The sequence below is a fragment of the Lutjanus erythropterus genome, chromosome 6 (assembly GCF_056507025.1).
Source record: "Lutjanus erythropterus isolate fLutEry1 chromosome 6, fLutEry1.hap2, whole genome shotgun sequence".
NCBI lineage: Eukaryota > Metazoa > Chordata > Actinopteri > Lutjaniformes > Lutjanidae > Lutjanus > Lutjanus erythropterus.
Genome location: NC_139322.1, coordinates 29,909,510 through 30,153,302, shown reverse-complemented (window position 1 = coordinate 30,153,302; position 243,793 = coordinate 29,909,510). Strand labels below are relative to the sequence as shown.

The 243,793-nt window shown below is 39.5% G+C and overlaps 6 protein-coding genes across 8 annotated transcripts in view; 5 read left to right on the top strand and 1 right to left on the bottom strand.

Moving 5' to 3' along the window:
- Window positions 1-2,591: 2,591 nt before the first annotated feature.
- LOC146325535 (helicase ARIP4-like) lies at window positions 2,592-91,572 on the top strand. Of its 3 annotated transcripts, XM_084721609.1 has the most exons (23): window positions 2,592-2,685; window positions 27,030-27,175; window positions 68,680-68,923; window positions 71,409-71,542; window positions 72,559-72,732; window positions 78,701-78,921; window positions 79,219-79,401; window positions 79,977-80,110; window positions 81,022-81,218; window positions 81,323-81,526; window positions 81,672-81,810; window positions 81,951-82,128; window positions 82,408-82,626; window positions 84,047-84,165; window positions 84,382-84,506; window positions 85,273-85,372; window positions 85,494-85,699; window positions 86,546-86,721; window positions 87,542-87,738; window positions 87,930-88,129; window positions 88,295-88,384; window positions 88,685-88,780; window positions 89,279-91,572. In XM_084721609.1, exons 2-23 carry the CDS (start codon window positions 27,076-27,078, stop codon window positions 90,337-90,339), a joined length of 4,497 nt encoding a protein of 1,498 aa, XP_084577735.1. In that variant the 5' UTR covers window positions 2,592-2,685; window positions 27,030-27,075; the 3' UTR covers window positions 90,340-91,572. The 3 variants fall into 3 exon arrangements, with proteins under 3 accessions (XP_084577735.1, XP_084577737.1, XP_084577736.1); XM_084721611.1 differs by lacking the exons at window positions 2,592-2,685; window positions 27,030-27,175 and adding an exon at window positions 41,723-42,003; XM_084721610.1 differs by lacking the exons at window positions 2,592-2,685; window positions 27,030-27,175 and adding an exon at window positions 44,841-45,510.
- A 5,919-nt stretch (window positions 91,573-97,491) lies between these two features.
- On the top strand, window positions 97,492-104,845 carry tmem115 (transmembrane protein 115). Its single transcript, XM_084721608.1, has 3 exons — window positions 97,492-98,600; window positions 100,743-101,107; window positions 104,084-104,845. The coding sequence occupies exons 1-3, from the start codon at window positions 98,109-98,111 to the stop codon at window positions 104,391-104,393; spliced, it is 1,167 nt and encodes a 388-aa protein (XP_084577734.1). The 5' UTR covers window positions 97,492-98,108; the 3' UTR covers window positions 104,394-104,845.
- Window positions 104,846-111,277: 6,432 nt separating this feature from the next.
- Window positions 111,278-125,809, top strand: rhoab (ras homolog gene family, member Ab). Its single transcript, XM_084721607.1, has 5 exons — window positions 111,278-111,415; window positions 119,747-119,904; window positions 122,398-122,518; window positions 123,838-123,968; window positions 124,104-125,809. Exons 2-5 carry the CDS (start codon window positions 119,749-119,751, stop codon window positions 124,275-124,277), a joined length of 582 nt encoding a protein of 193 aa, XP_084577733.1. The 5' UTR covers window positions 111,278-111,415; window positions 119,747-119,748; the 3' UTR covers window positions 124,278-125,809.
- A 15,083-nt stretch (window positions 125,810-140,892) lies between these two features.
- sema3h (sema domain, immunoglobulin domain (Ig), short basic domain, secreted, (semaphorin) 3H) lies at window positions 140,893-204,734 on the top strand. The gene is made up of 18 exons (XM_084721606.1): window positions 140,893-141,102; window positions 166,361-166,515; window positions 173,038-173,100; window positions 173,855-173,974; window positions 175,412-175,505; window positions 175,965-176,084; window positions 176,903-177,048; window positions 177,535-177,649; window positions 192,185-192,254; window positions 196,484-196,628; window positions 196,915-197,004; window positions 197,276-197,405; window positions 197,534-197,622; window positions 199,486-199,527; window positions 200,207-200,364; window positions 200,842-200,903; window positions 201,369-201,511; window positions 201,866-204,734. The coding sequence occupies exons 1-18, from the start codon at window positions 141,003-141,005 to the stop codon at window positions 202,301-202,303; spliced, it is 2,280 nt and encodes a 759-aa protein (XP_084577732.1). The 5' UTR covers window positions 140,893-141,002; the 3' UTR covers window positions 202,304-204,734.
- A 12,080-nt stretch (window positions 204,735-216,814) lies between these two features.
- On the top strand, window positions 216,815-226,485 carry borcs6 (BLOC-1 related complex subunit 6). The gene is made up of 7 exons (XM_084721604.1): window positions 216,815-216,873; window positions 218,708-219,354; window positions 219,727-219,913; window positions 220,383-220,565; window positions 224,139-224,302; window positions 224,699-224,782; window positions 225,458-226,485. Exons 2-7 carry the CDS (start codon window positions 218,719-218,721, stop codon window positions 225,581-225,583), a joined length of 1,380 nt encoding a protein of 459 aa, XP_084577730.1. The 5' UTR covers window positions 216,815-216,873; window positions 218,708-218,718; the 3' UTR covers window positions 225,584-226,485.
- Window positions 226,486-231,456: 4,971 nt separating this feature from the next.
- LOC146325530 (hyaluronidase-2) overlaps window positions 231,457-243,793 on the bottom strand; it is a 20,024-nt gene continuing 7,687 nt past the window's right edge. The window contains exons 2-7 of the mRNA XM_084721603.1: window positions 238,499-239,146; window positions 236,620-236,868; window positions 235,725-235,871; window positions 235,373-235,459; window positions 234,066-234,260; window positions 231,457-232,004 (exon numbers count right to left, since the gene is read on the bottom strand). Of these exons, the coding sequence (XP_084577729.1) occupies window positions 231,603-232,004; window positions 234,066-234,260; window positions 235,373-235,459; window positions 235,725-235,871; window positions 236,620-236,868; window positions 238,499-239,095 (1,677 nt within the window). The 5' untranslated portion in view covers window positions 239,096-239,146 and the 3' untranslated portion in view covers window positions 231,457-231,602. The remainder of the gene's footprint in view (window positions 232,005-234,065; window positions 234,261-235,372; window positions 235,460-235,724; window positions 235,872-236,619; window positions 236,869-238,498; window positions 239,147-243,793) is intronic.

Genomic DNA, 243,793 nt, shown 5'->3' with positions numbered 1-243,793 from the left:
GTAAGCCAAGTGTCCGTAAGCTGATGACATTAAAATTTGACCCAAAAAGACACCATTTACACCATGTTTTTAGCCTAAATGTCAACTGAAACCTCTCAGACCGGATCCTCGTGCACGAAATTGTGAAATTTCATTTTTGGGTGAACTGTTGCATTAATGTTACTATGAATGAATGATATCGGATATGGAGAGGAGGAAACACAAGTTTACCTGATTACTGCTCACCCCGTTCACTCTCAATATGTTCTTTTCTCTTCAGTTTTGCCTCATCCTCTCATCAAAGTTGTACACACTGACAAACTCTCTGACACGACGAAGAGGCCTTGCGCTGTGTCCCAGAAACATTTGTATATTTTATACTTATTACTAATTAAAAATTCTTATTTTAACTAATTGAAACCTTATTTAATTATATATATAAATGTTTATTGTTTATATCTAGATTTTATATAGTTTACATATGTGTGTAGCTATTTGCTGTTGTAACTGACATTGCCTGTCATAATTTTCAAGGATGACATAATAAAAATATTACATAATAGTAGTCCATATATAATCAACATTACATAATACTTTTTTCATTTCATGTCAAAATTACTTCTGTGAAAAAGGTCAATAGTTTGACATGGTTTTCTCCAATCTGGTCATCAGTAAACTCTGCCTTCATCCGTGCTGCTGTCATACCACATTTGTCTCATCTATTTTTGTCAGGGGAGTGTCAAATTTGCTTTTGCTTTCAAGAGTCCTGAGTGTGAAACAAGTTCTCTCACAAATGTTCAACCATGACAGCACTTTAGCTGGTGGAAAAGTGACAACACAGTGGAAAAAAAAAAGACATGGGTGTATCTAATAACACTGATGATACTTTGCCTCTGAGCACAACACCATGGTCCTGGAACTGGTTCACTCGAGTGGAATGGAGCCATTTTTGCTATCAGTCACACCTGTGTTTGAAAAGTGGAATTGTTCCCATGAGAGACTTTGGTTCTGGTCCTGACCGCAGCGTCAAATAACAGCTGGATGAAGTTATCAAACTCCTTACAGAGCAATAGAGGTGAAAGCTGTTCTGCAGGTGCAACAAATCCAGCATGGGAGTTGGGAAATGTCAATCCATTCAGTCTTTACACTCAGACAGTGTGAAGTCATATGTGCCAACCCTCCCTGTTTTCCCAGGAGACTCCTTTTTTTTCAAATTTCCTCCCGGGGTAACAGTTCTCCTTTAATTTATGACAGGTTTTTTTAACTTTTAAAAGTTGGACAAGACAGGGCTAAATGCTGTGGTCCCATTGCATTTTCCAGCTGGTAAGTGTCATCATTTTGCTATTTTTATTCTTTAAATGTTATCAGAATGCAGGAGCAAACATTTACCAAGTCAGATTTCACAGGGCCCTGCTTTGGTTTCAGAAATTCTCCCTGTCTTTGAGGTCTCAAGGTAGGCACATATGTGTGGAGGTCTAATAAGCAGAAACGTACACAGCTGTGTGAGTGCAGGTGCTGTACAAAAGTCTAAATATCCTTTTCGCTGCAGCCATTTTGACATGAAGCAGAGGAGTAAACACAGGTGTTACCCACGAAACTAATTAAGGTTCTGTTCCTCGTGTCAGACTGCAGAGTCGCTGTGCAGGTTGCCTTGCTGGACAGGCTCTGCAACACTAAATGGAACAGGACCTTAATTAGTATTACTGGTAACACCTGTATCTACCCTACTATCGTTTATCAATATGGCTGCAGTAAAACAGGTTTTTACACAAGTGGAAGTTGTACTGCTCTACCAGGTGCAACAAAACTCACGCTGGACTGGAGATGTCAGTCCAGCGCAGTCTTCAGTCCATACCGTGTTCAGTGTAGAGTGGAAGTTTAATCGGCAAAAATGTAAACAGCTGTGTGTGTAGATCTACTGTACATAAACACACATATCATAAGTGGTCTATTCCAAGACGTTATTTGGATAATGTTGTGTTTTTACTTTTTTTTTCAGTCATCTGACCCAAGTCGCATACAACCCACCCACCCACATTTAAACATTAAAACATGTTTTAATTTGTTAAAATTAAAAAAAGAAATGTATTTAAATTATTAGCCTACCTATTGAATTATTTTATTGATTATTATTGTTGTTGTTGTTGTTGTTATTATTATTATTATTATTAGTATTATTAGTATCATTATTATTAGTATTATTATTATTATTATTATTATTATTAACAGTAGTAGTTGTAATATTTATTTATTTATTTATTTATTTGTTTAAGAAAGTGGAGACCGGACTGGACCAGACTGGAAGGTTTACTAGTAGTAGAAAAAACACTTATAAATAAAATGTGAACATTACCATTAGTAAAAATTGTATAATACATATTAATAATACCTTATAAAAATGTTGAAAAAAAAAACAGAACAGTACTATAAGTTAATTAACTCCCATTTTGCAATGAGCTCTTCTGTTGTCGCGTGTGCAGTTTGTGAGCCTTTAGTTCAGTTATCCCCCCAACAGTTTGGATGCTCGTGCACTTCCGGAACTTTCGTAATGCCTTTTCTGTGCAGAGCGCGTGCAGGGACCAACAGGACGACCCTCCTCTTTTAAGCAGAAACTGATGAATGAGCCTGCCACCGTGCATCTCATTACCACTTCACTAATAAAAGCTTTTCACTTGGAGGGACTCAGCGCAGACACGGGGACGGAAGGTGAGAGACACACACCGGGTTTACTGTCCGCTTGGACGTGTTTTCTCTCCGTTAAACCTTTAATTTCTTCATGTTTGCATTTTAATGGTGCGGAGCGTCAATTAGGCTCCAGACAATAGAGGAGAGCGTGCTGCACTTGTGCACCTCCGCTTCCTCCTGTCTGCATTGCTGTTGCAGCCTCCTTCCGTGTTATGAAACAAGCGGCACGCCGCTTTCTTTTTTTTCTTTTTTGACTCGGAACGAGCCGTGACCGCAGCGGAGATCAAACCAGCGGGACAGAGTTGACACATCTGCGGGGTTAAATAGCCTGCCTCGCTGCTGAAATGTGTGGCAGTGTTACCTAACAGCCAGTTAGGCTATGAGGGCAAACCAAAAAGGAAGTGGCTTATGTAAAGAGTTATGTAAATTCAGGCTTAAATGACAAAGTTAGGTGTTTTTTTACATTTCCATAATCACTTTAACGAGTTAATGAGCTGGTATTTGCAGTTTGCAGTTGAACCCCTGAAGTTGTTTTCAGTTTTCAGAGTAATTTAGTGAACTCTTTGTGCAAAGGGGGTCAGTCAGATGAAACGGAGGGGTTGCAGTTCAGAAGTTCAGAGGTTGAGAAGCAGACTTGGGGTGGCTCACGGCTCAGTATAGCAGTCGTGAGGCAGCCTGCTCTAACATTCAACACTCACCCACTAAGTAGTAGAATCTGCTGTGATCGCTAAGACTTGAGGCGTGTAACAGTAGTGAGATGGCCATGAAGTTGTCACTGCTGCAGCCACTAACATACATAAAGAATAAGAACATCAGAGCTCCCCAAAAGTGAAGCCAAAGCATCTTGATCGCCCCCTAGTGGCTGGGTGCAGTATAGGTCCTAAACCCCCTCCACTCTATTTTAGTAGACATGACATGGACCAAACTAAAACATAAAAGAAGTTAAATAATTTTGATGGTTTCTGTCATTTTATGTAGTTATTATCATGCTGATGTTTTTTAAGTGTTAATTTTTTTTGATAAGTTTGTTTTTTATCAGTCATTTGGTGATATAAAAAGCAGGTTACATTAGATTGGCAGCTGAGCTCTGCTAACAACTGAGTTGGTGGGGTGTGTGGGTAGGAACCATGGATATGCTACTGTATATAGGACTGGATACTGGAGGCAAAGATAGCACCCATTCAGTCCAATAATAATTGCTGACCAGGTGCATACGCTTAAAAAGGTCTCTAGCTTCCAGCTTTACTTCCTGGGTATGCCACCTGCTGTGTTACTGCTCGGCCTGTAGACTTGAAATTTTGATGATGTCACAGATTTTAAAATAATCTTTCTCAGCTCTAGGAAAGTTTTACAAATATAAAACCTTCATGGATCAAAAACAAATAATTAAGAGCGATATAATTGACCTTGTCTCGAGTTTCAGGTGTCCTGTCAACAGTTTTACAGATGTCTTTTATATTATGGTGGCTTATGTGGAAAATTCTTTTTGGGCTGCAGGAGGATTTTTCACTGCAATTCCACAACTGGCCTCTGTGGAAAAACTGGAAGCAAGGCTGAGTGGTAATGCTCTGTGTAGGTTTTACTATATGTCTATGGCAGGAACTTGATAGCATGGCTCCAACCCCGATAACTACTGCACAGACTCTGGCTCCAAATTACATCACCAGTGCAAGATGCATCTGCCTCTGACCAGCTAGTTCTTGTTGCCTTCGTTGGTTGGCGATATCAAAAGTGGGTATACTTAAAGCCAACTGAAAAATAAGTGTATATACTTGAGTATACCCTGGACTACACCACTGCTGGTACTTCAGTAGTAGGTGTGTGTGAGATCCGCTTTTGGTTGAACTAGCTTGAATGAGACTAAAATTCTAAACAGCAGGTTACACACAAGAGATTCAGATGTGGGACTTGAGACTTGACTCAGACTTGGATTTGACATCACTTGAGGAAGATAATGCATGTCCCTCTGGAGCCACAAAATGCGTTATACACCTTTTTGTCATATGTAAGACTTGAAAACAGGCTTTGACTGAGCCATTGATTAAAGGGTAGTTCTGCCTACTTTCAACCTGGCGAAAGTTGATAGTAACGGCGAGCATGCATTCAGGCTATCAAAGAAAAGTGCATGTTTAGTTTCTCAAAAGAACTGGAAACCCTTAACTGTCCCAGTTAAATAACGTGTGAGTTGAAGGGGTGCTTGTATTGTATTTTCAGGGAAATCAGAAGTTCAAAAGCAACAAAGTAAAGTAAGTAAAGTCATCTTAAGACTTACAGTGCTGTTAAATATTAATATCTTATTCAGACCTTTTACAAGACAGTTATTTTGACAGTAGGGAGAGCAGCACTTGTGTAAATAAAAATTCTAATTATGGCTGCATTCCTTTTCTGTGTGCCCGTACCACAGCCTTGGTAATGCGCATGCTTGCTCACTGTTCTGGCTTGCTGTGATATGTGCAGTAACTGGGACTGAGCCTTTCTTAATGTCATTGGTTTCAGCTATGATTTACCTGGTTAGTCAGAATATCTGCTATGAAAAGCTGGATATTACCTGCAATCTTTTAGGTACAACTCCCCAGTCAGATCTAACACTTGATTAGAATTTCTCCACCTTTTCCCGCAGTGGTGTACTCACTTTCCCTCCATGTACTTCAGTGATTTACTCCATTTCCCAGAATCTCTTTTTACGAGCCCCAGAGAAGGGTGTGAACTCGCTGTATGCAGGAGGAGAAAGTGATACTGAAAGCTGAGAAGAGCAGCGAAAAGAGGAAGAGTCGTTCTCTATAATCAATACCCAACATGTCTTCTAGTTACAGTGCATTCTGGTCAATTGAGGTTACTGTGGGTGTTGCCTCTGCAATGGATTTCTGTTTGTTTTTATGACAGCTTTAGATAGAAGCCCTTGTTTGATTTTTGAGGGATCTGCAAAGGAAACATTTAGAGCTGAAGCTTATTTGTTTTCTTTCTTCTTCTGCAAAAGTAAGACTTGATCTTTGGTGTCTCTTGTGCAAAAGTAAATTTCATCATATTATCTTTTAAAAGTTTGGTGTATTTGCCTTGAATTACTGGCCATGATTTAGTAAAGCTATATCAAATATCGTAGCTTTCACTGTTACAGTCTTTGTGATACTGATCAGGCATTTTGGTTCTAAGTCACACACTGTACCGTGTTGACCGGCCCGTGGCAGGAAGATTATGTTCTAATAGTCTGATTCTCAGGCGTTTCTGTCTGCCTCTGCTGTCAGTGTTGATTCAGAGACTTTGTTCTTTTAATCTGACCTTGGATCATGTATCAAGCCAACCACCTCAGCCAGACGCAACCTTAGCTGATGAAACCCTCTCACTTTCTTTCTTTTTTTAACTTTTGTTCATTCTCTCAGGCAACCTTCAGGGGAAAAGTTACACAAAGTATAGAAGTGTTTACTGTCGTCATTGTGAATGGTTTCTCTGTGCTTGTGTCCCTTCTGTAGTGAAGGCCAGTGTGTCTTTAAAAATAAGAAACCTGCAGGAATGTGGTGTCAAAGTTTTTTTTTATGAACCTCAGAGAAAATATGTATCTACTGTAGAGATTTACTGCCACATTTAATAATGTTTTCATGGTGCAAATTCCCAAACCCATAGCGAAGTTGTCACTTCTGATTATGTTTGTGTTAAGTTGTGTAAATATATGCTCTGTTCAATTTTCCTTATTACCCGGAAATGATGATTTAGAATTAAGAATGTTGAAAAAAATTATAATGTTTGCAGGCTTTAGTTGGCTTGTTCAAAAACTGGTCAAAGTTAGTTTTGATTTGTTCCCGTTTAGACCTCGATTCTCCATATAATTTCAAAAGGATAATCTAGGGGCACTTCTGCAGCACTCTCCTTTTCATCCCCCTCTTCATCCTCACATCACTCCTTCAGCCTGTTCCTGCTGCCGAGCTCAGCAGGCGGCTGAGTACAGGAACAGAGCGCTCAGAACAGCTCAGGAGTGAAGGAAGGATTGGAGGAAGGCTTGGGGGAGGGAGGGAGGGAGGGAGAGCGTGCGAGCAGGAGAAGAGTTGCTGGTGCTGGCCTGCTTGACGGTTATGCACAGTAATGGTAGTTGAACATTAGATTAGATCTCATCTGTTTGTCTTTGAGAGCGTGTGTACAGCTTGAAACCATCATGGCTGGTAATGTCAATCAGTGGGAAAGGTTGCAACTGCTAGTTGTGTGTAATTAAGGACAATATTTAGTTTTCACATTTCAACAAGTAAATAGGATAGGAATATAGTATAGTATTAGTAGTAGTAGTAGTAGTAGTATAGTATATATAAACATTTTTTTTACTAGACTGTTAAGACAGAAGATGCAGAGAAGTATTTAGTTGCACCATTGAAATTCTGCGGCTAGTGGTCTGTCACATTAAAAGAATAACAAAAGATGTAATTTGATGATGTTGTGAAGTAGTGCGGGATCAAGAACATTGTTCTCTTCATTTTAAAACAACCTTCATAACTGATGAAACTCTGTCACGACTCAGCCAGAAATCATGTTCAGGGATGTGGTGATAGTGAAGGTTTATTCATGTTACTTTTAGTCACGTGTGCCAGATTCCCTCTTCACTCTCTGATGTGTGTAGCAAGTCAGCAGCAGCTAGTAGGAAACGGACCGTTACCTTTTAATAAATAATGAATTTCTTTGCAATTGAACTTTGCTGAAACATTTGGGATAATTTACACAACTCAACAAATATATAACATATGTCTAACATTTTTAAACATTATAATGCATAAATGTTATTTGAATTAACTGACTTGTATCAGTCAGACATACAGAATTAGGGAGGCAAATGCTTTTGTTAACTTAAATTTTTGTCAGTGTAAATAAGCGTTAGCAGCTGCTAGCCTAAACATCCCTACACTTCCAAATAGATGTAGACTAGCTTAATTTAGATTGAACTTTAGTGTTATTCCTCAGAACAAAGGTGTAGCAGAGTACTTGGGTAGCTTCCAGTAGTTTCACAGAAATTCAATGTTATTTGAATGTCTTTTCAATGAGAAAGTGAATGAAGAATGATGAATATTAGACAGTACAGGGCAGGGCAGATAGCAATCAAGACAGTTCTGGTGTAACAGCAATATTGCTTCAGTTTAAATTTAAGTAACATTTCAGTTTGCCAGAGATTATATATTTTTTACGTTAGTTCCTCATTGGCACAGGTTACCATGGTTATGCGTCTCCAACCAACACGGAGGCTCTCAGGAAGTGATGTGATACTCTGAAAAGTTACATGCTACTTTTTATTTGCGTAAAAATGTGCTGAACAATGGTACACATTGAGTAGATAGTACAGATCTCCAATTTCCACAGTCTTGTTTTGATTTACGAAATTCTCTGATTATGCAACAAACCAGTGCAAATAAAAATATTTGCCTTGGGGTTTGCAGCTGTGTTTTAAATTCCGAAATGTGTTATTTAACTGAATTTTGTACACAAGGATCATAATCAGCCTACACAGTTAAGAGAAGCACAAGACTTTACATCGTATCTTACATTAAAAAGATAAAAAAAAAGGGTAGAATATTTGAATTTAGATCGAGTTTTTCATAAACTGTATTAAACCAGCCAGTAAAGAATCCACAGCATCTCTATGCAATATGGTGGATGAAGACACACAGGAAGGTTAGACCAGTGTGGGTCTGCCTGACGTTGAATCCTAAAACAGTGGGGGATGGTCTCTTTGACCTACACTCGTTGTCAAACAGCAAGGGGCAGAGTGATGGATGCTGCAGACTGACTGACTGACTGACTGACCTCCACTTCTCATATTCAGAGAAGACTGACAAATCACAGCAGGCAGTGTAGATTGAAGTAGAGATTTAGTAACGGTTTCAGCCTCGCTCCTTATGGCCGGAGAGTTTAAACCACTGAAGCAGACTGTGAGGGAGAAATGACAGGAGGAATGTTGCACGACTGAGACGCCGACCTCTGCTGCTTCTCATGTTTTAGTAATTCTTTAAAACATGGATGTGCTGCTGGGTGTCTGACCTAATATACTTTGCCAGTTTACTTTCTATAACTTTGAAATTTTTAAAGGGGAGAGTAGCATCCCTGGTCAGTAATTTCTAGTCTTCCCTCTCTCATCAAGCAAGGCAAAAAAATGATAAAAGATTGAATTCCTATCTCTCTCATTTTTGTCATAGTTTTGAAACTAAAGGAATAGATACAGCAAGGGACCGCTGTCTGTGTTACAGCTCTCTATCCTGCTGTACATTATGTCATTTTACATGCATATACCTGTCTAAAACTGGAGTTGGAAGGATGGATCTGCCTGAACAATGAAGGGGAAGTTGGATGAAAGGATGTAAGCGATCACCACAGCAGGGTGGCCCAGTTATCAGAGGAACAGTCTCTCAACTGAAAGGTCACTGACTCAGTTCATGTTCCTGACAAACTGTCTTTAACTGTGACATTTAGTTTGTTGGGATTTTTGGGGTAGGCCTACTAGAAACACCTCATTTTAAGGCACATTAATACACATTTCTACTTGTGTGACACTCAGTGAAAAAGAATCAGCTTCATAAAGAGGATTTATAACAGGGTTGTTGTATTGGATTGTATTGGATTGTACAGATGTACTTAATAAATTGGTAATTTGGTGGATGTTCTATAGTGGGATTTTTTTAAAATTGTCAGATCATTTTTTAATCATAGTTGCTGATAATATTGTCAACTTCCACTGATTACATTTTCATGATTGGAAAATAATTGCATCAAATTGCATCATCCAAAGTTTTGTCTGAAGTTAATTATGCTTTAGCAGTCTGAATTAATGAAGTTCCCTCTCTGTTTTCTATACAGAGGAAAATCTCACATCAGTATTCTTAATGGAGTAATATAACTCATCCTTAATCATAAAATGACCATGATATGTCATCAGAGATGCAGAAAACAGGCTAAGCTGAAGTGCTGGCTCCCCCGACCACAATGATACAGCCAACATGTTCCTCTTTGAAATTTCCATTTCAGGCCAGAACATCTGTTAAATTTTTTTCTGCCCTTTTCATGTATTTTAGAGTTAAAATTAATGCAGAATGCTTGTCGAATTTTAAATGTGTTCGTAACAGTTAAATTGGAGTTGCATTCAAGTGACTGTCTGCCTTACTTCCTGCAAGACTCATTGCTCAGAGTGCTTACTTTCAGAGCAGTGGGGTTTTGTTTTTGGGATAACGGGCCTAGCTTAACATCAGCAGGCATTTGACAGTTGAAAACAACTCATTAATTTGTTGCGCAGGACTCATCGTCACTTGTTATTGTCATAGTATAATGTTGAGCCCATCAGTGTCCCTGCAGCCTGCAGGCAACCTGCCTGAGCTTTTGAGTCTGGAGAGGAGGGGGTGGGTGGGAACATCTTGCTTTTACTGTAGATCGTATATCAAATAGGGATTCAACCTATTTAATACTATATTATCTATGAATCTAACACACTATTTGGACTGCAGCACTCATTTTTGAACATTGGGGTCTTGGGGTCTGTACTCCTCCATTAATATTCAAAATTAATTTTGTGTTTGTGGTTTTTTGTTTAGTCTCCACCAACTCCAGAGAAAAATATCTGGGTCCATTTGCTAGCCCTCAATGTTGAACTGTCCTCAGCAGCTATTTACTCATTTACTCTGTCCTTTGGTAGCCAACAGGTCATGTTAACTTGTATGAGCTGATAATGAGAGCTGTGTAACTCAACAGTACAGATGTGTAGACTAAATAAGATAAAGGAGTTAAACGATACACAGAGTTTCGGATTTTCAATGGATTAGTCTCATTTACAACCTCTTCACATTGCAACATTTGCTTTAATGTTAAAATTACAACAGTGGATCTTTCTTTTGATTTTTTTGCTGATACTTTAACTGATTAATCTGTTCATTGTTTTCTGCATAAACAAATGATGAAGTTGGGGTGAAAGTTATACAGTCAGTCAGCTGTTCTTTTTTTAAAGTAGTAGAAGTCATTTTTCAAGTGTTGAACAGTGAGCTCTTGTGCTGTGTTCGCTGATCATTTAGCAACAGTAAAATAAAGGCATTTGTAAGTTCTGAGGGCAAATGTGCGCAGCTGAGTGTTACACCTCAAGGCTGTGTGTGGGCTGTTAGCTGACATAAGGTAAGTGACTGAGCATATGATTGCCTGTTGCCTCAAGACGATTTTTCCTTTAATGGAGAGACTTACGAAGCGGATGTAGCAAAAAAGGAGCTCCATTCAGGGCCTCATCCTGCAGGGAATATGTAAACTTTTTTATGATTTAACATCAATTCTTGCTCAGTCATAAGTCGTCCCCACCCCCCATTGATTAGTCCAGAGCCCAGGGTGATGTCTTCAAATGTTTTCTGTCTGATCAATCCAAAACCAACAGAGAATAAATTTCCTGAAATAAATGACAGTAAGTGTTCACACATGGAGGCTGGAGCCAGCAATCATTTGGGATTTTTGCTTGAAAAATGACTGAAACAATTAATTTAATCAAAATAGTTGCAGATTAATTTTCTGACAATTGACAGATCAATTAATTGACAGATCTAGTTTGAACACACCTTAAGTGTTTGAGGTAGGAATGTAGCTTTAGGCAGTAGGTGATATGAGGGGATGCCATCGTCTTCAAAATGCATCTCCCTTGTTGACCTCCCATCCTGCCTCTCTATCCCCTAACAGCAGAGCAGTGCAAGAGCAGACCGGCAGTTTAGTTTAACATGTTTGTCTAGTCTGCTTGACTCACCGATTCTTTATCTGACTGAGGTTTGTTCAAGTTAGAATTTATGGCACTGACCATGGCTCTGAAATATCAGGAACATAACTGTGCTAGGTATTACACCTTTCTGTCAGTCTGTTCTTGGATCTGCAATATTCTCTAAACTATACAGGTTGGAACTTGGGGTTTATAAAATATGGAAGGTCATGAGTCAGTTTGCTACTCGCTGGTGAAAGAAATTAACTCCCTGTTTAAAACCGAGCAAACTGCCTACTGGTTTTGGGTTATGATCCGTTGCAAGGTGCTGCATATAGTCAGTGAGTGTCCTCTAGAACACGAGGACAATAGTGTGTCTTTGTGTACTTCTTGACCTCATTGCTGTAACCTTCAGGAGCATGCGTGACTATGGAGCAGGTTTGTCTGTGTGAAGGTTGCATAGCTGGGCCTTGTGTCTGTTTGTGTCTATATTACAGCAGTTGTCAGTGTTTTTGTTTCATTTGTTGACTAGTGACCTCCGATAACCCAGGTTCGCTGCTCTTACGTGGATATTTCTCAGTTTGTGTGTGTGTGTGTGGGTATGTTTGTTTGTGTAGATGCACCTGCTATTGTTGACATTAGTCATTTGTTGACCAGTATCCATGGCGACACCTTGTGCTCATCTGTCATCTTGTTTATCTTCATCTCTGTGCCCTGTCTAAATTGCAGCACTCTGGTCCTGTGTGTGTGCTTGCACGTCTGCATATTGTTGATCTTGTTTGAACTCTTGTTTGAGCTGTTGAATAACAGCTTGTGTTTTGTTTTGTTTTTTCAGGGTCACTCAGCAGCCTCAGAAAGATGAGCTTCTAAGTTTCTAATAGGGCTGCATTATCTGGCTTCTTAATTCAATATTTTCACTGTATGTATTTGGTGTTGATGTTGAAATCTATTACTTCACATGGAAACTTACATGACTGATTAGTCATGGTGATAAATATGTAATAGCAGTCAAACTGAAAGGGTACATAAATGTTGAGTAGCAGGTCAAATGTGAACCCACTTAACAAATAGAAATCTGAATTACTGATAGCAGACTTTTCTATTTTCCAGTGGATAAAGCTGCAGCTGCACCACATCACTGGCAATAATTGCATGTAGCTTGAATGTCACAGTCCAGGGATACGTGTGGCTTATGTGTCGCCATGTAAATGTATAAAATGGCCCAATGAGCGAAAACCTTTTGCTGCTTGCTCGCATCGTTTAAATATCTCAGATTACTGCTGATTCTTAATTGTGTAACTCTGCAGAAGTTGTTTTTGTCCCATTAATGATTAAGCTCAGGGGTCAGAATGCGTCACTGTGGGTACACAAAACCTGATTTCAGTAATGAGGTAGCTAACGGTTTTGCAACTGTTGGTTTTGCATGACAAAGTGGGGTCAAATCTTAAGTCATGATTTAATTTAACATGTATAAGAGACTATGTGTAATAATTTCATTAATAACTAATTCTTTTTTAATTTAGTCATATTATTTTGTCAATTTCCCTGGACATTCTAAGATGATTTGTCCAACCAACCAGTTCAAAACCAAAAGAAATTGAATTTAAAATGATTTAAAATGGACAAAAGCAACAAATTCTTTCATCTGAGAACGGGAATGTCTATTTTTTTGTTTTTTTTGTTTTTTTTATAAATGACTGTGTTGTGTTAATTAAGTTGTGTGTCAATCCATCCACTCAGAAGATGTAAAAAGCCACAAAGAGACAGTGGATAGGAAACATCGAATGGAAAAAATGCAGCTCAGGTGTAAACAAGTGCACCTTTAACTCAGTTCCAGACCCATTTTAAATCATGTTTGATCACATTTAGTTTTTTTGGTTCAGGATTCAATACTTGTGATACAGTTCTACATTCTACACTATATTTTTGATGGCCAACCTGTGTCCCACACTTTGTCTTCCTTGTTAGTTCAAATTCCCTTTTTAGATGTCTGATAAACCTGAGAGAGGAGATAAACGTTGGCTGAGACAGATGGTAAAAATCTAATATTGGATTTCTTTAGATAAACATTTGTTGGCCTGCCAACGTGGTTTAAAAAAAGAATCTGTATAAGAGCTTGGTAGTGGAGGGAAATTGATTCTTGTGGATAAAAAGTTAGTTGTGCCCATGACTCATGACTGTAATTGATCACCGTTAAAGTTCTGAGTCATCTTACAGGGTAACAGTTGCCTGTACCCGTATTTCAAGCACTTTATCATTTAAAAAAAAAAAAAAATCCAACCACAAACTGAAGTTTTTCCACTATCAGGGGAAAGGTGATGTGACTTGTTTTCACTTCATTTCATTTTATGGCACTTTTTTTTTTTAACATAGGTTCAGTGGTTTCCTCTTCATTCAGAAGGTGTCAGCAGTTTTGTATTAGCAGCCGGCAGAGAAAGCTGCGTCCTGTCAAGTGGCTGAGCTGAACATAGGTTAAGCAGGGGAGACCCTTCCTCACCAGTGTCCCCATGTGAACCCTGAACAACCCCATTGAACCTGCTAAACCCTCACTGATTGGCTGGAGAGCATCCAGCAGCGTCCAATTGGAGATCCTCTTGGCACAATGATTTCCAATCCCTCCTCCTCTGGTTCTCAGCCCCTCCCAGTTCAACTACACGGACTCAGAAACTATTGATCAAGTGTGAGAGCTTCTGCATTACTTAGGTGCTAATTCTCCACATTTGATGCAGTCCAGACTTCAGAGCAAAGATGAACTCAGTGTTTTGACTTCAATTGTCAATAACTTAAAGAATTTAGAAGACATTCATTGATGTGTTCACTGTCTGGCCTCTAAAAGTGATATAGATCATTGGTGGGTGTGGTTCCTTTCTTCTTCTTTCTTGTTTTCTTTGTAAAATTGTGCTGCAAGCCAGAGGGAGCTCTGGTGGGCGGGGATTAGATAGGACACTCAGGTGGGATTGGCCTGAGGGTTAACCTGTTTAAAAATATCCGCTGAGACAAGACGGTGTAGGTCAGCATTGTTCATCGATCCAGGTCAGTGTGTGTCTGTGTGTCTGTGTGTGTGTGTGTGTGTGTGTGTGTGTGTGAGAGAGTGTGAGAGAGAGAGCGTGCGTGCGTGTGTGACCTCTAGGCCAAACTTAAATACAGGCTAATCCCGAACAAAACTTGTCCGTGTTGTAGGTATTTACAGGTTCAAAGACAGAATTAGAAAAACAGTTTGTCCAAATTAGAATCAGCAGGCTGCAGGAGTGGAGGAATATGTTACAGGTCAGATCGTTTTAGCTTGGCTGAGGCCAAATATAGATGAACTCCCAGGTATTTGAATGTGTGCTGTTAATGTTATGCAACTGAAGCGAACATTGAATGAGCACAAGAGATTTAAAAATATATGTTGCTGCCTCTGAACTGAAGCATGCTTACAGTATACCTTTTTCACTGCAGCCACACTGATGTGAGGTAAACACAGGTGCTACCAGTGATATTAATTAAGGTTCCATTCCATTTAGTGCAGCAGAGCCTTTCCATTGAGCCAGTATGCTCACAACATGCACACTGACCTGAATGGAATGGAACCCTAATAATTCAGTCAGTTTGTAACAGTTGTGTTTACTCTGCCATGTCAGAAAAAAAAAATTAGCAACAGAACTGTGATGTGTTTTTTAAGGTTTAAATTTAAAATTTTTCAAATTGCCAGTTGATGCTGAAACGATTAATAAATTAGTTGATCAAGACTGACGTCGCATCCCTTGGCCATACTGCACACTAATTCTAAGCAGTGTGGAGTGTGTTAACACCAGTTATACAAAATTGTTACAGATGATCATAATGTCAAGATTGGGGTTTTACATTTTCTGTTATTAATTTTTTGATTCATAATCTTTGAGAGAGAATCATGATGTATCTAAAAACTGATTATTTCCCCCACCCCTTTTCTCCAACAGAGCACAAAAAAAGTAGAGGAGCTACTCACCTGGGGGGAAAGTGTAAAGTGGTGAAACGAACCAAAAAAGAAAACAAAACATGTTGATGTATCAAGTTTAAGTGGTTGTAGCTTTTCAGAGTGGTAGTTTTGTTGACATCCGACATCACATTTCCTAAAATGGTGAAATGTCTTGATTTTTTTGTCTATACTAACTATGAAAGCAGCATAACAAGTAGCATGTAGTATTTAATGTAATATAAACTGTAGATGTGGTATGTACTGTTGATGTAAGTCTCAATCTGTGTGCGCGTGTGTGTGTGTGTGTGTGTGGGTGCGCGTGTGTGTGTGTATGTGTGTGTGTGTGTGTGTGTGTGTGTGTGTGTATGTGTGTGTGTGTGTGTGTGTGTGTGAACTGCTGGCGCTGTGAGCTGCATAGTTTAAGTCAAATGCTAACATAAGTGTGTTTAGTTATAAACCAAAATATTGGACCAAATTTGTTTACCAGCCAACTAACAGATTTGACAGTCCTACCACCACTAGCTTTGCTAAAAACTATAATGCACTTGTACTTCAGCGGTAAACATGTTTGTTAGATGCTCTTTTGTGGGAAACATGCTTTCGTTTTTTTGATATCTATTTTTTGTTCCTATGAAGTTCGAATACATTTATCACCTGCCAATAACTGTCAGGTAATAATTTGACATTTTATTATAAAAAAGAATCCATTGGAGAATAATGTCTCTTTTCTGACTTGTCAGATAGCCAGTTAGTAAGTTAAACCCACAAAGAAAATATGATTTTAAAAAATCATGAATCCTCAACAATATCAAAATCAAAAAAATCTTCACCAGTTAATTAAAAAAAACAGCAAATATTAAAGTATCTGGAAGTACATCAGTCCTCTAACCATGTAATTTAGTGTCATATTCCTAATAGTAAGCATCTAAAAAGTATCAAAGATGACTTTTAATCCAAATTTGAAAAGGTATCTTAAGTTTTGGTCACTCTCCTTGTATTGGGTTTGAATTGGGCATTTTTGTGTTCCAACATTTATCACAAAAATAAGCCAATTAATTACAAGAACCATTCATAAAAAAGTCCACGTCAGTTGCTGTGTCTTCCCACTCAAACAGGTGCAACAAACTTCTCTGCTCTGCCTCCAACAATGGGGAACACAGGTCATCACATCACTCCAGACTCCTCTGACACAAACAGTCATTTTATCTTGCAGAAATCAATATCAGTTTCAAGTGTATGCTATATTTAGAACTTTACTTGCCACAGATTGAGTTTGTGGCAGTCTGGCAAATCCCATGTTGTGTTTAGTATAATTACTTCATGGGCGGGGGCTTCAGTTCCCCATCAGAAAAGTCTGTCTGATGGCAAAGTAAAGCAGCTGAAATGTTTTAAATATAGCGTGCACTTAAAATGATATAGATTTTATTTTGAGGTTGTCCTAAAATATGTTTTGCTGCTCCTCCAGTCCACCGCAGTACACTGCTTAGCTTCCATGCTACTCCTGAGGAGGATGTCAATCAAAATGTGATCTGTTGTGGCCACACTGTCTTTGAAAAATAGTCTAAACAGCTGAACTGTTTTTTGGACTAGGTTTTGTAATAGTTATGAACATTTATTTCACTCAGATCTTTGTGGACGCTTAATGAGAAACTAAACTTTGATATCATACATACATTTTCACTTTTTTAAAGCCACATTTCCAGAGGCTTCGAGAATTTGTCTGGGATAATGAGGACTGCAGACTGCAGAGACCTAAACCTGTTAAACTTTAAATCTGAAAAATAAAACTGCATTGACACACACTGGATAAATATAGCTGATTTTGCAAATGCACTGTGTTTGAACAGTGTGTGCATGTGTGTGTGTGATGTTGCCTTTGATTGAAAGCAACCTGACTTGATGGGTTAACCCCCTCCCTCCCTCCATCCCCACCACCACCACCACCATCACCAGGCTTCAGTATTGTGTAATTCTGTTATACAAGCGAGGGGATGTGATGCAGATCTTCTAAGTCCGTAAGCCAGTCCAATATAAAAGGGAGGTGTTATACAATATCCATTTTCAGAGCCATGAACACAAGTGTTGCTGGGTTTTATTATTCTTGCAAATGACCTGCATTTAGGGAGCAGCGGCGCCACGGTCAGTTGGCATCACTGTAGTGCGTCATCAGTCTTTTTGGGCCATTAGCGAGTTTAAATCAAAGCACGAAATGTCTGTCTCAAGCAAATTGAATCTTACAGAAAGTAGTTTGTTTTTCATTCATTTTCTGGCACTGTAGTTTTTTGTTTGTGTTCTTTTTATTTTACATGCACATCATTTTTTTCTGCTTCGTGCACTTTCCTAATGACATCTGTTTCAGCACATAATGAAAAGTGTTGACTCGAGTGTTGTTCAGCAGTGGTTATTTATTTGTTTTTGATCAGAAGATGAGGTATGAATATTCCTTATTTTCAGTGATGTTTTGATGAAATTAATCTCAGATTTGGTTGAACTTGAACAGGTTTTGAGAAATCAGACTTTGTTTTAGTAAAGTTTGACTGGATGCAGGTCATGTTCATTTTCTTTATTCCGCCCCCCCCCCGCCCCCCCCCCCCCCCTCTCGCTTCGATTTGTCTCCTCCCTCATTTACTGTAAATCTGCCTTGAGCTCCAGCAGGGTTTATAATGAGGCCCTGGTACACACTGTTCAACGCTGCTGACGTATGAACGCAGGGTGCGAGGCTGGTGTGTGTCAGTGTGCAATATTGTACCTATACCTTTGTGAGAACCGTTTTCAATCTCAGACCTTGAGAGTGAGAACATTTTTTAGAATTAGATTTAGTTAAGATGAGGAGCAAGGGAATGCATTATGTCAGCCAGGGTCCTTATAAATGTAGAGGTACTGTGTGTGTGTGTGTGTGTGTGTGTGTGTGTGTGTGTGTGTGTGTCTGAAGTGGGGTTCAATAAGAAAATGTGGTGATCGGAAGGAGAAGTGGTGAAAGTCGAGGGTTTGTGTGTGTATGTGCGTGTGTGTGTGTGTTTGTGCGTGCGTGTGTGTGTGTGTGCGTGCATCTTGGCATATATCTTGTATAACTTTTTTTTCTAGGAAGCTGAACAGTGGCATTATTAGCCAGATCTTATGTAAGGCAGCTTATGCAAGCAGCTGTCTTCTCACTGCCCTCCTCCTTTATCATTCGTTTTTATTCCTTTTTTTTTTGCCTCTCCTTCTCTCTGTCTCTCTCTCTGTCTCTCTCTCTCTCCTTTCAAGAGGTAATTACATGGTGTCTGCAAGTGCATATGTGAAATGGAATGTCTCCTATATTTTGTCCATTACTCCCTCAGTATGAAACATTTCATGTGCTCTCAGTGTAAACGACAAGCCACGGCTGTGATGTAAAGGATAAATATAGAGGCTGTATGTTCACCCCACTGAATCAAAATGTACCAGAATATAAAGTCCAGGGTGTTTGATGTCATATTACATCATCTCCAAGACAGGAAGTACGCTTTTTTTTTTTTTTAAAGAGAGGCAGTTTAACATTTTAAAACTTAATAATATTAAAAACATAAATTGCAGATTTCACAGGCTTTATTTTTAGCTTTGTATATTTTATCACTGTTTCCTGGGAAGAACCATCCAACAGCAGAGCACTTGACTGACTGATATTTAATATGAAAGTCAGAGTCTCCCACAGGCAAATTATTTATTTGTTATGGTTGGACTTGGTGGGTTGAAGGGAAGGTGAAAGTATGCCGGAAAACAACAATACATTTTCAAAAGCTTAATTCTCATCAGACACATAAAGGCCTTTTTACACCGAGCTTGGGCAGCATATTGCGATTATTTTGTCAGATACTGTGACTGCAGTATGATCATATTTGCATCACAATTTTAATTTTCACTGAAAATCAAAATGCCACTGGCCTCTCTGGGGCCTGAGCTTATCTGAGATCGACTGATGAAAACCAAAAAAAGTATGCTGCCGTCTGACAAATCCACATTTCAAATTGTTTTGGGAAATCATGCACTTCATGTGTCCTCTTGGCTAAACAGAACCTTCCAGACTGTTACCAGTACAAAGTTCAAAAGCCAGTATCTGTGATAGCATGGGGTTGTGTTAGTCCTCATGGCATCTGTCACATCTGTGAAGGCCCCTTTAATGCTGAAAGGTACATGCAGGTTTTGAAGCGGTGTATGCGGCCATCCAGACAATGTTTTTGTTTTTTTTTTTCTTTTCAGGGATGTCTCTGCTTATTGCAGTAAGACAAAGTTAGAGTTTGTGTACTAGACTGTCCTGCCTGCAGTCCCGACTTATCTCCCACTGCAAATGTGTGGTGCATTATGAAGTGTAAAATACAACAAGAGACTCTGGACAGTTGAGCACCTGAAGTCATATATTAAACAAGAATGGGAAAGAATTTTACACAGGGATTTGGGATTTGTAATATTTCTTAAACTTCACAATCACTGAATCAAACACTAAGTCCATGTGCCTTGAGATAATCAGAGTTGTGAGTAACTCATTTTGGGACGAGATTCCTCATATATGTTGTGACCTCATGCTGGTTTAGGCTGCAGTGTTGTCCTATTTTTTAACTAGAGAAATTTAGGTTATCTCACCCCCTCCCCCCTTTTGGTCATGGGGGGTGTTTTTTAGGACACCAGACAGACCAGACTGCTCCCCTCCCCCCCTGCTTCTCCATACACACCCGCTCTCCCACATCTCCTCCTGTCTTTGTCCATCTCCCCATCATCCTTCATGCCTCCCGCTTTTATTTTTATTCCCCCGTCTGAGCTTTTTATATTTTGACCTCATCAGCATCTTGTTTCCCTATTCACTGACTTTAAATTGCTTCTCACTCTGTCTGGCCCATGCAGCCTGAAGTAATGCTGTACTCCACAATGCAATGTTGGCTGAATCAGACGTGCTTGGAACGCCTCTCTGGCCTGCTGTGTTAGGTTATGTAAGGTAAGATGGTGTAGGGGGTAAAACATGAAAGGTTTCTTCTTTTTTATTAATATTTCAACTCTCTGTTTGCAAGAGACTCTGAACAGTTTGAATGTTTTTGTAAGTTTATGGTCAATTTCGGTTACATATTGTCAGTTTCTCTCTGTTGCAGTTTTTCAAGGTAGTGAGTTTTGTTTAGGTGCTTGAATGTAAGTTGTATGGTGTCTGTACATTCATCTCATTTCTCCAGGTGGTACAAAGTTTAAAAGTTTAACCTCTTTAATTAATCAAGGCACATAGGCAGTAGACTTAAACAAAAAACTGCCATGCTCACAAACTGAATTTCTTTACCGTCTGTATATATTTCCTCACTCAATGTTGTTTCTGTTGTTGTGTCACATGTTGATGGTGCAACCGTACAACCTAAACGCTGTTAAATTATTGGCTGTTTGCGTTTTACTCGTTGCTAGGACCTCCCACTTAAGATTTTCATAGTTGACCGACAGTCAGTTAGTTTAAGCTAATAGTCAACTAGTCATCACATGTTTATGATATGAATTTTATGGGAGATGTGTACTTAAAAATTAAGTTGCTGAATTACAAACTTGCTCCTCCACTGCATCACGCTTCATATGACCGCTAAGTGGGCTAATTTACTAACGGCACCTACGGCACAGTTAGCAGCAATGCGCCAGGTCCATATTGCAAAAATCACCTGGGCCAATGGCAAGGTGCAGCTTCTGAACGGAATTTGACGCGTTTTATTTTTTCTTGTAAATGATGTCTGCAAAGACTCCGCACCGACTGACAGTTATATAGCCGACTATTTGGGGTCAGCCCTTCTCGTAACACGTTCCACTGTCAATGGTTATGATAGGCAGTTTTTAAGTTAAGTTTTAATTCCTCAGATTTGAGTCTTGGATGCTACTTGTGGTTACTCTTGTGTTTTAGAGTTCTGTTAAGAGAATTAGATTCCATGTTGCAACATTGCGCCTGTTCATCTTAAACAAAAGTTGCTAACTGCATGCTTATGACAAAAAAAAAATTCAGACTGCCTCACCCTTTGGCTTTTAGAGCATGCAAGAGTCCTCCTTCTGCCTTTATATTAGAAAAAGTCTTTTGAGGACAGTGTGTCATGTGATCCTACAGTACTTAAAATTTGATTACAGCCCAGCGAGACAATCCGAGGACTGAGAGGATTCAATTGCTTTACGTTGTTCTAATTGGCTAAAGGGAATTAAAGAAGACAGCAAAGGTGGACTCATGACTGCTGCCGTTTTCCACATTACGTGAAATGTGTGCAGCTTTTCTTTTATGGATTACATCCAGTACATGCACATCTTTTTCTGTTTCTATTGACTTGACATGTCAATGATCACGATGCTTTTTTAAAAAAAAAAAAAAAAGGTGCAACACTGCCTTTGTTGTTTGTGCCGTATTGTGAACAATCCTTGCATTGAAGCTCAGACAATGCCTGGTTCAGTTTTCACCTGAACTGACTTTTCCCTTTTTCCTTCTGTAAACTGTCTTGTTCGCTGTCAAAACAACCAGATTCACCTAGGATGCACCCTGTGCAGCAGGTAGAATATCAGATCAGTGCCGAGCCGACGCATCATGGCGCTTGTAGAGAAGGGTGGCCAGGACAACACTAACACCTGCACAGATCGGCATCATGCAATCCATTGCAACAGTCCTGCAATAAATCTTTCTGAAGCTTCTTTTTGAAACTGCATCAAGGATTTATACTCACCTCTGAGGTCATATTTGAGGCTATAAATCTTGACAAATGATTGTGTTACATTTTAATGTGTTGGTATATTTTTGTACATAGAGTGGATATCCTCCAATGAACTGAATCAATACACAGGTTTGAGAAAAGTTGAACAGCTTGAGAAAGTAATTGCAGGGCTGTTGCTTTGGATTGCATTATATTGTACAGATGTTCATATGTCATGTTCACTTCCAAGTAGTTGAAAAGGTTGTGTCAGGTAAGAAGAAATCTAAAAACCTACATTCTGTACCAACAAGCTGCTCAGAAAAGCAAACATATACTGTATGTTATGCAACTGTTATTTTACAGCCTGCAGCTCAACATGAGCAGAACAGTTTGGCCTGCTTTCCTCTGGTATATAAAGTTACATAAAGCTCGATGGCAGGGAATCAAGTGGTTTTTGGTTGGATGTGACTTTCAAGTTATGTAGGGTAATAACAAGCTGTCTGTGGGAGTTTTGTGTGACCTATGTTTGACACTGTTAGGCAAGTCGCGTTGCTTTTAGGCAATGTTTTTCTTTTTTTTTTAACAAGACAGATTCCTGTGTCCTGGAAGTCCCTTTTCCTTTTTTTTCAAGTGAGAAACCTAGATTTTTCAACATGTAATATATGGTCATGTATCATGTACTACTAAACAATTGGCTGTGTATTTTAAAGGTAAAATTGTTGTAAGTAGACTTTAAGATATTATAATGAGCTGGGTTTACTGCTAAAGAACAACCTACTTTTGTATCAGTAATATTTTTGGCAGTGTGACCTCTTGATGACAGTTTTTTCCATGTTAGTACAAAGATAGTTGCTCTGTTTGGCTTTGAATGGCAGCCTTAGACATAGATGCAATAACAGTATGTTCACACAGGCAGGCACACAGAAGGACCGGCCAAAATCTGCAGCCAACACTTCTCTGGCGTGTAATGTTACATAAGAATGTCACTGATCCGTCTACAGCATGTGCATGCGCAATTTACTGGAGTGCTCTTCAGTGGTCAGTCTGTGGTTGATAACGGTGTCATGCTATCTGGGTGACTAGTTTGTAAATCAGAGAGTGTGAGATCAAGCATTCGCAGTACTGAAGTGTCCTTTAGCAACACGCAGAATTCCTGTTCCAGCAGCAGGAGGGTTGTTTTGTGGCTGATCAGTGTCGCAGCTCGGCTGTAGGGATGGCAGTGTTGTTCAGTCACTCCACCACTTTTATCCAGACTGAAATATCTTGGCAGCTATTGGATGGATTACCATGGCGTTTTGTACAGGCATTCAAAGCCCCCAGAGGATGAATCCTGATGACTCTGGTTATCCCCTGTTTTTTTGTCTAGTATCACCGTGTTTACATTTTGATTTGAATTTAAATGTTTCAACAACTTTTTAACTGTTTCTCATGAAGTTTTGTACATTCCTTCATGCCTCCTTCAGTATGAATTTGTTCAGTAGTTTGGTTTATGACTAAACCTCGTCTGTCCCCCTTCCCATTCAGATACATTCAAAGCACAACTAAACGCCCCTGCACACCCCCCAAAACCATCGCACAAGCCCGCAGATCATCACCGCAATGCCTGAGTCTGTCTGAATGTGGCCTTACGGTCACGTGAATAATGACTCGCCTCTTCAGAAAATAACAGCATTGCAGTTTTTTTTAATACGAGCATATGTTTATGTTCAGTGGTGGAGGTGGAAATGGTGTCACATGGTTATATCGCCACAAAAAAGTCATTGGGAGGCAGTTGTGTGGGATGTTTGGGGTAACTGAAACCACAAGTTGCATCCTGTCATCTACCAGCAGTAAGCACTGGTTTCTTTTCACTCGTCTCATCGTTCTCAAACCCATGTTAGGAAACGGGATCAGTGTTGCCACAGTGATTGGCAGTGCATGGTCAGGGCCCCCTTCACACAGTCCTTGAGCTGATTTGAGGAGGTTTCACAGGAAAATGAGCAGCAGTCTGATTTTGCTCCCTTCAACATAAGTGGAATAAAATGAGAACATGATGATTTATTTTGCTCTCAAAGTTGCTGCTATCATCTCATCTACGCTGCATAATATTAGTTACACAATCCTCTAGTCATCTCTAACAAAGCTTTACATTACACTGGGGTAAAAAAAAAAAAAAAATCTGAAATCCATTTAAATAGGTTTTGTGGTTATGTACACACCTTGTGTTTTGGGAAACCAGAACATTAGGAGAGTTCACCAGGTCCTTGGTTTACTGGTTTTCAAGCCAGCAACCAGTGTATGAAATCAATCTCAGCTGGATTTATGAGGCGTATAAAACCACCCCGTCGGACCAATAAGTCAGCTTGGCTGGAGCTACCTGTTGTGTAATCTGCTGTGTAACGTTATGCAAGGTGAGCTGGCAGGTGATCAAGAATAAACCTCGCTGATACTACTGTGTCTGGGCTCATCTGAGGGGGAGTGCATATTATTCAAAACCTTTGTTTCAAACCAAGCGAGACCACACAGGTGATTGTTCTTTATGGTTTTAGATGTAGGCCAAGGAAATGTTCAGCATAATAATACAGAGGCCTTGGTGAATATAATTTGCTGTGTATATTTTTTCTTATCAGAAAAATGCACTGTGAAAAGTCTTTGTTTTCTAAATTGCTTACAATTTATGTCGAGGTTTCTTTAATGCTGCTGTTGATTACGATGTCGGTAATGATATTTATGTGTCTCTTCTGTAATTTGCTTTGAACAACACGATTTAAATAATGATGATTTTTGTTGTACATAACAGAATTATAGTGCCATAAAACAAAAGATGGAACAAAACTTTGCTTTTACCAAACCGCATCTGATAATGAAGGGCACGGCTGCAGTCTGTGGTCTCAGTTTATGATTGTTTCACTCTGGCACAGAGAAAAGCCTGTGAGTAATGCAAGTGTAATTTTCCTGCTGCTGAGAGATGGAGCTTTAAAAGCATCCTAGAAACTCTTGAGAGCTCTTCACCTCTCTCATTGCACATCTGTCTCTGTGGTACATTTCCCTCTGTCCATGTGCTCGGCTGCTCCATCTTTGATCTTCAGGTCATGATCTGTGTTACGTCTCCCACTCTCTCTCACAAAGGGACTTTAAAATGCCCCTGTCTCGTCAAAAACCCTGGAGCAAAGAGTGCAGGAGAAGCAGAAGAATTTGATGCATTACTTTCCTTTGGGAGAACACACAAGTCAGGTCAACTTTAAAGTAACTTTGTTATGTGCAGGACTGTCACGTGTGCAATCTGATTTTTGATGTTTGGTCAATGTTATTGATAGTTTGTATGCAGGTAGCAGGACTTGTGCAGTGTGGCAGCAGTTCTGTATTTCTAAAAATTAAAAGAAAAATATTTAAACAAAGTTAGCCTTTTTTATATATCTAATAGAATCCTTGAGAATTAGATTAAGTCTGACCTTTAACTCCAGTCTCATGTCATGTGGCCATTCAATCTGTCCCTGTCTGTGTATGATACTGATTATTTCTTGCTTCTCATGGCCAATCAGCGATAAGATAACCTGTAGTTAGTTTCTGCACAGCTGAGAGTAAGAAAGGCTCAGATGTAATGAGCAAAGATGGATGGTTTAATATTCCTAAGCTCTAACTGACTAACTAAACCTAACTGACATCTCTGTTACAAAAACAATTCTGACACTTAAAATTATTAATATTTATTTTTTTATTACAATATAATTGTAATATTACTATATTTATCAGTTAACATTCACTGCTGTGGGTGTTAATTTAATTTGAGAAAAGTAGAAACTACAGACTGAACTACCTCTCGCATTTTTTAAACTCCAAAATCCCTCAACGCTTTTTTTTTTTTTACTATCTGAAGTGGATTAGACTTAAGTTGTTCTATCCAAAATACCAGGTATAATTGAAGCGATCATACAAAGACAGGATTTGTGCATTTGTATTAATGACAAGGACAAAAATGCATACATACAGATACATTGTAGGGACTAGTCTTTCATCAGGGTATTGTGCTGCTGTTTTAAATCATATTATTATTATTTTGATAGATATTGCAATTACAATATAAGTCACAATTTACTTACATTTTTTTTTTTAAATGATGATGAAAAATATTATTTTTGGTGTGTTCTGTACCAAACAAACATTCCCTTACATCCAGACTATATGATTTGTCAGTCATACCGTCTCTGTGGAACCAAAGTGCTTCATTTCTAATGGTATGCTGTGACACCTTTTAGCTTATCTAAAATCTGCAGCTCCTGCGTTTTGAATATTGCCCTTGGCCATATTTTGATTTCAGTAATTTGATTAATTTTTCAGCCCTAGTCCTCATAATATTAACATTTATTTTTAGTTTTGGAGTTATGATTAGAATTATGACAAGGTTAAGGTCAGCATGTGTGTTGCGGATTAAAAAGTAAAGGTCCCAGAAAATAGTTCTAAGTATTTGCAACTGGCAATCCCAAGTGGCTCATAGCCTTTGTGGCCTTGAGTTTCATGTGCAGATTCTGAATACCATAAATCCTCTTAAAGCTGTAAGCGATTCTGGAGGAAGATAGTTGATTGAGGTTGTCAAATACCGATGCTTTGGGTTGGATGCTCGGCTCAGGAAGTAGACTCGACAGCCAACTTTCTCCACAATCACTTACAGCACCTTTAAGGAAATAAAGTTTGCAAAACTTTTTTCATTTGACTGAAGGTCTGACAGGTCATTTCACACTAGTACATAGTATTTTCATTTGCACTGGAACAGGACCCCATACACAAGGATTGTGATATATGTCATTTATTTTTGTTCATGTGAGTGTACTTTTTTCTTTTTTTTCTTTTTTTTTTGCTTTGTGTTGTCATTTTCAGGTACACAGAATCAGCCTGTACTGTGATTCAGCGTTGAGAGCTTTGGAGTGAAGATAAAGCCCAATTAACAAACACTCCTCACGGAGTTTCCCCCTTTCATTTAGTCTTTCCTCTCATCAGAAAAGCTTCTGTCTATGCTGAGAAACAGACAAAAAATCATTTACTCTGCATCAACATTGTATTGGTTTTGTGTTTGTGTGTCTGTGCTTGTTCATCCCTTCATTCAAACCTGTATTCTGTGATGCAGGTGTGCACTGTGGCCATGCTAAGGTAGCAGCAGCCTGCAGGTCAGGATGTCTGATGAAGAGGAGGTGAGAGAGATCTGCTACATCACTGATGATGATGATGATGATGAAGACAATGATGGAGATGATGAAGATGAGAGGATACCTGGTGAGTCAAAATATCAGATTTTTACAAATTCATTGTTGGTTACCATTTAACAATGGTCCCTTTGTGTTCGTCATTATCATAAACCAAAAGCTAGTTAGTGTGTGTTGTAATCATTTAATTAAAGAAAATACCACCAAATGTTACTGGATCAACTTCAGCTTCAACTTCATGGAAAATGGAAAGTTGTCTCACAGCCAAGTGAAAATAGTGCAGACTCCACACAGAGTTAAACAAAAGACATAAAACGCATCAAATAAATGGAAAACACACGCTCAAACTCATTGGTTCAGATAAAATGCAGAGACCATCAAGCCTAACATCAACTCAGTTTTATTTATATAGAAACTTTCATAAATATGTTCAATAAATAAATATCTAATAAATACAATTTTGGAAAGCTAAAAATTACAATAACAATACAGAGTTACCGATCAATAAATTAAAGTCCCTAAAATGAAGTAAATACGCAGAATAAAAATCATGTAAAAACAAAAAAGAAACAATTATTAAAACTTAAAACTAAGACTATAACATTAAATACCACAATAGTTAATAGCTTTCCCTTCCGATATCCAGAGGCAGCGAGCTCCACAGTTTAGGGGCATAAAAACTGAAGGCATCTCACTAATAATTTCACAGAAAGATTTAAAAGAAAAGTAGAGGATGGCCTTTGCTTTCAGCTGCCACCCACTAAACCAGTCATCATCAGTTAAGATATTTTAGAAACAAAGAAGAAATTAGAAGAAATTACAGGAATATGGTTTATATTAAATCAACACAACTTTTTAAGACTCATCCAAATGTATTACAAAAATCTGTGGACAGATGGATATTTGTTGGAAAAACACACACACAAATATCTGTTTAAGTAAAAATTGGTGTGACCCAAAATAACATTAAACCGAGGAAGTCAGTGGAGAAAAAATAATTTAACTTCTACGCCTCAGGATGTACCAAGTGTGTTATAAACGGCTAAAACCTTTTCCCAGAATTTCTTAAGTATCTGTCAGCTAATTTTCAAATATCCAAACAACCAGAAGCAACATCCATGGATCAGATCATTTATTAATAAATATATACATCGATACACTCATATATTCTGTATATAATCGAACTGCAATGATTAGTCACTTAATCAGTCAGTAGGTCGAATGAAAATAAATTCCTAACTATTTTAATAATCTGGTAAGTGCTGTAGTCATTTCTCATGCAAAAATGTCAAACATGTTCTTGTTCCATCTTCTTACACGCAAAGATTTGTTGTTTTTCTTTGTCATTTATTGAAGAGTCTTTAGGTTTTGGACTGTTGGTTTGGCAAAAGGCTCAATTTTCAGGCACCTCTTTGAACACTGGGACATGGTGATGAGCATTTTTCACCACTTTTTTTTTACACAATTGAATAATTGTGAAAATAATCCTCAGATGAATCAATCGAGAAAACAGTTGTTTGTTGCAGCCCTAGTATATAATAGGTTATGCTAACTACAGGAAAACATGAAACACACTGTACAACTTGCTCTAATTTCTCATCTGCGTGATGAAGTTGCATTTACGTTTGTTTATTAAATGGAGCTTCTCTAACAAGCTGAAGCAGCGGCGGCTGCACCGTACTGACCACACGTGTGACCAGACGAGCTCCACACATCTGTCTTTGGCCTTCTGTCCTCCTGAAGGAAACAAACTCCTCTAAACTCTCCCGTCTCCTCCTTCCCTCTCATTTCTTCTGTTGCCAGTGTGTGTTACATAACCCAATGAATCATCTATTAGTTCTATTAGATGCCGACTCGTGTGTGTGTGTGCTTGTGTGCGTGTGAGGAGATGTGTCTCTGGCAGTGTGTTTTCGTGTGTAGGAGGTAAGATTTAAACTTTGGTTGGATAACTTACATGGCGTCAGTCTTTGGATGACTTTGACCTCATTATGGAGAGAGAACAGCCTGCGGTTTTTAGTATTTACAGTTTTTCAGATTTGAAATGAGAGATGGGGGGAGGAGGAGGAGAAGGGGCAGCAGCACGATCAGAAAGCACCTTGTTAACTTGTCATCTTACATTTCATAAATCTAACGTATCGTAGTAACGTTCCTCCCACGCTCAGAGTGCTTTGTCAGTTGATGTGTAGTAAAATAAACATCTTAGGTTCTGAAGTATTTAAGTGTCAGCTAAATGAGAGAGACAAGGAGTGAGAGGAATAATAATTGGATTGGAACACTTGGATTCTAAATCTGCTTTCTCCCAATTTCTTTTTCTCTCCTCACAGCTGTATTTTGTGCTCTTGTTTTCGACTTTGACAGAGAGAGCATTTTGTCTGGTCTTCACCTTCTCAAGGGGCATTTTGAGGGTTATGTTTCAGTTTTAAGGGTAGAATTCGGTTAATTAGGGTAAGAGGTTAGGAAACGTAATTATTCTGTAAATACTGGTCCTCACAAGTATAGAATTTGCGTGATTTACGCAGAAGAAGAATATTAAAATAAAATTAATTAAAATTATTATGTTTGCATTGCTGAATTTCACTGTCTGTTCAAACACACTTCAGACTCTTTCATTGCTGTCACTCTATTTGGACTGATCTATTGATTTTTAAAGAAATAGTACTTCAGTGTTTTGGGGAATACGTTTATTTACTTACTTCCCAGGAGTAAAATGAAAAGACAAATAGCGCACTCATGTCAAGTATGGCCCAGGTTAGCATAAAGACAGGAAGCAGGGGGAAACAGCGAGTCTGTCAGAATTTCAAAATACGCCTGCCAAAACGTCTAAAACTCTTATGAAAACTTTTTTCAGGTTACCCATCTACTCATTTATTTCTCTACAATGTGTTGCATGTGTTGATTTTGTTCTCAGTACAGGCACGATGAAACCAATCCAGGCAACACTTTACTTTGGGGATAAGACTTCAGGAAGCCACATGCACATTAGGGGTTTGTCATATTGTGTTTGTCATATTGTGTAGTCCATGATATCAGTATAATTTGAAAGTGAAAGTACAACGCTACCAGCTCCACAGTGGAGGAGTTGGTTCCACAAAGACTTCAGTGGTGTGGACGCTGTTTGGTTACAAAAAGTCAGGTGTACAATAAATTACATTAATATGTAAGAAGTGTAAGAAGACTGTAACGGTAGAAGGGGGTAATGCAACAAACTAATTTCACCATCTCAAGCTGAAGCACCTGGTTGCGTGCAAGTTAGCGAGTCAGTTACTTGTGTGCCGTTCAACCACATAACTATCAGCAGCTATTCTTCCAGACAGTCAAAAACAAACTAATAAAAGACAGACTGAACAAAAACCTTTAGGCGAGGTGTAGCTCAGTAATGTTTTCAAGCTTGATGTAGTTTTTTTGATTACCTAATTAATGGTTTTGTCACCTTCGGTTTGTTTGCACTCAGATGTGTCTCGTCAGCAGTTTTCCAGATGTCTTCTTTTATACTGGCAGTCGATGAGGGGGAATGCTGTTTGGCCTGAAGGGTTTTTTTTTTTAGTTGCAGTAGTTTTCTAACAGTTTTCCATGTCGTGCATTCAACCAGTGCTTTCTGTGACATCACCTCTTTGGTGGAGGCCAGAAGCTATAACATGAGTCAAGTTTTCAGCCTATAGAGAGCTGTGGGCTCCTCATCACTGTGAGGCAGGGTTGGATAAGCCTTTAAAGTGGCAGATTGCTCGTTATATTTGGTCGAAGGCAGCAGAGACCTGTGAACCTGTGAAGAACTCTGAACACACAAACACATATGCTCTCTATTTCTGACTGTACATGTTGTCCTAATTACAGCAGTAGTGCACCGTCTGATGCTATATAGCTTTAGTGCTGTTACATAGGCTCTCAAAGTGTGTATGTGTGTGTGTATGAGAGAGAGAGAGAGAAACAGAGATGAAGAAGATGATGATGATGAACCATTAATCATCTTCCAAAAAAAAAAAAAGCAGTTCAGTTCCCTGTGCTTTCCTGCTCTGGCTTATAAAACATGTTTTATCACAACAGTTGTGCAACATTTTGTGTAACTGACCCAACCCAGTCTATGTGGGGGGGTGGGGGGGGGGGGGGGGGGGGTTGCTGGTGAGATTCCCATCAGGGCTGGAAAGGTCCTGGTGGGAGAAAATGATGATGCATGTGCAGCAAGTTGCTGTTAATAAAACAGTATTGAGAGGTGCCCAAGTAGCTCAGTTGGTGGAGCATGTGCGACACTATCAGTCACTCTGCAGCAGCCACGGGTTCGGTTCCAGCCTGCGGCCATTTGCTGCGTGTCATCCCCTCTCTCTCTCTCCCTCCTCTTTTTTTGTCAAGTAAAGGCATGAAGAGCCCATAAAATATGGTGTCAGAGATCTGTTGCTGAGTTTAACAACAAGCAAACACTGAAGTTGTGAAAAAGTGACGCCAGTTCGGCAGGTTGGTTGTTTTGGCAGCCATTCATACCAATACCATCAATTCATACCTTGAATGGAATTGCATCAACAAAGCGAACATTTTTGCTTGCACGATTATTTTAATGCAGCAGTAAGCAATCTGAAATAAGAAATAAAACTCAGGTATGCTTTGAAAGCTGGTGGTGTTGCAGAAAATGTCACAATTGTCCTGAGGGATGAACCAAGCAGATACACAACACAGGCATGGAGCTTGAGCTTCCCTGTAGCTAATATGAGACAATACTACTCGATTGTCAGTATAAACTGAAATACATTGCAGTTGCATCCTTGGGCAGCACCATTCAAAAGAATATTCGCAGATTAAATGTACAGTACACATATGACGCTGTTTACAAAAACACAAACAATCAAGACAGAAAGTCAGTGCATATCTCATTATATCAGTGAGCAGCACACTGATTTTGGTTTAGGATAGAGACATGCTACCTGCTACTGAACCCATCAGGCTAATTTTGTTGTGCACATTGATGACTGTATGTTGAAGGACTTATGTGATTTATTCAGACTCAATTTTTGAAAAACCTTGAAAGAACATTTTTGCCTCCAAACAAGCAACAACATTATGTTTCGGGGTCCTCCTATTTTTTTTTTTTTTTTTTTTTTTTTTTTTAGAGAATGTATTCCATTTTGGTACAGTTGACCAGATGACTCAAGGATGAACTGATTAGATTTTGGTCGTCCAGGTCACTGTGACCTCACAAAATGTACGCTAGTTTTGACAAAATCAATCAAAATGTTGGTGATTGCTGGTTATATCCACATATTCTTTTCAGGTTGCGTGGCGGGAAAAAAAATGATGTGTGATACAATTAGTGGGAATGATCATTTTCTCTTACAATTGTAAGTTTTACTAAAACAAAGCAAAAACCAAAAAGAACACAAAACTATTAAAATTGTAATGATGTGATATTTGTGGGTCTGTACATGAACAACAAAATGTTTTCTTTAATCTGAAGAACAAGGTTTTTAGGCCAGAACATCTCTGCAGCACCACAGTACTTCATTATAATTGTGTTTTCTCACACATTTTTTCCTTTTTCAAAAAATTGCAATTTACTTCTCATTCTACAGTTTGGATATTGCACTTGGCCATTTTGCAATGTCAGTAATATAGTGCTAAATTGTGCAGCCCTAATCTGCACTTTATTGACTGTGCTTCTCTAGTCTTAACATGATTTTGATTGAAGTTGCTGCAGTTGTGTTGTTTCCAGTGTTTGCAATGTTTGTTACCTGCAGTTTTGTTTTAAATTTGTAAGCAAGGGTTGGTTTAAATTCTGTTTAGGGCCTTAAAAAAAAGCCTATAGGACACCATGGGTCATAAGGTTGTGTACTTTTTGAGCCACTGGGTGAGACTGTGATTGAAATCTTTTCTGCTGAATTGATTTACAGCACAGATCAAGAAAGTGTTGCTGATCTTTGAGATCCCAAACATCTGAAGCTGTCAGAGTCGTCTTGGCAGGTGGTGGAGGGAGTGAAAGGTCTGATGGAGGGAAAAACACATCTCACATCTTTATCTTCCTCACTTTCATAGTCTATTTTGCTCTTGTGACATCATCAACCCCCTGCTGTCTCCTGCGTCTGTCCCCCGTTGCCATAACAACTGTCACCAGGAAGCCGGCCCCCTCAGAGTTGTGACAGGTTCCTCCTCCAGCTTTAACATCCCCCATTTCTTCATCTTTCCCCCATTTTCTTTTTGTGCCTTCATACTTTTCTCTTTCCACCTCCCTGATTTACCTTCATCCCTCTTCGTTCTTTGCTTTCTTTCCATCCCAAAATTATTATCCATTCTTCTTCTAACTTTACCTTTATCTTTTATCTTTATGTATTTCAGTATTCTAGGTTTTAATTCTGTCCTGTAAGAGACTTTGACTTTGACAGATGGTGTTAAGTTTATTATAATCTCTTTTCTGTGCTTTCAGATGTTCTTTTTCACCTCCTCTTTAAGTAACAAATTTTGTTTTTTTCCAAACCATAAACATGTTTTAAAGATAAGAGAATGCATGTTTTGGCAGACTACAGAGTAGAATAGTTAACTAGAAAGTAATAATAAAGTGAGTGGGAGTTTAATATTCATGTGGTAACATTGTCACACATAGAAAATTTATAAATGTAAATTTATAGAAGTATGGATTGGAGATTTACAAAAATAAAACTATGAAAAGCTGACACTCATTGTCAAGGAAGAATATTACAGTTTTGTTGATTATGAAAAAAATGAATTGTCAAAGTATTATAACAGAGTACAATACAGGATTTATAGTGCTACCATCATGCATGATGTTATGCTTACTGTTGCTGATTTATCTGGCTTTACTGTTACTTTCAAGAAAGTTTTCACATTTGTTCTCCTAAACACTCCTCTTTAGAAATTCTCTGACCTACAGGAAATTATGCTACGCTGATCCTACTTTGGGCTTTTATTTTAAATTCCAGTTGATCAGGTTGATTTCTAAAAAGTTTGCTTGTCATGCGTTTATCTCTAGAGAGATTTGTAGTTGTCACAGTGATCATGGACACCACATTCAGCACCCCTACATACATAACACACATTTACACATGTGAGAAATTACATTCTTTTGCTATTTTCAGGTATTTTTAGAAATTGTATATTTGGGAAAAGGCATCTCTAAAGTATTTGTGAGGATGCTAAAATGTTGGTTGATGAGATGAATGGGGTTGTGTTTATGTACCAATGCTGGGAGCTGTGTGCGTGCATGTTTTGATGTTAATGTTTCCCTCATGTTCTCCTTTTTTCCGCATTTAGAAAGAAAAATTGCACAAGTAAGATGATGTAATGGAAAAGTTCCACTTGACTCAAATGGAAGGTCAATTGAAGACGGACCTTTTCCGTAATAAATTCAAGAGACAGACAGGCAGGATGAGCAGCCCAGTACCGTGTCAAAGCATGTCATACGCACGCCGATTCAGTAGAGGGTTTCGTGTCAGTGTGCCATTTAGCATCGCCCTGGTGTGAAAAGTGCATGCGTGTATGAAGGTGCAGTATCAGCAGAGAGCAATAATGATGGGAATAAAGGACGAATGTATTATAAAGAGCAACAAAGTCAATGCAGGGAGGACGTTGGGGTGGATGGGTCAAACACTGGACTTTCACACGGGAGATAGGCTCGTTTCCCATGGTACCTAAACCTAACTGAATGGCGACCTTCACCTGTAATGTTTTCAGTTTGAAAGTGAAAGCACACATTGCAAATGTTTCTCAACAAGCTTTATTCTGAAAGTGTAACTGGACGTTCACTCGAGTCATATGATCATTTCAATTTCCCCTAAAATTACACATAACTTTTAACTAAATTATAATTGTTGTAACTAAACTGCGTAAGTCATAAAATACATATATTTTATGACTGTGGACAGACATGGATGTAAACTGCAACTTGACGGAGGAACACAACCATGAATAGGTAATTCTAGTTTTATCAATGGATGGTTTTATAATACTTAATAGAACTCAATGATTAGGCTGTTTTGGAGGCCCCCTCTGGCACTTGATGCCCAACGCACAGCACATGATGTGCACGCAGTGTTGGCGTTGGTTAGCTTCATTTGTATCGTCTTCTCTTTTCGTGAATTGTTTTTACAGAAAACATAGAATCTTTGATACAGAAGTCGTAAAATCAGTTTGAAAAATCTCCATCAATGGGTGTGATTCTTCTAAAAAAATATCTGGGGATTTTTCAGTAATAAAAGTGATTTAAAAAAATGAGCCTTAAGCTTTTAGAAAGCACCTTCCATGAAAAAACAAACCCAGAAAAATACAGAAAGCACACGCATGCACACACACACACACAAAACACACATCCTGGGGAAAAAAAGGAAAATTGTGTGTGTGCATGAAAGAAAGCAAGGCCATTTGTCAAAAAGTGGCATTGAGAAATGGACCAGCGGAGGTGGGACCAGTCTCCTAAAATAAAATCATCATCCTCAGCAACACAGGGCTGTTGGGATATCTGTTCTGGGTCAGGTTTGTGTGTTTGCGTATGTGCGTATGTGAGAGGACAGATTGAGGGTTGTGTGCTGCATCTTATTGCCTCTGTGCTCAGATGAGCCTGTCGTGAGGTTTAGTCACATCTTTCATAAGACGGGCACACGCACACACACACATATGTACATACACACACTGACTCCGGAGAACAGGAGAGTAATAGTCTGTTAATTAGCCTGTTGCTCCCCTGCCTGTGTGTGTGTGGGTGTTGGTAAGCAGAGTACACTCTCACACTCTTGAGTTCAAACTGAAGAAAAACAAGTAAACATGTTTCCTCCCACGAATGTTACCGACACCTGGTGGTTTAATCAGCGACATGATGCATCACCCTGCCATCAAAAACTGGACGGGTGGAGCACCAGGTAGTTCCTTTTGAAGAGCTCATCGTTTATGTTGTATTTTTTGCTTCCGACTTCAACCATGAAGGAACAAAGGTGGGGATCAAGCAGGTTAAGAACAAAGTGGAGGAGCATAAGCAGCAAAGAAGCTCTAATAAACCCACTGTACTCTACATGCTGAGCAGCAACCTGCGGGTTGACAAAACTAACTGAGGAACATAGTACAGCGTATAGCAGCTTAAGAGACAGAAATGTTTGTTAGGAGTTGGAAACTAATTCCAAACTAAAATAAGAGTAAATATTGAACCTACATTCATCAGCTATAAGGAAATATTGATTCCAAATGAATATTGATGAATACTAATGTTGCTTTGTGTCAGCTGGATGTGTAAAAAGGCAACTTTTTGTTAACAAAGTGGTCACAGCACTAATAAATGGGGTGGTGTCAAAATGCTCTTTAGACTGTTGAAAATAAAGCCATCCATATGATTAGGCACAATGGTATTATATCAGACCCAATAGGGGCATAAGCAGTAGGTGACAGGGGTAAAGGAAATAATTGATTGATTCTTAGATGCATTGCAACTCTGTCTTGAAAATGTATGAATCAATGCAGAAAAGTCAATAATCAGAAATTTAAAACCCAATTCTTGACATTATGATTACCTGAAACAGTTTTAAAAGACTGGCTCTATATTCTTTCTGGCTGACCCAATGGATGGTGAAAGATTAAGGATGTTGTTGCCTATGTCGTCTTTACATTCTAGACTTCTGCTTCTTGAGTTTTTGTGAGGATGGCTGAGCGTGAGCAACTGCAGATGGATACAATCTGACCAGCATAACCTGGATTGATCTTAAAATGTTTATTCATCACAGTGCATCAATCAGGTGGCCTGGTAGCTCAGTTGGTGTTCACCTCATGTACTGAGGCTACAAGTCCTCGGCAGTGGCTGTAGGTTCGACTCTCTCCTACGGCCCTTTGCTGTGTGTTATTCCCCTACTCTCTCTGTCACTCTATCTCTACCTCTCTTCCTGTCATATCTTCAGCTGCACTATAAAATTAAAGGTAAAAAAGTATTTAAAAAAAACATTTCATGGCAGCTGCAATGGCCATGGTCACAAAGCATAATGAAATCGGTGCATCTCTACTTTTTGCCTTTGTGGCCTTGCTAAAATGATCAGATTCCACACAACAATCAAAAACACCACTTTCATAACATTGTGTGTGTTTATAAGTGACCTGATTACGGGCTGCACAGAGAGAAGTGTAGGAGGTGGTACAGTAACACCAGCTGGTCTACATACTGACACAACAGACTGTGTGTGTGTGTGTGTGTGTGTGTGTGTGTGTGTGTGTGTGTGTGTGTGTGTGTGTGTGTGTGTGTGTGTGTGTGTGTGTGTGTGTGTGTGTGTGTGTGTGTGTGTGTGTGTGACTTCAGATAGGTAGCGCTCTGGCTCAATGTCAAACAGATTATGAGTTAGAATAAGTCATCAGTAAAACCACCTGCCATCTTTGTTCACATGTTAGCTGTGTGCTCATCACTTTCACATGACTCGCACTGTGGAGTCCTGCTGATGTAATTGACATGTTTATTAATAATCAGATGGTGATCAACCCTTTTTAGCACCAGTCAGGATCTCTAGAGGGTGTGAAGAGTTTTCAGTCTTATCTTTATGGGGTTACACACAGGAATAATCATCTGGGAACTGTAGTCTTTCAGTTAATGTAATTTAACTACTTTATTATTTGATAAAGTGGCTCGTCTTTGGTCTTCAAGATCCTCCCAGTGACTTTTAAGTCATTGTTTTGTGAAATTATTTCAGTTTTTGACATTTTCTGTTCACGATCATCTGTTTATGCAACAGAATTCAGGCGATGAAAGCTAATTAAATTTTAATCTGCAGCTGTATCGGCACAGATCTGTGGGTTCAAAACACTGGCTTTTCATCAACATGTGGAAAGTTGATCTTCAGACAGAGCCTAGCATACACAATTTAGTGGCTATATTTATATATATGTAATAAGCTGTAAAGAGCCACTGGTTGCACAGAAACTATTGGAACCTCCCAAGTGTTGCTGGAATGGACACTTCCTAAGTCCCGCCCCTTTTGGAACCTCAGTCAACTTTCTTTGATGTGTGCTCCGATAACACTTGAACAGGAGGCATCTTGATCAACGTTCTCCTTTCCTGTTTCTTGTATATCGATACGCTTATGTGCGAGGCTTGTCTATGTTGAAGAAAAAAAAAATGTTCTGAAGATGGTTAAAAGATGCTGCTGGGAGACCTGTAAAAGCAACATACACTGAAAACACCCCCCTATTACTAAACAACCTCAGCTTCCTCCTCAGTGTTTCACTGATTACTTGTGTTTCCCTCTGTCATGTGAGCCCACCTCCCATTGAAAGCTTGGCTTATATTTCCTGTAAATAGAACGATAAATCTGATTCGTGTTTATAGTTACAGAGTGGACAATAATTCTTGTGATCACAACTCAAATTGCTGGCTGTGGTTCAGGAGGTAGGGTTAGTGTGAGGCTAGCTAGCATGATGGCTGGGGAAGGAATAGAGGTGCAAGGGAAATGTGGACAGTTTGATCAATGAAAGCATGTTTGAAATAATTCATTTCGTGTCTTTATTCGGTGGGCATGAGCTATTTTCGGTGTGGCGCAGTGTTATGGCGCCTTGCGGATTTTCCTTTTACCACGTGTATAAAAATTTAGATTGACAATAACTGGCATTGGTCAAGAACAAAGAGAAGGGTGCCAGTGCAGTTCTTCGACCCCAGACTAGAGCCAATAGCTCCAATGGCTGTACTCAAAAGTGAGTCATAAAGTCTGCCATTGTAAACCTCATCCTGACTATAACACAAAGAAATCTGCAACTTCATGTGTCCTTGTAACCTCAGTGTATTTTTCATGTGGAGGTGAGGTGCTTTACTTTCTTACTTTTGCTGTATTGGATATGTATAGGACTGGGATGATACACTAATCTCCCGATTCAATACTTTTATGATACTTGGTCGATATATATTGCGATACTGCTAGTATTGCTATTCAATATTGCAATTTTTGTTTGCTTTTTCAACATGTGGAAAAGTTGAATCATACTTGCATGCACTGTGTGTGCGTGTGTGTGTGTGTGTTTGTGTGTGTATCAGGGCAAACATCATGAACAAGAACAGATTGAATTCCAAATGCTATTTAGTCCCACTATATACAGAAGGGCCAAACTCCCAACACAACTCGCACCAAGACTGGATGGATAAATGGCACAAGTCAGGGGAAAATATTGTATTTTTGATTTTGGGATGAATTGTCCCTTTTAACGTGAAAATTGAATCAGCTTTATTTTGAAGATGTATTCTTTCTAGCTCACAACCCCCTTGTGGTTTGGTCACCTTTTCTACACATTTGAGGCAAGCGACAGAGTGACTGTTTTCCTTAAAATGAGAAAAGAGAAACTGCTTCTTTTTTTAATGTCATCTGATTGATTTTGTTTTTTTTATTTCTCTCCCTCCATCTGTCTGTCTGTCTGTCTGTCTCTCTCTCTTCTTCTCACTCTCTCTCTGTACTGGTCGATCGAGGTTACGTAAACAGTGAAATGTGAGCTGTCCTTCCTCGCAGGAGGAGGCGTGGCTGCTGGATACCAGAACTGTGGTAGTGTGGCAAAGGTGAATGTGTGTGTATGTGTGAGCGTGATCATATGTTGCCAGGCAGTCCTCCACTCCACATTACTGCTGTCACCGCCTCCGCCGCCTCTTACTCCTGTCTCCTCCCCCACCTCCCTCCTCTGCCCCTCCCCCTAGGCTTTGTAGCAATATGGGTTAGTGTGTGTAGCCATGTGAGACTGGGCTGTCACCCTACACCCTCTGTGTGTGTGTGTGTGTGTGTGTGTGTGTGTGTGTGTGAGTGTGTGTGCGTGCATGTATGTGTGCATGCATGTGTGTGTAGAGTGACCTGTGAAGGATAAGCCCACACCACCAATGCAGGTTTAAAAGGGTCTTTGGGTTCACAGGGTTGTTTTGAAACAGCCCCCTCCTCTTTTTGTCATTGACTTTTCTCTCGTTCCTGATTTTTTTCTTCTTTTTTTTTTTAACTCTCATTGACTTCATCTGTTCACCCATTTTCTAGCTGTAGCTTTTCTTTATTTTCCCTTCTTTTAGCATTTGTCTTTCACTTTTCATGTATTTCTCCCCTCCTTCTTTCCGCTTTTTCTCTGCCTCCTAAAGGTCATGGCAGTTCTCTTTTTTCCTCCTTTCCATCACATTTTGATCTCCTCTTATATTTTCTCACCTTGGTCAACTCCGCTTTTCATTTTTCTTGGATATATGCTACATATTTTCACGTAATTTCTCTCACCATCCTCTGCATTGATGGTTTTCGTAATTACGTGTTGCTGAAATTTACTGTCTGTGGCAATTGTGGTGTTTATTAAGTGTTTATTGGTGTTTACGATGTGCGATACCATCCGGTGAAGCCAAACGGAAATTTTACGGCGTGTGTGCTGACCAGAAAGTAGTAGTACATCTCTGTTTTTTTTCCTCCTCTTTTTTAAACTTCCTCTCTCCCTTTCTTCACTTCCTCTATTCCCTCTCCTTGCTTTCTGTCCTTTTATGAAGGCCTCATTGCCCACAGGCGTAATCATCGACAGGACTACATGATAATTGGATGGTTTGTAATCACATGTTATCATTATGGTCTCTCAGATGTATAATTGCAAAGTCACTGTTGCATATTATTGACAAGGACGGAAGAGTCAGTGTGCTTGCTGAAGGAAATATTTTTTTTTTGGTTTTGTTTTGTTTTTTTGATAATTTTGTTAAGAATTTATACTCATTGCACCCAGGGGAACTGAACCAAAACTGAACAGATTAAGTCATTTTGATATTTGTGCAAGAAATGAAGGTGTGGACAAAATAACAGGAATATTTTACAGTATATATGGAACTTCTAGTCCATCACACCACATAAACTAAGGCTGAATATTTGAGTCAAATCAGCCTCATCAGTAATGAGTTTAACATTGAGAAAAAGATACATGTAAAACTCCAGCAATTAGTTGATTAATCAATTAGATGATAAAAAGAAAATTAGTTTAAAATTAGTTCAGTCATTTTCGGTTCATTTTTCAAGCAAAAATGGATATGATGAATGGATAATTAGGACAGTTGCCTTGAAATTATGAGTTTTCTCAACTTTTTCACAGTGTAGTTGCAGCCCTATATACATTATATTTTACCAGCACTGTTGAACATTGTCAATATATCTTTTTACTTCATCTCTATCTTAAATTGGGTGAGGCTTGATACTCCAATAAAAACAACCTGCTTTATGTTCTGTTAAAAAGTATTGGACATCATTTACACTGATATTGATATAGCTGTGCCAGACCGATATGGGGCCGATAATATTATCAGCTGACTAATATGTCAGTATGGTTCTATTTGAATGACAGTCATTTTTCCCAAAAAAATCCTGATCTTCACAAGATTCCAGTGAAATGATCACAAATCAATGAGACCAGAAGTTGCAGTTAACACTCAGAATTATCATTTTGCATCCCTGCACTCCTCCTTGTTCTCTTTCTTTCGTCTGTACACCTTATTCCTGGTTGAACCCCATTACCCCTGTTACCTAAGGCAGCCTCTCCGGAGTGGGCGTGGCTTGCTGACATCACACTTGCTCCTGTGTCAGTCCGCTGGGGGAGGGGAGAAAGAAAGGGAGGGAGGAGGAGGAGGACAGGAAAAGCCAGCACAAGCTGGGGGGGATTCCTACACACGGCAGCCTGGGGGAGCTTTTCAGCGACTCATTGTTTTGTAATTGTCCCAATGGCCTTCTGTCCTCACTGGAGCGCCGGTAAAGCTGCGAGACGAGACCAGAGCTAGATGTTCAGAGCCTCACACACACACTCACACTTTGACACGGTCAGTGTAGACGGGACAGAAGTGTGTTAGCAGTATGGAGGAGGAACACACACCAGCTGGAGTAGTACATTTGTGAGTGAAAGTGCAGAGGAGGCATGGATCTCTCACCCGAGTAGGAGACAAAAAAAACTTTGAACCACATGACATGGGTGAGTAGCTGAACGTTTTGTGTGTTAACTGACTGCTTCAAGGTTTCACTGCTTTTCTGGCTTGTTTACAGGATTTTTTTTCACACATCTGTTCCTGTGTCTTCTCTGTCTCTCTGCTGTATGTCTTCTTATCAGTGGATGTATGCAGACATGAGGGAGGTTTCTATCATACTGACCTAGATGTGGTGCAGTGCCAAGTGTGTGGCCGGGCCACTCGGGCAGAGCAGAGCACAGAGGTTTCATAAGGCTTGTTATGAAATAGATGCAGGAGTTGTCCTTGTTCCCCAAAAAATGTAACCTTGTCTTGATTTACAAGCCCTTTAAAATCAGTTTGTTTGGATAAAAAACTAAGCTTTTATGGCAGTTTTATGACAGTTCTGCACAAAAGTGTTTCTGGAAGAAGCATGCGTTCAGGTTTCTCTCTTTTCCTTAATTCAGTACCTTCCAGCCTCCAGTATGTCCAGCAGTAATGAGCCACTTAATCCAGGGTGAAGTGTTTCCTGTACGTTTTCTTTACGTTGTTCCCTCAGGTCTGTCACATTACATTAATTAACCATAGAAATCAGACAGATTTGCTTCAGGACACACTGTACTTTCTTGAAATAGGCGTATAGTTGCCAGGGTTCTGTTGTAGGCCTTCTTCTACAGCTTTTATGCTAATGACGACATAAAGCACAGCAGAGGTTTTTGTGGAACTTAATAACAAAACAAGGATTGTAGAAAAACTTCTTTGAGATGTAAATCTACACACTTTGTGAACAGAGTTTGGTACAAAAGTCAGTAGTTGTAATCCAACAATGGATATGGTGTAGGAGTTCTTTTATTTGTTTTTTTTTAAATAAGGTTTCAAGTATTATTGTGTTAATATTATAGTTTCCTGAGTTGTATACTACATTGGTAGTATGTGTTAAAGTGAGGGTTGACCTCATTTAGTTTTGAGTGCTTTGTTTTTTAAAAGCCATTGTTTCACTCATTAAACCCAAGACAAAGTTAAGTTTAAATGACCTTTTAAAATATAGTGTTTGTTCAATAGTACTTGTACACTAGTGTGTGTGTGTGTGTATTAGGATTACCATGTGCTTTGTTTCATGAGGAAGGATTCTAAGTGGATCAGGTAACTTCTGAGATTTTTGGAGTCAGTGTGTTGGTCTTTCAGGGACCTTGACACTGATTTCAGCATTTCACATTCCTTCTCCATGCCCTTCCATGTGCTACACACACGCACACACACATACTCACACACACACAGACATACAAGCTGTTTGTCTGGGTCAACAGGGCCCCAGCTCTCACACAAGCATTTATTTATGTAAAACTATTTCAAAACGTCTCTTTATTTAGAAGGTACACATGAATAGATAGAATTGCTACGGTGCCATATGACTAAAAATTCAAATCACCTAATATAGGTTATTTATATCCAGGTAATGATACAGATCACAATACAACCAGTGTTGGGAAATTAACTTTGAAATCATAGTTTCGCAAATAAACACACTTCACACTGGAAGTAGTTGAACTACAGCAAAGCAACATTAGGAAGAAAAAGAAAATAACTTTGAAAAACTTGTTAAAACGACTTTGTAGAAAATTATCAAACTGAAAATTACATGTGGCACAAACTTCTAACAAAATGTAATACAAAAATGTCTCATGCCAGCAAACATTGACACTCAGTTGAGTTTATTGCCAAAAGCCCTCCTCGCATAACACAGAGTCTAAACCTGTCCTAAACAACTACAACTAAAGCAGTAATTTAAGAAATATTTAATTGCACTTTTTAGACTGTTTGGCCGACTTAAGCGCTGGTCTTATTGTCTTGCTTGTCAGTTCTGTATGACCTGCGTTGTTTAAAAGGGGGCAGGATAAAGGAGGCCCAATCACAGTAGAAAAGCAATAGTAAAATCTACTGCAAAATGTAGTTAAACTACTAGCTTAAAGACGTGCAGTTCAGTATTCTCCAACTCTGAACATAACACGTTGTCCATAAATTCAACGAATAAATAGTTTATTTAAAATGACCACATAGTAAGGACGTTAATGACTGATCATTAATGTATTAATCAGCACTAAGAATTTAACCAATAAAAATATGTACAGCCTTTTTGTGTGGAGTTTGCATGTCCTGCGCCTACGTTTCCTCTGGGTGCTCCGGCTTCCCCCACCATCAAAACACATATAGGTCAACAATATAATTGTATTCTATATGATCACAATAGAGCTGACCATAGTCTAGAAACAGCAGTAATTGCACCTCATTTGACATTAATTTGTGTGGCAGAGGTATTTGTCGAATGAGACAAACTTATGAGAAAAAAATTGAAAGAAAAGAGTTTTGTGTCTTATCCTATTGTCAGCATTTTCAACTAAACCTTCATTACAGCAAATGCACAGAATTTGCCACCCTACCACATAGAAAGGCCTATTTCCTTTTACATTTTGAATTTAATGCTTGACAAATAGAGAAAATAGAAGCCCCTCTTTAAGGTACCAGGTCTTCATTTTTGTCTCGGCTGGTCAGAGTCCTCCTCCTACTCGGAAATACCCCCTTCCATGTTGTGTTCACGTTCCTCCATTTTTGTTTGTATTACTCTCACGAAAATTTCCTCCCTGCATCTGTACTGCAAGGAGGAACAAAAAGCATCCTCCAGATGATAAAATATTGCAATTGTGATTTCCGACAGTGAAATAAATGGCGGAGTATAATATGCAACGATAAACTTTTTCTGTTGTTGCGCAATAAAAATCATGATATCGCACAGCCCTAGATAGAACCAGAATTTGCATGCTTTACCATGTGTGTGTGTGTGTGTGTGTGAAGTCTTATTTCTTCACCTTTCCTCACAGAACAAGTGCGTTTGTGTGTATTTCTGCCCGTTTTTCAAGAAGCTTTCAGTATCAGTGACAAACATTGTTGAGGTGCTTGAAGGTGAACTTCTTTTTTTTTTTTTTTTTACTGACCCACAAACACACAAACAGGCAGCGTGAACGTGTGGGCGACTGCTTCCGTACATGCTCTGTAGTCCTGTGTGTGTGTTATGGAGGAGTGGTTTCTCTCTTTTGGAGGTGTTGGGGGAGGAATGAGGGCCGGTCCGCCTGTAGGAGTCCCCCCTCAGTGGGGCCCGGCTCCAGCATGAAGGGTTATGTAAGTTTTTCAGCTGCCAGCCCTCCTGCCTGCCTCTGCCTCACATTCACATTGCTATTGACTGAAGAGGAGCACACAGAGCAGTCGGCCAGTACAGACAGTCAGTGAGTCAGTCAGTCACTGAGGCAGTAGATTAAAGAGCAGCTGAGTGTAAAACAAGGCTGAGAGGAGGACAAATACACCTCCCGATTACTGCTTTGTAAAGTTTTTCTCCCCCTGAAAGAGGAGGAGGTTTTGAGAGTTTGACAGGGAGTGTGAGAGCAAGAGATTAGTGAGGAGAGGAAGAAGGACAGCAGAGAAGACCAGATCTTCTCTTTACACCATAACCATGCTGCTCCTGGACGAATCAGAGTCATTTGCAGGTAGGTGACATCATTACCCAGACTCTTGAGGGAGGGCTGGCAAATGGATGAATCCCTGATTTTGAGGAAAGAGGTAGAAAGTTTGAAAAAGAGAAAAGTAGGGGAAAATTTGGAAGTAGCAAAAAGCAGAAATAGAAGTTGGTGTAGAAATGTTTGAGATGAGGCGATGCTTTGATAAAACAAAGAAATGCTGTGCAGAAAGATGTGAAGATACTCAGGAGTTCATCTTATGAGATGATGATCACTGTCTTTATGAATAAGAAGAGATGAATTGGGTAAAAATAGGAATTAATGAGCAGAAAACCATTTCAGAAGTGTCTAGAATGAGCAGCAGCAGCTGGTTGATGCTTGTGAAGTTACTTAACATTGTTGTGTAACACTGGATCCATACTTACTTAAGCATGCACGGTCCATCTATCTTCTTTCCTCTCTGTTTTTCTCTCTCTGAGCTTCTAACTCTTCAGATTTTCTCTACTTTCACTCTCGCTCATCCTGTCCCACTCCATCTCTGTCCCATTTTCTCTATCGTCCGTCAGTCCTCCCTCCATCTCCCATCTTTTCAGCCGGTCTCTCCCACGCGTGCCCGGCTGCCTCTCTCGTGTTGTTGTCTCGGGCCGCTCTCCCATTGGCTGTTTCTACGGTTACCTAAACCAATGCCGGCGCACGATTGGCGGATCTGTGCAGGACTGGGCCATGCTGGAAGTGTGAGCATGTGGAGGCAGGAAAACATATGGTTCATCAGACCAGTGGGTTAGGGGGGTAAACGCGTGAGGCGGCCGGCGGGGACAGAGCGCCGCCGCAGTTCGTCTGCATGAATTGATATATTTTATGAAGAGGTTTTTTTGAAACGAGGTGCTTCATTGATTCATTCAGCAGAGGCAACACAGGAACAGCTCAGATAAGTGTGTGTTTGCCAACACATTGGAAGATGGAGTTTATTTTCCAACTTTTTGCTTTCAATAGAATATGTTTCTACGGTTAATGCTATATGCAATCATTTGTGCCATTCATGTCCACTGTAAAGATTCATGTGAGCTCATTTCAGGTCAGTGTGCTAGCATGGTTAACACAGGTATTACCAATGAGACTAATTAAGGTCCCATTTCATTGGGTGCAGCAGAGCCTCTCCAGACTCTGTGTGACCTTAATTAGTATCATTGGTAACACCTGTTTCATGCCTAAATGGTTGCTGTGAAAAAGGTCTATTAACCCTGCATTAAATCCCTGCTTCAAATGTTTGGTTTTTTTTGTCGCTTTTTCATCAAACAAGCCTTTTAAGACCCCATTAAAAGGCCTTTATACAGAAAATCATTTTCACTTATTTTTAAAGGGTTCCATATGTTGTTTGGTGTATTTATTTGTGCGTGTGACTCAGTAGGTTTCCTCCATCAGTCTTGTCTCATTGCGGGGTTTCCACAGGTCCTTAAAAAGTCAAAAATCCAATAATCGGAACTTTAGGCGTTAAAAAGTCTTAAATACGATGTCGTCAGGTGTTTAAAAAATGATTGGATGATATGAAGTTAACATTATCTTACTAAAGTTGCGTAACCCCAGTCACGCTGTTAAATGTGTTTCAGGACAAAATTATAATATCACGCTGTAACTACAACAAAACTAAACCAACGTGGAAACAAATAACCGCTAGTGTGAACTGTACAGCACAGGCAGATCACACAACTAGTGTGTCGTGATGTGGTTTATGAGCTAACATGGCGTCTCCTTTAATCAAAAAAATAGCTTGAGAACAGTACGTTTAATGCTCAGTTTAAGTCTGTGAAAAATAATGAAGTTAAAGTCCATTTCACAGTCAGACAAAGAATAACACTGCAAGTAATTTTGGGAGTCTTTTTTGGGACAGTTTTTCTTCATATTGTTCGTCAATTGGCCCAGATCTTAAATTGCATTACTAATGGTCCTAAAAAGGTCTTAAAAAGTCTTAAATTTAACTTGTTGGAACCTGCATTGTGAAGGATAGTCTGTAAGTGGTATTCGTTTATCTTCCAGTGCTTACTTTTAGCTTTGATTCAAGAGTGTTTAGATCCATATCAGACAAACAGTGCAAGAATTGTAGACCTTTTTATACGCACTCGAGTAAATAGACAAGTTAACATAAACTTAGATTAAATCTGTTGTAAATTGACATGTTCACTGTCTCCGACATAGACCCTCAGAAGGTGAATTACATGATCAAGTGACTGACTTTGCCAGTCAATAAGTAAGAATTCAAGTTTGGCCCTAAAAAACTTCTTGGTACATCGTCTTGTCTGTGTGTTTACTATAATTTTCCTGCTGCATTTTCCTAAATGTCCCTCAGAGTTCAGCCAATATACGTATGAACGCTCTCAAATTAAAGCTCCGGGTCAACACTTTCAGTTACTGTTTCCATTTCAGATCCAGAGTAAAGAGACAAAACAATGAAAAACACAACTTTCCTGCCTATTTGTAGTGTATTATCTACCTGTGACTGACATTAGAAAAGAGATTTTGTTAGTGTGAAGGTTTTTAAAGCAGTTGGAGCTCATTTATCCCAGAGCTGTCAATGTAATATTAAAACAACAGCAGCTGAATATTTGAAGAGTGCAAACTGAAATGTAACTGAAACGTTATCTTTTCATAATTCAGCATCTCTGAACTGATCAGTCAGGGATTCTGTGTATAAAACCTGTCATGATTTGTTGTGGTTTTGCACAGGGTGCAACGTGTTCTGCTGCGTCTGCCTCTCACTGTGTTGGTATTCATTTAGAAAAGCATTCACAGAGATCCTTTATGAAGACACAACTAATGTCTGCATGCTCGTAATTCTTGGGATTGCTCTGGGTGTTTGGCTCGCTGTGAAAAGAGACACTAGATGCCTTGTCATCACTGCGAACGAGGCATGTCGAATAGCGATAAAAGCTAAAAGAACACACTGTTCTCCCTCAAATCCATTGTGTAGGTAACGTGTGTGTGTGTGTGTGTGTGTGTGTGTGTGTGTTTATGCACATCTTCCTGCGAGTGCAGTCTGTCTATCAGTGACGAAAAGCTTATTGTAAAAAAAAAAAAAAAGAGTCAGTTTAACAGCAGGAACAACACCTCTGTGGTGCAACAAAACAGGATGGAGCTTGTTGGACTGATTTCTTGTTTTGCACTGTACTGCACGCTCTGTACAGTTGTGATGGGCCTCGACATGCCGGACAGGAACAACCTGTCCAGTTCAGACCAGCATCAGAGTCCGGCCAAATGTCGGGAGCACGTGTAGCCTGGCTGCTTTCATAATGCCACAGCACGCAGAGAGGATGTAGGCTTCGCCGGGCTGGCCACATGGCTCTCATTCCCACTTCCCTAATGTCCTCTTTGTTAAACGGCAAGCTTTTTGATCTCTCTGCCTCCTCCTGTCGGATCATTTAGCTGCTTTCTTTGTTCTCCCTCATTGTAAATTTCCTCCTTTTCAGTTCTCTTTGTTGGGCGATTGCTTTCTTTTTATACATATCGCTGCTGCATAATGCCCTGCACTTTGTTACTCTCCCCTCCTCCCTCTTCTCTTTCTGTTTGTCTCTCGCTCCTTGTGATTTAAGTGCAGATTTCATCACTAACTTTATCCATCTGCTCCTGTTTCTGCACACGAATAAACTGCCGTTGTCCCGGCGAAGGGTTGCTCCCTCATTAAATGGCTGCACTGGCATGTGGTGTTACATTACAGCAGTCTTGTGATCAGAGGGTGAATATCATGAGCGCAGCCTCCGTCCCAAGCCACAACCAGCCACATTATTTTACATGACAACCAAATACTACCTGGCAATAACTGGCACCTTTTTATAAAGCCTTCAGGGCATTCATTTGTATAAAAAGTGATCACTAGAATGGTTTATATAGCCCGCCACATGCTGTTGCCCTTTGTGTTGACAAGAAGTTACTGAAATGATGTTGAAAATACAGAAAAAACGGCAGAGCATCCTGAGTCATGTTTGATGCCTCATGATCAACCACATATTTATAGGCTGACGCAGAAAAGGGTGTTATGAATCATGCATTGTGTGGATGTGAGCATCAGGCTAGCTGAAAAAACCTCTAAAGTTCTCAAAAATCGATACAAGTATAAAATAAACACACAAGTACCCAAACAACCTCCGTACACATTTACATTGTGGAGGATCACACTTCACCAGAGCAAGCTAGAAGTTCAGTTTACACAGATTTAAATGAGCTACTTCACGTTAATAGTTCACAGTTTGCAAAGTTCACATTGCAAAAAAAAATGAACTAGTTAACGTTCACGTGTTTTCTCCTGCGAGTCTGTCTGCTTTTCATTGGGAAACAAAGGTAACTGTTCCGTTACAAAACGCTGGAAGTTTGATTTTGGTGGAGGAACTTTGTGGCTGTTGGCTCGTCGTCTTACGTTTGTCAGTGATTCTTGTCATTATTCACTCGTCGATGTTTCCCAGGAACATGCTTCAACTTGATGTGCAATTTCAAATTGGCTGTCGATGTGGCTGAAGTTGAAACTTGTTTTTTCAGATGTGCGTAAATATGTGAGATTTGAATATGTACTGATTTGTTCATAAAACTCTGTCAGATGTTTATATGAAGTGGCTTCAGGAGGTAGCTGCGGTTCTACTAGTCACACCTGGTCAGCATGCCAGGTGGTGTAAATCTCTTGCAGGAGTCAACTGGATATGATCAGCTCACCATTCACCAAAAACCAACACTTTTTAGCGCATTCGTGCACGACACTGTCCATGCACATTTATTTATGTGCAGCGGAATGAAGTGCGTTCTAGTTTTAAGCCTAAGTGGCTAGTTTTATGGCTAGAATATGGGCACGCAAAGCTTTTCAGGTTAAAACAAGGGCCAATTTTGAGAACAGCTAGCATCAGATTTTATTAACTGTTCAAAAAAGGAACCACTAGTTGTTTACAGCAGTCGAAGGCTTGTGAACCAGTAATCACCTTTTTGTTTGAAAGATCTCTGTTTTCCTTCTTTCTGGCTTCTTTGTATGCAACTGTGTCATAAATCTTTATTTGAATCAGTCATTAAGAAGCTTAAATATGCACATAAAAAAACAGATTTATCTGTTTGTCAGAAGAGATGAAAACTGCATATCACTTTTGCTGAATAGAAGTGTTTCCCTCAGTTAAAATAAATCTTTAAGTTTAGGGTTTTCACCAATGTTAATTCTGTGATATTATAGTCCTCTTTGTGACATTCCTCAATTTAGTGGTAAGAACAGTGCAGTTTATTCAGTGCAAAAATAGTCCTACACTATAAAAGTACCAAATCCAACAGCAGTACATGTTCCAGTATTAAGTAAAGAAATGAAAATGCTTATACACAGTCAAATGTATGATGACAGACTGTTTCGAGGAGGTTTTAGTGTAGGTGAGATTTCTCTGAGGTTGACCAGCACAGTGGTAGTGGGTGGAGGCATCCAGACGTGTGAGTGTGTTTGTACAGTATGTCCTCTCCTCTCACTCCTCCTCCTCCTCCTCCCTCCTCTTCCTCCTCCTCCTCGGCTGCAGTGACACACTGGCCTACAAACAGAGCGTTCTGTTCCACCTCACCTCACCCCTCTGCTGCCTTTCTCCCTCCACCCTCTCTCTTATCACACACTCATTGTCTCTCTACCTTCTGTCTCTGTCTCTCTCTGGTCTTTGTCGTGTTTGTCTCTCACCACTTCATCGATGCTCTGACACACACACACACACATGCAGCCAGCAGGAGGGTTTCATAACTCACCTGCCTCGCTCTAATAAAGCAGCCTTAATAACTCATTCAGGGCAGTGTGTTATATAAGAGAGGTGTGTGTGTGTGTGTGTGTGTGTGTGTGTGTGTGTGTGTGTGTGTGTGTGTGTTTGTGTGTGTGTGTGTGTGTGTGTGTGTGAGAGAGAGAGAGAGAGAGAGAGAGAGAGAGAGAGAGAGAGAGAGAGAGAGAGAGAGAGAGAGAGAGAGAGAGAGCTCTGTGTGCGTGTGTGTTGTCATGCATTAGACTTTCGATATTTTTTTTTGTTTTGTTTTTCTCAAGGCAAGTTATGTAACCCTGATAAATCTTGGTTTGTCTTGGGAAGGAAACCGAAACTGTTTTTCCACAAGTATTTTTTCTTTGGTTTTGACTTCTTTTTTTTCTTCTTTTTTTTGGGGGGGGACTTTGTAATAAATTTCCTCTGTTTAGCCCTAAAGGCGCAATCATGGGTAGAAACAAATAGGTGTGGCAGTGTAATTAGCGGTCTCAAGATGAAACATCAGTTTGGTGTTTTTAGTCTTATACAGTTGACAATGACTAACAGTCTCTTTATTTATGATCATATTTTTTTTTTCCACAAGAATGCTGATTGTCAGGAAATAAATTTACAACTGTTTTGGTAATTGATTTAGCAAAGCAAATAATGTCAAACATTTTCAAATGTGAGAATTAGCTGCTAGTCTCAGTTTGATGTCGTCGTATACTGAATCTCGGTGGCTTTTGGTCAAGTTGTCAAACAAAACAAGCAGTTGTAAGACATTGACTTGGTTTCTCATTTTTCCCTGCTAAAAGAGTTTTTTTTGTGGGAATTCTTTTCTTACTCTTTTAAAGGTCTACAAGACAGGGGTGTCGCACACTGTGCAGACTGTAAAGATTGTAAGTTAATAAAGTTATGACCAGCATTTTTCACTACTTTCATCAGTTAGCCAGATTCAGTGAAACTGGAAAGATCAGACACATCCTATAATGTACAACAGAGAGTTTTTCTTAAAGAGAAGACCGCAGACTGTTCAGAGCAGTGGGTTTCAAATTGTTTCAATAATGTACCCCCTTTGAAATACTTTTTTCAGCAAAATATTTTTTTTTTCTGTCATTCAATATAGAAAATGATATTGAACATATGATTTAAATAAACTTGAAATATATTTTAATTGAACTTATTATAATTATTTTAGGAATTACAAATGAATGATGAAATGATTTTTTATTAACATTTTTAAAAAATCTCATGTACCCCCTGCAATACTCTGGTGTACCCCTAGAGTTACTAGTACCTCCATTTGAGAAACACTGGTTTAGAAAAAGAAAAGCTGATGTTCAGTTATTGTCCGATATTGGTTCGAAATGTGTGAAGAAGATGACATTTAATAAGAATTTCTGTTGCCAAATGCATAACTCTTCTCCTTACGTGACCTGTGACTGTGGTGGGAAGAATCTTGCATGAGATCAGTGTTTATTTCTTCAGGCTGTCTTGTCTTCAGTTGATTTATTGATCTGTTATTGATCTTTTTATCTGTTAGTTTTGTGTTTGCCTTCTTTTATATGCATGTGTCCACCTGCACCACGTTTGACATTTCTCTCATCACCGCGGTTTGGAAAACAGTCGTGAAAGTTAAGAGAACAGTATGAACTGTGCTAAACAGCAGGAGGGAGGTGGAAAATCCCGACACTGACACACTGACACACACACTCATGTGCACACAGGGCAAACACCCTCATCATGTCGTATGTGCCACTGTGTGCGTTTATTCGATTGTGTGTGTTTGTGTCTGCAGGTCTAGATGTTCTTTAAATGCCACTGTGTTTGTCTGGGTCTGCCAGCTCTTGTGAGTGTGTGACGCGATGCATCTTTGTGTGCGTACAGGACGTGAGGTTCTTGTGAACATGCTGGTTGTGTAACAGCCAGAGGCAGCGGTTACATAAGCGTCCCCCCTCGTCCGACCAGCCTCGGCGTCGGTGGCCTGTCTGTCTGTTAGAGAGCAACTTTCTGTCTGAGTGAGACTGAGACTGTGTGTGTGTGTGTGTGTGTGTGTGTGTGTGTGTGTGTGTGTGTGTGTGTGTGTGTGTGTGTGTGTAAGCAAATGACTCTAATAAAGCAGGTCGTCTCATTGTGCACAGCAGCCTCTGGAGGCGCCTTGAGGTGGAAATAAAAGAGGGAATAAGAGAAGTTTTGCATGTTGACCTCGACTCTTAGCACAGCACACTGACCTCATTAACACGTTCACATTCATCTGTGACCCGGCTCAGTTTTTGTCATGTTGACATTGTGACTGCGTCTCTCATTTTGACACAAATGACTCATTGAATCAGATGCTGCTGGTAACTGCCTGATAAAATCAGACTTCCTGTTTTCTGACATCTGTGTTTTGTGTTTTTCCATCACATCTCTGTTTGCAGGAATATTTAACCTTCTTGTCTCTATGTTCCAAAAGAGTCTATGTACAGCACGTGTTTAGCTTGTTAGCTTGTTTGTTTGTCTGTCGTTCTGTTGGATTTCTCAAGAACGTTAAAAATAGATTTCCATGTAATCATGTGAATAGTTTGGCCACAAGTCGAGGCTATATCACATTTGAAGGCAGTGACCTAAGACCATTACATAAGTAAATATTGGACAATACAATACAGTACAGTATTGTACAGTATTTATCTATGAAATCAGAGGAAATTTAAACTTGATACTAGATTAAACAGTTGTTTTGTTTTCACAGTGATACTGATTCAGTTTTGCTCAAACTGAGACAGAATCATGCGTCTGGGTGTTTTAGTGAGTTGGATAATTGATTATCTTCTGCTGGAAGTGTTGTTCTGGTAGGTTACAACTGAAATTTTCATAATACAGTAACCGTGTCAGAAATGGTTCATAATTTTACAGTGTTACAGTGTATGATATTACACAGTTATTATTAGTTACTAGGAGGTTATGGTTCTGCAAATCCACGATTCAAGTTGACTTTCGAATTTAAGGCCACTATTTGATTCAATTTAAAAATAATAATTATAGTAATTCAGCACTGCTAGCTATGCCATTGTTAGACTATCAAGTCTTGATTTATCTTTAACTTTTTCTATTTGTTCTTTCTCTGTGGTATCAAATGTCATATAACAGCTGGTAAGCTACGCTGTGTCATCTGTGGAGTGTTGTTTTTTTTTTTTCCTCTGACACACGCCAGATGCTGAAAATAGGCAAGGCTGAAGAGAAAAGCAGCACTGGTAGAAGGAAAGTACCACTCAATGCCTCCTTTTTCACTTTTGTCCTGTTTGTTCCTCTATCACGGTCCATCATTTTGTTATTTTCGATTGCTTAAAACACAACCTTTGGAGTATGATGTAATCATTTTGTAAAACTTCATCAGTTAGCCTCCATCATCAAAGAGCATGTTGTGATGTGACGTTAGCCTGTCGAAGTGCCACCTTTTCAGTCAGACAGAGGTAATTACACCTTTTAATGACAGCAGCATGCCGTATGTCTCAAGGTCTTCCTGTCCTGCGAGGCATTATTCTGCGTTTTATAACCGAACGTCAGCCAGAGGAGATTATGTAAGAAGGAGGACATGGCGGCCCAATGAGCGTGCTCCAACGTGCACCTGAGTGAGGGGAAAGGGGGAAAGAGAGGCAAGGTGGGATGATGAGACAGGAAGAGAAATGAGGAGAAATAACACGCAATACGACAAGAGAAGAGGAGGTGCAGATGAATAGAGAGGAGAGCTGTGATGGGGAAATGAAAGTAGAGGAGGGAGTTTAAATTCAGAAAAAGGTAATTGAGGAGGAGGCTGAGCAGTCAGGGCAGTAGAAGGAGGTGTTGGCAGGTAGAATCAGAGACTGATTAGGGAAGAAAGGAAGTGGAGGAGGAAGGAGAACAAATGAGAGGTGAGTGAGATGAGGAGCAAGAAGATGAGAAGAGGACCGTCACTTTAAAAAATCACCAGCATATTCAATTTCACATATGAAGATGGGTGTAACTGGAACAGAGAGATACAACTATGATAAAAAATATGTACACAAAGTTGCTGTACTGTTGCTGCTTCAGTCAGTTAGTTTGTTTGCATGACTTTGGTGTTTTAAAGGATTCATTACGATTTTCCAAAGTCTCACAATAACACAAGCAGATGGACAGATGCAGACAGTGGTAGACCTGCAACTCCTGTGTCCTGTGAGGTAAAATGATTTTGCCACCAGAGAATGGTTGCGCTAAGGAGAACAATATTTAATATTAATATCGGCTTATATAATGAAAGCAAAGTGATGAAAATGTCCTTAATATACTGTACACTTGCTAACTTTTTTTTAGAGGGCTCTTTTTTAAGTGGCTAAAACATGTTTTCCTCTGGACCCTGTCCACAGCAGCACATTGCTTAGCTTTCTACACAGTTACTCCTGCTGCGTCTTCAAACTGGAGGCGTATCAGCTGTCATCTACTGTACGTAATACTCCAACTATGGAGAAGTATCTCATACAACCCCACTTCAAAAAAATCAAACTATCCCCTTAATAATGAAGTTGAAATCAAAAACACATAGATCTTCTATTCTTTATTATTTTAAAAGATTAAAGATGTTTTAAAACTCTCATATTTTTATGAATACTACTGAATACTACTCCAGAAAAACTCCTCCATCCCATTTCAAAGGGTCAGTAAACAACGATTACCTCATTTGGAATTCAAACCTGGTATTTTGCCTCAGTCTGGACAAAAGCTGACCTCGTGCTGACTTTTCAAAAGTCAGACCATACACAGTTCCCGTTTAAGTTTTCCAAAACATGTTAAATAACCATGACAGAACAGATATATTTATATGATTCCTAGTAGAGAGAGCACAGAATTGATTCAGTTTTCTCCCTGGAAACATCGAGCTAAGAGTCTTAGACAACAGTTTCTGATTGAAATGCTTAGATTAATAATTGATGTGCTCCATTACAATGAATTCTGTATCCCTCCATTTCCTGACTACTTCCTAGAATCCCTCGTCGGTATTGGATAACCACACAGTTTGTCCTCTGCGCGTGTGTTTGACGGGGAGGATTCTCCACCCTCATTGTAGTAAATGTAGTATCTGCCGTCATCTGTAATCTGCTTACGTAGACGGGCAGCGCAGGGTGAGAGGCTGAGAGATGCAGACAGACAGACTGCCCACTTCTGTCCTCTTATTTATTTTCAATGTGTCGGTCAGTGACTCACAGGCAAGAGGGACAGGGACATTTAGACATTGAGGGATGGGTTTGTTTGTGAAGGAAAGCATTGGAGAACACACACACACAACTGAAAACAGTGGATCCTTAGTTCAGTAGTTTGGTATGTCTCGTCACCGCTGTGTGTTTGTCAGTGTGGGTAAGAGACAAAAACTGGACCTGGTATGTAGGTCAAGCACTCAGGATCATATTCCTGTATGGCTGTGTGTGCGTGCGTGCGTGCGTGCGTGCGTGCGTGCGTGCGTGCGTGTGTCCCAGCTTGCCCTCAGTTATCTCAATTCATGATATATGCTACATGCAAATCTCAGTATCTATTTATACAGAGCTCTCTAAAGTTTCCTTGAGCATCTGATTACTTAACACCAGTGTTTGTCAAGTGGCACATCGAGACCCAAAAGCAGATTTCTAATGTTTGTGTGTGGTTTGAAAAATGTTTAACAACCCTTAAAGTAGCGTTTCACTTGTGTCAAACAACTCTTGACCTGAAGCAGCTGCAAAAAGTTTGGAGGTTGTGTCTTTGCAGAAGGCAGTGGCTGCAGTCACCTTAGATTTATGACAGTTGCACTGGACATGAGATGTTAGAGGCTAATAAATTGCGTGGTATCAGATCGGTGCATGGACCTGAATCTTCACTGATACCTGATCCAGCTGTATCGGAGGCATTTCTGATGCTGGTATCATCATCTGAACAACCCTGATACCAACAAGTTTTTAAACTTCTCAATAAACTCACATGTTTGCAAAATATATGTCTAAATGCACTGCTTTCATTTCATGTACAACCCTATCCAGCTCACAAGCAGGTCCAGGCTCATGCATTACTCACCTCCTGCTTTTCCATTTTGCAGATCCAAGCACACGGATTAGCTAGACCTAATTAGCCAGACTCTGTCTCATTCATAAATCAAATTCGGAGTTTGTACCTGTAACAACTCTCTCATCACACTCAGATTGTGTGGCAGCTGACTCCAGCCAACTCGATGCTCCGAAAAAGACTGAAAAATGTGGGTGTTATGCCCGTTTTTTTAAGTTTTTACTTTTAAAAACCAGTGTGCCTTGGTATTTTTTGTTAGACATACCTTTTTTTGGTTTCATATGTCTTTGGATCTTTTTTTGTTTGTCCTGCATTTGTGAAGTAGTGCTCCTCAGTCTCCTACAATCTACCGGCATGTCTTTTCTCTAGATATCTTGCTGTAGTCTACTGACCACCACTACTACTACTATAGCCTGACTGGCTGCTCAAACTGTTACTTCCACCTGTTGAAATTTTGGTGCACCTCTCTTTTTCAATACTTAATGTGTGATGTCAATTTGTCACCCAAAATGTAAATCAAAGCTAGGAAAGAGCAGCGAGTTCTGGTGGTATACCACTTTACAAGTTACCTGCAGCAGTGAAATATTCTCAAAACGTCAAAAATCACATCATAAATCCTTAAATTACTCTTCCTGTCAGGCTAAAAGTGTTTTTAGGTGGTGGCTCATGGTTTTCTAAGAAATCATATTAGCGAGGGAGAGGTCACAGTCAGTTCTGTAGTAATAATTAATGGAGCCGCTCAGGAAAATATTATTGGACGACTTAACAGATGATAATCTTTACTCATGTTCCGAGCTGGAGGGCAGACGTTCACCCATCTGTTCGAGAGAAGTGTTGTTGTTTTTTTTTTCTTACTCTGAAGAGCAACCACTGATAGTTTACTTGAAAACCTTATTCAGAGCAGTCTGAAGCTCTTTCCATCATTGTTGGGTGAAAACTTTGTTTCATTTACAGTTTGTTCAGAGCCAAGAAAACAGCTTATGCTATTTTGAATTCATTTTGAATTTTGAAGGGTTTTCACGTGCACAAAATGTGTCAGACCACAGAGGATTCGATTGGGAAAACACATTGTCTGGTCTTACTCATATTGTATACATTAATTCTGAGGTGTAATGTTTGTTTTCTCTTGTTCTTCCTGTGCTTTTGTCTTTTAGATCTTTCCTGTGGTCTCTTTTTCTTTCCTCTGTCGTCTCATTATAACACTGACACACTTGAGGGAATGCCGCTTATTTAAAACACACACACACACACACTGCATGGTTGTGGTGTTACGTTCGTCAGCACAGCGCGAGGAGTTATATAAACACTTAACATATACGTAGATGTGGTTACATAACCTTGTGGATGCAGGAGACGTTTCCCCACTGCAACCCCCCTCTGAGAGACAGACACACACACTACATGGTTTTGTTGCCAGTGGCCTCACATTCTTTTTGAGCCTCATATCTCTCGAGTACATGTTGTGTTGTTTTTGTGTGGAGCAGCAAGTCTTGAACCCGCAGGGAGTGTCCAACAGAACAAATTAATGGCTTAGAAAATTTGCTGCCGATGCGATTTACTCCGACACTCACTGACTTCTGATGCTTCAGCGTTTCATCAAGACGCTTTCTCACTTTCTCTGCTCAGTGTGTATCTGCAGTGACGGAGGTCAGGGGTTCAACTGCATTCATATCTTGCATATAATCTCATATCGCCTATATATCGTCACGAACGTTTTCCTTTCTCTTCATCACTCGCAGCAGAGTATTTGAGTTTGACTTGGTCGCCTAGCAACAATTGGCTCTCCAACTCTAATTTTCACCTTAAGATAACACCTCCATTGGACTCAGGCACATGGGAGTGTTCCTTAATGAGGTGGGCTGGCGTCAGAAGCTGAGTTTAGACCACAATTTGAACCAACATGTTGTCACTGCAGTTTAAATATGAGGGATGAACAGGAAATTCTGGACTGCCGTGTTAGTTTTGATAAAGCCAAGAAATTGTCCAGCCATTCCTTTTGTTTTAGGTGAAGTTAAAACATAGATATGACAAAAACTGGAGTTCTCCTTAGCTGATGTGATAATTGCTGCCACAGGTTAGTGCTGGCTCATGGTGGGAACTGTCGAGTCTCTGTAAGGGATATTACAAGGTGCACAGTCTGAGAGAAAGTGTCCTGAGATGCCTTCTGTTGTGATTTGGCATTATGTTAAAAAAAAAAAAAAAACTTATATGACTTTTAATAATAACAATAATAAAATAATAATAATACCAACTTTAATTATAAAGCACCTGTAAAAGCAGAGTTTACAAAGTGCTTTGACAGACAAAGCAAAAGAGCAGGAAACCCAGGAGGCAATGTAACAACAGAAAGGCAACAGAATGAGGCCAAACAGAAGCAAAACAAAATTAAGCTAAAATTAAAATAAAACTAGGACACAAGCAAAAGCTTGGGGCCAGACCCAGACTGGCTTCAAAAGTGATTAGTAAAAGCTTAAAATCAGTTCTAAAATGCACAGAGAGCCAATGGAGGGAAGCCAGGACTCTGGGAACATGATGTTGACTGTTAAAACCAGTAAGAAACCTAGCTTCTGTGTTCTGAACCAGTTCGAGGCAGGAGAGTGATTTTTGGTTCATGCCAGAGAGGAGTGAGTTAGAGTCTTGAGAATATAAATGCGTGAATTACTTTTTCCAGGTCAGAGTGTGGGGGCAGTGGTTTGATTCTGGAAATGGTTTGCAGATGGAGAAAACAGAACTGGACAACTTTTTTGATGTGTGTTTGGAAGCTGAGATCTGAGTCAAATATTATTCCTGCATATCTGGTGTTGAAAGTGACATTTGCTGACTGGGGACCACGGCTGTTTTCAATGGGATTAAGAGAATTTTGGGGACTGAACAATATGATTCGTGATTTTGAGATATTGAGTTGGAGAAAGTTCTGGGACAGCAGCTGATATCGTTGAGACAGTCAAACACAGCAGCCAAACCTCTTGAGTCATCAGATTTATGGCAATTTTTGTGAACATTTTTTAAATGGTATTCAAACATAATTATAGAGTGGGGTTACAAGTTGATAGACCACAATTAAAGTACATGGATATAATCACAAATGCCCATTCATCTACCAGTATGAAATTAGCATCAACCAAATGAAAAGAAAGGAAAAAATGAGAGCTCCAGCCACCTAAACCCTGGACCTCTAGGGATATAGAGTTATATTAAGGATTTCATTATAGTAATCACTTGTTTCCAGTGTAGTAAGTTATATTTGCTGTTTTTGCTTTTTACATGTTTGCAGCATAGTGTTCCATACCTGTTATATCTAGGATTATATAATTCAGTGGATTTTCACAAAAATCTTTTAAGAAACGGGGTCTTAAATCAAGTCTTTCATTTGAAAGCTGATACCATGATTCTTCTCTTTTTCATTTTTAGCTTTTTTATCCATAGTACTTGGAGAAAATGCCCGCACACTGGCCCAAAAAAAAAAAACCTTGAAGAGGCTCTTCAGATACGAAAAGGCTTCATTTATTACAAGTCCAAAAGGTGACATAAAATGAGTCGAGAAGAAATCTGGTCATAGGATCATTATCAGCACAAATTACACACCATGGTACTTATTACAACTTATTTTTTTTTAATGTTACGGCACAATTAACCTTAGCCACTTGCATCTGATATACAGTATGTTTTAATTTAGCCTATTTTGATGACTTCTCTATCCAGTAAGCACTTATGTGATGACTTTTTATGTGATTATAGCATCTTTCCAGGGATCCTGCTGCTAAAAATTGCATCGTGGGACCACAGAGAGTTGCTAAAGTCTTAAGTGCATTTAAAGAGAAAACATTGCTTGAAGATTTTACTTAATTTATGCTTCCAAATTTGCCTCCCTGTGAGAGGTGTAAATGGCACTGTTAGAGGTTGTGATGATAAGTTGACTGGTGGTAGTAGTGTTGGTCAACAGTCATGAAAGACGGATGTGATGGATTTGAGCTTTTTTGATGGAGGGGTTGATTAACTTTTTAATGCAACTGAGATTAGTATTATGTAAGGTGTTTGTCTGGCATTATACACCAAATTACTCACCTTTTATCAGAGTGGCTATTTAGATTGGAGGGCTGCCATTTCTGTGTCGTAGTATCATTTCCACAGCACCCAATACTTGTGTGTGTGTATTTGTGTTGTTTGTTTAGCAAGCTTCAAGAGAGGTTTTCAGTTTCCTTGGTCCTCAGTGGGGAGTATGGAGTGATTCATTAGTTATATAATGTATTTGTGTATTTGTGTGTGTGTGTGTGTGTGTGTGTGTGTGTGTGCATGTGTTGTGTAACCTGTCCCTACTGTCTGGTCATGATGCGGTTAGAGTCTCCCCAAGGTGCATGTTTGCAAGTCTGTGCCTATGAATCTGTATGTCTACCTGTATGTATGTGATCGTGAGTGTGCTTTTTTTCATGGAAGCTGTCAAGGTGAAGTGCCTCATACGCAGTCCCAGCCGCTCATTTATGAATCTGATGTCTGATCTAATTTTTCAAAGTTGAGTTTCATCCTGTGAGCGCCTGGAAAAACGACATATTAATATAATATTGACGGGATGAGAGGGTATAGAATATAGAACATTGATAGTACAGGCGTATCCTTGAGGTGATGAAACTTGTTTTTCTGCATACTCCTCTGCAATTTCTCTTTTCTTTTAAAAGTAGTTTTTGGTCGAAAAACAAGCTGGCATTCAGCCAACGTGACAAATGTTACATAAGCGACTGAGACTGATGCCAGCATGTTCACACTATGATATAAAAATCCAACCTCAAAAGAAAGTACATTGCTTTAGTTGTAGCCTTGTAGTTGAGCAGCTTGTTGTAAGTATACACCTAACAGTTATTTTCATCAGTTAATGTTATTTTTCGATCAATTTGCTTGTCTTATGATGCCAAAAATGTTGAAAAATGGCCACAACAATTCCCCAGCTCAAGGTGACATCCTCTGATTGACCCATCCTTCCCTTCCTTCGATCTGTGCTTCAGTAACAGTTGAGTAAGATTGATTCTTCAATTTTTTTTTCCAGGATGGTAAAGACATGTCCTGCCCTAAAGGAAAAAAGAAGCTAGAATAAAGCTATGTGCTCGGCTCATCTGTTGAAAAGGAAAACAAATTTGGGGGATGGCTAAAAGATGGTGCTAGGGGACTTTAAATTAAATGAAATTAGAAAATTAGAAAATTAAATTAGCTAATGTTCGCTAACAAGCTGGCTAATTCACATCCCTCATTAGCTAGCTAGTTAGTGTTTTGCTAACATTAGCTAACTTAAGATGTTATGATATGTTGCTTTTAGCGGTCCCCCAGCAATGTCTTTTAACCATCTTCAAAATCTGATTTTCTTTTCAACATGGAGCGTAGCACATAGCATATCAAAGCACACAAATCAGGGAAGGAGAAAGTTGGGAGGTTCGATCGGGTACCAAGCTTGCTCAACTGTTATTAAAACTCAGTGATGGGACTGTATTTGACAATGTGTGAATATGCTTCTGACACATTATGTATTTTATTGAAATATTTCATATTTCTTACAAAAAGCTGTAGTTTCGTACCATTAAATGCACACAAATAAACCATGTTCTTCATGTTCTTGACATTGCTTTTCATAGTGAACAGTGGACTTTGGGAGAAAAAAAATTAATTAACTATTAATGTCAATAACTAATCAGTACTATAGACAGATACATGAACACGAGCAAAACAACATAAAGTCAGCCTGACACTGACACTGAGTTTGTCTCCTCTTCCAGCTGCTCTCACAGCCAACCGAAAGTCTTTATCTTTTCTAAAACAGATACATTTCTCTGGTAAAGCCATAAACTGGCTGTTAAATACTCTGTCAGTGACTTTAGCCAATCTGCTAATGACCTGTTCCACTGCATCCCATGCTCAATATCCCATTAATCCTAACTGGAAACACAAATCCTGTACTGAATTATTAGTCCATGAGAGGAAACAGCTGCGCTTCTCCAACACTACCATCTTATAATACAAACAACAAATGTGATTTGTCGTTCTGTTTTAGGTAAAACAATAAGATAATATTTGAGTTTTTTTGGATTTAAACATCTCAGATATGCTAAATCAGCTTGAAATCAGGTGTATCTTGTGTGCATGGAGACTGAATGTGCACACAAGGCATGTTTACCAAGTAATAAAATCATATTTCGTAACATATTTTCTCAAGGGCCATGCCAGCATCTCTCTCTCTCTCTCTCTCTCTCTCTCTCTCTCTCTCTCTGTTCTCTCTCTCTCTGTGGTGAATAATTCCTAGAGTTGTTGTCCTCTTGACCCGAGCAAAGGAAACAGTCCTGCTTCCCAGAATCTGCGTCTCTGTGTGCCTGTTTGTGTGTGTCACCACTATGTTTTTTTAATCGCTCTCTCTCTGTCTGTGTGTGTGTGTGTGTGTGTGTGTGTGTGTGTGTGTGTGTGTGTGTGTGTGTGTGTGTCTTTCCACCCCCTCTCACTCTGAAGTACATCTCCCTCTTTGAATGATGACCTCGCTTTCATCTCTCTCCCCTCTTCTCTTTCCTTTCCTGTCTGCCCCCTCAGTGGCTCTTATGAGTGCACACCATGTGTGTGTCTGTGTCTGTGTGGTGATGTTGAGGCTCTCTGCATTTCAGGAATCATTATATAACTGTTCTGTAAGGTAGAGTTGGAGGGCAAAGTAGGGGGAAGATGGGGTGATCCAAATCTGGGACATCTTTATTTTTTGTTTTGCTGCTCTTATCTCTACCTGATACTCATTAAATAGTGTCCAGTCTCATAAAAGCTTTCACATTTACTGTTCTGGACAAACAACGCCTGGTAGCTTGTTCCTGGAAAAAGAAATAATGTGGTGCACAGGAAATTATGTATGAAATCTGTTTCCTGTTTTATTGAAATGAATGGAAGAAAGAGGACTGGCTAGTTAGCATGAGCAATAAACTCTAAACAATGTAGCGACGTCACAGTGCTTCACACACATTACAACTGACAAAAACTTTAGTAACTCTTTAATTTCACATCTGAAACTTTTAAAGCAGCAACTAAACTTATCAGCCATAGAGAAACTCTGGCCTACGTGGTACCTGTAGTCTGAGGAAAGAGTAGAGATTTTAAAATTTAGGTGCTTATTAGCAGAAATGAACCAAAGGGGACACCGAGATAAAAAAAAAAAAAACCTCCTCACATAAGAGGTTTACTTCTGGGGGTTAACTGAGAACAAGTAATTGGGTTTCAGTCGAATGTCAAAAAATACATTTTTTCAAACATTACAATATTTTCTCCAGAATGATCACTCTTATATGAACAGACAAAACAAAACTAAAGGCCCAAACACAAAAAAAGCAATGATTGACTTGCCTCATGTGACAATTGAGGCTCCTGTGGCGTACTGCAGACATCAGATTCAAAAAGCCACATCATCACCACAGACTTGATTGTATTTTACAAAAAGGGTGCTATTCAGGCAAAACGTTTTTTATTACCAGTACCACCATGAATACATTTCTACTTAAGTAATTTATATGAAATGATAATAGCACAGAAAACCTGTTCATTATTATAATTATTAATGATAATACTAAACAGGTTTAATAAAATATTGTCCTGAGGCAAAAAAAATCATGACATTTTATTCCTTTTAGCTCTCTTCAAACAGATACTGCAGCCACAGAAAAGACCAAATTTGGTTGCTGGGTCCTTATTTAACGCTTCAAAACTGAAACAAGGTCAGAGAAGGGGCGTCAAGGCAGTTTGATGCACTTCATAATGTTTTAGTGCCCGTTTGGATGTTTAAAATAATGGGTGTACTTAAAAACGTGCATGCCAGACACTTTCAGATGCTGTCAGTGCAGCTACAACCACACCTGTAGCTGCCTGTTGTCCCTCCTAGTACACTGATTGGTTGCAGCACTTTTTGGTGTGGACACAAACGACTAACTTGAAGCCCAGCTCTCGATCTTGTGAATCCAGCTGCCGCGCAAGTAAGAAAAGTCAGGGGATCACCAGAATCATTAGATTCATCCTCTGATGAAATCCATCCAATGGCTGTCGAGATCAGTTAAGACATGTTGGTCATCTTGAAACAGACCCACGGAAAACGTATCTGTTCATAAATCCATTTAACAAAAAAGGACAATAAGAGTGGTACATGTATACATACAATATGTATGTACAGTATGTATTCATACAATAAGTCACTGGATGTATATTCATCCCAGTGCAGACTGAACATGTCTAACCATCGTTAACAGTAAAAAGTGAGGATTGTGCTGCCTGGTCGGAGGTGTGACGGTTCTAAATGTTTTCTACAACGTTTGTGGTGTAATTGATTTTAATTAGTTCACTCTTTTCTCTTCTCTGGTAGTAACTAATTTGCTATCACAATGATTGCAAATGAATTGTTTTGAAATGCTACTCTGAGACACATAATCATACCACACACACACACACACACACACACACACACACACACACACACACACACACACACACACAAAAACTACTGAGACTGACTGGTGTCATTAGCAGCCACATGAAGAAGTTTCTTATCACGTCGTAGATGGACTGAAGGGGCGTTTTATGTAAGTTGTTTTTCAACTCGCAGTGAGCTCATCACCAGCCTCCATGCTCCATTATGTTAAGTGTGTGTGTGTGTGTGTGTGTGTGTGTGTGTGTGTGTGTGTGTGTGTGTGTGTGTGTGTGTGTGTGTGTGTGTGCGTGTGTGTGCGCATGTATACGCAAATTCAAAATGTGTGAAACTGAAGCTAAGGTTTGCCAGGTGTCATGCGGTGACCACGTCTTGTATGTATCATTTGTGTGTGTGTGCTGAAACTGAAAATCATGTGTGTGCTGGCAGTGTGTTCTTGTTTGTCCAGTCATACCAGGCAGCTTTTTGGCTGGACTGGCCTCAACGTTTGTGTGTGTGTGTGTGTGTGTGTGTGTGTGTGTGTGTGTGTGTGTGTGTGTGTGTGTGTGTGTGTGTGTGTGTGTGTGTGTTGATTTGTATTCTTATGTGAACACTTGTCCTCTGGAATGTGTGTGCGCACATTTATGTGTGAGTTTGTGTGGTTTTAAGTGTGTGTGTGTGTCAGTGTTTGTGTCCTGTGTTTCATAAGCCGTCCATATTTATGATCCAGCTCTTACATAAGCCTCAGATCTGGTTCAGTGTGTCTCTGCCAGAACAACTGAGAGAGAGGAGGAGGAGAGAAGGAGAAGAAGAAGAAGAAGGTGAAAGTGGAGTACAGGCAGATTGAGCGAAGAAGTAACACAAATGAGGACAAGTTTAGAATAAGATTGAAGAATGGAAATAAAACAAACAGAGCTGAGAACAAGGTGCAGAACCGAGCAGTTTTCACAGTGTTGTTTTGAAGTATGCCCTGGCTTAGGATGAGAGGAATTGTCATCATGGCCTTTTGCAAATGTAGTTAAATCTTAATTTCAATAAATTTGAAAACTAATATCGTCACAGGCTCTGGCTGACAGCAGCAGATCAAATGAGTCAAATCAGTTCGAAGGAAATTCCAGTAAACAGTCGTGACTGGAAAGATGTCAGCAGCTTGAAAAAACAAGTCCTAATGAATGTAAGAAATCCTGCACGAAAAGTAGATTTTAACAATTCCATTATTAAATATTTGATCATAAATACATGATTAGTGGCAAAGGAGTGAGTTTGTGCCTTTAATATTAGCCTTAAGGATATTTTAAATTAATGGACACCATTTACACCTTGTATTAAAATATGATCTGTGTCCAGTGTGTTGTACAGATTGTGCTTACACCTACCTAAAATCCAAACACAATGCAAGCCAGATGACCTACAGATGTGGTCTGGCAGATCTGATCACATTCTGATCATAAAACATTTACACCTTTTATTTTTTACACCATTTATGTACAGTTGGATCACAACATATTTACACCTTGCATTAATATGTTTTTTTTCCTTATCTGGATAACTTATCCAGACACAGATCACATTTTAATACCAGGTGAAAATGGGGTGACCAGAGTTTACTTTATTTTGGGTTTTTTTTAGGGGTTGGTGGTTTGTCCTCCAAAATCCAAAACTGTACAGCAGACTTTCAGTAAAAAAGGAACAAAAATCCAAGTTTTTGGTTGTTTTGGTTTGTACATGCCTGATGTTGATCCAACTGTTGATGCAGATGTACTTTGCCAAGTTACTGTCCTGTGTCATTTTTATGGATGAAGAGATAAAAGGTAAACATCACAAAAATGTTAACCAGCACAGAACTGAATAGTGACCACATAATGATGCAAAAATGATATTGTGATGTTGATATAGTCAAACTGGGAGGATTCACATATTTGACTTGGGATTGTTCAGATCACCTGAGGATTCATTAATATGATTCATGTCCTCCAGTGTACTGACAGTTATAATTAATAGGTGTGTGTTGTCAAGTATAATCAGTGCTATGAGCGGTTATGGGAGGTGAGGCGTTGCTGGAAGCCCAGAGGAACCCAAAGACTTATGTTTATCTAATGACACAACCCGCCACATGTTAGACGAAGGGGTGTCCTGGTTGACAGTCAGGAATATTTGATTATTTTAAATGTTGCTCATTTTTGGAAGGACTCCCAAAACATGCTCTTCACTTGTGGTTGGGGAAGCAGTGGGAAATAAATCATAAAATCATAAATTTTCTATGGCAAATGCTCACATAGTATGTACAATACCACGTTGTTATTACAGAGGAAAGTCAGGATCCCAGCCTATAGTTGTGTGAAATGTGTTAATTCATTTCAGAATCAGTTCTTGAGTCTTAGTTTTATTTTTGTATGTTAAAATTTTACCATTACTCGTAGGGTGGTGCTATTCTTTGCAGACGACTGATAGTAATATGTTTCAAATGTTTACTCAAATAAAATTCAAAAATGGATAATACCACACACTTGCATCCTCACTGCATTCCCATTCCCATATCTTTTACAACCTTTACTTCATATCAGCTCACCTTACCAAGTACATGTTGCATGCAGTTTGTATACAACTGGGACAAACGAGTTCGTCCTAACATTACGCTCTGAACTTTGACCCTCTTGCTCATACATCCGTCACAGCCCATAGCACGAAATCTGAAGTACAAAAAAAAGTATGATATTTGGAATGCAGCTTTACACTTGATTGCATTGTTGTGTCATTGTGGCTTCTGCCAGCAAGCTGTCATCTCTCTGTGGTTTCTCAGCGTCTCAGCTGATGTGACACATCTTCTTCATCATTCATCATTCATGAAGATCACTTTGCATCCATTGAAGATTGGACAAGTTGAAAGGATGTTTGTCCTCCTTGGCAACGTAGTTAGCAGCTCTAAACTCATACCTTACGTGTAACATACATGCCCTGTGTTAATGTCTTACCACTTTCACAATATGTCTTTTGTTGCCACACTTGAATAAATAACCATTACTTTCTTCTCTTCCTGTCTTCCTCACACAGACCAGTCCCACGGCGCCCCCTTCAGCTCCGAGAATGAGGCTCAGGGAGGCGACTCCGCTGCCTGGCAGTGCACCCCTCCCCCATCTACCTCACCTTCGGGGGAGACGCCGGCCCACCCTCCTCCATCCCAGCCCCCACCCAGACCCCGCTCCAGGCCGGCCAGCCAAAGCCCCTCCCCTCCCTCCGCCCTGACAGGAACCAAGAAGAGAAGCTCCAAACCGGCACACATGAGACGCAACATCAGGTACTGAATCCTCTCCTCAACTGGGAAAATTGTCTTAGTGGAAGGGTGTAAATAACCCACTATCATTTCTTATTAATGCTGTTTCAGTGTGCTGTGTTAAAGAAACTGATTCCTGTACTTAATATAAAAATATTACTGCTATGACATTAAAACCCAGGGTACCATTGAAGTAGTGACTCATCTTAACAGCTTTGCTCATGAAATACGAGGCATAGATAGTGGTTTGATTTATCATATGTTATTTGACAATACGCAGTGCAATATGTTTGCCCAAATGTTGTCAAAAGCTAATTTCATCAGTAGTCCCTGGACATCTGGGGTCACCAGTGACGTGCAGCAGCAAAAAGAAGCGCAAAAAAGTGAGTTTAACACAGCACTGATAATATACTACACATTAGACCCAATAAAATATTATTATTACAAACAAAATCAAATCACACCGGATTAAAAGTTTTTTTTTCAGCTATTTTAAATTAGATTTTTAGAAAATGAGTCAGTGCTTGGCAAGAAGTAACCAGTCAACCCTGAGATAGAAAGGATTACCACACAATCCCCTGAGTGTTTCTGCTGAGATGCCGAGTAAACTAACACTCACTCAGCTTATTCAACACTTATTGTATTTCAAATAACATTCATTGTTGGCTGAATAATCGGATTTATCATCTCCTTGCTGTATCTCTTTTTGCCTTCTTCCTCTCTTCCTTGATCCTCTGATTTCATTCTCATTTTGAAGAACTTAAGCACAGGCACCAATTACTGATCAAATCTGTCAGTGATTATAGTTAAGCATGCTCAGTCTGCAGATTCATTCCTCGGGCTGCCAGTAAACATGATATAGCTCAGCCTCAAGTATGCTGTTGTTCTTACATAACAGCATCTTTACAATGACGTCCAACAGATATGCAAACTCTGGCTTCAGTCTTTGTGTATGTGAGTGGAGTTACCAGGTGTTTGTCTGCTACATTACAAGCACTGATTAGTATCCTTTCCTTTAATAAAAATGCTTCAGATTTCAACAATGAATCATTTTAATATAATTCTCTTCCAAATAATAAAATTATGCAGTTGTCAAGATATTGAATTTCTCAATTATGAATACATATTGTGAAAACAGCTAATTCCTTTGTGCCAACATTTACACACGGACGCTGAAATTTATATAATTTTTAATGAGCCTGACATCCCCTGGCAGCTTATAAAAAATAGCCTACAAACATTTAATGTATTGTTCATTTCCTTGCCTTTTACTGAGGTAGCCCATTTACTAAATAATTGCTAATAATTACTTGTCTCAGATGATATAGCTTAAAACTGGACTCATTGATTTTTGGCAGTACGACTCAGGAACAACAAGCTAATGGATACACAACCCTAACACAGTCCCAGGGGGCTAACATGCTAGTGAACACTTTTACAGCAGATTCTTAGTAACATCAGCATTTATCAGGAGTCGTGTTCCTGTACACTATTGGACACATAAACATCCAATATTAACTCTTCTTTTAAGTCTAATTTTGTTCCCACCAGCTCCTGAGAAAAATGTGTGGCTCCTAAATACCTAAATGTTTTTCTATATTCACCAGCTATTTGCTAACTTTGTCACTTTGCTTTGCTAAAGAGGTAGCTCACAGTGGGTTTATTAGCACGTTTTTGTTGAAACAAAGCTGCAGAATGGGGGGGTATTATAATAACTTGGTTTATATTAATAATACAGCTAATTCCTTTGAGACAACATTTACGCATGAAAGAGATTTGTCTAAATTTTAGGTAGTCTAACGTCTTCTGGCATCTCATAAAAATTTGCCTATAAACACACAATGTATTGTCAATTGTCTTATCTTTTACTGTAGTAGCATGTTTACTTAATAGATATTAAAATGCAAGCTAATTTCTCAGATAATATAACTTAATATTGACTTGAGATTGAGATTTTTGGCTTTTAAGGGGCAGAAGAGTTAGCAAACACCTAGCTCACACTCATCAGCTAGCATTCATATGGAGTCGTGTTCCTTTCCACCAGTAGTAAGTCCAATATTCATTCTAACTTTTTTTTTCCATCCACTCCCTAGAAAAATATGTGGCTTATAAGCAGTTCAATGTTTTGATGCATTCAGTAGCTGCCCTAGTTGCTCACTTGTAATTGCTAATAGTGGCTTTATCTTTTTGGCTGAAAATGACTAAACTGAAACAATCAACTGAAAGAGGTTATAAAGCTCCTCAGAGGTGCAGAATGGGGTAATAATTCTCTGTGACTTTGGCTATGTGAGTCACACCATTCACAGTACGGAGTAATTTCATTCCATGTTAATAATTAAAAAATACTGATAAATGCAGCTGTGAACAAATCACTATTTGACACGCAACTGATTCATCATCATATGAATGTGTAGAAATTGAAAACCGTGTCTCCTGGCATTTAATAAATACAGTGGTGTATTGGTGTGTACATATATATATGTTATTTTTCTTTTCTGTGTCTGTGTAGGAAGTTACTGAGGGAGCATCAGTTGGAGGCAGTGACCAAAGCCGCTCAGCAGGACGAATTGGAGAGGAGGCGACGTCTGGAGCAGCAGAGAAAACAGGATTTCCCCGTACCACTGCTGCCTGAATACACAACTGGTGAGAGCGTGTACCCCCGAAATAATGCTCCCATTAATGGTAACAGCATCCACTCGTCCATCAAGCACAAAGACTGGTTTGCACCAAAAAAGATGAATTCAGTCTAAGATGAGTTCTAATCAGAGGTCAGCAAAACTAGATTTAAAATGAGTAAAACCAGATTTAAAGTTAAATAGAGCTCTGTTGCATACTTAAAAACTAATCTCAGTTTAGTAAATCCAATTTTAGTAAATCAGAATTAAATAGTAACCAAGATAGAGATACTTGCTCACCCAAATTGAGATAAAGAAATAAAGAAAAAAATAAAGTCCTGTTGGGACCTTGTAAGTACAAGAATTGGGCCAACATCATTTGCTTGTTATCATAAAGGTTAACAAAATGTTACATTGGTTGCTAGCTAGCTAAACAGCTATATTTGTAAGTTATATTGTTTGTTAGCTAACTTAATATTGTTTGCTTGGCAATAAAAAAGTTAAAGTTAAACCTCCTTAAATGTAATTTTTTTTTTCAAGATTACTTTTTTGGCTTTTGCCTTTATTTTTTGGATAGGGACAGCTGAAGATATGACAGGAAAGGGGGTAGAGAGAGAGGGAATGACACGCAGCAAATAGGCCACAGGCGGGAATCGAACGAGCGAACGCTGCAAAGGACCAGCAGACTCAGTACATGGGGCGAGCGCTTTACCAACTGAGCTATGGGAGCACAACCCTTGAATGTAATTTTAGAGTAAATATTGGATCACATTTTAAATTGGAGTCCAACAGAATTAAAATTAACCTAGGTTTAGAGTAAAAGCTAAACTGAAGTGTAAAAGAGAGGTTTAAATTTAAGTCATATTAGTGAAACCTATACAAAGTACAAACCTCGAAAAAACCTATGAAACATACTGTTCAGATGCTAGCAGAGCCTGCTTACAACACTAACTCCCATCTCAGTCTTCTGTCCACTTTTGGTCTTTGCTTTCTTCCTTTTTTCACACTCTTGATGTGCTGCGTCACTCCTGTGCGTCTCTCCAGGTGATGTGACGAAACACGTGTCATCATCATCTGCATCAACAGCATCTCAGCAAGAAGTTAAGTCGGTCAGACAGGAGGTGATCTGCCTGGACTCCAGCAGCACCGGCATCAGCGAGGACGACTGCAAGACTAACGTACCCACCTCTACTATCACAGAGCACAAACACAAAACAGGTGAGACACACACACACACACACACACACACACACACACACACACACACACACACACACACACACACACACACACACACACGCACGCACACACACACACACACCAGATTGTATATTATCAAATATAGTGTTATGCATTTATTCTTAATTTCTAAAATACAAACAAACAAAGAAACTTGAAACTGGATTTTTAAGATCGTAAAACAAGCAGAAAAAGCAATCAGAGGGAAGGAGTTTGCTTTTTTCCGACTTCTTTTGACATTACCTTGAAACAAATTAAGTGTTTTAAATGAGACCTTGTGCATGTTACTATCATGAATTCTTTTCTTTTCGGTGCTGTTAGTAAGCATATTTCAAACATGAAAACAGCAAAATTGCTTCATTACAATATGTTGAGATAAGTCAGATCACAGGGCAAAAGTGGACTGAAAAGTAGAAATGCAGAAAAGGCTTGCCATGTGGGTGAAAATCCATTGGAATATTAGGGTCAGGATTAATTTCTGGATGAACCTTATGATCATTTGGCAGGATTTCAGCCCTGTTTAGAAAGAAAAATCCCTAAATATGCAGCTCACATTTAGTATATTCACAAAAATAACTTTAAAAAAATGCCAAAATAAAAAAAAAAGAGGCCCTGAAGTGCTCAAAAAATTAATTTTCTTGGAGAATCTAGATTTCAAAGCTGTATTTTTATTCCTTTCCTAAACTGTACCCCACACATCAAAAATCGTCGTCCCACATTGCCCTGTCGACTTTTGATTGTGTAAGTGGGGTAGTGGGTCAAACGGTCATGAAAGCAGATAGGGATACATGGAGCTGTGAAGTTAATTTATTACCCATCATCCCGCTCTATATTCTGAGCTGTCTGCACAGCTAGGAAAAGCCTGGAATAAGCCAGATGCTAATTCTTGAGATACCTAAACAGCACATGGTGATCTTTGGTACAACGTGTGAAGATTTCTTTCAGATGTCAAGGTACACCAACGTTGATTTAGAGTTTTAAAAACCAAATGATGTGTTAAAGCTCACAGGACAGTCAGACATGTCCTCAGAGTATACACCACAAATTAAGACGTGTCATAAATTTGCTTTTTAATGGGTTTTACTGCTGATCTCAGCACATTTTAGTACAACATATAGAGATGTGTATTTTAATACTGTGAGCTTTGAAAGAAAGATTTAATCTCCCTTCGGACATGAACTGGTTTCATCTGCCTGTTAAAATAATAACTTTTCAGTTTTCTATCATAAATTTCAGTTAAACAGCTGTTATGAATATAGCTGCAGTGATGATATGCATGGGATTTTTGATAGAAATGTGAACTGTAAACAGATAGCATGACTGAAAGCTGAAAATGTAAGCAGAAAGGTTAGACTCATGGTCAGATAAAGTGATTTTTAAAGGTTTCTTCTCTCATCCTGCACCATAAGGAGAAAAAAACAAAATCTTCTTCTCAAGAACTTAAAATCACCCCATTCTCTGTTTATTAAATTGTCTTTCTCTGTCTGTTGCATACGAAATTACAATTAAACCAATTTATTACACAATTGGTGCGTTTATGTCACTAATCCGAGCCGAGTAGCTGATTTATTCAAAGATGACACTGTCATGTTAAACTGCCAACACATTTATGAAGTGCTTGAAAGCTCCTTAATCCTGGTTTATGAAGGTATTCTAAAATGGTCCCAACTGTGTTTAATCCCAGTGAGACGTTACAGTAAATTGTCAAGAATCTTCTGAAGATATCAATGTAGTTGCACAATGCACAATTTTAAAATGATGAAAACCTTTGTATTACAGTCTTGGTTGAGAAACAGTGGAGCTACTCCTTATTTCTCATTAAGATTTGCTCCAGACTCCAAACTTAGATTAGATTAGATGGGATTTTATTTTGAACATGTAAAAAATAAATACAATCTATAAGAATAATAAATTAACTTAACTGCAAACATTCAGCAGATTCACAATAAATAATTCATGTCCAAAAAGGGGTGGAAAAAAATGAACACTTGTCAAGTCCTACCCCCTTTTTTTATTTCCTATTGATAACATTTGTAATTAGCATGAATATTCAGCTTTTTGGCCCACATTCAGGACACAGCGAGAGCAAATTAGCAGAATAAAGGAAACAAAACAAATCAAAATCAACCTACACATCCTGCCCCCAACAAATGTTTTGTTCTGGAAATGTTTTCAGATGTGTTTTAGTAGCTAACCAAGTTTGTTATATCCCCATAAACTCAGACCTTTCAGCTGCACAGTTCAACCACAGGACATAAAGCCAATCCACTGGTGCAGTTTGAGCTGCACAGTTCCAGCAGTTTTGCCGGTGTCTGGTGGAAGCCTCACATCTCGGAAGCATCAGTCTCTGAGAGATTAAGCAAAGCAGCCTTAATAGCCTCATGACAGCCATGCGTTTATTAAATTACACACTCTGTTTCAAATTGCTTTTCTGAGCCCAGGGGTCTGGAAAAGTCGGTGCATTAAAAGGCCGCATCGGCTCGAATTTCCAGGAAACAAATCAAAGGACTGAAAAACAACCAAAAATATTTGAATGAGGTTTTTTTTTTTTTTTTGTGCTAAAAAGCCACAACACAACAGATGTCCTCATGCTGGTAGTGATGTTCAACATCATGTCCACAAACAGTTTAGTGTTCAGAAACGTCCTGCTACCAGTTCCCTTGTGTTACTTCGACGCTATATTTCAGCCTCCTTTTTGTCTCAGTAAAGACAATATGAAGGAAGTTACACTTAATTTCAAAGTATTTTGACTAGGGCTGCAACTTTTCATTATCAATTAATCGGGCAAATTTCTTGATTAATTGATTAGTTGTTTTATCAATAAACTGTCAGAAAATCATAAAAAAATGTTGATCACCATTTCCCAAAGGTAGAATCAGTAGGATTTGTCTGAGCTGTGCCAGTCGCACCAGAACAGTAGTTGACTGTTGAGTCTTTCCCAGGACGTCAAATACCAATGTTTTTTGGTCAATAAAATGTCCCAAACAAGGCAAAATAATGAGAAAATAAGAAAATTAGGACAGAGGGCTGCAGGGTCTCTGCAGGTACAGCCACCACCACAAACTTCGAGTGTGTCATAAGTGATGATTGAAAGGGATTATGTTTATGAGTCCATGCAATGGTTTGTTTTTGTTTGTTTTTTTTAGGAAAATCTTGCATATTTTGCCTTTGAAAGTTTTGTTTCTCCCCAGCTCAAAGTTATTCAGTTTACTGTCATGAGGGAGTAAAGAAACCATAAAGTATTCACATCTAAGAGGCTGAAATCAGAGCATTTGGGCATTTTTTCTTGAAAAATAGTTGGCAATTACCTTAGCAGCTAAAAACTAATCAATTAATCATCTAATAATTGTAGCTCTAAACTAAACATTCATACAGTTTTCTTTCATTCTTTCATGGATGAACAAACTTTTCAGCCTTTTCGGACACATTTAGTCTCCCTGCATAACCGAGGTCAAAAATCTCCTCAGTTCCTGTGTCCTGTGTGTGTGTGTGTGTGTGTGTGTGTGTGTGTGTGTGTGTGTGTGTGTGTGTGTGTGTGTGTGTGTGTGTGTGTGTGTGTGTGTGTGTGTGTGTGTGTGTGTGTGTGTGTGTGTGTGTGGTTTTTGGAGATTAGCTGCCATGTGCATCAGAATATTTAAAACCTCCACAGGGTACATCATGTACCGTTCCCTTATTGCCCAAGTGCACAGACACACACACACAGACACACATTCACAGAGCCACTCAAATTCAAGGATAAACACACACTTTAACACACACTCAGTTAGAGATAAACACACGTACACTCTGCATTGTGAGAGAAGATGTAGGCAAACTGCAGGCGCACACACCTGCAACACAAACACACACACGGGAGAGATGGAGAGAATGATGGGATGAACAAAGAGATAAGATGCAGATTTTGGGAGCTGAGGAAGACAAAAGCGAAGGAAAGACAAAAAACACGAATGGAGGGAGGAGAGATGAAAGGGAGAGAGTGTCTGTAGGGCAGATCAGAGCAGGTCTGTGGAGCAATAAAGCTGGCTAATCCTGGTTATGAGCCAGAACACACACACACACACACACACACATAATGAACACACACACACTCTCGCAGTGGCACAGTGACATTTCTAGTTGGGGTTGCATAACCAGTCTCCCCCTCCACTCTAATCCTACTTGTATAACCAGCCATTCACTGCAGTTATATAAGCGCTCGCTCTCTTTTTCACACACACTAACATACTGACACACACACACACAAACACACACACACACACACCTCTCCTCTTTCCGTCATGCCCTCACAGACTGCCAGCTTGTGTAACTTTCACCACTTGATACCATTGACGTTCAAGTCCTTTTTATCAGATATGAATTTCGGTCTTTCCACTCCATGCACACACACACAAACACACACACAAACTGAGTGTGACGTCCACGTTTGATGTAATATTGTAACACAAGTTGTGCTCGTGACAGAGCCACAGTTCACACCATCATTTGAGATGGGGGTATCAAGGCCAATTAAAACGTGGTAGTAGTTGTTTTCATGGAAAAAGCTGCAGCCCAAGTTTCTGTTCAAGTGTTTGCAAGGTTTTGTTTAGTTTCCAAATTACATTGTGATAAATTTTACAAGCTTCTTCAGCAGAAGGTGTTTTAATCCCTTTTGAAAATATTGAGGGGAAAAAGTCTGCATGGACTCTCTTTTAAAAAGGAAACAATTCTGATAGTTTTCCAAAATTTCTGTTTCATTAGTATGGTAGAATTTACTGAAATGCATATGTGAAAACTGTTAAATCACAGCTGAATCATCTGTTGTGTATCTGGAAGAGGCTTTGTAATGGTGGGGCTATTCAAGTGTCTCAATGTTGCAAGATTAGGCTAATCTGGCTGGAATATATAGTGTGGAGTGGGTAGTGATGTGCAGATGGGCTCTGAATCTGCTTGTACGCATAAATCATCCACCTTCTGCCCACCAAAAAATATTATTTTCTTCAATGCACCTCTACCGGTTCCTGTGGGCTGTATTGCCTATTAAATGATGTCCTGCAGTGCAAGCTTTGCAGGTGATTTCTTTGTTGTGTGTAAGATGCTGCCTTCGGCCATTTTAAACATCTCTGTGTGTGCAACAACGTCACTGCAGCAAATGTTAATATTTGGGCAGCAAAACCAAAAACTGTTGTTATAAATTTGACAGGACAGAGAAAACTCTAGAGAAGAAACAGAATTAAATAATCAAATAAGTTACACTGCTTTGCCTTTTACGTAAATGCACACACAGCGTCTCTTTTCCTTGGGAGAGATGCCCTATTTCGCTCCCACACCTCGACTCGTCCATGCTGCATTACCTTTTAAATTATGTCACGTAGCACCAGCTTTCCAGATAATTCCTTAATTGTGTGTTCTATTGATTATCAGAGTTTCCTTTAACAATTTATTTTCATCATGAGAAAGGCTGCTTTCACTCTTGTTTGCATGCGTGCAGTAATGTCACTGCAGCAAATATATGGGACATTTAAGTAGCAAAATTAAAAACCAGCAGAATAAATGATCAAGTTGTCATGCTGTGCCTCATTCTTAACTACACAGCATCCATATCTCTCTCTTTCTCTCTCTGGGGAGATGCTTGACCCTATATCACCCATCCGCAACCCATCTGCTATTTATCAGAATGTTAATTTTTATTGAGCTGGCCTGCGCAGTCTGCAAATTAACCGCAATGCTCGCAGCTGTAACTGCTGTTTGTGCATCACTAGCAGTGCCAAAGCCAAAAAAATAAAGTAAGTTTTTGTTATCCAAGAAAGTTTTTCCATTTGCAGATGCATATCTCTTTTACATACAGGTGTCAGTCTGAGATCAAAATGTGTTTTCTGAAGTTAAATGAAATAAACCATTTGCAAGACCTTTAATCTAGTATTTATTATATTAATTACTTCAACCTCATGCCACTCCTCCCTCTGCACAGATGTGATTGACCTGAGCTCGGGTGAGGACGACGCTATCATCAATGTTTGCAGCGAGTCCACCAACGAGGAAGAAGAGAGCGAGCCGAGTGGCGCGCACGCCAATGACGCCCTTAACCAACAGGATGCTGAGGGCAGGGTGCTGGTCAACTTGAACCATCCAGCTGCAGAGAAGGACATTTTCCTGTCGCCTCAGTTGGCGCGGGCGGTCAAACCTCACCAGGTATTTTGACTGCTGCACTCACACGTTTGGTCCTTTTTTGTCTGGTTGTTTTGCATCATTTAGGATGTACAGAAGGACCCTGTGCTGAATTATTTAAGCTCAACACTGCCTACGTTCTAATTATTTTTCTTTCTTCCTTCTTTCTTTACTACCTCACCCTCTTTTCTTATCACCATGGCTCCAACTTTCTCCTCTGTCACTATCCTCCTGGTCTTCTTATCCCTCTTTCCACCCCTTTTTTTCGCCTTTGTCCCGTCGCTATATCCTCCACCTCTTCCCCGTCCGTCTCCTCCTCAGATTGGTGGAATCCGCTTCCTGTATGACAACCTGGTGGAGTCAGTGGAGCGGTTCAGCAGCAGTTCTGGATTCGGCTGTATCCTCGCTCATAGCATGGGCCTGGGAAAAACACTGCAGGTCATCTCCTTCATCGACGTCCTGTTCAGACACACCCAAGCTCACACCGTGCTGGCCATCGTACCTGTAAGCACCTGTGCCTCTAATGATGGAATACATGGAAATGTGGAGGATTGGATGGATAAGTGTTCAGATGTAGACAATATCTTCAGTGTGGGACTCAGAAAAATAGTTGCTCTAATGATTAAATCAAAAAATGTGAATGAATAAATGAACAAGTGTTTGGGCATAATATGTTTGCTACCTTGCCCATAAGCATTAAATTTATGGTAATATAAACGTGTGAATATGTATTTTGATGACTCAATCTGTGAGTGGACATGTGACTGAATTAATATAAGAAGTGTTAAAATGGGCTGCAGTTCTCACAACTATATTCATCATTGATTTATTTATCAATTTTTTCCGATGAACCTTGAAGCCCACAAATTGTCAGAAATAGAAAAATTCACTAGATGCTGTGGCCCAAAACAATATATTAAAGTAACTTTCTTTGATGAGTTGTTTAGAAAAGCAAAGTATTTAAATTTAGTGACATGAAGCAGATAAAAGTGACACTTTGATTAGTATTTGAGAGTGTGTACCTTTTGGTGTTTTAGAGATTGACTCAGATTATTTATTGATCCATTTCCTCCTCCCAGGTAAACACGTTGCAGAACTGGCTGTCAGAGTTCAACACGTGGGTCCCGCCCCCGGAGGCGTTGCCTCCAGATACTGACCCGGGACTGGTGACGCCTCGTACCTTTAAGGTTCACATTCTCAATGACGAACACAAGTGAGTAACAGGAACAAGAGCTTTTTAAAACTATTTTTAAATCCTGCAGGGCCTTTGGTTAATTTTAAAAGCCGTCTCAGGCGGCTTGATGCAGCTACATTCATGCAGAGCAGTGAAGAGACTTTCCTTCTGTCTTCTAAAAAGACGCCATTGACCTCTTGACCTGTCTCTGTACTTGATCCCTGTCTGGCTCTACCTCTCCATCATCCACTTTCTCAACAGCTGCTTCAGCTGGAAAGACTTTCTGACTGCTGTGTGTGTTTGGGATTAGGGAGGAAGGAAGGAATGCTGTGTGATGATGATTGAGCAATTCCATGATATAGCCGTGTCTGAACGTGACACAGTAACCTCATTCTGTCTGTCAGCTTACCAAGGCAACTCTTTAAAATTAACAAAATTAGCAAGTGTTTGTTCCTGCTGTTCACTCACCGCTCTAAAAAGGCGGTTATTCATTTAGTAATTAATTGGATTTTTTTTTAGAATTACAGTGATTGATTACAATGCCCTAAATTGTTGTTTTCGCTCTTTAATACAATCTTTTCTTCTCTTCTGTGTCTCTTATTCACTTTGCTTTCATTGAAATATTCATACTTTTCATTCCTGTAGTTCCATTTAAAGGTGCATTTTAACCCAGTACAGAGAGCAGCTCAAATATGCCATTTTACATGATTCTGGCCCAGTTTACTACCTTGTAATATTTTTTTTAAATAATATTTTAGGTACTTTTAGTTTGTAAAGCCTTTATATAACTTCCTGTATTGTTTTGGGACTGATCCAAAGAGATTCAAAGTAAAGTAAAAATCAAAAGGTTAAAAAAAAAAAAGAAGTAACATCCTGTCTGTAGCAAGAAATAGTTTTTGTGGTCTCAAACACATGCAGCAACTTAATGTACCTTTTCTTTTCTTACCCAGGAATACAACGACCAGGGCCAAGGTGGTGGAGGACTGGGCTCGGGATGGCGGAGTGCTGCTGATGGGCTACGAGATGTACCGTCTGCTGTCACTGAAGAAGAGCTTCGTGGCTGGGAGGAAGAAGAAGAGCAAGAAAACGACGAGACCTGTTGTAATCGACCTGGATGAAGAGGACAGACAGCAGGAACTGCTTAAAGGTAGAAGAGATGATGATGAGGAGGAAAAATGCAAGAAATATGGACAAGAAAGTTGAATAAAATTTAGAATTTAATTTCATTTTTCACCTGTCTTCCTCCTGCAGGTATCGAGAGAGCCTTGGCCCGGCCTGGTCCAGATGTGGTGATCTGTGACGAAGGCCATCGCATCAAGAACTGCCACGCCAGCACGTCGCAGGCTCTAAAGAACATCCGAACCCGACGACGCGTGGTCCTGACTGGCTATCCGCTTCAGAACAACCTGATCGAGTACTGGTGTATGGTCGACTTTGTCCGACCCGACTTCCTAGGTATGGGACAGTCATGAAGATGTTGGCAACCGCACTTCAAAAAACACAAACCATCCTTTTAAGATCAAAAGACTGTTTTTGTTGTTTGATTGGTTTCCTGCTTTTAATATTTTAACTATACTCTTTTTTCCTGTATGTATTTCAGGTACACGGCAAGAGTTCAGTAACATGTTTGAGCGTCCCATTCTGAATGGACAGTGTGTGGACAGCACACCTCAGGACATCCAGCTGATGAGGTACAGGAGCCATGTCCTGCACAGCCTGTTGGAGGGCTTCGTACAGAGGTGAGACATCTGAACACCGCAACTTCTGCCCTGAAAGCAAAACTTGACCTCCGTAAACCTTTAATACAGAATAAAAAATGCTCTACTGATCTGCCTGACACCTCGTCTTTCTTTTTAATAACACTTCATCTTTATTCCAGACGAGGTCATGACGTCCTGAAGGACCAGCTGCCCTCTAAAGAGGAACATGTGATCCTGGTGCGTCTGTCCCCTCTGCAGAGGGCGCTCTACACAGAGTTCATGAACCGCTTCAGAGAGGCGGGAAACACAGGTTGGCTCAGCCTCAACCCACTGAAGGCTTTCTGCGTCTGCTGCAAGGTGAGGAGGAGGATGTGTGTGTGGAACGCTGCCAAAGCCTTTTTTTGAAAAAATTCCACAATTAATCAGGGTCATTTTATTTCAGAATTACTTCTACAAATGTCTTCTTGCTCCGTATGAGGTCCTGCTGTCCTTGTTGTTCTGTTACACAAGTTCTTATCTCAGTCAACATGTTTCTGTCCCAAGATAAATTCCTGTATATTTATCATGCTTGGCAAATTCAGTGATCGTCACTTTGAGAACATGTTTTAACTCCACTGATGTCTTGTTATCCTTCAGATCTGGAACCATCCAGATGTGCTGTATGAGGCCTTACAGAAGGAAAACCTGGCCAGTGACCAGGACTTGGACCTTGATGACATCACTTCCACAGGTCCTGCCCGTTGTCCCACCGCACCCAATCAAAAGTCCAAGCCCCTGGAGAATCCTAACCCCATTGGTGGGCTGAGTCTTAATCAGCTGCAGGAGAAGGCCAATCAGGTCATCACTTATGAATGGGTATGTTGTTTGTTGTTGCCGTTGTTTTCCTTGGTTCCTGTAACATAAAGCTGCAATGAGCAATTTCTTCAAGAACACAACCAGTCTTTTACACATGAATCTCAAATAGGGGTGGTAAGCAGACTCATTGAGATGGTTTAGATTTTCACAAATGTAATTCTTGTTTCACTTCAAACTTCACTGTAATAGAAAGAAATGCAAATAAAGTTACTCTATAAACAAAAAGAAAAGTTAAGAAAACTTGAAAAAAATAGAGGCACCAGCTACAAAGCATTTTTTCAGCTAAGAGCTAATTTTTTGTGTCAACTTAGTTTTAGATGTTCACTCAAGGTCAAACTTGACATTGCTATCCAGACCTACGCATGTACTTAAGTTAATAAAACAGCACTGTAGAAAAAACATATTTGGATATTTGTCTCCTCACAATAAGGAAATGTACTCTGTGTGAATGTACGCGTGTGTGCGTGTGTGTGTGTGCGTGTGTGTGTGCGTGCGTGCGTGTGTGTGTGTGTGTGCGCGCGTGTGTGCGTGCATGTGAGAGAGAGGTTTTTAAGCTTTGGATACTGGATGTTGCTTACATACAGACATATATTGACTTAAAATATAATACAGTAGTAGTCAAATCAAAATGCACAATTTCCATTTCATCGAATGCCATAAATAGAATATGAATATATATGAATGGTAATTTTAAGTTTGACAGTACATTGAGTGAACCTATTAACCTAAGTTGAAACAACAAACTCAAAAAGGCTTTGCATCATCTGGTTGCTTTACTTGCTTTACTTAGGTTTTCTCAAATTTTCTTTCTTTTCTTTTTTTTTTTACAGTGAATGAAGTGCCCATCAATCCACAGTGATCCAGTTCAAAGAAAGCTGGATTCACTGACTTACATCACAGTACATAAATTCAAATCATTGAACTCTGCAAAATTTGAACACTTCATCTTTTCTTGACATTTAGGGCCTCATGGAGCCATCATTTTGTTTCCAAGTTTTATTACGCTCATTTACTGGAGTTTTATTTGCCTGGCAGCAATGTGTGATTAAGCATTTCACTAGAAAGCATGTGAAACGGCAGGGACTTCAGTGTTTTCACTGATACAGCTTGAAAAATACTGATACCTCTGTGCATGCTCAGCACCGCATAGTGGGCTTCCTTAAAACACCTTGTTTTTGTAGAAAACCTTCAGAGTATATGTTGGGAAGTTAAGCATTTAAACAAAGTTCACAGCTTTGGTCATTACCTTTCTTTCTGATAAGGTTTGCAAACCAGCTGGTTTGTGATCTCACTTTTTTAAATAAAACTAAGCTGCTTAATTTAATAAAGATGATGTCTCATCAGCTGAACTATTAATATAAATGTGATGTTTAATAGTTGAGTAAATTTTAAAAGTGTGTTTCTCTCTTTATATAACCAGGCAAAGGACATCATGTGTGACTATAAGCCTGGCATCCTGGAGAACTCTGCAAAAATGGTGCTGCTGTTCCACCTGATAGAAGAGAGCATCAGGAAGGGAGACAAACTCCTTGTCTTCAGGTGGATGATTAGACAACGCAAGAGCACTTCACACATTTTCACACTTACTTGATCTAACAAATAAACCAAAAAGTAATTGTAGCTAAACAACTTACTCGGGGAGTGGAAGTGGAAAGGGAAATTTTTTATTTTCTGATTTGCATCACATTTACATTACTGAAGCTTTTCCAGTATGTGATCCAATCCCTCATTCTGCCGTTTGTCTGTGTCCTGCAGTCAGAGTTTGTCCACACTGACAGTGATTGAGGATTTTCTGGCTAAGAGACCCGTACCTCCGTCACCAAACACGTCTAGCAGAGACAGACCCAACCAGAACTGGGTCCGCAACATCAACTACTACAGTAAGTGATCATTAATTATTCAGTATTTGGTTCAACAAATATGTCTGAGGTCCAAAACATTAAGAAACCTGATATTAAGGCCACTAAATACAAGACAATGAGACGTTAATAGTAGCAGACAGATTGAAAATTTCTCATAAAGCTGTGGGTTTATCTTGAGGGTATTTCTGACTACAGTGGTTTAGTTGTGCAGTGGTGCAAATGCTTTCATTGACTTACAATGAGTGCTGCCACCTGCTGGTGTCAGATTTTGTTTTATGGTTCTTCACAGACGGGAATTCACAGCTTTTGTAAAGTTGTTGTTTGTGTATTTTCAGTCTTGTAAAACACACCCTGTATCTGTTACCTGAATCAGGTCAGCCATTATCTCTTGCTAATGAGGTTGTTAAAAATCACTTTGTCAATCAAGTAAAAGGGGATTAAGTTTCAATATGTCTACAGGTTTCTTATTTTTCTAAAATAGACTTTTGTTTTGTGTGGATTTGCTATCATTATATAATGTACATTACATAATGATAGCAAAAGTTCAGTTAAGTGATATTTTTTTTGAATAAGTAAAAAAGTAAATAAATGTATGTAAATTAAAACTGTAAATTCAGAGAAAAGGAAGTTGAAAACAAAATAAGTTAAAATTCATACAGAGTCTTAAAAGTGTGAAAAATTCATTTTAACAATCATATTTTCAATGTTATGAATATGCTTGAATTCAAATATGCTTTAAACTGTTTGATTTTCAACTCTCAATTGGTTGTGTAATATCTTGAAGGACTGGATGGAAGTACAACGGCCTCGGAGAGAGAGAGACTGATAAACCAGTTCAACGATCCATCCAACACCACAGTGTGGGTCTTCCTGCTCTCAACCAGGTAATACACACACACACACACACACACACACAGACAGTATTACTAAAGGAATGGCATGTGAAATATTGAGATCAGGACATATAATATAACAAACATTGCTGACCTCCTCTCTGGACCTCAGGGCTGGTTGTCTGGGCGTCAACCTGATCGGGGCGAACCGTGTGGTGGTGTTCGACGCCTCCTGGAACCCGTGCCATGATGCCCAGGCTGTGTGCCGCGTCTACCGCTACGGTCAGAGGAAGCCGTGTCATATCTACCGACTGGTTTGTGACTTCACGCTGGAGAAGAAAATCTATGATCGTCAGATCTCCAAACAGGGCATGTCAGGTTAGTACAGGCAACATCTATTGCATGTCAGTCTGTCCTGTGAGGGAGATCCTCCAACTGTGGCTCTTCCTGAAGTTTCTTAAATGTTTGTCCCTGTTAAAACAATTTTTGTTTTTCTAATCCAAAAAAAAGAGGTTGTCGTTCACTGAACAGATTGTAAAACTCCCCGAGGCAAACTCTGCTTTGTGGTTTTGGACTTTGTAAATAACATTTGGTTTGATGCGAGTAGGAAAATGCATTGATGAGTGATGTTAGAATATCCTCTATATGCCCAGTTCAGTACAGAAAACCAGATTTTTGGGGTAAATATTTACAATAGTTGTTCTATTTTTTATTCAACAGCAGCACAATCATGTTACACAAACCAACACAGGAACTAAGGAAATGATGAAGGGAAAAAAAGAAGAAAAAAAGTGACTGAACCCCACATAAAAGGGATCAGAATGGAAAATATAAAAAGCCATATAAAATGTATTAAAGCACATTTGTTCTTAAATACACAACTTGTGTGCTACTTCAGCTGACAGTTCTACCAAACATCTGTCAGTCGTCATCAAACTTAGTGAAAAGCCCAGTCCAGCCTCATCTGTGTGAACACCCAGCAGACAGACCCCCCAGAATTAAATAATCCGCTTTGTGCTGAAACCAGAGTTCTTCTGCCAAGAGGCTCTTGTCTGACAGAGTAAACTGTCTCAAGTGTTTGCTGTAGGCTTTGACTGGTGAGACAGACACATTCAGGTCGCTTATGCTTTGGAGAGCTGTTAGAAATCAAACAGTCCTTCACAATTCGCTTTCTTTTCGCCTTGTCCTTTATCTTCCTGTTTTCTTTCTCCTTTCCTCCATCAGACCGGGTGGTGGACGACCTGAACCCCGTGTTGACCTTCACCAGGAGGGAGGTAGAGTCTCTTCTTCACTTTGTGGAGGAGGAGCCAGACCCCTCTCAGGTGCAGCTGCGGCCCCAAGACAGCATGGAGGGTGTCCTCAGGAAGGCGCTGCACTTCTATCCTCACCTGATTACAAAGGTAGGTGGCCAAAGGAGACTGAGGAAAAAACACTGTTTAAATACACCGCCTAGAGGTTTTTTTTAAGTAGGATGTGGGAATTTGTGGGAGTTCTAGTAGGCTTCTGCTGCCTAATACACTGACTATCGATAAGTACCTGATACAAACCCAAGCAGGTGGCCTGGTGGCTCAGTTCTTGGAGCATTTGCCCCATGTATTGAGGCTCTACAGTGGCTGTGGGTTCAACTCCTGCGTACGTCCCTTTGTGTGCCATTCCCCCACTCTCTCCTCTCTTTCCTGTCATATCATCAGCTGTATAAAGGTATAAAAGCCCCCAAAAAATAAAAAAAATAATAATCATAATAGCCCAAACTATCCCTTTAAGCAGGCAGTAAGAAAGATGATTGACAGTTCTCTGTTAATTAAATAAGGCACTGGCTGTCATAGTGGCTGTTTGAATGAAATTTTCAACTTTCCTTTAATTATCCTTCTAAATCTACTTGTAAAAATGTGAGGTGAGAATGACAGTAGGCTGTTGAAAATATGCTTTGCTTCATATTTAACACTTTAAGACAACTGATGAGGTTTTGAGAGGTCATGAGTGAGTCACTTCTTAATTAAAACTGTTGAATCCTCAGTGGACGTACTTCAGACTTAACTCACAGCAAAAACTGAACTCTCAAGACTTAAAGCTGGCTTCATGAGGCAAAGAATTTCCCATTTGGCACCTAATTCACTGGTAAAGCTGATGAAACTTCAAATCTCAACACAGAAGCACAGAGATGGCAAAGAGAAAGAAAATATGAATGAGCTATCTCACATCTTTTGTCATCCTTTCCAGCAACCATTCCCTCACGAGTCCCTGCTGATAGACCGCAGGGAGATGAAGCTGAGCAGCGCTGAGAAGAAAGCAGCGAAGAAGGGTTACGAAGAGGAGAAGAGGGCCTCTGTGCCATACACGCGCCCATCCTACGCTCACTACTACCCCGCCAGTGACCAGAGCCTCACCAATATCCCCGCCTTCAGTCAGAGAAACTGGTCAGTGACCCACAGCTGCAATGACTGCCAAAATAAAACTTAACAAACTAACAGGAAAAAAAAAACTTCCTCCAAGTTGTGTTTATTCATTTGTCATTTTGCCTTTGAACAGGCTCTTGCGTTAAGAGTACAAGTGACATATAAGAACAATAAATGCAGGAACTAATGAAAAATGAACTCTCTCTGCTTAGGCGTCCACCTCCTCATACTGATGAAAAGCCAGTGGCCAGTGTCCGGCCAGTCCAGTCAACGCCAGTTCCCATGGTGCCCCGGCAGGCGGCTGTAGGCTCAGCCCCAGGCGACAACTCCTCAGCATCCAGCCTCGGAGGTTTCCCCGTCAACTGCCTGCAAAAAGCCGGGGTGTTTGTGCAGAGGATTGTCACCACTACTGGTAGGCAAACTTTACATATAATGGACATTTTTTAACCATATCCTCTATTTCAATTTGTCCTTTTTTTATCTTAAACCTTTTTCTTCTACTATTCACAATATTTGCTGAAAAAGAATTAATGTTTGTATGTATTCTTGCTAAATTTGTCTTTCATGGTCTCTACAGACATAGTGATTCCAGGCACCAACAGCTCAACAGATGTTCAGGCCAGGATCACTGCAGGAGAGAGCATCCACATCATCAGGGGCACCAAAGGTACCAGTACCACTTAATTATACTCTGGAAACCTTCCGCATGTTGTGTTGTTTTCAACTTTTCAAATGCAAGAATTTGCCACCTTTTTCCATTTTAAGTCATACTAAACTGAATATGTTTGGACAGAACAAGACAATTCATAAATTAAAGGAGAAAACAGTCAGTAGTTTAATAAAGAAAATAATGATTAGTTGTAACTCCATGCACAATCACGTTTCTGCAAAACCTTCTTCATTTCACTTCATGAAGAGTGAACTTTCTGTGTGTACTGATCATTTCTCCCACCTTTGTCTGTTTTAGGGACCTACATCAGGACATCTGATGGTCGGATCTTTGCCATCAGAGCAGCTAATAAGGCCAAGACTGCAGAAGAGAGTACTACAGCGCCACCCAAAGGTGAGATGATTTATTACCAAAACTAAACTAAACAGGAGTAGAAATGTCAAATAAGGATGAAGTGAAGAAAATAATGCTGACATTATAACATTATTTAATGATGATGATGACACTCAGAACGAGCCTGAAATTGAAGAAGCTCTACTTGCAACGTCACAGAAAAGACAAAAAATTAAGAAAAACAAAAACATACATTTAACATTACAAACACAGAAGGCAATATTCAAGGTCCTTCTGAGAAATTTTGATCTGGGATTAAGCTCCATATTTAATATTAGGATAAAAAAGATTTCTTAAATTTAACCTTATTAAATGTTGGAACCCTGTATCTGTTTGTACTCACTGTTCAGCCTGAGTTATGGTCTGAAACAATGGCCTAATGATATTATGATAAGCTGGTTCATAAAGTTTCTCTGTTAGGAGTTGGATTCTAATAATAATAATAATAATAATAATAATAATAATAATCATAAAATCTAACCCTGTGTTTCTTGTCAGATTCCCAGGCCCAACCAGATGAAGTGTCAACCAATGGAAGTAACGGTTGCCTGTCACCTGACAGGAAGCAGCAGGTGCCATCTAAGACCCTGCCCCGACCTCTTTCACCTGATAGCCCAGAGATCATCAGTGAGTTGCAGCGCTACACAGGTGGAGCAGGAGCTGGTGTCACCGCAGGCCCTGGAGCTCCACCAGAGAGCAATCCGCCTCCCACCAAACCAGTTCAGACCAACGGCAGCGGGGGAAATCTGAGCCACCATGATGCCTCTGTGACTAATGTAATCCAACCCATCATGGACGCCACCGCCGCCCAGGATCTCAGAACAGGCTCCAAGCGTAAAGCCTCCACCCCGTCCCTGGATGAGCGGCCCAGTAAGCAGCCGTCTGCGGGCAAACACTCCTCAGCCCCTCTGGCCTCACAAGGCTTCCCATTTACCGGCGGCTACGGCCTCTCTCCACTGGGCCTCAACCCCGCCATGCTGGGCGGGTCACTGGGGCACCCGCTCTTCATGGGGGCGGGTTCACCTTACTTCCACCGCCCCCACTCTCAAATGGGGGACCCCAGTTACATGTACCCAGATCTGTTTGGCTTTGGTGGAACCAGTGGAGTCCCCACCTCCTCCTCCTCCACGTCAACCACTTCTACCGCTGTCTCATCTTCCTCATCATCATCACCCTCTGCATCAGTCAAGGCCGCAAGTTCGGTTCCAGGAACCCTGCCGCCGTTCGTGCTGAGCCCCAGCATGGCGGGCATGGCTGGGATGCTCCCACCGGGTTTCCCTCTCTCCTACAGTCAGTCTCTGGCGAGCCTCTACACAGGGTCGATGCTCCCTGGTGGGCTGCCAGGTCCAGCCGCCACTCCCGGCCCAGCCGGCGCTAGCTTCCTTTCCCAGTACCCTCCCACTGCCGCCTCTGGCTCGTCCTCCTCTTCTCCCTCCTCCTTCTCCCCCTCAGCACGGTCTGAGGGCCACCGGGGCCCAGTGCTGGTGAACGGCGGGAATCTGAGCAGCGCCAGCAGCTCGGATGATGACGATGATGTCATTGAGGTGAGGGGACAGTGACAGATGAATCTGAGCAAGCTTGATTCAATTAATAATCATCGGAATAGGATGACATCCTATTTGCTAGGCTTCAAAGGGCCTGTGGCCGAGGCCACGAGGGAAATTGACAAAAAATGAAAGATGATTGAAGCAATGACAACTAAGCCCCTGCTAAAGTGTTTCCTCTGTTCATCTTTGCTGCCGTGGAGACACAGTCTAAGTGGGGATTGAACACAGACTGGACACAGAACAACAGGTCTTTATGCTGAATTATCAGAAGATAAAAAAGCTCCAGATGGAATAAGAAAATGAACATCAGAGGACTCTGAGCTTCCAAGTTTTTGTCCAATACTGGCATTGAAATCCTAATCACTGGACTTCGTACTGCTGAGCACGGGCCTGCAGTGACCACAAATGGCCACTAGTTGTACTGTTGACTTTAGAGATTATAGTTCTGCAGCTTTGCTAAATGTTGAGACTCTTGCTTTTTTCCAGCAAATTAAAAAGACAACAGTAGGGAGGAGTTGCTTATAAGAAAAAAAAAGGTTTGATAATTAAGTTAGCTGGTAGTAACGTTTGTTAAATATCAGTAACTGAAATGGTATTGTTTGTCACTTGTCGACTATTGCTACTGAATTCTTCTTAGTTGTAAAAGAAAAGGTAAACAGATCAAACAGTTTTAGAAAGCATTTTGATTTCACTCAATAATTCACTGCCAGGACAGGGGGTATTGTACGTTTTTTGCTCTTGAAGTAAATAAAAACAGGATCATCTTGAATTATTGATGAAGAGGCTTGTTAAGGATGAGGTTTAATGACGATTACTGAAACCTTAAAACTCCAATGAAAGAATGTATGCTTAATCAAATGCCTTTAAACCAGGCCTTTTTGAAAAGACTCCTTCTGTTTAGGCATCAGATGTGGGAAGATCTGATTTTTCTTTTTTTTTTTTTTTCTTGTGTGTATTTTATATTTATGTAATCTCTTTTACTTTTTAAAGAAAATCATTGCCTAAAAACAGCCAGGTGAAAATGAGAAAAAAAAAACTGTGTTCTTGCGAGGTGTCCTCCTTGTAGCGGAGAAAACAACCAACAGAAGATGCCTTTTTGCCTCCATCTTTCTGAATGTTAACTGTGAGAGAGGAGAGGTAAAGAGAGACGGTGCGGTCACTGCGGCTCTCTGAATCTCACCCACAGTCTTACTGTAGCCTAGCGAAAAACGATGCAAAACACTCACTCAAGCCTATATATGTATTCGTACAAAACCCCAGAGGAATTAAGCTTGCGAACCCAGAGTTTCGGTTACGCTTGTGTCGTTACTGTGTTTGTATTTGTGTGTTGTGTTCTTAAAGGGTTACAAAAGGAATCGTTAAAAAAATAAATTTGATAGAAACTCGTTGCTCATCGACAGCACAGATTCCACTTTCTTTCTCATTTTATGATCAGAGGTCATTGTGAAACCAAACTTGATTTTTTTTTTTTTTTTTTTTTTTTGGGAGAGATGGTGTAGCTTTGCCAAAAAAAAAAAAACCCAGAATGCACAAGCACATCAGAAACCTCCAGTGTAGAGGATTGTGTCTTAAGAGACCAAATCGTGTAGAGCAGTTCAAATCCAACGCAGCAACACGCTCTCTCTACAGCATCCTCACAGCCCCAGTCGTAGTCAAAGTACATATCCATCTCGCTGTATGACCTTGCAGGTAACACTGTACACTGTACTTCACTGTAAAAGAGACACAAATCTGTATATGTCGTGTGTAGGCTGGTTGAAGGCTTCATCATATGACCAATTACCCTTTAGAGAAACCATAAATCATCATTCTGCTGTTCCTATTGATCCCCTCTGATCACACAAACTGATCTACTATGGTCAGCACTGTCCTGTGTGTGTGCAAAATCTTCTCCTCCAAAATGGCTGCAGCGAGAGCTTTAAAAACCACCAGCTCTTTCAGTGGACAAAAAAACAGAAACATCGTCAATTAAAAACATTTCCTGTTCTTTCTCTTCCATGTTATTTGTTCTTCATACTGAAATTGTTAGTTTACTCATGTTTCTTTTTTTTTTTTTTGTTCTCCTCTTTTTACAATGTTTGAATTTACCAAATTAATTTATTTATGACGGTGCATATTTATTCATTTGTATTTTTATTTTTGTACAATGTTTTTTTTGATTTCCTTTTGTTGCTTTTTCTTTATCTTGTTTGTAAAATTTGTACAATCATATTACTTTTGTTGTTACCACAGATGGAAAACAGTCTGCCAGTCTGACCCAGTGCATGTGAACTTGTGTAGAACTTGAATGTGGACCAACCGATTAGTCCGTTACTGTGCACACTGATAGCCAGGATAGCATAGGATACCACCGTATACTACACAGGATTTTCATTTAAAAAAAACAAAATACTCATACAAAAATAACCCCTTGCAATCATCAGTTACGGCCCTCCACAGTAGTGTCTTTTATGTTTGGATCCAACCCTGCTGTCTGCCTGCATTTTACTATTTCCTGTGTGAGCTGCAGGTCTGTGTGACTGTTTGACACACTAACAGCCATAAAACAATCAGAAAATACCGTTTTACTTCTCAAATTTGGTGCTTTGTTCTTACTAACGCAGCTCCCTCTCTTCAGTCTCTGGCTCACTTGTTGAGCTGGGGAGGAGGGGCCAAGTCTGGATGGTGTGTTTACAAACAACTGACAAATCCTGCATAGTATACCTTTAAGAAGGAAGTATAAATCATATCCCATTTACGATGAGTCTGATCAGCTCTTGATTGTAAGAGACCCAAAAAAGCACATCAGGGATACATGATAATGACCTTTAAGCTTATTTATATATGAGCTCCTTCATCAGAATATCCTGCCTGTTCACAATCGGGAATCTGAGTATTTTAAGTAATGGGTCAGAAACTGTTGCAGTCCAACCACACATCAGCTGAAAAGAAAATAATAATATCAAGTGCTTCTCTTTCCTTTTTGTTTTTTGTTTTTTTGTTTGCTCATTACCATATCATCAGAAATGTCCATCTGTGTCATCTCTACGACGGCAAACATGCGAGTTTCCTCAGTGTTGAACTGTTTGGTTGTCAGCTCAGCGTTTGCCGTGCTGACATGACTGCTCTTCTTATTTCACAGCTTTCTACTTGAATTTACATATTTATTTATACAAATCGATTCGGTTGGACGAGCCGAGCCGACTGTCTCAATTCCATTTTAGCCGAGGAGAAGATTAAAGCTGCTGTCTTTGAGGATTGGCTCTAGTCAAAGCCTGTTGTGTAGTTTATCGATGGATAATGTGTATGACCTTGGATTACTTTTAGATCCTTTTGTTTTTTTGAAGTTTGTAAATAAAAGAAACATGTTCTAAATAATACAGTTCCTAATTTCTTTACATCAGTAGTGGTAGCAGATGTAGTACTTACCCCCATTTGTCCCTCCCTCACACACACAAACACACACACAGGCAACCAAGCACATGTAAAACAAGTATGCTTCCAAGAAGATGAGCCACTTCTTCAGTTTTCCATTCACATGACGAGAATATTCATTTATGCAGTTTTAACACAATAACTTACAGTATTTGTCTTTGCATGCTTATTGTCAGCTAGTACAGGTTTAGTCTAAATTGAGACTTCCAGTAAGCAGACAGAATAATCACTCTGGGCTCAATTTTAAGAGAAAAGGTTTCCCAGAAGCCCTAAAACATGTACAGATAGCAGCAACTGTACTGTACGTCTGGTGTACCTCAGAGTTTATGGTCCATTTTAGTACTTGCTGTGTGTTTTTTTTTCCTTCTGGATAATTAGTATCTGAGTTTAGCACCAGACAGTACTTTATTTTGATTACTGATTTTTTTTAAGAATACACTGCAGATAATGTCGACAAAACATGCAGGTGTTTCACATTAAAATCTAATACTGTGTAGTCTTAATGATGTTTTACATATTTCATCCCTTGAAAAAGAGATGAATATGGATGCTGAATGAACCTAAATTATATATACAGGCCAGTTCACTATCTGAATCTTACAATGCCTACTCTCACAATATGGTTAAAAAGGTCAAATATGGGGCATTTCTTAAAGAAAAGTTGTAATGTAAGGCTTGTCGCTGAAAGATTACAAAGTGGCTGTGAGATAGAAGTTTTTTTGTTCTTTTTCAGATGAATACACGATTTACAGCAGGAATTGGATCAGCTAAAAATAGCTGAGCTCATTTTTTTTGTCTGCTGTTGATTAATTTGCATTCATATATATACATATATATATATATATAAATCTTTCCACATCACACTTCAATGAATGGTCACTCACATATTGGAGTTTCTGTATGTGTGTGAAAGAGACCTCATCCTTAAAACTGAAACCAACAAATGTGTCTTCTAAAGATTACTTCTGGCTTGTTGGTGCTGTTGTAATGTAAAGTTTATTCCACCCACCGAAAGATGATAAATTCACAGTGAGAGGTGTAAAACACTTGGATGATAACAGGAAGTATCTTGATGTCACTTGATTGATATCCTGTGCACACAGTGATGGTTTTGCAGAGACAAATGACTGGAGTAATCCAGCTCACTAGCTGACTTGCATGATTATTAAACTGCAGAACCTGGCTGCCTGTTTTTTTAATCTACACCTGCTCTTTCATTCGATCTAATCTGATCCATAACTATTACATTCCGATTAAGCAGCCACAATGTATGTAAATTGCAAAATTCGTATCCACTATTGATAGAAACAGGACTTCAGACCTAAAATGTGCTTCCAAATCAAATCTATAAGTCAGAGTACTTAAAGTCATCAACCACAGGCAGAAATAAATCAGTGGTTAGCTGAACTAGTACAGCTGGCCTTGTAACTTCATTTTTAGAGTGCATGGGTCTCCAGGTTATGTATAAAGGCGTGTATGTGAGTGCTTGATTTTGTGAAACTACGCAGCATGAAGCACAATGAATATCATCACACGTGTCTGTTTCTTTCTAGATTCAGTGATGGCCGTGATCTTTCTGTTTCTGTAAACTCTGAGTGAAGGTTGCTGTTCAGTCTGTGTCCTTGTTTCATGTTTCCCTGTTACAACCTATTTGTATGTGGTTTGTCTTTTTTTTGTAAATGTGTTGTGAGTTGTTTAGAATAAAATCAATGCATCTGTGTTTTTTGTGTGTTTTTGCATAATTTCAATGAGGAAACAAAAAGTGTATCTTGTTTTGAGACTAAATGTGCAAATTTCACATTTTAAAGTGAACAATAGTATTACAAGACTAAATATAATAATGATAATATCAAAACAAAACCATAAGAAACCTGTTACCTAATATAGTAAATGTGTTGGCTAATATCCCATAGAAATAATATAGTATTTCCAAAGGAGAAAGAGTTACTCCTACCATAGTGTAAAACAAGGTCATTATGAAAACATTAACCACAAATTACAAATTACTTTAAAGGCAGCTACCAACGATACAAGTAGATTTTAATCCTTAGTCAAATGGGGTATAGATCTGCTGTACATGAAAAGTGCTCAGAGATAACTTCTATTATTTTAGAAATAAAATTAAATTTAATTGAATAGACCTTTTTACTGCCACCAGTTTTGCCTTAAATAGTGTAAACAGGTGTTACCAGTGATACTAATTAAGGTCCTGTTCCATTAAGTGTAGCAGAGCCTTTCCAGTTGAGTCAGTATGCACAATAGCTGCACCCTGACCTGAATGAAACTGAACTTTAGTGCTAACACCAGTGTTTACTCTATTAAGACATGTCATGTCTATTATTGCTCTTTCTGTGGATAATCAGGCATTTTTAACCTAACCGGCTTTTTAAAGCAAACTAAACAAAGCTAAATAAAGTTATATATAGTTATATAGGTATATTTATCTGAAAAGTAATTTGTAACTATAGCCAGTGGTGGACAAAGTACTCAACCCCAGTACTTGAGTCAAAGTATAGATACTCCTGGTCAAATATTACTCAACTACAAGTGAAAGTTGCTGAGTAAAAACTTTACTTGAGTACATTTTCTAATACCAATAACTGCTGCATTGTTTTCATGATGCATTTAGAGAACCTTGTAACTCTCTGAAACCACCTCATGATGCACTGACCTGCTTGTAGAATCACTCTGCTACACCAAGTCTATAGAAACACCTATAAAAACTCAACATAGAAATGCAGTTATTGTCATTTTCTGATGTAACTGTATTAAAATCACTGCATAAAATTAGATTGAAGCTAACTGTAAGGAGTTCTCAAAGTCTGTTAAATAACTGAGATTTCTTTCTGTCTTCAGAGGCAGTATGTACATGAATTATGCTGTATTTTTCACTTTGATAAAAACAATCCAACTTTAAAAGCCTACCTAGAATAATTAATAATTGTCTTTCTCCTGCCGTCACCATTACCGCTTTTTGTTTGAATGAAAGAGGGAGAGATGCTTGTTCTTGTTACAGAGCGCCTGGATGTATTTCTGCTTTTACATCAGTCCCATTTGAGAGGAACTACTGTGATTGGTTTCCTGTGTTTTGTGAGGATCACAGCATGTGAAGTAAAGTACAGATACTCAAAAAATGTACTTAAGTACAATACTCAAGTAAATGTAGTTAATCACTATCCACCATTGACTATAGCTGTCAGATACATGTAATGCTGTAAAAGGTACAACTCCCTCTGAACTGAAGTACCTGAAAATTTAAATACGCAGGCGGCTAGAAGTCTCGCCAAGAGGGTCTAAATAATTGTAAATGAATGATATTTTGACTAACGTAAAGCGCTGCTAAGCACCTGCGGCGTAAACGTCATTTGTTGAGAACTCGGTTTCCCAGCGTGCTTTGGTGTTGAAACGTTACGTGACTTGACGTTTTTTCACTGGTCGTTGATGACGGTGGCAGACGGCGCAGGTCAGTAGCTGAGTGGTGTTAACTGGGAGGAGGAGTGCCTGCTGCCAACAGAATATAATTTCCTCTGGCGACCTGCTTTCTAAAGACGGAAGAACAATTAAACAGACGATAGAAGATAAGGTAGTATGAAAAACCTGTCCAGAAAACTGCGAACTGATGCCGGTTCAGAAGCGTCTGTAACATTGTTTTGAAGGCCTGTTGCTAGCTACGAGAAATCCTCGGGCTAGCCCCCGGTAGACACCCGGTAGACACCGGGCCGAGGACGGAGCTCCGTCGGCTGGTCTGGACGATCAGGTTTTACGGGCGCTAGCTGCCCTATCTTTAATCAAACATAGACGTAAGCTCTCCTGCTCCTCTGTGGCGAATATAAATTAACGTAACTCAAGACGCTTTCAGTTTGACAACAAGCTAACATTAGCTCTCCTGTGTTTACAAGCTAACTCAGTCGAGGTATTCTGAAGAAGTTGGCACTTACATACATTTGTTTCGGTTAGGATTTGCATATTTGGCTCGTATCACCTGCCTGCTCGCTGGTGGTGATTTGTAAGTTTGCTTTCCGTCTCTACGCCGACTGAAGGTCGCCAGCTAGGCAGCTAGATCAGAAGGTCTTCTAGCTAAGGTTATCACATCTTATCTGGAACCCAAAGTTTGTTAGCTTGTTGGAACAGAAACAAAAGCCCTCAGTGAGGTGATTACCAATGATACCTTTAACCAACTGAAAGACAGTATCCCGAATGAAGGCCCACAGTGAAGTGTGGATCTTGATGCTGTCAGGACATACAGGTGTCACCTGTTCTGCGTGGCATTATTAATCTCACACCAGCATCCAACATCTGCTGCACCAGAGGAAACTGATCTGCTGAGCTGACTTGCTCAAGAAGGATCCTCTTCACAACAGACCGCCATGAATCGTTACCTGCCGGTGGCTCGACAGCACTTCCTGGCTGCCCTTGCCAGCACCAGTGTGGTTGTAAAAAGTATAAGTGCTGTGGTGGTCCTTCTCTACCTGTTGTCATGGGCCGTTGACACTCCATATGCGCTTGGGGTGACCCCAGGCTACCTCTTTCCACCCAACTTCTGGGTGTGGACACTGGTGACCCATGGGGTGGTGGAGCAGCACGTCTGGGGTGTGGCAGCCAATGTGGGGACAGTTATGGCCTGTGGGCGCCTGCTGGAGCCTCTGTGGGGCGCTCTGGAGCTCCTGATTTTTTTTGCAGTGGTCAATGTGTCTGCAGGCCTCCTTGCAGGCCTCTCCTACCTCCTCACCTATGTGGCCACCTTTGACCTGGACTTCTTGTTTGCGGTGCGTGTCCACGGAGCAGCTGGGTTCCTGGGAGGTGTCCTGGTGGCGCTGAAGCAGACTATGGGGGATACAACAGTGCTCAGAGTGCCACAGGTGAGGCTAACAAATAATGAAAGTAATTTCTGCTCTGTATTGATGCTTATTGGGGAGGGATGCTCCCCTTTTGAGGTCAAAAATAACACCACACCAATGGGGAATGGGACAGCATAGTTAAACTTAGAAGATAGCCCTGCAAGACTGTGAACAGTACTGGAAACCTAACCACTAGTCCACACAGCAAAGATACCCCAAGGCTCAAGAATAAGGTTTGCCTGGGGCAAGTAAAATGCCATGTCAGGCACCTTAATCTGGCAACTCGAAAAAAGAGTTAAACTATATTGATAATCTTACTTTTATTGGTTTAGTTATTTTTCATACAAAAATGTCAGAAGATGCTGTTTTCAGCCCTCAAATATGGAGTTCGTGTAATATTATGCTAATCTGAATATCTCTGGGTTTTACACTGACAAAACGAGACATTTAAAGACATCTCTGTGGACTGAACTGGGATGGACATTTTTCACTATTTTTTGAAAATTTATAGACATTGCAGCCCTAGATTAAATATGACGGTTTCCCTAAGTCTCTCTTTTTATTTGGTCGAATCACAGATGAAAAAAAAACATTTGTATAGGGGAAAGTATTATTATCAATAAGTAGATTCCTGACCCACTTGCCCAAATGGGGTGAAAAGATGTGTTAATGTTGACCTCTGTGCTCCCTGCTGTATTCACAAAATAGCATAAAACATACTCTGCTGAACAACAGAAAATTTCACAGTGGATACACATAGAGTAAGGACAAGAAGATTTCCTGATTTACCAGATACCATTCGTCTGTGTCAGCAGTTAATATACAGTATACTGTACATGCAGTGCCCAGTGAGTTTAAAGTGAAGGTATTAAAAATGAAGTTAATAGCATAGTAAAGAGTGGAATACCCAAATTTACACACTTAGCCTCAGCATTTTGTTTTACAGACGTGTATCCAAGAATTTTACGAAATACACTGCACTGCTCCTGTATATCTGAGCTGGAAACCCACATGTGGTGAATCCCATGATGTCTGTTATTTCGATGTTCAGGGGTGTTGGCTCCTGTCGAACTTGTAAGGCTGTAGTTTGTGGTTTTGCATGAAAACATCCAGTTAGAGAAAAGCACCTATCAGGCTATATTATTATTTTAACACTACAGCTTATGAAGGACAACTACGTTGAATTACATTTTTTAACAGGCAGAAAAACAGCAGTGACAAAGACAAAACAAAACAGATGTTTACTAACTGCAGGGCTTTGTATAGAAGTGTCCAGGTTTTCGTATATATGTAGTCAGTGCCAGTACCAGATTGTTGAACTGTATTTTATGCTGCGGCACAGATAAAACAGGGTTAAAGAGTATGACTTGGTTTTTGGGGGTGTCTGTTTTTATTGTCATTTACTTGTTGAACCAAAGGTTTTCAATTGTTTTGGGTTTTTGTCATCATTGTTTAGTTTTTACTTTTGTTACATCCAAGTTAAGTAGCACTTTCTCCATTTTTTTTATGGCAGTATGGTGTGGTATGGAATGTTATTAATTCTTTGACACACACATATCGGGCAGTCAAATTAGAGTCAAATACAGAGATCATGATGTTGTATGTAGCTATATAAGTCAGTGGTTTACAGGCCAGTAGTTGAGCTGGCTCTTCTTGGCCTGTGTTCTCTGGTTCAGGCATGTGATTCTCTTCCACATTTGGACTACAGTGTGATCTGTTAATTTACATTTGTAGATTAAATCTGATGGTCTTCTGCAGAGCAGCTTATACTGAGCGTACAGATGAGGGTTTAGTGTTTGCTCAAGCACACATTAGTGTTAATGTGTCTCTCAAACTACGAGGCCACTCTGCTTTATCCACCATTATTTTGGCCTTTCGTGCTTGTTTGTTTGTATAAAACTGGGTTACTTCACTCTAAGCTCCCTCATCTCAGCTGAGCAGGTTAGGAAATGTGCTCTATCAAAACTCTGGTGCATTTTGATGTGACTCCCACCCGCCACCCTGGCATGTAACCAGCTATTGTTCGGTGTTCCAATTACTGAATCTAGCTGACTTGAGGGAATTGTGGGAACTGGCACCCTCGGTGGTCTGTAGACAAAATGGTAGCTGTGTGATAATTTTTGCTCATGACAAATGAAAATCTGTCTCCCCCTGCCATTTCAGGTGAGACTCAAAGCAGCACCAGCTTTGGTCCTCCTCCTCCTGGCCCTGCTGCGCCTCTCTGGGCTGCTCGACAGCTCCGCCCCCCTGGCTGCATACAGCTACGGTGCCCTGTCTGGATGGGTCTACCTGCGCTTTTACCAGAGGCACAGCCGGGGCCGCGGTGACATGTCGGACCACTTTGCCTTTGCTAGTTTCTTCCCTGAGGCACTGCAGCCAGCCGTGGGGCTGCTGGCGGGGCTGGTCCACTCAGCCCTGGTGAAGATGAAGGTGTGCAGGAAGATGGTGAAAAGATACGACGTGGGGGCGCCCTCCTCCATCACCATCAGCCTGCCAGGGACAGACCCACAAGACGCAGAGAGGAGGAGGTGAGTCAGAGCAATCTGCATACATAAAAGCCTAATACACTGATCTCATGTAAAGGTTGTTGTGATATATTGGGATGCCCTGTCGTTAAATCTTTGACATTGGGCAGTTAAGAATAATTGGATGTTATGGAGGTTCCTCTGAGACCCTCTGCAGACAAGCATCTGCTAAAATGTAGTAGTTATCAGTTTTACTGTGATCTAAGGGTCCAAATCACAGGTTTTCAAAGTCTGAGACTGTGGGCCAGACGAAGCTTGGAAAAATATACCCTGCTTAGTAATCTTGCTGAAGTTTGTTTAGTTCCTGAATGTCTACGGGATCCTAATTATGTTATTTGATCTTTTAGACACTCAACATTTAAACCAAGACAGCTTAATATTGCTATTTGACAACTTCTGACTACACCAAATCCATAACAAAAGTCTTTCCAAAGGCATTTATTAATCAGATTTTGGAAAATCAGAATAACAGTAAAATTTCTCAAAATGACTGTATCTCTGAACTATCTCTTCAAACAGATTTCACACATACTATTCTGTGTTATCTCCTTTTAATAACTAATGTAATTACTGGATGGAGCCCCCTTTGCCTGCCTCAAACTCTGGTTTTTCACCCTACCAGAATATCCAGAGGAATACCAAATACTCAAGATTTTAGCAAATTATAATTGTCAAAATTAAATATCCCCTCCACTCAGACATGTATTTTTCCTGTTTATTTCCCCTAAAATGTCTGACATTGACTATACTGTGCAAAATTTGTTTTCACATTCCTCCACTGAAGGGGAGCTAGATATGCTACCTAACAAATTCAAAAGCCAATCACTGTAATGCAGGAAAACCTCTGTAAACCTCCAGGGCAAAGCTGATGCTGAGCTGTCAATAGTTAGCTGTCAGCCACTTCCAGTTACAAGCTAACAAATAACATAAACAAAGAAGAGTTGCTAACTACACTTACTTACTGAGGGTCAAATATGTTTGGCTGAAATCTCCGATCTTTCCTGTAACGCTACAGCAAGCCATCTTGACACTGCTCTTTTATCAGTCGACCGAGAGCAAACAGCAGTATCGGGCAAGGCACAAGGCCAAGTCCAGAATTTCTCAATGAGAGAGAGTAAATGTACTTGTGAAATTATTTTTAGTTTGTCGTCATTAGAAACCCGTAATGGTTTGTCCAGGATGCAAACAAGTATTGGGAGGATAAAATAAAACACACACACACACACACACCCATGTAGTCAAATAAGTACACTATTCAGGGAAGAGGCACAGAAACAGTGTTGTTTTTAGTTTTATTTACTCAGGGAATGTTTGCAGAGCATCTGTGCCCTTTTTAAGTCATACTCTTCAAACAGCTCATACATGTTCATGCCTTAGCTCTACAACACCCAAACTCATGCTTACTCTCACACTCACTAACACCTGCTCTCAAGAGTTAAGCTGTCAGAGGTTGTTCTTCCTTCCGTTCTATTGTCTAGCAGACACACTTCCAAGCTGTCATACAGATTCAGTTACAGATTGATGTCATTGCTCTCACACATGCAGGCCTGTGCTCCTGTTATTGGTATAAAGGGTGATCTTATTTTTTTCTTGTTGTTTTTTTTTTATAATCTCAGTGTTAAGCGTGTGAGAAAACGTTTGAGAAACCCCCGTAGCCTAATGGTTAAGTCACATACCTCATAACTGCAACTGCAGTTCAGTTTGACTCTGTACTGCAGACCTTTCTTGTTCATGTCTACAGGCCTAAGTATGTTCTTTGTTTATAAGTATAGTCATAAGTATTTGCTGAGCACTCACATGTTCAGGAACCTGATGCTTCCCTGTTGGAAAAGGCTGTGACATCAAACAAATATCATTACATTTTTATCCACTAACTTGTTGAGCCACATTATGTTTGAGTCTATGTCACTACTAATCCTCTGGATAGTGTCTTTTTTTCTTCCCCTGTGACACATTAAATATGGCTGCCATGTGAATGAAGCTAAGGCCTCTTAAATGCTTGATGTTGATAAGTTGGTGGCTGAGGGATCTGATGAAAGTGAAATTAATGTTAGGGTGATGATGATGATTTAAAAGTAATTGATACTTCTTGGGGATTAGTGGGGAGATTTAATCAACAAATTCTGAGTTTTTATTCCAAACATGATATAATTAATTTGATAAATTGTCTCTTCTTCTTCATTAAGGACATATCTGTGAAACGTGAGTTATTTCCCTTGATTTCTGTGCGACCGGCTAACTAGTTGCATATCTTCATTTTGGATTCACACATTTAACAGTCTGTAGTTATTATATACGACACTAAAAAAGGCAGAGTTCCCTTGCTGTAGTTTTTCTCTTTGTGGATGAATCTGTGACCACAAGGAATAAATTACAGTGCTCTAGTATCATTCCAGTTAAGGCAATATTCAAATCTAATATAGGTCAGAGTTGGAGGATGTGTAATCAGATGAGGATGTGACGAAGTAATGCAGAGCATCTTATTCGAACTATGACGCCCTGTAGTTTTTTAAACTGAAAAATAAAAGATAGAACATTAACATCAAACACTATTAACACCAGGAAACCTACAGATTTATTTCAGTTGGTACTACATTGATTGTAGTACAGTCTAGGGTTGTCATGTTACCAAAATTTTAAACTTGGATGCACTAGTATAAAAAAAAATTGATACTTCATACCTCTTTAGATACCATGGTAAAAAGAAAAAACGTCCTCGATACACAATATACCCTGTGTTCTGTATATGTAGGGATGTTATGTTTGTAAAACAGATGAAAGATTACTCATGTTAGTTGTCTCTTGATGTTTTTATCGTTTTAGGGGCCTTTTTTCATACATTTATAGAAGCACACTGTTACTACAGAAGATTACATCTACATGGAAGCACTAAAACAATCAAAAGTCAGCCAGACCTACGTTGGAGCACAGCTCTACTTCCCTTTGGTATTAATGCTTCTCTTTCCCTCTTCCTTCCAGACAACTGGCCCTAAAGGCTCTGAACGAGCGTCTAAAGCGTGTGGAGGACCAGTCCGCCTGGCCCAGCATGGACGACGAGGAAGACGATGACGACGACGAGGTCAGAACCGACACACAGCCACTCCTCCCGGGTGGGCGCGACCCCTCTTCCTCGATGCCAAGACCAGCAGGGGGAGCAGCTGCCGCCGCCTCCCTCTCCTCCACCTCCTCGTCCTCGTTGTCACAGAGCGGGGGTGCAGCATCCACAGGCGGAGCGCAGCACCCAGAGTCCAGCATTATCAGCTTCGAGGATGCACCTTCTAGATCATAACAAAAAGAACACACGGATGTACAGATACGCACGCTCTGTTCGGGGTCACTGGCAGGTATATTAGTGTAGTCAGCATCCCTGACTAGTACACGGATATGTCCGGTGACCAGGATTAGGCACACACTCGATATCACACACGCCAACACACACAACATCTTTGACTAGTTCATACACATGGCTGTGCGCTCACAAACACTCTGTCGATGTCATTGTGAAGCCCAGTGGGGCGGTAACTGTACAGTGCTTTCAGTTCAGACATGTTGGTTGTAAATGCTCCATGTAGTTGGGCAAACTGAACACTTAATACTTCTCCTCCTCCTTGCATATGACTGAAAGTCAACCAGAAAAATTTCTGTCTCGTCCGGACTTAATCCCAACTTGCAGCGCTCTGTCCACTGCTTCATGTCTCTTTCTCTTGCTTTCTAAATAAATAACAAAATGGGTGTACAATATTCTTTTTGTAAATCTTTTTTCGGAGCAGCCACAGTTGTTCTCTGATCGCCTGCCACAAGAAAGCCGCCAATGACAGAGACTTGCGCTGAGTTTTTGATTCTTGTTGAGAGGCTGACTGTACGCCCGACGGTTTGATAAGCGCTTAAAAAATGGCTGCGAGGGACATTAGCTTTTGATTCACTGGTTCTTAATATGTGACCAGGTGTGTAACAGAGGAAGTAGGAAAAGCTCCAACTGCTGGACCAGAGAAAAGAAGCTGCTGCAGGTCTGTCCTGCTAATGAACTATGACACAAAACTTTAAGATTTGAAGAGGTGCCAGGGGAAAAGAATTTTCCAGATGGGGTTCATTTGCCACCTGGTGTCTCTCTGAAACTACAGGCAAAGAAATTGACCGTGTACCTTTTCTTTTTTTTTTAAATCCCTCGTTTGTCATTCAGTAGAGAACAACTCTGTATTTCTTTTTTTCTTCTGGGTCTGTTCATCACTAGACAAAATCTAAAAAATAAACACTTTGTTTCTGTGCACTAACGAGACATTAACGGCGTTACAGTCACATACAGATCTGTGGATGACGGTTATGATTTTTTGTTTTATAAGTTATGAGTTGATTTACGTATATTTTTTAGGTTATGTTAGGCTGTCATTGTTATATTAGTCATTCAGCACCATTACAAGTATCATCAAGTGCAGAGAAAGGATAGAAAATGGGCCCATGTATTTTTAGGATATAAAAGTCTCAGTGATTCCTGAGTTGCAGATGCAGAGTTTATATCTGTGCTGTGTCAGACTGCTCTGATTTGTTGTATCGCAGACTCTGACTCGGGATAAATGACTCTGTAGACAGAGGACGCCTGGATTGATCAGTAGTCAGCCTGGTCAGGGTTTCCCAGTCACATTCTTTGCACTTGTAACATTTTTCATTTCTAAAATCACAGCACCAAGCGAGGCCAGTGGGGAATTATTTTCAAGGGAGGTTGATGGGCAGCTAAATTGTTTCGTATAAAATGCTTCATAAATTTGATGCAGACCAAAAGGTCAGTGATTCATTCATTTTGTAGACAGCCATTGCTGTAGATGTCGCAGTCTATTATGATAATGACAAACTCTTTGAATTCCCAATCTCCCACCTGTCCTTGTTGATTAAAGTCAGTTGCAGCCAATAAATTACTTGAGACATTGCGATCACAGCGATGACAATCTGATAAATTATTTTTAAACTTGTGAACTTGTTATCACAAGGATGAAAATGTTTCCAAATTTAGAATAGAACTTCCAAATCATCAAGAAAGTGAAGTGTGCACTTAAGATGCCTGTTTAACAAGTAAGATAAAGTACCAAAGGACGAGCTCGGGGAGAGTCATTGTGATATCTTTACTTCACCAACCCTCTTCCCAGGAAAACTAGCCAAGTAGATTAACTTGCAGATTGCTCCCTGTCTGACAGCTGTTGTGTCTTTGTAAATAGTCAATGCTTCTGTTTGACAAAAGATCTCATACTTAACTAAAAAAGCTGACAAGTAGTTGCTGCCCTTTGGTTTTGATTTTATCCATTACCTCAGCAAATTCCTTCAGAAGCACTGCAAATGAAATGAAAACTGGAAACTGCACAAAATGTTTGGATTAAGTACAGAAATATGTTGTTACATGTTTAATTCAAATATAAAGTAGTTCTGTTTTTCATTGATTTAACAATCTAATATTTGCTTTGTGCAGAATAATCTTGTGGCATTTTATTTGTCACTAATTGAGTCTGCATACATCAAACTGAAAATGAAATCATCAAATCACATGTAACAAGAGACACAGCAGCTTATTTATGACCTGTATCGCCCTCTGATGTTAACCAGTAGGAAAAGACTCCTCCTCCTGTGTCCTACCCCAGAAATGCTGTGTAAATGTTTTACTCATATGTGTAGGAAATGGTTCAAAGAAAGGTTTAAAATGCATGGTTCTGTAAATCTGATTCTTGATCACCTTGAGTTTTAATGTTAAAGGTTCTGTGGAAACCCTCAGCCCACAAACATTGAGACTGACATGACTGACTGACATGACTGGCTGACACATTTTACTATATTTTATATTTTATTTTAAGAAGGACATTGCAAGATTAGCTTGTTGACAAATGCAGAAACGGTGCTGTATGACTTGACTCCAGTGTGGGATCATGTGTTCCTGGGAAAACATCGACCCCACCTGATAAATTAAGAAAAAAGATTACATTAGCAGTCTGATATTCAAAATTATGGTGGCTTTCATTTTGTCTCCCTACATTTTACAACCCCTGCTTACTGTGTGTTTTAATCTGACAGTGTGCTCCAGATTAATGTTCTAATGTGTGGCAAATGTAGATTATCAGTTTGATCTTGGACTCTGAAGAAAGAAACGGTCACTTTTCACCTGATGGAAACGTGTTATGTATGGGAAGTGATAAGCCATATTAGACTTGTGAAATTCTGTGTGTTCTGTCCTGTGTTTCTCACTATTCCTTCTGCTCATTTCACTGTGCTCTTATTTTGGCAAGAAAATGTTTACGTTTGACTAGCGAGGTCATTCTCTAATTAAATATGAATGAATGAGTGATGGTATTTACATGAATGAATGGACACAGGAATGAAAGGACATGTCTTTTAGACTAGAGCGGAGTCAAATCCAGCTTGAAGAGTGAGGAAGATTGAGCTGTTGTCAAATATCTGAAAACTCAAACTGCATTATACAGTATCATCATAAGTATTCACAGTAGCAATGGAGTAAAAGTGTCAAAACAAACCTGTACATACAGTTATTACACTTTTATGGTGTCAGTCTCATACCATTTTACGTGCAAGTTACTCTGGAAATAGCATGATAATTTTTAGCTTAGCTGCTGGCACAACTCCGCTTGCATCACACAAAATGCAGCAAAACACATTCCACTACGGATGCCTGAAGGCAACTGTGAAGTTGTGTAATCCGGTGAAGTTGTGTAATTTGAAAAAAAGCGTAGTTGTAGTTGGCAGTCTGAGGTTTCAGATTGAGCCTGGGTGGTCTGACCTTCAGCCAAACCTTCACTCTCCATCCCTGTCCCCGTTGGTTTGTTTTTTTCAGATGTTTCTCATTTGTTCTGGCTGTAAACATCATCAAAGAAAAGAATGCAATCACATGCTGTCTGTATAAAAAAAATGCCTATTTACAAGTTGTGTTATAAACTAGAAAAGCTGCAGGAGAGGATAATGAATGATGTCAGTGCTTTCACTGGGTTCATCAGTGGCCAAACTCTTTTAGTCAGTGAACAAGCGCTAAAATGCTTTCATTGCGATGTGGCTACACACACAGTTCACAAGTGTTTTTTTTTTTAATCCTGTACACCCGTATCTTATCGTTCTTAAAGACACACCACAAGCAGGATGACTATTTTTAAGCTTTGGCAGGTGATTTCTCAGTTTTACTCAAACAATTTGATTTTCCATGGTTGGTGTCCAGTCAAAGTGGCCAATAATCCAGATTTATCTCCATCTAGCTGGTGATCATGTCCCACGTGGATGTCCAGTTTCTGTGTTATGAGTCACCAGTCAGTAGAGTTAATGTTTTTTAATGTAAGAGATAAAGTCTCTTTGACAATTCAAGATAGTACTTTTCAGATAGTTTATTATCTGCCATTCTTAATTTGTTGGTTTAAATTGATTACTTGAAATTAGTGCTTTAGGTGTTACTACAAATAATATTGCCTCTGTACTGGATTTCAGAACCAGTGCCTCCATTATGAAGCCTCATTATTTATATATTTAAATAAAGGACTTCAACTTGACATAAAATCAATAATCACTTGGTACAGTTGGATTATGAGTTGTAAGGTAAATTCAATTTGGCAGGCAACAAATTACCTTTAAACCGAATTGTTTGGTAAAATAGTGACGTCAGCCTCCATAACTTGTGTATGAAAGCTGTTTTCTTGCCCTAAAATGATCTACAGATTACATATGATTCATTCACAGCAATGGTTTTGGGTTCTTTTTAATAGTTTTCAATACTTTCATTTTCCTTATCTGTCCTTACTTATGCACCAACAGATCTTGTTGAAACTAATGACGGTCTATTTCCCTCTCTCTGCTGTGGCTGTTGCACAGACTTTTCTGTTTTAGTTTTCAGATATATTTCTTTATCTCTATATGAAATAAAAGACGATTGTATGAAATTAAAACAAGTGGTTCAGTATTTTTTGCATTGGCATTGTGATATTTGCAGGTGTGGTGTGAATATACATGTAATTTTGTATTTGTTAGCTTCAGAGGTGGCGGGGTGGTTCAGTGGTTTGACCTGCAACATCCAACAACAACCAGTTATTTCAGTGAATTATCTATTAGAGGAAGTCTGAGTGTGAAATTAGCATACTGACACATAATTTGAAAGAACCACTTTCTGCTAAGTGCATAGTTGGCACAAATTTGATAAGCTCAGGTAAATTGATACTACACACATTTTCCTGTCCAAGTATTATAAGATGACTCAGGCAATAGTCAGTGTCCTTTTAGCCATGCACTGTTATATTTTCTGACAGACACAATGTTGCATAAGACACTGCAACAGTATTATTTTGACACAAGATAATTAAGAGGATTGAATTGAGCAATAGAATATCCTATTAAGTCAAGGTTGACCACCATCCAATCCTCTGCAATCCACTCATAACAGTCAAACATGGTTACCATTGTTGATAAGAGTGCATACCTTTAAAATGAATCTAATTTAAGTATAATCCTGATTTGACCTTAACAGCACAGCTGTTTGTTTTTCTAATTATTAGCAACTGATAAAGTATTAGTAATTCAATACAACATTATATCCAACTGTGAGACCAGAATTGGTCTTACTGATTTGAGATGGTGTAAAAGAATCTAAAAAACAGAAATCAGAAATTTTGTCCTCAAAATTAATACCGTGTGATTTTGTTGGTCTGTTCTGTGCACACAATAACTGTTGTGTGACTGTCCATCTTTGGACAGGGGCCCCTCCTCTGCTGCTCCTCCAGAAGTGTCCCTGGGCTTTTTTGGGAGAGATTTTTCCCTGTCCAAACCAAAGGTCTAAAGACAAACTGTTTTATACTGTAAGGAGCGTAAAGCCCACTGAGACAAACTGTGATGTGTGATTTTGGATATATAAATAAAATTTCAACTGACTAGATTTATCAACTGCTGCTTTCAATGTCAAGAATAAACTGTCAGTCTAATTTGAAGCTAACATGAATGAGAAGTCCTTACAATTATTACTCCCTCTCCTGAGGAAGAGCATGTGATATGATCGAAAGCTCCCCATGAGCCTGTTGACTGCTGTTTCCAGGTTGGTCTCAGCTACAGTACCAGTAATATTTATTATATTTACCTTTCACCCATGCAAAGTGTCTTTTGACAACTAGGTAATAGGGTGAAATAAGGTCATTTGGGACATCAGGTAAAATAGATCAAATAAGGTTTTATATCTTGGGCTCTTTAAGTATTAGCCAATCACCAAACATGTTACTGCACTGGGTCTACAAATATTCTTTGAGATAACTAGGATTAAATACTAAAAACAATTTTTCAATAAAGCTGGATTGTTTGATGTCCTCTTTAACCATCAGTAATTGTCTAATTTTGCCTACCCTATTTCACTTTGCAACATATTTTCCTCAAAGAAATATGGAAAGACCTAATTATAACATTTAAGGTAGTGCTCCAAATTTTAGGTGGTTTTCTAGGTAATGTACTAAAAAGTGTCCTAAATGACCTGACTTCATCCTATGTTTCTGTTCTTTCCGTTCTCTCTCTAAAATAGTATTTTACATAATTTGCCCTTAGATTTGTTTAGTTACCTAAACTGACCACCAGGTGGGGCAGTAAGTTCACACTTCTACTTTGACAGTTGAGTCCTGGCTCACAGGCAGTTACAGTGAAAGAAAGTTTGTTGGCAAATCTGTAATGAACTCAATTAACTCTGATTAGGGGAATAATACATGTGGCTCAAGGCTATCTATATTCACAGTGAGGACATAACCCCAAAATTGATCCTATATTGGATCAGCATTGTGAACATTAAATGTCAGTTGTCACCCCTAAACTTAAATTAGCAATTGTTTAAAAACGCCAGTGGTACAGTGACTCATTTTGGATCCCAGTTAGTAGTTTGAGAAACACTCATTTAAATTGGCTGTAGTAATTATTCACCCAGTATCGCAAAGCTCCATCTTGATGGATTAAAAATAGCATCATCGACCGTTAAATTTAAACGTTAGCCCTCTGAGAGGTATGATAATGTCATGTCTGAAAATAGACAGTGTTTATAGCTCAGCGTAATTGCACTAACGTTACGGATTTCCAGTTACAGCTGTAACTCCCAGTGCTCACACGCGTCGTGCCCGCGCAGGTGTGGCTCCAGTGCTCGCGCCCGTCACCCCTCCCCCCCAGCTACAAATTACAAACCCAGGCTGCGCGCTCCCGTGAAGTAATTCATTGTATCAGATTGAGACGGGAGGAAGCAGCGAGCGGCTCGACTGGTCGGCAAAGCAACTCAGCTCCGGGAAAGACCGAAAAACCGACTGCTAGCCACATAAACTGCAGGTAAACTACTTTATGATACACAAAACCGTTGTGAAATGCTATATATCTTATATTGTTATGTTTAAAAGCGGACATGGCTATTTTAAAAGTTGTCCAGCGAGCTTTGAGAGGCCGTGAAGCTAAATGCTAGTGAGGTTAGCTAGCTAACGGTAGCTCAGTTAGCTTTTCCCCTAACCGACCTCAATTTCAACGCCGCTTCCGCAGTTCTGACATACAGTTGTGCTGAGGAGAAAACTGATCTATTCTCGGTGCAGGAGCTCCTGCAGCCGAAACACCATGGCCAGACTATACAGTGGGCCTTTATTAACCTGTGAAAAGTTAAGTGATGTTTATAAACTCGCCTGGTAAGACTGGCCTAGATTGGCGAATCAGCCGTAGCCCAAACAATGAGGCTTTTTTCTGACTTGCCACGGCTGACCAGGCGGCTTCTCAACGGCAGTTCGTCAGTTGTTGTTAGTGCTAGTTAAATGTTAGCTTTAGATGTTCAGCAGTAAAACACCGTAAGGACCAAATAAATCACCGTTGTACTTTATGTCAACACCGTTTACTCGTTTTGCAGGTTTTAGAACATGTCAGCGACAATAGAGTCCACGGTCTCTACTTTAGGAAATTTCAAGTTTTACGCTTTTCTAATAGGATGCTTTTTTTATGTAAAATATCAACCCCATGAGAAGTGTGTGTGTTTAATATGTGTGGGTATCGCTTGGTGTTTAGTTTGGATCGGGGCCACCCACCCATTCTTCCACTGCGGACACACTAGCCATCTGTTGCCTCTGTGATGACGCCATCTTTCTGGTGACCCACCCAGTGGTTCGCTGGTTTAAAAACAATGTTTGACTGAAACACTGAGAGCTCTCACAGGCAACACACACACAACTTTTTTTCTGAACATTGGCTATGGTGGCAAGTGTAAGATATTATCCCACCTTGGGCTAGGTGAAACTGTCAGATAGAGCTGTAATGATTAATCGATTATGAAATTAATCGGTCACTATTGATAGTTGATAAATCATTTTGATTTTTTTTTAAGCAAAAAAAGTCAAAATTCTCTACCAGCTTCTTGAATACTTCTTATTATGGGTCTTCTTTACACCTCTATTATAGTCACCTAAATATTTTGTTGTGAGTAAAACAGGACATTTGAGAATGTCATGTTAGGTTTTGGGAAACACATTTTTCACAATTTTCGGACATCTTAAAACAAATGACTCATCAATTAATCAAGATTACAATCTGCCGATTAATTAACTATGAAAATAGTTGTTACTTGCAGGCCTACTGTCATAATGAACTGTCATATTTATTATCTATGGTTATTGATGGTGTGACAATATTCTGCATGTAAATTGTTTTTTTTGTTTTTTTTTCCATAGACTAATAGTAAGCTAGAGATGTGTGATATGGTCTTGGTGGAGTGAAAATGGCAGTGATGCACTTGACTGTCAAGCTGGCTAACGCATTCTTGTTAATTTCCAAGGTGCCTACAGATCTTTGAAAAAGTCTTAACATAACTCATTCACATTTGCTAATGAATATGCCCTAAAACAAGATTAAGACTTGACAAGAATTTTCTTCGCTGGTGATAATAATCCAGTTAGCACATGAAATGGATAATTCACCCAAAAAAAAAAGAAAATTCAGTCATTATCTACTCATCCTCATGCCGATTGAAGGTCATGTTTAGTCTTTCAGTCCACAGAACACTGCTGGAATTTAAAGGAAAACAGCGTTGTAGAATCTCCCTATTAGTGGAAATGAATGGTGACTAGTTTTCAAACCTAAAAAGTCTCCTAAAGCCCCAGCCTGCCAAGTTGACTAAAAAATGTTATTTACACCATGGTTTATCCTGAATCTTCACTGTAGATTTTTAGCCTGGAGCTATGTTCACGTGCACAGGCACACTATCTGAACTGGTGTGTGTTGTGACGGTAAGCACACGGCATGTTGACCCTTTAGGAGACTTGGATTATGCCAGGCAAGCAATATGGAGGTATTTTATGACTTTTTTTAATGACAGTGAGCATCTTCTAATCCTCCTTTAAAATGTACTGTGTCATAGCAGTACTATGTCTACTTTTTCAGAACGGGTCATTTCATCTTTTATTAGCAGTGTTTTCCTGTGCAGCAGTTGCTAATCGTATTCTTAGTGGCACACATATTTAGGCTGGTTAAGTTTTTTGATTTGATTATAGGGATTAGAGTCTCAAAACAGAGGCATGTCTTATGAAATGATTGTGCTTGTTAACAAGGATGTGTTTATTGAGGCATCAAATTTGGTATTAATGGTTTCATAACTAGCTTGCATGGATGCGGGTTGCAATTTGTCCTAAGGTCTGACGACTGCTTCAATTGGCAATATGATCTTTTTGGGGATTTTTCAATCAACATCCCCAACATACTCTTGAGCACACACGTTGTACAGCTCTTTAGTGTGTACAGATCACAAACCAGTATCCACAAGGGTGATATTTTCCAAAGTGTATTTTTTCATAATGCATGCCCCCCCCCTCCCCCATGGTGGTAAAAATAATTATTTTCTGTTCCTTTTCACAATAATGAATTAATTCAAAATATCACCGCCCACAAAAATGCATGTTAGGTGTCAGAAGAAATAAACACCTGCCAGGTTTCTGTCAGAAACTGAAATATTCATCAGCCGGCAGTCAGTCAACCATCGTTTTGCTGGGGCTAATTCTTCACACTGAAGACTGTGTGGGGTGTTTCCTGGCATTAACACGCACATGCAGGCTGTTTGATGCAACTGTTGCCTGTGTGGGGTTTTCTAAAGGACAGGCGGATGAATCATCAAGCACACAGTAACCATTTTCAATAATACATTTAAAGCTGTGTCATACAAGGAAACAATCCAGAACGAATAGTTTCTCTGAACACTATTCGTCAGCGAAGACACCTCAATAGTTTTGTCTTTGAAAACTGGTTCTGTGGACACATGAGTGGGCTTGACTGGCAGGCCTGCTGTCAAAAATATCGACTTTTTGAGTTTGATGGAATGACAGTTTACAAGATATGACCAAAGACCAAAATCAAATATTGTGTTTGTTTTAAAAAAATTGCGTGGCTTATTCACTTTAGTAGCAGAGAGGAGATGGAGGCGCTGCTTTGTCAAATTAAGAGCATCCACATTTTCAAAGGGAGCACAGTCTGTCTTTGCTCAATTTGTGTGTGTGTGTGTGTGTGGAGCATGAATCAAACATTCCTGTTGGGAAAGTCAGTTGTTGAAGTGAATCACAAAATTTGACAAAAGGCTTACACCTGTGCCATCTGTCGACTTTCTATTTTCATTGATGGTGTTTATCACAGGAGTGCTCCCTGTTGCTTTCTTTGCGTCTATCCTTCTCTGTTAATTTTATCCTGTTGAGGTTATCCCTGTCTCACTCCTTATCCGTTGTTTGTCTGTCTCAGTTTCATCTCATGGTCTCTTGGCTAACATGCAGGTGGGGCGGAGATTTGCGCATGTAGCATGGTCCTTATTACCTACCAGGATTATAACTGATCACTGGAGCTTGTCTGATATTCACAAACCATCAACATAGCTTGCATGCCCAACCCTGTCTTTCCTTGGCATTTGTAAACATTTTTAAGTGTATGGTGACAGCTGGAACATAATGTAGTTATCCACAGGCTGTAGTTGATGTTGCATCATTTCCATCTCTTCACACATGCACCACTTCCAGTACTTGACAAGTCTGTTTAATTTTTGTGCGGGCTGTTTGCCAACATGTCTGGCAGATATGACAAACAAATTAGCAAAAGCCAAACATGATGTGTGTGTGTGTGTGTGTGTGTGTGTGTGTGTGTGTGTGTGTGTGTGTGTGTGTGTGGTTTGTGTTAATTTTACATTCTGTTTGTTAATGCTGTGTAGAAACATCCCAGTTCCAGTTTTTAGTGAGCTTCCACTAGAAAATATCTGGACTTAAGAAAATGAGTAGTTTGGTTTCCAACTTATCACTGACTATGTTTACATGCACATATTATCCATGATTATTCCTCATATGACAATATTCCTATTTGAATATTCCTTATTTGAGTGAAACCTTCTCATGCATGCAAGACATACAGGATATGCTGACATTATATTATTCAGCATTCTTTGGAAGTGTATACAGCTCTCTCAGAATATGCATCTCAGTTGGGGTTTTTACAGTAGTTTGCGACACAGTCTCTTGCCTGTTTAGGGTCAACTCTGTGCATTGTAAACAAGCCAACAGCTAACAGTTTGCAAGGCTGGTGTAGAGATGCATACACAAAAGACAAGCACAGAATTTTTGCCAGAAGGAGAAACACATCTTTTTTTTTAGCATCATGAAAGACTTGGTTGCATTCAAATGGGAAAATTAGTGTTTTCATTAGCCATATAAAACATATATTATGAATATTGTTTTCCTTGGAATAATGATAGAAAACAGAATATTTTGTGCATGTAAATATAGCCAATGTCAGCCAGATTTTGAATACCCATGCATCAAAATCTAGTGACATCTATCCCACTTTCTTTATAATTTTGGAATGATCTCCTGTTCACCTATTGTTAAAAAATGGCAGACGCTCTTACTGTTCTCTGTCAAACCTGAAGCTCAAGGATTTATAAAGCACTGAGCTCATAATTTACATATTAGGCTGGTATTGGACAGGGTGACCTGGTCACAAAAAAGAAATCTGTTTTTTTCCATGTGCAGTTTTAAGCAATTTTCACTAAAAACCCATTTTAAACAGTAAGAAAAAAACATTGAAGTAATGTATGACATTTGTGTACAAAAGCAGAATTATATGTTGCCTGCATTATTTCTTTTTGTTTTTTTTAATGCAGGAAATCTAAAACTTTGAAACATTATGGTAGTTAGAACTTTGTGTGTAACACGGTTGAGCAAGAATAATATTAGACTGACTCTACCTGCAAGGCTGTTATCATTACACATTAACATTTGGGTTTTCAGATTTTTTTTTAAATTTTTTTATCAAATACTTTTTAAAAACTATGACACCTCTGGTACCACTGATCATATCATGTTGAGGAAAGTACTTGCAGCCACTGCGATTCCATGAATTGTCATGTAGGTTTGTCTGAAATGGTGTAAATGAATTTTCCTGTTTCACGCATGGCCACACATTTGCTGGTCACACGAGTCAAGTGCTTGTTGTCTGTTTTCTACTCAAGAATAATGAATCAGCGAGAGTTTACCCTGGCTCAGTTTGTTCAGTCCAAAATTATGGACGTGCTGCCTGTTGATTACTTTGCTAATCATAATTCTACTACCATAGCACATAGATCACAGTATGTGCTGTGTTTCTACTATTTTATGTTACCGGGCCCTTTTGAAATCCACCCAGACACAACAGTCTCCACTACTAATGGAGGTTTTCCTGTTGTGTTGCCTTTTTTATGCACATTGTGTCCCTTGTGTTGTGTTTTGTCTAGATTATGCCCCTATTAAGTGTTATCCTGTGTTTTTTTGTTTTTTTTTGCCAAGAAAAAGGTTTACACACACAACTTGTGAATATATAGTTTGATATTGACACTGATACCTAGCTTTATATTATCTGCCTTAAGATTCCTGTTAGCTGTTAAGCCGCTCTAAAAGAACAATTAGTACCTTTAACAATTTGCTTAAAGGCACCCTGGCATCATTTGGTGAATGGAGGGCACATTGTTATTTAGCCTACCCATTTCAGCTGCTGGTCAGCCGTTTCAAACATTGACCATACACCCACCTCTAGGCTATGACTGCCCCCGTTTTTGTCTTTCCCTTTTTCCTCAAGTCATGGAGGGAATGGTCTAATCTTTTTTGACACGGCTGTCCTACTTAGAGTATTCATGTACCATTTATAGGATGTTTGCAGCACCTCGCAGTGCTTTGGTGCATTTCAGGGTCAGAAAGTAATGAGACCTGGGGCAAAAAAGACAAGAAGTGGATTTTTATTACAGAGCAGTAACTGACAAGGACCATCAGAGTGCTTTTGTCTGTATTCTAATCAACTCATTCAGTTGTCACACTTGAAATATGAATATAAACTGTGTGCCCAATGGGTCACACACAGTGTGTGTCTGGTGTGGGAACATGTTACCAGGGCACTATGTCCAAATGTACTGTGGTGTAGAAAGGCTGGCTTTTCATCCGAAAAAGGCTGAATACCCATACATAGAGTAACTTAAAGTGCCAGTTGCATACAAATTACTGTATAGATTTTAAAAAAACATAAATAAAACAACAAAAAGCACAAGGGGAAGTAAGACAGACTGTTTGGGGCCAGAGACCATCTTCTTATGCATCGCCTGGGCAAGAGCAGTGTTTTTACAGCACTATGCCAAAAATCAAATTATTTCACTCAGTGAAACAGACCCCATGATATCCATAGTACCCCAAAGCTCTGGCCTTGGGGGCAAAAGTGGCATGGAATTGAACCTCTAGCTGGGGCTGTGGTAGCACTCCATAAATGCAGCAGATCTAAACTGCAGCTCAAGTGATGGATTCACAAAGAACAAGAGAGGTGTCGGGGCATTTGCTCTTCACCACACCTCCAGCTGACTCACTGTGATGGAGATCGCAGGGTAGAAAAATGTGATTGACACCACACAGCACTGCACCTTCTCAGATCAAGAAGGAAATAACCCGTCAGGGAAGTATGATTTATTACCTTCTCTAAGTGAGGTCCTTCTGTCCTTGTGCAGTTAGTAAGTAGACAGTGCATGTACTGTGTTGGTGTGAAAGTTGTGTCTCTGCGGCAGTGCCACCATGACAGATGAGGTGCGTTTGATGTGTACTCAGTGAATAAAGTGATTGTGTCTCAGTTTGGAAACAGTTCCTGTTCATGTATAAGAAAGGGAAATTGCTATTTTCCTGTTTTATGTTTTGATCACACTCTGTAGGTAAAATGTGACCATAATTCTAGTTATTTTTAATTGTTTAGAGAGTTGAGTGACTCCAAAGCTTTTGAGTCCAATTCAATTGAAAATCCACAACATTTACACACACTTCCTGTGTTTGAGACTTTGCCATTTCCCAATTTGGAGTGATCCAAGCTGCTCTCAAGCCAATGACACAAGACTACATGACACCCATTTGCCCCAACTTCCCCTAACTCAGTTGGGCAAGCTTGCTTTCTCACACCCACGCTGACAAGTCTGTTGAGTCTTTCACTGTCATGAATTACTGGAACCTTGACTAGATCTTACTTCCTGGTAGCTCACATCTTGTTGCGCTGTGCTGTAATGACATCCTTATGTTGACACCTGTTTGTTGTTGAGTAAGGGTGGAACAGGAATCTGTAGTGCAGGGACGTTCACAAAAACTTAAATGCCTTTGGAATAATTTTAACCCCACACCCTCTCATCATAGTACTCTACCCACTTCTTAATCATGATTTTGGCACAAATAATGATCACAAATCATAACCAGCCAACTGATAATAGTTTTTTTTATATTGGAGGACACGGGGCAACCGGTCCCATCTCTTGCACAGTACACAAGATATTAAATAGGGTAAAGTTCCTTATTAAGCCCACCAAATTGCCATTTCAGACTTTTTAATATATGCTGCTCCAATTAAGTGCAAACATTTTAGTTAAAATGAAAGTCTGATTTCTTAATTGAAATGTCAAATATTAATTTATACCAATTTCTAATTCTTCTATTATTTAATTTGTCTGGTCCTATTTCATATTGAGCTAGCCACATCTGTCACTCCCATTAGTCAGTCTTTAATTTAATATGCAGCTAGCCTGTGAATGTTTGTGTGATTTCAGATTTTCATTTACACACATTGTCTTCAGCCTTTTTGGCTAACAAGCCCTTAAATATGAAGAGATTCCTGCCCTTGTCAGGCCATGTCTGCAATTATTAAATCAGCCTCAAGGTTTGCATGACTTCCCCATTTCAAGGAAAAGGCATTAATCACAAATATGAAGACCATTACACATCTGTCTTGGAATTTTTTTTTTTCAGATTCCATTAATCATCTCACAGCCCCCCAGCTCTGAACATCGGGGTGAGAACTGCTTTTTGCCAGCTTTGTGGTTAGATGTGTGAAGTATAGTGTTGCATAGTGCATCTGCTCTATGCAACACTACTCAACACATACTCTTGCTTTCATTCCAGACATGTCACACATATTTTCATGTTTTGCCTTATTGCTTAAAATGGACAGTTGGACAAAATTTTATTTGTACACTTAGTTTGTTGTATGTTTACTCCAACAATCATAAATATTGGTGGCTTTAGCTGCACTTCTGATTCTACTTGACTACTTTATGTCAAGCTTTTCCTGTGGCTCCTTGGTCATAAACACTACCTCCTCTTCTGTGTCTTTCTGCAGGGATGGCAGCCATCCGTAAGAAGCTGGTGATAGTGGGGGATGGAGCTTGTGGGAAGACCTGCCTTTTGATTGTCTTCAGCAAGGACCAGTTCCCTGAAGTCTATGTCCCCACCGTGTTCGAGAACTACGTTGCTGACATAGAAGTGGATGGTAAACAGGTAAGACAGACTACCATCAGTCTTTCCCATTTAATGTCATGTCAGAGTGTTGCCTCTAGGTAGATGGATTGATCCAAACTTGAGTTGCATTTAAAGCCAAAGCACCAACCTGTGCTGAATATTTGAAATAAACAAAAGTCTACAGAGAATTCACACCTTTTTTTTTGAAACCACAGAGGAATGTTCTTGGGTTTCAAGCTGTCACAACACATCTCTGCCTCTTTTAGTCTCTGCAGTGATTCTTGTGCTGGTATTGGGGCTAATTTTGTTCCATGGGTGCTTAATCATGCTTAGCACTTAAGTTCTACCTTCAAGGCCAAGTGAGCAAGTGTTGATAAAACTTCATCTTCCCTGGCATTACTGCAGTCATCTGCTAAGTATGTTCTTTTATTACAGAGTGGTTTGTTTGAGCTAAAGACAGGTCTTCAAATGGTCAAAAGATTTTGAAGTGTTTTTAGGTCTTCTTTTAGGTGTCTGTGACTGTTTAGAGTCTTTGTTCTATATAAAATGCAGTCAGTTGCTATGATAACACACTAATGAGAGGTCAAGTTATGCATTTGACTTTATGGCAAATTGTACACCCCCATGTGGATACAAAAGGATGCTATGATGATAATGTTCATGCCCAATTCAGATGTCAAAAGAAGGATATATTCTTTTCTGTATGTGTACCACTCTGGATAACTGCAGCATCCAGCCCAACTCATCAGTCATAAACCCCCACAACCTCATTCTGGGTTAATGGGATTCTGGGACGTTGAGTCTTTATTGGCTGGTTTAATTTCTAGCCCCTCTGTGATGACTCGGGCTACTTGTCAAGTATCACACTTTTCTAAATGTCTTGATCTGGTTTTCTTTCCCTATTTAGCTTTGCAGTCTGCTCAGAGAAGTTTTTATGTCACTGTCACATTTTGTACTGTCAGGGCTTAAGAGTATATATTAGGCATGAACATGTTTAATTATTTATTTTTAATTTTAAACTTGAAAAAGGTCACATATGTGTCACAGGCAGCCAAATATTGGCAATAAAAGGGTATTGACACTAAAACTGATTTTTGAAGGTAATTGTCAGCCAGTAACGCAATTGTTCACCTATGCGGTGATGCATCTCTGTATTTATTGGATGAGTTAAAGGTGCAATATGTAAGATATGGCCACAGTTTTAATTTAAAGCAGTCAAAAATTAACTAACAATTATGAACAGAATGTGAAGAAGTAATGTTATGTCAAAGATGTCCTGAAACAATAGGCCAATCCCCTGCAGTCTCAGCTGGGAGATGTATGCGAGCAGCGACTTCACCGGTTCTCCGCTTCTATGGTCTGTTAAGTTAACAAAATAAACTCACAAAATGACAGTAAGAGAAATATTCTTACACCTATTGCCTGTAATAAACTGTACACCTTGTGAATTCAAGTTTCTCTCTTTTACTTAACTACGACAACCTCATTTGTAAAGCACATTACTTAACAGAAGCCAAAAAGATCGTCTTTGTTTTTCCCCTGTTCAAAAATAACCAACTCTAGTTTGGTTGAAATAAATCCTTAATCTACTGCGTTAGATGTGAAAATATCCTGGCTCCCTGTGGCCTCTTTGATGCCCAACCTCCCTCTCACTCATCTCAGCTTGATGCCTCACATGTAGCCACCTGCCTTCTACATTGCTCCTGAAATCAGACAACTGGTGGAGCAACTGTAAATGACCTCGGTACAGTATCCATAGGCTTTAAACTGGCCTCCATCGTGCTTGGATCCTGCATCTGTTCCCCACAGTATAAATGCAAACACTCCTCCAGTGCACCGAGTTCAGGACTGGGCAGACTTGAGTCAGCTAAGGGCTACTAACCACAGGGCTAAGTGAGCCAATAGCAGATAGCTACAGCAAAGAATATTGTGACTAGCAGTTACCTTCGACAGGTGGCCATATTTTACACATTGCTCCTTTCAAAATACAACACAGTCAGAATTCTAGTCTAAACTGTCTGACACCAGCTTTTCCATATTATGTATGAACAAAGTGAAAACGTTAAATTTAGATCAAAAACTACCAAAATCAACTATGATTTTTAAACTGTTCGCCATGTTTTCATTCAAACTATTTAAATGTGAGAAATTAAAGTCCTATATCAAAATGACAAAATAGTACACTGTAAGGTTGCCAAAGCATTTTTATCAGCATTAGATAGAAATTTATAGTGTTTAATTCTTTACTTTCCACCTTTTATAGTCAGAATTATTTTGCTATTATCATGCACTGATTTCTCTCTGTGGAACGAGAAAATAAATCTGTCCTTTTTATAGTTCCTGGTCAGGTTCGCTGCAGTCCTTGTTTATGATCTCATTTATTTGCTGGCTCTAACGTGAAAGTTGTGCTGATCAGAATGGACATGGTGTATTAACTTCTCACCCACCCCTTTCTTTCTCACTCCCCCTTTCTCCACATTCCTTTGTCCTTCTCCCTTTCTGCCATCTACCCACAATGCATCTATATGTTAGGTGGAGCTGGCACTTTGGGACACTGCGGGTCAGGAGGACTATGACAGGCTGAGACCTCTCTCCTATCCAGACACTGACGTCATCCTCATGTGCTTCTCCATAGACAGCCCTGACAGCTTGGGTGAGTACACACACACACACACACACACACACACACACACACCTACACACAGTCAGGCATGACATCAAAATACCACATCTCCGTCTCCCTGTGCACTCCCCCATCTTTCCGTGTTCATCAGAAGTTATTTCTGGGGTCTGCAGGTTGTGTGGTCATCCTGTTGTGGTTCTTAATTCCGCTTATAGAGGAACTGCATTTGCACATCCACACCAAGACACTGAGACATGCATTTGTCATGCAACAGCGTGCAGCCATGCTGTAAAACAGCAAGCCATGCCTTTTCTGTCATAATGATAATGAACAGCACTTCCCTGATCATATGGAAATTGCTTTGCATAAAATATGGTGATAAAAGCTGCAGATAATTAAAGTGCCAGACATAAATTGAAGAGGTTTAATTGAGAGGACGTCACAATTGTAATAAAACAAAGGCTTATTGTACCAAAGCTTGTAAATTGTCTTACATGAGCATTCTTCAGACATTACATCTCTGTTTGAAGCATGTTTTTGCCGATCAAGTCTTTTTTTTTTTTAACATTTGATGCTCAGTGGAGATATGGAGGCTCACCTTTGTTTTTTTTTTCCCCCCCTCACAAGCAGTTTTATCATCACAGTGGCTCACAATTTAAATTAAATTACTTTGTAAATGTTAGTGTAATCTAAATTCTGGCATCCTGTGATTGAACTAATTTTAAGATAAGGTTTAATTGCTTCACCATCACAAAGCTTTTATGCCAAGGTTCCTTTGTCAGTTTCTGTAGCAAGAAGAAATAGTTCCAGCATTTCCTCTGAATTTGTGTGATTGTTCACTTGGTTATCAGCATTTCCTGTTATTTCTTGAAGAGACATATGCAGAAAGGTGCAAAAGATTAATTACACCTCTATCAAAGGCAAGAATGAGCTTAGTGCATTAAACATAACACTGGAAAATATGCAAATGCTTTTCTAATTCATCTGTGATGGCCTTCCGTTGGTAGTTTATCCCACATTTATATGATGAATTCAACTAACCTGTATCTATTATTATCTGTATATCTGTTGCCATAATTATAAGCTGTAATAAGGTGTCTGGAGAATGCCACTTTGCAAGCCCCTAGAGGGTTTTTTGGTAATTCTCCTTCACATTGCCTTCTAATTATTATACTGTATCTTTTCACATTTTCTATATGTGTAAATTAAAAAATCCAAACAGGTTCACTGCCTCTGTATTAATGTGCCTTGTATTGAATTTTTGTCTGACAACCAAAACAACTGCATACACATGCACACAAATAAAGATGTCTGTCGAGTGATTATAGATCTGTTCCTCTCCCTCTCAGAAAACATTCCAGAAAAGTGGACCCCAGAAGTCAAGCACTTCTGTCCCAATGTTCCCATCATACTGGTAGGAAACAAGAAAGACCTTCGCAATGATGAGCACACACGCAGAGAGCTGGCCAAGATGAAGCAGGTACCATAATTCTTTTAGCTTTTGCTGGTATTTATAGAATTAATTAATATTATTAGCTGGTAGTAGACGTGTGAAAATTCAGGGCTACAGAGAACGTTTCTAAACTAAATTCTTGGTTTTCTCCTCATCCAATAGGAGCCAGTAAAGTCTGAGGAGGGCCGGGATATGGCCGGCAGGATCGCAGCATTTGGTTACATGGAGTGCTCTGCTAAGACCAAGGACGGTGTACGGGAGGTGTTCGAGATGGCCACCAGGGCGGCACTCCAGGCCCGCCGCGGCAAGAAGAGCAGTAAATGTGTACTGCTGTAAAGTGGCCGATATATTTGGACATTTTCCACCCTGGGCTAGCGTACCCAGGGTTAGGGCTCGGGAGGGACGGAGGGATTACTAGATGGGAGAGGGAGGGAGGGGAAGAAAAGAGTGCAGTAAATGACTACCGCTGTAAAATGGCTGTTTGTTGGACTGAATTTACCCTGGGACTTTGATTTGGGAAGCTTTGATGAAGAGGGATGGGTGGGTGGATCGATGGAAGGATGGACGGGGGAGGAGGGAGCACAGTAAATGACTACCGCTGTAAACCACTGGGCTCTTCACCTGTGGGTTTACCATGAGGGTGGGAAATTTACACCAGCCAGACGCTGGTGCAACAGCCACTTACACTGATAAAGGTCATTAGGAGAACCTGGTCCTTTGTAAAAAAAAAAAAAAAAAAATCTAGCTAACTGGTAAAACTGATAAACTTGCTGGTGAATTATGGGATGTTCCAGTGACTGTGTTCAAGGTTTAATTTCCTGCCTGGATGACTTGACAGAGTAATGGGGGCAAACAGACAGCACAGTAAATGAGTACCACTGTAAACAGCCACCAGTGGACTATTTATCACCAGGTTCCTTCCCTGGAAATGAGGGCGAGTGTGGTGTGGAGTTGGACAGGTGAAGAGATGGGAAGGATGAAGCGCAGTGCGTGGGTGTGACCATGTGATGAGACTGTATACACATAGTTTTGCACATTCAGCTTACTTGTTATATGCTGTAGTTGCCTGGGCAGATTATTTGAACAGCTCCGAAAGAAGACAAATCACCAGTAAACTGTATTAATCAAGTGCTCCTCAAACAGGTTTGAGGCTGATTAGCTTGCTGTTCAATCAAAATAGCAAAAATGATAAGGCATTTAGAAAAGTTTGTCAGGGTCACGTGCTGTTAGCTGCTTGGGGTCGCTTGCGTCGTATTATAGAGAGCCCTGGAGCTGTATGCTCACATGTCCAGCTCAGTGCCATTTAGTCCCTCACTGTGGCTAATCCTGTGCTTACAGTTTGACAGTGACAAACACACTGAGCCCTGCTCTATCTGAGATGATCTGTTACAGCCACCTAATCGTGAATGCGCTATTATTTGCAGACAAACTGCAGCTAGTAAACAGTTAGACTGAAAATTTGCCCTCAGTGCTGGTTTTATCATATGATCTGTAATTAAAAGTGGCTATCATTGCCACATGTATTCCAGTTGCTGCTTTAAATATGAGTTATCTTTCTGTAGCAGTGTATTAGAGGGCAGTGTAGCGTTTACTTCCAGAGGAGCAGCGTTGGGCTCGACATTCAAACTTAAGCCACATGCTGGTGAAGCTTTACCGATGTTGGTTTGTCTACTCAAGGAGGTGATTAACTCTCACCTGAAGGTTCTTTAACATTAAAACCCTTCTTTGGACTGAATCAGTGGAAGTGGCAGGTGAATTGTGCTCCCACTGGATGACAAAGGTAGCTTCCTGCTCTGCCTGCCGTGGCTCAGCTCCCATCCCTTCCTGTTCCACATAGCCGACTGCTGGTGCTCATCTTCCCCTGGTTTTAGACCAGGACAAAGAACAAGGAGTGGAGGGGAGAGTATTGTTTACATGCACACCACTGATACCCATTTTTGGGATGAACGACTATTTTTTTTTTGTGTGTGTGTGTGTGTGTGTGTAGGCATGTATAAAGGTCAAATGTACAATAACAAGATCTAGTTTGAAGGAGAAAAAAGGTGCCTGGGATACACCATGTTATCCACCATATACATGTCTGCCTTTACTGGTTAGCTGTTGGTACCTGACATCTGCTTAAACAGTTAAAAAGAAACATGAAACCTGTGATATGACCTTTTTTTTTAAATCCAGAATACTGTGCATGAAAATACTAGAATTGTCAGGTTAGGCTAAAACATGCTGGTAATCTACATCACTAAGTAGCTGAGTGAGAATTAACCACATCTTTATTGGATTTTTTTCATTTTGGGATATTTTTAAGGTCTTTCTGTTGTAAATATGGCAATGGTGGCCAGTCATATTTGGGATTTCTCAGCCAGCAGCACCCCCCCTGACTCTTCTGTGTTATTTTCCTGCCAGATTCGGGCTCTCTTGACAGTGTTGTACCCTCCTGTTCTTCTTCCTGGCCTACAGGGAGGAGCTTGTTCCAGAAACCTAGTCTTGTGTTGATGTTTTTATACTTTTATTTCCTGCTTTTAAAAAAAGAAAAAAAGTCAAATATGTTGTCTATCAGTATTTAAAATAGGAGGTGGAAGACTAGGGGACTGCTTATGTGTCGTTGCTTTAGTTTATTCTTCTCATGTGCTTTACCTGAACTTTTCTGATGATTTACACTTGGTTGCTAACGACCTGTCAATCATCCCTGCCAAATGCTGTTGTTAGGCAGTCAGGAGAAAGGCTGGCCTCTCGGCTGCCTGTCTAGAGCATCGCTAAGACCACATGTGCTGGCTCTTTTTCTGTTTGTTTGTTTGGAACACAAACTTGACTGAAAAGACAAAATGGAAAAACAATGTAAGTCCCCTTATTATGTACAAATCATTTTTATTTCTACTTTTTATTGTATTTTTAAACATCCTGATTTTGGATGCTGAAACAGTGATGTAAACAAAGGAACAGGAAAACCAAGCTGTATGCAAAGTCTGTAAATATGAAATGTGGGTTTGTTCATACTAGACTATACACATGCACAGGACTGGAAACTGTATTTGTAAACTAGCTTTGGTTTGTGTAATAAATTACTTTCTATAACACCCAGCTTCTATTCATTGTGGTCTCGGGGGCAGCGGGGGAGAGCTCTTAAGTTCAGTCAATACACATAAAGTATGAATGGAGTGATGTGATTAGTGATTTCATGAACTGGTGGCTTCACTTGTGTCTCAGGGCTCAACATGATATTAGTATCATGAACTGACATGATACAAAATGTCACAAACTAGTAGTATGAATTCTAAATTTCTTCCTAAAATATTTCCTATTGTTCATGAGAAATATCAGAAACTTTGCTTATTTGCCAATTATACTCATGACTGTTGTTTGATAAAAGGAAGTCTGACCACATGAATGCCTTCCACTGTAAACCAGGAATTGCAGTGTGAAAATTCACTCTTCTCTAAGCCACTAAACTTCTTAGGCAAAATCAGTAATTTTACCTTGTAGAACACAGGAGTTTCTCATATGTCACTGTTTTAATCAGTTAATTTGTTTGTGTTAATGAGTAACTTTGTTGTTTTGAACATTTTGTTCCATTTTATCAGTTACTCAGTAACACAACCACACTGACAGATTGAGGCAGCAGCAGATTATCAACTCCCATTTTCTATGAGGCAAAATAACTTTTTTTTTTTGCCAATAAAGGCAGATTTGGAGAAGTGATATTTTGCTGAGCAGTAGTTTTCTGTTGGGTTTCCTTCAGAAAGGGCTGTCTAACAGCAGGGTACGGCATTGAAAATATTCAAAATATAGCATATACTTATGCTGATTGACTGCAATGATTTCTTTGGTGGCTAATAGTTTGTTGCTGTTGTCCACAGCAGTACATTGCTTGGTCTCATACACCAGTACTCCTACTGCTCCTCTAAACTGGGGGTGTGCTGGCTGCCAGCTACTGTAGGTAATACACCGATATGGATAAATGGCTCATATAACCTCACGTCGAAAAACCTGAACTATCCTTTTAAAACTGCACCCCCAAATTTTCACTTCATCCTTGATGTTCACAGCTGATTTTCCAACCAGTGTATTAGATGATCCTGTTTGACAGTGTCCTTTAGGACACTATATAGCAGTGAATACAGATAATGATGCATGTAGTACTGGATTTTAAATCTTTCTGGTTCATGTAGTTTGGATTAGAACCCAAGACATAACTGAAAATCACAAGCACACAATGACAACTGAAATTCATCTAAACCCCCAACATCAGAGTTTAAGTGTTAGTTTTTCAGATTTCAGCAAAATATCAAATCACCACACCAACAGGCATGTTTTATGACTCCTCCTCCACAGTGAGACTGAGTGTGAAGCTGCCAACCTTTCGGATTTTTTGTTTCTCAAATTGTGTTTTAATCTGGATCAGTTGGTACTGAGCCCTAAAAAATGTACTCAGAATCATTTCATACATGGAAACACTCAATAAAGCTGCATATAATCATTTTAAAGATACAATATCTAATTTCTCAGTCTGAAAGTATAGATAAACAGACCTCCCTCTGCACAGCCTGTCTCAGGAGTCAGGTGCTGGTCGGTCACAGGAACATCTCTGGTGAAAACATCAACATAAACAACCGCACACTGAACACAGTTACTGTGATTTTATTAGAAGCGAACAACTCGTTTCGCCCATGGCTTCTTCAGGCTCGAACAACAGAATGACATGAGCACCTGTAGGTGTGATAAATATACATGGGTCACATCACTAATTATCAGTCACTGTATTTTTTCTTTTTCCACATTTCTTCTTCAACATTTAGCTTTGGCCTCAACCCAGGTAGTTTCAGCTGACGTGTGTAAGCAGTTAGTTTGCGACAGGCTCTCTTAGCTTTTACTACTTAAATAAACTACTAAATAAACAAAATAAACTTAAAATATGTTAACGTTAATTCCTCAAGAATAAAATGCTTCTAATCTTTGGGCTTGAGGGAATGTATCAAGTATTTTCAAATCGAGAGGCTCAATTACAAGTGAAGTAACAAGTCATTGGTATTAAGGTCCATTTTGAGTTACAAGTCTATGATTTTGTCAAGTCGAATCTAAACTCATCAAATTTGTGAGTCCAAGTCATGTGACTGGAGTCCACACCTCTACAGTATGTCTTCATGTAAGTCCAGTTTCTTGCTTTAAGGGAAGAGAAACCATTTCTCATTCACTTTAGTCACTGTAGGTGATGCCAGGTCCGACACCGGTCATTAGGAGGATTGCTGGTTGCAGAGCAGAAAGCAACACCACCACTAAGAGATGAGGCAGCAACCTCACTGTGAGGCCTGAGCTGCAGAGAGAGTGGAGTGTGTGGGATGCTGAGGTGAGGCAGTTTCAGCTTGTGTGGGATGATGCTGGATGTTGTGTAGTAATGTTGAGAAGCTGCGAGCGTGCGGAGAGTGTGGAGCTGCTCTGTAACCAACAATAAAAGACAGCAGTTGTGTAAGGCAGCGCGGAGGAGTGGAAATCCAGGAATAAAATGGATAAATGTAGCAGGATGTTGCTCACAAGGAGCCTGCATTTACAGTAACATTTCCATTTAGAAACATGCATGTGAAGCCATACATACATCTGATGACATAAAGTTACAAGGTGTCACATTTTTACAACTGGCGTAAATCAAATGGTGGCAAAAATCTCTCCATGTCTGTCTGATTCTGGTGTGATCCACGAGACACCTGGAATTTAACACTGAAATCATAATTTGTTCATGCTGGCAGAGCAATAAATGACCAGAGGCATCTGTCATCGTTCTGTTTGCATGGAGGACAAAAGGACACGATAATAGAAACTAAGTAAAACAACCAATTTGATTGGTATTTATAGAAGTAGCTTAAAAACACCTCAACCTCAAGGAATACGCCATGACAGAGAGGCATTTCAAAGAGGGGAGCACATCTCCTTATTGCTACTGTACAAAAAAACCTCCTGTCAGGTTAAATCTGGACTAAATACAAACAAAAGCAGCTTAAAAGAGTAATTTATAATTCAATGTAGAAGTTTACAATGTAAACACTGAACAGTAATCTATATAAAAGATGCAAGGATGAGGTTTGTATCCTTTTTTCTTTTTTAATGGGGGCCACTTAGAACCTACATTTACAATGTTCTTCACTTTCCTGATGCATACAGATCAGCTCACAGGTCAAACTCTAGTTTCCAGCGTGTTACATCAGAGAGTTGACCTTTGGCAGCTTATATGCTGCATGAGACTTGTGTGGTATGGTAAGAGGAACAGGAGGAGGAGGAGGAGGAGGGATAAACAGGTATGGAAAATGGAAGGATGGATAATAGGAGGGGGCCTCCGAAATGATGGATTACGAGAGGCGCGGTGGGTGGATGTGAGAGGAAACGAGGAGTCAGCTTGAGCTTCTCTGACTGAAAATGACTGCTCACTGCGAGAGCTCTTTTCACCCTTACTGCTCAACGCCACAGCATCAAATAGAAGAAATGTCTGTCGCTACTGTGCACTACGTTATTGCAGATTTTGTGTGCAAAGTGACAACATGCTCCATAAAGTCATAACGTGCAGTCTATCTAGGCCGCTCTGATCTCAATTATATTAAAGAGGGTCAGCAGCAGGTGTTGAGAGGCTGTTTTTTGGAAGTGATGGCTGCATAACTACTGTTATTCATGTCACGGCACTCCGACAAGGCTACAACCACATTGTATCAAAAAGTGTCATAAGCAGCTCAACTCATTTTGGCTGATGCTGATAAATGCACATATATTTATATACATATACAGTTTTGCTCACTGGTGCCTGTTTCTCTATGTTCTTCGCAAATTCATTGTAATTACTGGGATGACTGCTCTTAAGATGAGACAGTTAAATATGTAATGTTGAAGGAACAGGCTCCTCCTCTAACAATTTGAAGATGAGCATATTTGTTTCAAACCCTTCAAAAAGCCCTCACAATGCAGACATACTTGCTTCACGTGCGCATAATTAAAGGGTCATCTTATCGGCCCATCATGTTGGCATAAATGCTCATTTCAGGCCGATGCCATTATTTTGTTTTGAAGCCTTTATCAGCTGATATGAGGGTGACCAGACGTCCCTGTTTTCTGGAGACAGTGCCTGTTTTTGATGGCTTGGAGCCGGCTGGAGCTGTCCCTGGAAATGCACTGAAAATTTGCTTACCATAGCTGTACTCACTATGGTACTATAAACTATGATTTTTTTTGGACAAGGTTAAGTTACTTAGTTACCCAATTTTCAGTCTGCACCAAACTCCAAGAGGCTTTATCAAAATACACGAAAGGAGAGTTTTCCCCAATTTATTTTATTTAATGGACAATAACATTGGATATTTGAATGATATACTGCTTTTATTTCATAAATATGATCACCTTAACCAATATTATCATACATCCATAATATGCTACATACTGGCTACATCTCACTCTGCAGTTAACAGCATATAGTCTGCAGCAGTCTGCGCAGCCATGTTGGACATGCAAACACATCACTGGGTTTCGAACAGGAAGCTTTTACATATGAACCAACTTGTTGGAGCCACAGAGGTTCAGTTCAATCACAGGTATTCCACTTGTGTGAGACACCACTTACAAGCACATTATGACAGTTATTTTATGGTTATTCATCACTTATTCATAACATCTAATCATATGTCCACAGAGAGACTTTAATGGTGCGCTGAGGGAAATGACTGGGCCTCTGTAGAGAGACACTCAGATCGAAACCACAGTTAAAAAGGAAGGAAGGAAGTTCGTCACTGCCTGCTCCACCCAACACTGGTGGCCGGGCATCGTGTAAGACAGAACCCTGCCTCTAGTGCAGCACTTCTGGAGGAATGAGCTGGAGGGAGACAGGCTGCTGAGGGTGACGAGTCTGTTCTCTGTTTCTCTCTGTGTCTCTCCCTCTCACCTCTCTGTCTCCCTGCTCCTCCAGCTGCCGACCGGAGAGGAGCTGTACCGCTCAACGCAGCTGAACCTCCAGCTTTATATACCGGCCTATTTTTAGCCCCTCACCAGCCCAACTATATTTAACCAATATGAGCTCATCGCCCGCCCGACTCGTCCAATGGGAAGAGAAGGAGAGGAGGGGAGCCATCCAATGGGAGGGAGCGAGAGGAGAGGAGGGGGGCGGGTTACACCAGAGCCAATCATCTGCTGTGAAACAGACACGAGCGGAGGCAGCGGAGAGGCAAAAGAGAACAAACCTCTCACTCTGCTGCTTTTCCAGGGTACCAGAGTATATAGACACAAAGTAATTTCCAAGCTGTTACATTAGCTTTAACGAAACAATTAATTTCCTCATATAGGGTTTCATTCAAAAGGGCTAAAATGTAATATTAGGGATGTCTGTGCATATTAAAAGAAGTGAACATGTTCTGTCTAGTAAAAGCACTTTAAATAATGATAAACTGGCAGTTATTTGTTAACATTTGACGGCAACAAATCCCATGTTCTGCTACAGCCAAGCTGTAGTCATACCCTCTGAGTTTCTGAGCTTCATACCTTTCATAGCTTGCCTAGCCACATTTTCAGGGTGGGGTCCTTTGAAGTCAGAAATACAAGGCTTAATATGTCATGACTAGAGCCAGACAGATATACCAGTTGGCTGACGTTTGTGTATTGCAGCTATATCGGTCTACAAAGGTATCGGCGTATATGTTGTCCGAAACATGCCAGTATGGAAATTTTTTTTCTGGCAGAACATAATGCAGATTTTTTTTTGTGTGTTCAGTTTTTAGACAGTGATTTGTGTGCATTTGATACCTTTCCTTAATTCAAATTCAATGTAGTATATGCATATATTTTTCTATTTGTGTTTTTAATTTAGACTTATTTTTTATTTCATTTTCAAAAATACCAGTGAAAGTTTACTGGTTCAGTGCAATGATGTCATTTTCGACAATTAAGTTCATTGTTACTGTAAAATATCCTTCCTCCATTATATTTGTCTAAAGTATTTGATTAACACATTTGAGGAATCATTGCACGATCCAATATAGATACTGAAATTTTGTTTTGCTCCCTAATATCGTTACTGGCATCGGCCCCAAAAATCCAGTCTTTATCGGGCCTCAGTCATTACAGCTGACAAGTCCATCCAACTCCAAAGACTCCTACAAATGCACATATAGTTTGCGTAACTTTATAGGCCATAATGGTGAGTTTGTAGTCTTCAGTTTCCCACTGTGCACCATCACTCACAGCTAATTTGAGATTGTGCTAAAAGTAAGCGGACCATCTCTAATGAGAATGATGCAAAGGTTCAGCCTATTCTAGCCTTTATTCCTTCCTTTGAATTCCAGAATTCATGCCCCTTTTCTTTCATTTCATGTAGGCTTCGACCTCACTGAACTTTGACCTGTGAGAGCCACCAATGTCTAGCAAGTTTCAGAGAGAGCTTTGCTTGCCAAATACCCTGAAATGAAACATGCATCTACGGATACCGGCTGGACAAAATTTCCACTACACTGTGTGTAAGATCCTATACAGCAGGCCTGTGTCAAATAAATACATTGTAATGACACGTGGTTACACTAGAATCAGATCGACACAATATTTCAATTCAGTATTCTAAGCTTATACAAACATAATGATTATTAGTTTTGGTCAATTTTACACTGATAAAAAACATACTCATGTATACTATACTCCGTTTCTGCCGATAGATCCTTGTAAATGTTACACGCTGGATATTTAAAGCAGATGTTTTCTAGCCTAATAAGGAAATAGCAGACACATGGCTGATTGTGTAAACTCACAAGTGAAAGGGGTGTGCCACTGTGTAGTTTGCAGTTTCTTCACGTGTTGGCAGACTGCATAGACAGATTTAACATCAACGTTTTTGATTGCTGAGAAAAGCCACAAGTCCACTGCTGCTGCATTGAGAGTACGAGGACAGTGGTACCTCTTTTAAATACTATCATGTTCATCTTTTTCCCTTAGACGATCTTTGGTGATGACTTTGGACTGGTGGGACTGGCTGCTCTGCCTCTGTCTGTCTGAGGTGTATTTTTTGTTATGACTTTGGAGTAAGGCCGTGACAAGGATTACCCCGTGATTGTGAGTCATCCATACACCCACCTATTCTGTTGTTTCCCAAAGTTTTATTTTTAGCCCCCGAAACACAACGCCCAGTGACCCATGTGTCCTGTTTATGTGGTGGGACAAGAGTTTTTAGTCTTCAAGACACATTTCACTTAGACAAACACAAAAAGTGTTTGCAGTTTGCCGCAAAAACACATTTTATTTAACTTCTCCACGTTTATTCAACCACAGCGGTGATGCTCTTATTTTTCTATGTGCACTCACTACTGACTGCCGTTTAGTACCAGGCGCGCTCCCGTCGGCCGCGCCCCCACACAAAAGGTTCCAACACGTCATGACGGGAGCGCGCAGGACGGTCAGACCCACACCCTCCAAAAGAGTCACTCCACCCTGTCATAAACTCCACACATCTGTCAAACAATTTAAACCCTAACGTCTCTCTGGGATTAAACCTCATTGGTCACCAGGCTATTAGAAATATACAGCCCTTAATTACAATTATATTGAAATAATCGCAACAAAGGCATACATTTTACTTGACTAATTTTGGGGAATACTACAGCTGTGTATACTCTTCTATGTTACTATTGTAATATTTACCATAGGAGACTAAAATCATAGCATTCAGTAATAAACTTGCTATACTGAGACCCATAAAGTCTGGACTGGATGGATTAATTTGGATTGATTTATCATTACAGATCATTGTTTTGTATTGGCTTTGTTAAAGCACTTTGTTAAAATATCCCTTCAAGAATATTTTCTCTGGCTGTTCTTCGGTATTTTGTGCCATAAAGTGACAAAACATTATACATTCATAACACTCTAATGTTATACAGAATTCTGTGTCTTTCCCATGGACCAAAAAACTAAACTCTTTGTTTCGGCCTGTGTGATTCACAGACATATCTAAAAATATATTTATTTACAATAAATTTTCCCAGCAGGTATGGAGCCATGTGAAGAACATATTAGGGCCTAGAATTAAGAGAAGCTGATATCCAAAGGTTCATTATAGCAGGCCCAGTGATGTTACCATGTGCAACTCAGGTTGAACAGCAGAATTTAGACTTAGATTGCATTTAACACATAACTGTTGTGTGTTAAACATACACAGTTTCGAACTATCTTCATCCTTGGTGGATGTTTCCACTCTCTTACCGTGTACGGAATTTACATAATGTCACACTGACCTCTAGCGGTATAATACTGTAATTACATCCTACCTGTTTTGAATTCAACGGTTGCTTCTCTTCTTATCTGACGCAAGAACACTTTTGGTTATCTAGAAACATTTTGTTCAAGTTGGGCTGGGTGAAAAACTTCAAATTTAAGCAAAAAAAAAAAAAAAAAAAAAAAAAAAATACACATTTACGCAGCTATTTCTTTTAGCTAAGTGTCGGTAAGTTTTCTGTCCCACAGTCTCGCGGGATTTCGACGCGAGATCACCATCCTTGAATAGGGTAGGTGGCGAGAAGAAACGCAAGATGGCAGCAAAGTGTGTGTGAGAAAGGACGTGTGATGTTCCACTAGTGGCACAAGTAACCACGGACCATAGTCATATTTTGGTAAGATTTTGTTTGTTCCGTATTCATACGTAGAATTTAGGCGTTTTTAGTAACGTCAAAGGCTTAAACAGCCATGTACTTGCTAACAGTTAGTCTCACAGAGGCCCACCACCTACCCCAATAATGACTATTTAGTTCTTTCTTTTTAAGACATGTTATTTATATTCTCTAAAACGGTATTGTGTTGGTGAGCTCTTAATTAAACATGGTAAAATGTTATAGAACAAAATACAAATTCAACTTCTCCTTCATAGGTGAAACCCAGGTGTTACTAATAATACTTATTAAGGTCCTGTTCCGTTTAGTGTAGCAGAGCCTTTCCAATGAACCAGCATGCATAATGGCATCCTAGACTCTGTTTGGGCTGAATAGAGCGGACCTTAAATAGTATTATTGGTAACACCTGGGTTTACCTACTATTTCATGTTGAAATGGTTGCTGTGAAGAGGTATTGGGCAAATGTTATATGAAACTTAAGAAAAAAAATATTGTTGTCCCTTTCTCTGCCTCCACTTCCCTGGACACAGGCATCAGTTTTGACCCCCAATAAGGATCATTTGGAGGCAAACAGTCAACAGTGTCTTGAAAACCTCTCGCTCATGTTTCAGGAAACAGCTGAATTGATGCTTTTTTGTCTTTGTATTATTTGCACCGTGAATTGGTCACATTAGGGTTCATATCAGACCTAAAAGGGGGTGTAAACCTCATGAAACTAAACAAACAGAACAACAAGATGACACCGTGTGCTCATTAACTGAAGCATTCTCACTCAACCCATGACACACAGCCAATATCAGTGAAGTACTGGATGTGTCCGTAGCCTGTAGAGAGTAGCAGCGGTAAGATCTGAGACCAGTAATGATCCCAGCAGCCAGTGCTCTCACACTAATTGAGTAACTGACGTCACTTGTCAAAGAGAAATCAGAGGCTTTTTGTTCAGGCTAACTGGGAGGTCATTATTTGTGACTAACAAGCAGACTGATCAGGTAAGATTGGTGAAGAACTAATTATCCTGTGTGAATGACACGAGAGTTTAGGAGGTCCTAGTGAGTGAGTTTTATGGTGAGAGTTTAAAGTTACAGGAGGTGAAAGTTTTCAAACTGAAGACGCCGTCTTTCCCATATTTACTTCTCAGAGATGTGATGCACATTGCAGCTTCAGCAACATGAACCCCTTTTGAATTTGTTGGCCATAGATCCTACTGCCCCAAGAAGAATCTGCTTCTGTGGTAGTACTTTTGAATTGCTTGATTCATACACATTTATAATTTTTATTTAGTGGCGCCCATTAAGTTAGAAAGCGTGTGACAAGAAGCTACATATGGCTTATGAGGTGGGGTACTTAAGATTTAAGTCACAAATTTGAGGACTTAAGACTTGCTTGACTATCAGAATCAGAAAGACTTTATTGATCCCTGAGGGGGAAATTGTTCACAAAATTGGGCAGGGTTATTCCCATGGTGATGTGGTTAAAGTCACCCGAGATAGCGATGAACACTGATAGACTCAAGACTCAATGTGACTTTGACTTGGTATTCATTACTTGAGACTTGAATGAGACTTGAGACAGGTGACCCAAAGAATTGACATGTTATTTAAATATTTGCATTTTTCTAGATATTGAGAAGTTACTTTTTAATTCTGAAACATGATTGGGAGGTGACTAGGAGGCAGTAGATCAGCAGCATCAACACATGAGGCAGATATCATGGAGGGAGCTTGTCCTAAATTTTGGATTCAAGGATTATATTGTTGGTGACAATAGTAAGAAGAGGACAGCTGCGTGCTCATGAATGTTACTCCCTGTGCAAATCTCACGATCCCACTTTCATTGTTATTCATTTTGGAGGCTTGTTATTGATTGCCACAAAATATCAAATGTCAGTCATATTAGTATACATCAGTATAACCTTTCATGACCACTGTCTTTTAACTGATTGAAATGTGGAAACTGGGTTCGATCATCAGAATTTCATATGACTTGTAACTTGCTTGACTTACAGTATTGACTCAACTTGATTTGCTTGATTTTCACCAAAATAACTGGGACCTGCTCATTACTTGTTGGTTAAGACCTGAGACTTGCTTATGACTTGCACTTGTGTGACTTAACCCCACTTCTAGCGTATGGTGACTCATTGTCTCACATGTTCAGATGGTGACTGCAGTATCCACAGTTTCCTGCCTTGCTATTGCAGAAGTATTATTGCAAAATACCAAAATATAAATTCTTTAACCTTTTAACCTTTACTGTCATCGTTTCTTAATTGGAGTCTGAACAGGAAAGAAAATGAGAGCATTAATGTTTTTTTTTAGGTCTTAGACTAGTTCTAGGCAACTTCTTCCTGAACATGATAAAACACACAGGTAATCAGCCTGTTCACACTTAGTAAACATTCAACACTTGCAGTTTGTAACTCATAGTATCTGGCCTCTATGTTGCACATGATTGATATATTTTATGTTATCAGTTTGTTTAAAATACCTACAAGAACTGGCCTGGGTGGTTAGTATTGGCAGTGATAACTTCAAGGAAGTTCATCAACAGAAAATTAAAGTAAACAAAATCACAGTACAATTTGCCCTGTTTTATTGCCAGGTGATCCCTGGATCAGGTTTTGGGACACATTGAAAAAAAAGCGATGAGAGTTAAGCAGCAAAGACTAATACTACTAATAATAATACTGATGATGATAATAATAATGATAACATTAACAGAAGTATTTTTACTGGAATTGAGCAAAAACATGTTGTCTGTAGGTGATCATGGAGTGCAATGATATCAGCAACAGAAGCATTTAATGTTAATTAATAAAACGTGAGGCTTCTGTAGCATCTTGGTCAAGGTCACTCCAGCTGGGCACAGTGCCATCACCGGAGGAGGGTTATTCTGTCTTTATAATTATGAGATGACTTTTTCCTTTTGTTCTGCTAACCAAGGAGTGAATAAATAATAATTAGATGACTAAATTAACAAACAGGTTTGACCAGATTTGCCCTCATCCAATTAAAAGCTGGTTGAGGTTGTCTAAACACCAGGTTACAGGACATCTCTAATCATATAATTAAACTGCTGGGTCATATTAAAAAAAATCTGTTCTAATTATAAAATAGCAAACAAGTGTTGAGAATAAATCATTTACCAATCAGAAGTCCTTGGAGGGAGCATATACTTGTTCATTTGCACGCAACCTAAATTCATTATTTATCCCAGAGAATGAATAAATTGTCCCCGCTAGCCTGTGATTGAACTTGAGCTGGTGAAAAATTCAGCCTGCGCTGCTTTACCCCAGTGAGCCGCTATCAGATGAAAATAACAGAGCAAGAAAAGAAGGCACAGGCTTTAATGATTGCATTTGGGTTGGGAGTGGAAATGGAGAAAGTAATGAGAGGGAGGAAAGCAGGAGGCTTTGGGACTGCGGAAGAGAACGAGAGGGTTTGTTTTAGAATTGAATTTAAGATCTTACTCATTACTTTTAATTCACTTCATGGCTTGGCTGCAGATTGTATCTCTTGTGTCAGTCACCCCTTTTTCAACCTGCACACAGTCTGAGGTCCTGTCTGAGGCAGGTGGCTGTTGGCTTTTCCCATGACAGGGATTAAGAATAAAGGGCGCTGAACATTTGCTGTTGGGCATAAGGTTGTCAAATATATCAGTACTTTAATACTTTTTCAATACCACGTGTTAAAAATGATACAATATCAGTTAATTACATTTTTCAATATGTTCAGTTCTGTCCAGTTTTTATTGTCTTGCCTGAAATTTGGTTTGCAGTAAAGTCAGTGTTCTGTTACTTTTTCAGTCCCAGCCCTGTGTGCAGATTGTTAACGAAAAAAAGAAAAAATATCCTATTTTGTCTACCTAGGAGTTTGCTGTGGCATTGATAGAGGTATAGAGTATAGATTGTTTTTTAAACTAGTATTGTGTCAAAGTTTAAGTGACAATTCTAGTTGGACGCCTCAACTCTGATCTTGCTGACAAATCTTTTTTAATCTGCTCCTTAAAACCCATGTTCATTGAAAGACTTTCATGCAGTTAGTAATAAATAGTAATTTTAACTAATACTCATGCATGTGCATGTGTGCATGGAGGTATGTATCATTGGTTTTGATAAGTGTGATATATTCTTAAAAAAGTGTACCAATAAGACTACCTTTATAAATGTAATGTAAATGTGATATAAATTATTTATAGTTAGGTTGTTAACTGGGTTCTAAACACTATTAATCATAGTGCCATAGTTGCCAAATAGTGAACTCACATTAATCTGTACTGTTAAGCCTCAGATCTCATTGCTTACTTAGCATACTTTGCCTTCTCCATCAACCAACATTTAACCTGTCAGCTTCATCAGGTATTTGTTTACAACTTATGAGCATTTAACATCTGTTGGCATATCTTAAATATCAAAAGGTTTCCATTTGGCATATCATATTAGCATATCAAATTACCAGATGGTTGATGTCATCTTATGGACAAATATCCAGACATGGTACAGTTGGTAATCTTCCCGTATTTGGTGTACTGCTTACTTAGTCGTGAACACATGGTGATGTGTTTCACACTTTACAATAAAGGCTCCCTTCTGCCACTTATAAATGTTAGTAACTCATCAGTAACATTAATTGATAATAAGCAATAACTGGATCTTTAAACAGTGAGCCCACATTGATGTATGAAAAAAAATATAACTTGTTTATAATTGTTTATTAATGACTTATAAAGAATTTGCAACATTCAAACAATGTATAAATAATTCATAAGGGTTAAGTGGTACTGAAAATAGAAAGTAATGGGAAAGAAAAAATGCAACAAGAGAAACAGAGGGAGTGAGAGAGTGAGAAAATGAGAGTGAGAAAAATGGGAATCATGAGGAAAGCTGATTTGTCTCTCTCATTTCCACTTTAACTAGGTTTTCCTGGAGCAGTGAATAGGCGTGCGTGCCTGCATTTGTGTGTGTGCAGGGTGGCCACAATGATGGGATCTTGCTCCCTCCGCCTCCCAGAGAGAGAGAGAGAGAGAGAGAGGGAGAGAGAGAGCAGTCACATGCAGAGAGGAGCGAGGACGAGAGACAGAACAGAAGAGAGCTGTCAAGCTGCGAGGAGGCAGCATAGAGAAGACTTAGTTTTTTCTTGGAATATATTCTCCCTTACATCTCTGAAGCCCACACACACACTTAAAAGACATAAAGACACAAACACACAGATGGTTAAGTGTGTGTGAGGAGTGGTGAATTATTTTCAGGATCTGGACTAACTCAAGCCCGACTCACTTGGACTGTACCAGTGTTTGGATTCAGCATCTTTGTGACTTGGACTTGAACTCAGATCGGATTCAAATTGTGTTGAGATTCAGCACCTCACCTGAATGCAACACTGAGATTTTGACTGAAACTGTGCTGGCACTTGTTAGTTGCCTGAATTCAGCAGATTTGAAGTGGAGGAGGAAGATGTTTTGGTCGGTGACAGTGGTCCTGGTTGCCCACCTCGGGGCCACCTTAACAGGGGCATGGAGAGCATCTCAACCAAGACTGCAATTCACGCACTCTGGTAAGAGACAACCTTTTTTTCTTTCTTTCTTCTTTTGGTTTTAGTGTTTCAAGCATTTCTTCACTCTTACTGTCTAATACATTTGTTGTTCTCTCATTGTCCACACACACACATGCATGCAGGTGACTGGAATCACACGCAGCTTCTCATTTTTCACTTTTCTTTCTTTCCTCTTCTATTAATGCCCACACACTGTCATGCGATAGGCTATACGGAGCACAAATTATACCTTTGTCTTGCTGCCCCTCTACCTGTCTCCATCTACTCTTTTTTGTTTCTTTCCCACACTGCCTCACTTCCTCTGTCTGTGTTATCACCTGTGTTGAATTAATCTTTCTGCAGAAGTCAGATTTTACCGCCCACCACACTTTCTCTTCTCGCCATGAGGTCTATTCAAAAGTTGCATAATTTAAGTGCTCATTTTGTAGGTCTAACATTAAATCAGCAGCAGAATTTTGTTCCTAAATTCAAAATTTATAAAATGGTTACAGTGTATTACAATAAGAGCAGGTGTCAAGGACATAAGACATCTTAAAGGCAAGTTATAGATTTAGTCTAACTTTGGTCTCACTTACATTGTTTTAGCCATCATTTCTCTCTGTCATGATAACGTTGTGGTCACCAAGACATCGCTCCAGCAAAGTCAGACAATTAATTAAAACACATGTCAGACAATTAGACAAGCTGAAAACAAGTTAATACTTTAGCCAGTTTATCTATACCACTTTATTTGTAAATAAAACTCAAAGTCACTACACCTGAAATGTTGCTAGTTTTCTCTTATTACACCGGAAACCTGTGCAGACAGAACTACAGAAGAGTAGAGTAGGTCAAAGTTGAACCAGGCAGGAGAAGTCAGTTTTTTAAAATCTGTGCTGGATGTTTACACATGTATTTTGGATACTAATTTTACAGTTCATCTGTGTTTTCTCTTCTAAATAAGATGGCTAAACCACAAGATCTGACTTTTCATGTCCCTTGAACTTCTTTTTAGCGATTCAGATGTTCTTCTTAGATCTCAGGAATTAACTTGATAAGTACAATTAGTATTAAGTAAGTAGTCAAGTATTATGTTACTATTACTGAGAGGAATTATGGACAAAATGTTAAAAATAAGAAGCTGTAAAAGAAGATCGTCTGAAATTTACAGCTTCTTTGGCAAAAATTCATTGCAATATCAATTAAGTGTTATTGACATCAACAGCTTGTCCAGAGCAGATACAAAGCACAATGATAGCTACAAGAATGCAGATTGGATGCCATTTCATTGGCTTTAGATTAATTTCCTGTAGGAATTAAATCTTTTGGCAACATCTATTTGGCAATTAAGCTTCACACCAAAGACATCCCCCCTGACATAAACTGACTTCTTGACAGCACACACACCCCCTCAGGATTTGAAATCAAGTGTCTCTGACTGTTAGTTTCAGTTATGGCCGACAAAAGAAATAATTATCGGATGGCAGAAATCCCAGATCCAGATCACCACCAAATTAATTATTTCTTGGCCCCAGGCCGATCTGTCCACCACAGTGAAATCCATGCAGACGTTATTGCAAAACCTGCAGACAGACACAAAAGAACCTCCTTAATAGGAGGAAATGAAAACTCCTTTCAAGCAACATATGAAATTCTAGTGTGTTATTTAACATACGCTGTTGTGGATAACTGATTTGTGCATTGGTATGCTTCAGTATTTCACTCTCTTTTTCTTCATACACTTGTTAGTTGCCCCTGTGCAGCACATTACATAAACACATGTTATTGAATTGACATGTCAGTGTTGAACAGGAGCATATTCTCTCCCGTCAGTAGGTTTGTGCATGCTTCAGTTGGAGTGGACGGGTCCTTTTACAGGCTGAGGCTGTGCCGCACAAGCTCCTAATAGTTGTTGGCGTTTGTTGTAACCTGGGGAGCAGCAGTGGGGTGGGGTTTGTCTGACTGGAGCAGGATGCCCCCAGTAAGGACAGGATTCAGGACTTTGACCCGCGTTGGGTGTTTTGTTGTCTGGGTTTAAATCGTGACGGTCAAAACTAATGAGAAAGCAAAGCTCTGTGTCTTTTAATTAACACAGGATTTGGGATTGATCTTTTGCCTTCTCAGACTTATTTACAGTGAATTGTCCTCAAATTACTGTAAAAGCTTTTTTGAGGCTTCCATGCCTTTAGTTACAGTGAGATAAACTCATCTCTCCTTTAATCATGTTTACCAGAGACACTGTGGAGTAAGAAACCAACTGATTACACATTCTTACATAAGCCGAAACACAAAGGGTCTGCGAAGTAGTAGATGTGATAAGACTGAAGTCGACCAATCGTGACCTAGAAAGTACAGAGAGAGGGAGAAGGGAAACCTTGTCAGATTCTCCCAGGTGGGAATTTAGATCTAATGAAATGTGAATGTGAAAATGTGAAGAGCTGCTAAAGTAGCTGCGTGCACATTTGTGTGTGTGTCTGTGACTTTGTGAGCACACATGAACTGTCCTTGAGGATATTTTTTGTGTGTGTGTGGTTGCACATCCTTGAATGTGTGTATGGACTGTATAAAAGTGTGTGTGTGTTGGTACATGTAGTTTTATTTAAGTCACTTTGAAGATTGAGCTTGTGTGTACATAAATAGAGCTGTTTCAGTTCCAGGATTTCTGCCCACCTCCATCTTTGTTGTGTGTTCTGATAAAAGAAATCCTTGTGTCTTTGTACAACTGAGGTTTGTGTGTGTTTTTATATCTACTGTGGTCAGTATGCTCATCTTTGGAAAGAGATCAAAAACATAACGTATGATGAGTGTATGGATTGTGATGAGCTACATGTCCTGGACATCATTATGCCTGTGTGTGTTTGTGCATGTGCGTTCATCCTCTCTCTCTCTCTGAGGGAGCTCCATGCTGTGGTCATATCCCTTCTCATCATCACACAGGATTTTTGTAGACAGAGGTAAGAGATGATGATATTTTGTTACAGAATTGCTGTAATTAGAAAGGGATTTTAGCTTTGACATTGAGGTTGTTTGGCAGTTCAGACACACTGTACATTTTGATTTTCTTTCGTCTGTTGAATGGATAGCTGACATCTAATTGAAAAACTGTTAGTGTCTGACATTTAAGCAAGGTATTTCACCACGTTTGCAGAAAATTGGCGATTATAAAGGGCTGTAAACCAGAAACTCAGCACATCCCAGTGATTTAAGTGGAGTGTTGCAGCAGCAAAATGATGAAAGCAAAAAAAAAAAAAAAACAGATAACAACAGCAACAGCTACAGAAGATGAAAAAAGACAGTATGAGAATCAACTAACCAAATTATATGGAATATGTGCAGTTTGAGATCAGTAATTCAGTAAACCTCTTAATTGTCAATATAATAAACAACATAAGATAGATGATAAGGGAAAAACAGAATATGAAGAAAAAAGTGAAACTGCAGAGAAATGACTAAAATTAATATTTTAGAAACACCTCGATTTAGCAAACTAAATTTAGTAATAAAAAAAACTGTAATAGTGCTGTTTTACATTCTTGCTAACAAACATTCTGTAAAAGAGTGTGACCATTTTAATGGGTGATATTGGAGAAAAAACTGCAGTGTAGACTAAACTCTTCTGCAGACTAAGTACCTAATAATTTAGCTGATTTTCACATTTTAATTTCCTGCGCTGGCTGAGAAACTGCTCCAACCACTGTGCTATGTTTGAAACAACATTAAAACCACTGGAGAAACTCTGAAATCCATCAAACTGAAAATGAGGCTTTTTTGACATTGAAACATTTCACCTGCCAGCAGCATTGAACTATTTTATTTAAACAAACCAGTTGAAACAGCGGAGTTCTCATCAGACTGAAGCCGTGTCTCAAGTCTGAGTGGCATACTGATTCGAATGATATGTTATGGTGTAATGGTATGTACATTTACTGAAAAAAATGACAAAATCTGTATATATACTAACTCAGTAAGATGTCAATGAAAAAAACTACATTCACTCTATTTATTGACTGTACTTATGTCCGAGGATGCAGTGTGTAAAAAAAAAAAAGGAGCAGCTGCTCACAGCTGGAAAAATCTTAGAGAAACAGAATGGTGATGTGAGAGAAAACATAAAAAGGAAAACATAAAATATTTATTAAATCTTTAGGAAAACATTTTTTCTTCAAAAGATCACTTCACAGATTTTACATGTCAAAGTGAGTTTCCATTCTACAAAACATGTGTATAATGTATTTCTTGGCTGTAGAGCAGCTTTGTCAAGACTGAGAAAATGGAAGAAAACATCACTCAACCAATCTCAGTTTATTCTTCAGTTGAATTTTTAAAGATTCTTTGTGAGGCAGAACAGTATGCTGTTATTAGAGCTGTTTTGGAACGGGTATAGTCACGCGATACCCAGTTCTACAAATAGTGTCACATTATTGCACTGATCAACAGATGGAGTTAACATGACAAGATACACAGCAGGCCCCAGAAGAGTCGGAAAAGAGAAGATCTAAAATACTTGAAATGTGCTCACACATTTGTTAGATATCAACGATACACACAATGCTTTTTGGTTAGTAACACTGAATGTTAACAAAAGTACTGTTTGCTCACAAGAAAACTCACAAGGACTCCTTTAACTGAAATATCTTAAAGGTTGCACAGATGCCAGTAAAATACTTTCTAGCAAAGGGTGGTTTCAGTCCATCTCAGTTATGGGCTCAACATACTTGTGCTGCACCACTTTACTGTCAGTCACCCCCGATGGGACCTGAACCCACAATCCCTGGCTTAGGAGGCCAGAGCCTTATCCATTCAGCCACTAGGGCTTCACATGTTTTTCAGTCAAGTCATGTATTGATTTCCACAACAAAGCAACACTATAGGAAGCACTTTATGTGTTTTTTGGATGACAGGACAATGGCCCCTGATATTCGTGTGGCAGAAAGAGGAAAACAAAAAGAAGAGGGAGAGACAGGTGGAGACAGAATACAGCTCTGACACTGTGCTGTCAAACTATGACGTAGTGCCAGAATGTGTGAAGAAGAACAGGGAACAGCTCGAACGCTTTAAGAAAACAGAGGATATCTTTAGTGTACTCACTGAAGCTCAAAAGATGGTACCTTTATACATCGGTGAAGTGAGCACACTTATAGCCAGTTAATTATACCATGTATTGAGATCAGTAGGTTAGCTAGCTGTCTTTGGCCTTAATTCAAGTTTTCCTTTCACAATGCTAGCCCTCTTTTAAACAGAGGAAGAACACCATAGTGACCTATGCTGGATGGCCAACCTGCTCCAGTGCTGGTTAACTTAAAGATAGAGGACATATGATTTGTCTGAGCTGTTCATAAACGCAACAGGATGTCAAATACCAAAGTTTTGGGTTGGTGAAGCGTCCTGCAAAAAATGAGAAAAAATAAGGAAATACAGGCAGAGGGCAGGATACAGCCACCACCACACACTTCGAGTGGATCATAGGTGATGATTCAAAGGGATTATGTAATATCAGTTCAGTTCCTCATTCATCATTCTGATGATGTAGCTCATAATTGCCAGATCTGTCTTTTTCACGTTGTAGCAGAGTTAACAGAGCAAGTTGATGACCAGTTTTGGGTTATCCAGAATCACCAGTATTAGGCTCAGTGAAGCCAGGTAACCCAAAGAAAGACAGACTAAATTGAACCCACTTGGTGATAAAGGCCCGAGGCTGATCATCTGCTTTACTTATAAGATGCTGCTGACCCATTCAGAGTGACTACAAATATGAGTTTACAAAGCGGTCAGAATGCAGTGGATCAAACTGCCCCATTGCCCTTAAAATATTGATAGCAGAGTATGGTTTCAGTCAATCCACACATGGGTTATGGGCTCAGCATGCCGCTGTTGTGCCACTCTGCTGTCGCCCACTCCCTGGTTTAGGAGGCCAGTGCCTTCTCCATTAGGCCAGTGAGACTTTGCAGATGGTCCCCTGTTCTGTTGACATACAGTGAGTTCTGCTACAAAGCAACAATATGCACAACACTTTGGCTTTTCAATAATAACACTGAGGCTACAGTGGCAGTAACAGAGAGAAAACAAAGAAAAAAAAGAGAAACAGAAATAGGAGGAGACTGTAAAACTGCAAAACATATAGAAGTTGTAATCCCTAATGTAGTGTAAACTGGGTTAATGTTAATGTCTTCTGTGGCTCTATGGGGAGGTTTCCAGAGCAATGATTGACACTAATATTATTAAGGACTGGCCCCACGGGCCACCAAGCCCCCACATTTGGTAGGGCCCAAAGTACAGTTTTGGTGGCCAACTCTAGCAGCACACACTGCAATACTTTACATTAGATGTGTCATATTCTAGCCACTCAACCTCCTGCTTCTTTTCACTCCTAAATTTAAGTTGTGGATTTGTTTTTTTCTAGTGTGACTTCTGTGTTTCTGGTTCTTCCATACAGATAGTGTTAGCAGTTCGAGAGGGCTTAGTAGTAGTCAAAACCAAACAGTAACCGCCTGTTAAATGTCCTAAATAATCAACAGTCAGAACTCATAGTCTGACAGGGAAAGAGTTCCTTTCACTCTCTCAGAGATTTGTTCTGATTGGTGAGGTGTAATCAGACTGACTGACCAGACAGCTTCATGTGTCTGAAACAAAAAAAACAGCTTTAAATACTTAAATACATGCCTGATTACCTCCTAAGCCCACTCTCTCTTAATGACTAAATTATCCCAGTTATTCACTCAAACTTCATGTCGCCCATATGCGGGAGTGGGCTAACACACACATACACACACAGGCAGGCATGCACACACACACACACACACACACACACACACACACACACACACACACACACACACACACACATGCACACACTCTTATTTTAGTGTAATGAGTCTATTATCCCAGCCATTCAGTGGACGGTAGTGTGATTTTCTTGATGATAGATGGCAGTTAGTGATACCGTCTCTCTGCCACACACACATACTCACACACACAAAAGAGACTGTTCCCTGCAAAACATTAGCTGAAACATGTTTAGAGGCGCACTGCACACAGAACTACTGAACTAATCACATTGGACACGCCATATTAAAGAACACAGGAAAAAGCACTGTATACTTGAACAAACCCAGTCATAAAGGCAAATATTCAAGAGAAATAATTATGTAAAACATATTTATGTGACGGTCCTATACCTGCACACATAAAAATACACACACACACAACCACTTTAACTGCTGTCACAGTCTGCAACTGCTTCATAAACTCATAACTGTCACATGAGAATATAAAGATTCATCGTCACAATCACAGAATAAAACTCCATAAGTGGCTCAGAGGAGGTTTGGATGGTTTATTAACTCGGTGTGAATCTATTTCCCCACACAGAGAGTCATGTTTTATTCATACAGCATTCAAACGGTGAATTGTTTGCAATAGAAATTTAATGTCAGTCACTGGAGAACATTTGAATTGAATCAAATGAATTTGTTTGGCATGAGTGGAGACATCGGCTTTGACCTTTGACCTCTATACTGCTGATTGCTTGTGATGGTTGTAATCCAGGCATTTAAACGTATCCTGCTGTTTCCCTCATTGTCTTCTTGGACAAATGCCCATATTATAATGTAAATGTAAATGAGTCCTTTTCAATTTCATTCTATTAGCATGCAAATTGCTTGGTTATACTACACAGTAGATTAGTTCATCATTGTCCAGATGCATGTTTGCTCATGTGCATGTTTGTAAAATTCAATTTAGATTTCTTAGAAAATATGTTTTGAATATATAGCACTCAGATACCTTAATTTTATCAGTTGTGAGTTTATGCTGCCCAGACATCCCCAGCGACACAACAGTTGAGGAAATTTACAGAGCCATAAACAGCTGCTCTCATACAAAACCCAGATGAAGCAACTGTTTTCAATAAAGCAAAAGGTCATTGTGTAGCTGAGTTGTCTGTGTGAGGAACAAGCCTACATACATACAAATCAGCTGTTGTCAGCTGATTTGGGCACTGCTGGAGCTCGTGAAAACTTTTGCTTTGCATACAAAAAAGACTCCTGAATCTTGAAATATATCTTAGTTCCCTCTCAGAGAAAAATGAAATAAAAATAAATGCCTGCGTAGTTTTCTTCTCTCAAGAAAACAAAATGTAGGATTTCAAATATATGGGCTAAACTTTAACTTTGCTATTAAACACAGGTCTTTTTGGCAGTGCTTTGCTGACATTTGTTGAAGGACAGTGTGTAGGATTTAGTGGCATCTATCATTCTGAATACTGTTTTCCTCACCCTCCTCTTCCAATTGTGTAGGAGAAACTAAGGTGGCTGTGAAAAATGTGAAAGGCTGTATATAGAGCCAGTGTATTCTGGGCTGCTATAGAAACATGGCGGTTTGACCCGCACCCTCTGTAGATACATATAAAGGGCTCGTTCTAAGGTACACATGTTAAACTCAAGGCCCGCCGGCCACATCCGGCCCATGAGACAATTATATGCGGCCCGTGAGATAATTTCATGTGTCTATTATGAATGGTCTGCCGGTAAATAGCACTCCCACCACTCGTACTACAAATCCTAAGCTGCACTGCAACAGCTGCCATGCAAGTCAAGACCTGTGCACCAACCGCTCCTCCTGCTGCTTTATTGAGGATGAGGATCAATGCATCGGTCAGCGCTTTTACAGTGACACTTCAGCCAGCCCCCAAAATAAATGGCCAAACGAAAAGTGGACTCTGAAAACAGGGACTTTCAAAGCAGGTGGGAGGCAGAGTGCCTGTTTGTCGACATCGGAGGTAAACCTGTTTGTCTTGTTTGTTGCAGTCTGGCTGTTCAAATTCATATTTCTGAATAAAACATAGTCAGTTTTAGACTGTTCAAGAAATGTTAATCCTGTTTGGCCCGTGACTTACACTGTATACTTAATAAGTCCCTGTGAATCTTACACATTAAGCTTTTGAAGTGTATTTTGTAGACTAAGAACTAAAAGCAATTCTGACTTGATGGCTCAATTCTTGTCATGTTTATGGGTTTAAAGAATAAGATTTCATCTTTCCAGCATCTCACAGCATGTTTCTGTACTTTGGCAGTTGTAATCATCCAGTATTTAGGATGGACTAATTCAAAGAGCTTGTTATTTTCTCCTTGTTCTGGAAACCTGCACTTAGATGAAAATATAATCTTGGTAAAATTTTCAACAGATGGCCAGCTATATGTACCAGGATGCCTATATTGAACCCTGCTTTTATTTGATCCTCTCTGCAAGCTAAGAGGTGAAACCTGGTTCTTGTTGTATGTTGTAAATCTTCCTCCTCTTTCCCCAACCTCACCTTTCCCTTCTCTCTGTGTACTAATAAAGCACAAAAGCCTTCAGAGTGGTATTAAAAATCAAGAGATATTTCATTATTCATTTATTCTTTCAGATCTGTTTCTATCTAGGCCAGTGCTTTCCAAGCTCAGGGCTGGGATGTTGCTGAGATGTGGATTTCACTGGGACGGTTATCTGGCACAGAATCAGGCTATTCTCTATTATTAATTTTAATGGAGGCAGTCCCCAACAGTGGCGCTACCATTGTGTGTCACTAAATGAAACGGCAGCTGTTTGCTCATCCCACACTTAAGAAAAAACTCAAGTAAGGCAGATGTTTTCTTTTGAGGACAATCTTATTTTGCAGATTATTTGTATACTAATTTGGGGAAATATAAATTATAGCTGTAACCTAGGTTTTTAAAAGACTGTAGCCTGCTATGCTGTTTTAAAGTCACTTTTCCAGAGTATTTGGAGGACCTCATTACATTTTCTTGCAACTAAACTTTATAAGACATAAAAACCCCTGATTAAGGGGCTTGGTGCTTGAGGGTTTTCTCCTCTCTCTGGACAGACAGTGAAAAGAGTCTAATTACACCCTTGTTTTGGCAACAACCGCTCCTGACAACAGTGGACATGCTGTAAATTCACCCTCGAGAGGTTTCTGGTGTTAATATTAGAGGCTATCTTTAGCCTGAAGCCTGTAATTAAGCAAAAAAAACCCCACAAGCTTCATATTTCTTCCATTTCCCTTAAGTATTAATTTGCACCAATCTGCTCTGCTGTCAATAATCTAGAGTTTCTCACCTCTTCTCCTTGGCTCTTACTGTGTGTCAGCATTTCTTTCCTATATAACATTCAAGAGACGGTAGAAAAGTTTTCATTCCTGTTACTCAGGTGCACAAGTGGTCAGGGGATTTAAGTCAAAAGCAGTCAAAGCAGAAATGCCAAAACGGAAAAAAAAAAGAAAAACTATCACACAAATTTTTCTTGAGCTAAGGCAAAATAAATCTATCATCTCATAAGTCATTTTGGCCGAGAAAAAAGTTTTAGTAACTCTGAGCTGGACGTCTTGGGTTGTTTGTCTTTTCAGCTTTGTGCAAACGTATATTTCTCACTGCATTCCTTTCACTTAGCTGCATGAGGGAATTTAATCCACAAAGACACACTTGACTCCTTGGTCTGCTGGAAGCCAGAAGTAGACGGGGATCAACGGCACTAAGAGCAGCTCTAACCACAAGTTTACCTCATTAGCTGTAGATGAAGACAGGCTGTAGATGCAGGATATGAAGGTGTGCAGACGTGTAGCGGATCAAGATGTAACTTTTTCTGCAATGATTGTGATGAAAGTGAATTTAATTGATGGAAAATGTCAGCTTATAGACTCCAGTCAGGCCTACATGTACATATATGCCCGAAATATCTGATCTTTAACCCTTGGTGTTAGCGATCTGACATTCCCATAGCTGCGTAAACAAGAAGAAGCCACAAGAATTTGATTCCCCCTGTTTTGTCAGTGATGGAAAGATCAGACAAGTGCCACAAAAGGTTGTAAGTCAGACTTCCTTTTCCTGTTTAAACAGAACTGAGACTTATCAGAAAATAGAGAGGATGTACAGTGACAGATAGTGGTTTTTATCATCTGGCTGGGCTTGAAAGTAGGCATTTTGTCATAAATTTAACCCTCAAAGCCTATTAAGATATAAGTCTGGACTCACTGTAGACATCATCCATAACCTGCACAGGACATATACTGCCCTGTTGTCCACCCATTTTTAAGATGTAGTGATATTGTTATTGCCCATTTCTCCAAAGAACATGTCCGCAGAGCATACCGTATGTCTAACATGCTTTGAGGCTGAGCCAAGAAATAGAAGCCACAGACGATTTAAAGACTGCAGTGATTTTTCTCTCTGATAGGTGTGGAGATACCGAGTCTCGAGCAAAGTGTTGACTTAACTCTTCTGTAGTTAAATCACGTGCTAGGCTGTGAGGGATCACACTGCAGTAGTGGTTTTCTTGAGTATCTGTCACCAGTCCAGGCCGCTAAGGGTTGATTGTTTCCTCTTGGCAAAAATCTACTTCAGAGTCGTAAAACTCAGCCTCAGCCTCAGCCTCACCACTGTGATAGACAGATGTGGTACTGACTCGACTAAATTGAAAGCGCTGAATTCAAGCTTTTGGCCAATGTTTCCAAAGAGATTATGCTTTATACTTGTTCCTTATGAATGGATTGCAATAAAAATGTACACTCTGTTTTGGGATTAAAGGCTTGTGTATTGCCTATTTATGTATGAAAATAGATACATCCATTTTCAAACTATGTAACCATCACTGTCCACATACTTCCATGGGTCCTTTACACTGACATGGATGTTGAGCAATATATGTACTAGAGGGCTCTGTACAAAGTCAAAAGTTACCCTGAAGAAGAAGAGTCAAATGTTTCTGACAGCAATAAATATAGCAACACTGGAGGTTCATGTACCTCTTGAGAAAGCAGCAAAAGCAGAAATGGCAGTATAGATGGCGGAGGTCTGTGTGCCCATTAAATACATCGGAACACGTGAACTTCTTCATCGTGGTCGTGTGTCATTTGATGACTACCTGCTCGGTTAAGTCCATATCAGTAGGCTTTCAGAAATCGTGCCCAAATACAGATGAAAAGAATGCAGAGCATGGACAGAAAGATCTGTTCATACTATTTATTTTATGCATATCTATCTATAAATTATCCTTAGTAGGAGATATTTTTTAATTGAGATATAATGTAAAAAGTATACTTGCAGAATAAAAAGTAAGTTTAAGTCAGGCATGAGATGATACAATGCTTGTTAGGGAATTTTCCAATCTTAAGGCAATGTGCTAAGGGCTTGGAGCCATTGAGAGACCTACACTAACTTTACAGTGTTTTTGTTGCAAATCAGATTATTGTTTGGGAGGGTTTCTTGCTCTCAGTGCAAGAACTAGTTAGTAGGGTGAAATGAGCATTCACTGGGGTCACCTGCAGTCTTTTGTCTTTGTCTCATTAGGATGAGAAATTAATATTGCGTTATTCAAATGCTAAAATCAATTTGAAAGATCAGGATGGGAAAAAGGGACTAGCTGTTGCTCCTCATCAGGAACATCTGTCTGTGTAGCTGTGGGCAAAGTATTTAACTACCAGCATTGTTTTCCACTGGGCGGCCCCCACATGAGGCAGTCTGTAACTGTGTGAGTGTGAAGCAGAGAAAACAGTGAGTGTTCTCAGTAAACCATCTTAAATAAATAAAGATAAAAAAATAAATTAGATTAAAAAGTAAACAGTGAATGGACTGTAATGTGTGGATGTATGTAGTAGCATGGCAACCCATGCTGAACAGTCTGATGATGATGAATAATCATATGCGCCAAGGTTGAAGGTCAAGCTGTCCACGTGGGTCTGGTCTGCTGGTGACACAGTGCAGACATAGTATGTAGTGTGTTTGGCTATAATTTAGATGTGGTATGTGGTGTGTGTGTGTGTGTGTGTGTGTGTGTATTGGGGGAGCATATGGTAGAATGTGTGAGAAGATGTGAGTCCATGTGGAACATTAAGAAACAATAAGTAGAGATTATTTTGTGTGTTTTTGATTGGTCAAGAGGGTTAGCACCCCTTAGGATTAATTTGACAGGTTGAAAGATGATTCATATTATTTTTAAAAAGTTTTGAATAGGATTTAGAATGATCAAATAAGTGTAAATGAGTGAATGATACCAACATCAGACATTAGATACCTAATTATGGTCTGTTGTGAGCAAAACATATTATTTTCTCGATTAATCAATTAATAATTTGCCTATGATTAATTTAATAATTGATTAATTGAAGTTTATATTGTGATATGACATAAGTGTTGTCTTTCCTCATTTTAAAGGTTGCATGAGAGCAAAATGATGTGATTTTATGATCTTACTAGACTCTTATAGCTGTTCTATTATTTGCCTTTACCCGCTTTGTTATTACATGCACATTAAGATCGTTTATCAAAAATTTCATTGTGTTAGGCTAATATTTTGTGAAAGCACATCTTGAGAGACATAAAAGTCCTACTGTGTGATCTTGGCATAAGAGATAACAGTAGAGAGATTTTGTATGTTTGTCTGTTAAGAAATAATTTTTTTCATGTCTTCACATGAGTGCCCATCTGTATGCCTATAGGCTTTGTTCCCAGGCTTCTGCAGGCCTCCTGCTGTAATTGCAACAGTAATTGGTGAAGTGATAACCCCATTTCCACAGGAAATGTGCCCCGGTTTCCTCGCCCCCGCCACCATCATCCCCCTCTGGTGGCGCAGCCAACAAAGTCTTCCCCCTGGGAACCTTGCACCAGACAGTTAAAGTTCCCTGGGGCTTGGCGAGTAGACGAACAGACGGACAAAGACACAGACACACAAACAGGAGCAGAAACAAAACATGCGTAGCTTACAGACACAGTTACAAGGACCGTGCTGTAGGCTGTGAGAGAATAATTGGATAGATGAATGATAACTGTAGCATATGTGTGTATGTGTGCGCAGCAAAAAGTGGTGTGTCTGAATGTGGAAATAAGAATAACTCAGTGTGAAATACCAGGAAAATAACAAAGTTGGACTCCCATGAGTGAGATAACGATTGAAATGAGACTTGATTTTTTCATCATCCTTTCTTTCCTTTGTACTCTTGTATGTCAGTTCTATTTCACTGTGCCAGTGCAAACTCCTGCAAGGCTTACAGAACTATTATTGATATGTGTTGTACTCAGTTGGAAAATTTTCCTCTCTAAAACTTGTCACAATTTGTAAACTGTGGAAGGATCCAGCACTACCTGTCTGCTAAACAAATGAGAAAACACCTTACCTATCTAGCAGCGTGCAGGTCTGGGCTTCATCTCAGTCCTGTTGTGCTCTTGCGGCGCCAGCATGGGAAAGCTGCTGACATTCACCTTATGCTCAATGGATACTGAAGTTGTTCTGTCTTACTGCCTCCTCTGTTGTGTCCGTTAATGTGACGTCACTGCACCTTGGTTGCCAGCCTCACCTTGACAGTCACAGCTGAGCTCAACACAAAAAAAGTCAGGACAGGCTTGTTTTTAGTCCATTTATCTTGTAATAAAGAAATATGATGCTTTTCTGTCAGTGACTTTCCCATCTGGGCGGCTTCTGAAGATTCTGTAGCCATTAGGGTTGGGTGATATATTAAAATTCATCAACTAGCGATTGGCGATATATTCGTCCCTTCTCCATTCTGGGAGAAGGGACGAAGATGTGCGCAAGCAGCAAATTCACTGTTACATGTGCTACGTACTACATCCAATAAAGAAAATGAATTCACAAAGTGCCTAGAAATGAAACATTCACACCTGTTATCCTTATTAAACAGAGAGGTACAACCATACACCCTCTAAATTCAAGCTTCTCCCTTACTCAACAAAGACAAGCTTAATTGGCCCAATAATTCCTTGTAATACACACTTCATTCAAACTCAACAGAAAAGCATGTAAACCTCACCAAAACCATTTTTGTTTGTTTGTCCACTGTGTCCAACCAGTTCTGGTTTGGTTTTAATAAATCCTTTATTCACCACGTTAGACGTTTAAAGAGTCTGGTTTTACAGGCTGTTTTCCTCTCACTCCTAAACCAATTCAGACCAGTCTGCTCCAGTTTTGTGGTTGTGTACTGTGCCACTGAATGAGAGGACGGTGCAGCGGCTGTCACCCTGCAGACCATTACATTAGCAAATAAGACAATGAATATTGGCCAACCCCCCCCCAAATCACCGATAGGCTGTATATTCGTTCAGTCACCTGACCCTAGTTGCCATGAATCCTGGCATCTGTAGTTGCTAAACTTTGGATGTAAATTAAACTTGAATTTGTAATTAATTCTTATGAGAGTCACTATTTTTTATCATTTGATTCATGTCTGCACAGCACACCATGCAGTAAATGAGATAATGCACACAGAGCTGATCATTAATTTAAAAGTTTACCTCATGTTGATCTGAGTTAATGACATGACTCGCTTGCTGTATCTTTTCCCATTTGTCCATCTTATTAAATTTTCATGTGGAAAACTTAAATGTAGGAGCTTTAATATAAAATTTGCACGGTATCATTTGAAAACAGCAGCTATTTGGCAGTCTTCTTACTCATGTGCAGGTGTGTGTGTGTGAGTTTTTGAATGCCAGCACCCAGACACATTACTCTGTGTGTGTGCGGATGTATTTGTGTGTGTGTTGCAGTGCAGGAATGTTCTTAGCTGTATCACACGTCACACATTTTCTCTAATCACATCAAGGTCCATCACAGCTCCCATGACCAGCAGCCTTTAATCTAATGTTCACCATGGATAAAAATACCTACCACTAACACACACACACATATGAATGCACAAACAGTATAAACACACATTCACAGTGGCAAATATAGACAGCCAGACACTTGTGCCAATATAAAGGAACCATTCATGCACAGACATTTTCAGTGTGTGCGTCTGTATGTATGCGTTCATATACCAGTAGGATTATGTCTTAGCGTTTCTGTTCTTTTACGTCTTAACCTATTCCGTCTTTGATTCCTAGTGACAGGAGTCAGAGGCCAATTGGCTCAGATCAAAGATCATGACCCTCGTTGACCCTGCTGTCAACTTGATGCTGATAAGAATGGCTGCACTCAGCAGGCCTGTGTGTATGCATGCAAGTTTGTATATGTGTGTGTTTTTATAGAACAAGCAAGACCTTTTTGATATTATATTTAGCCTACCTATTTTAGATTCATATACTCCAGCTGATCTTTTTCTTGTGCAGATCACGTGCTTGAATTAAATCAGTTGATTGGTATTTTTTTTTTCTGATTATAGTTCTATGGAATAACTTGACACAGTAGTGATACTTTGGACAGAAGGTCAGAACTGCTTCAACTGACTTGAGAAGGTCAGAACATTTTGATGTTAGTTGAAGCAAATTACCATTTCCAAGCTGTACAGTCCAAGGTAGAAAGCCTCATATTTCTACTCTTTATCAAAGCTCTAATCACAAAACTGAACGTCATCAGGTGAGTCAGGCAAGTGCTGTGCTGAGATCTTGATAGACCTTTATAGCGGCCCAGAGGTATTTCAGCTTGGGGCTCCTGGCCCGGTGTAACATAGCCTCCTTTTGCAGGAAAAACAAACCAGGAACAGGAAGATTGACCTTCAAACTGACCGAATCTGAAGTTCAGGTTCCGATTAATTCTCAAGATTCAAGATTAAATAATTTGTTACCAGTGAGTCTTTGATTGGGAGTAGATTAACCAGATTTGCTCCATCAGAATAAATAAAAACGGATATACGCTGGCAGATAAATATAACACAAATGTCTAGTCATTATTAACAACCCACAAGGGGATACAGTTTAATACAAATCATGAACAAACCTGATGGTGAGGAGTTAAGGTTCCACTTCAGCTGTGCAGGCTAAACATTGCAAAGTATCACTTGCATCAGCATCTCCAGCATGAACTCAACTTTATCATCCTCATTGCTTCCAGGAATGTTCAGTAGACAGAGTCTGGCTCCCCATGATTGGTTCTCAAGGTCATCAGTCCAAAAAAGATTAATTTTGTGTTTAGAGTGCTCTGATGGTGGCGTCCACCACCATTAAGTGTTCAGAGTTATCTCCAGCAACAGAGCTGAAACTTCAGTTCATAGCCATAGCTTCAGTTCAGCCACAATTTCTTCAGTTGCTACTGCAGATGTTCTCTGCTGTGGTTGTGGCAGCAAATGTTGCTGGAGTTTTTTTGGGGGGGGTCTGTTAGCCTGTTTCATGCTCTTAGAATTTCTCATTTTGCAAGTAAAATGAGAATTAAATCTAACTGGAACATTTTTGTCAAAGTTTCAAGGAAAAAGCTTGGTAAAATAAGAAAGTTACTTAAAGTAGACTGGGAGCTTGTTCACATGGGTCCTTTCCATACATTACAACTGCAGACCGCTTTTGATGACATTAAAGGAGTGTATACTGTTTGGTGGTTGTGGATCACAGTGAATACAGAGAAAAATGAAATGGTAATGAAATAGGAGCTACATGGCTGCAGCGCTACAATTTAGCACCATACTAAGTAGTATCCACCAAGCTACAGTAAATTCAAGTAAATGCTTTGCTACATCCTGTAGGAGTCCGCTACAACAATGGTAAAAGTTAAAACTCAGTGTTTTGCTATGAAAACTCATCACAAAGAGCTTTTAGCAGAAAATTTAAATTGAAGTTTTCAAGTGACATCTGTATCATAGATACAGGCAGGAATGTGAAAGCCATTAAATTCTGTTGAAATTATTACATGGTTCATATCAAACTAAATGCAAAAAAATTACAAGCTACAGGATAGTTAGAGGATGAAAGGAAAAGAAATGAAGAAATATTGCACTCAGAAGTAACCATAAATTACCCAGTCTCTTCATAAAATATAATTATAGTCCATCTTTATTTCTAAACCAGCTTTTCCCACAATTTAAAGTGGCTTCTGATATTTTTCCAATATTCTTTGCTTTATGTCCTCCTCTCTGTGCCACATGACAACTGGCTTATTTTGGAATCAAATTGTTCTTCCAACTTTCAATACAATTTGAAGTAATTTGGGGGCCGAGAGTCATTTTAAAAAATCAATTGTAATTCAGAGTTTCTGAAAAGGCTGCAGAGTTTGAGAACAGATTGCCTCTGGGTCGATAAAATCATCACAAACTGCCACAGACGAATACTGGCAGTTTCACCAACACTTTGGCTACGACTTCTCAGAGCATTCATTCAGAAGTTATTGTAGACTGTGGGGTGGATTGGTTGACCTCTCCTGACCGTGTTTGGTTAATAATGGTCAAAGATTTAATTTAGTCTTGGCAGGTGTGTGTGTGTGTGTGTGTGTGTGTGTGTGTGTTAATATCCTGTTGAATGTTGGTATAGTGACAGAAAGCCAGGCAGCAGGGCACAGACAGGGCTTTCTATATCCTAAAATATCCATAAATGTGTGTAGCTGATTGTATGCATGAAAGTGTGTGTGTGTCGTGTCAGTGTGTGCCCTCCCATTAACGAAATGGCTTTGATGTCTTGGAAAAATACTCCATTATTCCAAACTGCCCCTTGTGTTTCAGCCAAAGTGTTGATGAGAGGTGTGGACCATATCGTTCATCTTTCTGTGTGTGTGTGTGTGTGTGTGTGTGTGTGTGTGTGTGTGTGTGTGTAGGAGACATAGGGGGTGAGGGGGGGTGAGGAGGCAAGGCCAAGGGAGACCCCTCAACACACCACACACCCCCTCTCAAATTATGTCGGCATGGTTGCTGTTGCCAAGGCAACTGTCCCAAGAGTAAGGGTGGGGTGGGTGCAGCTGGTGTTTCACGACTGAGTCAGGGGTATGAATGTGTGTGTGTACGCGCATAGTGGAGAAAAGAATGTGTGTGTTTTTTTAATAGTGAATAAGAGCCATTCATCTTTGTGAGGTCAGGATGGGAGACATTTGACCGGGGCAAAATTTTCCGAAAATTTTGCGCGATGTGTTCAGGATAAAGAAAGAAAGACACAGTTTTAACCAAACCAAGAAATTGAAAGGGTGTGTGTGTGTGTGTGTGTGTGTGTGTGTGTGTGTGTGTGTGTGTGTGTGTGTGTGTGTGTGTGTGTGTGTGTGCATTACTAAATCTAAATTTCCTTGAAAATTGAACATGTGCTGACTCACCAATTGCACTCCCTTTTTATCTTTGCAAACATGTATGTCTGTGTATATATGTGTGTGTGCAAAGCCATTATCAGTTCCCTCTTGCAGATGTGAGTGTCATCCTCTGCCATAATGCTGATTTAATGCACTTCAAAGTGAGGATGTAAGCTGTACTTCAGCCTGTCTGACCCAATAGGATCTTGTGACGGTTACAGAAGCTGAATGTTGCTGGTGTTTCCACTGCTGAGGTGATTTCACATTCACTTAAGCTGAGCTTTTCCCTTTATACTGAATTAGGTGAGGTTCTGTTGCTCTTGTGGCACACATACTATAATACGGATGAAGTGCTGGATGCTTGAGTAGGCAGAGCAAGGCATGAATTCCACCAGGGTCGGATTCCCCGTGAAGAGGGTGGCAGAAATGTCTCGCCTTCAAATGGAAGTTGTGAGGATGTGGTTTCAGTTTAAAAAGCTGAGGATAGAATTTGCTCAGAATGCCAATATTTTAACCAGGCGACAGTCAGGAAAAATGGACATTGTCTTGTCATATTTTTAAGACCAAAAGCTGGCAGAAAAAAAATAAATTTCAGGGAGGATTCTTCCAAAATCGTAAATCCAACATTTGGTCCTGAACATGGAAAACAGGAAACACAACCATACACTGTCTACACGACAGATATTGCATTGCAGAAAAAGCACATGTGTTGTTCATAACAATAATAATCACTGCATAGCAATCATGTGTGCTGTTTCTGGACCTGGTATTGTTCATGCTGGCTCACTGGTTTTGGCTTACTAGGACACTGTAATGGAACAGAGTCTGTTAATATTATTACTTACACCTTTGCTTTTCCTGCTATGACAAGTCAAAATGTGGTCCAGGGTGGAAAACATCTATAGAAGTCAAAGAAGAAGACTAGAAGTCATTTTCTATTCAAATAACACAATAAATATCTCTAAGATCTCAGATCAGTATTTGTGTAAACATACATTGCCAGTATCTTTGTCATTCTCTGTAGACTAACTTGTGATATTTTTACTCTGGCTAATCCATCCTCTGTATCAACTAAAATCTCTGTCAGTGGAGAGGTAGCAATGTTGAAAAATCAGAGAAAGCTTTTATCTTCCTTTGTAAAGGGTCCAGATTTTGATGCACTGCTGCTGCACAGCAATTGTGTGGTAGAAATTTCTACTCGGTGAACCTTTTCAACCTGCAGCCAACTAAATGAAAAACTTGAGCAATGCAAACAGAAAAGTCACGATTCTGTTGAACTCATTGTGCTGGTGATGCACCCACTGAGAATAATGAAGCCCAGATCAGTGTGAAGCCAAACAGTTTTATCTCGCTGACCGTTTGCTGAATATTAACAAAGTACCCAGTGGCTAATAAGCAGAGATTCCCTACTGAGCGAAAGTAGAAGTTTCTGCATCTGCCATTAGTGTGCAGAACTTTCCTATCCTACTGTGACTGTTTCTCTGGTTCAGATTATCTCTTCATTTCCACTGCCTCATGTCTTCTTCTCTATTTTTCTCTCCACATTTCCTTTCTGCTCATCTATCTTTTGTGTTTTCGCCTGACTGTCAGCACATTGTGGTTCCTCTCTTGCATTTGTCTTTCTTTCTTCCTCCTCCTCTCACTTTTCTTCTTCATCCTGATTTCTCAGCCCTTTTCCCCCCATTACTTTCAGCCTTTCATTTTTCTCCTCTTCTCTGTCATTTTTTTCTACTCCTCTCTTCTACCACACTTGCTCAGTCCTCCCTGCTCTTTCGCTCACCTGTCACCAATCCAATAATCATTTTGTAACCCTGTCGTCATATCATTTTTTCCATCTGCCTTCCTTACTCTCCTCTCCTCCTCCTCTTCAATCCACCCATTTATTGATCATTTTTCACGGTTATTACACTACAATTTTCCCTCACACTTTTGGCTAGTTTTCCCCTTCATCCTCCTTTCTCACTTGCTTCCTCTTCCTCTTCAATCCTCCCATATGCCCATCATTCCCCCCACCATGTTATCGCTAAAAGATTTTTACAGGCACTGTCTTCTGCCCTCATCGACCTTTCCTGCCCAATCCCCACCTGGCTTTTCCCATTCCACCTCATCCTGCTCATCCTCATCATCATCCATCACTACTTATTAATTTCTTCCATCAGGATTTCTTTCACTTTGCTGTCTCCTTTTGGTCTCATCCTCCCCCTTCTCCTTCTCCTTCCTCCTCATCTGTCTATCATCGTGTCATGTTTTGACATTTTTCCTATTCTCATCTCGTAACTGTCTTCACCCATCAGACCATTTTCATCTTGTTGTCACTTTGCCATGTCATTTTTCTCATCTTCTCTCCCCCACGGCTCCTCTCCCCCCATCTCCTCCTCCTCCACTTTTTGACTTTTTCCACCTTTGTTATTTTTCTCTCTGACAATTGCTGTGTTGTTTATGTGCACAGTGAAAAATGCAGACAAGAAATGTTTAAGGTGATAATCAAATTCAACAAATTAAATTTTTCCAAATTTTCATTCTTCATTTTTGTACAATCACAGACTTTCCTTTGGTCCAAAAGAAAAGTAAACTTGAAGTAATATTCAGGTTAGATCGCATAATTACAAGCCAGCCAGGCACTGTAAACAAAAGTCCCATGGGCTCACAGCATGCAGCTTGTTAGTTGGGCAGAGTTGTGGAAACCTGTCATCCCACCATATTTGAAATTTTGATAAATCTGGATTGGATTCAAACTAACCCGATTAAAGTTTCTGTAAATTTAATCAAGCATGATGGACTTTTTAGCACTCCTTTTGTCTAAAAGCACGAAAAGAAATGAGTAAATATGTATACACATTGCATGCATGGGATAGATGCATTATTGTTATAGCCAAAGATACCTGTTACTGGAGCACTTCCTTGTAAGATGTATTCTTGTAAGATCTGGCACTGTTTAGAACTTTCACTTGTCTTTTTGGCTGTTAATGTTACTTAAAACAAAACTGAAATCGTAACAATGTCCACAGTGGTGGATGTGAAAGGATTAATGCCTCTTTAGTTTAATAAACCAGCATATTTCAAAACAGCTAATAGGATTGCAAATTTTGTGCATCTTCCTTAACTTATTGTTCAACTGATAATCAATTAATAAAGAATGCTTGTCTTTTAAGTGTAATTTTAACAATTGCAACAGCACATACATGTTACATAAAACAATTTATGAAGCTCAAACAGTTTAAACAAACAATAATAGAATAATAAATATAAAAAAAGATAATAAAACATTGAGCCTCTCGCTCAAACCAGCTGCTCTTGTCCATTTGTCCTTATTCAACAAACAGCTCTGCCAAACAAAACCATGTTAAATTGGGGACAGTGACTAACAAGGCAGACCAAATGAAACTGTGAGAAAACTAAATTCTTAATGACAATTAATTGATTAATTATTAATCATTGTCCCTAATAACTACTAAGACACAGAAGTTAATGTCTTTTTCCTCCTCTTTTCTGGGTCTGAGCTGTGGTAGGCGCAGGTTGGCCTCAGCAGCTGCAGATGTCTGTCTTATACCTCTTCCTTGGAGATGTTCAGCCATCCGATCATTCCAGGTGGAATATGTAATCCCTCCAGTATGTTCTAGGTCTGGAAAAGGGTTTCCTTCTAATTGGCCCAGAACATCCTCAAAGGGAAAATGCTGGGAGTCATCCTGTTGAAATTCAATTGAGAAAGAGAAGATTGTCCCAGTCACTTCAACACAATAGGCTTCTCTGAACCTGATTTGGGCCACGAGAACTTCACTACCACTTCAGTATCAGGTTTATTTGTTCATCTGTTCAACTGTTAAGATGATATGTTTCCTGTAGCTTGTTCAGATGACATTCTTAACCCTAAAGAGAACCACAGGTATTTCGGAAAAAGACAGAAACCTGCTTTTTAAGAAGTCTGGTGTGGTTATTCAGTCCTGTCAGAGTTTAAGTGGTCTTGTTGTCACCTGAGCAGACAAGTATTACTACAAGCTGCTCACAGTAAAATTGCCCTTTCTCTCACTGCAGTCTTCCTCTTGCCATTTCTTCATACGCACTTGTATTTTATATCCATTCTTTCATGATTTCATGGTCCTTTGAAGAAGTCTTGTCTCAGATCTTACCCAGACTTTATGATCAGTCTCCAGCACCTTAACAGTGTCTTCTCACAACATCTGTCAATATTTCCGCTTTTATTTGTTTTCCTTCTCTTCCCCTTAGTCTTCACTTCACAATGCATTTCATTTAAATAAGTAAGTCAACTAAACTTTTCCGAACTCTTCTAAAATCTTGTTTTTTCTATTAAACCCACAGCCAACTGACATGATACTTTTCAAAGAACAGATACAGCAGAGTGTTGAAGGCATTCATTCATCACTTTTTTCTTAGATCCCACATCTGTTTCAGTGAGCTGTAGTTAGATAATTGCCACGTGTTCAGGGAGGCAAGGCTGTTTCAGCAAAATTTAATGGATACGGGGCAGCCACTGTGATGTGTCAAGCAAACTTACAAAACAGACAGGAGAGATTCAACAGGTTTTAACTTTACCATACTGCATTAACATTTGATGGAGACAGATACATCAACAACTATGTCTTACAGCTTTCTATTGCAGGTTTACAAAAATTGCTTGACATTGGTAGGGAATTTCTCATACACACTTGACCTCAACATCCTGTTTAATTCAGTGAAATAAAGCTGCTAGTTTTGAATGATTGATTTACACTAATGCTGCCCATGTTGCAAGTTAACACCCCTGAGATGCTATAAGGAATATTAACCAGATCATATCCTGTATGCCCTTTGTGTCAGTTCAGTTTCATCTGCTTGAAGACACATGCTGTGAGTTAAAGAGGAGTTATCCATCACTGCAAAGGAAGAAGCACTGCACAAATGGCCCCTACTTGAATAATCAAAAGCTATCCATGATATCTCCTTTATTAACAATGAGCTGAGTTTACTGCTGCAGTGAAAGATGGTAAATCATTAATATCTCTTTTAAATCTGCCCCTGAGTGAACCAATATTGTGTGTTAACGCTACACTGGGTAACAATTTATGTTAATTACAAGCTGTACTACCATCCAATATATTCCATTTCTCCTTAGGGTCTTGTTTATATGTAATAATTTACTCTTCTGCTTCTTGTCCCTTTGGTATTATTTGGTATAAAGTATCGCAGAACGGCCAGGATGAACAAGATTTTGCTGTGTGCAGTTAACTAACATTATGGGCCCAGCTTTTTGCGTTTTGAAGTTTAAACTGTGTTATAAGTTCTCTCTGCCTCTCACTGCTAGAGCTGCCAATGTGTGAAGCCATGCCTGGTGTTGCTTTAAAGCCTATATGTTTATGCTTTTAGCTTTGTGAGCAGATGCCAAGTCCAATCCGCTGAAGAACAGTTGGCAGTTAAAATATGAAAGTTAACACATGACAGACGGACGTGCAATGTTCCCATAGCTCTCATAGTTTACATGGTGCAACAGGGTAATCATCTAGAAACATTTCATCTGGGCACTCGTTATCTGTACTTTCAGAATCACTCATTATCATTCAATCTGTCTGGAGATGTAGTTCAGGTGCAGTGCATCTGTATGCAAGTATGTGTGTCTGTGTTTGTTTATTCACCAAAGATACATTACAGATACTTTTGTTTGACCCTTGTGTCCACTGTGATAAGAGAAATGAAGCTGCAAGACAAACAACTGACAAATGCGTGTGTGATAGATACCGCAAGTGTGGGAAAGTTTGTGTATTTGTCTGTTGAAAAAATGCTTCTGCAAAATGTGTGTGATAGATACCACAGGTGTGGGAACGTTTGTGTATTTGTCTGTCGAATAAATGCTTCACAACTGACCTCAAGAACTCTGTTATTTTAACAGGTATTTGCATTTTGTGTTATGGGTATTTTTATTTTATTTTTTTGCCTTTATTGTTCCTTATATATATGTTTGCCTGTGTGTAAACCACATATCCCTCTGGGAACATTAAAAGTTCTATTCCAGCTTGCCTGGTTCTTGTAACTCCACAAACTTAAATCACAATTTGTTGTTTTCACATCACAGTTTACATTAACTAGAATCAGGGTCAGATTTAATGCGAAATAGGGTCTAAAAAATGAGGAATTGTGTTTTTTTTTTACTAGATTATTGTGTGCATGCTGGCAACTAAAACAGACTTGACAAGTCACTAGCTATTTTGCCTATCCTAAAACCAATTTCATGTTAATTTCTCGTATATTTCACTTTGGACATTTTCAAAACTGATCAAGCTGACATGCAACCTTCACCGGTTTCATTTTGTTTTCTTCTTTTGCTCCCTATCAGAGCTGATCCAGAATGGTCGCCTGCTGACGTTGCCCCTAGTGGCGGGAGACCTCCACTCCCTGATGCCCGATGAAGATGGGAGGCGTCTGTACGTGGCCATGAAAGATAACCTGCTGTCTACCAGTCTGGATGACATAACACAGAACCCACGCAAGGTTAGACCTGAAGGACACACATATTCACATACCACCTGAAGCCATGTACGATATGAACATACAGCAGATACACACATAGTCACATGCATGGAGACGCACATGAAATGTACACATAAACAAGTCAAATTGCAGCAGATTCAGATAACTGATGCATCAGGGCTTTGATTGGAGTCATTACTGGTGATATGAGGAAGAGGAAAGTCACACCCCTCTGACTAATATCCCCTCTGATTCTATCTCTAAGTCGTTACTCCTATTAGAACATCTTTCTCTCTCTTTGAGATCCTAATGTTCCCTGCTTTGTACCTCCATAAACTCTTTCTCCATCTCCACTTTTCACACAGACACAGTGTTTCAGCAATGGAGTATAACAGTATCTTCCTATGATTCATCTTTCCACTGCGTTCCAACTTGGCTGCCTCTGCTACCAGCCACAGTTTTGTTAAACATCTTCAAAATGTCACTTTTTCAGTAAAGAAAGACTTGTTTTTAGCCTGATGTGCACTTGAAAAACATGATATTTGTTAACTTGAAAGTGAAATGCTCCTTTTGTTGCCTTATTTGTGTTACTTTATGTAACGGACAAACAGATAGCAGAGGAATGGCTTCCAGACAGGCTAAAAATTATTTTCTGCACATTTTCCACATTCCTATGTCCACCACTGTCCATGTTTACTGCTGGACTGCACAGATGCCTCTCCTTATTGATTTCTTACACCAGCGAGTGCTTTTGTACAGTATGGCTTTTCTGATGTGGTGGATTAATCACATTATATCAGTGATGTGAAGCTTAAAACCCAGAGGCAGTACTTTGTTAACCCTGCCCTTTTTGGATTCACTTGGTCAAGTTCCTGCCCTGATGCATGTCACTCATCCTAATGAGGCTAAGCTAATGTTTATGCTAACACACAAGAAAACACTGCAAAGGCAGGTTATGACAAAGTGTGTCTAGCATCAGTGTTAAGAATAGTCATTTTCACAGGAGCCCAAACCAAGATTTGCAGCAGCAAACATGACAACATTTAGATGCACAGGGGCCAGAGCATGTGAGCGGAGCAGAAGCGAACGGGGAGCACAAGTGGAGAGCGCAATCAGAGGAGGGTTGGAAGGAACGCAGAGCAGCTTCTTTAAAAGGATGGAGCGTCACCTTATCTCCCACTCCGTCCTGCTCCACTTTCGCTTAGGTACCACTCACACTATGAGTCTGTTAAATCCCCAGTTGCCCATTGCACAGACATCCACACTATTTTGAGTCAAAACTCAGCTGTTGCAAGAAGAAGAAGAAGTCATACAATTGTACCATACCTGTAAAACTATCAACAATAATTTGATACAAGACATGTCTGACATAAAACTTTTTTTGATAATAAATCCTAATGTTACTGTACAGTTGTGTGGTTTATACACTGCAGACTAAAATATCTGTCTGTGTATCTGTCAGACAGATGCTCATGAAACATCTGTCACTGCACTGCACTGTCGCTCCCTCTTCATCTCCTCAGTGTGTGTCGGTGTTCAGTTTGCTGTCTGCAAACACTGGCAGCCAACAGTGTACACACGCATTTGCAGCGAACACTTCATCAAGACTTTGATGAGGTTTATGTCATGAGAAATTATGTTAGCCTAACAAAATGATACTGCCTTGTCGTTACTGCCCTACTGCCCCAACCCTAACTTTAAAACTAACTAAAAAAACATAAATTGATATTAGATAACAAATGTTAGTTAATTACTACTCACCATCGCTTTGACAATGAAGAATTGTTCACCTCCCAAATGGCAACATTATTGACCCATCCAGATCAAAAATACATGTAACTGTATGTACTTTTGTACGCTTTCATCTTGGCAGCAATCTAATGTGAGAGACTCTCCACAAGACAGATGTAAACATTGCCATATATTCGTGGCTTGAAGCAGAAGGGAATATTATTGGCCTGTGCTGCGTCTCTACGAAGAGTCCGGATTGAGCCGCCATATTGGCCCATTGTTTTTCCCTCCAGGTCACTGCGTGGAGCGATAATGAGCAGAGTGGCCTGATGCGGCTTTGAGCGGGGAAACGGGGGTGGGGGAGGGGGTCAAACAGCTCCGTGAGCGAGGAGCACAAATTCTCACCATTCCACTCCTTTCAAAAACCCTGATAGAGGCATAAAATCTGGTTGGAAACCAGTTTCACCAAATCTGCTTCTTTCAGTAACTACTGAGATATAAGTTTGAGGTTTGTCAGAGTATCAGGTTTCATGTTGCACTTTCAACATGATATCTAGAACGCCAGACAGACGTGTTGATGGTTTGCCAGCCAGTCTGGTAAAGTTCAGGGTCAGCTGCAGGTCAGCGACAGTACTGCCTTTTCATAACTCTGCGGATCAAATCAATACCCTCATCTGTCAGACGCACACGCAAGCTATCAGAGGGCCAAACAGGTAGGCAAGCAGACAAACAGCCAGTGAAACAGACAGACAGCAGTCATGCTGGCAAGCCACCCACTCAGCCAGGCAGTCAGCCAACAAAAGGATAGATAGTCAGAGTCAACTCATAACTCAACTCCATGCTGGCTGTAAAGTCATATATTTGTACATACAGTATTTATAGTCTGTTTATATAGTTCCAGCTTGTGTGCAGTTTTTTCCCTTGTGGTGTTAAAACCACTCACAGTGCCATATTCTCTAATTTTCTGTTTATTTTCTCTGCTACTGACATCCAGAGCTTCTTATCAGTGCAGTCCAAGTTATTCTTACTCCATTTATTTCTTTTCACAACTTTAAACCTAACACATTCTTATGTATATGTGCATATGCTACTGGTTCAATAAAACTGGCAAAGATGGACATGCATTTAGTTCCTCCAGTCCATCCTAGTTCAGGGCAGAATGCCGAGCATGACGCTGTTGCCTTCAGTCACATTTTTCTTTGATCAGGCCAGAAACCCTCAAGGCATTCCTTCTGTGTGAGTCTGCAGCTGGCAACCCACATTACACAGAGGGTCACTAAGGGTTTGAATGTGTGTTTGTGGTTTTTTGCTGCATACTTGGTCTTTATTCGTCTCACTACTTCTGTTGTCTCCATTTTCTTTCTTTTCAGCACTGTTATTCTCTACCAAAGGGCAGTATCATTTCTTCACATGAGTTTTTCCTCATTTGATTTATATAATTCCTTTTTTTCCCACCAGGACCCACATATTCTTGTCTGTTGTATAAACTGACAACCAGCACCCTCTCCACAGAGGCGTAAATTTCCATTTAAAGTGTTCACCTAGTGAGAATCCTTTAGCGGTGGTCCATGTTCCTGTCAGTGTGTGGTATTTGGAGATAAGGGGGAGCGTGGTCTCTGATCTAATCTGATTGTCTCGGCTCTGCACCGGGCTCTGCGGGAATGACTGCATCAGGGAATGATTACTTGATATACAGAGGAAATTGTAGCCCTGAAAGCACCATTATTTGTCATTAATCACTTTTGTAGTCTTGATGTCACAATTTCTAGATTGAAGCAAATTCTGACTTGCAAAAAATGTGCATGCATAGATAACTACTTATATAATGAAAGTCTCACTCTTCATTTAAATGAAAAAGTTTTAAGCAAAGTTTTTGCTTGCTGCCGTTGCCTTATTGCCTGCTCTTGGAGGGATCTGTTGGTCTCTGTAAATAATACTATAAAGAGTATGGTCTCAACCTGCTCTTTATGAAAAGTGCCTTGAGATAACGTCTCTATGATTTGGTGCTATCCATACCAGGAAATTATTCATGACACTGTGAAAAAAGCATTTGACAGTGCCTTACAACTTAATAACATCTTTATGACACTTCTGAAATGTACCACTGTACTTGAGGTCAAGGAAAATATTCATGACACACTCTCATGATGGCCTGTGTCAAAAACAACCACAAGACAGCAATTTAATGTAATTAATGTAAAACCTAAAGCTAAATACTTTGATCATGACAAGTTGTCATGACAAAAAATTTACTTGATTTGACTAAAGTGATGTGAAGTAAAACAATCTTTGGTATGTACAGATAAGTGAGCGAGATCTTTATCAGATCCATTCGATCTTTGTTACATGATGCTGGTCTCTGAGGGAATGACAGACTCAGGGAAATATTTAGATTAGTCATGTCGCAGCCATTTTACACCAAGCCTGACCTCTCTCATTGTGTCCATCACTCTCCTTTTCTATGCTTCCAGCCATATTGGCTTTACATGAAAGCAGTGGAATAAATCCCTTTTTTTGTTGGACTGTTTTATGATGCACTGATTAAGTTTACGTGCACACAAACAATGCAGTTTAATGTGTTGTTTTGATGACATCAGTTCTATTAGTCAGAAAGAGTTTTTGAGAAATTAGTTCACTGGTGAAGTCATCCATGTTCTGATTGAAAATGTGTCTTTTTATGGGTGATTAGCTTATCTGAACCCAGGTTAAACTTATCAATTTAGAAGAAAAACCTACACAGCCAGACCAGCCAAACAGGCCCAGAGCAAATGCGACCTGATTCTGAAAGCACTTGTGGATTTTATTCAGACATAGTGACTCAGACAGTTTAAAAAAAGTGGATAAACACTGTCTCGTGCCTTCACAAAAGACTTAAATCTGTTCATGTTTCCATGTCTGCCTCTGAGCCACAGTTGGAAATACTTAAGTTTTGCTTGTTACATTTGACAGTTTCCATTGCTTGTCTCATTTCTGCATTACAGATTTTGGAAAACTGTAATTTTGGAAGAATGTCATTAATTTTCTTATTTGGCAGTGATGCACATGACAAAGAGCTTGCATAAATATGAAGAAAATAAAATATAAAGTATAAATGGCCTGTGGGCTGGCTGATGTCAGAAAAAGACATGAGGCATGTATGTAGGCTTCTGTGTGGGCAAACCAAAACAAATTAACCAACATTTTTGGGTCCAAGGCAGAATCTTGTTCTGTTAACATAATAGCAATAAAATATGTTTTTTAAGGTCCTGTCAATTCAATAGCAGAGGTCTCATTGACCCAATATTTTCCATGACTGACTGTTTTTTTTTGTTTTTTGTTTTTTTTAACAATGATGGAAAAAATTTGAAAAAAAAAAAATTCCATTATTTTGACAGATTAAACCAGGGCAATCTACAGTAATGTTAAGTAATTCATACACAACACTGTCTGGAGATTGGAGCTATGAGAGCACGTCTGCGACAACTACTGGTCACAGAGGGATCCAGACATGCCCCTGGTGCAAAAGGAGAAAAAGGGAACATGCTGTGGTATTTAAACCAGGAGAAAATCCCTCATTCTCTTTCATATTTACATCTCTCATATTGGTCTGTTCAGGCATAATGGCCATGGTGATTTTTCACTGCAGGAAAAAAAACTCATCTTCATGTGGTGATGACATGAAAAGTGACCACTTGGTCTATCTCTTTATCTTCTCTCTCCATGCCTTTATATATGCATAATCCGTAAATTTGTTCTGTATCTTAAATGTCATTGTGATCAAGTTGCTTTTGAAATACTATTAAATAGGCTATGTCTCATTATCATTAAAAAATGAAAGTTAAAATGACAGGTTATGATGGAATCTTTCCAACCCTGTCCATCATAATGATAGACAACAAATTTTGCAAACTCTGTTCAATAGGTGATGTCATCAAAAGTCGTCTGTAACTGGGACAAGGTAATAGTTTACTGCTGTAATGAAGCAACATGAATTGGAGTAATGAAACAACATTGGTTTATTTAAAGTAATGATAATAATTACATTATTTTGTATTAGGGGTGTAAGAAAATATCAGTACAATTGGGTATCGCGACATTATGTTATTATGTGATATTGTGTCATTTCTCGAAAACACTATATTATAATATTGTGATAAATGCAAAGATTCATTCAATTTTACATTGTGTTTAAATCCCCCACTGCAAGACCGTAGCATTGTTCTATCTCTACTATTCTGATTGGATATAAAAGTAAACTTTTAACTCATGTTTTATGAATATGGCATGTTATTTATAATATGAAACAAAATTCCTAATGTTTCTAAAATTAGATTTTAAAAATTAATAGAGAATATATAGATTCCTAAAAAAATAGCAATATATCTTACCTTTGCGTTCAGTATCGCATTATATTGCATTGTGACCCCTGTGTCATAATATATATCACCAGGTTCCAATATACAACCCTATTGTGTACATGTAACAGTAGCTAAAGACTCTTTAGTGGCAGTCAAACAGTAGATTAATTAGTCATGTTGCCACGATCACTGCTGCTCTGACAGCTTGGCTCATCAGCACGACTCAGCGGTTGGCCAGTTGGTTCTTATTTTCTCCTCCCTGAAGCTGCCGCACATGAGGTATTAAAATCTTCCGCCTCTCCTCCTGCCTTTTTTTTTTATCTAGATTAGTCATGATTTGCTGACTCTCCCTTCCTCACTTACTCGTAAAGCACCTGCCAAATGCCAAAAGCTTTTATCGGAAATTTAGAGTGAGCAACAATTTTTTTTTTTTTCTCTCACTCGTTGTTTTCTTTATCTCTCTTGCTCTGTGTAGCTTTACTGGCCAGCAAGTCCAGACCGTGTCCAGGAATGTCTCATGGCCGGGAAGGATCCAGAGGTGATTCAACACACACTCACACAAACATACACATGCAAACACATTAGATTGCATAAGCAAAGCAACATGTACCACAGTAAGTATGTGACCAGATAATCAGTTTTAAAGTCACATTTACACAGAAACCTTCAAAGATATGGATCAGTGTCTTGCAGGTCAGGTTGTATCAGTTTTTTTCATTCTTTCATCCGCCTGCTACAATGTTATGCCACCACTCAAGAAACTGTGTTAAGACTGCAACAATAAATCAAGACAGTTGCATTATAGATTGCAATCTGGAGCGGAACCAAAGTTGAATGTATCTGATTCATTTAGGAACAGTAAACAAACAAGACAGCTCTGATGGATATCACGATTCAGCTTAGCTAGATTTATTCAACAAAAATGGCATGTGAGGACAAAGTGGACAAATTTTGACAGAGAAGAAAAGAAAAACAGGTGATGCTCATCAAGATAACGTTATCTTGCTTTTATGTTTAGTGTGGCTGCAGATCTTCACGTCTTCTGTGTGTAAAAACTGGCAGTTGAACTTCCTGATGAGAAAAATGCGATGCATGTTTTTAATGATGCTATTTCTATATTATTCAACTTGGAACCTTTTGTTAGTATTTTTAAAGTATTGTTAAATGGTGAAAGAAATTCATCCAATGAGTTTAAAATAACCCCTGTATTATATAAGTAATAAAAACAAGATTACAAAACACTGTACATTCTGTGTGTGTGTGTGTGTGTGTGTGTCTCTCTCTGCATCTAGTTGGAGTGTGCCAACTTCCTGCGAGTTCTTCAGCCTTTCAATCAGACTCACCTGTACATTTGTGGCACAGGAGCCTTCAACCCTCGATGTGCTTTTATAGCTACCAGTGTCTTCCAACAGGTATCACTGCATGCACTCATAGACAGACAAATAATCCTTTTCTGCATCTAACTAGCTAACAATTGGTTCCTCTCTGTAACAATGACTGGAAGAGGAATCACTGCACCAGAGTAATGACACTGTGTTTCGTAATCTGTACTTAACCCGTGACAGATTTCTTTCAGCATCACTTTGCATTCAAACATGTACACACAGTCATACCACATGACGTGATTTCAGTTCACTATCAGTGTCTGTAAACTCCAAGAGATCTTTTCTGCAGGAAGAACTTGGCCAGGGCAGTAAAACAATAGTGTTATGTACCGACAATAGACACAAACAGCCAATCATTTAACAGGAATGTTGTTCAGTTGCCCCATCAACATGTGACACAACAACAGAAACAGTGTGGAGTGAGAAAATGAGTTCACTGTTAATATCAAAGGATGGGTCAGCTTGCCAGTGTGGCAGATTTTCTTGGGTCTGTTATGTCAGTGTGTGTCTATTAAGTCAAGTTAGTGAAACAATCCTATTCTTGTCAGCTGTGGTTCCAGTACCAGCCCCCATACACAGGTCTATCAGCAGCTGAAATACTGTATTTGTGGTGTCTGCCCCTATACCCATATATCTACTAAGGTTCAGCCTCTCCCATCTGTCTGTAATATATACAATGTACCTTTGTCATTGAGGCTACTCTTTGGGGGGGCTACCCAACACTGCAGATTTTTTATATGACATTTTGTGTCAAATATAATTTAAGTGTAACTCTTGAGCCCGAGTGTGTCTGCTTTATTCCACATGCATTAATTGGTTAATTTCTCATAATTTAGACATATCTGGGTTATCATTTTGTCAGAAGTAGGTTAATGGTACTAAATTCCCTCAGTTGTGCATCTGTGTAAGTGTGTGTTTGCATGCACGTGAGGTGTAAACCTGTGCCAGTTGTGTGTGTGTGTGTAGGAGGGATCAGAGATTTTGTGTACTTTTATGCGTGTATGTGGGTATGTGCATTCCTGCATTCAAACTTTTTTGAGCTTCCATGCATGCCTTTCAGCAGTGTGTGTGTATATGTGTATGTGCATGTGTGTGTGTGTGTCTTCTAATCCCATGAAAGACCCTGTGTGATCAGAGGTTCAGACATGGTGCTTAGAGGAGCTGGTGGTGCTGACTGGTTTAAGACTGGACTTCACACATTTTAACATCCCTCCACTTAGCCTGATTACCCTCAATTAGCTGCTTGCCCTGTGCATTCGTGCGTATGTGTGTGTGTGGCAGGCTAGTTCAGCTGCATGAAAATTGTTTTGCTTATTTGACAGAATTAATGGAGGAATGAAATCATTTATGAATTAAAGTTATTTATGAATGAACTAATGAGTCAGTCTGCCCAAACAGCTTGTTCCATCTGATTTTCTTCTCCCTCTCTGTCTGAGTGACCTCTGTCTCTGCTGTCTTTGCTAGTCAGAGCATCAGACTCTCTCCTATGGCCAGACAGAGTGTGGGAAGGGGAAATGTCCCTACGATCCATTCCAAAAAACCGCCTCCGCTGTGGTTGGTAAGGCGACCTTCTGTTTCCTGAAACCATAACTCAAATGAACAATGAATAATAAGTTATCATTGAGAGCTATGACTTGTCTGAGGTTTTAGTGTGGATGACCAGTTTTAGAAGAGAGATAGTAAATGCAAATTCATTTGTAAGATACTTATTTATTTTTATTTATTTAATCAAATAGGCCAACTTGTTGTAACCATGACCAAAACCTTTCGTAAAAAGTAACAATAGTTTAACCACAACCAACCAGGTAACTTCTTAATTAGTTACATTATGGCTCGATGAGAGTATTGTGAGTTTGCCTTGGAAGTCATATGAAACGTTGCTCTTCATCACATATCTTAAAATGAACCATTGTAAGAATATGTTTGAATGAACCTAAATATCATATTGTTAAATCATTTGGTTTAAAAACATTCTGTTTTGCCTAAGAATACCTAAACCTGTTGTTATTCTCTGTAGATGGAGAGCTGTATGCTGGGATCACCTCAGATTTCATGAGCCGGGATTCCGCCTTCTTCCGTAGTCTTGGTAGCCGTCACGTCATCCGCACAGAACAATACGATTCCACCTGGCTGCAGGGTAAGTGCAAGAGGACATTAAAGGGGACAAAAGAAAGTAAAAAAAAAAAACATGGCGTAATTCAGTGCCATGGCAGAAGTGTCTGTTCATGTGCAGTGTTTTAGTGCTGCAAGAGGTCATTTGAGAAATCAACAAATATTGTAATTTCACTTTTTTCTCTTTTTCTGTCCAGAAAATAAAATGACATTACATACAGTTAGTGTGCTAGTTAGGATTTGTTTTAGTTGCCCTCTTGGTTATGTGTTTGTGGTTGCCCATCTAGACTAAACTGTGAGTCATGGTGTGCAGAAACATGTGGCACATCTGACTAACAGCTAATATGGTAACAGTTCAGTGTCCACTGGCTCAATTATCCAATAATAACATATTAGTGACATTTAAACTATGAGTCAAACAGCTACTCCTTCAGTACATATCTACAGTATACTGTTTCTACAGCTCTCTCTCAAGTTTCTCTTTGGTGTCACATAATATAATATAAATGAATACATTTAACAGTTATCTTTTTATTTACCTTTTGTTTTGTAAACTAAAAATTCTCAACTCCAGTAAACTGAATGTCATTGGCTTTAAATTAATATCTCTAAAACCATCTCCTGCGCGCCCTGGTGGTGTTTTATCAGGACAGTCTGTCGACGTCTGCTGCTGATAACAACAAGATACATGTTGACTGTCTTCGCTATTTGTAAACTCAGTCATCCCATTGCTCTATCACTATTCCTTGTATACTCTTACATACATAATATGTGCATATCAGCAGAAGTGGATTGCGTTACAGCTGATTTACCTTTCGTTCCTCTGTCTTTCTCTCCCTCCAGATGCCCAGTTTGTGCGGGTAGCGCCACTGTCTGAAACTGATAACCCAGAAGATGATAAGGTCTACGTGTTCTTCACTGAGCGCGCTCAGGAGGCAGAGGGGGCTGCGGGGAAGGTGCTCTACTCCAGAGTGGCACGTGTGTGCAAGGTATGGGGTGTGCTTGTTAGAGAAAGATAGAGACCTGGTTTGTGTGGGCGTACGTGTGAGTGTGTGTGTGCTCCTATCAGAAAGTTCAGTTTACATAAACATATGTTTGTCTGAACAGGTAGAGTACGTACGTGCTGGTCAGTGTGTGTGTCTGCGCTTGCTGAGGTGTGTGTTACGTAAAAAGCATCTATGTTTCTGCTGACTCTTACCGATATGACATCTGACATCTGTGTATGGGGGACTGTTTATGTTTGTCATTATCACTATGTTTTCTGCTCCACTGTGATACACTGTCAATGTTTGGACTGCCTCTTTATGTGGTTATGTGTAAACATGCACGTCTGTGTGTTGTGACCAATTCATTTCCACCATGTGAAAGCACTTGGCGACAGTGACAAGGAAAAATTCCCTTTTAGAGAACGATGGGTGATGATCGACTGAAAGGAAACTGATAATATTTATTTATTTATTTATCTTTTTGTTTAGAATGACATCGGAGGCCAGAGGAGTTTAGTCAATAAGTGGAGTACCTTCCAGAAGGCTCGCATGGTGTGCTCAGTCCCGGGACCAGACGGCCTACAAACACACTTTGACCAGCTGCGTGAGTACACACCAGCATCATATGACAGACACATTACATGCACAGTAAAACTAATCATATCAGATGAGCCTCAACCGCTGGTCACATCAGCAACTGGAGTTCTGCCACTGAACGCTTCTTAAAAGAGGGAGTGAGTTCAAGCACTCTGCTGGTGTGTGTGTGTGTGTGTGTGTGTGTGTGTGTGTGCGTGTGTCTATGAGTGTGATACACAATGAGTTGGAACATTTTCCTTGAATATTTTAAGGTGATGGACAGTTCACAGACTAAAGAAACTTAGAAGTGTTCGACCACAGCTTCAGCGTGTGTGTGCGTGTGTGTGTGGTTGGCTCCACTGTTACCACGGTGATCAACAGCCCTGTCGGTCACCTTGGGTTCGTCTTCATGCCTCAGCCTTGGTAACCACGGCAACTGGCCTCAACATTCAGTTGCTGTGGGTTTATTCATTATAAGGATTCGCGCCAGTGTCCTCCGCTTTGCTGTGTGTGTGTGTATGCATGTGCACGCGTGTGTGTGTGCATGTATGTGTGTGTGTGTGCGTCCACAGCAGCAGGTCTATGTAGGCATGAGTCTTTGATGTGTATTTTGAGCGAATTAGGATGTTAGCCGCTGTTCACTCTCCGTGATTTGCACATGTACAAGCCTCTGAGATTCTGGGAAACTGGTGCAGACGGAATATTCAGGATATAGTGCTTCTTTCTTCTGTCTCTCTGTAACAAAATGAATGAACAGCTTCTAGTCACAAAACAACACCATTGTTACAAGTGAGATTATCATCTTCAGAAAAAAAAATCTTTCACTTCCTTAAAACTCACATAACAGAGGTTGGTTTACTTCCACTGCCCTCAGGTTTATGGGTCCAGCACACTTCCACTGTGCCACTCAAGTGTCAAACACCCCAGATGGGACTTGAACCCACAATCCCTGGCTTAGGAGGCCAGTGCTTTATCCATTAGGCCACTGGGACTTCTGTCATGAACTTGAAAGAGAGACAAATCTAGACAATGTATAGCTGGACACGAACAACCGGGCAAACATGACAACACAAGACAAAAGCAATGATGTAGCATAGGGATGTGCACAATTAGTCGACTACATGATTAAACATTGCCACCCTCGCTAGTTGGCACCAGAAATACTAGTCGGTTAAACTATTTAGCAATATTTTATTCATGTATAATGTCAGTTTACTGTTGCCTCTAAGATGTTATGCAGCCGCCCGCTGCTAGTCGGGGCTGCTTCACTGTCAGACAGCAGCCCCTCTCGCTCAGCAAGTATGCCCTGATGACCCACCCAACCTGTGGTGTTTTTATCAGCAAAGTTGGTTAGATGTCAGCTCGCAAAAAACAGCACGGCTTGGGAGTGTTTTTATCTAGAAAATGGAAATAAGTTTGAATGTAGGCTATAACAGAATAAACTCGACTAGAGCAACGTGTGACCATGTTAAGCACAGGCTCCCGCAGACACTGTGATCCTTTTTGGTCTGAAAAGTTGAAGCATTTAATGAGTTGTTGTCATGTTTTGTAGGTTAATGTGCAATGTTTGTATTGCACAGTGCAAAGTGGCGCATTTCATCAACATTTAAAACACAATTTGGCAGTTGTAGACTGTGATTAACAGCTTCAAATGAGTCTTAATACAAACAATAATTTTTCAGACACTGTTTAACATGAGGGTGGCATGGTGGTGTAGTGGTTAGCACTGTTGTCTCACAGCAAGAAGGTCCTGAGTTCGAATCCCCCGGCTGGCTAGGACAGGACCTTTCTGTGTGGAGTTTGCATGTTCTCCTTGTGTCTGTGTGGGTTCTCTCTGTGCTCTCTGGCTTCCTCCCAAAGACATGCATGCTAGGTTAATTGGTGACTCTAAATTGCCAGTAGGTGTGAGTGGTTGTCTCTCTCTATGTGTTGGCCCTGTAATGAACTGGTAACTTGTCCAGGGTGTATCCTGCCTCTTTCCCAGTGTCAGCTGGGATAGGCTCCAGCCCCCCCGTGACCCTTTGGGAATAAGCGGTTACAGAAAATGAATGACTGTTTAATATGATGAGTTACTAAAGTGAGCTCAATTTTAACTGCTTTCTGAATGTTCTCTACTGCTAGACTAAATTAAATTTTGCATTTAAATGACAGGGAAATAAGTAGCCAGGAACATCACTAATGTAGTGGAGGAACAATGCTACTGCTCAGCAGTCTTTTGTCTTTGTCTTTGTCTGCAGCCCAGGCTGTTTCACATGTGCTGCTGGTGCGCATGCATGGATCCTCACTGCCATGCCATGGCCAGATGATGACATTGATGCTTTGTTCAAACTGTCAACCCAAATCCATTTTTTGGCATATCCAGATTATATCTAGATTGATTTTAGAAAGTCTGGACAGCAAATAAAACACATGATTTGAATCGCTTGGAATGCGGTTCCAATTGTATTTTCACAGATGTGTCTTAGTCTCAACTGTCTTTTGCATTGCTGCAGTGCTACACACAATGCGTCACGAGAGTGATGGGGGTGCATCAGAGCACCTGACCTGGAAATTATGATTTGGACTTTGTGGGAATTTTGAGATCCAATTTGCTTTTGGAGTTTGACCTAGACAGGATACTAAAAGGCAGAATGTTAGTATTTCACTTATGTCAAAGTGTGTACTAAATTGCTGATATAACTCTTTAAGTAATTAAAATAGCCAGCATGCGTCTTAAGCCACTTCAACAGGTGAGAGGCATGAAAATGCTATGAAACAAAATGTCCCCAAATACCTCCAGCTGCCAGTCAAACACAGATAGCAGAGGATGGTTTTGGTCCATCAATCTCTGGGTTATGGGGCCAGCGTGGTTCGACTGCGCCACTCTGCTGTCAGACACCCCACATGAGATTCAAACTCGCAATCCCTGTTTTAGGAGGCCAGTGCCTTATCCGTTAGGCCACTGGGGCTTCAGGGTAAACCCTCTGAGACATGCAGTAGACAATACTGAAACAGAGGGTGAGCATTTCAGAGACAGGAATGTTTTCTTATCTCAGCTGTTTTTGTAAATAGAAGACTCTCAGGGTAAACGACGTGACTCCTCTGTTTGCTGAACATAAACATTAAGTTAACACACACAGTCAATCATAAACTCATAAACTGTTTCTTTCCTATGGTCAAAATCATATGCACCCACATTAAAAAACATTTGAATGCACACACACAGTAGGTGACTTGCATATTTTGTGAATACACACACACACACACACACACACACAAGCAGCTTTTGAACTGTTGCACACATACTTGAGCCTCAGCCTGTCTGTGTACACAAGACAGTTTGGACTTGTCGGGAGCATAAACATTTCTACTCAGCATGCCTGCAGCCATGTTTTACACATCTGATAAGGGTCCATACAAATTTGTTTGTGAATACGCTTTAGCACACACATTCACAAGAACACACACATCCAGGCAAAACCACAAACCCATATACAGGAGGATAACCCATCAGGTTAAGAATGCTGTCAGTGTTGTGTTTATGCCACGCTTCACCACACAGAAACACTACAGATCCCATAAACCCTTGACAGTCTGCGGGACCTTCATAGCAGCAGAGCAGTGGATAACACCTGCCTGTGTGTGTTAAAGGCTTACAGTAATTGAATTTCAACTGAATGTTTTAAGGGTGTTGAGTTACAGAAAACATGAAGGAAATCAATCAGCTAAGCTCAAATGAAACACAAGGTACCAAGTTGTGCCTGTGTGTCTATGAGTGTGATACACAAAAATTGTGTGTGTGTGTGTGTGTGTGTGTGTGTTTGTGTGTATTGCTGCTCTTGCAGGTGAAAAGGAATTTTGTACAATGTGGGACAAATCCATCTTAAACCGCAGAAATAACACAGTAGGTGTCACAGCTTGACAATAAATAACAATAAATCCATTACAACCTTTGATTACAGGTATTACTATTTTAAAAGCTAACCCTTGCAAAACTACTTCTCATAACTAATCCAAACTAATGCCAATACTATGAATGTTAAAGTATAGGCACAGATAAATTATGTTGTCCTGCTGATAGGAGCATCAGATTAGATTAAAATGTTGTGTTTTTTCATTAGATTTCCAGGACTTGTAAATATTTCTTTCCTTCAGTGTATTCTTGTGGTTGTTGACTCACATTTTTGATTATGTTATTGGGCGCCCTCATAGTGTGCTTTTTTTTTGAGCAGAGCATCTGGATCTGTGATGGCCTGACTCATGACACAAGATTGTTCTGAGTTTATTGTTCAGTTGTTTTGTGTCTGTAGTTGTAGAAGCTGCTTCAGTTTTATTAGGCTCACTTTTAACTCATGTGGCTCTTGTCACTTGTTGTATAAAATTATAAGTCAAGTTTCATTGAACCACAATTATTCAAAATCTGAACAGTCAAGTGGAAGTGGTTTGTGGAGGAGAGACGTTCTTCCTGCTGCCCATTTGAGCTAAAATAACTCAGAGTCCAGCCTCACAGGAAAGGTTTCACTGCTGTTGTCCCTGTTGTGGTTGTTGTTGTTGTGGAGGAGAGTCATGCTATGAGGTTTTGGAGCTGGAGACAGACCAATCTCTGTGGCTGGACTCAGTATCATGACACTGGGGACATTGAGGTATTTTCAGGCATTTTCGTCATCTATTTCTGTCTATGTGAGAAAGATTCAATGTTCCAGACAGAAGACAGCACCCATATCCTTGTCCTTACGTCACCCACCAATGCTGGAAAGCAACTGACGGATGGAAGCAAAGAAGAAAGTAAAGAGGAGAAGGAAAGAGTATTTACGTTTGGAAAGACGTCACTGGTGCCGTCTGGGAGTGTACTAAATGATGAGTGCTAATTACAGTAAATGAGGACTATCGTTTTTACAACTCCTCAGTATGATGAGGTGCAGCTTGGAGCAAAATTAACTTTTTTGTCCACTGGCCAAGTTGCTAATGTTCAAATTTGACCACTCAATACATTACCATTGTTTGTTTGTTTTTGTCTGGTGAATTAAGCAAATCTACCAGCTACTTGCATATTTTACCAGCATTTGGCTGGTGCTGGTGCTAATTTTGTGCCCTGGGTGAAATATGTGAGGGCCAGAAAGAAAGAATTTGGGAGAGAATTTTTGAAGGAGCACTGAGGAAGAAGGAAGGATGGCAAAAGATAAGGATTACAGAGGGGATGTAGAGAAAATCACCAACCAACTCAGACAGAAATTTACCCTCAGACTGTTTAAATGCATTTAAGGCCATAAATTAGTTGGTAAATACAGCTGTGATAAATATACCTGTAAATTAGTTCTGTGCTACAACAAATAAATCAACCTCAGAGTGTTTCAACACAGCAAAAAATACTTATCTCAACAAATCATTTGGTATATTTTTGGGTAAGAAAATTAAATTACATACAAATTAGATGTACAAATAAAGGTTGAAAAACAGTCATCAAATGACTGAACTTGAAGGTTGTTATAAGAAATCAACACTTACAACCACAATATGCCTGAATGTAGAGAAAACACATGGGATTTTATTCTCAATGGTAGGTGTGTAGGATATAGATGCATCAAGCTTTGAGGTTGTAGATTACAACCAACTGAACATTGTTAGCCTCACTCTTCCTTTCCAAGCATGAACAAGAAACTATGGTGGCCTTGAAACTCACACAAATGTGAAAGGCTGTATAAGGTAATGAAAACACTTCTTTGTTCAGGTGATTATACATTAAGAATATTAAGATATATTCAATTTAAATCATACACATTGGACAATTAAAAGTTGAAAAAGACACTAAGGTGGCTTAATGGGAATTAACCAGTTTAAACTATTGATTAGGGATGTTTGTATTCATTCAGTAATAATTGATAACGTCCATATATGCCCAGTTTTCCATGGAAATAATGCACAAATGCTCTAATGCTCTCACTATTGACCCTATAACCATGATGGATGGATGATAGAGGCTAAACTTTATAGGCAACATTTTTTATTCAAAGCAACTTTTGAACCGTTTGCTTGGGTCGATTATGTCTTCTTTGGAGCTGTTTAGTATTATAGGATAATAGAGAGAAACCAAAAGGGTCAAAAAAGAGAGTGCAGAGGTAGTTAATGTCTCATTCCATATATTAACTATTACATGTATGACTGAGCCACCAGGACGCCCAACACTGTCAGATTAATCTGACAAATGTGTTTCCTTCCTATTTACTGCTTAATTACCTCATCAACAAAAACACTTTCTATTTAAAGAGGGTATGAAAACATGTTTTGTGATACTGAGGAAAATTAATCATGTTTTGACGCCTCCATTGAGCCTTTCTAATCCATCAAAGTTTGTGTGAAAATACTTGGTTGGACGCCCAGTTTATCAGAAGGAGAAACAGAGGAGAAAGTTGGAGGGGGGAAGAATAGGGAAGAGAGGAGCTGCTGATGAGAAGGGGAGGGGGGATAAGAAGGAGGGTGAGAGAAAAAAGAAAAGAAGGAGGACAAGTGGGAAGAGGGTTGAGGTCACAAGGTGTTGACCAGATGAGGGAAAAATGAAGGAGGAAGGGATGGAGGAGGAGGAGAGGACAGGGAAAATAGATGAGTAGAAGCTGTTATCAAAGTGTTATTGCCCTAAAACTGAAAGAGAAGGTGGATTAGGTAATAAAAATAAAAAATAAAAATAAATCTGGCTTTAGAGAAGGAAAAGTAAATAAAGTGGGAAGCAAGAGGATGAAGTGGATGATGAAGAAAAGACGGAGGAGAGAAGAGGGACGTTGGACTTTGGGAAGAAACAAAAAAGGGAGAAAAAGAGAATATGTCAGATTTAGCTGGTATTTAAAGGTTATTTAAAAATTAGGAATGCGTCTGGTACTGCCTACCCTATTCCACTGGTTTCTTATTCCCCTTGAGCTACAGTGGCCTGAAAGTGACGCAAGGGAAGTCACATTTTTACTATTTGAAGAGGAATAAGATGGCCAATTAGTATGGAAATCTAGAGGGCAAGGCAAAGTACGTTTTGATAGAAAGCTCCTCGTTGACAGTCTTTGGCAGTACTCTTGAAAGTGTTGAAAATTATCTTCTGATGCTACTGAGGAGGAGGTAAAATTTTTCAAAAAATGGCATAATGGATAGAAAAAAGGGGGGACAAGGACAAAATCAAAGGGAAGAGAAGTATTTATGTACCAGGAAATACTACAGCCCAGACAAGAGGCATTTTTCCTCAAAGGACAAGGAGGGGATGAGTGAGGTGAAGTGAAGCAAAAAGGGTGTGAGGGATGATGGGAGGGAGACAGGGTGAAAGCGAAGGAGGGGAATGGGGTTAATAGGGAAGGATAGAGCAGATAGTGAGGTGGGGAGTGAGGGGAGGGAAGAGAAAACAACAAGGACCATTATTAGGAGATGCAGAAAGCAGGAGGTATAGATTTTTACATATTTTTCAATGTAAGGTGTATTTTTAAACGTTAGAGCCCACTTAAAGTAAATTATTAGTTCAGTACCATATTACTGCTGGCTGGATTCCCAGTCTTTTAAAGGTAGTAAAAGAAGAATTTAAGATAATGATTTTTGCCTCTATGTAGAAAGCATTCTCAAATTAACATCATAAAATGTCCTTCTAAAATGCTAGGGCTGCAACTAAATTACTTTCATTATCGATTTATCTGCCTACATATTATTTTCACAAAAATGCCAAAGGCTCAAATTGCTTCTTTTACCTTGCCAACAGTCCAAACCCCAAAGACTTTTTATTTACTATCAGGAATGACAAAGAAAAGTCGCAAATCCTCACATTTAAGCAGGTGGAACCAAACTGGAATCTTTGCTTAAAAAATAAAATCACAAATTTTCTTGTGATCAATTAATAAACTGATCGTTGCAGCCCCACAAAATGCTGCACAATATGTTTAATTTTATATAGAACTGTCATTTAGATAGCTGGACTTCAGGAATTTCAGCTTGAAAAAAGCATGGTGTCCAGGCAATGAAATTAAGGGAGAAATGTTCTTCACTGCCACCTTGGAAGAGTAGGCATCTTCCAAATGGATCTCTCAGTCTGGACATAAATGTTGAAATTGAGAGAGACATCAAGTTGGGGATAACAGCCATGGCTGGAGGGGAAAAAAATGTGTCACAGAGAAAAAAAGATGGAGCGGCTGAAGGAATAGGGACAATTGCTGAAGGGGTTAAAGAACCAGACAAGATGGAGAGCCTATGGAGGGCTATTATTGGCAAATTACTGTAAGATTGCGAGGAAGAAATAAAGACAGCAAGTGGTCAGAAAAATGACAAGAGGCGGAGGGAAGTGGATGTTGGCATTCAGGGTGGCAGGATGGGGGAGGGGGGACAGCAGCAGAGAAATGAAGAGGATAGGGGTGTTCGCCTGGGGGGCTACGGCCAGACAATTAGGAGGAGGAGGAGGAAGATAGGGGCTGCGGTTGCAGGTCTGCGGGCTAGACAAGACTATCTACCCTCAGGGGAACACAGCCGCTTTTTGTTTAGAGAAGAAGACACAAGAACAATCCTCCGGAGAAAATAGGCCAGACAGACAGATGGATGAAGAGATGGAGGGATGGAGAGATAGCAGGCGGGAGGGATGGACATGGGGAGGGACGGCGAAAGTGAGAAACAAAGAGAATGAGAGATGTCCACAGGGATCCTGGGACATCCAGGTGGATTTGAGCAGAAATTGCAGGCAGAGGGGAGGGATGAGCACCTGATGAACAGATAAAGAGACAGAAAGAAGAAGAGAAGAAGATTCGGAGGGAGACAAAGAAAAGCAGCTTAGAACGAGGGATTATTGTTAGTGTTAGATGGTGGCCAGCTGTCTGACCGTGAAAGAGAGAGAAGATTTGGTTAAAAAGATAATAAGGGTAAAAAGAAAAGGCATGAAGATGTTTCCTACAACTGCAACATGCTTAAAATGCTCTATACAACATATTTCAAACATTCACTTTGACTCACCTCGTCAGAAAGTGTTGCCGACAGAAGCAGATTGCCCTCATCTTTTCTGCCCTGAGTGTTTGTGATGAATATGTGTGTTTTGCTTCCCCTCCTCTGTCAAAGATTAATGACGTTTAAGTCACTACAGTTTAATAAATCAAACAGACGAGAGAGATGTCGAAGCGAGGCGGAACACCACTAAATCAGTCATGATTTAAACTTGTCACACGGTGATAAGAGTGAATTTTTTGCCAAGCTGAGCTGTAAATAACTAAGGCGTCTTCTTCTTCAAAGACTGGAAAAGAAAAATGTTGTTCTGGCTGTGTCTTCCAAAGTTTAACTTTGTTTTCATGTGAATACACATTGAGGTGCTGAGAAGAAAGAGAGTCTGACTAACTTTTAAGCAGAAGACAGAGTGTTTCCCTACAGGGGTTTAGAGTTTTTATTAAGTTTAGGCAGTACTTTTTCAATATCGTACTTACTATATTTACTTTTCCATGCCACGTGGCTCCTTTCTACTTGCTTTAAAACGCAACTCTTTGTAAAACACAATAAACTGAGATTTTCTTTTCCCTTGCCAGCAAGTGGTATACACGTTGTTGTTGCATTTTTAGCCATGCTAAAGACATCGTTTTATGGATGGCAGTGTCAGTCAATCATTCAAGATTGATTCATAGATGTTAATCCAGTTTGTTTTAGAGGGAAATGTCTAATAAGTATTGAAGATATTGCCATGAAATTTGCTACAGACATTCACGGTGCCCACAGGATGAATCCTCTGGCACCAATAGCTAGTTGAAGATTTCTCTTATTTAGCAAAATATCTCAACAAATGCCAGAATGACTGCCATGAAATTTTGTGCTGATATTAGTGGCTTTCTATTTTTACAGGAATTTGGTTTATTAGTCTCAGACAATCGCAGATCTCCCCACTTACTAGTCATCTGGGGATTTGGAGTACAGCAGCTAACAAATCTATGCCTTTAACTTTTTTTTTCAAGGACACGTCACCGTAAAAGAGCCGCCCTTAATACTTTGGGTTGGTTCTTCAGTGCAGGTTTTTTAAAACTCTCAAATTGTTTCCACCCAGTTTTAAAGACAACAACTGTGAGATTGTCCTCAGTCTCTACTGAGAGTTTAGAGACGGACTTGTGAGTCTGTTGGTTTATGACCAGATACATGACAAACTAATGACATTTCCATCAGACTCAGCTGTACATTGTGTTTAGTATTAATTAGCAAAAATTAAAATGTTCAGATACTGAGCCATTAAGATAGTAGTGAACATGGTAAACATTGTAACTGTCGAACATCAACGTTATCATTGTGAGCAGATTAGCATTTAGCTCAGAACAAATTACAACCTCAGAATGGTGAGTGAAACACTTCTGTGCACTTTTAAATGGAGCTTCTTATTCAAAAGTCTTCTGTGTAAAATTTATGGGGACTTATTGGCAGAATATGGCAGAAATATTATATTCATTAGTATGTTTTCATTAGTGTACAATCACCTGAAAATAAGAATCTGTCTGTTTTCATTACCTTAAAAGTTTTAGTTTATATATAAAGAGGGCATAGGTCCTCTTCCACAGAGGCTGCATGTTTCTACAGTAGCCCAGAACAGACAAACCAATGCCACTAAATCCTACACACTGGTCCTTTACCCTAAAGTTACTTCAGCCTATCGCTTGAATGCATAGGTGCTAAACATTGTGTAACCCAGATATAAAAAGAAAGAACTTCAAAGAGCTTCACTTTTCAGCCAAATTAAGTCATTCTTTCTGTCTAGATGTCTTTTGACCAGCATGCCTGCTAAGTTCTCAGTTTACTATAACAAATATCTGTCTAAACTGGCTCCTACATGTTTTCTTTTTTCTTTGTTGTTCAGAACTGTACAGGGAGGTTTATTTACCATTCCACAGCTCAAACATGTGTCCTGCAGACGAACTGCATCCACACTTTGTCGTTAACGTGTCCAAATATGGTTCTGACCACCTCTGTAGATGTGATTTGAATGATTAGTGGTTGAGTGCATATTTGGGAGCACTTTGCAATTGATTCTATCTGTTGTTTGCTCTGTCTGATCCCAATTCGATCACCCGGTAAACATGCTCCCAGCACGTTTAAAGAGAGTCTGTCTTTCATCTTCACTGAAATGGCTTCCACCAGGCTGGCTGTGTGGCCATAAAACTCAGCTCGGCAGGTTTAGATGTAAATCATCCAGTGCCCTTTTGACTCATCCCCTTCTTGAAAAGAACTTTGAGCTGCTTTGGATGAAAACATTCGCTAAACAGAACATATATCATCCAGACTAATAAAGCAAAACTGCCATAAAAAAACTTTAAGACAGGTAGCAGGTTTTGATTAATGAAAGGAGATGATGAGAGAGGGGCCTTTTTTATAAGTGAGTGAGGCAACTGGGCAGAAATGATAAGAAAAGTGGACAGGAGGTAGAAAAAAGATGGAGGGATGATATACAGTATGGATAAAATATAGTAAGCAGTGATTGAGGACAGGAACAGAAGTAAAGGAAGAGTTATATGCACAAAGGAGACATCTGCATTGTAATTTAGAAGCAGGAAGAGAAAAAAGGAAAACTTAATAATGAAAGAGTGATATATTAAGTAAGGGATGGTGGGAGGAGGTAGTGTGTACGCTGCAGGCTGCAGACTACCCATAGTCCTCTCTGCTTTGCCCTGAGGTGCCTGCTGGTTGTGTGTGTATGCTTCGGCCCCTGCAGTTTTACATTTTGGTGTGTGTTGGTGCATGCATGTGGCCATACAGGCTTTTAATTCTCTTTGTTTGATGTGTATGTGCTCCCGAATCTGTCACTGTGTGTGGCAAGTGTTTGTGTGTGTGTGCATGTGTGTGCGTGTGTGTGTGTGTGATGAGATGAGATTAGACTTCCTGCAGGGCTGTAGTTCCGTGGAGGCCACCTGAAGCAGCAGGAACGATGGGAATGTGAGAACAGTGATACGCTTCGCTGTCTTCGTCACCACAACAACATCTCTGAATCATCGTGGGAAGAAGAGACGAGAGGAGAGTAGAATAAAGGCAGAGACATGTAGAGCACATCCAAACCTTGTTTTGAACTTCCATTATTCCTACAAAAATTGCCAAACTCTTTTTATCTCAACATCAACCTGTGCACTTTCCGGGTAAAACCTTTTGAAAGAGTTTTTGAGACTTTTAGGAGACTTTTATTAGTCCCACCGTACCCCAGGAGCCGAGTCAAGTCATGTATTTATAGATTATCACAGCATGATGCCACACAGAAAACAAAGGGCTCTGTTCCCTACCGTTGTGATATGATGATAAAAACATTCCCAACTCTTATCTGAGACAAAAGTACAAAACAGAAAACCTTTGATTTATGATTTAAATAAACAGTGAAAGAACTCTGCTGTGACAGCAGACAACTGAATTATACAAAGATGAGAAACACTAGAAATCTGGGGACAAAAATGTTGAAAATGTGATGAACTGTGTAGAACACAAGTTAAAAATCAGACAGTAACACAGAAACTCAACTCACAATACCTGTGCTGCAACTATGGACTATTTGACTAATCAGTGGACTTTATAAGGATGACTGGATAATGTTAGTCTAGAAGGGGAAGAATCAGGAAAACTGCATCAGACCCTGTTTATTCTTCTTAAGGAAAGTACAGTAACATATTACAGAGATGCAACGATCTGAATCTTAGAAAAATCACTGAATTTGTCATTGTATAATCGATACAATCCACAATGACAAACCCTCCTCAAAATTTGTGGGCATCCACTTTTTGAAATTCACAAACCATTGTGACCAAATTCACAATAGTCCTTACTAGTAGTCTTGGGAAGAGTTAATTTGTGCATAAATGATCATTGCTGACCATTTTTACTGCCATTACATCATCATGCTGTATTGCAGATATAAATCTTACATTTGCAGGAATTATTCCATGGTCATGGACCCACCTGTGGGTCACAACACAGTCTCTGGGAATGACTGGGCTTAACCAAACTAGTCACAGGTAACACAGATGAACAGCATGTGTCATAAGAACAGTAGCTAGAACATGAGTGAGACCTATCAACAGCACTGTCATCATGTCAGCCTTGTGTTGAGTTATTTTAAGCTCAAGAAAAAATTCAAACAACAAATTCATGCATATATGCAATTTGAATGGTTGAATGGTTAAAATTGCTGGTAAAGTATTGCATAGCTGGGTCATGCTGTTGGCTACTATATGCATTTCTTCCTTCATGGAAGTAGAATATGTGTTTCATAGTTTGGACATAATGTTTTTTAGGTGGATTAGTTAAGCAAAGTGCATCCATAAGTATTATTAACAACATAGGTTTTTTTAAGAAAGGAAGAAGACCAGCAGATACAGTGTGTTGCATTGTTATCAGTATCAGATATGAAAAAATGGTATTGAGCCATCCTTATTACGTATGTTAAAATATTTGTTAATTTTGTTTGTTTGTGAGTTTGTAAATTAGATACTTTTTGGAGACACTTTATGGTCTCCTGACTTCTGCCATCTGTTTGTTTGTTTTTCTGTTTTCCTGTCAGTCTGTTCATTAATGTTTCCATCTAGTTTTGACATGCTTCATTTCCACCATAATTTGGCATTTTAAAAATTGCAGCAATTAGCTGAAGGAGATAAACTGCGGTATGTGGATTATATGGAAGAGCAGTTCCAGTTCCAGCAGTTTTGTATCCAAGTCCATCAACATGAATTATAAGCTGGTTCATTTTGATGGACTTGGATTGAATGAATGATGAACTACAAGATAAAAACAAAATTTAGGGACGCACTTACTATAGCGCTAATATAGAGAGACACTAGTGGTCAAAAACACTGCTGGATTACCTTTAATTAAACATTTGTGTGATGTAATGTTTGTAGGACATTAATTTACCTGTGTCATAGTCGATTAATTCTGACCTGCAGTCCAGGTTGCTGTTATTGTGGCAAATAGAATTAGTATCATTTATCAAAGCTACAATACAAACATCAGACAGTTTGTGTTTGATGTATCTTGTTCAAAATACATCCCAATGAGCCAATTAATGTAATTTCTGAAGAGCACCATTAAAAATAAATCTGTATCCTCTTTAAGTTTAGTCAAATTTGGGCCAGTGTTGTGTGAGATATCAGGTTTTAAAGACAGACAGATGGAAAGAGTGAAAATCCACACTCCACCTGATTGCTCTGCATGAGGGACCATCGTCGCTGCAGCACCAGAGTGAGAAAGACGTATCATATGTTGTGATCCGCTGTGTTTGAGATGAAGAGTGAAGACTGAGGCGTGGCGTGAGTGTGTGTGTGTGACAGCAGGTGTTGTTCTCCTGTGGTGGGCTCGGCGCTCAGCTCTCCCACTGTGGCTGGTTATTAATGGCTACAGATTCATTACAAGCAGCCAGTCAGCCATGCTGCCAGCACGCCCGACGCTATTAGTCACACAGTCACACTGATTGATACACACACACACAAACACTTTACTCAAACCTGTGCATACTAATCAAAACTTCTCCAGTTATTCAGTCACTCATATGACTTTTACTCGAGTTTAACTAATGTTTTATCTCTTTGTCTCCTTCCCCTCCTTTTCCTGATCGTCCTCTCCTTTCCTTGTTCTCACAATCCAGTGGACATCTTTATCCTCCATGGGAAAGATAAGAAGAACCCTCTGATCTACGGCCTGTTTACAACTTCAAGGTATGTACCTCTGTAAAGCAGAAACACAGGAATATACTGTGTTAACTTTAAATGGTGCTATTCTAATCTGTGCACCCATGTTTAAGTGGGTGGTGATAGTTTGGAAGCACTGGGAGTGTCTTGAATTTCCACTGGGTGGACAGATTTTGTTTCTACAGAAATTGCTCATAGTGAGATAGAAATGCACTGAGTCACTGGTATTGATTAACAATCCCTGTAGATATATTTAGGCTCAGCTGTTTTGTGTCAGAGTACATTACAGATGGCAAAAACTTTCCTTTGAGTATCACGTGAAAGAAAGAACTCTAGAGTAGTATATGAATTTTCATGGAAATTATTTCCTGAAACTAAACATTCATGATTAACAAAAACCAAAACAAAAGGAAAAACAGATATTTTCTTACTAGTTTACTTTGAAATAAAACCACACTTTGCTTCTGGTCACAGGTTTTAAGAAAACCTAATAGCTAAAAACCATGTAATCTCACTCATAAATGAATCTGCCGCTTGCTTGAACACCCATCCCTAACATATATGAAACATAGAAACAGCTTCTGCAAATTACCTATGAAACGTGCATGTTATTATGTGGAGAATTGCAGTAGCTTACAATAGTAATAGTTAGAAATAAGTTCTCATCTTCAGACACTTAAGGGTTTAGCCACTGCATTGTGTCGTCTTATGTTTCATGGTGATGGCAGTCAAACATGAATTTCTGTGAATTATATTACATTTATATTCTTTATGTCACACTTTAATGTGTGACATTGTAGTGTGAGGCCACATGCAGACCGCAGGCTCCTCCACCACACTGTGCCTCGTGAATGAAACACATTCATTCATGTGAACAATCAGAGCTCATGTGAGCCGTCATCATCATTTCATCATTAGCAATACTCTGACTGACACAGCCAGTGTGTGTGTGTGTGTGTGTGTGTGTGTGTGTGTGTGTGTGTGTGTGTGTGTGTGTGTGTGTGTGTGTGTGTGGGATGGGAGAGGCCAGTGAGTTGTGATTTGTGTCATATTTTCCTCACATACAAACACACACAGACACTCGTCAGTATGATGATTTATGGAAATATAGCAACATTCATACCAGCTTATGTAGCTAACTGGGTGTTTGTGTGTGTTATATAAATTACAGTTATTTATTTAGTTGTTAAATTATTACTTCGTTCAAACGCCTCATTTAAAGGCATGTGTTTTTGACTTCTAGATTATATTTAAGCATCTTTGTTTCTCCAATTGTGTGATTGCTGCAGAGTATGTCAGAAGCTGCTGTAGCTATTAACTGTGTCTTTCTATCCCTTAAATTAGCTTTTTTAAATTTATGTTCTTTTTAGAGGCTTTCATTGAGAAGTCTTTTTAAGGAGACTGCAAGCAACTTTTAGACCTTGAGAAAATAAACATGAAGCGAAACAGTGTAAAGGTTCCAGAAACCAAACCAGAACAACAACATGCTATGCAACTACAAAATGTATTGAAAAAAAAACAAAAACAGGACAAAACATGGAAATATGAAGCAGCGCTGACATGGCTTTGATTAGAGTCCGTAGACAATTCACTTTCTGTTTACATCTGCAAAATGGTAATTTGCTTGCATCTTGGTAAGAGACAGTCATAACAATGAGGGAGAGAAAAACATTTTTCTGCTCCTTCCAGAGCATTGACACAAACACAGAACTGCACGATACGAGGCAGACAGGCACTTAAAGACTGACACATGTCTAGAAAAAAGGCTCGACGAGGCAGGCTCTCATTAGGACAGACTCTGAAAGACAAATAACAGGTGAACAGATATAATACACAGATTGAAAAATTGGCCCTGGCTAGAAGAAAAAATTGGGAAAAAATAAAGTGAGGAAAAAGTGGAACAAATGAGCGACTGAGTTAAAAAACTAAAAAAGCCTGCAGTTTCTCATTTTCTCCAAACTCAGTGTTCTGAGAATAACCCAGTTTCTAAGGCGGCTGCCAGAGCTTTACAGTACAGTAGCAGCAGAAGTATGACAACATTTGGCATGGCGGAGCAGGGAGTTGGTCTGTTTCTGGGTTTAGGGAAGTGTCTGGAATCTCAGTGGGGAACGGATAGAAATCCAAGGCATCACCCAGGGTGGGGTCCAAACCACAGAGCTGCAGAGTGCAGAAAGGTCATTCCATCTGAATGGAAACTTCTCTCTCTGCCACACTCATGATTGCACACACTGGACTTTTTGTCCCCTGTGATGAAGACAAGAGCATCCGCTATGGGTCTGTCCTCTGTCATTTGTTTTCCATTTAATTATTTCTTAATTTCTAAATAATTTAAAGGTGTGTTATGCTGAATTTTCCTAACATATTAGTGACCCATCATGAAATCGTCATCACTTATGACCCACTATAAGTGTGTGGTGGTGTCTGTATCTGCAGAGATCTTCACTCTGTCTATATTTTGTTATTTTCTCATATATTGCTGTGTTTGGGTGTTTCTTGGGGCGTCAGCCTCTGGGCAGTGGTGTGTGTCCCCCAGCCAATAACAGCACACAGGTTATGAAGTCAGGGCTACATAAAAAACGATGTACCCAACCCTTACGTCAATGTCTGCGTCTCTTTTCTCTGCTCTCAGACTGTGAGAGCTATAAAGACAGATACACACACACACACACACACACACACACACACACACACACACACACACAGAGAGGCAGAGCAGATTGGGGTGACGCAGCTACAGGATGAAGGTTCGCTTCAACACAAAATCCAGCATTGTGGAAAAAATCAGAAAGTAACATTTTATTTATGTTTAATTTTTTCATTGAATCACTCAGTCAATCTTACTGTAAATGTTATGATAAAATGAACATATTTGCTTACTCATTCAAACAGCCCTTCCTGTGTTTGTTTGGGCGTTTCATTTATGATCTCAAACATAACTGATCAAATAATTACAAAATATGGGGAATTTTAATTACAACAATTGGTCTAAGGGGGGTTATGGCAAGAATTTCTTTGGAATTTCTCAATCTCCTGCTGTCCATATGTCTACATCCCATGTGCTAACTGAGATACCAGACACCAGTTTTAATATTTCTACAACAAAATGAAACATCTTGCTGCAGTTTTTAGTTGTTTTCTGAATAGTTGTCAGGTTAGTTGAAGGTAAAACAGATACATTGTTAATTTGCCCTTGTAACTAGAAAATACAAACATACTAGTAAATACATCTAACTCTTATCTATATATATGTATGTATGTAATTTGCATATCTCATGAACCCTTAATCTGATCTACCTCACAATTGCTGGTTGCATCTCTGAGGACCCAGAAAAGTGCATGATCAGGTAAACGGTGCTCTGTGCAGTAGCTGGGGCGGGGACCTATGGACATCATCAATTACGGAAACAGAGCATCACCAAGGTGGCTGCGCCCAGTCAAAGCATGATTCCCATGGAGAGCAAGCTTCAGCTTAAAAACCTCACCTACAGTCATCTAAAGTGTTTAAATATTTTAGACAGAGAACAATTGAAAACATGAAAGAAATACACATCTCTAAATTGTTTGGCACTTTTAAATCGTATAGCAAAATTGTTATATGGATTTCCTGTGTTAATTCACTTTACAAACAAATTCAACAGGATTTCATATTGAGAAGGACGATGAACAGTTAGCTGGACTTTAAAAGCTGAAGTACTATTGATCAGCACACTAAACTGGTACCAGCTACAGGGGGTCTGACCTATACAGCTGAGACAGTAAATATAGTTTCCCTCCCGGAGACAAATTAGACTAAACATACTGTATGTGTCAGCCATGTGTGCTGAAGGAAACCACCATGATACATCACAAAACAGCCTTTCCGTCTGGTCTGTTTCAAGCAGCTCTGCCCATTATACTCTGGAACCTTTAACTCAGAGACACTCAGCCAAAATCCTAACCATGATCTTAACTGCAGTGGATGGGATGTGTTGTGAAGTGCTGAAAGCGGTGCATTCATCCAGGCTGGACTTTGGGTTGGACCACGTTCAGCGAATTGATGCGTTCAAGCTGAAAAACCACAATGACTCACAGCTCTTCATACAGTACACCACTTCTTGTTTAATTAACTGCTTTAAGACCACTGCAACTCATCAAGTGAAATCATCAAAGACACGCTCAACTTATGTTTTTATTCATGCACGCTGGAGGAATAAAGGATGGAAAGATCATATGAATTTGTGATGACTGACAGCTCTCGTTCTTTCTTCTGTCCTCAGTGATATCCTGAATGGTTCAGCAGTGTGTGTTTACCGCATGGAAGATGTAGTTCGGGCTTTCAAGGGAAACTTCCTGCATAAGGAGGGACCTCAGTATAAGTGGGCAGAGTTTACAGGCAAGGTGCCCTACCCGAGACCAGGAACTGTAAGTTAATCCTCAAAACTCTCTTTTTTTTCATACATTTTATTATTAATCATCTTCACAAACTAGTGCAGTGCCTGCAGTTCTACAGAAGTACGCATGCACATGCTATACTCAGATACTGGGTCAAAGCTGGTTAATTAAACAAAACAGTCACCTTACTTTCTTACCAGTATGACGACGAAATGTTTTTAAAGTACCTCAAAAGTACTGAATAGAAATTTTTGTCTTCCAAACATTATTCTCCCTTTCTTTTGATCTCTATTCTTTATGTTTCTTTGTCTCTCAGTGTCCCAGCAGTACGTATGGAAGTTACAGCTCAACCAGAGAATATCCTGACGATGTCATCTTCTTCAGCAGGACTCACCCGCTGCTGCAGGTTCAGATGACATTTCTAATTTAATTAGATTTTGGCCTGTTTTGCAGTGGGATCAAGCAGACTTCATCCCTTTATTTTTGCCTGAATTCTCACGAGGTTAAGAAATTAAATAAGCCAATTGTCCTCATCTAAGGCATACTAGTCCAACACCGAGAACTCAATGATAAACAAAGTGATTTAATAAAGACCTCAATTAAACTATTAAATTTAACATTTCGCATCTATTTTTTGATTATAAAATTCAAAACTCTAAACTTTGACACTGTTTTAGGAAAATGTCCTGCCGCTGGGAGAGCGCCCCCTCCTGGTCAGAGTGGGTGTTCACTACAAGTTCAGCAAACTTTTGGTGGACAGAGTGGAGGCTGTGGACGGCACGTATGACGTCCTTTTCATTGGCACAGGTAGAGTATGTGCGATGGACCGTTTCTCTTATGTTTTTGAGGGTGTAGGATTCTGTCTGCTTGACATTTTAACCCCAAGATGTATGTTTTTTTCAATAAAACATATAGATTTTGATTTTTTTCTGCAGACTCGGGCCTTGTGCTGAAGGCCATCCATCTGCCCAGAGAACATGGTCAAAGTCAGGAGGTGACTCTGGAGCAGCTGCAGGTCTTTCAGGTACAGAAAAAACATAATGTCATCTCCTCACTAGAGATTTTTGCATGTTTAACCCATATATTATAAACTTGACTACTGGGTGGTTCTTATTACAGCTTATCATTCTGCAAATACAGTTGTTGTGTTTCATGTTGGTTTCAGTCCATTTCTTTGTGGTATGAAATTAAATGTCAGACTACACAAACTTGAGTTACAGTATTGTGGAGAAACAATGCAGACAGACTTTTCAAATCAGTCTGCACTTAAGACCGCATTACCACTCAACAAAAATAAATGCAAACATGATGTTCACTGTGATGAAGGAGTTTCATTGGACAGCCTTCTGTTCATAACATATGGAAATGAATTGAACAAACGCCTCTAACAATCTGAAATACCACAGCAATGGAAAGCACAATGGTTTTCTAAAAACAGAGTGAAATGATTTGCAAAACCTATATTCGATTGAATTCAGTACAAAGACAAGATATTTGATGTTCAAACTGATAAACTGGTAAACAGGCTAATTGGTAAGAGGTGAGAGTATCATGATTGAGTATGAAAGGGACTCATTTACCAGCAAGGGAGAGGCAAGGTTCACCACTTTGTGAAAAACTTTGTGGGGAAATAGTCCAACAGTTTAAGAACACCATTTAGGTAAAGGACATTACTACATGGGCTCTAGGACACTTCTGAAAACCGTTGTCAGTAGACACAATTTATCTCTGTATCTACAAATACAAGTTAAGACTCTACCATGCAAAGCAAAAGCCATATATCAACATCCTCCTGAATCTCAGCTGACTTCTTTAGGCCCAAGCACATCTGAGATGGACTAATGCAAAAGACTGTTACCAGCACAAAGTTCAAAAGCTAGAATCTTTAATAGTGTGTGGGTACATTAGTGCCCGTTGCATCGTAGCTAACTGTCACATGGTTACCCACATTGATGCTGAAAGGTACGTACAGGTTTTGGAGCAACATATGCTGCCACCCAGACAACTTCTTTGTCAGAGATGTTCCTGCTTATTTCAGTGAGACACCAAGACACATTCTGCATATGTTATAACAGCGTGGCTGTAATATTAGAGATACTACTAAGTTACTACATTCAATTTAATATAGGTTGAAAAATATTTGATATTCAATGCATTATATTTTATTTACATTTTACACTGTGTCCCAGCTTTTTTGGAATTGGTATTTGTATTTAAAAAAGATGCAGCTGACAAAAACACTGGTATGCTTGTTTAAATGTGAGTGCACAGAGCAAACAGTTAAATTCAGCATGATCACGTCTCCCATTATACCAACACACACATTTCCTGTATATCATTACATACAAAACCTAGTAAACACTTTCAACAAAAGTTTGTTACTGTACTGTGACTCTAAACACATTCAGCAGAAAAATACAACAGCTGCACATAGTTATCATGTTAGACAACCACAGTTAGATATTAGTTCCACTGGAGGCTCAAATTCAAAATACAAGAAAAACTGTATCCACTGATGTGGTTGAGATTTCTTTGTTTGAAAAGGGCCATGTTTTTCTGCTCTCTATTGTAAAATATGTGCTCTGTGAAACCCTTTTAAAGTGATATGGAAACATGTCTGATCACCAGACTATGAGATCAGTTCTCTGAATTATTTAAAACTATTGTGGTTTGCAGCCGCACCCACAAATTTTGCTTATTTATTCCTTCAAAATTGATTCACTGTGTTGACCCCGTCTATCTGTCTGTCTGTCTGTCTGTCTGTCTGTCTATCTGTCTATCTATCTATCTATCTATCTATCCATCTATCTATCTATCTATCTATCTCTGAGTGACAGTTTCTTTTTCTGTTTGTGTTTCTAAGTTTTCTTTTCTCTCCTCCTTGCAGCATAAATCACCGGTGACAGCCATGGCACTCTCAAAGAAAAAGGTAACAGATGAGAGACAGAAACTCACTTTCAAACTTCCAAACTCCCCTACACACACACACACACACACACACACACACACACACACACACACACACACACACACACACACAGACATGCACAGCATCACACTTATCACTCATCGCTCTACCTTGTATCTCCAAGGACTGCTTCATCACCAGTTGCTATGGTTACCCTACCTCAGTCAGAGCAATAACGAAGTGATGCCACACGCGCGCGCACACACCCCCACACACACACAGAAATACACTTTGAATTATTAAAATAGTCTGGGTTTCATGACAAAAAAAACTAATGCTTGCTCACACAACAAGACACACACAGACACACACACACACACACACACACACACACACACACACACACAAAGAAAAACAAGCATCACCATGTTTCTTTCACACACACACACACACACTCCCTGTGGCCACGCAGTGACATTGTTACATTGTGAGTAATACACTGTGTGACTGAGAGTGAAGATGAATCTGGTTTAGCTGTTGACTGTCAATGTGTCTCTGTTTTACGGGAACAAACTGAATGCCCTCTGTCTCTCTTGGCGTTCCCTAATTTATAACTTTATTACTTCCTCTTTTCCTTTCCTACTTCCATTCCATCTGTACATCTCTCATTCACCCCACCTCTCCTCTCCTCCATCTCCAGCAGTGGTTGTTTGTTGGCTCCAGGGAGGGTGTGTCCCAGCTGGGCCTGTACCAGTGTGAGCTGTACGGTCAGGCCTGTGCCGAGTGCTGCCTGGCCAGAGACCCCTACTGCACCTGGGACGGACACGCCTGCAGCCCCTACATGCCCACTGTGCGCAGGTAGGGACGACAAATTAGATCTGTTCATTCAAACACTAATCTGATCATGTTGGATACCTCTTACAAGTTCAATATTTTTCCTCCAGACTCTGTATAGTAAAGCAGAAACACATGGAATTGATCCTCTTTAATCAAATTTAAACCACATTTGTTGACAGTTTGAAATGTGGCTCACATTACAACTGAAGCCAGATCTCTCTGATTAAATTTTAAGCATTTTTTCCACTTGACCAATACTTGGTCACATTACAAAGTATGACAAATGGACATATAACTATGACATGATAAGGTTTTGGTAATCTTTACATTTACATGTACATTACATATACTTTACATTTACACTTTTACACAGTTTTGCCCTACTTTCTTTCAAGTACAATTGTAAGTATATGGTTTGATATGTCAAACAGGGTGTAATGAGTAACTAGGAGCTTGTGAATCTTTGTTTACTGTGATTTCATGTCTTTTTCTCCACAGGAGGAACGCTCGTCACTTAGGGGAGGATGAGGATCCACTAACTCAGTGTGTCAGACAGGGAGGTGAGGAGCTAATTTACTGTGAATACTTGAGTGTTAACAATGCCTCAGCTACAATAAGTTTTATTTTAGTTTTATTTTTTTTTATCTTCACTGTCTTATATATGAATATTGCATTGTGTAAAGCTTTGGTACACTTGAATTGCTTTTCCACTCAGAGTACCTGGGGCTTTTAGCCCCAAAATCACAAGTGATTGAATATGTGACCAAAAGCCTTTACCGTCTGCACAACACACAATATCCTTAAACCTTGATTCAGATAAAAGAAACTCCACAAATAAGTGAAACACGCTGAAAGTAAATATTTTTAAACCAGGCAAAAATATAAAATCAGTAATAAAGTGATCAAAAAATAAATAATAAAGAGAAAAATGGAGACAGACAGAGTTAGAGGTAGTTCTCTGCAAAAAAAGAGTTAGAGAATTTAACAAAAACCTTATCTCTAACCTGTCACGTGATTTCATCCAGCTGGGCTGCAGGTGGAGGCGGAGCAGAGGGTGATGATGGTTGCTGAGGGCAACAGCACCTACCTAGAGTGTCTTCCCCGATCCAGACACGCTGCTGTTACCTGGTACAAACAGGCTGGAGAGAACAGTCCTGAACTAAACCAGGTACTTACATACACACACACACGCGCGCACACACACACACACACACACACAACACACACACACACACACACACACACACACACACACACACACACACACACACACTTTTCTCATTGTTGAATAAAGAATATGAACACTAATACTAGTCTGTCAAGTTTCCAATACCACCCATTAACTTTGATTAAGGATGCAGGTAGCACCTGTTTCTTCAAATACAGCAACTGCCAATTATTGTAAAGACCAAGCGGAGTACCATGCATGTGTTTAACCTTTGTTTTTGGCATCCCTGTCATCCACCAGCTCATCATCATCAATCATACTTAGCATTCATCTGATCTCTCTCCATCTCTTTAGGTGGTAACAGGTGACCAGCTGGTGGTGATTGAGCGTGGCATCCTGATCCGTCAAGCTGAGCTGTCTCATGGTGGCGTCTACCACTGCCAGGTGGAGGAGCACGGCTATCACTGGACCGCCGTCACTGTCCGCCTTGCTGTCTGGAGCCCCTCAGCCAACCGCCTCCTTGCTTCTTTGTCCAGCGCAGGAACCCAGCCCTGGTATGAGGACGTGATGGCACTGATTCATCCAGGAAACCTCGGCCAGCACTGCCGGGCACTGGGATTCCGCCCCCCACGCAACCACCGTCGCCATGGAGACCTCATGGTGGAGCTAAACAAAGAGAAAGAGAGGGGGGAGAGGCACAAGCATGGAAGAGGAGGAGGAGGAGGGGGAGGAAGAGCAGCGGGAAGGAAGAGCAGGAGCAAGCCACAGCAGAGGGCACCAAGGAGCGCTTGAATGTGTCACAGAAGAGGAGGGTGGAGTTGCAGTGACTTAAACACACACACACACAAACTTATATTAACATCCACACACATACACGCACTCACACATACACTTAACTTATACACTGAGACAAACATATACTGTATGTACAGAGACCATGACATGCGCATGCACTCTATCTACAAAGAAAAACGTCATCCTTTCATTCTAGTGACAAACTTTCAAAGTAAGCTACACAGAAAAACAACTGAAGTATGTACAGGAGGATGTGAACAGCAGAGACTGCTGCACCTGAGCAAAAGACTAGAAGCTAAAGTAGAAAATTAGGTTTGCTTAGCATGTTGAATGAAGGATGAACGGCATGTCCAGATCACTCAGTGTAAACCACTCTGTGGCATGACAAGGACATGGGAGAGGACATGTTGGATTTGGAGCATCTACAGAGAGAAAAAAAAACATTTGAAAAATCATCCAACCCTACGGAAATAAGTGCTGCCTTCAAGGACCATACCGGTGGCTTTGCATGTTCTTCCCCATCAATTACAAATCACGTACAGACTGCCAATTATTCTCCAAAGCAGAGCAGATGTTTTTAGATTGATTTCCTACCTTCCAGGCAGTCGTTTTAGTACGCTTTGAAAATCATCTTACAGAATATGTCACATGTAAACCATTATAGTGAGCAATGTGTTGCCTGTTCTTTTTCAAAGTCTTGTTATTGCCATAGCAAGCAGACTTTACTACATGTTTCAAGGACACTCCATCCTTAGCCTTCATGAAATTGAGGTTCAACAACTCAAAAGATTTTGACAGACAAGCTGTGTTGTCAGAAGGTGAAAGCAAGAAGACAAACACAGAAAACACAGGGAGAATCGCCTCTGAAAAGGATTTGTCTGCTGTTCTGTTCGGCAGCCAATCTTAGATGTCGGAGCATCCTTGAACACATCAACAGAGACAGTTCTTGAAACAGTTTCAGCATAACTGCAGCTAAACTTAGACAAAAACAGAAAAGCATTAATCTAAAAACATTTTTGGAAAATAATCAGCAGTGATGGGTAATTTAAGGGTTTTGGAAAGGTAATTATTTGCTGTAGGCTGTGAATAGCACCAATGAGATTTCTGCTTCTCTTTTCTCCAAATGGATATAAATCAGCAGTTCACCTACAGTGAGAGTTTAGTTAGTCTCTTCAGTTAGACGGGGTCTGACCGCATGATTGCTGCCCGCGACCATAAAGATGAAAGGCAAAGAAGAGCGTGGCGACCGCTTTGATGAGGTTACAGATCTACTTTCCCAGGACGCTGCAGCCGCACAGACACTGCTGCAGGAGATGTTTCCATTATGTTCTCCTCAAGGTTTAGAAGTGTTAGCTGGTACAGTTCACAGACGTAGCTGGCACTGACTTCATGCCACGCAACAGAGAGCTTAGTATAGGTGTGGGAAAAATGGTTGGAGAAAATGCTCCATCCTATTTAGGGTGTTGGTTTGTCCCACATGAAGACAGTGTACAGATTTAAGAAATATGTTATTGTGTAGGACAAAAGTAACATCTGCACATCAACTCCAGACAAATCCACACATTTTCATTTTTGCTTTATGGGTTTCTGGGAAAAAATGTGTTTAGCTGCTATTAGTTGAGGCACAATCAAGTCTTCTACTAACTCAAAAAGAAGAACTTTACATTTCCTCTTGACATTCATGACAGAATGTGTTTTAAATGGTTTTAATGAGTCTAAATCTCATAACCAGGGTCATTACTAACAGGCATTTTTTTGGCGAAACAGGGAAACTGAAATTTTTGAGGCTCTGTATCTGTTGGACAAAAATTGTTAACTGTTACTTTGCTTGCAAATACACATTTAAAAAGATTTTTCAGTGGTGTTTGATACGACATGGACAAGAAAACACAGTTCGAAGAGGAGTGAACAATGAACTGAACTGCCAAAAGACTCTGTACAGAACATGCATGTTTCTCAACCTGTGGCACAGGAGCCAAAGTTGACCATTGGTGACTCTGAGTGGCTTTCAGCCCAACAAAAGAAGCGGAGTAAAATATTGCTGGTCCTGTAGCTGCAGCTGGTAATGCCATCTGGCTGTAACTTATGAGGCAGGCCTGTTGTATAATAAAGAAGCCTTTATTATACAAAGTTGGAACTTGAGGATGTGTTGAACAGGACTGGCGTCAAATGGGCTGTGGCCTGTGGAATGTGAGTGACTTTGCAAGGCAGTAAATTGTGATTTGTCCTTAATGTAACAATGTTAAACCAACACAACTTGTTCCATCTCTGTGAAACTTTATTCTTAGTGGTATTTATTTAATCCAGAGTCTAACTGCTTATTGCAGAAATTGTAAGGTGAGATTTTGTTTTTGGGAAACTCTTCAAGCTCTTCATCGACCAATTCAACCATGATGTCTCACAAACTGGGCAATTATGTAACATTAATGTGTGTCCGTCTGTCTGTTTTTTTTTTGTATGCATATACTGTATGTTTGTGCCCACACAGTGAAGTCTGCACAGAACTTTTCTTTCTCCTTTTTTTGAACGCTACCATCTGCTTCTGTTGATGCACCTTCCCACTCCCACCTGCGGAAATTCAGATTCGTCCTGCCTGCAATCGTAGTTATTTCTTTGAGAATCTGGCCCGTCCTGCAGGCATTTAAAAATAAAAAACTGTTTCAGCTCAGGGCAGTAAGTAGGAAATGAAAGTGTATTTAAAATTTGATTATTTGTTTTTCTGCTTCCCTGATAGTTTATGTTGTTTCCCCATAACAACAAATACAAACCCAACACTGAAACATCAGAACGGAGCTCAGCAGAGATCGTGCATTAGGAAAGAAAATATGTAATGTTTATTTAAAAGATTCATGCGAGAGAATGGAGTGGGAGAGGGAGAGAGCCACACAGACTAACTAAATTAAAACATTATTTTCTATGGTTTACAGCATTACATTTACATGCATGGTGAAGTCCAATAATAACAGTCTCTCATATTTTCGTATATTTAATTTCATCCCACGATGATGATGCTGCACACGCGATCCCGCCTATATTCCAGTAAATATACCCCATGCTGGGTCATGCAGGATCCCAGTCCCTTTGCACTGCTGGTTGTATTTCTGTTTTTGTGTGTGTGTAAGTGTGTGTGTGTACAGTATGCATCTGTATGTCTTTGTGTGTGTTTGACATGAGTGGGATCAGAGTGAGAGGAGCTGAAACGACGGTTCAAAGGCCAGTCCAGTAAATCTGTCAAATGGGGAACTCAGCAATGGTTCGGAGACACTTTTGATGCTGTAAGAAAAATAAACCAAAACGACTCTGAGCAGAAAGAGCCTGCAGAAAATTAACATGGGACTGGCCTCTTGGCCTCTTGGCTTCTTGGCTTTGGCCACATGAAAGAGCTAGCCAGCACTGGGCTGCTTCGTGAATGTGTGTTTGAGTAAAGAGAGAAAAGAGAGTTTATGGTGGAGTGTGTGACTCTGAGTAACTGTTGAATGTAGAAAGTGTGCAAGTGTCAGGTACAGCCACGTCTCAAAAATGGAAGCGTGTGTGGGTGAGCGTGACGCTGGCAGTTTAATCCAAATGAAATCAGGATTTGGTTTATTTTCAAATCTCCTTCAAATATTACATTTAAGGCATTACAAGTTAACATAGTCAGTGTGAGTCAAGGTGTGTTTAGTTGTGTTAACAGCAGATCAGTGAGTGCACAAAACAAGACACACACTAGTAAAATTTGAACACCATATAAATTTAACCAAAAGTAAAGCATTTGTAAACAATATCACATGAGTCTTAGCCCTCGCCATACCATCTGTAAGTTACTCAAAATATTACATACATACTTAAACGAGTAAATATAATCAAAGTCTATTGCTGCCTTCAAATGGGGTCATGTTTGTCGTGTTCACAAGAAGTGCTTATGAACACCCGCCTCTGGTGGTGTTTATAAACTCTGAAGTGGAAATTTTCATAAAGTTCAGTTCAGGATTTGTAACATGTTTCAGTTTTAGTTTTCAGTTTTGGTGGATGATAAGTTAAGATATTGCAATTTTAGTTGTATCTAGAATTTTTCTTAATTATGTAATATGTCCAAGGAAATTGTTCATTATCTTGTCATTGCACCTGTGAATTTCCCGCATTAAGTTACCTGCTCGCTCGCTTGCTAAATTGTAAGCCGAGTTGGCTTCTAGGCACTGACATTTGTCCCATGTCTCAAGCTCACAAGTTTCATATGAAGGCAGCTTAGCTCCCTCTCCTAGCTGACTTCTGCTGCACACTAGCATCTTAAACTCAGTGGGGGTCTTCATAGCGGCTTTTCTGAAGCTAAAATATGACACTGGTGTTATTTGTTCATATTTTAAGATAAATGTCCATCCATTAGCATATTAAAACATGAACATCATGTTACTTTAATCAAGATAAAAGGACAGTTATTTTGTTAGCATTCAAAATAAGATAGCCAGTAAGCCGTAACCATTAGCACATTGACAAAATCCTTGTGGAAGCTGTGCAGTGTTAGCATTAATGCTAACAAAATATTTGCTATTGAGGAGTACAGTAGCTACTGTACAGTTCAGTGGTAAAAGCTAAATTTAATAGTTTGACACTGTGGGAAATGTTATTTTTTAACTTTCTTGCCATGTTTTACACATTAGAAGATTAGTACCATTCTCAGGTCAGTATAAAGCTACCACTAGTAACTGCTTTGCTTAGCATAGCACAACAAATAAGTGCAAAGACTTAACACTGGACATGCAGCTCGCATGTAACTCAAAAATGGACATAAAATCCCAGGGAAAACTTTTCTGAAAGACCTGCATAAAAGAAACCACTTAGTCATTACATTACAAGCTAGCAGCAGAGGCTGGTGGCTAACTTAGTGACTTTGCTCTCTATGCAGCCAAAACCGATCCCATGACATTGTTGACAAGCTTTCGAGCAACATCATGTTGGTGAGTCAAGAATGCAGGTTGTGCAAAGATGTTGACATGTTCTGCTAGCCAGAATATACCTCAGGCAATAAAGCCAAATGTGACGCTAATTTTTTCAGTGTCAAACCCTCCATTTTCTTGAAGGAAACTTTGATTTCATTTTGAGTATGCTGCCAGTTTAGGAATTTATATTTTGTTTCTGCTCTCCCATAAGTATGCATCATACCCAACAACCTAAAAATATGAAAATAATCATCTTGTGTGGACTCCAGCTTGTGGCTATTGTGTGTATATGAGTGTGTAATATGTGTGTATTTGTGCCAGATCCAAACACCACACGAGTAGGAGGCAGAACTCCTACGAGACATTTTTATGGTGGACCGTTTTAAACATTTAGCGTTTCCCTCAAAGACGTGGTGCAGAGCTGCTCCTCATTCATCACAACATACGGCCTCATGTGTTCCACTCTGTTCTGCTGTATTTACATCTCAGTGTCGATATTTGTCTCTTGTGATTTTCCAGAACGACTTCTTTGCAGATGGAATGAAACTGTCTTAAACTGATCTCCTCTGTGGAGACGTTTGGTTTTCTTTTTTGTAAATATGTATAAAGGTCTGCTTTCAAAAGAGTGTGTTTGTGTTTGTGGTTTATTGTGCCTGTGAGAAACATATCCAGATACTGAACCACACACAAAGAAGCAAATATAGCCTACAGATATACAACACCAGTGGTGGACAAAGTACTCAACCCCAGTACTTGAGTCAAAGTATAGATACTCCTGCTCAAATATTACTCAACTACAAGTGAAAGTTGCTCAGTCAAAAGTACTTGCTTTGGAAAATAGTTAAATATTCAAAAGTACAAATTACAGAGTACATTTTCTAATATCAATACATGCTGTATTGTTTTCATGATGCATTTACAGAAGCTTGTAACTCTCTGAAACCATCTAATGATGCACTGACCTGCTTGTAGAGTCACTCTGCTACACAAAGTCTATAGAAACACCTTTAAACACTTCAGCATAGAAATGCAATCAAAAACAAAAAGAACAGTTATTGTCATTTTCTGACGTAACTGTGTTAAAATCATCACTAAAAATTAGATTGAAGCCAACTGTAATGAGTTCTCCAAGTCTGTTAAATAATTGAGATTTCTTTCTGTCTTCAGAGGCAGTATGTACATGAATTATCCTGTATTTTTCACCCTGATAAAAACAATCCAACATTAAAAGCCTACCGGAAATTATTTCTCTTTTTCTAAGTATAATGTATTCTTGAGATTTATTTTTGTCTTCCCCCTGCTGTCACCATTACTGAGTTTTGTTTGAATGAAAGAGGAAGAGCTGCTGGTCTACTGCCTTGATCTGTTACTTTGTTTGTATTATTGTGTGACTTTGGTCATTTTAAAGATTAATTTGGATTCAAGTCACACAAACAAACAAACAAAATCCAGCAGCAGACTAGCAACCTGCTAAACTTACTGTTTTTATCAAAGGAGTCTAGTTGACCAAGACAGAGAGTGATATAAAGAGATGAGGTGAGTTTTTAGTTTTATAAAGCCTAGTAAATCTCTTACATTGTCTTCTGAATGTGTATAAAGCATTATGGCTATGATCTTCACAGAAAGTGTTACCAAGCCTTTTTTAAACTTTATTTTATTCTATTCACTATTTTATGTTCTGTTTTACAACACAAGCTGGTGCTGTTGCAGTGATATTAAAATCATAAAATGATTCACAAAGGTAGAGTCATGAGGCTTTGTGCCTTTAAACAATGTGCAGATTGTTGTGGTTGAGTGAAGGGTTCAATCCCAGGTAATCCCAGATAATGTAAACCCTCTGAGGCCCCACAGCTGTTTTTACATTTTTGAGATACATGGCTTTCACAGAAGTAGACCAGCTTACATAAACAACATTTATTTTTTGAAGACGCACATGCACGCAAACAGGTTTGCACACAAATCAGTGCTCGGTTTTATTATAGGGATTCATTCCAGTCTCCTGCACACTGTCCATCACTGTCCTCACTTCAAAACAGTAACATACCATACAATACCAAACCACCATCCATCTCTGCCAAAGTGACCACATACAGTACTTTCTCATTAAATCTTCAACAACCAGTATGTTCAGCTGAGCAACTTGATGAGTGGATGATACGTTCCAATCGAGCCGGATACCCAGCATCCTTCACTTCAGTTGATTTACTGTTGCCAAACCCTCGAGGTAACCAGGGGGTCAGACATTGTTTTCTGCTGTTTGTTTATAATGTTATGTACGCACACTACTTTTCAAACTTGACAGACTCTGGTCAACTATGAGCAACTGTGGCTTTACATTTTTTTCACTGCTTAAATGCACTTTGTAAGCATAATCAGGGACACGAATCTGCTTGAGGAAATGATTGGACTGATAGTGTTCCAGTCTGAGAAACAGGATATCACAGCAGAACAGAAAACCATGCATTAAAAAGAAATTAGTGCATTGCAGTGCAGTATTTAGTTAGGAATGAGACATTCCTTCTCCAGTGTTTCCTACAAGCCTCTACTGATGTGATACCATAATTATAATGCATGGACTCTCCCATTATACTGTAATATAACTAAAGTGTACCACCTCGCCCTGCGAGCTTGACCTCATTTCAATAAATAGACTTTTTGACTGACTGGTGTCAATTTACCAATCGAGGTCATGCAAATCATATTAAATACTCTCTGGCGGGGAATTTTTAGAGAACGCTATTTTTGTTTTGCCATCTGAGCAGTGGAAACTTTCTCTGAACACTGACTGTGACTATTCATCTTTTCGCATGCTCATCACAGACACTTTTAGACAGAAACATTCTTCTGTTCTTGTGTGTACTGAGAAACTCAAGAGGATCCTCCCGTTTAGGAAAAGCTGAGGAATATGAAATAAAGTTAAGTTTTCAAAATCTGTCAGTAAATAATAAGAACACAGCTGCTAAAATCCTTCAAGTCCGCAAGGTCATTTTGATTTCTCTTCGCCGACCGGATCCCATCCATTCAATATCAGTACAGTCATAGTTGGGTTACCTTCATAGTTGCTATGAGTGGTAGTCAGTCCACTACTTTGGTCCAGACTGAAATATCACAACAACTTTGACAGATTGCCATGAAACGTGGTACAGACATTCCTGTCCCCAGAAGATGACTCCTAATGACGTTGCTGATCTCCTGACTTTTCCTTCAAGTAAAAAATTTCCACTTACCCAGTGAAATCTCTATCTCTACATCTACAAGATGAATTGGCACACATTTTGTTGCCATTTGAGTCTCCCAGAGGACAGGAAGTTGATGAATGAATTGACAATGACTTTGGTGGTCAACACAGCAGTGTATCTATGTTCCCAGGATCCTGTTTTCTATGCTAACCGCTAACCCTAATGCTAACCCATTATGTACCACCTAAAGCTGGGGAACAAAGGACCCAGGAGACATATAGGAACAACCTCATAGGCCCTTACCTTTTCATTTAGCGCCATCATCAGGTAAAGATTTATCTTTGTACAGACTTTTGGTTTTTGACGAAATATCTGCAAATCTACATTCACCCCACACAAAATATATGTGTGGGGTGAATGCAAACAAGATCAATTATAACTCTTTCTATTATGAATTTGATTCATTGAAGTTTTCAATTTGTAAAACTTTCCAAAAGCAAAGAAAGGTGGTTTTAAACAGCTGTGACATCATCACACAGGGCCAGTGAGAGAAACGTCCTGCAGAAGTTAGACCAGAAGCTAGAATTTTTGCACTAGCAGTTCTCATTTAACTGAAGCAGTATCATCTTTGCATACAGTGCATAGCTCTGTAATATATATATATAAATATATATATATATATATACATATATATATTATAGGAATGTGTGTGTGTGTGACCAACCCTTGACTTTTCATCTAGAGCCATCATCAGGTCAAAGTTCAAGGTCAAAGTCTTTGTCCAGTACTTTGATTTCTAACAATATATCTGCAAAACTAACAATATTCCCATTAGCCCCAGCTGTACTTTGTTTTTAGTGCTATTTAGCAAATCTTAGCCTGTTAAATATGCTACTTGCTGAATAACATGCTGTAACTAAGTACAGCCTCACAAAGCCGCTAAAATGACTGTACCACTTGACACATGCTGAGTTATCATGCAGCACCAGAGTGGACAACTAACAGGGGACTCATGAAGGATTTTAGTGACAAATTTGAAGACGTCACTATTTTATTTATTTTTTTTACATTACATGGTCATGGTCAAATTAGGGAAAAGTACTTGAATAGCTTATTCCAAGTCAGTCATTTACAGTATGGTAGTAGTCTCAGCACAGCTGTGGTGAGTTTTGGAATAGCTACATGTGGCTGGGAACAATTAAACAGCGAATCTCGGTTCAAGCCTTTTCACCAATCTTGCACTTCATGAAGATGGTGAGGCGGTAATTCAAACCACAAATTGCAACAGAGGGAATTGGCAGTGACAGTGATGATTTCACAATAATCCACAGCCACAATTTCAGCAGCTGTCTCCACACATGTATTCCTGTTACAAACTGACAGATTGACTTCACCCAACCACCTCTGGACTAAATTCAGTATCAACAAAATGGCATAATAACTAGACATTAGGTTTATTGGCATTTTCTGTTCCCTCCAAATGACTCAATAAAAAAACAGCATGGTTAGAATACACAGCAAACAACATAAGAGAATTTCAGAACACTTCAATATAGGAAACAGGCACTCAGGAGGAGACGCTTTTGGCATGTGGCACACAGTGACTCATCTACCCATTTGACTTTATTTTTCCCAGTGCTCACTCAACCAGAAAGTCTTTATTTTCACCGTTTTTCTTATACAAGTGCCTTTTAGGTGTAATAAGAGGTTTGTGCATTTCACCGCAGTATCCCTTTCAGTGAAGTTCTCATGCAGGATGAAACTGTCTGCTCATGCTGAAGATTGAATTTTACAGCTAACTGCCTCAGATGGTTTTCTGTGACTCTTAGACTAATTCCACTGGACGTTTGAGGACATCGTGGTTGTTGAATATGCATGGATTTCCAGAGACGTCTCTGTTTGATGATGTCCTTCTCTCTCACTTGGAACCACTAGATTTTCCGGTGTAAAGCATTCTCAGTGAAAACATTTTGTTTTCTACACCAGCTATAATAACCTTTCAAAAAAAACCCACAGATATCTGTTTAAATACCATAATTTTCATAAAAACAATTTTCATTTGAAATTCATCTGAGGAAAGCAAATGTCAATCTGATGTATAGCAGAGGTTTTCAAAGTGAGAGGTGAGCCTCTCCAGGAGCAAACTGAAGTGAGAAAATAGTACATTAGTTATTACATTAGTTATAAAAAAAAAAAAGATAACAGAATCGCCTAAGTGGTTTGGTTAAAGAGATGGTTCAAACATACAATAGTCTGGGAGATTTTTACTGGTTTTCCTACTTTCAAGCGTCAGAAACTTATAAATGCCTTAGGACAGATCGTTTTATGTGGTTGGTGTAGTGTGAGGTTAGGTCAAAAAGCAATATTAGGCTATTCTGGTTCAGTTGTTGAATGAATCAATCGATTGGCTCTCAATGCCTCCTGGATGTGTCCTGGGTGTACACATCTGTACTTACAGTAGAACTGTCCACTTGGGATCGAATCAACCAAGACGCATTTTAATGCCAGGTGTAAACGGGATGTAAACTAAGGGTTTCTCAAGGTAGGAATACAATGCACAATTTTGGGCTGTCCCAGACGAAAGACGACCAACGTGAAAGAAATTTAACAATATATTTAGTGGATCAGTCAGTGGTCCAACATCGTACTGTGAGAGAGGTTCAAAGATGGCCGTCTTGTGACTAGATATAGCCTGCGATATACATATGTCTGACTTTGTCAGAAAATTAGGCCAACTTTCTTCCAGTGTGACTGCTGCTACGACCTCTGCCTACTAACCAAGCAATAGGAATGCAGTAATGCATGTTTATGTATGCTATCTTAGCATACTTAGCATACTACAAATACTCAATGCAACCTCAAGCTCGCTTTGCAAAACTGGCATCCTCAGTTGGTGTCTGTCCCCTTGTTACAGTCCACATTCTTCTCTAGCTCTTCTTTGGATTTTTTCTATACATATAAATACCACTATTGCAAAGGCTGCATTCTTGCTAAGCTTCATTGTTTACCACTGTAGCAGGGCAGATGGGTGATGCACACTGATGATGTTTGCATTGTAGCCTATGATTCAATAGATGTGATCATTATACAGTCTACATGCATCAAAGTTGATGTTGTACCTAAGTTTATTCTCACAGTGTGGCTTGCAATAAACTTAGAAACTGAAATCTCACAGTCTGTAGGCAGCATCAGACTTTTAAAACCCTGATCTGTAGCATTTGAAAGTAGAAGACTGCACTGGAGCTTAGAGTGTGTGGCTTTGCCTAGTAGGCCTTGTTATCCACCCTGCTGTCTGCAATTTGAGGGCAAATTCCTGGTGCTGCAAGTTGATGAGGAGCACCTAAATGTGAATGCAGCATTAGTGTTAGTCTGTGAGAGGATAAACTGGAGGAGGAGCAGGTCCTCTGAAGAGCACGGTCGACCTGCCCCTGAACTGGGATGCAATTAATATTTGCGATTTATGTAAATATGATTTATGTGCCTTCATGTCATTTTGGTGTCATGCAGGCTCCAGCTTTTATTAGGGTAAAACCACATGTGTTAGAAGGCACGTGCTTTCAATTTGCTTCATATTCCTCATTTTCCTAAATGTTGCCTTTCTTGTGGCAGTTACTTGTCTGTTAAAATAGCTTCCCTCTGACAGTAATCTCCTCACGAAAAAAAAAAATAAAACCTGCTGAGGGTCACGGTGGTTATTGGGTGTTCTATTGGGAAACTCTGGAAACCATTGGCTCATTTCAGGGATCTAATTGTCTTTTAGGTAAATGTCTCAGGCTTTGATGTTTGGCACAAAAGAACAAGGAGCAAATGGGACAAAAAGAGCCAAATCACCACCGACAGAGAGGGAGCAGCTGGCCTGGATTGGTTGGGGTAGATTAGAAATTTTACAAGACCTTTAGATGTGGTGACAGTGTGGTTTTGAATCCTCTATACTCCTCTGCAACAGTGTTTGTCATTTCTTGCCACATTCAAAGATTTGAAAAGCCACAGACGCTGGCCGGGCTTCCACTGTGGAGGAAAACAGACTAAACCAAAACCTGCTGATTATTTTAGCCTCTTCTGCAGTCTGCTCAACATTAGTTTAAATAATTCCAAATGCACTTATCAGATTTATGAGGCAAAACAAGAACAACAGTTTGCAGCCAATTTAAATTGACACAACTGTTTGAAACTATCAAAACTGATTGTGCTTTTGCACACAGGAAACTTCTATTTCTCTGAGTTGTGACTCTTTGTTTTCTATGGTCATCTTCCTCCTAAAATTAATGCAACTGATCACTAAGAAGTTGAACATAAGGCCGCTTTGTGCTGTTATATGATTATTATTATTAGAATGTAACTAAGTTAAAGGTGCAATATGTAAGTTTAAAACATTAAAAACTAAATGATCAACAGTATGTGAAGAAATAACAATTCTGACATTATGTCAAAGACATCAGTTGTAAGTATTGTGTTGAGATATCCACTGAAATTAACATACTAACCAGCTAGTTTTGGCAAGTCCTGTCTTGTAATACCAATGTGTACCTCTAGCCCAAAGTTTTCCCCCCGTTGCAGTATGCTTGTACTGTATTCTCTGTATTCGGTCCTGGTCCAGCTGTGTTCAGTGGGAAGCTGTGGTTTAGTTGCCTGCTCGCCTGGCTCTGGTTCTGGTTCTAATAGGACCACTAGCTGATGGAGCTAACTAGGTAACAGCAGCTACAGTTAGCAGCAGTTAGCGGTTAGTCTGGTGATAGGCCCCAGTCAGACAGAGCGCAGTTTTGGCACCCGGGTGTCAGAGTGCCTCGTGTTTGTACAGAAGCGCCCTACGTGCATCAAATTGAAAAAAGTTAAACTCAGTGTGGAAGAGCTGGATTTGAATAGGAAACAGCAGCCTGGGGGCAGGTACTTGAGATTCTGGGTAAGTTATTTTAATTCATTTTGCTAAGGACAGCTGACTTGATAGTTGCCTAGCAACAATAGCCCAATAAAACATACCACACTGTTTTTTTTAAAACAAATAAACAAACAAACAAAAGAACAGCTTCAACGAAAAAAGCAATACCTTGCCTTTTGCAACCTGCCAGACTCTGTGTGGTTGGGGCCATATGCCTGCCCATATTTGTTTTGAGTATGAATTCAACAAGACGCCAATTCTTACATTTCACACCTTTAACTCAAGTACTAGACTTATGCACACATTTTAGATACTTGCATTTTACTTGAATCTTTTTTTCATGCTACTTTCCACTCTTACTCCACTACATCTCAGTGCAAAATACTGTCTGAAGATTATTGCCTAGAAAACCTATGAAGAGCTTATAAAATATAATGTTTTGTTTTTCAATCAGCTACAGTAGTAAAATACAGCATGAGTAATAATAGTGTAATGATATAACATAATGTTTAATAGTTCAGTTACTGGGGGCATTTTAAGTACTTTTAGATTTAATAATTTAAGTGCATTTTCCTTATTATATATTTTTTTATTACTTTTAAGTAACACTTCCTCTATCACTGATTATTAGTCAGCCAATTACTTTTCTGTCTTGGTAGACCACAGTACAGCATACAATCAAGACATTTCCCTCCAGGTTCTCTCATGATCAGATGAGAAGTTGAAATGCCAACCTCTTGCTACAAGTTTATGTATACAAGTACATGTTGGAGGGCAGTAACTGAAGATTACATAAGCACAGTCACACACAACACACTGATTCTTAGGTCTTATGACATTGCTGTAAAACATAGATACAACTTCCACTCAAATTCTATTTTTATCTAACCTCAGAGACACATAATGCCTTCAAGGTTAACAAGCATTACATATTTCAGAGAGAATTCATGTGTTTCCTGTTTACTACCCTCACCAGGAGGTCAGAGGTCAGACTCGGCTGCTGCCTACAGCAGAAACAGGTATAATGTCATGTTCAAGGACCCTTTAGGCTCACCTGCCACACAGCTGGGTACTGAATGCTTGTCCTCCAGTTCCTTTGTCCATCAGGACACTCTGCTTCTATACATTCTACGTAATGGAACTTCTATTCCTGGGAAAGTTGTTGCCTGAGGGGCTGGTGTTTGTCTCCATCTGTGGGACAACAGAGATACATGCAGGAAGAACTGTGATGGTGTGAATAAAGACAAATAATAAAGACAAATAAACTCACACGATGCTATATGCCTTAGGTAAACGTCGTTGCTTAGCAGGATGCAGCACTGCTGTAGAAATTTCACTTTGTTTTAAATACAAACGAACAACAATGGCTTGTAGATCAGAGTAAAATTTGTTTAATTTAATTCAGTAAATCTGTTACTTCGTGATATACTGCTGTGTCAACAGAAAAGAGCTAGTATGATTAACATGTTAAATTATTTCGCTTGAAACGCTTTTATTTTTACAAGGCGGAACTATTCTGTTGAGGTAGTTCGTGGGGAAGGATTTTCATATCGGACGCGTCTGCTGCTTATATTTGTCTGAATAGAAACTGCACTGGTGAGTATTTTCTTCATTAAATTATGCTATGTGGCACTCTTGTTGGACTTTATCAAAAGATAAACATAAGATGTACAATCAGCTACCCTTCGTCGTGTGACACTGAGCCAATAAAAAGCGAGCTGTGGAAACATGATGATTTAAAGGCCCGGATAGCTAACGTTAGCCAGCTAGCACAATTCAACAACATTCACCGTTGACAGCGAGCTAACGTTAGCTAGGCGGCTACTGACAGCAGAATATCAACTTCCTCAACGGTGACTAGTAGTTATTTATGTCTTCGTTTCTTTGTTCCTGTTTGTCCGTTAAGAAATGCAGTCTCCGGAATAATGCTCAATCTCCACGGGCATTGTTTCGATAAAGTATTAATGCAGGCTCGTGTTAATACTAAGTTAGTTTATTGTAATGCTAGTGCTAAGCTAAGCAACCTATAATTACGTCATTTCACACTTAATGGAAAACAACTGCACAGTGGTACAGCTGTCCCATACAGCAGCTGTTATTGTGATCCATTAGACTTAACCACGATGACAATGACAGGATACAGGGTAATAATGGGATACAGGATTGTATTAGACTAGATTATTAGCTTGAGTTGCAGTCTTCACCTTAACACATCTGTGGTTAAGCTCTCAGGTTCACATCTGGAAGCTGAGGATAAACCAGTGGCATCATGTCAATTCATGAACTGCGACAGTAAAATATTGTTGCACATCTTTGTACATCCCAGTCCTCACCACTGCCCTCACGATCTCAATTTTCACAGTTCGCATGAGCATTTCTTATTTCAATCAGGAAAACAAGAGACAAACCACATTTGTTTAATATATTGTTGATTGGAAGATAAATTAAACATCTGTGGAGGCAGAGTGTCTGGCTAGGTTCAAAAATATAAATAGTCTAGATGAAATACTACGATAAATAGCACATGGTTCACACCTCTCTGTCATATATTTGGTTGTGTTATTAGACCGAAGGCAAATTTACAGAATTTTTATTTGATTATTTACATTTGACTTGTATCTAATTTTTTTAATTGAACAAAAACTTATACTCCCATCTTGTTATTGTATCTATACACATTGGATATGCTATAGATTAGGCAGCATTAATTCACATGTATCAAAATAGAGGATTTTACCCTTATCATCCAAATAAAATATCATATCATCAAACTTCAGAACTAATGAGTACCAACTGAACTGTGTCCATGGCAGTAAATAATGAAAAAAACTGTTATCACTGAGGAATCCACTTAGCATTCCCTAAACAAAAGCATGAAAAACATGTTTTGGTATCGGTAGCAAAACCCAGGTATTGTGTTGGCACTGGCCGCTACTAGAAATTTTGAAATGACTCCCAGTTCCAGCAGTGGTTCATGGTAGTGCTGGGCAATAGAGACAAACATCACAATATTTTTGACCAAATACATCAGTATCAAAATTGCAGCAATATTGCAGGGGTGATCATTTGTGTTGTCAGGAAATATTAACACCATTTTGATAAATATTAATCAGTAATGTGATTATAATTACTGAGTGGGTAAAGACAAATAATAGAACAACTACAACAGTCTGGTAGGTTCAGAACATTACATCACTTTACTGTAATGCAGCCTTTAAAACCAGGAAAAGACAACACTTACGGCGTGTTATGATCCATAATCCAAAATCAATATCTAGTCTCATATCACAGTATTGATATAATACTGATATTCTGTCCAGCCCTAGTAAAACCCTTCACACATACAGTAGAAGAGTTTAATTGAATCATGGATTAAATGTGGATTTTGAGAGTAGAATCTCTCCTCTAATGTCCTTTCTCTCTTCACCAGCAGGTGGAGGGATGAGTCTCTCCCCTGTGATTGGCACAGAAGTGCCAGAAACTGCTAACGGGGTTGCAACCCCCATCCCTTCAGAGAACGGCCCTCATGCTCCAGTCTTGGTGAAATATGGGGGAAGCAGGGTCCCCTGTACTGGGGAGACATTAGAGGAAGATCTTGGACGCACAGAAAACCACGTCGATATGGAAAACAGAGTTTACGATGGTGAAGGCCGCTTGGAAACAGAGACGTACAATAATGAGAGAACATCTAGTTTACCATCACACACCTGTCATGAGACAGAACCCGCCCTCCCTGCTGCCTCATGCACAGGAGACACAGAATCAGGCTCCAAAGACACAGACATTCCTGAGGCCTCTAATGCTGTCAACCCTCCTAGTGCTGCTCTGTCGTGGGACTCAACACAGCAAGCACACACCAAAGACTCATGTCAGCAAGGAGGCGCTGCCACCACATACAGACAGCAGACAGAAGCAGAAACTGTAGATGGAGGCACTGACAGCCAGGAGGAGGAGGAGGAGGAGGAGGAGGAGGAGGAAGAAGAAGATGGAGAGAAGGAGAAACAGGATGAGGAAGATGATGAGAAGAATGAAAAAAAGTGGATTCATCAGCGCCCAGCAGGGAGAACAGAGGTGGAGGTGAGTGGACTGCAGGATAATTTTCAGCTTTATTAGATTATACGTACCAAAGAGAGAGCAAGGAATCATGGGAATGACAGATGATAACAGCCAGCAGATGTAACGAGCACGATCTGAACTAAAGGCGATACAAGTTAATGTTGTAGAGCCATCAGGACTACACTGCTGGCTTTTAAATAGACTGTCTGCTGAGACTTAAGTGCACAGAAGGGAGAGTTTACAGCAGCAAGAAATATGTGTGGCTTTTGGGCATGTTTCATAATCCTTCATAAGCATGATTTAATGTGAAATAATTTAACTTCTTCACTTTGTTTTCTACTCCAATTCTACTACTTCAATTCTTCTTTGTTTCCCTTCTCACCTACACCTTAGTCCTCGCGACATTACTCCTCTTCGGCCCCTGGTCCCAGCACCTCATCCTCTTCCTCGCCTCCACCTCCTCTTCTGCCCTCAGATGATGTCCCCTGCCCTCCCCACGTCATGGCCCAGGTCTGGGTACGCAACGTCCGGGGGATGCAGGACAGCAAGAGCCTGGATGAAATCAGCCAAGCATGTGGAGGTAAATATCATAGAATTTCATTTGTTTTATTTATTTTATTAAATCAAAAATTGAGAATCATCAATCATCAATCAAGATGAGAATCAAATCAAAGACAGAATTGTTATGAAATGTGATTTTCCCGGTTATTTTTTCCCCTCCACCCTCCACCTATTTGCCGCATCCTGCACATGTCTGCAGAAAAAAAAACAACACTTCAAAGATGACACTGTAGTTTACTGGTCATTATATGACACTTGATACCATGTAGACTCTTCTCATCTCTTTAAATGACAGTTGTCAGGGCATAAAACCAATGATCTGTTGATCTTTACAAATCAAAACTTGATAGTTTAACTGTCAATTAAAAAAAAAGTTTGAATCCAAAAGTTTAATCTAATCTGACCTTAAAACAGAAAGTTGTATTGAATTCTGGTAATTGCTGGCGGTATTCTACAATTACAACTGATATTTTGCGTGTTCTCCACAGGAGGTCCAGGGGCCAGGGGAGGTGGCAGGGGTGGCCAGTCAGAGGGCCGGCGGGCCACGATCTCCTCGGCTCTGGAGCTAGAGGGGACGGTCAGCCATGAAGGAGACCTGACTAACTTCATCACCAAGAACCTGGAGCAGAAAATCAAGATGAGCTCCAAGCCCAGTCTGGACTGCAGTGACTGTGAGTAAACAAAGCAAACTTTACAAGATTTTATTGAAACAAATAAAATGAATTTTATAATTGTAAGTCACAGCAACATGGCGAGGAACCACTTTTGTCTCAAAGCAAGAAGTTTGTGGGTTTGAATCCTGTTTTGGAGTGTGTGTGGTGTTTGCATGTTCTCTTTGTGAATGTGTGGGTTTCCTTAGAGTGCTATGGTTTCCCTCACCATCAAAAACATGTACGCTCGGTCAATTCTCCAGTCGGCAGCCCTGACCAAAGTGCTGGCTTCAGAACTGGAACCGGTCACCTGGCGCTGCACAGCGGCTGCCCACTAAACATAAAACTAGTATACAAGCACCTGTTAGTTTGTATGGTTGTATATGTCACAAAAAGTTGACCTTTACCTTTGTGACTTCGTTAGTAGAGGTTTCACTTAAAATTTTAAAGTGAACATCAATTAAGTTCTTAAGTGGAGACTATTTCCTGTAGGCGTGTGTGCACAGAGAAGTAGACTTGGACTGTTGTTTGCATCAAAGAAAGTGCATGTACATACAATATATATACAGTGTATTTGTTGTTTTTTGATGTGTTGTATGTACCTCTAGTTTATGTCCTGATGTAGAAGATGTACATAGTGCATCCATGTAGGTGCATTTCATAACTGTGTTACATGGGAGGGCCAGGAGGCCCCAAAAGACGGATTGGTTGTATTTTCCACTGCAGAAGGTGGTGTCAGAAATGGCATTTCAGTAGATTAATAGCAAATTTTATTGGCAGTGTTGCTGCAGTGCAGGGTGTCTGACTTGCAGGCAGATTCATAGCTAGTTTTTACCCTGCAGAGGCTAACAGGCCCAGTCAGCCACTACTCATCATTTATGCATAACTTTGGTCATGACCAAACAATAAGATGTAATGGAGAATGCAATATGTTTAGCCAATTAATTGCTGTGTCCGCTGCCTTATAATGAACTGATGGATGCTTACATGAATCATGTATCCCCCCTGCGGTGTTCACAATGCAGCAGACTAGTCTGGCGAAATTGTACTTTATTTATTTCACCTAATTTAAAAGAGTTTTTCCATCTTATTATGTCTTATTACTTATGTTCTTCATCCTATGGCATATTTTAACTTAATTGCAGAGGATATTTGCAGTGGAGATATATGAGCAGATTCTTTGATTATTTTCTGTTTAGAGTAGTTTCTGCACCAACCACTTCTTGCTTCATGGTAGCATGCAGAAGCTCGGGATTTAAAAAGACTCTCTGTGAGGTGAAGTGTGTGAAACTGGTACAAGAGAGGAAGATACAGTGGAAACCATTTATCGCGAGCATATGTGACCGGGTCACATTGATCACCATTAGAACTAAAAAAAAAATTATTTATTTCTCATGCAGATAACCATCTAATTGACGTTTGTATATTTATTACATTAATATATCTATCTGTCCTAAGTTTTTTGATCCAAGTGGTCGATCACTGTAGCCGTTTGCTACCAGTTTCACTGTATATCAGTTCAGTTAGGAAGTTCCCTGTGTGCTCATGATAGCTATGGTTGAAGATGAATAAGAAAAAATGTTGACATAACAGAAACTCTGAAGATGCTAAATTCACATCTTTATCACAGTCAAATGTCCTTGTTGGCTGGACTGAAGGAAAACTTCAATGATCACAGTTGTGAAATGGAGTCATTGTTGTGATGGTGCAAAGATAACGCAACCAATTATTTTAATACTAGGTCATTGTGAATATACTGTAGAAAACACATGGTATGAAGTGCTTCTCCTATCTGCCCAGGTATCTGCAGCACATGAGGGACGTAACAGTTACTCAGACAAACAAACAGCAACAGAAAAAAAGCATCAAAATGTGGATCACAACCTGTTCGATAACCATCAGACCCTGTTGGACAGCTATATGACTCTTTGTTTGTACTCAGTCTAAGACTTTAACAGTCTTAAAGTCTTTCTGTTGTTGCTCAGGTTTTAGTTTTGAGACTAATTTAGCAAAAACTGGGTTAGGAATCACTGCAAAACTACATTATAATGATATAGATAGGTAGACTAGTGGTTAGAGAAACCTTCCCTCAAATGAGAAAATCTCAGGTTTGTTCCTTGAATCCTGACCAGCCTTCTCATTTTTAAAGTCCTCCCTGGGTGAGATTTTTAGATGAATAATTAAAATGTGACAGAGACACTTTGCCCTCACTCTCTTCATCTTCTTTCTTGTTCCTGGCTGATGAAATTAGCCTCAGACTGTGTTTTAATGAGGAAGCATGGACTCAAGCCCACAGAGACTGAAACGTGGATCATTTTCCAAAAGGTCACACATATACAGCAATTTCAGAAATCAAATCATCTCTAGAAGTTCAGCAGGTTGACTCAGTCATCCAGCCTGTCCATTAGCGGTCTTGTCTGTCTTCCGTCTTGTCATATTTTCCAGGAGAAAGACTCTGCACTGCTGCCCTTCACTCAGAGAAAAACCCCTCTGGATGAGAGCGTCAGCTAAACTGGCCACTCAATTTAAACACAGGAACACAGTCAATATGCCCTCTGTGGCAGCTCATTCCCTCCACCTGCTGATTCAATTAGGATGGATGACTCACAGAGTTTGTTTAGACTGGAGGGATTTATAACTGAGGTCCTGCTGCCGTCTCACAGGAACCAGTTTCACAGATGGAAACCTGGTTTTATTTATTTATTTTTTGTAGTCCACCGGCCACACATGTTTTATGTATTCCGAAATTTAGTGATTCGAGGAACAAGAGTTCTTTTTGTCAAGTGCCATAATTTGTTTAAATCTGTGCAGGCACGCTTTTTGTAAGAACAGGTGCTTCTTCAAATGGAAAAAATACTTCAATTGCTCTTGTGTATAATTTGTTCTCATTTTGTGTATTTTTTTCCATTTCAGCACTTTTTTTTTGAGGTGGTCATTTTTAGCTTGTGCTTGTCCACAGATCGTGTCTGGTTTTTTTTTGCATCACTGTCTGCCTTTCTATGGCCTTTTGTGTGGTCTGTGTGAATGTGTGTGTGTGTGTTCACACTGAAATAATATCCTGTATCCAATAAAATCAATTAGCCAATCAACTGAAAGTTAATCATCAACGGTTTTGACAAATGTCAGATGTGGGGATTTGCTGATTTTAAATGTTTGACATCATTCTAGATTGAATATATTTGGGTTAGACTGTCATTTGAACAAAACAGACTCTTTGAATATGGGTTCTGGGAACTTGTGATGAGCACTTTTCACTATTTTTTTTAAAGGGGCAGGTCAGTTCCAAAATTTTAAGTCCCTCTAGCCTGTAGTGCTATTTATCCATCTAGACAGATATAGAGTGATTAGCCAAGTTTTGGAGATTTTGGCTGTAAAGATGTCTGCCTTGTGTAGAATATAATAAAACGAGATGGCACTTGGTTTGTGGTATCTGGATGGATGAATAGCACTACAGGCCTGAGGAGAGACTTTTTGTACTTTTGATTTTTGGGTGAACTGTCCCTTTAATTGTTTTATGCATTATACAATTTATAGAATAACTATTAGTTGCAGACCTGTTATTGTCCATCTAATTTCATAACTATTTCTTACCAGCGGACTGTTCAGGTCCCATCTACCGAAGCCGGGGGTTGTCACGGAGACCAGCGGATATCCCTCCCATTGATCCTGCTGTCCTATTGGATCTTCAGAGACACACCCAGGAAGTGGCTCACAGTGTGGAGATGATGATGAGGAGCCTCAATGGAACCATCCAGAATGTGAGTGTAAAACTCCAAAACTGTCCAACATTTGAGCAGCTACAGTTTATCCCCTGCTGCCATGGGGTGAACATTAGATATAAATACCTGTGTTAAGTAAATGGTATCACTACTGATCTGATCTCTTGAAAATATATGGAAAGTTTGGCGTAAATGTTACCGTAATTTGGGGGTGGTATCATAAAAAATTCAAATATGTTACTTGCTAAGAATCACTCACTTAACATGAAATTCTGGGTAATTGTTAAGGTGATTTCAGGGTAATTTTAAGGAAATTTCAAATTTTTAACTTGCAAATTACCACTTACTTATGATGAAATTGGGGACCTGTAAAATGAAGTGAAATCTTTCATTTCTGTGTGTGTAATTGATTGATCTCTCTGTCTGTTGTTCCAGATGACAGCTCTGAGTGTGGGCTACATCCAGACCTACAGAGACTCAGTTGACAGCCTCGGAGAGTCTGTGGACATGAGTATAAAGGTGACACTGTGTGTGTGTGTGTGTGTGTGTGTGTGTGTGTGTGTGTGTGTGTGTGTGTGTGTGTGTGTGTGTGTGTGTGACCATAACAAGAATTCTAAACTTTAACTGCAAAATTGGTCACAGATTGATGATAGCAGAACTTTTTATCTCAATTAAAGCGGTTCTGCATCCTCTTAGAAACGAATAATACTCTAATTTTTTGAATATAATGTCATAATCATTTTATGAATGGGTCAGTTTACATGACTACAGGCTTTCACAGGCTCAAAAATTCCTACCTGAATCTATAAAGACCTGGAAATATACTAGACAGGACTGAACCGGACTCTTCTAATATTTGAAACCTGGCACCTGGACAAATTTAAACAGAGAAATGTTGGACCTGAACCCAGCTGGGAGACCTGATTGGAACTGATTTCACAGCTGATTGTGCCACCAGCCCTGTACGGGTCCAGGCTCGGGTCCCAGGTCCTAGGGTTTGTGTAGACCCATGAAGTCCTGCTGAGCTTTTTAGAAAAACAACATAAACAAACCATGGAGGAAAATATTTTTTTTAGGTCACCAAAGTATTCAGCTTTGTTATAAAAAGAAAGTTATAAAATCTTACATGAGGACCACAGTGTACAACCCTGTCATATTTTTATTCATGTCATGTTCTGATCATTTCATCCACAGGGCATGTACACGCTGATGGCTCGCTGCGAGGAGTTGGATCGTTCCATGCAGCCCATACACACCCTGGCTGCACAGATTCGTGACATCAAACGCACCCTGGACGCTCTGGAGGCGATCTGCAAGTAGCCCCACTGGACCGGTACGAACAAACATCCCAGCTGCAAAGATACGACATCAAGCACATGACTGAATGAGGCTGTCTGCGAATAAAAAACACGCTGTTCTGCAGGTAGCACACACACACTGCAGCGAAGATTTAGGTGCACCTCTGGATTCCTGGAAACATTGCTACTAGGCATGCTGGATGATTGACGCTCATAGTCCCTCCGCTTGCTCATCATTTGAAGATGACCATGTTTGTGTTGTGAGATTTCAATTGGGCTTGATTTGTTCTCGGGGCTGAGCTTTCTATTCCTCTGTTTTAATTTAAAGCAACCTCACTTCCTCTAATGAAAATGAAACTAAATCTCACAAATTAACCCATACTGGAGACACTTGGTCAAGGGCCCTGAACACACGTGCACACACACACACACACACACACACGCAAACATGTCCCTGAAGAAGTGTGGATATATGTCCTCTCTTGATAATACAGTCTATGGAGGAATAGTGTGTTATTATCCGTCCAGCCCACTTGGTTCAGATTGCACTAACCTTTCCTCCCCACATGGGGGCGATGTTTCTCTCTCTGTCTCTCTCATTGCTCATGAAGGAGCCAGTATGAACTGCTCAGAAGACAGTGACTTTTGCACAGGAACAGAAAGTCTATTTTTTAATCTTATGCAACGAAGATCAGATTCTCTCACTGCAGGCTAAATGAGGGGAGGGCAGCATCATGTCTGTGTTTGTCTGTCTTTTTTATGTTAATTTATTCAGTTTTCTTAGCATGCTTGCATTTTCAATTACACTGCTAATCTGTATCACTGGAAGCTGCCCAGTACAGCCAGATTTTTTCCAGCCCCACTGGAGCAGCTGAAATGCTGCTTTGGGATAATTGTCAAAGACAATGAAAGTATTTCACTTTTTCTACTCAGATTCTCTCAAACTGTCAGTCAGCTCAAAACAGGTAACCTTTGAAAATCACAAGTCGGCTTTGTTTAAAGTAGGGATGCACAATAAATTGGCACGCCATCAGTATCGGCCGATACAGGCTTTAAAATTAAATATCAGTATCAGCCCGAAATGAATGCTTTTGCTGGTAATGACAGGTCAAAAAGATGATTCCTTAATAGCAAGTTGCTATTTGCATTTCATTTTATGTCTTCTTCTGCCAGTGGGTCATCACGATAAGAGTTGGCATAATAATATGTTAATTTCACCAGACTTGATGACTTGATGTTTCCACAATAAATAAGTAGTAGATAAAAAAAACACATGCATATATTGGCAGCAGCAGTCAGTCAAACTTAGTTAGAAAATATTGGCATATCAGATATCAGCAAAAATCCAATATCAAGCATCCCTAATTTAAAGCTTCCACCAGCCATATTTCCTTAGGTCATTATAATCTCTCTTTCCTTTCTCCATGTCAATGAAATCCAAGATATTTTTGAGAACATAACTGAAAAAAAAATGTAGCTGACACAGTTGCTTTAAACATTTGAAAGCTTCGGGTACTTACGATTTCACTTTTAAATGTAATCAAAGGTGAAAACACTTCATGCAAGGCAGATAAATTTAACCAACCTGAAGATGATTTTTATGAAAGCCGCTAATATTTTTTTTAATTTCCAGGCACAAAGTAACTAATAAACTGAGTGTCATAAATTGGATCCCATTCTTCCAGTTTTGATTCAGCCAATTTAAAGAAAGTTGACATGTACCAAAAGAACTTGGATTCAAAGCTTGGCGGAGGACTCAAGTTCACTGCTACTCTTCAACAGTATATGAATTAGTTTGAGGTTCTGACTGTAATTGTAAGTTTCACTCTTGTTAAGTGGTGGATGCCTTCATTTAGATTAAAAAACTACAATAAATCCTGTAAATTAAATTCAGATCAGTTAAGGTTTTTGCTTCTGATTGTACTGAACAGTTAAAGAGAAATTACACAAACAGCTGTTACATTGCTGTGCAGCATGTCTTTGCTTTTGTTTCAACATTGGAAAAATTTGACCCCGTTATTTGAACGAAGGAGTATTAAATCTGGGAGACATCGCTGGACGGAGTCTGGACACAGCCTTTTGAAGTGAACTAAGGTGGACTATCACATTTAATTGCTTACAAAGTGAGTATTTATTAATTTACTCAACAATAAAAGCCACTGAATATCGTCGCTTGGCTGTAACCTCACCAGCTATTTGCTCTCATGGAGGATTTTACTTGATTTAATGAAGAGACTATAGTATCTCTGTCATTACGCTGGTAGGTAGCCTTGTAGTAGATCATTGTACTTGTACTAGATTTTAATCCTATTACTCGTACATGTACCTATTACTGATGGCAGACAATATTTAATTTGGCTTGTGTAGTGTTGGTGTTGTGATGGCTTTCTTAAATTGGACACTTAAGACTTAAGAGTTAGAGTCCAACACTCTTATTGTACGATATTTCCAAACCAACTACTGAAGTGGAGTTCATCTACAAAATGTTATCAGAGCAATACTGCAAGCAAAGTAAGTACAAGTTTTAATCTTGGCTCTGCATTGTCTGCACTGTCTCTTCATGCTGCTTTGCACCTGTTAATGTGTTTACACCACTATGGGAGAATATGATATTACTCAGATTGCATTCAGTGTAAAATCTGCTCTTTGTCTCATTGTCACTTTTGCCAACCTTAGCCACATTTCTACTCAGAACGTTTAGAAAGAACTAAAAGACTTCCTCCTGTTGGTTTTTCCACTATTGTCTAAATACCTGCAGAGATCAGTTATATACATGTATATGTAAAAAACAAAACAAAACATAAGCCCCCTTTTTGTGAGAAAAAAGCAACAGCTGTTTTTACACAATTTTTGCATTCAATTATACAACAACATACGACTTTGTTGTGGGTCCATCTGTCGTAAGCTTTATTCTGTAATTTCATGTTGTGCCAAGACACAATGAACAATGCTGCAGATTTTTAAAAATGGTGGCTGAAAAAAAAAATAATGTGAGTGCTTGACCCATTTAAAAAAGTTCCTGTACTTTTGGGAAGTACTACCCCTGGCCAGGGATTTTTATTCTGTGGAAATACACTTAGCTCCTCCACAGGTTCCTAGTCCCTGAGGAAAATTCCGACAGTGGAAACGCGGTTCTTGTTGGCAAAAGTTTGTGAAAATTGTTGAGGATTTGGGAGCATCATTAAAAAGCTTATATCAGAGAATCTTATGATCCTGGTTCCCCTTGATGATACTGAAATTTACTCAAACACGTCTCTGGTTGTAAAGATGTAAATGCTCTTTTGCAGATGACGGTAAAAATGTCCAGAGAGAGGACGTTTGGGAGTCTTAGTAGATTTTCGAGGTGAGAAAGGAACCTCGATGGGAGATAATGAGAGGAAATGTCATTTTTCTTGTTCATGCTATAAATAATTGTATGATTAATGAATTTTCTGTTGTACAATCAAATGCACCTGTGTATATATGATCTCTTTCTGTAACTAAAAATGATTTAGATACCCTTCGTCTTGAGTGTATATTTTAATGAAAAATAACAAATAAATTTACATGAGCTGCAAAAAGAAACTTTTCAGTCTTTCTTTTTTTAACAGTGAAGTGCCTCAAGGAGCACTGAAGGGTGTGGATGGGGAAGACAGCAGATACAAACAAGACTGACTTACAAAAATATATGCATATATGCAGATTGCCTATTATACACTGAAGCATTCCTTCATAGGTGTGTCCTTTGAATGAACAGATACTGCATTTTATATATTTTTAGCTTGTCACAGTAGGAAAAGTACAGCTGGTAGTGAAAATATTAATGTTGGCTTTGATCTATTTAAGTGTCACAGCAGACAGTGATGAAGACCATGAAGGACCCTGAAACTGACAGAGGTGGAAGAAGTACTCAGATTTTTTTTTTTTTAAATGTCAATATAATAATGTATAATGCTCAAGTAAAATCTCTGCACTCCAATTTCCACATAAGTAAAAGTACAGAAGTATTAGCATCAAAATATACTTCAAGCACCAAAAGAAAAAAAAAAGCTCATTATACAGAATGGATCATTTCAGAAAAATATATATTATATTACTGGAATGTAATTATTAATGCATTAATGTGTTCATCATTTTAAAGTTGTTGCAAGGTGGAGCTCATTTTAATTACTTTATATACAGCTGGGTGGTTTAATCTGTAATAACATTTATTATCTGATTTATAATTTGTGTATTCATATTTTCAGTCTGCAAAGTAACTAGTTACTAAAGCCATCAGACAACTGGAATGAAAAGTATAATATTTGCATTTTAAATGTAGTGGAGTAGAAGTATAAAATGGAAATGCTAATTTGTACAAGTACAAATACAGTACTTGAGTACATGTTTTTAGTTACATTTTACCACCGGAAACTGAAGCAGTCAAATGGAATTGAGTCATCAGTGAATTTATTATTCACACCTGTGCTTTTACTACTGTGACATATATAAAAAACAAAAAAAAAAAAAAAAAAAAACTGGTACAGTTTGGGAAAGAAACAGTAGAGGGTGCTAGAGAGTTCAGAGAATTAGTGCTGCATTTCAGCAGATTAGCCTTTTGAAGACAACGTTAACTGCTGTGGTAGAGGCTAAGATGTAGAATCTGGATTTTTTTTTAGATAATATGCAATAATTGAAGGCCAGAATTGTATTTATCTGAAACTGCATGGACATATGTGGCTCTCAATGAAAACTCAGTGGGCAATTTAAATGATCTTATAGCAAACAGATTTTTACAGGGTTGGTTCACTTAAATCACAAAAGAATATGAGGTCTTCTTTACTTTTTCTGGTGTCTAGCAATGCAGATCACAGATTCAATAAATTATCTCTGAGATCCCTGCTGCCACCTCAATACAGTAAAGGTGAATGGCATGTTTTATGTTTGTTTCTTTTTCCTTTTTTTTTTTTTTTTGTGAACCGGTACTCCAGGACATATATTGAATGGAGAGAGGGACTCCAGAATGTATGAGGCCTTAAAGTTATTTCCTCACAACAAAGTACTGACAAATATAAAGAAAATGTGCAAAAAACAAGAAACCTCAGTGCAAGTTTAAAGCTGTATTCAGACAGAATCAGGCATTGTGGCGAAAACGCCAGTCCTCTCATTCAATAGAATGGGGATAGTCTGTTTAAGCTGCAGCAGAGGGGACTGTAAAGGCCAAAACAACCCCGAATAGCCTGCAGTGAAAAGTTGAAACGCAATCTGATGCCATACTGTGGTGGACAGACACATAAGCCAGCAATCAGACTGCTCCTCATTCATCTTGAAATATCTTTGAAATGAGCGCTATCCAGGTGAACTTCAGGGCCCAGATGATGGTAATCTTCCATTTGTGGTCTTGCTTGGTTTATTATGTGTACCCAGCTTTCACATCTGCGTCTGGCTTGAAGTTTATGCTGCAAAATAGCAACATCAAAAAACTTCTTTTGGTTTGTGTCCATTAATTTAAGAGAGAGAGTGCACAGCAGTGGTCGAACAAGCTAGAGGGTGAGTAAAGGGAAGTAGCTGTGGTAATGAGACAGCCAGTGAATCAGAGAAATAAAACCTTATTTTTATTTTTTGTTCGACAGCGGTGATGTTCTAAGCACAAATAAACATGCCCACATCCCCACCACACAACCCTGTGCTAATCATCACACCTGATTTGGTCTGAGCACAGCCTATCCATGTATCTGTGGTCAGGTTGAACAGATGATTTGACATGACATACAAGTTGATATCAGCGCACTGATTGGTCAGTCTAAATCTAGTATATAACATCTTTCTCTTAAAATACAGCCAGTAGAAACTGAAAAAAAGGTGACAAGTGCTTGATCTGATGTCTCTTGGCACATTCAGTGATAGGTTTGGACAGTTTGTTGTTGTTTGTTGTTTTGTTTTTTTTTTAATTATTGAAGTCATGTTTCAGTACAAAGCAACACACCTGCAGCTAGCAGGGATCCAGTGTCTTGCTCAAGGGCACTTCTGAAGGACTCATACTGCAGTTTTAGCCCAGGCCTTCCTGGTGAAGGCTGGTTTGTTCACAATTTAAGGTTCAGGCATAGACTTGCAGCCACCAGGAACAGCAGAACAGTCAGGTTTGGGGCACTGAGTGGGTTCGTACTGCCGTCTGTAGGTACTTCCAGTGAAGGCTTTGGACTTCCAGTGCCAGGTGAAACGCTTCCTCTCAACTCAGTCACAGAGGCTCCTTTTGTTGTAGAAACTACAGTAGATGCTGTTGTAGTCGCCATTACATCTCCAGGATTTTGTGCTACTGTACTCCCAACAGATGCTCCATCTTTCGGGGACTGCCGGTCTGAGATGTCCCCATCTACAGTCTTGTACCACTGACACTGAAAGTCCTTCTTCCAGATCTCAGCTGGGTCTGGTTCAGCTGGTTTAGTGCTTGTGTCCGGTTGATCTGTGGTTTTTGCCGCCTCTGCCTAAGATGTTAGAGAGAAAATTATGTTAATATTAGCAAACACTGCTGTTGTAATTTTCATAGCCTGAAAACTGCAAATTAAATAACATGGATGAAATTCAAAAGGAAATAACATTTTCATTGTCTTCTGAGGTTATAGCAATATTCATGCATTATAGTGTGTTGTGGAACTGAATATTACCAAAGCGCCGTGCAGAGATTTCAAAAAAGTCATGAGTGTTCCCAGAGAAACACACTGTTCCTGTGTTCAGTGCTGTAGGATCAAACTCCACCGGATCTTTCTCTGTTGTGTCTCAGCTACTGTTTTCTTACTGTCTAAACACAAAAGATCCTCAGGCAACTACACTCCCTGCTGTTTTTTTTTCTCTTTTTTTTAATATAAAGTCTTGGTTGTCTTTATCAGTCGTGACTCAAAATGAACCACTCTGTTTAAACTTTTCACACAGAAAAAAAACACAAGTTGAGAACTTCTGTTGCCTTTCACCATGTGTACACAGGCTTTTGTGAATTAACTCTTTAGCAGCAGAGAAGTGGGGATGTCAAAGAGGAAACCAGAGCTTTTCATCTTTCAGCACATTGTACTTGGCTCTTATATCTCACCAGTCTCACACAGTATATGCTGGTTCACCTGTCCACCAGCATGATTTCACCATTTACTCCTAAAATAATGCAATAATTTAGTAGGTGTTCTTTTTTACATACACCAAGCTAAACCTCCAGTTTATCATAACATAATCACCAGCACAATATTGCAATATTATGTAGCTCCCACTGGTGCCGGAAAAACAACTGTGACCCATCGAGGCACACACTCTACAAGATTTCTAAATGTGTCCTGTGATTTCTGGTACCAAGATGATAGCAGCAGATCTTTTAAGTCCTGTATTTCAAGGAGCTATACAAGTTGTGAGGTACAATTTGCTTAGATTTGATTAATTTGTGTTTATTTGATTAGTAAGCTGGAAAATGCACAAGCCAAACTAAACATGGGGCATTCATGGATTGGAGTTATTGTTCTAGCAAATCTTACAGATGCTGAACGGATTGAGATCTGATAAATTTAGGGGCCAAGTCAACATCTTGTCAACACCAGGCCTCCTTCTTCCATTGCTCCATGGCACAGTTCTGACACGCCCACTGTAGGTGGTTTCAGTGGTGGGCAGGGGTCAGCATGGGCACTCTGACCAGTCTGAGGCTGTGCAGCCCCATATGCTGGTAGCTGCAATAGACTGTGAGTTCTGACACCTTCGATCATAACCAGCATGAACTTTTTCAATAATTTGCGCCACAGTAGCTCTTCTTTGGGAATGGACCAGATGGGATAGCCTTCCCTCTCCTTGTGCATCAATGAGCCTTGGACACCCATGATACAGGCAACAGCTGAACCACCTTGGATCACTTTTGGTACGCACTAACTGCTGATCACTGGGAACACCCAACATGGCCTGCCATTTTGAAGATGCTCTTATGCGGTCACCTAGCCAACACAATTATGCCTTTGGGCCTCAGATCCTTATGGTTGCCCATTTTACCTGCTTCCAACACATCAACTTCAAGAACTGACTGTTCACTTGCTGCCTGACGTATCCAATGTGCCATTGTAATGGGATGATCAGTATTAATCACCTCACTTGTCAGTGGTTTTAATGTTGTGGATGATCAGTGTATGTAGACAAAAACTGAACATAATACCATTCAACAAGTTAGGATTTATTACTGGGCAGATGTTTGAGAATGCAGTAGTTTTAGCTACATGTAGCTAATTAACTGGAAACTCTGTGTACATTAGATTTGTTTCATAAGACATTCAGGCTCACCACAAGTACCAGAGTGTGTCCTGGTTTTGCAAAATGACATAAAGCAGCTTTGATGATGTTGCCAATGCTAGACCAAGGACAGAACGTGTCTGGTTTATATCTGAACAATGTTAAACAGACCTCTGTCAACATCAACTGTAGGAGTGAGCATCAAGCTCATGCTTGTCCACAGGATTAATGATAACTGGAAAACAATGCTTAAGCAGGGCTCTGTAAGTCCACCACAAATAAAATGACACTCTCACCTTTTCCGTCACCTTCTCCAGCACTTCGGATGGGGGTGGGAGGTGGAGGTAGGCAGAGCTGTCTGGATTTTGTCGGATGCATCGTCCCCTTCCCTGGCAGAGAGATGCTGAGCAGAGTCGAGTTGCTGTGGTTACGTTGATGGAGTAGGGGCCCAGGACCTTGCGGACAAACTCTGCCAGGTCCTGACATTCTCTCTGGGAAACAGACAAGCAGAGAGTTTCATGTGAACAGGAAGCTGGAACAGTGATATGTGCTGCGGGGTTGCCACTGGTTTGAAGAATACTTGTGCTAAGTTTGATATACTTTCTTCTTTTTTTAAAAATATTTCTGGGGGCTTTTTATGCCTTTATTTGATAGGACAACTGAAGCTATGACAGGAAGGTAGGGGGAGAGAGAGTGGGGCAATGACATGCAGCACAGGGGGTTCAGGCGGGAGTCAAACCCACAGCCGCTGCAGAGGACTCACAGCCACCATACATGGAGCACACACTCTACCAACTGAGCTACCCAGGTGCCCCTGATACACTGTCTTCATATCAATCACTGACAGTGCAGACTAAAGACATCTCTGGATTTGTAATGGGAATAGCTACAATATTGAAGACCTTGCACTGGCAACAGCTGTGGCCAGAGCCATTATTTTTTTGGGTTGTCTGAACGTGTTATCTCAAGAACCCCCTGAGGGAATTTCTTTAAATTTGGCACAAATGTCCACCTGAACTCAAGGATGAGCTGATTAGATTCTGAAGGTCAAAGATCAAAGTCACTGTGACCTCACACAACATGTTTTTTGGCCATAACTCAGGAATTCCTCTGTTAATTATGACAAAATTTCACACAAATTTCTATTAGGATAAAATGATGAGGGGATGAAGCTCTGTATCCAAAAGGTCTATGGTCAGCTTCACTGTGACTTCATAACATTCAGCTCGTCCTCTGTAAAAAAAAATAGTCTCTAAGTGAAGACAGCATGTGTTTGTACTGTTCTTGGTTAGACTGGTTTAAATTTGAAAATTTATATCAGTTGTGTAATTTTGAAATAAGAAAAGTGCTTTGTATGTATGTCATGTATCATTACAAAAGAGTGGCAACCTTGGTGCTGATATGGTAAATAAAATAGACATTTCCAACACAAAGCAGTCTATAAAGATTTAATCAGTGAAATGAAAAAAATAAAACAGTAAAATCTGTTTTAAACCACAATCCTAAAGTTGAATATAATCACATCTATAAATATCAGTAACTGGATAAGTGTGCAGACATATTCTTGGGTGTATGCAGTCAGTGTAAACGTATAGTTGTGTACCTCTGTCTTAGTCTCGCTTCTCTCCCAGATGACAACTCCGGCTGTTCCCATGGCAGCGCTCTCTCCTATGGTGCTCACCAGGTCTGCCTGTTAAAAAAGAAATTATACAGGGAAGCTATAAAAGAGCAAAAGATCTGCAGCACAGCATGATCTTTTTCAACTTGTCTCTCTGTACTTGTCATAGTATGATACACTATAAACACCATTACACTTGTCATATGAGGCCTGTTTATTTCACCCTAAATGCTACACACAAACACATTTCAGCTTTCTAATTATTGTCTTTTCCAAATAAAACTGTGAGACTTCTGTCCTTGCTTGGATCAAATATAGCAGATACTGATGTTCTAACCTGTGACAGGAAAGTATTAGTCGAGGCATAGACACTCTTGACCAATGGGAAAACAGGAACATCAAACGCAGACCCAGTAACAGATGATACTCGCAGTGCTTCTCTGATTTGACTGGACAAATAAAGCCTGGCTCCAGAGGTCCCACCCTATAAAAAAAGGAACAGCTTTGACACATTTATGCTTGTAAACCAGGTACAGCTCAGTTATTGGACACATACCAAAACTCAGTTTGGTGCTTAAACAACAATAAACTGTAATCTGCTCTTGTCCACTAAAGCTCTTTTCACAACATTTTTCCTGTGTCATAGATAATGAGTTTATATCACAAGGTTTCGCATTAGCCTGACAAGTTGAAAACAGGTTGTCTTTGTTAATTACAAGAAGCTCTGAGATTTGTTGGGTTTACTCTCCACTGCAGAACTGGGCTCGTACAGATGTAGGTATGCACCGTCTTTGACAAGGAGAAGTTTTGTGACTTCTTACAAAACTTCACTGAAAAACCAAACATGGCATTTTTCATTTCAGTTGATTTTTTTGTCTGCAGTTGTGTAGATGATGTTAACAGCTCAGGGGACAAGCTTGAGTTAGACAGTAGTTTTCAACTTTTTGTGACTTTACCTCTTTTTCCTCTCTTCTGTTTTGTTCCTGCTTATATCCAGCCAAGTTTAAGTACTTATATGACACAGGCTTTAAAAAAGATATTTTTCTCTTGAGTTACAATTAGGTTTTGTATGCTCCCTCTATAGATTATTCTCCTTATTATTATAGTGGGTTTAGATTTAAGGTTAGGAGGGTGTGAACAGTCAGAACAAGTGATTATAAAATATCTTAAACCAAAACAAAAACCTGAAAACACAAAAGAACAACAAAGTACAACAAATTAGCATGACCCACCTGCAATTTCTCCAGGGTGAGGAGAGGGTAGATGGCGGTGCATCGTTTCCATAGCCACAAAAGCTCGTCATTAAGGGCCATCTCTGCAGCAGGGCACTGGCCGGTATAATTGGCTAACGAAGTTTGGGTGGGATCGCCGTTGTAGCAGATGGGGTAAGGGGAGACGCCCCATAATGCTTTGGGCCTTAACTTTTTGACTTCCCGCAGAGTGTCCATCATTACTGTCTGGGCTGCGGCCTCGAAGTCCACCTGTGAAGAGATGAATAAATCAGCTTTCAGTCCCTTCCAGACATTTAAATGTTGTCCAAATGCTATTCTTCTTTTATTCTGATTCTAGTCTTTATGAAATGGCCAAATAACCGAAGTTGAACAAAGCTTCGGGGGATACACAGTGTTTACTGTGAGAGGATTTGTCAACGGTTCATCAAAGATCTCTACAGAACTCGCAATCATTTTAATGTCTCTGGTTATATTAGACCATTGTGGACAATGTTGCAAATCAGTGAACAGGACTGTTTGATGACAGTATTGGATTTATAGGATTTTGGCAGCAATATAATTGAACTACCTTGATGGGACACATATTTACAGAGATAGTTTGACACCTGTACACTAATCCATTTTCTTGCCAAGAGTTACATGCATAAATTGTTACTACTCTCATGTCTGTCCATTGAATATAAAGCTGGAGCCAGGGGACAGTTATCTTAGATCAGCATATTAAATTAACAAATTCATTAACGTTAATTCATTAATTAACACAATATATCTTTAATCCGTACAAAAACTGGTGTAAAATGACACGCTGAGTTTACGTGTCAGACTATTACTTGACCAGATGGAATCAGTTACTGGAGTTACTGGATAATCTCCTGTTAAAACCATAATGTACTGTTTTTATACTTCAGTTTTTGTATGGATGAAACAAAGCATATATAACAAGTTGATTAGTCATTTTTTGTTTGTCTTGCAAGCACTTAACAGTGTTTTTTAAACACATTTGCTAGTGACATGTGGAGATTCAAACAGGATACGTGAACGGAGCAGCATGACATGCATTAATGGTTCTTAGCTTCTGGATTTGAAGGCTCTCCTGTTTTAACCAGCTGGTGGTAGCTCCATGTTTAGTGTACAGGCATAAGTGTGGTGTTGCATAGCATATTTCCAAAAATGCCAAACTCTGGTTTTAGTTCACTGGATAAGCAATATAATCTGTTTTTTTTATTATTTGCAAAATATATAGATCTATATGCTATGCTATATACATATACTTTGATAGTAGATTTTATTCATATTTCCTACTCTTTTCTTAAAACTTTTTGTAACTTTGACACCATAGAGAGAAAATCATGTTAAGGGCTGCTTTGTCTCAATGAATCATCACTTTAAGTTATTGTATGCTGTATTCTGTATCTCTTGCCCCTTTTGCTCCTACCAGACTGCATCTTTATTTTTCTTCCTCCCAATTCTTCCTTTGGTACTTCTTTAAAGCTGCTCACATCACAATATCATAATGACATATTATTGCCAAAATTTAAGAAGTACTTTTTGTGTAATGACCGTAAGAAAATGGTTTTATTAGAGACCAAGTCTCAGTGGACTTTTACATTTTCCATCAAAGACTTTCTCTTGCCTAAAGAAGAAACACTTTTGGAAGTGTTTTGTTCTGTTGCCATCTTGCACACTCCACCATCTGCCAACAACTTTGAAAGTTTTCTCTCCTCCTCATGCTCCCTTAACCTCTTTCTTATCCCTCTTTCCTTTTAATGTTCACTTATTTTCCTGCTTATTATTTCTTGCAAATTTGGTTTCTCCCTTATTACCTCCCTCCTTCTACCACATACCCTTTTTATCACCTCTTTCTGTGAACTTTCTTTACCTTTGACCACTTCTCCACCTCGTCTGGGGTCCAGGCAGGAAAGAAAGTTCTCAGTAGGTTCCTTGATGCCTCTAGATACATCGTCTGCCTCTCTCGGTTCCTTGACCACTGGGGGACCCACTCTGCCCATCGCAGCACCCCTAGCCCAAGGTACCTCGGGGCAGGTAATGTTGCCTCCAAGTCCTGCTGTGTCTTTTGGAGGTGGCTGTTGAGCCGTGTGTGCTGTGGTAGCCCCCCATTGACTGGTGTGTCTTTGTCCACAAAATAAGGGTAGTTCCCCAGTGTGTCCTCATAAAAGACAGCCACACGGCCCTCCCGTTCCATCCCAAAAGATCTCGGATCTGGCCGACCAGAGCAGGAAGAGTCACGGATGCCCCAGAAGATGATAAAAGGCTGTCCGGACAGGAGAGGGGGGCGAGCTGGGCCGGCAAAACCGAGGTCAGCAAAGGCAGCAAGCAGGAAAAGGAAGCTTAGTAAAACTGGAGGCTGGACTTGAAGGATGGCTGAGGAAAAAGTTGTGGGAGTCCTGAGATTGTACAATGTTAATTTCGGTGCTTGCTTTGGGTCTGGACGCAACCGTGGCTCGGTCCACGCCATTGAAGCGACTCAGGCTCTCAACCCCTCAGGCCTTCACAGCCAATCATGTTCCTGTAAAACACACAGCAGAGGTCAAACCTACAACACTCTGTGAGGTGATATGGTCATTAAACAAAGTCATGATCAAGTAATGAGCAACAGGCCATGATGTCATTTAAGAAAATTCATCAAAAAAAAAAATCACAAAATACATTTTTTCTCACTTTTTACAGCAGCCATTTTGACATGATATAGTAGGGTAAACACATGCGTCAGGACGCTGCTATTGTGCATGTTGGCTCTCATGCAGTCAGAAACAGCTCAGTTTCCAGCAGTTTATAAGAGGCTATAATTCAAACCCAACCCGTCTTTTTTTGAGGGGCATAAAGCCAAACTATGGGGGTACAGCAGCCGTGGCCTAGATGGCTTCAATGAAATTCCTGCAGTAAATGCAGGCATTTGCCTTTAATCCAGGTTTGTCCCCTAACAGTCCACATTTTGGTAGCAAACACCAGTCACTAGTCACCAAAACAGGAGGAGAAAACATTTTTCAACCAAAGAAATAATACATAATGGTATGTTTCAGTTTGAGTCTGGCGTTCACACTAACCCAAATGAACCACACCAAGGGAATAAACGCTCCAGAGTACAACCGGACTAAACAAAGCTGGTGATAACCTGCTCTGGGTCTAGGTCTGAAATCCTGTCTTATCTCAGTTTAGGATGACATTTAGGATTTTTATACTATAAAAGCATGTTTTCTAACTACATTTAGAGAAAAAGACTGTCTTTGATAGGAATCATGTATATTGTAATCACAGACAAAATTCAAACAAAAGTCTACTGTTATTTTACTGTCCTCACCTAAAACAATCCTGATATTTGCTTCTGTCTTCTCTTTTATTGAGCTGCACTCTGTTTTGTCACCTCAGTGTCTTAGTGTAAAAGCTTAAAATCCTCCCTTAAACTGTTCTTATCTTCTCTGCTATCCTTTCTTCAACTCCCCGGCTTGAAGTGGGTGTGTTGAAGTCTGACAGATTATAGGTTTCCTAAGGGTTCCCTCAGTCACATGTGTCATGAAGAAAACCAGTGTGGTTAATATTTTATACGCTCAGTGATAGGATACAGCAGCCACTCAGCAGGGGTCCAGGTTTTAAAATGGTTACTGTGTGTCTACAAGGCAGCACACAGTAGAAAAGCAGGATAAATGCTGAGTGGAAGTACCAGTGACTCCCACATCACACATTTAATGCTAATCCTCATTTATTGTCCTTACATCTGAAGCAAATACACCTTGTTTTATACGTTGCCAAAGAAAGACAAGTCTCTACTGCAAATCATTAACATTCTCTCTGCCTCTTTTTTTCCGTGTTGCACAAAACCATAGACAATAGTAAGGCTATTTAGTGATGCTTTGATTCTGTTTATACCATATGTAGGGAGCCCATTGTTGCTTTCAGGATATATGGCTTCTCTTATGATGATTTTTTTTATTTTTAAAAAATACAAAACACCCATAGGTTCTTTTGACCAGGATCAAGTAAACCTGTTTTTTGTAGGCCATGTAGCATATGTGTATATGTAAAACCAAGGCCTGTGAAATGAATCTCTTTTTAAGTTACTGCGACAGTTCGCAAAGAATATTAGTTGTGTAATTTATTTATATGTCCTAAGTCCTGGAGCACTTGTGGACTCCAGGGCATGGCAATGGGAAGTGATTGCCCCCCTTGGTGCCCCCATGTAAAAAAAAACAAAAAACAAAAAAAACGATGCAATAATACTGCCTTAGATGCCCCTATGGTAGATAAATTGTGACAAAGTGCCCTTCCAGTGGGCAAAATGTGCTAAAATACCCCCTGGGGTGCCTTACCAGTGGAAGAAACACTTTAGACTGCCCTAAATACAAGAAAATTATTTGGCTTCTACATGCCTTTAAGCTGTTAAATCGTTCCCTGTCTGTTTTTATTACACTTGCAGTAGTTATTGTACAATAAAACAATTTTAATGTAAACCAGGACTGTAACTGTTTAACCCTAAATATCAGTTTTGCTGTGTTTTCCCCGCTGCACACAAGTGGTGCCTTCAGATAGCAAGTCTGCTTCTGTATTTGAATGCATCCTGATATTATTGTCCATGCACTTGATGTCAGAATACGCTAGATAGCATCTCAGTATCATACAGCTGTTTCCAGCAGTGGCACTCAAGCCAAGTGGTTGTAGCTCGAATTGCTAACAGTGGTACCCCTGCAAAATGCCATCATTTCAGCGAATCTAAATTTTGGATTTGAAACCTAGCTTGTAGCCTACGCAAACTATTTTGACTTTATTACTTGTACTTCTTTTTATATTTAATTTTTAAAACACATTTTAACAGTTACTTGAATGCCTGCTTGCCGTTATTTTTGCTTTCAGAGCTAGTTATTAATTATTAAAATATTACAAAAAACAATACTATATAATTGAGTGGAGAGGCAATTGTGATAACAAGTAGGCACATTTATACAGTCTAGTTCCATACAGGTCAAATAACTAACTTATTGAGCTCATTATTCATTTGTTTTTCTCCTTGAGTTGGTCAACAGCCAGATGTTATCCAGCACACACATTATGACCCTTGGTACTATGAAACATTGAAAGCCTTTGTTCTTCTCTTTTCAGTGCACTTGTCTTGTGTCTCACATTGGGAAATACCTAAATGACACTGACTTGGTTCTATAAATTACAAAGTTTTCTCGTCTTTTATTTTAAGAAGCAGTTAAGAGGCAGACGTAGACTCTGGAACCAGCTATGTTTGACATTTTTGCTTGAAAAATTACTGAAATTATTATTCAATTATCAAATTGTTTTGATCAAAATGTAATCAAAATTAAGTTTCTTTTGATTAACTGATAAATTGACTTTTCGTTGCAGCTCTAATTTCAAAGTTGGGCTGTCAGGATATCACCGACAATGGAAAGAAATGGAAATTAATGAAGAGCATACAGTATGTGTAAGAGTCACTGGATTATTTACACATATGTGTATTATTAACATGATATCAGTATTTTATTTTTTAGATATCACAGTTATCCTCAGTGTCAGTATATCATGGCACCCCTGCTGCAGAGTTCATTTTTAACTGGCAGCTGCAGTCAGTTTGTATTTTTGTTGAGTACAATTTTACATGCAAAACATGGAATAAGCTCATGAAATATGACAGATTTTTGGAATTTAAACAAAATAACAACTTGTTAGACCACCTGCAATTTTAAAATACAGCCTACAGGTTAATGCATTAATAATTTAACAGCCAGACATCAGTAGAGGAAAACTGACAGACAGACTCTTTGAAGATGAGCGCTGCAGTTGCTTCCTGCCAGTGTGTGTTCTTGAAGCTTTTAGATTGTTTATTCCACTGTGGATCGTACAACTTGAGTTTGAAGATGTTGGAAAACATACAAATGCAGTGATAAAAGTACCAAAATGCCGCAGAATAGGTGCAGTTTGTGCTGAGGAATAATAAACCAAATATTCTGGATGTCCAGGATTTTTTGAGAAATGACACGTTCGAGGATAAGAAAGTGAAAACAGTGTCTCCTGGTGCTTCTTGTTAAATTTGACGAAATCCAACACCTTTGACATATAAACTGTTTTTCCGGGATGGAAATGTTTTGTTCTGCTGCCTGTATTGCGATTTGGCTTGTTTGACTATGCTGTCAAAAAACTTCTGCTCCTGTTGGAGACATGAGGAAGCCCTTCATATAACAGTAAGGTAGTAATAGGTCTGATTAGCGAAACATTTGGCCAACTGAGCGGATTACACAGAGTTGTTCCACACGTACACTGAAGGATCCTGCTCTTGTCTAATAAAATATGAGATAATGAGATCTACAAGCAGCACTAGACATTACTGTTTTTTAAAAAAAACATGCATAGGTGGTAAAAATCAAGACAAAAAGTGAAAAATAATAACAGAATCTCTTATTTGAGGGACTAGTGTGTTTAGTGTTTACATGAGAACAGAATATGGTGGATAATTGGAGGCTCCTTACAGGTAAAAATCAACTGGCAGTAGAGGAATAAAGCGCTGCTCATCTAAAAAGTAAAAAAAAAAAAAAGAAATATTAGCTTCATTAACCATGTGAATTAATAATATGAAAGAATTTAGAAAAGAATCTTAAGTGACAACAGTCTTAAAAGAGAACCGTGTTTCATCATCATTAATAAAGGTTAATTTAGCCAGTTAGACCAAGGTCACTGTAAATATTTTAAGTGTAAAGCCTTGTACTTTTATGCCAGCAAATCTAAAAACAAATCCTCTTGTACCCACTTCACACATACAGATTGGGAAATCAACTAAGATCTATACATAAATGACAAATGACTGTCAGCCCTACTTTATAATCATGAAAGTTTTGGAACCATTTACAAAATTTGGGAGCATCAGGGGATGTAAACAGGAAGTACACTCTAATTTTGCCATGGTTTTAGTGCAGTAGTCTGCAACCTGTGGTGCTTTTTCCCTTCTTCAGTGACTCTCTGTGGTTTTGACAAAAAAAAATATATGTGAAATATGAATAATGGTAATTTTTTTAACATTATAATTTAAATTTATTGTTGTAGGCCAGTGTGTAAGTGATCATAACATTCTCCAATTGTAAAAATGTGTGGCCTATACACCAAATAAAAAACTAAAGTTTTAATATTTTGTTGGCTAAAATGTATATCATAACCCACACCT

Bases quoted from the DNA above. Each gene is read 5' to 3' on its own strand.
- LOC146325535 (XM_084721609.1), top strand. From the start codon at position 27,076: ATGTCTGATGAAGAGGAGGTGAGAGAGATCTGCTACATCACTGATGAT. The intron at 79,402-79,976 runs GTAAGCACCTGT...TCCTCCTCCCAG, and splicing joins CCGTGCTGGCCATCGTACCT to GTAAACACGTTGCAGAACTG. The intron at 81,219-81,322 runs GTAGAAGAGATG...TTCCTCCTGCAG, and splicing joins ACAGCAGGAACTGCTTAAAG to GTATCGAGAGAGCCTTGGCC.
- tmem115 (XM_084721608.1), top strand. From the start codon at position 98,109: ATGAATCGTTACCTGCCGGTGGCTCGACAGCACTTCCTGGCTGCCCTT. The intron at 98,601-100,742 runs GTGAGGCTAACA...CTGCCATTTCAG, and splicing joins CAGTGCTCAGAGTGCCACAG to GTGAGACTCAAAGCAGCACC. The intron at 101,108-104,083 runs GTGAGTCAGAGC...TCTTCCTTCCAG, and splicing joins CAAGACGCAGAGAGGAGGAG to ACAACTGGCCCTAAAGGCTC.
- rhoab (XM_084721607.1), top strand. From the start codon at position 119,749: ATGGCAGCCATCCGTAAGAAGCTGGTGATAGTGGGGGATGGAGCTTGT. The intron at 119,905-122,397 runs GTAAGACAGACT...TCTATATGTTAG, and splicing joins TAGAAGTGGATGGTAAACAG to GTGGAGCTGGCACTTTGGGA. The intron at 123,969-124,103 runs GTACCATAATTC...CTCATCCAATAG, and splicing joins AGCTGGCCAAGATGAAGCAG to GAGCCAGTAAAGTCTGAGGA.
- sema3h (XM_084721606.1), top strand. From the start codon at position 141,003: ATGTTTTGGTCGGTGACAGTGGTCCTGGTTGCCCACCTCGGGGCCACC. The intron at 199,528-200,206 runs GTAACAGATGAG...CTCCATCTCCAG, and splicing joins TGGCACTCTCAAAGAAAAAG to CAGTGGTTGTTTGTTGGCTC. The intron at 200,365-200,841 runs GTAGGGACGACA...TTTTCTCCACAG, and splicing joins TACATGCCCACTGTGCGCAG to GAGGAACGCTCGTCACTTAG.
- borcs6 (XM_084721604.1), top strand. From the start codon at position 218,719: ATGAGTCTCTCCCCTGTGATTGGCACAGAAGTGCCAGAAACTGCTAAC. The intron at 219,355-219,726 runs GTGAGTGGACTG...CCTACACCTTAG, and splicing joins CAGGGAGAACAGAGGTGGAG to TCCTCGCGACATTACTCCTC. The intron at 224,303-224,698 runs GTGAGTGTAAAA...CTGTTGTTCCAG, and splicing joins TCAATGGAACCATCCAGAAT to ATGACAGCTCTGAGTGTGGG.